General features: G+C 52.3%; 17 protein-coding genes across 17 annotated transcripts in view; all 17 read left to right on the forward strand.

The window, feature by feature from the left end:
• The first annotated feature begins 2,043 nt into the window (after positions 1-2,043).
• On the forward strand, positions 2,044-17,905 carry LOC132320690 (uncharacterized). Its single transcript, XM_059833528.1, is given in 12 exon segments — positions 2,044-2,207; positions 4,007-4,184; positions 6,541-6,685; positions 13,677-13,746; positions 13,948-14,091; positions 14,396-14,457; positions 14,906-15,066; positions 15,271-15,340; positions 15,892-15,992; positions 16,570-16,737; positions 17,101-17,190; positions 17,750-17,905. Coding segments are annotated over 12 exon segments (1,509 nt in total).
• Positions 17,906-20,603: 2,698 nt separating this feature from the next.
• On the forward strand, positions 20,604-25,383 carry LOC132320691 (sperm-associated antigen 4 protein-like). The gene is made up of 11 exons (XM_059833530.1): positions 20,604-20,750; positions 21,152-21,233; positions 21,438-21,508; positions 21,883-21,944; positions 22,121-22,161; positions 22,436-22,532; positions 22,739-22,808; positions 23,364-23,464; positions 24,047-24,214; positions 24,578-24,667; positions 25,228-25,383. Exons 1-11 carry the CDS (start codon positions 20,633-20,635, stop codon positions 25,381-25,383), a joined length of 1,056 nt encoding a protein of 351 aa, XP_059689513.1. The 5' UTR covers positions 20,604-20,632.
• A 20,653-nt stretch (positions 25,384-46,036) lies between these two features.
• On the forward strand, positions 46,037-51,384 carry LOC132320692 (sperm-associated antigen 4 protein-like). The gene is made up of 12 exons (XM_059833531.1): positions 46,037-46,159; positions 46,673-46,752; positions 47,058-47,235; positions 47,440-47,510; positions 47,885-47,946; positions 48,123-48,163; positions 48,438-48,534; positions 48,740-48,809; positions 49,365-49,465; positions 50,048-50,215; positions 50,579-50,668; positions 51,229-51,384. Exons 1-12 carry the CDS (start codon positions 46,053-46,055, stop codon positions 51,382-51,384), a joined length of 1,221 nt encoding a protein of 406 aa, XP_059689514.1. The 5' UTR covers positions 46,037-46,052.
• Positions 51,385-52,363: 979 nt separating this feature from the next.
• On the forward strand, positions 52,364-77,821 carry LOC132320693 (uncharacterized). The gene is made up of 13 exons (XM_059833535.1): positions 52,364-52,458; positions 54,650-54,827; positions 59,754-59,826; positions 60,052-60,135; positions 73,599-73,668; positions 73,870-73,996; positions 74,577-74,617; positions 74,892-74,988; positions 75,194-75,263; positions 75,818-75,918; positions 76,486-76,653; positions 77,017-77,106; positions 77,666-77,821. The coding sequence occupies exons 1-13, from the start codon at positions 52,364-52,366 to the stop codon at positions 77,819-77,821; spliced, it is 1,350 nt and encodes a 449-aa protein (XP_059689518.1).
• A 979-nt stretch (positions 77,822-78,800) lies between these two features.
• LOC132320694 (sperm-associated antigen 4 protein-like) lies at positions 78,801-104,444 on the forward strand. The gene is made up of 12 exons (XM_059833537.1): positions 78,801-78,895; positions 81,087-81,264; positions 100,170-100,273; positions 100,475-100,545; positions 100,923-100,984; positions 101,182-101,222; positions 101,497-101,593; positions 101,798-101,867; positions 102,425-102,525; positions 103,108-103,275; positions 103,639-103,728; positions 104,289-104,444. Exons 1-12 carry the CDS (start codon positions 78,801-78,803, stop codon positions 104,442-104,444), a joined length of 1,233 nt encoding a protein of 410 aa, XP_059689520.1.
• A 979-nt stretch (positions 104,445-105,423) lies between these two features.
• On the forward strand, positions 105,424-122,796 carry LOC132320695 (sperm-associated antigen 4 protein-like). Its single transcript, XM_059833538.1, has 12 exons — positions 105,424-105,518; positions 107,710-107,887; positions 118,548-118,651; positions 118,853-118,923; positions 119,301-119,362; positions 119,560-119,600; positions 119,876-119,972; positions 120,177-120,246; positions 120,783-120,883; positions 121,461-121,628; positions 121,992-122,081; positions 122,641-122,796. The coding sequence occupies exons 1-12, from the start codon at positions 105,424-105,426 to the stop codon at positions 122,794-122,796; spliced, it is 1,233 nt and encodes a 410-aa protein (XP_059689521.1).
• A 4,838-nt stretch (positions 122,797-127,634) lies between these two features.
• LOC132320696 (sperm-associated antigen 4 protein-like) lies at positions 127,635-132,412 on the forward strand. The gene is made up of 11 exons (XM_059833539.1): positions 127,635-127,781; positions 128,183-128,264; positions 128,469-128,539; positions 128,914-128,975; positions 129,152-129,192; positions 129,467-129,563; positions 129,768-129,837; positions 130,393-130,493; positions 131,076-131,243; positions 131,607-131,696; positions 132,257-132,412. Exons 1-11 carry the CDS (start codon positions 127,664-127,666, stop codon positions 132,410-132,412), a joined length of 1,056 nt encoding a protein of 351 aa, XP_059689522.1. The 5' UTR covers positions 127,635-127,663.
• A 1,319-nt stretch (positions 132,413-133,731) lies between these two features.
• On the forward strand, positions 133,732-149,547 carry LOC132320697 (uncharacterized). Its single transcript, XM_059833547.1, is given in 12 exon segments — positions 133,732-133,895; positions 135,669-135,846; positions 144,605-144,725; positions 145,319-145,388; positions 145,590-145,733; positions 146,038-146,099; positions 146,548-146,708; positions 146,913-146,982; positions 147,534-147,634; positions 148,212-148,379; positions 148,743-148,832; positions 149,392-149,547. Coding segments are annotated over 12 exon segments (1,485 nt in total).
• Positions 149,548-152,245: 2,698 nt separating this feature from the next.
• Positions 152,246-157,023, forward strand: LOC132320698 (sperm-associated antigen 4 protein-like). The gene is made up of 11 exons (XM_059833549.1): positions 152,246-152,392; positions 152,794-152,875; positions 153,080-153,150; positions 153,525-153,586; positions 153,763-153,803; positions 154,078-154,174; positions 154,379-154,448; positions 155,004-155,104; positions 155,687-155,854; positions 156,218-156,307; positions 156,868-157,023. The coding sequence occupies exons 1-11, from the start codon at positions 152,275-152,277 to the stop codon at positions 157,021-157,023; spliced, it is 1,056 nt and encodes a 351-aa protein (XP_059689532.1). The 5' UTR covers positions 152,246-152,274.
• A 1,319-nt stretch (positions 157,024-158,342) lies between these two features.
• On the forward strand, positions 158,343-175,378 carry LOC132320699 (uncharacterized). Its single transcript, XM_059833550.1, has 12 exons — positions 158,343-158,506; positions 160,306-160,483; positions 162,843-162,987; positions 171,156-171,225; positions 171,427-171,553; positions 172,134-172,174; positions 172,449-172,545; positions 172,751-172,820; positions 173,375-173,475; positions 174,043-174,210; positions 174,574-174,663; positions 175,223-175,378. The coding sequence occupies exons 1-12, from the start codon at positions 158,343-158,345 to the stop codon at positions 175,376-175,378; spliced, it is 1,407 nt and encodes a 468-aa protein (XP_059689533.1).
• Positions 175,379-176,697: 1,319 nt separating this feature from the next.
• On the forward strand, positions 176,698-193,717 carry LOC132320700 (SUN domain-containing protein 3-like). Its single transcript, XM_059833551.1, has 11 exons — positions 176,698-176,861; positions 178,645-178,822; positions 187,581-187,708; positions 189,766-189,892; positions 190,473-190,513; positions 190,788-190,884; positions 191,090-191,159; positions 191,714-191,814; positions 192,382-192,549; positions 192,913-193,002; positions 193,562-193,717. Exons 1-11 carry the CDS (start codon positions 176,698-176,700, stop codon positions 193,715-193,717), a joined length of 1,320 nt encoding a protein of 439 aa, XP_059689534.1.
• A 979-nt stretch (positions 193,718-194,696) lies between these two features.
• Positions 194,697-220,295, forward strand: LOC132320701 (uncharacterized). Its single transcript, XM_059833552.1, has 13 exons — positions 194,697-194,791; positions 196,975-197,152; positions 202,079-202,151; positions 202,377-202,460; positions 216,073-216,142; positions 216,344-216,470; positions 217,051-217,091; positions 217,366-217,462; positions 217,668-217,737; positions 218,292-218,392; positions 218,960-219,127; positions 219,491-219,580; positions 220,140-220,295. Exons 1-13 carry the CDS (start codon positions 194,697-194,699, stop codon positions 220,293-220,295), a joined length of 1,350 nt encoding a protein of 449 aa, XP_059689535.1.
• A 979-nt stretch (positions 220,296-221,274) lies between these two features.
• Positions 221,275-246,885, forward strand: LOC132320702 (SUN domain-containing protein 2-like). Its single transcript, XM_059833554.1, has 12 exons — positions 221,275-221,369; positions 223,563-223,740; positions 228,650-228,722; positions 242,658-242,727; positions 242,929-243,072; positions 243,377-243,438; positions 243,887-244,047; positions 244,252-244,321; positions 244,882-244,982; positions 245,550-245,717; positions 246,081-246,170; positions 246,730-246,885. The coding sequence occupies exons 1-12, from the start codon at positions 221,275-221,277 to the stop codon at positions 246,883-246,885; spliced, it is 1,368 nt and encodes a 455-aa protein (XP_059689537.1).
• A 2,970-nt stretch (positions 246,886-249,855) lies between these two features.
• Positions 249,856-254,341, forward strand: LOC132320703 (sperm-associated antigen 4 protein-like). Its single transcript, XM_059833555.1, has 9 exons — positions 249,856-249,949; positions 250,128-250,209; positions 250,414-250,484; positions 251,348-251,508; positions 251,713-251,782; positions 252,338-252,438; positions 253,006-253,173; positions 253,537-253,626; positions 254,186-254,341. Exons 1-9 carry the CDS (start codon positions 249,856-249,858, stop codon positions 254,339-254,341), a joined length of 993 nt encoding a protein of 330 aa, XP_059689538.1.
• Positions 254,342-258,692: 4,351 nt separating this feature from the next.
• Positions 258,693-261,813, forward strand: LOC132320704 (sperm-associated antigen 4 protein-like). The gene is made up of 7 exons (XM_059833556.1): positions 258,693-258,702; positions 258,804-258,964; positions 259,169-259,238; positions 259,794-259,894; positions 260,477-260,644; positions 261,008-261,097; positions 261,658-261,813. The coding sequence occupies exons 1-7, from the start codon at positions 258,693-258,695 to the stop codon at positions 261,811-261,813; spliced, it is 756 nt and encodes a 251-aa protein (XP_059689539.1).
• Positions 261,814-266,651: 4,838 nt separating this feature from the next.
• On the forward strand, positions 266,652-271,429 carry LOC132320705 (sperm-associated antigen 4 protein-like). The gene is made up of 11 exons (XM_059833557.1): positions 266,652-266,798; positions 267,200-267,281; positions 267,486-267,556; positions 267,931-267,992; positions 268,169-268,209; positions 268,484-268,580; positions 268,785-268,854; positions 269,410-269,510; positions 270,093-270,260; positions 270,624-270,713; positions 271,274-271,429. Exons 1-11 carry the CDS (start codon positions 266,681-266,683, stop codon positions 271,427-271,429), a joined length of 1,056 nt encoding a protein of 351 aa, XP_059689540.1. The 5' UTR covers positions 266,652-266,680.
• A 3,686-nt stretch (positions 271,430-275,115) lies between these two features.
• Positions 275,116-275,904, forward strand: part of LOC132320706 (sperm-associated antigen 4 protein-like) — a 4,778-nt gene continuing 3,989 nt past the window's right edge. Inside the window, exons 1-2 of the mRNA XM_059833558.1 lie at positions 275,116-275,262; positions 275,664-275,745. Of these exons, the coding sequence (XP_059689541.1) occupies positions 275,145-275,262; positions 275,664-275,745 (200 nt within the window). The 5' untranslated portion in view covers positions 275,116-275,144. The remainder of the gene's footprint in view (positions 275,263-275,663; positions 275,746-275,904) is intronic.

Below are 275,904 nucleotides of genomic sequence, written 5' to 3' on the forward strand. Positions count from 1 at the left end.
TTTCTTGTACCACCACTTATCTCACAAGTTCACATCATCATGCTTCACAACATATATTGCTATTCCCACAGCAAATTGGGTGATCATCTTGCCAAACCAGGAACAGGAAGCATACCAAGAAGAAGGGCTTCCTGCACCACGCAGGAAACTAGTGCCTGAATCTTGTTAAAGATGACGATGTATCTGTTCTTGAATCAAGCCCTGTCTTACCACCTCCACAGACAACCTCAGCAACTCCAGCACTGTCCACCCAACAATCTGGATTTCACAGCCTACCATGTTTTCCTTTCTGCCCAGAGTCCCAGTTGGGCATTACAAACACAGCCCAAAGTCTTACATCGTCAAACAACTCCAATCTCCTAATCAGCCATCAAGGCAGAAGCCCACAATGACATCCACTGAACACAGCCCGCTTGCATGGCTTGTACTGCATGAACAGAGTTGCTTCATGCCATTTTGTATGCTCCTGTATAGGACACTACCTGATCCCTGCCCAAGCACATCCCTGTACACTCTCCCATTGGAATCAGAAGGTGCTGCACCCAGCTGCACCACTGCTGAACAGGCAATAAACTCTTCACACAACTGTTGCTCACCTACAGTTGAGACCTACAGGCCAACTGAATAATAGGGTTTTTCAGCTGAATAAAACACAGGCCCATGCCCCCCCATACTTTCTCACAAGTTACCCAGGGCTCCACATAACAGGGTCTGACTGGTGGAGAGGGGTGTCCCAGGCTGTGTATGAAAAAAGTGACTCAGGAACAGTCAAGCTTTAGAAGACATTGGCAGGGATGCCTCAAGGACTAGTGAAATAGAGGCAGGACAATGTGTCACAACAAAAGATTCCTTGTATGGTACAGAGTGTTGGCATGACTAGGGTGGCATGGAAGAATTTAGGGGCTTCACACGTGAACACAAATTTCAGTATAAAGTGTTCTAACTCGGCTAGAAGTATGATTGAAAAAAGAAAAAGTGTGGACAGAGAAATGCTTATTTGTCCAGGGCCATAACCTTAATATCCGTTAGCCCAATTAACATAATAGTGCAAGAGATGGAATTCAGAAATGCAACCACTTTCACAAAGACTCCTTTAGTTTGTTTGCACATCACTGATTTTTAAAAGCCATTTCTCTCAGACCTCCCCTTTTTTTTTTGTTGAAAACAAAATGTTCTCTCATCAATAAAATGAAGTTACTCAGCAGATCAGGAGCTTCTTCGGAAAAGAATTTGGATCTCTGAGTGTTACTGAAAATGGTATCCAAGAAAACTCTCCAAACCAAATGATAGTTTAGAAAGCCGACATTGGTTTATTGCAGCGCTGGGTACATGGGGGATTTTTCCTCCTAGCATACACACCCAGTTGAAATCATGACAAGTATTTAAACAGATAACAATGTTAATTATTCCTACTGGTCCCACCCCTTAACTACCTATTGGTTAGTATCTTTCTTACTTCATCTTAACGATACAGTTGTCTTTTAATTCACTACGCATGCCCAGAGAGTAGGGGGCTTATTTGGGTTGGGGGCTTTTCTAGTTAGGAGGTGTGGTTTTTAACATTATAATGAGGTAGGTCAGCCTTAGGGCACCCATTTCACTGACTTTGTTGTTTGGTATGTAAATAATACCAAATCTCCAGGTTGTATATCAGTTGTTATCAAAAGACCCAGAAGCTCCTCCAAGGTCCTATATCTCAGTATACTGTTTATCTCAAGGTAAACAACATCAACATAATGAGAAACAACCAGTCACCACAGCCAGCCTGTTTCCAGGAAAATTAATGCATATTTCAGTTCATCTGACACAATATCTTCTTATCTGTACAGAGTTTGCACTTTGTACAGTCTGTTCTTTGTATGCTAACTAAAATATTTAAGTCTTTGGTACCACAAGAGTAATTTCCCACGTTAAAACAACAGATCCAATAATATATTATCCAACCACAGCTGATACACAAAAATATTAAGTCTCTAGTTTTTCTTCCTTTGACATTCAAATAGCCTGAAAGTAGGAGTGCTTCACAAACAGCTTATGTTGACCATGGTATCTGAGACTGGGCAATGCCTTATTGAAAGTTCCCACTGCGGAATAACCACTCAGCTGATCCTGCAGATATTTTTCACATTTGGTTCACATCCTCCCTTCTCAGTGGTTGCCTACAACCCTGGAGAAGACCAGAAGCCCTACCTGGACAAGTATCTGAGGTCTGCTGTCTAGCCATGCCCTGATCTTTTTTATATGGGGTACCTGTAGATCTTTCAAAACACTGTTTTCACAGAAGGTGTTCTGCTGCTGCTTCAAGCGACCTGTAAGGCAGCAGTAAAGCCTTCCCTAAATGCTGATAATTTTCCTTGAGCATCATTGTTCCCAGAGACAATATCACACCTAATGCTTATTTTCACAGCAGATCTGTATAAAAATCTTTGTAACTTGTCAAACATTTAATATAAAAAGTTTCTATGACTTGTTTTAGGCTTTGGGTTTTTTAATTTTATATGGAAGCTCTGCACTGACTTAATGGCTTTAAGGCTAGGCTGTTTTCTGTGAACAGGTTAGAGATGATGTTAAATTTTGTTTACACAGAAAATGAGTTACATCTTAGATGTGGCATGAATGAGGATCCCTGCATGGAAGAATAGTGATAGCATGCAGTGGTAGAAGTTTGAGGTATCTGAGATGGGAAAGACATTTCTGGCACGTGAAACAAACAGTGCGTTGGGTAGAGGATGGGGCAGATGTCCGGCCTCAAGACACATTTGTACTGCAGCAGCTACCCTGACATTCAGTGTGCTTCCGTCAAAATTCTGTTGTTTCATTTTAATTAGCCGCTGTTCCCCTGTTCCCTTCATAGATTTAAAAAAAAAAAAGAAAGAAAAAAAAGAAAAAAGGAACAAAGAAAGGAAGACAAAACTTGATATAAATCAAGTGTTGATCATTTGGGGAGGGAGGTAAGAGTTTCCTTTTAAGTCTAAAGGAGGAGGAGAGTAACACAAGAGGACACCAGAATCTGCCATTTACCTAGAGATTTCTCACTAAAGCTCTCAGAGACAATCCTTTAGTTATGTAAAAAGTAACAGGAACCCAGGTATTCCTGACTCCTAGCTCTCTTGCTTAGTCCAAAAGGAAATGCCTAGTACCTGGCTTTGTTCAGTTGCCTACTAGGCAGTTTTCCCTGCCTCTTCAGAGGGGCAAAGAGTGGCTCACCACTGCAGCAATTGCTTTTGCAGCTGTAAACTTGTTAGCAGGCCTCACTGACTAAACAGGTTTGGAAATGAATCTGCTAGTTTTCAGCTGCTCTGGCACTGGAAACATCCTGAGGTAAATCCAAAAATCCTTCTTATGTGGAGCAGGTGATTGAGTTACTGGCATTTCTTCCCTTTTGAATGGCACAGAATGAGACATTGGTGTGGTATCTACTGGTGTAAGCAGTCAGTGTCAGAGAAACGCTTAAATCTGTATGTGGGGTAACATATACTATTTATTGTTCTCAGTGTTACGTCTCTGCAGAGCTTCAGCTTCTGCAGAGCTTCAGCTCTGCAGCTTTGGAGACCTGCTGTCAGGCAAGGAGGAGGTAAAGGGAGCCACAGGGTCACAAGCGTGTGCTCCCAAGGAAGCTCTAGCAGCTTCTAATGAGCATGATCAGCTGCTCTTGACTCAGCGTGCCTGCAGCCTTTGCTGCGACGACCTGTTAATTAGGCAGGGCTAAGCACCCTTTTAGCTGGTGCTCAGGAGAGGCCCCTGTAAGAGGCAGGCCTAGACCACAGGTCCCAGAGTACAGCCAACAGTTACAGCAGTTTGTAAAGAAGGGGTCCTCAGTTGAATTTGTACCCCTGGAACAGCCTCAGACATGATACTGACATGCCACAGAGTACTTTCCCACCAGGTGTTGGAGTAGTTGTCACTGCTAGGTTAGAGCTCTGGATGGTGGGTGCAGCCCTCCAAGGCTGCAGGGAGTGCCTGCGGTCTCTCTCTGACCCCAGGTGAGATGGTTCTCTTCCTGCAGGAGGTATGCTGCCTTGGGGGATCTGTGCTGCCAAGAGGAGGAGTTACAGGAGGAAGTGAGCAGGCTGTGCAGCATCAGGGAAGAGGAAAGGGAGATAGACGGGATCTTCTCTGAGACTCAACAGCTTGAAGAGCCACCACCCCCAGAGAAGCTGGCAGTGTCCACCCCTAATATGAAGGTAAGTGCAGCCTCTGGAGAATGGCAAGGATGGAAGCTGGCGACTTCTGGCACGAAGAGGAAGGCTCCTACCTCACCTAAGTTTGTACCCTTACAGCTACAAACAAACAACTACAAAATAGGTTCACCGCCCTCAAAGTTGAAGAGGAGCCTCATGTGCCTTCAAGCAAAGGATCTGGTCCACCTGACCCTAAACCATGCAATACTACCAGGAAGAAACAGTGGTTAACTGTAATGGGTGACCCCTTGCTACAGGGGACAGAGGCACCCATCTGTTGACCTGACCTATCAACTAGAGAGGTTTGCTGCCTGCCGGGGGCCTGGATCCAGGGTATTGTGTAGGGACAGCTGAAGCTTGTCTGACTCTCTGACTACCACCCCCCGCTGATCTTCCATGGGGGCACAAATGATACTGCTAGGGGAAACTTTGACAGTATCAAAAGTGACTGCAGAGCTTTGGGGGCGGTAGTCAAGGGCCTGGGGGCGCAGACGGTGTTCTCAGTCATGCTGGTGAAAGGAAAAGATGTGAGGAAGAAGGCAGTAATGGTACATGTCAATAGTTGGCTGCGGAACTGGTGTTGGTGACAGGGTTTGGTGTTCTATGAGCATGGGACCCTGTTTGCAGACCAGTCTCTGCTTGAGATAGATCAGTAAGCAGGGCAAAGCTATTTTTGCCAATAAGGTGGCTGACCTCATAAGGAAGGCTTTAAAATCAACAAAATGGAGCTTAAGTGGGGTCACTTCCAGGATTTGCATATAAGCAAGGAAGTGCCTACAAGGCACAATTACGGAGAAATGCCCAAAACCCTGTCTAGGACGTGAATGTACTGGGGTGCCTCTTTAAAGTGCGTACTAATGCGTGCAGTGTGGGAAACAAACACAATGAGTTAGAGATTTGTGGGCAGTTGCAGGGCTATAATCTTCCTGGGATCACAGGGACATGGTGGGATAGTTCCCTCCCATGACTGGAGTGTTGCAACGAAGGGATATAGGCTCTTTAGGAAGGATGGGAAGCAAAGATGATGAGGGGGTGTTGCCTTTTATGTGAGAGAGCAGCTGGTGTGCATGGAGCTCTGCCTGGGGATAGATGAGGAGCCAACTGAGAGCTTATGGGTAAGGATTAAAGAGAGTAAAGGTAAAGGTGATACTATAGTGGGTGTCAGCTACACACCACCTGACTAGGAAGAGTAAGTGGATGAGGCCTTCTACAGACAGATGGGAGCAGCCTCACATTTGCAGGCCCTGGTCCTCACGGGTGACTTCCACCAGCCCGATATCTGCTGGAGGGACAACACAGCAGTACATAAGCAATCCTGGAGGTTGCTGGAGTGCCTTGACAATAACTTCCTCCTCCAAGTGACAGAGAAGCCAACAAGGAGAGGTGCTCTGCTGAACCTCTTACCCACCAACATCTTGTTGGGAATGTGAAGATCAAAGGCAGCTTTGGCTGCAGTGACCATGAGGTGGTGGAGTTCAGGATCCTGAGGGGAGGGAGGAGGGTAAAAAGCAACCTCACAACCCTGGACTTCAGGAGAGCAGACTTTGGCCTCTTCAAAGATTTTCTTGGAAGAGTCCCGTGGGATAAGGTCCTGGAGGGAGGAGGTGTCCAAGAAAGCTGGTTAATATTTGAGTACCACCTCCTCCAAGCTCAAGAGTCATCCATCCCAATGAACAGGAAGTCAGGCAAAAATACCAGGAGGCCGTCATGGGTGAACAAGGAGCTCCTGACCAAACTCAAGCACAGAAAGGAAGCATGCAGAGGGTGGAAGCAAGGACAGGTAACTTGGGAGGAATATAGAGATGTTCTGGGAGCCTGCAGGGATGAAGTTAGGAAAGCTAAAACTCAATGGAATTGAATTTGTCTGGTCATATGAAAGAGAACACAAGGGCTTCTGTAAGTATATAGGTGACAAAAGGAAGACTAGGAAAAACATGGGCTCAGTGCTGAATGAGATAGGGGACCTGGTTACATAGGACATGGAAAAGGCTGAGGTCCTGAATGCCTTCTTTGCCTCAGTCTTTACTAGCAAGACCATCCTTCAGGAATCCCAGAGGCCAGGGGAAAAATGTGGAGCAAGGAAGATGTACCCTTGGTGTAAGAGGATCAGGCCAGGGAATACTTAAGCAACCTGGACATACATAAGTCCATGAGCCCTGATGGGATGCACCCACGACTGCTGAGGTAGCTGGCAGATGTCATTGTGAGGCCATTCTCAATAATCTTTGGTAGATCATAGGGATTGGGAGAAGTGCCCAAAGACTGGAGGAAAGCAAATGTTACTCCTGTCTTAAAAAAGGGCAAAAAGAAGGACTCAGGGAGCTAAAGGCTGGTCAGCCTAACCTTGATCCCTGGGAAGGTGATGGAGCAGCTGATCCGGGAAACAATTTCCAGGCACATGAATGATGAGAAAATCATCAGGAGTAGTCACCATGGCTTCACCAAAAGGAAGTCATGCTTGACCACCTTGATAAACTTCTACAATGTAATGACTGTCCTGGGAGGTGAGGGGAGAGCAGTGGATATTGTCTACCTGGACTTCAGAAAAGACGTTTAACACTGTCTGCCATAAGATACTCACAGAGAGGGTGTTGATGTATAGTGCGGATAGGTGGATTGAAAACTGGCTGAATGGCTGCTGTCAGAGGGTGGTTATTAGTAGACCAAAATCTAGTTGGAGGCCAGTAACTAGTGGTGTATCCCAGGGGTCAGTAGTGGGTTCACTCCTGTTTAACATCCTCATTAATGATCTGGATGATGGGGCAGAGTGTGCCCTCAGCAAGTTTGCTGATGACACACAACTGGGAGGAGTGGCTGATGCACCAGAGGTCGTGCTGCCCTCCAGAGGGACCTCCACAGGCAGGAGAAATGGGCTGACAGAAGCCTCATGAAGTTCATCAAGGAGTGAAGGGCAAAGTCCTGCACCTGACGGGGGAACAACTCCACGCACCAATACATGCCGATGTTCATGTTCAACCCCAAGTTGAACAGGAGGCAGCAATGTGCCCTTGTGGCAAAGGTGGTGAATGGTATCCTGCACTGTGATAGGACGAGTGCTGCCAGCAGGTCAAGGGAGGTGATCCTTGCCATCCCCTCAGCACTGGTGAGACCACACCCGGAGTGCTGTGTCCAGTTCTGGGCTCCCCAGTACAAGAGAGACATGGACACACTGGAGAGAGTCCAGCAAAGGGCCAGTAAGATGTTGAAGGGACTGGAGCATCTTTCCTATGAGGAAAGGCTGAGAGAGCTGGTACAGTTCAGCGTAGGGAAGAGAAGGCACAGGGAGGACCTCATCCAGATATATAAATACCCGGAGGGAAGGTGCAACGAAGACAGAGCCAGGCTCTTTTCAGTGACAGGACCAGAGGCAATGGGCACAGACTGAAACACAGGAGGTGCCCTCTGAACATCAGGAAACACTTTTTTCTGTGAGGATGACTGAGCCCTGGCACAAGTTGTCCAGAGACGTTGTGGAGTCTCCCACAGTGGAGATATGAAAAGTCATCTGGACATGGTCCTGGTCAACCAGCTCTACGTGGCCGGCCCTGCTTGAGCAGGAGGTTGAACCAGATGACCTCCAGAGGTCCCATCCGACCTCAGTCATTCTGTGATTCTGTGTGATTCATAGGGCCAATCAGTTACATATCTTGATAAAAGTAATGACAAATAACTTCCATTTCCTTTTCAACCTTAGGCCTCACACGGTGATAAATTGCCTAATGCTTCTGCTGAAAAGGTCTCTAGAGTGCTGAAGTACCAGTAGTGACCAGGGTAAAGCTTTTTAACCAAATTCAAGTGCTATATGAGGGAGCAGAATTAGGCCAGTGAGTAATACTTACCAGATGATTTTGCCATTGCTTTCAACAGGGCTAGTATTTTAGATACGCATCTCTGAGAGCTCGTTCTGTGATTTACTTCTGCTATCAGACCTAGATCAGATTGTTCAAAACATGGGCAGTTCCGACATTTAGTATCCTGTGCACAAACTCTAAGAGGTGGAATCCCTGACTTTTCTAACTTTTTTTTTCCTTGCGATCATGCAAAACCTTTTGTGCAAATGTGTATCTTAATCCTTCTGCTCTTCCCAGAGTAGGGTGAGGTACGCGCTTATCATACTGTTTCTGTTGTATTGTCCTCTGATTTTAGAGTTAAGTATGTAGTTAAAATATGTACTATCTCACCACTGGGAAGTTACACACTATACTTTTATCAGTTGCAGAACTCCATCACACAGCAGTAAGCATGTCCCTGCAGAGCAATGACAGCAAAAGCAACAGGTGCTATTTACCGTGAGTTCACTTACCACAAGATGTCACCAGTGTCAAACATAAGAAAGTACAAAAACAACTTCACAGGCTAATTATTCAGGAACTATATTTGCAAAGCTGATTTGCAAAATACACATCCTGTCAAAATCATCACTGTTGTAAAAATTGGGCCTGTTAAAGCAAAATTTTTTGTAATACATACAAGTGACTGGTGGTACCCCAATGTATAGTTTTTCTAAAATCTCATCTACCACTGTTCCCTCTTTACTAGGCCAAAATTATTATAAATGTGGTGTTTGTTATTTGTGCCTCCTGCTGTGTATGTGCACATTGTGTCAGTGATACTGTTGCTGTGAATAACACTAGAATGACTAGAAAAACACTAGAAATGGAAGTTCAAGAGCTTCAGGCACATGAGAGGTCTTTGAAGCTAAGAGGGGAAAGAGATTCCCATCTGCCTCCAACTTTAAGTAGAAACATTCTCTTAACTGCATGTTGTGTCTTTGAAAATTTACCTTGACAATGCTGTGAAGTGAAACAAGATTTTTTTTTTTTTTTTCTAGAATTAATTTTGAAAGGGCAAAGCATATTCCTAGAACAATTTTTAGGGATGAGGTGTGAAACATTTTTCAGTGGTGTGTTTTGGCACATCCCATTAAGGTAACCGTTGACTATTCACAGTACTCATCCAAAACAAACTAAATGCCATCCTCCTGAGGTGTTTGCTGGTAAATACTGTATGCAGTATCACTCGAATTTATTTGGAAAACACAGTGTTGTAAGGCAGTGGAAAATTTGTCGTAGCTCTGAGGTGCTCAGCACGGTCACTATGTCTCAAGTCCCGCATCTTTATAGGGAGGCATCAGCAACCAAATACGACCTCTCAAATTGGCAGTCTCAGTCTTCCTGCAGACCAGCAAGGCAAGGCATACAGGTATCATGAACGGGGAGAGCTGCAGAGGTGCCTCTTTTCTTTGACATTTGTCTGTCCCATGACCTGATTTGAGTCTTCTTTAAAATATCTTTTCCAGATGCCCCAGTTACTGTTAAATCGCACAGAGTGCAGTCAGGCTGTTTGCTGCTTCCCTGTGGCAGCTCAATGAAAGTCTAGTTCTCTTGCCCTTTCCTTATGTCCTAATTACTGCAGTATCATTCTTTCCATAGGATCTGGCATTAGATCTGTTTCCTCCCTTGTCATCTACTAAGGAGCTATTCAGACATCAGTTTTACTGACTGCAGTTGTCACAGAGGGCCATAATATACCATGAATATTGGAAGTACTGGAACTAATTGCATTTGGATGAATAGTGGAGTGAAAGTCTGAGCAACATGAAAGCCCACCTGTAACTTCTAAGCGTAAGTGTTCAGCTCGGCACTGCCTAACTAGGCAGTAATGACAAAATACCTGGGTAGTGTAAAGTGGACGTACAATGGAGCAGTATGTGTTCTATTGTAGTCAGACTGTCTTAGCCTCACTTTTCCATCTACTTCATCTTCTTGTTGTACATTTGATACCACAGAGAACAAGCCTCTCACCAGTGCTGCCAGTTTCATGACGAAGCAGTAATAAACGCATTTTGGAGAATGTAAAGCGACAGTGTAAAGAGAGCTTTTGCCGACATCAGTGGCAGACACAGGGAAGAATGCAAAACTTGCAAAGCTCTCAGATCCAATCTCCACAATCTGTTATCTAAAGCAATTCTTGGCATTAGCGTGAGCAGTCACCAATGTCTCTCTATGTCTTTTTTTCTTACCTTTTTACAAACTCATCTTCTTAAAACAAACTGCGTGCTGCTCGGATGAATACACATAGGCAGAAATATTCTCCCTTTTCTGCAGAAAAAACTGTTAAGTAAATCTATAGTATTAACACAAGAGAGGTCTTTCCCTTTTTATTTGCGTTACACTGGTTTCTGAATTTATTCTGTCAACAGGATATACTAATGTATTGAATAGCAATATTCAAAATTCTGTGTTGCTTGTTTAGGATGAAGCTAAATGTAAGAATTCAGAGACTTGTTCCAACATTGCTATTCACATGGTGGAGCTGCCAAATGGAGATTTGATAAGGTAAACATCTTCTCAATAGCATATACTCACCAGAAAGGAGGGACATCAGTCTCATTCTGTGCCCAGTCTTTCTCCTATCCTAGCTGACCTCAGAAAGTAAAATGTTAATGCATTATCATCTGCAGTGAGACAGAGCACAGGGGAAAGAACAGTGGAAGGAAATAACTGAAATATGAGGCCAAGGTACCAAGAAATTGAACAACTGGATGCAACTTGAACATACACTTGTGAAAAAAGACAAAGAAAATCCCATCCACACGCTTTACAACAAACCTCAAAAGAAAGAAGGACTTGCAGATACTGTGCCATTTCTTATCAGCTTTGATTGAAAGAAAGCCCCCAGCCATTATTTGTTGAAAGAGCAGGTTCTGCAGTGATATCTCTGATCTTCCCAAAGGAAGAAGCAAAATGGCAGAGGACTGTGAAATCCAGCTACTCAAAAGTTGAGTTTCCATTAAGACTGTTCTTGAAAGGCACTTGAACATTGCAGCTGAAACGGAGGTTCAGCCATACACATTTCTGCCACCAAGAGGGGATGTCCCTGCCCCCCTCAAATGAGTGACATGCTGAGTTATAGACAATTGTCATCGTATGGCTATGTTGGTCCTCAAATGTAATGGTTACGACTTGAGGTATTTGTCCTAATTTTAGAGCTACATGAACCAAAAGGCCAAAAGCCAGAGAAGCTTCACTGAAGCAGGAAGTGCAAATTTCGTATCTGAAAAAAGCTGGGAGCCCACAGTACCAGCAATCTTCATATCTAACTGAAGGTCCTGCAGTACGTGACTGGCAAGAAGAGGTAATACAGATGCCTGATTTCGTAGAAAGATATGGGGCAAAGCCTTGCATGAGCCAAGAGCCAGGGACCAGGGCTCTTGGCTATGGAGGATTTTTGAGTTTTTAAAACTTTCATCCCATATGCCCTTATGCCATGTCTCCAGCATGGGGTCATCTGCGCCTTGCACAAGGGCTGGAGGCTAATCTTTCCTGTCCTGAGCCTGGAGTTCCTATTTGGAATTGAGTTCACTGGGGACTGGGCTGAAGTGGATGCAGGGATGGCAAATCCACCTACACTGAGATCACTGTCACAGACTGGGTCTTCACTAGGAAGAGGGTTTTTGGCAGTCCTGTGGACTAGTCAGAGCTCAGTGGCTGTCTCATTTCTTATGGGATCGCTGCATGCTACAGTCCTATTGCTTTTCCTTATTGTTGCCATGTGCGTGTTCTTCTAAGGTTGGCATTTTATTCTGTTTTTCCATTATTGCAGAAAGCATTGCATCTTGCAGAACCATACAAAGACCCAAGTCTGCTGCAGTAACTCTTCATGATCAGCCTGTTGGGACAGGCCCAGAGGTGGGGGCCTCTTCATTCAGCTCACTTTGCATGTCATGGGATTGCACCAGAGGCCCCTTGGTGGCCTCCTGGAAGGGGTCTGTAGTCCTCAGGTGTGTTCTAGCATGTTTGTGTCCCTCCACCTATTCGTGGCCCTCTGCTCTCTTGATGTCCCCCCACCCCAGCCATGTAAGGCTCGTTATGATGCCTGGTAATGTTCAGAGGCCTGAATCTGTCTTCTACTTTTCTTTAATTACTTTCCATTCACATTTGAACTTTACTTAATCATTTCATTCACTATTATTAAAGAATGTTTTATCCATTTTATTACTGTGCTTTATATTTACATGAAAAAACCCCATACATGTATAGAGGTGTATATATACAAAATAGTGTCTGTAAGCATAAATAAAATATATACTTATACTATTTTGTACACTCCATTATATACATACATTTCTATGTATGTGTATATATATGTCTTGGGTGCTCGTGTGTCTCGCTAAGGATGCAGGTGCACAGCAGCCCCTTGGTATGGAGTCATGGCTACTTTAGAAAGACCAAAGGCCCAGGCTTTACTGCAGAGCATGATGTTATACGGCATGGAATAGGCCTTTGGTCGATTTGGGTTGTCTGTCCTGCATGTATTCCCTTCCAACCCCTTGCCTATTCACTCGGGGACACACAGAGAGAAACAAAGACTCGATGCTCTGCATTAACCAGGGGCTACCCAAACATGGTGGAGGCTCAGAGGCCAAGGCCTCACACTGTTGGGTATGGTTGGGACCGGCCATGTCTGGCACCGGGCAGCCACGGCCTCTCCTCACAGAGGCTCCCTCGGCAGTCCCCCCGCTGCCAACACCTGGACACAGACACCCAATACACCAATGCACTGGGCCAGGGTGTCTGGAGCGGCACAGGTGCCTGGGCAATGACAGGCAGCAGACTAGGTGGAGGGACTGTGGCCGGTGGAGGAGCCGTGGCAGGGACATCTGCCGAGAGGCTTTCCAAGGCCTGTCTCCTGGTCAGGGCCTCTGCATTGGCGGCTCCCCCCTCTCTTTGCTCGCATGGTATGGAGACAGTGCAGGGATCCGTCTTTATCCTCTTACAGGTGCTCACTCTCATCACGACCCGGCAAGGCCCTGCAAGCTGGCTCGCCCCAGAAGGAGCCATTGCCGTGTCCTGGGTGCTCGTGCGTCTTGTTGAGGATGGAGGCACGCAGCAGCCCCTTGGCACGTGGTGGGGCCACTTTGGTGGCTGAAAATCCCCTTGACGATGCGGAGCCAGAGGGGCCGAGTGGGCCAAAGCCCCATGCAGCCCCAGCCCCTGTCACCCAGAGCCAGCGCCCCCTCCTTGCCCACAGAGAGAAACAGAGGAAGCCTCGGTGCTCTGCAAGCACTGTTCAGCACCGGCTAGAACGCTGGTGTGTTTTCAACACTGTCTAGTCACAAACGCAAAGCACCGCGCCAAGTGGGCAGCGGGGTCTCTCTCCACCCCCCCACTCCCCTCAACATGTGATGAACTGACAGCAACCCCCATTCCCTGTCCACCTGCGCTGCTCGGGGGGAAGAGGTAGGGAAAATCAGGAGTGAAGTTGAGCCCAGGAAGAAGGCAGGGGTGGGGGGAAGGTGTTTTTAAGATTTGGTTTTATTTCTCATTATCCTACTCTGATTTTGATTGGTGAAAAATTAAACTAATTTCCCCAAGTCAAGTCTGTTTTGCCCACGATGGTAATTTGTGGTGTTTAGTTGCCGGCTGGGACTAAACCACGACACCGGTGTCCTCACGAAGCCTCCTCAGGCTTTTCTCCGGTTTCTTTGCCCAGGGTTGGTCTTCAGTCTGGCGGTAGTTGTGGGCTCCCTCCAGAGACGCCTCAGCACAGGCATCTCCACCCTGTGAGTACAACACTGGTACAGTGTGGACACGGCAACAAGAGGTGCCAGTGGGTCAGGGTGAGCACGGGGAGGCTGGTGGTGCTCCCCAGCAGGAGACCCTGGCTCCTCCAAAATTGCTGCTCCTCAGCTTGGGAGAGACAATCCCCCTATGCAGGGCTCTGCCCTTGAGTGCTGCTAAGCCCAGGACTCCCTCTTTTTCAGGAAAGAAGTCATCACCTTGAAAATGAAGAGGCTCTTCACGATCCTGATCTTGATGACCCTAGGGGCTCTTGGTCAGTATTCGCCTCCTACCAGCGGAGGCACAGAGGCACGGAGTGCGAGCTTCAGTGTGAGGGAGTGGAGCTGGTCGGGCCCTTCCAACCTCCCACGTCTGCAACTCAGGGAGCTATCAAAATGCTCACTACGCGCAGAGAGGGGAGGGGAAATGGGGCATAGCTGTGGGGCACCCAGCGTGCCCGGAAACCAGGGCTGTGCAGAGCCCCGAGGCCCAGGGAGAGGGTCCCTGCTTGGAGCCACAAACTCTCTCTGCACCCTTTCCCCAAGTCCTCAGCCAGCCTCTTGCCACCATGGTGTGGGAGGAGACGGTGTGACTACAGGAATCGTTAGAAACCCTAGTAAAATAACTCCCTCTCGGTGATGTGACTTACAGCTCACGCCTGCTGCGGGACCTTGATGCTGATGTGGACGCTGTGGACAAAGGATGTACCACAGGTGAGTGACTGCAGTTGTGGGACAGGCAAGTCCCGCAGAGGAGCAGTGTTGGCAGTGGGTGGGTAAGTCACCCTGTCACCAGTTCCAGGCAATGACCCAGGAAATCAGCAGCAACTTCTGCCTTCCTTTCCTAGAGCCACCGGCTCGGGAAAGCCCCGGCAGCTCTGGGACTCAAACGGAGAGCCTTTCTCTTTCAGGTGCTGCTGGGGCAGCCTGCAGCCAACCTGAGGTCCCTGCGGTAAGAGCCCTCTCCTTTCTCCCGGCCTGCAGCACATTTGGTGGGGTAGCGGTAGATGAGCCCGTGCTATTTGCACTCACTGGCACAGCACCAAGGGTCATGCCTTTCGGTCCTGCCTGGGCCTTTTGGGAAACCTGGAGGGGAAGGGAAGTACTCACAAACTGGGGAAAGAAAAGGGGGCTCGAGCCCCTCTGTCTCTGCTCCTCCCAGGCTTGGAGGCTCCGGGAGGGGCTGGGCAGCTCTCTGACAAGATCTGCTTTCCCGGTGTCTGCAGGAACACGCTCGCTCTGTGGGGGGAACAATCGCAACAGACGCAACAGCTGAGGGATGAGGTGGCACACCTGGCTGCAGAGATCGGCACTATGAAGAAGGTGATCCTGCACTTTGGGAAAGGGGGCTGGGACGAGCAGGGCCCAGCACAAGGCGCTTCCTGGGCCAGTTGGTGGGCTTTTCCTGCTCGGCCATCACACCCATCCCTTGCCAGGGGCTGCTGGTTGAGCTTCTCCGCTGTAAAGCCCCTTCTCCTGGCCAGGTCTGATGTGGTCATTTCCGTTGTTCCTTTGTGCCTTTCCCAGGAAGTTCAGCAAATGAGAGAGGCAGTGTCTGCAACCACACAGATGTCTGACTGGGCTCTGAAAAGTGCAGGTACGGGCAGACCTCGGACCCAGGCAGTCAGCTCTTGTGCTGGGCTCGTGCTTGGCGTTCCCGAAAGCAGGCTGTGCTGCAGACTCTGCTCTCCAAGGCAGAGGCAGCTGGGACCAAATCACGGGGCCCAAGAGCATGACTCTGGCAGAGCAGCTCCCTTGGGCTCACGCCAGTCCTGCCTTCGGGATCCTGGCTGGTGCCCCTGGCATGCCCCTGGCAGCATTTTTGCCCTCTCCCACACCGTGGAGCTTTCCTGGGGAATGAAAGTGTATGGCTGGGTCATCCTCTGCTGTCCACGCAGTGGGGCCTTTCCTTGGGTCTGCTGCCCTTCCTGTGGGGCCTTGCTGTCTCCCAGTAGCCGCACACCTTCTCTTGGTGCGACTGGGAGAGAGACACTCTTACTGGGCACGGGATCCCCTCCTCTTCCTGGGGCACCTCTGAGCGTGCAGTGCAGTGTGCAGGGCTGGCAGGCAGCCTTACAAGTCACCTGCAGCCACAAGGTCCACTTAGACTGGGGCCTCTTGCAGTCAGCTGCTCTCTTCTCCCTGCAGGGGCTGCCATCGACCTGCACAGATCATCCAGCAGCTCTGCATGGCTCTGCAGGGTGTTTTGGTTCCTGTGTGCTCCACCTCTTCTGGATACCTTTGTGCAGGTACAGCAGCAGAAGCCATCAGTGCTGCTTCTCTTGCCTCTTACAAGGTTGGGGCAAGCCCTGGGGCTTCTCCCCTCAGGCCAGAGGTGTTGCTCAAGGCCATGGCACTGCTCACTGACACCTGAGGTCGCACACAGGGCTTGGCTCCCTAGAAAAGAGCAGTTGCCCTCAGAAGGGGGCTGAGCTGAGCTGAGCTTCCTGCCCACCATCCCCGGTCACTGCTGGGTGAAGGAGCTTCTCCTTGTCGACCCCATTTCCCTGCCACACCTCTGATTGTCCCTTTCCCCAGGGGGTGGTGGAGGGTGGGGGGAGGCTGCAGAGCTGCTGGCCAGAAACAGAGCTTTCTTGAAAGCCCTGACTCGGGTGCAGGGTATCAGATGTTTCCCACCGGCTGGCTGTTTCCCTCTTTTCCCGTCCGGGAAGACGGCGGGGTACTTCTCTCTGCTTCCCAACGCGCCATTCATTTTGAGCACAAGCACAGCCCACAGGCACAGTGCCGCCAGTGCTTCTGCCTGCATGGGAGCACAGTGGGCCCCATCATGCCCTCACATTCGTTGCTCTTGCCCTCTGCTTTCAGACGGATGCTTCCCCGGGATATTGCTGGCCTTTCCAAGGGTCTCGGAGTGAGGTGCTAATCCGGTTGCCTGCACAAGTATGACCAACGGCCGTCACCATACAGCACACCTCCAAGATAGCCTCTCCGCTGGGGACTGTCAGTAGCGCCCCCCGAGATTTCACGGTCTCAGTAAGTCTCTGCCGGGCACTGGGGGCTGGGACCTGGCCACGGGAAAAAGCTGTAACAGAGACTTGCTGCTCTCTGCGCATCTGCAGAGATTGGTGTGCTCCCAAGCACGGCCGTTCCCCGAGGTGAAATTTCAAGGGACACACGGGGTGTTGTCAGCCCTCCTTAGACTTGCTCAGTGCATTTTGGCCCAGCACCTCCGGGCCCCTGAGCAGCACACAAGGAGGAGACTCAGCCCAAACTCATCCTGCGCTGGACCATATTGGAGCCGCAGGAGTGGGGTGCAGATCAGGGGCAGGATCTGGCATGAGTGTTTCCTCGTGGTCGGGTTGAGCCTGACGTGCTTCCCTGGGCTTTATCTCCAAGGGACTGGATGAGGAAGGCAAGGATGAAACTCTGCTGGGGACATTCACCTACACCGCGCATAAAGAGCCCACCCAGACCTTCCCTCTGCAGGTACAGGAAGTGCGTGCGGGCAAGAGGCCAGGGCAGAAACGCCGCTTGGCCAGCAAGTCACTTGCAGAAGGAGTGTGCATGGTCCCTGCAGGGGCAGGGTCCCCACCCTGGCTGAGAAAAACAGTGGTGGGATCGGGAGGGACAGTGGCATCTGGCAGGGCGGCAAAAGCAGGACGAAGGCCGCATTGGCCCCCACAGCCGACTGGGTCCCTGGAGCTGCCTGGCTGCACCCGCTGGGCAGGCGGTGGCAGGGAGGATGCCCAGCACCTTGCCCCAGCAGCAGGAATTTCCCCAGGGCCCCGCTTCCTCGGCACCAGCGAGCCTCAGGTTTCCACAGCTGCCCGCCACGCTCTCTAAGGCCAGGCGTTTTCTCTGCAGGGGCACAGGGGTCCATTGCTGCCTGGGTGGGAGAAGGGAAGGAGGGAGAAGCTGCCTCTACGGCCGGGGCATGACCTGGTCCCGGAGCAGGGGCCAGGCTGGCAGAGGAAGACGCACAGAACCTGCTCTCACTCGTTACACCCCAGCAGTGATGCTGCTTTTTGTTGTGGTTTCTTTGCAGAATGGGAACCCCAGAGCCTTTCGGTTTTTGAAACTTGGCATACAGAGCAACTGGGGAAAACCAGGATACACTTGCATTTATCGCGTGCAGGTGCATGGGAAGATCGTGGGATCGAGTGCCATCAGCCAGACATGTGTGGAGACCCTCCCTCACTAAGGATTAAAGAGGAAAATGGAGAAACAGACCAGAGGGATGTGGCTGTTAGTCTGGTGCAGAGCATGGTGTTTCAGAGGCCCTCTCAAAGCAGCCAACTTGTGCCTTTTGCAGGCTGAGGCCTTCCTCAGGCTTTCCACTTTCTCTCCGCCAAGGGGATGCGTCCTAACGGAGCGAAAGGAGGCGACACTCCCGTAGCCTTTCCTTGCCTAAGGTCCTCGACGAAATCCTTTGGCACGAGGGCCGGCCCCCCATCTTGGCCCGGGAAGGAGTCATCGGAGCCTGGCAGCGTTTGGGGGTCCTGATCCCCAAAGCACGGGCCCATGCCATTCAGGGGGCACCTTGGCTCTGGGGACAGGGTCTGGTGGGGGCCCACATGGGGTGCAGCCATGTCGGGGACCCTTGAGGGCTGTCTGAGGTGGGTGAGGGGGCCTGAGCAGCCCGACCACCAGGGCGGCGGGAGTTCCTGGCTCAGCTCCCCGTGCCCATGTGCGGCCCCAGGCACAACTCTCCGCTTCTGCCTTCTGCCTTCCGCTTCTCTTTAAGAGAGCCACCGTTCCCCCAGCCTGAAACGCAGAAAAACAGCCAGCTCCTGGCTGAATGCTGTACACACAAACATCTGCCTTTGTCCGGGGGGATTTACCCAGTTCAGCTCTACAACTTCAACAGCCAGTACGCAAGGGTGTGGACCTACACCCATTCCTCGCACACTGGTGTCAACTCTGAAGCCTCAAGCTGACGGCTCCACCGTCACCCCTGTTACTCTGCTGACTATAGCAGTAGGAGGCCTGAAGACCAGCGTAATGTCCCTCTCACTCCATCGGGTGCAGCTCTGCGGGAAAGCTGGGGCACCCCTGCTCTCCTTCCACCTTGCTTTCCTCATTTGCCTTTGAATGTAATGTGGGAACAGGCAAGTTCAGGTGCACAATTACATTGTCATCGAGCTGATTCACAGGACAGGGTGGGGGAGGTTAGTGGGCTGCTGCGTTACAGTTCCACTTCCACTGTCCTCTGTTGGCAGGGAAATGGGATGGCGTTGGTGCAAGCATCATTTCCCATGGAAGTCTCTGTCAGAAATGCTTGGAAGAAAAGCATCTGCTCAGCTGTCTGCAAAAGGGCGCCTGTAGGCTTAGAATCATACAGTGACTGAGGTAGGAAGGGACCTGTGCACAGCAGCCCCTGGCCCATGCCCGGGGCCACTTTGGTGGCCGGAGCTCCCCATGACGATGTGGAGGCAGAGGGGCTGAGCAAGCCAAAGCCCCATGCAGCCCCAGCCCCAGCCTGGTGTCACCCAGAGCCAGCGCCCCCTCCTTGCCCCATGGGGACCCCCTGGCTGGCAGGGTTGGCCCTGCCCAGGCAGGGGGAAGGCAGGGGGCCCTGCTCAGGATCCTCCCTAACGCTGTGCTGCTATCCCAGATGCCCAGTGCCCTCAGGGCACCCTGTGCCCCCATGCAGGGACCCTCCTGGTCCCCCGGGAGACTACAAAACACACAGCAAGCACCCTCCTTTCTCTAAACAGGCTGTGGTGGGTTCACCCCAGCACAGCGATGCCCAGCCAGTCCCCAAGCAACAGCTACTTTGGAAAGACCAAAGGCCAGGGCTTTCTTGCGGAGCACGATGCTACATGGCATGGAAGAGCCCTGTGGTCAATTTGGGTCGGCTCTCCCTGCTGTGTCCCCTGTGTCCCAACCCCTTGCCCACCCGCACAGCCTACTCGCTCGGGGACACACAGAGAGAAACAGAGGAAGCCTCGGTGCTCTGCAAGCACTGTTCAGCGCCAGCTAAAACGCTGGTGTGTTTTCAACACCGTCTACTCACAAACGCAAAACACAGTGCCAAGTGTGCGGCGGCGTCTCTCCCCGCCCCCTGCCCCCCGGCAGCTCTGTCTGTGATGTCACAGCCATGACCTCACACCGTGCGGGGCCAGGCCTCTGAGAAGTCAAGACTGGCCGCCCTGCACCACGCCACTGTGGGCCACAACCTCCCGCCTGGAAGGAGCTTGCCTTGTCCTGGTGGCCGTGCGCCCGTGGCAGGCGTTCTCCTCCCAGCAATCGGTTTGGGGCTCTCGCGGCCTCCCCTGGGCAGGCGACACTCCAGCAGCGGAAGGAGGACACACAAGCTTGCAGGGAAGCTTCGTTTCTCCCCAGGATGAGGAGGAGAAAGGCTCCTGCAAGAGCACAGGGCGCTGCCCTCTCAAGGAGGAGAGCTGGCAGCAAGGGATGTGCAGCTGGGGCTACTCAGGTCATCGAGAACAGGTACAAGGGTTTGTTCCTCCTGGGGACATCAGCTGGCGGGTGGGACCCACAGAGCCTAAAGCGAGGCTGGGGGGACGCGATGGAGAAGCCGGCGAGCGCTGTGGGCAGTGCAACAGTCCCAGGGCTCGGGAAACCCGCCACGAGTGGCAGTCCTGATGGGTCTCTCCTGAGGGAGAGAAGCCTTGGGGGTGTTTCGGAGAGGGCTCTGGCCCTTGTGCTGCAGGGGCCCTGGGAAGAGGTGGGGGCTTTGGAGGAGGGCAGCTGCTCCCCACTCCCCAAAGAGCGCCAGGCCTCTGAGATGCCTGCCCAGAGGCAGGTTGGTGCTATGGGGGCCGGGGGGCAGTCGCGGTAAGGAGCATCTGTGCCACCCCGCTCTGCCGTGTCTTCTGCCCTGTCTCACCACAGCAGGGACGTCTCCTGGGAGGCTTCCCAAAACCTGTCTCCTGGCCAGGGCCTTGGCTCGCATGGCACGGAGATGGCGCAAAGCAGTGCTCCGTCCTTCTCCTCCCGTAGGTGCACCCTCTCTCAGGAGGACCAGGGCACCAGCTGGAAAGGGCCAGCACACTGCAGCTGTAGCACTGGAGAAAACGAGCGTAAGTTCAGCGCCGCCTTTCACGCCACGTTTGCACCAAGCCTGCCTGACTCAGCCGGGACCTACGGCCCTGCAGAACCAACGTCATCCTGCCCCAAGGGAGGCCTGGGGCCACCTCGCCAATGTGACCATGACGGAGCGGGCTACCGTGTCTGTGTCTTTGTGGGACACTGTAGTAACCACGGGGTACCCCAGTACAATAGAGGCCAAGGGGCCAAAGCCTCGTACCACCCTGCCTCCCCAGGCACGCTGTCAGTGTCCTGCCTGCGAGGGGGTCCTGCCCGGCCCTCTGTCCCCCACTCCCAGGGGGTCTGCACCCACCTCCCCGCAAGCGTCTGGCACACGCCCTGACGGGCATCCTCAGGAAGGCCCCTCAGGCTTTTCTCCGGTTTCTTTGCCCAGGCTTGGTCTTCAGCCCTGCTTACCGCCTGGCAATGGCCGTGCTCTCCCTCCAGAGAAGCCTCAGCACAGGCATCTCCACCCTGTGAGTACAACACATGTCCCGTGTGGCCATGGAGGCGGGGGGGTGCCAGTGGGTCAGGGCGAGCAGGGGGAGGCTGGAGGTGCTCCCCACCAGGAAACCCCCTGGCTCCCCTATAAATTGCTGCTCCTCAACTGTAAGAGAAAATCCCCCTGTGCAGGGCTTTGTCCTTGGGCACTGCTAACACCAGGACTTACTCTTTTTCAGGAAAGACATCATCACCCTGAAAAAGGGGAGGCTCTTCACGATCCTCTTCTGGATGAGCCTAGCTGCTCTCGGTGAGTATTCGCCCGCTGTCAGCGGAGGCACAGAGGTGCGGGTGTGAGCTTCAGCATGAGGGAGAGGTGCTGGAGTGCCCGTGGGGCCCTTCCAACCTCCCACCTTTGTGGGTCCGGGAGGTCACAATATGCTCGCTGCATGCAGGGGAAATGGGGTGTAGCTGTGGGGTGAAAGCATGCCTGGGAACCAGGGCTGTGCAGAGCCTCAAGGAGCAAGGCAAGAGTCCCTGCTTGGAGCTGCAGCCTCTCTCTGCACCCCTTCCCCATGTCCACAGCCAACCTCTTGCCACCCTGGTGTGGGAGGAGACTGTGTGGCTACGGGGTCTGTTAGAAACCCTAGTCAAGTAACTCAGGCTTGGTGATGTGAATTACAGCTGGTGCCTACTGCGGGATCTCGCTGCTCATGTGGATGCTGCGGGCAAAGAATGTGCCACAGGTCAGTGGGACAGTAAAGTCCTGCAAAGGAGCACTGCTGGCAGTCAGCGGGTGGGTGGGTGAATCTCCCCGTCCTCCGGTTCCAGGCAGTGACCCACAGAAGCGGCAGCAGCTTCTGCCTTGCCTTCCTGGAGCCACCAGCTCCAGGGACTCAAACGGAGAGCCTTTCTCTTTCAGGTGCTGCTGGGGCAGCCTGCAGCCAACCTGAGGTCCCTGCGGTAAGAGCCCTCTCCTTTCTCCCGACCTGCAGCACATTTGGTGGGGTAGCGGTAGATGAGCCCGTGCTATTTGCACTCACTGGCATAGCACCAAGGGTCATGCCTTTCGGTCCTGCCTGGGCCTTTTGGGAAACCTGGAGGGGAAGGGAAGTGCTCACAAACTGGGGAAAGAAAAGGGGGCTCGAGCCCCTCTGTCTCTGCTCCTCCCAGGCTTGGAGGCTCCGGGAGGGGCTGGGCAGCTCTCTGACAAGATCTGCTTTCCCGGTGTCTGCAGGAACACGCTCGCTCTGTGGGGGGAACAATCACAACAGATGCAACAGCTGAGGGATGAGGTGGCACGCCTGGCTGCAGAGATCGGCACTATGAAGAAGGTGATCCTGCACTTTGGGGAAAGGGGGCTGGGACGAGCCAGGGCCCAGCACAAGGCGCTTCCTGGGCCAGTTGGTGGGCTTTTCCTGCTCGGCCATCACACTCGTCCCTTGCCAGGGGCTGCTGGTTGAGCTTCTCCACTGTAAAGCCCCTTCTCCTGGCCAGGTCTGATGTGGTCATTTCCGTTGTTCCTTTGTGCCTTTCCCAGGAAGTTCAGCAAATGAGAGAGGCAGTGTCTGCAACCACACAGATGTCTGATTGGGCTCTGAAAAGTGCAGGTACGGACAGACCTCGGACCCAGGCAGTCAGCTCTTGTCGTGCTGGGCTCGTGCTTGGCGTTCCCGAAAGCAGGCTGTGCTGCAGGCTCTGCTCTCCGAGGCAGAGGCAGCTGGGACCAAATCACGGGGCCCAAGAGCATGACTCTGGCAGAGCAGCTCCCTAGGGCTCACGCCAGTCCTGCCTTCGGGATCTTGGCTGGTGCCCCTCGCATGCCCCTGGCAGCATTTTTGCCCTCTCCCACTCCGTGGAGCTTTCCTGGGGAATGAAAGCGTATGGCTGGGTCATCCTCTGCTGTCCACGCAGTGGGGCCTTTCCTTGGGTCTGCTGCCCTTCCCGTGGGGCCTTGCTGTCTCCCAGCACCCACAGACCTTCTCCTTGTGCGGCTCGGAGAGAAATGCCATCAAGAGTCATGGGGATCCCCTCCTCTTCCTGGGGCACCTCTCAGCATGCAGTGCAGTGTGCAGGGCTGGCAGGCAGCCTTACAAGTCACCTGCAGCCACAAGGTCCACTTAGACTGGGGCCTCTTGCAGTCAGCTGCTCTCTTCTCCCTGCAGGGGCTGCCATCGACCTGCACAGATCATCCAGCAGCTCTGCATGGCTCTGCAGGGTGTTTTGGTTCCTGTGTGCTCCACACGTTCTGGATACCTTTGTGCAGGTACAGCAGCAGAAGCCGTCAGTGCTGCTTCTCTTGCCTCTTACAAGGTTGGGGCAAGCCCTGGGGCTTCTCCCCTCAGGCCAGAGGTGTTGCTCAAGGCCACGGCACTGGTCCAGTGCCTGACACCTGAGGTCGCACACAGGGCTTGGCTCCCCAGAAAAGAGCAGTTGCCCTCAGAAGGGGGCTGAGCTGAGCTGAGCTTCTTGCCCACCATCCCCAGTCACTGCTGGGTGAAGGAGCTTCTCCTTGTCGACCCCATTTCCCTGCCACACCTCTGATTGTCCCTTTCCCCAGGGGGTGGTGGAGGGTGGGGGGAGGCTGCAGAGCTGCTGGCCAGAAACAGAGCTTTCTTGAAAGCCCTGACTCGGGTGCAGGGTATCAGATGTTTCCCACCGGCTGGCTGTTTCCCTCTTTCCCGGGACGGCAAGACGGTGGGGTACTTCTCTCTGCTTCCCAACACGCCATTCATTTTGAACACAAGCACAGCCCACAGGCACAGTGCCGCCTGTGCTTCTGGCTGCACGGAAGCGCAGCGGGCCCCATCATGCCCTCGCATTCATTGCTCTTGCCCTCTGCTTTCAGCCGGATGCTTCCCCGGGATATTGCTGGCCTTTCCAAGGGTCTCGGAGTGAGGTGCTAATCCGGTTGCCTGCACAAGTACGACCAACGGCCGTCACCATACAGCACACCTCCAAGATAGCCTCTCCGCTGGGGACTGTCAGTAGCGCCCCCCGAGATTTCACGGTCTCTGTAAGTCTCTGCCGGGCACTGGGGGTTGGGACCTGGCCACGGGGAAAAGCTGTAACGGGGACTTGCTGCTCTCTGCACATCTGCAGAGATTTGTGTGCTCCCAAGCACAGCCGTTCCCTGAGGTGGAATTTCAAGGGACACACGGGGTGTTGTCAGCCCTCCTTAGACTTGCTCAGTGCATTTTGGCCCAGCACCTCCGGGCCCCTGAGCAGCACACAAGGAGGAGACTCAGCCCAAACTCATCCTGCGCCGGACCATATTGGAGCCGCAGGAGTGGGGTGCAGATCAGGGGCAGGATCTGGCATGAGTGTTTCCTCGTGGTCGGGTTGAGCCTGACCTGCTTCCCTGTGCTTTATCTCCAAGGGACTGGATGAGGAAGGCGAGGATGAAACTCTGCTGGGGACATTCACCTACGCCGTGCACAAAGAGCCCACCCAGACCTTCCCTCTGCAGGTACAGCAAGTGCGTGCGGGCAAGAGGCCAGGGCAGAAACACCGCTTGGCCAGCAAGTCACTTGCAGAAGGAGTGTGCATGGTCCCTGCAGGGGCAGGGTCCCCACCCTGGCTGAGAAAAACAGCCAGGTGGGATCGGGAGGGACAGTGGCATCCGGCAGGGCGGCAAAAGCAGAACAAAGCCCGCGTTGGCCCCCACAGCTGACTGGGTCCCTGGAGCTGCCTGGCTGCACCCGCCGGGCAGGCGGTGGCAGGGAGGATGCCCAGCACCTTGCCCCAGCAGCAGGAATTTCCCCAGGGCCTGAATCCTCGGCACCAGCGAGCCTCAGGTTTCCACAGCTGCCCGCCACGCTCTCTAAGGCCAGGCGTTTTCTCTGCAGGGGCACAGGGGTCCATTGCTGCCTGGGTGGGAGAAGGGAAGGAGGGAGAAGCTGCCTCTATGGCCGGGGCGGGACCTGGTCCCGGAGCAGGGGCCGGGCTGGCAGAGGAAGACGCACAGAACCTGCTCTCACTCGTTACACCCCAGCAGTGATGCTGCTTTTTGCTGTGGTTTCTTTGCAGAATGGGAACCCCAGAGCCTTTCGGTTTTTGAAACTTGGCATACAGAGCAACTGGGGAAAACCAGGATACACCTGCATTTATCGCGTGCAGGTGCATGGGAAGATCGTGGGATCGAGTGCCATCAGCCAGACACGTGTGGAGACCCTCCCTCACTAAGAATTAAAGAGGAAAATGGAGAAACAGACCAGAGGGATGTGGCTGTTAGTCTGGTGCAGAGCATGGTGTTTCAGAGGCCCTCTCAAAGCAGCCAACTTGTGCCTTTCGCAGGCTGAGGCCTTCCTCAGGCTTTCCGCTTTCTCTCCGCCAAGGGGATGCGTCCTAACGGAGCGAAAGGAGGCCACACTCCCGTAGCCTTTCCTTGCCTAAGGTCCTTGAGGAAATCCTTTGGCACGAGGGCCGCCCCCCCATCTTGGCCCGGGAAGGAGTCATCGGAGCCTGGCAGCGTTTGGGGGTCCTGATCCACAAAGCACGGGCCCATTCCATTCAGGGGGCACCTTGGCTCTGGGGACTGACTTGTGGCCATGGCTGGGACCCTTGAGGGGTCTGAAACTCCAGCACCAAGGCTCCTGCCAGAGTTTCACAGGCCCTGCAGTTACTCCAGTCCCAGGCCACGTCGGGTCTAGGCTTTGGCCATATCGTCCACCGGCAGCTGTCACAAACCCACACCAACTCACTCATTCGGGGACCTTCTCCCCATGTAATACACTTGCCTGTGAGCAACCTATTAAGTACCGCTCCTCGTGTCAAAGGAAAAGAAAGGCAAAGAAATCACTTAGGAGAGGCAGCCCTGCTCCCTTTGGACACCTCTCCCCGCAGCCTGCTCCAGGGCAGCCATTTCCTTCCCCTCTCTCCTCCCACCCTGACATGTCTGCTCCTCTCTCTCAGCCCTCCCCACCCTTTAGGAAACACCTCTGATTGGGTCAGAGCCACAACACCCTTTTCTGATTGGTTCTATTCTTCACATGGTGGGTGGGGTCGGTTCTGGCCCTTCTCCAGCTGACTGGAGCAAGCTGTGACCGGCTCAGGGCAGTCCCAGACTTCTTCCTGCACAGCGCGGCCTCCAGCGCCCCAGGGCACTGTGAGCCACCACCTCCCGGCTGGAGGAAGCTCGCCGGGTCCTGGTGGCTGTGTGGCCATGGCAGGCACGCTCCTCCCAGGAATAACTGGGCCCACACAGCTCCTGGAGAATGGCTGCGAGGGCTCGTTCCTCCTCGCGGCATCAGCTGGCAGGTGGGACACACAGAGCCTAATGGAGGGCTGCGGAGACGGTACAGGGAAGCCAGCAAGGGCTGTGGGCAGAGCAACAGCCCCGGAGCTTGAGCAACCTGCCGTGAGTGGGGAAAAGGCTCACCAGATCCACTGATATATTATGCTACCACAGCTGGTACACAAAAACATTAAGTCTCTAGTTTTTCTTCCTTTGACATTCAAATAGCCTGAAAGTAGGAGTGCTTCACAAACAGCTTATGTTGACCATGGTATCTGAGACTGGGCAATGCCTTATTGAAAGTTCCCACTGCGGAATAACCACTCAGCTGATCCTGCAGATATTTTTCACATTTGGTTCACATCCTCCCTTCTCAGTGGTTGCCTACAACCCTGGAGAAGACCAGAAGCCCTACCTGGACAAGTATCTGAGGTCTGCTGTCTAGCCATGCCCTGATCTTTTTTATATGGGGTACCTGTAGATCTTTCAAAACACTGTTTTCACAGAAGGTGTTCTGCTGCTGCTTCAAGCGACCTGTAAGGCAGCAGTAAAGCCTTCCCTAAATGCTGATAATTTTCCTTGAGCATCATTGTTCCCAGAGACAATATCACACCTAATGCTTATTTTCACAGCAGATCTGTATAAAAATCTTTGTAACTTGTCAAACATTTAATATAAAAAGTTTCTATGACTTGTTTTAGGCTTTGGGTTTTTTAATTTTATATGGAAGCTCTGCACTGACTTAATGGCTTTAAGGCTAGGCTGTTTTCTGTGAACAGGTTAGAGATGATGTTAAATTTTGTTTACACAGAAAATGAGTTACATCTTAGATGTGGCATGAATGAGGATCCCTGCATGGAAGAATAGTGATAACATGCAGTGGTAGAAGTTTGAGGTATCTGAGATGGGAAAGACATTTCTGGCACGTGAAACAAACAGTGCGTTGGGTAGAGGATGGGGCAGATGTCCGGCCTCAAGACACATTTGTACTGCAGCAGCTACCCTGACATTCAGTGTGCTTCCGTCAAAATTCTGTTGTTTCATTTTAATTAGCCGCTGTTCCCCTGTTCCCTTCATAGATTTAAAAAAAAAAAAGAAAGAAAAAAAAGAAAAAAGGAACAAAGAAAGGAAGACAAAACTTGATATAAATCAAGTGTTGATCATTTGGGGAGGGAGGTAAGAGTTTCCTTTTAAGTCTAAAGGAGGAGGAGAGTAACACAAGAGGACACCAGAATCTGCCATTTACCTAGAGATTTCTCACTAAAGCTCTCAGAGACAATCCTTTAGTTATGTAAAAAGTAACAGGAACCCAGGTATTCCTGACTCCTAGCTCTCTTGCTTAGTCCAAAAGGAAATGCCTAGTACCTGGCTTTGTTCAGTTGCCTACTAGGCAGTTTTCCCTGCCTCTTCAGAGGGGCAAAGAGTGGCTCACCACTGCAGCAATTGCTTTTGCAGCTGTAAACTTGTTAGCAGGCCTCACTGACTAAACAGGTTTGGAAATGAATCTGCTAGTTTTCAGCTGCTCTGGCACTGGAAACATCCTGAGGTAAATCCAAAAATCCTTCTTATGTGGAGCAGGTGATTGAGTTACTGGCATTTCTTCCCTTTTGAATGGCACAGAATGAGACATTGGTGTGGTATCTACTGGTGTAAGCAGTCAGTGTCAGAGAAACGCTTAAATCTGTATGTGGGGTAACATATACTATTTATTGTTCTCAGTGTTACGTCTCTGCAGAGCTTCAGCTCTGCAGCTTTGGAGACCTGCTGTCAGGCAAGGAGGAGGTAAAGGGAGCCACAGGGTCACAAGCGTGTGCTCCCAAGGAAGCTCTAGCAGCTTCTAATGAGCATGATCAGCTGCTCTTGACTCAGCGTGCCTGCAGCCTTTGCTGCGACGACCTGTTAATTAGGCAGGGCTAAGCACCCTTTTAGCTGGTGCTCAGGAGAGGCCCCTGTAAGAGGCAGGCCTAGACCACAGGTCCCAGAGTACAGCCAACAGTTACAGCAGTTTGTAAAGAAGGGGTCCTCAGTTGAATTTGTACCCCTGGAACAGCCTCAGACATGATACTGACATGCCACAGAGTACTTTCCCACCAGGTGTTGGAGTAGTTGTCACTGCTAGGTTAGAGCTCTGGATGGTGGGTGCAGCCCTCCAAGGCTGCAGGGAGTGCCTGCGGTCTCTCTCTGACCCCAGGTGAGATGGTTCTCTTCCTGCAGGAGGTATGCTGCCTTGGGGGATCTGTGCTGCCAAGAGGAGGAGTTACAGGAGGAAGTGAGCAGGCTGTGCAGCATCAGGGAAGAGGAAAGGGAGATAGACGGGATCTTCTCTGAGACTCAACAGCTTGAAGAGCCACCACCCCCAGAGAAGCTGGCAGTGTCCACCCCTAATATGAAGGTAAGTGCAGCCTCTGGAGAATGGCAAGGATGGAAGCTGGCGACTTCTGGCACGAAGAGGAAGGCTCCTACCTCACCTAAGTTTGTACCCTTACAGCTACAAACAAACAACTACAAAATAGGTTCACCGCCCTCAAAGTTGAAGAGGAGCCTCATGTGCCTTCAAGCAAAGGATCTGGTCCACCTGACCCTAAACCATGCAATACTACCAGGAAGAAACAGTGGTTAACTGTAATGGGTGACCCCTTGCTACAGGGGACAGAGGCACCCATCTGTTGACCTGACCTATCAACTAGAGAGGTTTGCTGCCTGCCGGGGGCCTGGATCCAGGGTATTGTGTAGGGACAGCTGAAGCTTGTCTGACTCTCTGACTACCACCCCCCGCTGATCTTCCATGGGGGCACAAATGATACTGCTAGGGGAAACTTTGACAGTATCAAAAGTGACTGCAGAGCTTTGGGGGCGGTAGTCAAGGGCCTGGGGGCGCAGACGGTGTTCTCAGTCATGCTGGTGAAAGGAAAAGATGTGAGGAAGAAGGCAGTAATGGTACATGTCAATAGTTGGCTGCGGAACTGGTGTTGGTGACAGGGTTTGGTGTTCTATGAGCATGGGACCCTGTTTGCAGACCAGTCTCTGCTTGAGATAGATCAGTAAGCAGGGCAAAGCTATTTTTGCCAATAAGGTGGCTGACCTCATAAGGAAGGCTTTAAAATCAACAAAATGGAGCTTAAGTGGGGTCACTTCCAGGATTTGCATATAAGCAAGGAAGTGCCTACAAGGCACAATTACGGAGAAATGCCCAAAACCCTGTCTAGGACGTGAATGTGCTGGGGTGCCTCTTTAAAGTGCGTACTAATGCGTGCAGTGTGGGAAACAAACACAATGAGTTAGAGATTTGTGGGCAGTTGCAGGGCTATAATCTTCCTGGGATCACAGAGACATGGTGGGATAGTTCCCTCCCATGACTGGAGTGTTGCAACGAAGGGATATAGGCTCTTTAGGAAGGATGGGAAGCAATGATGATGAGGGGGTGTTGCCTTTTATGTGAGAGAGCAGCTGGCGTGCATGGAGCTCTGCCTGGGGATAGATGAGGAGCCAACTGAGAGCTTATGGGTAAGGATTAAAGAGAGTAAAGGTAAAGGTGATATTATAGTGGGTGTCAGCTACACACCACCTGACTAGGAAGAGGAAGTGGATGAGGCCTTCTACAGACAGATGGGAGCAGCCTCACATTTGCAGGCCCTGGTCCTCATGGGAGACTTCCACCAGCCCGATATCTGCTGGAGGGACAACACAGCAGTACATAAGCAATCCTGGAGGTTGCTGGAGTGCCTTGACAGTAACTTCCTCCTCCAAGTGACAGAGAAGCCAACAAGGAGAGGTGCTCTGCTGAACCTCTTACCCACCAACACCTTGTTGGGAATGTGAAGATCAAAGGCAGCTTTGGCTGCAGTGACCATGAGGTGGTGGAGTTCAGGATCCTGAGGGGAGGGAGGAGGGTAAAAAGCAACCTCACAACCCTGGACTTCAGGAGAGCAGACTTTGGCCTCTTCAAAGATTTTCTTGGAAGAGTCCCGTGGGATAAGGTCCTGGAGGGAGGAGGTGTCCAAGAAAGCTGGTTAATATTTGAGTACCACCTCCGCCAAGCTCAAGAGTCATCCATCCCAATGAACAGGAAGTCAGGCAAAAATACCAGGAGGCCGTCATGGGTGAACAAGGAGCTCCTGACCAAACTCAAGCACAGAAAGGAAGCATACAGAGGGTGGAAGCAAGGACAGGTAACTTGGGAGGAATATAGAGATGTTCTGGGAGCCTGCAGGGATGAAGTTAGGAAAGCTAAAACTCAATGGAATTGAATTTGTCTGGTCATATGAAAGAGAACACAAGGGCTTCTGTAAGTATATAGGTGACAAAAGGAAGACTAGGAAAAACGTGGGCTCAGTGCTGAATGAGATAGGGGACCTGCTTACATAGGACATGGAAAAGGCTGAGGTCCTGAATGCCTTCTTTGCCTCAGTCTTTACTAGCAAGACCATCCTTCAGGAATCCCAGAGGCCAGGGGAAAAATGTGGAGCAAGGAAGATGTACCCTTGGTGTAAGAGGATCAGGCCAGGGAATACTTAAGCAACCTGGACATACATAAGTCCATGAGCCCTGATGGGATGCACCCACGACTGCTGAGGTAGCTGGCAGATGTCATTGTGAGGCCATTCTCAATAATCTTTGGTAGATCATAGGGATTGGGAGAAGTGCCCAAAGACTGGAGGAAAGCAAATGTTACTCCTGTCTTAAAAAAGGGCAAAAAGAAGGACTCAGGGAGCTAAAGGCTGGTCAGCCTAACCTTGATCCCTGGGAAGGTGATGGAGCAGCTGATCCGGGAAACAATTTCCAGGCACATGAATGATGAGAAAATCATCAGGAGTAGTCACCATGGCTTCACCAAAAGGAAGTCATGCTTGACCACCTTGATAAACTTCTACAATGTAATGACTGTCCTGGGAGGTGAGGGGAGAGCAGTGCATATTGTCTACCTGGACTTCAGAAAAGACGTTTAACACTGTCTGCCATAAGATACTCACAGAGAGGGTGTTGATGTATAGTGCGGATAGGTGGATTGAAAACTGGCTGAATGGCTGGTGTCAGAGGGTGGTTATTAGTAGACCAAAATCTAGTTGGAGGCCAGTAACTAGTGGTGTATCCCAGGGGTCAGTAGTGGGTTCACTCCTGTTTAACATCCTCATTAATGATCTGGATGATGGGGCAGAGTGTGCCCTCAGCAAGTTTGCTGATGACACACAACTGGGAGGAGTGGCTGATGCACCAGAGGTCGTGCTGCCCTCCAGAGGGACCTCCACAGGCAGGAGAAATGGGCTGACAGAAGCCTCATGAAGTTCATCAAGGAGTGAAGGGCAAAGTCCTGCACCTGACGGGGGAACAACTCCACGCACCAATACATGCCGATGTTCATGTTCAACCCCAAGTTGAACAGGAGGCAGCAATGTGCCCTTGTGGCAAAGGTGGTGAATGGTATCCTGCACTGTGATAGGACGAGTGCTGCCAGCAGGTCAAGGGAGGTGATCCTTGCCATCCCCTCAGCACTGGTGAGACCACACCCGGAGTGCTGTGTCCAGTTCTGGGCTCCCCAGTACAAGAGAGACATGGACACACTGGAGAGAGTCCAGCAAAGGGCCAGTAAGATGTTGAAGGGACTGGAGCATCTTTCCTATGAGGAAAGGCTGAGAGAGCTGGTACAGTTCAGCGTAGGGAAGAGAAGGCACAGGGAGGACCTCATCCAGATATATAAATACCCGGAGGGAAGGTGCAACGAAGACAGAGCCAGGCTCTTTTCAGTGACAGGACCAGAGGCAATGGGCACAGACTGAAACACAGGAGGTGCCCTCTGAACATCAGGAAACACTTTTTTCTGTGAGGATGACTGAGCCCTGGCACAAGTTGTCCAGAGACGTTGTGGAGTCTCCCACAGTGGAGATATGAAAAGTCATCTGGACATGGTCCTGGTCAACCAGCTCTACGTGGCCGGCCCTGCTTGAGCAGGAGGTTGAACCAGATGACCTCCAGAGGTCCCATCCGACCTCAGTCATTCTGTGATTCTGTGTGATTCATAGGGCCAATCAGTTACATATCTTGATAAAAGTAATGACAAATAACTTCCATTTCCTTTTCAACCTTAGGCCTCACACGGTGATAAATTGCCTAATGCTTCTGCTGAAAAGGTCTCTAGAGTGCTGAAGTACCAGTAGTGACCAGGGTAAAGCTTTTTAACCAAATTCAAGTGCTATATGAGGGAGCAGAATTAGGCCAGTGAGTAATACTTACCAGATGATTTTGCCATTGCTTTCAACAGGGCTAGTATTTTAGATACGCATCTCTGAGAGCTCGTTCTGTGATTTACTTCTGCTATCAGACCTAGATCAGATTGTTCAAAACATGGGCAGTTCCGACATTTAGTATCCTGTGCACAAACTCTAAGAGGTGGAATCCCTGACTTTTCTAACTTTTTTTTTCCTTGCGATCATGCAAAACCTTTTGTGCAAATGTGTATCTTAATCCTTCTGCTCTTCCCAGAGTAGGGTGAGGTACGCGCTTATCATACTGTTTCTGTTGTATTGTCCTCTGATTTTAGAGTTAAGTATGTAGTTAAAATATGTACTATCTCACCACTGGGAAGTTACACACTATACTTTTATCAGTTGCAGAACTCCATCACACAGCAGTAAGCATGTCCCTGCAGAGCAATGACAGCAAAAGCAACAGGTGCTATTTACCGTGAGTTCACTTACCACAAGATGTCACCAGTGTCAAACATAAGAAAGTACAAAAACAACTTCACAGGCTAATTATTCAGGAACTATATTTGCAAAGCTGATTTGCAAAATACACATCCTGTCAAAATCATCACTGTTGTAAAAATTGGGCCTGTTAAAGCAAAATTTTTTGTAATACATACAAGTGACTGGTGGTACCCCAATGTATAGTTTTTCTAAAATCTCATCTACCACTGTTCCCTCTTTACTAGGCCAAAATTATTATAAATGTGGTGTTTGTTATTTGTGCTTCCTGCTGTGTATGTGCACATTGTGTCAATGATACTGTTGCTGTGAATAACACTAGAATGACTAGAAAAACACTAGAAATGGAAGTTCAAGAGCTTCAGGCACATGAGAGGTCTTTGAAGCTAAGAGGGGAAAGAGATTCCCATCTGCCTCCAACTTTAAGTAGAAACATTCTCTTAACTGCATGTTGTGTCTTTGAAAATTTACCTTGACAATGCTGTGAAGTGAAACAAGATTTTTTTTTTTTTTTCTAGAATTAATTTTGAAAGGGCAAAGCATATTCCTAGAACAATTTTTAGGGATGAGGTGTGAAACATTTTTCAGTGGTGTGTTTTGGCACATCCCATTAAGGTAACCGTTGACTATTCACAGTACTCATCCAAAACAAACTAAATGCCATCCTCCTGAGGTGTTTCCTGGTAAATACTGTATGCAGTATCACTCGAATTTATTTGGAAAACACAGTGTTGTAAGGCAGTGGAAAATTTGTCGTAGCTCTGAGGTGCTCAGCACGGTCACTATGTCTCAAGTCCCGCATCTTTATAGGGAGGCATCAGCAACCAAATACGACCTCTCAAATTGGCAGTCTCAGTCTTCCTGCAGACCAGCAAGGCAAGGCATACAGGTATCATGAACAGGGAGAGCTGCAGAGGTGCCTCTTTTCTTTGACATTTGTCTGTCCCATGACCTGATTTGAGTCTTCTTTAAAATATCTTTTCCAGATGCCCCAGTTACTGTTAAATCGCACAGAGTGCAGTCAGGCTGTTTGCTGCTTCCCTGTGGCAGCTCAATGAAAGTCTAGTTCTCTTGCCCTTTCCTTATGTCCTAATTACTGCAGTATCATTCTTTCCATAGGATCTGGCATTAGATCTGTTTCCTCCCTTGTCATCTACTAAGGAGCTATTCAGACATCAGTTTTACTGACTGCAGTTGTCACAGAATGCCATAATATACCATGAATATTGGAAGTACTGGAACTAATTGCATTTGGATGAATAGTGGAGTGAAAGTATGAGCAACATGAAAGCCCACCTGTAACTTCTAAGCGTAAGTGTTCAGCTCGGCACTGCCTAACTAGGCAGTAATGACAAAATACCTGGGTAGTGTAAAGTGGACGTACAATGGAGCAGTATGTGTTCTATTGTAGTCAGACTGTCTTAGCCTCACTTTTCCATCTACTTCATCTTCTTGTTGTACATTTGATACCACAGAGAACAAGCCTCTCACCAGTGCTGCCAGTTTCATGACGAAGCAGTAATAAACGCATTTTGGAGAATGTAAAGCGACAGTGTAAAGAGAGCTTTTGCCAACATCAGTGGCAGACACAGGGAAGAATGCAAAACTTGCAAAGCTCTCAGATCCAATCTCCACAATCTATTATCTAAAGCAATTCTTGGCATTAGCGTGAGCAGTCACCAATGTCTCTCTATGTCTTTTTTTCTTACCTTTTTACAAACTCATCTTCTTAAAACAAACTGCGTGCTGCTCGGATGAATACACATAGGCAGAAATATTCTCCCTTTTCTGCAGAAAAAACTGTTAAGTAAATCTATAGTATTAACACAAGAGAGGTCTTTCCCTTTTTATTTGCGTTACACTGGTTTCTGAATTTATTCTGTCAACAGGATATACTAATGTATTGAATAGCAATATTCAAAATTCTGTGTTGCTTGTTTAGGATGAAGCTAAATGTAAGAATTCAGAGACTTGTTCCAACATTGCTATTCACATGGTGGAGCTGCCAAATGGAGATTTGATAAGGTAAACATCTTCTCAATAGCATATACTCACCAGAAAGGAGGGACATCAGTCTCATTCTGTGCCCAGTCTTTCTCCTATCCTAGCTGACCTCAGAAAGTAAAATGTTAATGCATTATCATCTGCAGTGAGACAGAGCACAGGGGAAAGAACAGTGGAAGGAAATAACTGAAATATGAGGCCAAGGTACCAAGAAACTGAACAACTGGATGCAACTTGAACATACACTTGTGAAAAAAGACAAAGAAAATCCCATCCACACACTTTACAACAAACCTCAAAAGAAAGAAGGACTTGCAGATACTGTGCCATTTCTTATCAGCTTTGATTGAAAGAAAGCCCCCAGCCATTATTTGTTGAAAGAGCAGGTTCTGCAGTGATATCTCTGATCTTCCCAAAGGAAGAAGCAAAATGGCAGAGGACTGTGAAATCCAGCTACTCAAAAGTTGAGTTTCCATTAAGACTGTTCTTGAAAGGCACTTGAACATTGCAGCTGAAACGGAGGTTCAGCCATACACATTTCTGCCACCAAGAGGGGATGTCCCTGCCCCCCTCAAATGAGTGACATGCTGAGTTATAGACAATTGTCATCGTATGGCTATGTTGGTCCTCAAATGTAATGGTTACGACTTGAGGTATTTGTCCTAATTTTAGAGCTACATGAACCAAAAGGCCAAAAGCCAGAGAAGCTTCACTGAAGCAGGAAGTGCAAATTTCGTATCTGAAAAAAGCTGGGAGCCCACAGTACCAGCAATCTTCATATCTAACTGAAGGTCCTGCAGTACGTGACTGGCAAGAAGAGGTAATACAGATGCCTGATTTCGTAGAAAGATATGGGGCAAAGCCTTGCATGAGCCAAGAGCCAGGGACCAGGGCTCTTGGCTATGGAGGATTTTTGAGTTTTTAAAACTTTCATCCCATATGCCCTTATGCCATGTCTCCAGCATGGGGTCATCTGCGCCTTGCACAAGGGCTGGAGGCTAATCTTTCCTGTCCTGAGCCTGGAGTTCCTATTTGGAATTGAGTTCACTGGGGACTGGGCTGAAGTGGATGCAGGGATGGCAAATCCACCTACACTGCGATCACTGTCACAGACTGGGTCTTCACTAGGAAGAGGGTTTTTGGCAGTCCTGTGGACTAGTCAGAGCTCAGTGGCTGTCTCATTTCTTATGGGATCGCTGCATGCTACAGTCCTATTGCTTTTCCTTATTGTTGCCATGTGCGTGTTCTTCTAAGGTTGGCATTTTATTCTGTTTTTCCATTATTGCAGAAAGCATTGCATCTTGCAGAACCATACAAAGACCCAAGTCTGCTGCAGTCGCTCTTCATGATCAGCCTGTCGGGACAGGCCCAGAGGTGGGGGCCTCTTCATTCAGCTCACTTTGCATGTCATGGGATTGCACCAGAGGCCCCTTGGTGGCCTCCTGGAAGGGGTCTGTAGTCCTCAGGTGTGTTCTAGCATGTTTGTGTCCCTCCACCTATTCGTGGCCCTCTGCTCTCTTGATGTCCCCCCACCCCAGCCATGTAAGGCTCGTTATGATGCCTGGTAATGTTCAGAGGCCTGAATCTGTCTTCTACTTTTCTTTAATTACTTTCCATTCACATTTGAACTTTACTTAATCATTTCATTCACTATTATTAAAGAATGTTTTATCCATTTTATTACTGTGCTTTATATTTACATGAAAAAAACCCATACATGTATAGAGGTGTATATATACAAAATAGTGTCTGTAAGCATAAATAAAATATATACTTATACTATTTTGTACACTCCATTATATACATACATTTCTATGTATGTGTATATATATGTCTTGGGTGCTCGTGTGTCTCGCTAAGGATGCAGGTGCACAGCAGCCCCTTGGTATGGAGTCATGGCTACTTTAGAAAGACCAAAGGCCCAGGCTTTACTGCAGAGCATGATGTTATACGGCATGGAATAGGCCTTTGGTCGATTTGGGTTGTCTGTCCTGCATGTATTCCCTTCCAACCCCTTGCCTATTCACTCGGGGACACACAGAGAGAAACAAAGACTCGATGCTCTGCATTAACCAGGGGCTACCCAAACATGGTGGAGGCTCAGAGGCCAAGGCCTCACACTGTTGGGTATGGTTGGGACCGGCCATGTCTGGCACCGGGCAGCCACGGCCTCTCCTCACAGAGGCTCCCTCGGCAGTCCCCCCGCTGCCAACACCTGGACACAGACACCCAATACACCAATGCACTGGGCCAGGGTGTCTGGAGCGGCACAGGTGCCTGGGCAATGACAGGCAGCAGACTAGGTGGAGGGACTGTGGCCGGTGGAGGAGCCGTGGCAGGGACATCTGCCGAGAGGCTTTCCAAGGCCTGTCTCCTGGTCAGGGCCTCTGCATTGGCGGCTCCCCCCTCTCTTTGCTCGCATGGTATGGAGACAGTGCAGTGATCCGTCTTTATCCTCTTACAGGTGCTCACTCTCATCACGACCCGGCAAGGCCCTGCAAGCTGGCTCGCCCCAGAAGGAGCCATTGCCGTGTCCTGGGTGCTCGTGCGTCTTGTTGAGGATGGAGGCACGCAGCAGCCCCTTGGCACGTGGTGGGGCCACTTTGGTGGCTGAAAATCCCCTTGACGATGCGGAGCCAGAGGGGCCGAGTGGGCCAAAGCCCCATGCAGCCCCAGCCCCTGTCACCCAGAGCCAGCGCCCCCTCCTTGCCCACAGAGAGAAACAGAGGAAGCCTCGGTGCTCTGCAAGCACTGTTCAGCACCGGCTAGAACGCTGGTGTGTTTTCAACACTGTCTAGTCACAAACGCAAAGCACCGCGCCAAGTGGGCAGCGGGGTCTCTCTCCACCCCCCCACTCCCCTCAACATGTGATGAACTGACAGCAACCCCCATTCCCTGTCCACCTGCGCTGCTCGGGGGGAAGAGGTAGGGAAAATCAGGAGTGAAGTTGAGCCCAGGAAGAAGGCAGGGGTGGGGGGAGGGTGTTTTTAAGATTTGGTTTTATTTCTCATTATCCTACTCTGATTTTGATTGGTGAAAAATTAAACTAATTTCCCCAAGTCAAGTCTGTTTTGCCCACGATGGTAATTTGTGGTGTTTAGTTGCCGGCTGGGACTAAACCACGACACCGGTGTCCTCACGAAGCCTCCTCAGGCTTTTCTCCGGTTTCTTTGCCCAGGGTTGGTCTTCAGTCTGGCGGTAGTTGTGGGCTCCCTCCAGAGACGCCTCAGCACAGGCATCTCCACCATGTGAGTACAACACTGGTACAGTGTGGACACGGCAACAAGAGGTGCCAGTGGGTCAGGGTGAGCACGGGGAGGCTGGTGGTGCTCCCCAGCAGGAGACCCTGGCTCCTCCAAAATTGCTGCTCCTCAGCTTGGGAGAGACAATCCCCCTATGCAGGGCTCTGCCCTTGAGTGCTGCTAAGCCCAGGACTCCCTCTTTTTCAGGAAAGAAGTCATCACCTTGAAAAAGAAGAGGCTCTTCACGATCCTGATCTTGATGACCCTAGGGGCTCTTGGTCAGTATTCGCCTCCTACCAGCGGAGGCACAGAGGCACGGAGTGCGAGCTTCAGTGTGAGGGAGTGGAGCTGGTCGGGCCCTTCCAACCTCCCACGTCTGCAACTCAGGGAGCTATCAAAATGCTCACTACGCGCAGAGAGGGGAGGGGAAATGGGGCGTAGCTGTGGGGCACCCAGCGTGCCCGGAAACCAGGGCTGTGCAGAGCCCCGAGGCCCAGGGAGAGGGTCCCTGCTTGGAGCCACAAACTCTCTCTGCACCCTTTCCCCAAGTCCTCAGCCAGCCTCTTGCCACCATGGTGTGGGAGGAGACGGTGTGACTACAGGAATCGTTAGAAACCCTAGTAAAATAACTCCCTCTCGGTGATGTGACTTACAGCTCACGCCTGCTGCGGGACCTTGATGCTGATGTGGACGCTGTGGACAAAGGATGTACCACAGGTGAGTGACTGCAGTTGTGGGACAGGCAAGTCCCGCAGAGGAGCAGTGTTGGCAGTGGGTGGGTAAGTCACCCTGTCACCAGTTCCAGGCAATGACCCAGGAAATCAGCAGCAACTTCTGCCTTCCTTTCCTAGAGCCACCGGCTCGGGAAAGCCCCGGCAGCTCTGGGACTCAAACGGAGAGCCTTTCTCTTTCAGGTGCTGCTGGGGCAGCCTGCAGCCAACCTGAGGTCCCTGCGGTAAGAGCCCTCTCCTTTCTCCCGACCTGCAGCACATTTGGTGGGGTAGCGGTAGATGAGCCCGTGCTATTTGCACTCACTGGCACAGCACCAAGGGTCATGCCTTTCGGTCCTGCCTGGGCCTTTTGGGAAACCTGGAGGGGAAGGGAAGTACTCACAAACTGGGGAAAGAAAAGGGGGCTCGAGCCCCTCTGTCTCTGCTCCTCCCAGGCTTGGAGGCTCCGGGAGGGGCTGGGCAGCTCTCTGACAAGATCTGCTTTCCCGGTGTCTGCAGGAACACGCTCGCTCTGTGGGGGGAACAATCGCAACAGACGCAACAGCTGAGGGATGAGGTGGCACACCTGGCTGCAGAGATCGGCACTATGAAGAAGGTGATCCTGCACTTTGGGAAAGGGGGCTGGGACGAGCAGGGCCCAGCACAAGGCGCTTCCTGGGCCAGTTGGTGGGCTTTTCCTGCTCGGCCATCACACCAATCCCTTGCCAGGGGCTGCTGGTTGAGCTTCTCCGCTGTAAAGCCCCTTCTCCTGGCCAGGTCTGATGTGGTCATTTCCGTTGTTCCTTTGTGCCTTTCCCAGGAAGTTCAGCAAATGAGGGAGGCAGTGTCTGCAACCACACAGATGTCTGATTGGGCTCTGAAAAGTGCAGGTACGGACAGACCTCGGACCCAGGCAGTCAGCTCTTGTCGTGCTGGGCTCGTGCTTGGTGTTCCCGAAAGCAGGCTGTGCTGCAGACTCTGCTCTCCGAGGCAGAGGCAGCTGGGACCAAATCACGGGGCCCAAGAGCATGACTCTGGCAGAGCAGCTCCCTAGGGCTCACGCCAGTCCTGCCTTCGGGATCTTGGCTGGTGCCCCTCGCATGCCCCTGGCAGCATTTTTGCCCTCTCCCACACCGTGGAGCTTTCCTGGGGAATGAAAGCGTATGGCTGGGTCATCCTCTGCTGTCCACACAGTGGGGCCTTTGCTTTGGTCTGCTGCCCTTCCCGTGGGGCCTTGCTGTCTCCCAGTATCCACAGACCTTCTCTTGGTGCGGCTGGGAGAGAGACGACACTCTTACTGGGCACGGGATCCCCTCCTCTTCCTGGGGCACCTCTCAGCATGCAGTGCAGTGTGCAGGGCTGGCAGGCAGCCTTACAAGTCACCTGCAGCCACAAGGTCCACTTAGACTGGGGCCTCTTGCAGTCAGCTGCTCTCTTCTCCCTGCAGGGGCTGCCATCGACCTGCACAGATCATCCAGCAGCTCTGCATGGCTCTGCAGGGTGTTTTGGTTCCTGTGTGCTCCACCCCTTCTGGATACCTTTGTGCAGGTACAGCAGCAGAAGCCATCAGTGCTGCTTCTCTTGCCTCTTACAAGGTTGGGGCAAGCCCTGGGGCTTCTCCCCTCAGGCCAGAGGTGTTGCTCAAGGCCATGGCACTGCTCACTGACACCTGAGGTCGCACACAGGGCTTGGCTCCCTAGAAAAGAGCAGTTGCCCTCAGAAGGGGGCTGAGCTGAGCTGAGCTTCCTGCCCACCATCCCCGGTCACTGCTGGGTGAAGGAGCTTCTCCTTGGCGACCCCATTTCCCTGCCACACCTCTGATTGTCCCTTTCCCCAGGGGGTGGTGGAGGGTGGGGGGAGGCTGCAGAGCTGTTGGCCAGAAACAGAGCTTTCTTGAAAGCCCTGACTCGGGTGCAGGGTATCAGATGTTTCCCACCGGCTGGCTGTTTCCCTCTTTTCCCGTCCGGGAAGACGGCGGGGTACTTCTCTCTGCTTCCCAACGCGCCATTCATTTTGAGCACAAGCACAGCCCACAGGCACAGTGCCGCCAGTGCTTCTGCCTGCATGGGAGCACAGTGGGCCCCATCATGCCCTCACATTCGTTGCTCTTGCCCTCTGCTTTCAGACGGATGCTTCCCCGGGATATTGCTGGCCTTTCCAAGGGTCTCGGAGTGAGGTGCTAATCCGGTTGCCTGCACAAGTATGACCAACGGCCGTCACCATACAGCACACCTCCAAGATAGCCTCTCCGCTGGGGACTGTCAGTAGCGCCCCCCGAGATTTCACGGTCTCAGTAAGTCTCTGCCGGGCACTGGGGGCTGGGACCTGGCCACGGGAAAAAGCTGTAACAGAGACTTGCTGCTCTCTGCGCATCTGCAGAGATTGGTGTGCTCCCAAGCACGGCCGTTCCCCGAGGTGAAATTTCAAGGGACACACGGGGTGTTGTCAGCCCTCCTTAGACTTGCTCAGTGCATTTTGGCCCAGCACCTCCGGGCCCCTGAGCAGCACACAAGGAGGAGACTTAGCCCAAACTCATCCTGCGCTGGACCATATTGGAGCCGCAGGAGTGGGGTGCAGATCAGGGGCAGGATCTGGCATGAGTGTTTCCTCGTGGTCGGGTTGAGCCTGACCTGCTTCCCTGGGCTTTATCTCCAAGGGACTGGATGAGGAAGGCAAGGATGAAACTCTGCTGGGGACATTCACCTACACCGCGCATAAAGAGCCCACCCAGACCTTCCCTCTGCAGGTACAGGAAGTGCGTGCGGGCAAGAGGCCAGGGCAGAAACGCCGCTTGGCCAGCAAGTCACTTGCAGAAGGAGTGTGCATGGTCCCTGCAGGGGCAGGGTCCCCACCCTGGCTGAGAAAAACAGTGGTGGGATCGGGAGGGACAGTGGCATCTGGCAGGGCGGCAAAAGCAGGACGAAGGCCGCATTGGCCCCCACAGCCGACTGGGTCCCTGGAGCTGCCTGGCTGCACCCGCTGGGCAGGCGGTGGCAGGGAGGATGCCCAGCACCTTGCCCCAGCAGCAGGACTTTCCCTAGGGCCCCGCTTCCTCGGCACCAGCGAGCCTCAGGTTTCCACAGCTGCCCGCCACGCTCTCTAAGGCCAGGCGTTTTCTCTGCAGGGGCACAGGGGTCCATTGCTGCCTGGGTGGGAGAAGGGAAGGAGGGAGAAGCTGCCTCTACGGCCGGGGCATGACCTGGTCCCGGAGCAGGGGCCAGGCTGGCAGAGGAAGACGCACAGAACCTGCTCTCACTCGTTACACCCCAGCAGTGACGCTGCTTTTTGATGTGGTTTCTTTGCAGAATGGGAACCCCAGAGCCTTTCGGTTTTTGAAACTTGGCATACAGAGCAACTGGGGAAAACGAGGATACACTTGCATTTATCGCGTGCAGGTGCATGGGAAGATCGTGGGATCGAGTGCCATCAGCCAGACATGTGTGGAGACCCTCCCTCACTAAGGATTAAAGAGGAAAATGGAGAAACAGACCAGAGGGATGTGGCTGTTAGTCTGGTGCAGAGCATGGTGTTTCAGAGGCCCTCTCAAAGCAGCCAACTTGTGCCTTTCGCAGGCTGAGGCCTTCCTCAGGCTTTCCGCTTTCTCTCCGCCAAGGGGATGCGTCCTAACGGAGCGAAAGGAGGCCACACTCCCGTAGCCTTTCCTTGCCTAAGGTCCTCGACGAAATCCTTTGGCACGAGGGCCGGCCCCCCATCTTGGCCCGGGAAGGAGTCATCGGAGCCTGGCAGCGTTTGGGGGTCCTGATCCACAAAGCACGGGCCCATTCCATTCAGGGGGCACCTTGGCTCTGGGGACTGACTTGTGGCCATGGCTGGGACCCTTGAGGGGTCTGAAACTCCAGCACCAAGGCTCCTGCCAGAGTTTCACAGGCCCTGCAGTTACTCCAGTCCCAGGCCACGTCGGGTCTAGGCTTTGGCCATATCGTCCACCGGCAGCTGTCACAAACCCACACCAACTCACTCATTCGGGGACCTTCTCCCCATGTAATACACTTGCCTGTGAGCAACCTATTAAGTACCGCTCCTCGTGTCAAAGGAAAAGAAAGGCAAAGAAATCACTTAGGAGAGGCAGCCCTGCTCCCTTTGGACACCTCTCCCCGCAGCCTGCTCCAGGGCAGCCATTTCCTTCCCCTCTCTCCTCCCACCTTGACATGTCTGCTCCTCTCTCTCAGCCCTCCCCACCCTTTAGGAAACACCTCTGATTGGGTCAGAGCCACAACACCCTTCTCTGATTGGTTCTATTCTTCACATGGTGGGTGGGGTCGGTTCTGGCCCTTCTCCAGCTGACTGGAGCAAGCTGTGACCGGCTCAGGGCAGTCCCAGACTTCTTCCTGCACAGCGCGGCCTCCAGCGCCCCAGGGCACTGTGAGCCACCACCTCCCGGCTGGAGGAAGCTCGCCGGGTCCTGGTGGCTGTGTGGCCATGGCAGGCACGCTCCTCCCAGGAATAACTGGGCCCACACAGCTCCTGGAGAATGGCTGCGAGGGCTCGTTCCTCCTCGCGGCATCAGCTGGCAGGTGGGACACACAGAGCCTAATGGAGGGCTGCGGAGACGGTACAGGGAAGCCAGCAAGGGCTGTGGGCAGAGCAACAGCCCCGGAGCTTGAGAAACCTGCCGTGAGTGGGGAAGAGGCTCAGCTGAAAGCCCCTCTCTTCCGCCTTTCGGTTTTTGAAACTTGGCATACAGAGCAACTGGGGAAAACCAGGATACACCTGCATTTATCATGTGCAGGTGCATGGGAAGATCGTGGGATCAAGTGCCATCAGCCAGACACGTGTGGAGACCCTCCCTCACTAAGAATTAAAGAGGAAAATGGAGAAACAGACCAGAGCGATGTGGCTGTTTGTCTGGTGCAGAGCATGGTGTTTCAGAGGCCCTCTCAAAGCAGCCAACTTGTGCCTTTCGCAGGCTGAGGCCTTCCTCAGGCTTTCCGCTTTCTCTCCGCCAAGGGGATGCGTCCTAACGGAGCGAAAGGAGGCCACACTCCCGTAGCCTTTCCTTGCCTAAGGTCCTTGAGGAAATCCTTTGGCACGAGGGCTGTCCCCCCATCTTGGCCCAGGAAGGAGTCATCGGAGCCTGGCAGCGTTTGGGGGTCCTGATCCCCAAAGCACGGGCCCATTCCATTCAGGGGGCACCTTGGCTCTGGGGACAGGGTCTGGTGGGGGCTCACATGGGGTGCAGCCATGTCGGGGACCCTTGAGGGCTGTCTGAGGTGGGTGAGGAGGCCTGAGCAGCCCGACCACCAGGGCGGCGGGAGTTCCTGGCTCAGCTCCCCGTGCCCATGTGCGGCCCCAGGCACAACTCTCCGCTTCTGCCTTCTGCCTTCCGCTTCTCTTTAAGAGAGCCACCGTTCCCCCAGCCTGAAACGCAGAAAAACAGCCAGCTCCTGGCTGAATGCTGTACACACAAACATCTGCCTTTGTCCGGGGGGATTTACCCAGTTCAGCTCTACAACTTCAACAGCCAGTACGCAAGGGTGTGGACCTACACCCATTCCTCGCACACTGGTGTCAACTCTGAAGCCTCAAGCTGACGGCTCCACCGTCACCCCTGTTACTCTGCTGACTATAGCAGTAGGAGGCCTGAAGACCAGCGTAATGTCCCTCTCACTCCATCGGGTGCAGCTCTGCGGGAAAGCTGGGGCACCCCTGCTCTCCTTCCACCTTGCTTTCCTCATTTGCCTTTGAATGTAATGTGGGAACAGGCAAGTTCAGGTGCACAATTACATTGTCATCGAGCTGATTCACAGGACAGGGTGGGGGAGGTTAGTGGGCTGCTGCGTTACAGTTCCACTTCCACTGTCCTCTGTTGGCAGGGAAATGGGATGGCGTTGGTGCAAGCATCATTTCCCATGGAAGTCTCTGTCAGAAATGCTTGGAAGAAAAGCATCTGCTCAGCTGTCTGCAAAAGGGCGCCTGTAGGCTTAGAATCATACAGTGACTGAGGTAGGAAGGGACCTGTGCACAGCAGCCCCTGGCCCATGCCCGGGGCCACTTTGGTGGCCGGAGCTCCCCATGACGATGTGGAGGCAGAGGGGCTGAGCAAGCCAAAGCCCCATGCAGCCCCAGCCCCAGCCTGGTGTCACCCAGAGCCAGCGCCCCCTCCTTGCCCCATGGGGACCCCCTGGCTGGCAGGGTTGGCCCTGCCCAGGCAGGGGGAAGGCAGGGGGCCCTGCTCAGGATCCTCCCTAACGCTGTGCTGCTATCCCAGATGCCCAGTGCCCTCAGGGCACCCTGTGCCCCCATGCAGGGACCCTCCTGGTCCCCCGGGAGACTACAAAACACACAGCAAGCACCCTCCTTTCTCTAAACAGGCTGTGGTGGGTTCACCCCAGCACAGCGATGCCCAGCCAGTCCCCAAGCAACAGCTACTTTGGAAAGACCAAAGGCCAGGGCTTTCTTGCGGAGCACGATGTTACATGGCATGGAAGAGCCCTGTGGTCAATTTGGGTCGGCTCTCCCTGCTGTGTCCCCTGTGTCCCAACCCCTTGCCCACCCGCACAGCCTACTCGCTCGGGGACACAGAGAGAGAAACAGAGGAAGCCTCGGTGCTCTGCAAGCACTGTTCAGCGCCAGCTAAAACGCTGGTGTGTTTTCAACACTGTCTACTCACAAACGCAAAACACAGTGCCAAGTGTGCGGCGGCGTCTCTCCCCGCCCCCTGTCCCCCGGCAGCTCTGTCTGTGATGTCACAGCCATGACCTCACACCGTGCGGGGCCAGGCCTCTGAGAAGTCAAGACTGGCCGCCCTGCACCACGCCACTGTGGGCCACAACCTCCCGCCTGGAAGGAGCTTGCCTTGTCCTGGTGGCCCTGCGCCCGTGGCAGGCGTTCTCCTCCCAGCAATCGGTTTGGGGCTCTCGCGGCCTCCCCTGGGCAGGCGACACTCCAGCAACGGAAGGAGGACACACAAGCTTGCAGGGAAGCTTCGTTTCTCCCCAGGATGAGGAGGAGAAAGGCTCCTGCAAGAGCACAGGGCGCCGCCCTGTCAAGGAGGAGAGCTGGCAGCAGCGGATGTGCAGCTGGGGCTACTCAGGTCATCGAGAACAGGTACAAGGGTTTGTTCCTCCTGGGGACATCAGCTGGCGGGTGGGACCCACAGAGCCTAAAGCGAGGCTGGGGGGACGCGATGGAGAAGCCGGCAAGCGCTGTGGGCAGTGCAACAGTCCCAGGGCTCGGGAAACCCGCCACGAGTGGCAGTCCTGATGGGTCTCTCCTGAGGGAGAGAAGCCTTGGGGGTGTTTCGGAGAGGGCTCTGGCCCTTGTGCTGCAGGGGCCCTGGGAAGAGGTGGGGGCTTTGGAGGAGGGCAGCTGCTCCCCACTCCCCAAAGAGCGCCAGGCCTCTGAGATGCCTGCCCAGAGGCAGGTTGGTGCTATGGGGGCCGGGGGGCAGTCGCGGTAAGGAGCATCTGTGCCACCCCGCTCTGCCGTGTCTTCTGCCCTGTCTCACCACGGCAGGGACGTCTCCTGGGAGGCTTCCCAAAACCTGTCTCCTGGCCAGGGCCTTGGCTCGCATGGCACGGAGATGGCGCAAAGCAGTGCTCCGTCCTTCTCCTCCCGTAGGTGCACCCTCTCTCAGGAGGACCAGGGCACCAGCTGGAAAGGGCCAGCACACTGCAGCTGTAGCACTGGAGAAAACGAGCGTAAGTTCAGCGCCGCCTTTCACGCCACGTTTGCACCAAGCCTGCCTGACTCAGCCGGGACCTACGGCCCTGCAGAACCAACGTCATCCTGCCCCAAGGGAGGCCTGGGGCCACCTCGCCAATGTGACCATGACGGAGCGGGCTACCGTGTCTGTGTCTTTGTGGGACACTGTAGTAACCACGGGGTACCCCAGTACAATAGAGGCCAAGGGGCCAAAGCCTCGTACCACCCTGCCTCCCCAGGCACGCTGTCAGTGTCCTGCCTGTGAGGGGGTCCTGCCCGGCCCTCTGTCCCCCACTCCCAGGGGGTCTGCACCCACCTCCCCGCAGGCGTCTGGCACACGCCCTGACGGGCATCCTCAGGAAGGCCCCTCAGGCTTTTCTCCGGTTTCTTTGCCCAGGCTTGGTCTTCAGCCCTGCTTACCGCCTGGCAATGGCCGTGCTCTCCCTCCAGAGAAGCCTCAGCACAGGCATCTCCACCCTGTGAGTACAACACATGTCCCGTGTGGCCATGGAGGCGGGGGGGTGCCAGTGGGTCAGGGCGAGCAGGGGGAGGCTGGAGGTGCTCCCCACCAGGAAACCCCCTGGCTCCCCTATAAATTGCTGCTCTTCAACTGTAAGAGAAAATCCCCCTGTGCAGGGCTTTGTCCTTGGGCACTGCTAACACCAGGACTTACTCTTTTTCAGGAAAGACATCATCACCCTGAAAAAGGGGAGGCTCTTCACGATCCTCTTCTGGATGAGCCTAGCTGCTCTCGGTGAGTATTCGCCCGCTGTCAGCGGAGGCACAGAGGTGCGGGTGTGAGCTTCAGCATGAGGGAGAGGTGCTGGAGTGCCCGTGGGGCCCTTCCAACCTCCCACCTTTGTGGGTCCGGGAGGTCACAATATGCTCGCTGCATGCAGGGGAAATGGGGTGTAGCTGTGGGGTGAAAGCATGCCTGGGAACCAGGGCTGTGCAGAGCCTCAAGGAGCAAGGCAAGAGTCCCTGCTTGGAGCTGCAGCCTCTCTCTGCACCCCTTCCCCATGTCCACAGCCAACCTCTTGCCACCCTGGTGTGGGAGGAGACTGTGTGGCTACGGGGTCTGTTAGAAACCCTAGTCAAGTAACTCAGGCTTGGTGATGTGAATTACAGCTGGTGCCTACTGCGGGATCTCGCTGCTCATGTGGATGCTGCGGGCAAAGAATGTGCCACAGGTCAGTGGGACAGTAAAGTCCTGCAAAGGAGCACTGCTGGCAGTCAGCGGGTGGGTGGGTGAATCTCCCCGTCCTCCGGTTCCAGGCAGTGACCCACAGAAGCGGCAGCAGCTTCTGCCTTGCCTTCCTGGAGCCACCGGCTCCAGGGACTCAAACGGAGAGCCTTTCTCTTTCAGGTGCTGCTGGGGCAGCCTGCAGCCGACCTGAGGTCCCTGCGGTAAGAGCCCTCTCCTTTCTCCTGACGTGCAGCACATTTGGTGGGGTAGCGGTAGATGAGCCCGTGCTATTTGCACTCACTGGCATAGCACCAAGGGTCATGCCTTTCGGTCCTGCCTGGGCCTTTTGGGAAACCTGGAGGGGAAGGGAAGTGCTCACAAACTGGGGAAAGAAAAGGGGGCTCGAGCCCCTCTGTCTCTGCTCCTCCCAGGCTTGGAGGCTCCGGGAGGGGCTGGGCAGCTCTCTGACAAGATCTGCTTTCCCGGTGTCTGCAGGAACACGCTCGCTCTGTGGGGGGAACAATCGCAACAGATGCAACAGCTGAGGGATGAGGTGGCACGCCTGGCTGCAGAGATCGGCACTATGAAGAAGGTGATCCTGCACTTTGGGGAAAGGGGGCTGGGACGAGCAGGGCCCAGCACAAGGCGCTTCCTGGGCCAGTTGGTGGGCTTTTCCTGCTCGGCCATCACACTCGTCCCTTGCCAGGGGCTGCTGGTTGAGCTTCTCCGCTGTAAAGCCCCTTCTCCTGGCCAGGTCTGATGTGGTCATTTCCGTTGTTCCTTTGTGCCTTTCCCAGGAAGTTCAGCAAATGAGAGAGGCAGTGTCTGCAACCACACAGATGTCTGATTGGGCTCTGAAAAGTGCAGGTACGGACAGACCTCGGACCCAGGCAGTCAGCTCTTGTCGTGCTGGGCTCGTGCTTGGCGTTCCCGAAAGCAGGCTGTGCTGCAGGCTCTGCTCTCCGAGGCAGAGGCAGCTGGGACCAAATCACGGGGCCCAAGAGCATGACTCTGGCAGAGCAGCTCCCTAGGGCTCACGCCAGTCCTGCCTTCGGGATCTTGGCTGGTGCCCCTCGCATGCCCCTGGCAGCATTTTTGCCCTCTCCCACTCCGTGGAGCTTTCCTGGGGAATGAAAGCGTATGGCTGGGTCATCCTCTGCTGTCCACGCAGTGGGGCCTTTCCTTGGGTCTGCTGCCCTTCCCGTGGGGCCTTGCTGTCTCCCAGCACCCACAGACCTTCTCCTTGTGCGGCTCGGAGAGAAATGCCATCAAGAGTCATGGGGATCCCCTCCTCTTCCTGGGGCACCTCTCAGCATGCAGTGCAGTGTGCAGGGCTGGCAGGCAGCCTTACAAGTCACCTGCAGCCACAAGGTCCACTTAGACTGGGGCCTCTTGCAGTCAGCTGCTCTCTTCTCCCTGCAGGGGCTGCCATCGACCTGCACAGATCATCCAGCAGCTCTGCATGGCTCTGCAGGGTGTTTTGGTTCCTGTGTGCTCCACCCCTTCTGGATACCTTTGTGCAGGTACAGCAGCAGAAGCCGTCAGTGCTGCTTCTCTTGCCTCTTACAAGGTTGGGGCAAGCCCTGGGGCTTCTCCCCTCAGGCCAGAGGTGTTGCTCAAGGCCACGGCACTGGTCCAGTGCCTGACACCTGAGGTCGCACACAGGGCTTGGCTCCCCAGAAAAGAGCAGTTGCCCTCAGAAGGGGGCTGAGCTGAGCTGAGCTTCTTGCCCACCATCCCCGGTCACTGCTGGGTGAAGGAGCTTCTCCTTGGCGACCCCATTTCCCTGCCACACCTCTGATTGTCCCTTTCCCCAGGGGGTGGTGGAGGGTGGGGGGAGGCTGCAGAGCTGCTGGCCAGAAACAGAGCTTTCTTGAAAGCCCTGACTCGGGTGCAGGGTATCAGATGTTTCCCACCGGCTGGCTGTTTCCCTCTTTCCCGGGACGGCAAGACGGTGGGGTACTTCTCTCTGCTTCCCAACACGCCATTCATTTTGAACACAAGCACAGCCCACAGGCACAGTGCCGCCTGTGCTTCTGGCTGCATGGAAGCGCAGCGGGCCCCATCATGCCCTCGCATTCATTGCTCTTGCCCTCTGCTTTCAGCCGGATGCTTCCCCGGGATATTGCTGGCCTTTCCAAGGGTCTCGGAGTGAGGTGCTAATCCGGTTGCCTGCACAAGTACGACCAACGGCCGTCACCATACAGCACACCTCCAAGATAGCCTCTCCGCTGGGGACTGTCAGTAGCGCCCCCCGAGATTTCACGGTCTCTGTAAGTCTCTGCCGGGCACTGGGGGCTGGGACCTGGCCACGGGGAAAAGCTGTAACGGGGACTTGCTGCTCTCTGCACATCTGCAGAGATTTGTGTGCTCCCAAGCACAGCCGTTCCCTGAGGTGGAATTTCAAGGGACACACGGGGTGTTGTCAGCCCTCCTTAGACTTGCTCAGTGCATTTTGGCCCAGCACCTCCGGGCCCCTGAGCAGCACACAAGGAGGAGACTCAGCCCAAACTCATCCTGCGCCGGACCATATTGGAGCCGCAGGAGTGGGGTGCAGATCAGGGGCAGGATCTGGCATGAGTGTTTCCTCGTGGTCGGGTTGAGCCTGACCTGCTTCCCTGTGCTTTATCTCCAAGGGACTGGATGAGGAAGGCGAGGATGAAACTCTGCTGGGGACATTCACCTACGCCGTGCACAAAGAGCCCACCCAGACCTTCCCTCTGCAGGTACAGCAAGTGCGTGCGGGCAAGAGGCCAGGGCAGAAACACCGCTTGGCCAGCAAGTCACTTGCAGAAGGAGTGTGCATGGTCCCTGCAGGGGCAGGGTCCCCACCCTGGCTGAGAAAAACAGCCAGGTGGGATCGGGAGGGACAGTGGCATCCGGCAGGGCGGCAAAAGCAGAACAAAGCCCGCGTTGGCCCCCACAGCTGACTGGGTCCCTGGAGCTGCCTGGCTGCACCCGCCGGGCAGGCGGTGGCAGGGAGGATGCCCAGCACCTTGCCCCAGCAGCAGGAATTTCCCCAGGGCCTGAATCCTCGGCACCAGCGAGCCTCAGGTTTCCACAGCTGCCCGCCACGCTCTCTAAGGCCAGGCGTTTTCTCTGCAGGGGCACAGGGGTCCATTGCTGCCTGGGTGGGAGAAGGGAAGGAGGGAGAAGCTGCCTCTACGGCCGGGGCGGGACCTGGTCCCGGAGCAGGGGCCGGGCTGGCAGAGGAAGACGCACAGAACCTGCTCTCACTCGTTACACCCCAGCAGTGACGCTGCTTTTTGATGTGGTTTCTTTGCAGAATGGGAACCCCAGAGCCTTTCGGTTTTTGAAACTTGGCATACAGAGCAACTGGGGAAAACCAGGATACACCTGCATTTATCGCGTGCAGGTGCATGGGAAGATCGTGGGATCGAGTGCCATCGGCCAGACACGTGTGGAGACCCTCCCTCACTAAGAATTAAAGAGGAAAATGGAGAAACAGACCAGAGGGATGTGGCTGTTAGTCTGGTGCAGAGCATGGTGTTTCAGAGGCCCTCTCAAAGCAGCCAACTTGTGCCTTTCGCAGGCTGAGGCCTTCCTCAGGCTTTCCGCTTTCTCTCCGCCAAGGGGATGCGTCCTAACGGAGCGAAAGGAGGCCACACTCCCGTAGCCTTTCCTTGCCTAAGGTCCTTGAGGAAATCCTTTGGCACGAGGGCCGCCCCCCCATCTTGGCCCGGGAAGGAGTCATCGGAGCCTGGCAGCGTTTGGGGGTCCTGATCCACAAAGCACGGGCCCATTCCATTCAGGGGGCACCTTGGCTCTGGGGACTGACTTGTGGCCATGGCTGGGACCCTTGAGGGGTCTGAAACTCCAGCACCAAGGCTCCTGCCAGAGTTTCACAGGCCCTGCAGTTACTCCAGTCCCAGGCCACGTCGGGTCTAGGCTTTGGCCATATCGTCCACCGGCAGCTGTCACAAACCCACACCAACTCACTCATTCGGGGACCTTCTCCCCATGTAATACACTTGCCTGTGAGCAACCTATTAAGTACCGCTCCTCGTGTCAAAGGAAAAGAAAGGCAAAGAAATCACTTAGGAGAGGCAGCCCTGCTCCCTTTGGACACCTCTCCCCGCAGCCTGCTCCAGGGCAGCCATTTCCTTCCCCTCTCTCCTCCCACCCTGACATGTCTGCTCCTCTCTCTCAGCCCTCCCCACCCTTTAGGAAACACCTCTGATTGGGTCAGAGCCACAACACCCTTCTCTGATTGGTTCTATTCTTCACATGGTGGGTGGGGTCGGTTCTGGCCCTTCTCCAGCTGACTGGAGCAAGCTGTGACCGGCTCAGGGCAGTCCCAGACTTCTTCCTGCACAGCGCGGCCTCCAGCGCCCCAGGGCACTGTGAGCCACCACCTCCCGGCTGGAGGAAGCTCGCCGGGTCCTGGTGGCTGTGTGGCCATGGCAGGCACGCTCCTCCCGGGAATAGCTGGGCCCACACAGCTCCTGGAGAACGGCTGCGAGGGCTCGTTCCTCCTCGCGGCATCGGCTGGCAGGTGGGACACACAGAGCCTAATGGAGGGCTGCGGAGACGGTACAGGGAAGCCAGCAAGGGCTGTGGGCAGAGCAACAGCCCCGGAGCTTGAGCAACCTGCCGTGAGTGGGGAAAAGGCTCACCAGATCCACTGATATATTATGCTACCACAGCTGGTACACAAAAACATTAAGTCTCTAGTTTTTCTTCCTTTGACATTCAAATAGCCTGAAAGTAGGAGTGCTTCACAAACAGCTTATGTTGACCATGGTATCTGAGACTGGGCAATGCCTTATTGAAAGTTCCCACTGCGGAATAACCACTCAGCTGATCCTGCAGATATTTTTCACATTTGGTTCACATCCTCCCTTCTCAGTGGTTGCCTACAACCCTGGAGAAGACCAGAAGCCCTACCTGGACAAGTATCTGAGGTCTGCTGTCTAGCCATGCCCTGATCTTTTTTATATGGGGTACCTGTAGATCTTTCAAAACACTGTTTTCACAGAAGGTGTTCTGCTGCTGCTTCAAGCGACCTGTAAGGCAGCAGTAAAGCCCTCCCTAAATGCTGATAATTTTCCTTGAGCATCATTGTTCCCAGAGACAATATCACACCTAATGCTTATTTTCACAGCAGATCTGTATAAAAATCTTTGTAACTTGTCAAACATTTAATATAAAAAGTTTCTATGACTTGTTTTAGGCTTTGGGTTTTTTAATTTTATATGGAAGCTCTGCACTGACTTAATGGCTTTAAGGCTAGGCTGTTTTCTGTGAACAGGTTAGAGATGATGTTAAATTTTGTTTACACAGAAAATGAGTTACATCTTAGATGTGGCATGAATGAGGATCCCTGCATGGAAGAATAGTGATAACATGCAGTGGTAGAAGTTTGAGGTATCTGAGATGGGAAAGACATTTCTGGCACGTGAAACAAACAGTGCGTTGGGTAGAGGATGGGGCAGATGTCCGGCCTCAAGACACATTTGTACTGCAGCAGCTACCCTGACATTCAGTGTGCTTCCGTCAAAATTCTGTTGTTTCATTTTAATTAGCCGCTGTTCCCCTGTTCCCTTCATAGATTTAAAAAAAAAAAAGAAAGAAAAAAAAGAAAAAAGGAACAAAGAAAGGAAGACAAAACTTGATATAAATCAAGTGTTGATCATTTGGGGAGGGAGGTAAGAGTTTCCTTTTAAGTCTAAAGGAGGAGGAGAGTAACACAAGAGGACACCAGAATCTGCCATTTACCTAGAGATTTCTCACTAAAGCTCTCAGAGACAATCCTTTAGTTATGTAAAAAGTAACAGGAACCCAGGTATTCCTGACTCCTAGCTCTCTTGCTTAGTCCAAAAGGAAATGCCTAGTACCTGGCTTTGTTCAGTTGCCTACTAGGCAGTTTTCCCTGCCTCTTCAGAGGGGCAAAGAGTGGCTCACCACTGCAGCAATTGCTTTTGCAGCTGTAAACTTGTTAGCAGGCCTCACTGACTAAACAGGTTTGGAAATGAATCTGCTAGTTTTCAGCTGCTCTGGCACTGGAAACATCCTGAGGTAAATCCAAAAATCCTTCTTATGTGGAGCAGGTGATTGAGTTACTGGCATTTCTTCCCTTTTGAATGGCACAGAATGAGACATTGGTGTGGTATCTACTGGTGTAAGCAGTCAGTGTCAGAGAAACGCTTAAATCTGTATGCGGGGTAACATATACTATTTATTGTTCTCAGTGTTACGTCTCTGCAGAGCTTCAGCTCTGCAGCTTTGGAGACCTGCTGTCAGGCAAGGAGGAGGTAAAGGGAGCCACAGGGTCACAAGCGTGTGCTCCCAAGGAAGCTCTAGCAGCTTCTAATGAGCATGATCAGCTGCTCTTGACTCAGCGTGCCTGCAGCCTTTGCTGCGACGACCTGTTAATTAGGCAGGGCTAAGCACCCTTTTAGCTGGTGCTCAGGAGAGGCCCCTGTAAGAGGCAGGCCTAGACCACAGGTCCCAGAGTACAGCCAACAGTTACAGCAGTTTGTAAAGAAGGGGTCCTCAGTTGAATTTGTACCCCTGGAACAGCCTCAGACATGATACTGACATGCCACAGAGTACTTTCCCACCAGGTGTTGGAGTAGTTGTCACTGCTAGGTTAGAGCTCTGGATGGTGGGTGCAGCCCTCCAAGGCTGCAGGGAGTGCCTGCGGTCTCTCTCTGACCCCAGGTGAGATGGTTCTCTTCCTGCAGGAGGTATGCTGCCTTGGGGGATCTGTGCTGCCAAGAGGAGGAGTTACAGGAGGAAGTGAGCAGGCTGTGCAGCATCCGGGAAGAGGAAAGGGAGATAGACGGGATCTTCTCTGAGACTCAACAGCTTGAAGAGCCACCACCCCCAGAGAAGCTGGCAGTGTCCACCCCTAATATGAAGGTAAGTGCAGCCTCTGGAGAATGGAAAGGATGGAAGCTGGCGACTTCTGGCACGAAGAGGAAGGCTCCTACCTCACCTAAGTTTGTACCCTTACAGCTACAAACAAACAACTACAAAATAGGTTCACCGCCCTCAAAGTTGAAGAGGAGCCTCATGTGCCTTCAAGCAAAGGATCTGGTCCACCTGACCCTAAACCATGCAATACTACCAGGAAGAAACAGTGGTTAACTGTAATGGGTGACCCCTTGCTACAGGGGACAGAGGCACCCATCTGTTGACCTGACCTATCAACTAGAGAGGTTTGCTGCCTGCCGGGGGCCTGGATCCAGGATATTGTGTAGGGACAGCTGAAGCTTGTCTGACTCTCTGACTACCACCCCCCGCTGATCTTCCATGGGGGCACAAATGATACTGCTAGGGGAAACTTTGACAGTATCAAAAGTGACTGCAGAGCTTTGGGGGCGGTAGTCAAGGGCCTGGGGGCGCAGACGGTGTTCTCAGTCATGCTGGTGAAAGGAAAAGATGTGAGGAAGAAGGCAGTAATGGTACATGTCAATAGTTGGCTGCGGAACTGGTGTTGGTGACAGGGTTTGGTGTTCTATGAGCATGGGACCCTGTTTGCAGACCAGTCTCTGCTTGAGATAGATCAGTAAGCAGGGCAAAGCTATTTTTGCCAATAAGGTGGCTGACCTCATAAGGAAGGCTTTAAAATCAACAAAATGGAGCTTAAGTGGGGTCACTTCCAGGATTTGCATATAAGCAAGGAAGTGCCTACAAGGCACAATTACGGAGAAATGCCCAAAACCCTGTCTAGGACGTGAATGTACTGGGGTGCCTCTTTAAAGTGCGTACTAATGCGTGCAGTGTGGGAAACAAACACAATGAGTTAGAGATTTGTGGGCAGTTGCAGGGCTATAATCTTCCTGGGATCACAGGGACATGGTGGGATAGTTCCCTCCCATGACTGGAGTGTTGCAACGAAGGGATATAGGCTCTTTAGGAAGGATGGGAAGCAAAGATGATGAGGGGGTGTTGCCTTTTATGTGAGAGAGCAGCTGGCGTGCATGGAGCTCTGCCTGGGGATAGATGAGGAGCCAACTGAGAGCTTATGGGTAAGGATTAAAGAGAGTAAAGGTAAAGGTGATACTATAGTGGGTGTCAGCTATACACCACTAGGTGACTAGGAAGAGTAAGTGGATGAGGCCTTCTACAGACAGATGGGAGCAGCCTCACATTTGCAGGCCCTGGTCCTCACGGGTGACTTCCACCAGCCCGATATCTGCTGGAGGGACAACACAGCAGTACATAAGCAATCCTGGAGGTTGCTGGAGTGCCTTGACAATAACTTCCTCCTCCAAGTGACAGAGAAGCCAACAAGGAGAGGTGCTCTGCTGAACCTCTTACCCACCAACATCTTGTTGGGAATGTGAAGATCAAAGGCAGCTTTGGCTGCAGTGACCATGAGGTGGTGGAGTTCAGGATCCTGAGGGGAGGGAGGAGGGTAAAAAGCAACCTCACAACCCTGGACTTCAGGAGAGCAGACTTTGGCCTCTTCAAAGATTTTCTTGGAAGAGTCCCGTGGGATAAGGTCCTGGAGGGAGGAGGTGTCCAAGAAAGCTGGTTAATATTTGAGTACCACCTCCTCCAAGCTCAAGAGTCATCCATCCCAATGAACAGGAAGTCAGGCAAAAATACCAGGAGGCCGTCATGGGTGAACAAGGAGCTCCTGACCAAACTCAAGCACAGAAAGGAAGCATGCAGAGGGTGGAAGCAAGGACAGGTAACTTGGGAGGAATATAGAGATGTTCTGGGAGCCTGCAGGGATGAAGTTAGGAAAGCTAAAACTCAATGGAATTGAATTTGTCTGGTCATATGAAAGAGAACACAAGGGCTTCTGTAAGTATATAGGTGACAAAAGGAAGACTAGGAAAAACATGGGCTCAGTGCTGAATGAGATAGGGGACCTGGTTACATAGGACATGGAAAAGGCTGAGGTCCTGAATGCCTTCTTTGCCTCAGTCTTTACTAGCAAGACCATCCTTCAGGAATCCCAGAGGCCAGGGGAAAAATGTGGAGCAAGGAAGATGTACCCTTGGTGTAAGAGGATCAGGCCAGGGAATACTTAAGCAACCTGGACATACATAAGTCCATGAGCCCTGATGGGATGCACCCACGACTGCTGAGGTAGCTGGCAGATGTCATTGTGAGGCCATTCTCAATAATCTTTGGTAGATCATAGGGATTGGGAGAAGTGCCCAAAGACTGGAGGAAAGCAAATGTTACTCCTGTCTTAAAAAAGGGCAAAAAGAAGGACTCAGGGAGCTAAAGGCTGGTCAGCCTAACCTTGATCCCTGGGAAGGTGATGGAGCAGCTGGTCCGGGAAACAATTTCCAGGCACATGAATGATGAGAAAATCATCAGGAGTAGTCACCATGGCTTCACCAAAAGGAAGTCATGCTTGACCACCTTGATAAACTTCTACAATGTAATGACTGTCCTGGGAGGTGAGGGGAGAGCAGTGGATATTGTCTACCTGGACTTCAGAAAAGACGTTTAACACTGTCTGCCATAAGATACTCACAGAGAGGGTGTTGATGTATAGTGCGGATAGGTGGATTGAAAACTGGCTGAATGGCTGCTGTCAGAGGGTGGTTATTAGTAGACCAAAATCTAGTTGGAGGCCAGTAACTAGTGGTGTATCCCAGGGGTCAGTAGTGGGTTCACTCCTGTTTAACATCCTCATTAATGATCTGGATGATGGGGCAGAGTGTGCCCTCAGCAAGTTTGCTGATGACACACAACTGGGAGGAGTGGCTGATGCACCAGAGGTCGTGCTGCCCTCCAGAGGGACCTCCACAGGCAGGAGAAATGGGCTGACAGAAGCCTCATGAAGTTCATCAAGGAGTGAAGGGCAAAGTCCTGCACCTGAGGGGGGAACAACTCCACGCACCAATACATGCCGATGTTCATGTTCAACCCCAAGTTGAACAGGAGGCAGCAATGTGCCCTTGTGGCAAAGGTGGTGAATGGTATCCTGCACTGTGATAGGACGAGTGCTGCCAGCAGGTCAAGGGAGGTGATCCTTGCCATCCCCTCAGCACTGGTGAGACCACACCCGGAGTGCTGTGTCCAGTTCTGGGCTCCCCAGTACAAGAGAGACATGGACACACTGGAGAGAGTCCAGCAAAGGGCCAGTAAGATGTTGAAGGGACTGGAGCATCTTTCCTATGAGGAAAGGCTGAGAGAGCTGGTACAGTTCAGCGTAGGGAAGAGAAGGCACAGGGAGGACCTCATCCAGATATATAAATACCCGGAGGGAAGGTGCAACGAAGACAGAGCCAGGCTCTTTTCAGTGACAGGACCAGAGGCAATGGGCACAGACTGAAACACAGGAGGTGCCCTCTGAACATCAGGAAACACTTTTTTCTGTGAGGATGACTGAGCCCTGGCACAAGTTGTCCAGAGACGTTGTGGAGTCTCCCACAGTGGAGATATGAAAAGTCATCTGGACATGGTCCTGGTCAACCAGCTCTACGTGGCCGGCCCTGCTTGAGCAGGAGGTTGAACCAGATGACCTCCAGAGGTCCCATCCGACCTCATTCATTCTGTGATTCTGTGTGATTCATAGGGCCAATCAGTTACATACCTTGATAAAAGTAGTGACAAATAACTTCCATTTCCTTTTCAACCTTAGGCCTCACACGGTGATAAATTGCCTAATGCTTCTGCTGAAAAGGTCTCTAGAGTGCTGAAGTACCAGTAGTGACCAGGGTAAAGCTTTTTAACCAAATTCAAGTGCTATATGAGGGAGCAGAATTAGGCCAGTGAGTAATACTTACCAGATGATTTTGCCATTGCTTTCAACAGGGCTAGTATTTTAGATACGCATCTCTGAGAGCTCGTTCTGTGATTTACTTCTGCTATCAGACCTAGATCAGATTGTTCAAAACATGGGCAGTTCCGACATTTAGTATCTGTATGGGATCACCTGGCTAAACCTGTTTCGGAGCACAAAGGCGAGATGCAGGGAGTTGTGATTCGACTCAGCTTTGTCTCACCTTGACAAATCCTTATCTGTGCAGAGACGACCTGGGGGGAGCTGCGGAAACGGCTCAGCCCGGGGTTGTCTGAACACTGCCGAAACCCGAATGGAGCCTGAATGATCCCTTAACAAACAAAATGCCCTGAGTACCATTCCACCACTATTCAGTAGCTTTGTGTGCTAGACATCACTAAATTACCATATAGACTAAGGAGCCGAGCCATCAAGGCACCAGAGATAAACATTCCTGTATAAGCCTGCCCCCACCCATCAAATCAGGGAATAAAAACCGTAAGGTTTGGACAGAAAAATGGGGAGAGTCACTTTTCCAAAGATACAGCTGGCCTGTAGGAGATTCTTTCCCCCTTGTCCAGGACGCTGTACAAGGTAACTTCCCAGGGATTGAGAGGCCTTACCTGAGAGAGAGGGTAAGTGATTAAGAAACATACGTATGGTATTTGGCATGCTTTAAGATCGTGATTAGTGCACTCTTTTTTGTAAGGTATTAATATCTAGCGCGCTTGTGAATTGTGTATTTAATTGCAATAGTGCATTCCTCCATTGTACCCATAAAAGAACCTGCAACAGTGGCGTATTGGACCTGTGAGTGAAGTTCAAATAAATTGTTAATTTGAACCTGACAGTGAAGTCTTTCTCTCCGTCACATTAATTGGCGTAGTCGGCAGGATACAATGGAAGAACTATTGCAGAAACATGGTTGTAAACCCGCTCCCGGGGATAGGGAGAAGGCTAAGAGGTTGTGGAAAAGCAATGAGAAAGTGGTGGAATGGGTAGAACAATGTAAAAAGGAACAAAAGAAAAAAAACGGAAAAGGTAAAGGTATCCTGTGTACTGTTTTTGGAGTATGTTTAACCTGTGCACAGGAGGAGGCACGGAAATCCGAGACGGCTAAGAAAATGGGTACAGCCGACCCGGAGGAAAGTGCATTAATTGACTGTAAGAAAAAACTCTGTGAATTGCAAACTGAAGCAGAGGCTACCAAAGCTGCTTTAGAGGCAGAACGAAGGGAAAAAGAGGCCTTAAGGGCTCATGAAGGTCAATTGGAAGTTGAGAACATGTTTTTGAAAGATGAATTAATTGCTGAGAGAGAAAGGAATCGGAGGTTACAGGAAAAATTAGATCTGTTATTGTCAAATGCTCCGACTCCCTCTCCCTCCCAAGTCAGGAATTTAGTTATGTGTGCCGATCCTGATACTTGGGACGGGGACATCTGGGGTGACCCAGATGACGAGCCCAAGCAGGCAGGTAATATTGAAATTCGACCCCTCATTAAAACGGAGGTGCAGTCAAATGATAGAAATAATCGAACATATACTACAACACGTATCACTCCGTGGTCCGGACCCGAGCTTGCGCAAATGCAAGAAAAATTTTCACGCAAGCCAGGGGAAAGTGCAACTGAATATTTATGGAATGTTTCACTAAAAGGAGGAGATCGAATCTTGCTGAGTGAGGAGGAAGCTAGGGGATATTGGGGTCCTGGTGTATTCCTTGATAGGGGTCCCGTGGGCAACCAACCCTTAACGCTTAGAGTCGCCCACTGGGCAGGCGGGATGGATTCTAGAGAGCGAGGCGAACCGCTGGCTATTAAAACTGCTGGGTTATCCGGGCTGGCTGAATCGGTGCAAAAGGCCGCCTGTATACAAGCCATGTATGAGCGCGGTGAGCAGGGCATTCCCCTTGCCACTCCAGTGGATCCGGTCCACCTTAAACCGCTGATTAGAGGTCTCCCTGAATCTCTGAAAATGTATGTGCAAAACCTAAAGGAAAAGATTGCACAGGCGATTGATCATAACACTCGCAATCCTCATCAGCGACCGCAGCCCATTTTAACATGGGGGGAACTATTACAAGAAATAGTGATTTACGGTAGAGAGATGGGCTGGTTAGAGGAAGGTTCAAGCTTACAGCGCCGGGTCCGGCAGGCACGGTTTGTCGGGCAGAATAATCCCCGCCCCCCTCGACAAACCAATTCTCGTTTCGACACTGAGCGTAACGAATTGTGGAGGAAGGCGTTGGCATTAGGAATACCCCCATCAATGTTACATGGGCAGTCCACAGAGAATATTCGTATAATGGTAAACCTGGTGGAGCAGCCTACTAGCAAAGCTACAGAGCGTACTGATGTTGTTAAAACACAAAACCCTTCTGCTCCCGCGAATCCTTTTTTAGATTTGAGGAAGGATTTGATAAATCTAAAAAACTAGAAAGCGCGGGGGGTATTTCAGGCCGACCCACCCGCGTAATATCTAACTTAGAATGGCCTAACCATGTCAGTGACCGACATATTATTTTAGCTACAGGCCCCAGACGAATTCCTGTAAATTTTTTAATCGACACTGGAGCTCAAATAAGTGTTATCACAGAAAAAACAGCAAAAAGGTTAGGATTAGTCCCCACCCGGAAGAAAATAAATGTAATAGGTGTGACTGGAGCCCCTGAAATCAGACCAATTAGTACAGTCTGTGTTTGGCTTCCAGGAGAAAACCGCATGACTAAAATAAAAGCAGTCATCGGTCCTTACCGTAATAACATTTTGGGATTTGACGTATTAGCAAACAAAGTCTGGAAACTGCCAGACGGGACGGTGTGGAGCTTTGGAGCTCCACCATGTGAGGTCCGGTTACTGGAGACAGCTGTTAGACTGCCTCCTTCCCAGGTAACGAACGTTCATCAGTATCCTCTACCAGCTGCAGCCAAATCGGGGATCAGGGAAGTAATTAAAGACCTGGAAGCCCGTGGTATTATAATCAGGACACACTCACCCTATAATTCTCCAGTATGGCCAGTACGTAAACCGGACGGTAGATGGTGACTCACAGTTGACTACAGGAGGCTCAATAACAATGCCATGCCACTCACGGCCGCTGTCCCTAACCTTGCTGATCTCGTCACCCAGATTCAAGCTAAACATCATACATGGATGTCCACCTTAGACGTTAAGGATATGTTTTTTATGATTCCTCTTCAGGAGGAAGATAAACCCCAATTTGCATTCACATGGGAGGGAGTGCAATATACTTTTAATCGGCTCCCACAAGGATACAGGCATTCTCCCACTATTGCCCATAATGCACTAGCAAAAATATTGAAGGAAATAAAGGTACCAGATGGGGTAAGCATGTACCAATACATTGATGACATTTTAATAGGTGGAGATAATGAAGAAGCAGTCAGAGAAGTGTCTAGTAAGGTTTGGGACACACTGACTTCATTGGAATTAGAAATCCCTCCCACTAAATGTCAGGGACCAAGTCAAGAGGTTAAATTTTTAGGAGTTTGGTGGTCAGGAGGAGCCGTGGCTATACCAGCCGATATCCTGGAAAAAATAGAAGCTGGTAAAACTCCAGAAAACAAAAGGGAGCTACAACAGATACTTGGGACTTTAGGTTATTGGCGGAAACATGTCCCTGGATTTTCTATAATTGCTAGGCCCCTGTATAATTTGATTAAGAAAAATGCCCGGTGGCAGTGGACCCTTCAGCATGAGGAAGCCTTGAATTTGCTGATTCATGAGCTTCGCATATATCAGACTTTAGGCCCTATACACCAGACAGACCCTATACAGATTGAGTGGGGGTTCAGTGAACATGGTTCCCATTGTAATTTATACCAACGGGGACCAGAAGGCCCTGACAGACCCTTGGAATTCTCTTCTCATTCATTCAATGATACTGAGCAGAGATATACTGATTGGGAAAAAGGTATGTTATCACTAGTGCGAGCAGTAAAAAAGGCTGAGCGGATTCGCACAAGCCAAGATATGGTTGTCCAGGGTCCTTTCCTTCTCCTGGAATCAGTCAGGAAAGGGACTCCTCCCCCTGAGGGAATTGCCCAAAAACCCACTGTCCAGAAATGGTACTCCTATTTGGAAGGTATTGGTCAGTTAGTTACTATTACTGAAGGGCCAGTAAAAATATCTAAATTACAAAAGGACGTTAACGCTGACCTTTCTATGTTAGTCAAACCTAACAAGCCATCACCTATTTTAGAAGCACCCCCTTTTACAGCTGAGTCAGATCAGTCAGGAGTATGGTTTACAGATGCTTCTGCAGTTCGGAAGACCCAAATGTGGCAATATACAGCGGTGGCTTTAGAGATAAAAACAGGAAGAACTGAGATTGAGAAAGGAGAAGGTAGTGCCCAAATCGGGGAGCTAAGGGCTGTGTTATTAGCTGTGAAACATGGAGCTCAAACTGTATATACTGACTCATATGCAGTGTTCAAAGGGGCAACAGAATGGATAGGGCATTGGGAAAATAATGATTGGCAAGTCAATCGGGTCCCAGTGTGGAGAACAGAGGACTGGAAGCAGCTACTGGAAATGGGAAAGGAAAAGACACTACAAATAGGATGGGTAAAAGCCCATGATAAAGCCATAACCGAAGTTGCTCAATGGAACAATAAAGTTGACTATCTCACCCGCATACATACATTAGACGCTGACGAGAGTACGGATGCACAGGAGTGGGTAAGATTAAGGGAATGGCTACATGAAAGGCGGGGCCACACTGGGAAAGCTGATCTGTATAAGGAATGCCAAGCCAGAGGGTGGCCTGCTACACTCGCTGACTGTGATCAGACAATAACACACTGTCCACAGTGTCGCCTGCGATTAAAAATGAATCATCCGAATCAAGCCCCACCTTTACATATTAGGGCAGGGAAAACACTCTGGCAAACTTGGCAAATTGATTACATTGGGCCACTTAAAACTTCTAATCATTATAGATATATCCTAGTAGGTGTAGAGGTGGTGTCCGGATTGACCCAAGCAACCGCAACCGTGACAGCATCTGGAGAATGGACTGTTCGAGTGTTAAAGGAATGGTTCAGTATTTTACCAATGCCTTCTGTCATACAGAGTGATAATGGTTCACACTTCACAGCAGCTATTGTCCAGGAATGGGCAAGGGGAGAAGGTATTGACTGGGTCTTCCATACCCCTTACTACCCTCAGGCAAATGGAATAGTAGAACGGATCAATGGATTAATTAAAAGATTCGCAAAGGTCCATGTATCCAACTGGAACCTGAGACTATCTGAAGCAGTTCATACTGTTAATAATAGATGGGGTGAAAATGGAAATGCAAAGATAAAAGCGTTTTGTCCTACTGGAAATTTAATCTCCAAGGAACCACACAAAATTGGCAAATTCCCCATACAATTGCATTCTGGTCAACCAGTAATGGTCAAATTACCTCAAATTGGGGTTGTACCCCTGATACTGACTAAGCCAAGGGGATCATATGCATGGGAAGCAAAAGATAACTCTGACCACATACATCGAATAAGTAGTAGATGGATCATACCAGATTTCTAACTGACTCGTTGTCGATCATATATACGGTCGAGCAGCACTTTTTCATTTATTTGCAGGTGCATCCCAACAAAAGGAGGGACGAGGAGTACGACGGGGTGGGGACCTAAGAAGCATCGACCCAAAGTATGAACTCTACCTAACTGGAATGGACAAGCTGTGCAGAACTTGAATGTGGACCAGAAGTTTTTATTTGTTTGTTTGTTTTCTGATTTTTGCATGTTGATTTGATAAGGATAATTGTTTGTTAACCTAAGTTTTAAATAGTAGGTGCTATGTCATGGCTATGATTGTAAGGCCTTTTGTGATAATAGTCATTAGCTCTTTAATAACCATAGGTATAAGTAGACAATCGAGGATATGGAACAGACAGCCTCGGGCTTTTAAACAACATGTTGATGGTTCCCCAATTATAAATCACACTGAACCAAACAATGTGATCTATAAGATGATACAAGGTTTTGCTCGTATGCTTAATTTTTCTCATGTGACAACCTGTTTACCTCTACCACATACCCCCACTCAGGGGATCCCCATAACAGCTCTCCCTGTGGATATAGGTAAGAATTTAGATTGGCTCTGGAATCAAAATAAGTCTATTATTTGGGGTGAATTTGAATGGAAGTGGCCATTTAACAATACATTAAATCGAACTTCTGTTTGGAGTCTAAATTGTTCCTATGCTCCCCTTTGTCGGGACAATAAGACTGTGGGCTGTAGAGGCAAACAACCACAATTTTTCCAACAGCCGTGTTCCAAACACCCTTGGGCAGATACACGGTATGGGGATAAGCCATACTGGGGAGAACGTTTAGTTCTCAGATATGTGGAACCGGTAAACACCCAGTGGTGCTTTGAGTTTCTGTCAACACCCAGTAATTCATGTACGTGGTTCAGTGTAATGCAGGGACCACCTGCTGATTGTTTATGGTCTCATGTCCATGAGGAGAGGAGAGATGACAAGAAGGATTGCTATCCCTGGCGGTCTCGACAAACGGCCTCGACACAACCCAGTGTAAAAAGTCCTCTGTGGAATTGCAAAAATATTATAAATTGTACCACCGGAAGGGATCTGGAAAACAGTTGGTTGTGGTTAATCCCTTCCTTACGGCATTTGATTAGTGTTGCCTGCTTGTGTCAAAATTACACAAAGCCATATCCTCCAGTAATGGGGTGTAACACCAGTATAAACTATAAAGATTTAAAATACCATAAGAAATCCTCCTGTCAGATCCCTCAAGCCATGGGCAATTGCGATGACTCACCTATATATGCTCCACATCAATTAACTTGGATATGCTCAGATGGGACTATTACAGATATGTTAAACCCTATTCATCCCGGTCTGCAATGTACTTTAGGAGTACCATCATTATGTCCTTCTTACTACTCTGAAAAATTTATTTCTCAAGGACTGTGGCATTCCAAACGAAGTACAGATGTTACTGATTGGACTGTATCCCAGAAATTGGCAGTATGGGCTGAAGGATTCTTTGGGTTAGGAATAGGTAACCTTAGAACTAGAATTATGTTGTCCAATTTAACTGCACAGGTGGAAACATTAGCAGGCCTTACTAAGGACAATTTTGAATTGCTCAATACCCAAGTGCAAGCAGTCTCGAGAGTCGCACTTCAAAATCGACTTGTGCTGGATCTGATATTACTCAAAGAACAAGGGGTGTGTGGACACTTGAAGGCAAACCATGAACAAGAAGAATGCTGTGTTACAATTCCTAATGTATCACTACCTCTGTGGGAAAACCTCCAGAAGATGAAGAAAATAGCGGAAGTCACACATGAGCTGCAGGACCAAATAAAGTACACTTGGTTGGGAAATAGCTTTGGTAAAATAGGATGGGTATTTACAGGATGGATTACTAACTTGTTGCAAACATTGATTGTTATCATAGTTTGTATTATTGTAGTATGCATTGCTGTTAGTTGTGTTAAAAGAATTATTGTAAAATCTATCTCTCAGGTAAAGGTTCACCTAGAAACTGGGGAATACCTGGCTCTACTTAAAGACTCAGATGAAAATTATACAGATACATTGGCCGATGATAACATATCGGTGGTGGAATTGTGACTCAGGTCACGGGGTGGAATGTATGGGATCACCTGGCTAAACCTGTTTCGGAGCACAAAGGCGAGATGCAGGGAGTTGTGATTCGACTCAGCTTTGTCTCACCTTGACAAATCCTTATCTGTGCAGAGACGACCTGGGGGGAGCTGCGGAAATGGCTCAGCCCGGGGTTGTCTGAACTCTGCCGAAACCCGAATGGAGCCTGAATGATCCCTTAACAAACAAAATGCCCTGAGTACCATTCCACCACTATTCAGTAGCTTTGTGTGCTAGACATCACTAAATTACCATATAGACTAAGGAGCCGAGCCATCAAGGCACCAGAGATAAACATTCCTGTATAAGCCTGCCCCCACCCATCAAATCAGGGAATAAAAACCTTAAGGTTTGGACAGAAAAATGGGGAGAGTCACTTTTCCAAAGATACAGCTGGCCTGTAGGAGATTCTTTCCCCCTTGTCCAGGACGCTGTACAAGGTAACTTCCCAGGGATTGAGAGGCCTTACCTGAGAGAGAGGGTAAGTGATTAAGAAACATACGTATGGTATTTGGCATGCTTTAAGATCGTGATTAGTGCACTCTTTTTTGTAAGGTATTAATATCTAGCGCGCTTGTGAATTGTGTATTTAATTGCAATAGTGCATTCCTCCATTGTACCCATAAAAGAACCTGCAACAGTGGCGTATTGGACCTGTGAGGGAAGTTCAAATAAATTGTTAATTTGAACCTGACAGTGAAGTCTTTCTCTCCGTCACAGTATCCTGTGCACAAACTCTAAGAGGTGGAATCCCTGACTTTTCTAACTTTTTTTTTCCTTGCGATCATGCAAAACCTTTTGTGCAAATGTGTATCTTAATCCTTCTGCTCTTCCCAGAGTAGGGTGAGGTACGCGCTTATCATACTGTTTCTGTTGTATTGTCCTCTGATTTTAGAGTTAAGTATGTAGTTAAAATATGTACTATGTCACCACTGGGAAGTTACACACTATACTTTTATCAGTTGCAGAACTCCATCACACAGCAGTAAGCATGTCCCTGCAGAGCAATGACAGCAAAAGCAACAGGTGCTATTTACCGTGAGTTCACTTACCACAAGATGTCACCAGTGTCAAACATAAGAAAGTACAAAAAAACTTCACAGGCTAATTATTCAGGAACTATATTTGCAAAGCTGATTTGCAAAATACACATCCTGTCAAAATCATCACTGTTGTAAAAATTGGGCCTGTTAAAGCAAAATTTTTTGTAATACATACAAGTGACTGGTGGTACCCCAATGTATAGTTTTTCTAAAATCTCATCTACCACTGTTCCCTCTTTACTAGGCCAAAATTATTATAAATGTGGTGTTTGTTATTTGTGCCTCCTGCTGTGTATGTGCACATTGTGTCAGTGATACTGTTGCTGTGAATAACACTAGAATGACTAGAAAAACACTAGAAATGGAAGTTCAAGAGCTTCAGGCACATGAGAGGTCTTTGAAGCTAAGAGGGGAAAGAGATTCCCATCTGCCTCCAACTTTAAGTAGAAACATTCTCTTAACTGCATGTTGTGTCTGAAAATTTACCTTGACAATGCTGTGAAGTGAAACAAGATTTTTTTTTTTTTTTTCTAGAATTAATTTTGAAAGGGCAAAGCATATTCCTAGAACAATTTTTAGGGATGAGGTGTGAAACATTTTTCAGTGGTGTGTTTTGGCACATCCCATTAAGGTAACCGTTGACTATTCACAGTACTCATCCAAAACAAACTAAATGCCATCCTCCTGAGGTGTTTGCTGGTAAATACTGTATGCAGTATCACTCGAATTTATTTGGAAAACACAGTGTTGTAAGGCAGTGGAAAATTTGTCGTAGCTCTGAGGTGCTCAGCACGGTCACTATGTCTCAAGTCCCGCATCTTTATAGGGAGGCATCAGCAACCAAATACGACCTCTCAAATTGGCAGTCTCAGTCTTTTTGCAAACCAGCAAGGCAAGGCATACAGGTATCATGAACAGGGAGAGCTGCAGAGGTGCCTCTTTTCTTTGACATTTGTCTGTCCCATGACCTGATTTGAGTCTTCTTTAAAATATCTTTTCCAGATGCCCCAGTTACTGTTAAATCGCACAGAGTGCAGTCAGGCTGTTTGCTGCTTCCCTGTGGCAGCTCAATGAAAGTCTAGTTCTCTTGCCCTTTCCTTATGTCCTAATTACTGCAGTATCGTTCTTTCCATAGGATCTGGCATTAGATCTGTTTCCTCCCTTGTCATCTACTAAGGAGCTATTCAGACATCAGTTTTACTGACTGCAGTTGTCACAGAGGGCCATAATATACCATGAATATTGGCAGTACTGGAACTAATTGCATTTGGATGAATAGTGGAGTGAAAGTATGAGCAACATGAAAGCCCACCTGTAACTTCTAAGCGTAAGTGTTCAGCTCGGCACTGCCTAACTAGGCAGTAATGACAAAATACCTGGGTAGTGTAAAGTGGACGTACAATGGAGCAGTATGTGTTCTATTGTAGTCAGACTGTCTTAGCCTCACTTTTCCATCTACTTCATCTTCTTGTTGTACATTTGATACCACAGAGAACAAGCCTCTCACCAGTGCTGCCAGTTTCATGACGAAGCAGTAATAAACGCATTTTGGAGAATGTAAAGCGACAGTGTAAAGAGAGCTTTTGCCAACATCAGTGGCAGACACAGGGAAGAATGCAAAACTTGCAAAGCTCTCAGATCCAATCTCCACAATCTATTATCTAAAGCAATTCTTGGCATTAGCGTGAGCAGTCACCAATGTCTCTCTATGTCTTTTTTTCTTACCTTTTTACAAACTCATCTTCTTAAAACAAACTGCGTGCTGCTCGGATGAATACACATAGGCAGAAATATTCTCCCTTTTCTGCAGAAAAAACTGTTAAGTAAATCTATAGTATTAACACAAGAGAGGTCTTTCCCTTTTTATTTGCGTTACACTGGTTTCTGAATTTATTCTGTCAACAGGATATACTAATGTATTGAATAGCAATATTCAAAATTCTGTGTTGCTTGTTTAGGATGAAGCGAAATGTAAGAATTCAGAGACTTGTTCCAACATTGCTATTCACATGGTGGAGCTGCCAAATGGAGATTTGATAAGGTAAACATCTTCTCAATAGCATATACTCACCAGAAAGGAGGGACATCAGTCTCATTCTGTGCCCAGTCTTTCTCCTATCCTAGCTGACCTCAGAAAGTAAAATGTTAATGCATTATCATCTGCAGTGAGACAGAGCACAGGGGAAAGAACAGTGGAAGGAAATAACTGAAATATGAGGCCAAGGTACCAAGAAACTGAACAACTGGATGCAACTTGAACATACACTTGTGAAAAAAGACAAAGAAAATCCCATCCACACACTGTACAACAAACCTCAAAAGAAAGAAGGACTTGCAGATACTGTGCCATTTCTTATCAGCTTTGATTGAAAGAAAGCCCCCAGCCATTATTTGTTGAAAGAGCAGGTTCTGCAGTGATATCTCTGATCTTCCCAAAGGAAGAAGCAAAATGGCAGAGGACTGTGAAATCCAGCTACTCAAAAGTTGAGTAATGGTTATGACTTGAGGTATTTGTCCTAATTTTAGAGCTACATGAACCAAAAGGCCAAAAGCCAGAGAAGCTTCACTGAAGCAGGAAGTGCAAATTTCGTATCTGAAAAAAGCTGGGAGCCCACAGTACCAGCAATCTTCATATCTAACTGAAGGTCCTGCAGTACGTGACTGGCAAGAAGAGGTAATACAGATGCCTGATTTCGTAGAAAGATATGGGGCAAAGCCTTGCATGAGCCAAGAGCCAGGGACCAGGGCTCTTGGCTATGGAGGATTTTTGAGTTTTTAAAACTTTCATCCCATATGCCCTTATGCCATGTCTCCAGCATGGGGTCATCTGCGCCTTGCACAAGGGCTGGAGGCTAATCTTTCCTGTCCTGAGCCTGGAGTTCCTATTTGGAATTGAGTTCACTGGGGACTGGGCTGAAGTGGATGCAGGGATGGCAAATCCACCTACACTGCGATCACTGTCACAGACTGGGTCTTCACTAGGAAGAGGGTTTTTGGCAGTCCTGTGGACTAGTCAGAGCTCAGTGGCTGTCTGATTTCTTATGGGATCGCTGCATGCTACAGTCCTATTGCTTTTCCTTATTGTTGCCATGTGCGTGTTCTTCTAAGGTTGGCATTTTATTCTGTTTTTCCATTATTGCAGAAAGCATTGCATCTTGCAGAACCATACAAAGACCCAAGTCTGCTGCAGTCACTCTTCATGATCAGCCTGTCGGGACAGGCCCAGAGGTGGGGGCCTCTTCATTCAGCTCACTTTGCATGTCATGGGATTGCACCAGAGGCCCCTTGGTGGCCTCCTGGAAGGGGTCTGTAGTCCTCAGGTGTGTTCTAGCATGTTTGTGTCCCTCCACCTATTCGTGGCCCTCTGCTCTCTTGATGTCCCCCCACCCCAGCCATGTAAGGCTCGTTATGATGCCTGGTAATGTTCAGAGGCCTGAATCTGTCTTCTACTTTTCTTTAATTACTTTCCATTCACATTTGAACTTTACTTAATCATTTCATTCACTATTATTAAAGAATGTTTTATCCATTTTATTACTGTGCTTTATATTTACATGAAAAAAACCCATACATGTATAGAGGTGTATATATACAAAATAGTGTCTGTAAGCATAAATAAAATATATACTATTTTGTACACTCCATTATATACATACATTTCTATGTATGTGTATATATATGTCTTGGGTGCTCGTGTGTCTCGCTAAGGATGCAGGTGCACAGCAGCCCCTTGGTATGGAGTCATGGCTACTTTAGAAAGACCAAAGGCCCAGGCTTTACTGCAGAGCATGATGTTATACGGCATGGAATAGGCCTTTGGTCGATTTGGGTTGTCTGTCCTGCATGTATTCCCTTCCAACCCCTTGCCTATTCACTCGGGGACACACAGAGAGAAACAAAGACTCGATGCTCTGCATTAACCAGGGGCTACCCAAACATGGTGGAGGCTCAGAGGCCAAGGCCTCACACTGTTGGGTATGGTTGGGACCGGCCATGTCTGGCACCGGGCAGCCACGGCCTCTCCTCACAGAGGCTCCCTCGGCAGTCCCCCCGCTGCCAACACCTGGACACAGACACCCAATACACCAATGCACTGGGCCAGGGTGTCTGGAGCGGCACAGGTGCCTGGGCAATGACAGGCAGCAGACTAGGTGGAGGGACTGTGGCCGGTGGAGGAGCCGTGGCAGGGACATCTGCCGAGAGGCTTTCCAAGGCCTGTCTCCTGGTCAGGGCCTCTGCATTGGCGGCTCCCCCCTCTCTTTGCTCGCATGGTATGGAGACAGTGCAGTGATCCGTCTTTATCCTCTTACAGGTGCTCACTCTCATCACGACCCGGCAAGGCCCTGCAAGCTGGCTCGCCCCAGAAGGAGCCATTGCCGTGTCCTGGGTGCTCGTGCGTCTTGTTGAGGATGGAGGCACGCAGCAGCCCCTTGGCACGTGGTGGGGCCACTTTGGTGGCTGAAAATCCCCTTGACGATGCGGAGCCAGAGGGGCCGAGTGGGCCAAAGCCCCATGCAGCCCCAGCCCCTGTCACCCAGAGCCAGCGCCCCCTCCTTGCCCACAGAGAGAAACAGAGGAAGCCTCGGTGCTCTGCAAGCACTGTTCAGCACCGGCTAGAACGCTGGTGTGTTTTCAACACTGTCTAGTCACAAACGCAAAGCACCGCGCCAAGTGGGCAGCGGGGTCTCTCTCCACCCCCCCACTCCCCTCTAGCTGTGTCTGTGATGTCACAGCCATGACCTCACACCGTGCAGGCCAGGCCTCTGTGAGGTCGGGCACTGTGGGCCATAAGGTGTGAGCCTGGAAGGAGCTCGCAGTGTGCTGGTGGCTGTGTGCCTGTGGCAGGTGTTCTTCTCCCGGCTAGCTCCAGGAGATCTGCCCGGACAGGCAACACTCCTGTGGCTGAAGGAGGAGAGGATAATTTCTCACCAGCATGAGGAGGAGAAGGACTCCTTCAAGAGCACGAGGGGCTGCCCTTCCAAGGAAAGGAGCTGGCAGCAGCCCAGCAAGATCTCAGAGGGCCCAGGGCAACAGACGGCAAGGGCCTGCACGCCGCAGTGCTGCAGAAAATGAGCGTAAGTTCAGTGCTGCCTTTCACACCATGTTTGCACCAAGCCTGCCTGGCTCGGCTGGGACCCACGGCCGTACAGAACCACCATCATCCTGCCCCGAGGGAGGCCTGGGGCCACCTCGCCTACGTAGCCATGTGGAGCTGGCGACCATGTCCATGTCTTTGTGGCATACTGTAGTAACTGCGGGGTACCCCAGGACTCGTGCCACCCTCCTCCCCCAGACATGCTGTCGGTGCCCTGCCTGCGAGGGGATCCTGCCCGGCCCTCCACCCCCCGCTCCCAGGGTGCGCCCAGCTGCCCCCCTCTACAGGGCATAACCACCGCCCTGCCCCTGCCGCTGCCCCAGGGAGGGAGGAGCAGCCCCTACCTCCCTGCAGGGAGCTGACATGCACCGGACCGGTTGTATTGGGTTTGCGTGGCAACGGTTTGGTAGCGGGTGGGGGGCTGGAAGCCCACGCTGGAGCAGGCTCCTGGCAGGACCTGTGGACCCATGGAGAGAGGAGCCCACGCTGGAGCAGGTTTGCTGGCAGGACTTGTGACCCCGCGGAGGACCCACGCTGGAGCAGTCTGTTCCTGAAGGACTGCACCCCATGGAAGGGACCCATGCTGGAGCAGTTTGTGAAGAACTGTAGCCCATGGGAAGGACCCACATTGGAGAAGTTCATGGAGAACTCTCTCCCGTGGGAGGGACCCCATGCTGGAGCAGGGGAAGAGTGTGAGGAGGAAGGAGCAGCAGGAACAACGTGTGATGAACTGACCGCAACCCCTATTCCCCGTCCCCCTGCGCTGCTCGGGGGGAAGAGGTAGAGAAAATCAGGAGTGAAGTTGAGCCCAGGAAGAAGGCAGGGGTGGGGGGAAGGTGTTTTTAAGATTTGGTTTTATTTCTCATTATCCTACTCTGATTTTGATTGGTGAAAAATTAAACTAATTTCCCCAAGTCAAGTCTGTTTTGCCCACGATGGTAATTGGTGAGTGATCTCCCTATGTCCTTGTCTCAACCTACGAGCCTTTCGTCATATTTTCTCTCTCCTGTCCAGCTGAGGAAGGGGAGTGAGCGAGCGGCTGTGTGGTGTTTAGTTGCCGGCTGGGACTAAACCACGACACCGGTGTCCTCACGAAGCCTCCTCAGGCTTTTCTCCGGTTTCTTTGCCCAGGGTTGGTCTTCAGTCTGGCGGTAGTTGTGGGCTCCCTCCAGAGACTCCTCAGCACAGGCATCTCCACCCTGTGAGTACAACACTGGTACAGTGTGGACATGGCAACAAGAGGTGCCAGTGGGTCAGGGTGAGCACGGGGAGGCTGGTGGTGCTCCCCAGCAGGAGACCCTGGCTCCTCCAAAATTGCTGCTCCTCAGCTTGGGAGAGACAATCCCCCTATGCAGGGCTCTGCCCTTGAGTGCTGCTAAGCCCGGGACTCCCTCTTTTTCAGGAAAGAAGTCATCACCTTGAAAAAGAAGAGGCTCTTCACGATCCTGATCTTGATGACCCTAGGGGCTCTTGGTCAGTATTCGCCTCCTACCAGCGGAGGCACAGAGGCACGGAGTGCGAGCTTCAGTGTGAGGGAGTGGAGCTGGTCGGGCCCTTCCAACCTCCCACGTCTGCAACTCAGGGAGCTATCAAAATGCTCACTACGCGCAGAGAGGGGAGGGGAAATGGGGCGTAGCTGTGGGGCACCCAGCGTGCCCGGAAACCAGGGCTGTGCAGAGCCCCGAGGCCCAGGGAGAGGGTCCCTGCTCGGAGCCACAAACTCTCTCTGCACCCTTTCCCCAAGTCCTCAGCCAGCCTCTTGCCACCATGGTGTGGGAGGAGACGGTGTGACTACAGGAATCGTTAGAAACCCTAGTAAAATAACTCCCTCTCGGTGATGTGACTTAGAGCTCACGCCTGCTGCGGGACCTTGATGCTGATGTGGACGTTGTGGACAAAGGATGTACCACAGGTGAGTGACTGCAGTTGTGGGACAGGCAAGTCCCGCAGAGGAGCAGTGTTGGCGGTGGGTGGGTAAGTCACCCTGTCACCAGTTCCAGGCAGTGACCCAGGAAATCAGCAGCAACTTCTGCCTTCCTTTCCTAGAGCCATCGGCTCAGGAAAGCCCTGGCAGCTCTGGGACTCAAACGGAGAGCCTTTCTCTTTCAGGTGCTGCTGGGGCAGCCTGCAGCCAACCTGAGGTCCCTGCGGTAAGAGCTCTCTCCTTTCTCCTGACGTGCAGCACATTTGGTGGGGTAGCGGTAGATGAGCCCGTGCTATTTGCACTCACTGGCACAGCACCAAGGGTCATGCCTTTCGGTCCTGCCTGGGCCTTTTGGGAAACCTGGAGGGGAAGGGAAGTACTCAAAAACTGGAGAAAGAAAAGGGGGCTCGAGCCCCTCTGTCTCTGCTCCTCCCGAGCTTGGAGGCTCCGGGAGGGGCTGGGCAGCTCTCTGACAAGATCTGCTTTCCCGGTGTCTGCAGGAACACGCTCGCTCTGTGGGGGGAACAATCGCAACAGATGCAACAGCTGAGGGATGAGGTGGCACGCCTGGCTGCAGAGATCGGCACTATGAAGAAGGTGATCCTGCACTTTGGGGAAAGGGGGCTGGGATGAGCAGGGCCCAGCACAAGGCGCTTCCTGGGCCAGTTGGTGGGCTTTTCCTGCTCAGCCCGCACACCCATCCCTTGCCAGGGGCTGCTGGTTGAGCTTCTCCGCTGTAAAGCCCCTTCTCCTGGCCAGGTCTGATGTGGTCATTTCCGTTGTTCCTTTGTGCCTTTCCCAGGAAGTTCAGCAAATGAGAGAGGCAGTGTCTGCAACCACACAGATGTCTGATTGGGCTCTGAAAAGTGCAGGTACGGACAGACCTCAGATCCAGGCAGTCAGCTCTTGTCGTGCTGGGCTCGTGCTTGGTGTTCCCGAAAGCAGGCTGTGCTGCAGACTCTGCTCTCCGAGGCAGAGGCAGCTGGGACCAAATCACGGGGCCCAAGAGCATGACTCTGGCAGAGCAGCTCCCTTGGGCTCACGCCAGTCCTGCCTTCGGGATCCTGGCTGGTGCCACTCGCATGCCCCTGGCAGCATTTTTGCCCTCTCCCACTCCGTGGAGCTTTCCTGGGGAATGAAAGCGTATGGCTGGGTCATCCTCTGCTGTCCACACAGTGGGGCCTTTCTTGGGTCTGCTGCCCTTCCTGGGGGGGCTTGCTGTCTCCCAGCACCCACAGACCTTCTCCTTGTGCAGCTCAGAGAGAAATGCCATCAAGAGTCATGGGGATCCCCTCCTCTTCCTGGGGCACCTCTGAGCATGCAGTGCAGTGTGCAGGGCTGGCAGGCAGCCTTACAAGTCACCTGCAGCCACAAGGTCCACTTAGACTGGGGCCTCTTGCAGTCAGCTGCTCTCTTCTCCCTGCAGGGGCTGCCATCGACCTGCACAGATCATCCAGCAGCTCTGCATGGCTCTGCAGGGTGTTTTGGTTCCTGTGTGCTCCACACGTTCTGGATACCTTTGTGCAGGTACAGCAGCAGAAGCCGTCAGTGCTGCTTCTCTTGCCTCTTACAAGGTTGGGGCAAGCCCTGGGGCTTCTCCCCTCAGGCCAGAGGTGTTGCTCAAGGCCATGGCACTGCTCACTGACACCTGAGGTCTCACACAGGTCTTGGCTCCCTAGAAAAGAGCAGTTGCCCTCAGAAGGGGGCTGAGCTGAGCTGAGCTTCCTGCCCACCATCCCCGGTCACTGCTGGGTGAAGGAGCTTCTCCTTGGCGACCCCATTTCCCTGCCACACCTCTGATTGTCCCTTTCCCCAGGGGGTGGTGGAGGGTGGGGGGAGGCTGCAGAGCTGCTGGCCAGAAACAGAGCTTTCTTGAAAGCCCTGACTCTGGTGCAGGGTATCAGATGTTTCCCATATTTGTTCTTTCCCGGGCCGGGAAGGCGGCGGGGTACTTCTCTCTGCTTCCCAACACGCCATTCATTTTGAACACAAGCACAGCCCACAGGTGCAGTGCCTCCTGTGCTTCTGCCTGCATGGGAGCACAGCGGGCCCCATCACACCCTCACGTTCGTTGCCCTTGCCCTCTGCTTTCAGACGGATGCTTCCCCGGGATATTGCTGGCCTTTCCAAGGGTCTGGGAGTGAGGTGCTAATCCGGTTGCCTGCACAAGTACGACCAACGGCCGTCACCGTACAGCACGCCTCCAAGATAGCCTCTCCGCTGGAGACTGTCAGTAGCGCTCCCCGAGATTTCACGGTCTCTGTAAGTCTCTGCCGGGCACTGGGGGTTGGGACCTGGCCACAGGGAAAATCTGTAACGGAGACTTGCTGCTCTCTGCGCATCTGCCAAGACTCGTGTGCTCCCAAGCACGGCCGTTCCCGGAGGGGACGTTTCAAGGGACATGCGGGGTGTTGTCAGCCCTCCTAAGACTTGCTCAGTGCATTTTGGCCCAGCACCTCTGGGCCCCTGAGCAGCACACAAGGAGGAGACTCAGCCCAACCTCATCCTCGGCCAGACCACGTTGGATCCACAGGAGTGGGGTGCAGATCAGGGGCAGGATCTGGCATGAGTGTTTCCTCATGGTCGGGTCAAGCCTGACCTGCTCCCCTGTGCTTTATCTCCAAGGGACTGGATGAGGAAGGCGAGGATGAAACTCTGCTGGGGACATTCACCTACGCCGTGCACAAAGAGCCCACCCAGACCTTCCCTCTGCAGGTACAGAGAGTGCGTGCGGGCAAGAGGCCAGGGCAGAAACACCGCTTGGCCAGCAAGTCACTTGCAGAAGGAGTGTGCATGGTCCCTGCAGGGGCAGGGTCCCCACCCTGGCTGAGAAAAACAGTGGTGGGATCGGGAGGGACAGTGGCATCCGGCAGGGCGGCAAAAGCAGGACGAAGGCCGCATTGGCCCCCACAGCCGACTGGGTCCCTGGAGCTGCCTGGCTGCACCCGCTGGGCAGGCGGTGGCAGGGAGGATGCCCAGCACCTTGCCCCAGCAGCAGGAATTTCCCCAGGGCCCCGCTTCCTCGGCACCAGCGAGCCTCAGGTTTCCACAGCTGCCCGCCACGCTCTCTAAGGCCAGGCGTTTTCTCTGCAGGGGCACAGGGGTCCATTGCTGCCTGGGTGGGAGAAGGGAAGGAGGGAGAAGCTGCCTCTACGGCCGGGGCGGGACCTGGTCCCGGAGCAGGGGCCGGGCTGGCAGAGGAAGACGCACAGAACCTGCTCTCACTCGTTACACCCCAGCAGTGACGCTGCTTTTTGATGTGGTTTCTTTGCAGAATGGGAACCCCAGAGCCTTTCGGTTTTTGAAACTTGGCATACAGAGCAACTGGGGAAAACCAGGATACACCTGCATTTATCGCGTGCAGGTGCATGGGAAGATCGTGGGATCGAGTGCCATCGGCCAGACACGTGTGGAGACCCTCCCTCACTAAGAATTAAAGAGGAAAATGGAGAAACAGACCAGAGGGATGTGGCTGTTAGTCTGGTGCAGAGCATGGTGTTTCAGAGGCCCTCTCAAAGCAGCCAACTTGTGCCTTTCGCAGGCTGAGGCCTTCCTCAGGCTTTCCGCTTTCTCTCCGCCAAGGGGATGCGTCCTAACGGAGCGAAAGGAGGCGACACTCCCGTAGCCTTTCCTTGCCTAAGGTCCTCGACGAAATCCTTTGGCACGAGGGCCGCCCCCCCATCTTGGCCCGGGAAGGAGTCATCGGAGCCTGGCAGCGTTTGGGGGTCCTGATCCACAAAGCACGGGCCCATTCCATTCAGGGGGCACCTTGGCTCTGGGGACTGACTTGTGGCCATGGCTGGGACCCTTGAGGGGTCTGAAACTCCAGCACCAAGGCTCCTGCCAGAGTTTCACAGGCCCTGCAGTTACTCCAGTCCCAGGCCACGTCGGGTCTAGGCTTTGGCCATATCGTCCACCGGCAGCTGTCACAAACCCACACCAACTCACTCATTCGGGGACCTTCTCCCCATGTAATACACTTGCCTGTGAGCAACCTATTAAGTACCGCTCCTCGTGTCAAAGGAAAAGAAAGGCAAAGAAATCACTTAGGAGAGGCAGCCCTGCTCCCTTTGGACACCTCTCCCCGCAGCCTGCTCCAGGGCAGCCATTTCCTTCCCCTCTCTCCTCCCACCCTGACATGTCTGCTCCTCTCTCTCAGCCCTCCCCACCCTTTAGGAAACACCTCTGATTGGGTCAGAGCCACAACACCCTTCTCTGATTGGTTCTATTCTTCACATGGTGGGTGGGGTCGGTTCTGGCCCTTCTCCAGCTGACTGGAGCAAGCTGTGACCGGCTCAGGGCAGTCCCAGACTTCTTCCTGCACAGCGCGGCCTCCAGCGCCCCAGGGCACTGTGAGCCACCACCTCCCGGCTGGAGGAAGCTCGCCGGGTCCTGGTGGCTGTGTGGCCATGGCAGGCACGCTCCTCCCAGGAATAACTGGGCCCACACAGCTCCTGGAGAACGGCTGCGAGGGCTCGTTCCTCCTCGCGGCATCAGCTGGCAGGTGGGACACACAGAGCCTAATGGAGGGCTGCGGAGACGGTACAGGGAAGCCAGCAAGGGCTGTGGGCAGAGCAACAGCCCCGGAGCTTGAGCAACCTGCCGTGAGTGGGGAAAAGGCTCACCAGATCCACTGATATATTATGCTACCACAGCTGGTACACAAAAACATTAAGTCTCTAGTTTTTCTTCCTTTGACATTCAAATAGCCTGAAAGTAGGAGTGCTTCACAAACAGCTTATGTTGACCATGGTATCTGAGACTGGGCAATGCCTTATTGAAAGTTCCCACTGCGGAATAACCACTCAGCTGATCCTGCAGATATTTTTCACATTTGGTTCACATCCTCCCTTCTCAGTGGTTGCCTACAACCCTGGAGAAGACCAGAAGCCCTACCTGGACAAGTATCTGAGGTCTGCTGTCTAGCCATGCCCTGATCTTTTTTATATGGGGTACCTGTAGATCTTTCAAAACACTGTTTTCACAGAAGGTGTTCTGCTGCTGCTTCAAGCGACCTGTAAGGCAGCAGTAAAGCCTTCCCTAAATGCTGATAATTTTCCTTGAGCATCATTGTTCCCAGAGACAATATCACACCTAATGCTTATTTTCACAGCAGATCTGTATAAAAATCTTTGTAACTTGTCAAACATTTAATATAAAAAGTTTCTATGACTTGTTTTAGGCTTTGGGTTTTTTAATTTTATATGGAAGCTCTGCACTGACTTAATGGCTTTAAGGCTAGGCTGTTTTCTGTGAACAGGTTAGAGATGATGTTAAATTTTGTTTACACAGAAAATGAGTTACATCTTAGATGTGGCATGAATGAGGATCCCTGCATGGAAGAATAGTGATAACATGCAGTGGTAGAAGTTTGAGGTATCTGAGATGGGAAAGACATTTCTGGCACGTGAAACAAACAGTGCGTTGGGTAGAGGATGGGGCAGATGTCCGGCCTCAAGACACATTTGTACTGCAGCAGCTACCCTGACATTCAGTGTGCTTCCGTCAAAATTCTGTTGTTTCATTTTAATTAGCCGCTGTTCCCCTGTTCCCTTCATAGATTTAAAAAAAAAAAAGAAAGAAAAAAAAGAAAAAAGGAACAAAGAAAGGAAGACAAAACTTGATATAAATCAAGTGTTGATCATTTGGGGAGGGAGGTAAGAGTTTCCTTTTAAGTCTAAAGGAGGAGGAGAGTAACACAAGAGGACACCAGAATCTGCCATTTACCTAGAGATTTCTCACTAAAGCTCTCAGAGACAATCCTTTAGTTATGTAAAAAGTAACAGGAACCCAGGTATTCCTGACTCCTAGCTCTCTTGCTTAGTCCAAAAGGAAATGCCTAGTACCTGGCTTTGTTCAGTTGCCTACTAGGCAGTTTTCCCTGCCTCTTCAGAGGGGCAAAGAGTGGCTCACCACTGCAGCAATTGCTTTTGCAGCTGTAAACTTGTTAGCAGGCCTCACTGACTAAACAGGTTTGGAAATGAATCTGCTAGTTTTCAGCTGCTCTGGCACTGGAAACATCCTGAGGTAAATCCAAAAATCCTTCTTATGTGGAGCAGGTGATTGAGTTACTGGCATTTCTTCCCTTTTGAATGGCACAGAATGAGACATTGGTGTGGTATCTACTGGTGTAAGCAGTCAGTGTCAGAGAAACGCTTAAATCTGTATGCGGGGTAACATATACTATTTATTGTTCTCAGTGTTACGTCTCTGCAGAGCTTCAGCTCTGCAGCTTTGGAGACCTGCTGTCAGGCAAGGAGGAGGTAAAGGGAGCCACAGGGTCACAAGCGTGTGCTCCCAAGGAAGCTCTAGCAGCTTCTAATGAGCATGATCAGCTGCTCTTGACTCAGCGTGCCTGCAGCCTTTGCTGCGACGACCTGTTAATTAGGCAGGGCTAAGCACCCTTTTAGCTGGTGCTCAGGAGAGGCCCCTGTAAGAGGCAGGCCTAGACCACAGGTCCCAGAGTACAGCCAACAGTTACAGCAGTTTGTAAAGAAGGGGTCCTCAGTTGAATTTGTACCCCTGGAACAGCCTCAGACATGATACTGACATGCCACAGAGTACTTTCCCACCAGGTGTTGGAGTAGTTGTCACTGCTAGGTTAGAGCTCTGGATGGTGGGTGCAGCCCTCCAAGGCTGCAGGGAGTGCCTGCGGTCTCTCTCTGACCCCAGGTGAGATGGTTCTCTTCCTGCAGGAGGTATGCTGCCTTGGGGGATCTGTGCTGCCAAGAGGAGGAGTTACAGGAGGAAGTGAGCAGGCTGTGCAGCATCAGGGAAGAGGAAAGGGAGATAGACGGGATCTTCTCTGAGACTCAACAGCTTGAAGAGCCACCACCCCCAGAGAAGCTGGCAGTGTCCACCCCTAATATGAAGGTAAGTGCAGCCTCTGGAGAATGGAAAGGATGGAAGCTGGCGACTTCTGGCACGAAGAGGAAGGCTCCTACCTCACCTAAGTTTGTACCCTTACAGCTACAAACAAACAACTACAAAATAGGTTCACCGCCCTCAAAGTTGAAGAGGAGCCTCATGTGCCTTCAAGCAAAGGATCTGGTCCACCTGACCCTAAACCATGCAATACTACCAGGAAGAAACAGTGGTTAACTGTAATGGGTGACCCCTTGCTACAGGGGACAGAGGCACCCATCTGTTGACCTGACCTATCAACTAGAGAGGTTTGCTGCCTGCCGGGGGCCTGGATCCAGGGTATTGTGTAGGGACAGCTGAAGCTTGTCTGACTCTCTGACTACCACCCCCCGCTGATCTTCCATGGGGGCACAAATGATACTGCTAGGGGAAACTTTGACAGTATCAAAAGTGACTGCAGAGCTTTGGGGGCGGTAGTCAAGGGCCTGGGGGCGCAGACGGTGTTCTCAGTCATGCTGGTGAAAGGAAAAGATGTGAGGAAGAAGGCAGTAATGGTACATGTCAATAGTTGGCTGTGGAACTGGTGTTGGTGACAGGGTTTGGTGTTCTATGAGCATGGGACCCTGTTTGCAGACCAGTCTCTGCTTGAGATAGATCAGTAAGCAGGGCAAAGCTATTTTTGCCAATAAGGTGGCTGACCTCATAAGGAAGGCTTTAAAATCAACAAAATGGAGCTTAAGTGGGGTCACTTCCAGGATTTGCATATAAGCAAGGAAGTGCCTACAAGGCACAATTACGGAGAAATGCCCAAAACCCTGTCTAGGACGTGAATGTACTGGGGTGCCTCTTTAAAGTGCGTACTAATGCGTGCAGTGTGGGAAACAAACACAATGAGTTAGAGATTTGTGGGCAGTTGCAGGGCTATAATCTTCCTGGGATCACAGGGACATGGTGGGATAGTTCCCTCCCATGACTGGAGTGTTGCAACGAAGGGATATAGGCTCTTTAGGAAGGATGGGAAGCAAAGATGATGAGGGGGTGTTGCCTTTTATGTGAGAGAGCAGCTGGCGTGCATGGAGCTCTGCCTGGGGATAGATGAGGAGCCAACTGAGAGCTTATGGGTAAGGATTAAAGAGAGTAAAGATAAAGGTGATATTGTAGTGGGTGTCAGCTACACACCACCTGACTAGGAAGAGTAAGTGGATGAGGCCTTCTACAGACAGATGGGAGCAGCCTCACATTTGCAGGCCCTGGTCCTCACGGGTGACTTCCACCAGCCCGATATCTGCTGGAGGGACAACACAGCAGTACATAAGCAATCCTGGAGGTTGCTGGAGTGCCTTGACAATAACTTCCTCCTCCAAGTGACAGAGAAGCCAACAAGGAGAGGTGCTCTGCTGAACCTCTTACCCACCAACATCTTGTTGGGAATGTGAAGATCAAAGGCAGCTTTGGCTGCAGTGACCATGAGGTGGTGGAGTTCAGGATCCTGAGGGGAGGGAGGAGGGTAAAAAGCAACCTCACAACCCTGGACTTCAGGAGAGCAGACTTTGGCCTCTTCAAAGATTTTCTTGGAAGAGTCCCGTGGGATAAGGTCCTGGAGGGAGGAGGTGTCCAAGAAAGCTGGTTAATATTTGAGTACCACCTCCTCCAAGCTCAAGAGTCATCCATCCCAATGAACAGGAAGTCAGGCAAAAATACCAGGAGGCCGTCATGGGTGAACAAGGAGCTCCTGACCAAACTCAAGCACAGAAAGGAAGCATGCAGAGGGTGGAAGCAAGGACAGGTAACTTGGGAGGAATATAGAGATGTTCTGGGAGCCTGCAGGGATGAAGTTAGGAAAGCTAAAACTCAATGGAATTGAATTTGTCTGGTCATATGAAAGAGAACACAAGGGCTTCTGTAAGTATATAGGTGACAAAAGGAAGACTAGGAAAAACATGGGCTCAGTGCTGAATGAGATAGGGGACCTGGTTACATAGGACATGGAAAAGGCTGAGGTCCTGAATGCCTTCTTTGCCTCAGTCTTTACTAGCAAGACCATCCTTCAGGAATCCCAGAGGCCAGGGGAAAAATGTGGAGCAAGGAAGATGTACCCTTGGTGTAAGAGGATCAGGCCAGGGAATACTTAAGCAACCTGGACATACATAAGTCCATGAGCCCTGATGGGATGCACCCACGACTGCTGAGGTAGCTGGCAGATGTCATTGTGAGGCCATTCTCAATAATCTTTGGTAGATCATAGGGATTGGGAGAAGTGCCCAAAGACTGGAGGAAAGCAAATGTTACTCCTGTCTTAAAAAAGGGCAAAAAGAAGGACTCAGGGAGCTAAAGGCTGGTCAGCCTAACCTTGATCCCTGGGAAGGTGATGGAGCAGCTGGTCCGGGAAACAATTTCCAGGCACATGAATGATGAGAAAATCATCAGGAGTAGTCACCATGGCTTCACCAAAAGGAAGTCATGCTTGACCACCTTGATAAACTTCTACAATGTAATGACTGTCCTGGGAGGTGAGGGGAGAGCAGTGGATATTGTCTACCTGGACTTCAGAAAAGACGTTTAACACTGTCTGCCATAAGATACTCACAGAGAGGGTGTTGATGTATAGTGCGGATAGGTGGATTGAAAACTGGCTGAATGGCTGCTGTCAGAGGGTGGTTATTAGTAGACCAAAATCTAGTTGGAGGCCAGTAACTAGTGGTGTATCCCAGGGGTCAGTAGTGGGTTCACTCCTGTTTAACATCCTCATTAATGATCTGGATGATGGGGCAGAGTGTGCCCTCAGCAAGTTTGCTGATGACACACAACTGGGAGGAGTGGCTGATGCACCAGAGGTCGTGCTGCCCTCCAGAGGGACCTCCACAGGCAGGAGAAATGGGCTGACAGAAGCCTCATGAAGTTCATCAAGGAGTGAAGGGCAAAGTCCTGCACCTGAGGGGGGAACAACTCCACGCACCAATACATGCCGATGTTCATGTTCAACCCCAAGTTGAACAGGAGGCAGCAATGTGCCCTTGTGGCAAAGGTGGTGAATGGTATCCTGCACTGTGATAGGACGAGTGCTGCCAGCAGGTCAAGGGAGGTGATCCTTGCCATCCCCTCAGCACTGGTGAGACCACACCCGGAGTGCTGTGTCCAGTTCTGGGCTCCCCAGTACAAGAGAGACATGGACACACTGGAGAGAGTCCAGCAAAGGGCCAGTAAGATGTTGAAGGGACTGGAGCATCTTTCCTATGAGGAAAGGCTGAGAGAGCTGGTACAGTTCAGCGTAGGGAAGAGAAGGCACAGGGAGGACCTCATCCAGATATATAAATACCCGGAGGGAAGGTGCAACGAAGACAGAGCCAGGCTCTTTTCAGTGACAGGACCAGAGGCAATGGGCACAGACTGAAACACAGGAGGTGCCCTCTGAACATCAGGAAACACTTTTTTCTGTGAGGATGACTGAGCCCTGGCACAAGTTGTCCAGAGACGTTGTGGAGTCTCCCACAGTGGAGATATGAAAAGTCATCTGGACATGGTCCTGGTCAACCAGCTCTACGTGGCCGGCCCTGCTTGAGCAGGAGGTTGAACCAGATGACCTCCAGAGGTCCCATCCGACCTCAGTCATTCTGTGATTCTGTGTGATTCATAGGGCCAATCAGTTACATATCTTGATAAAAGTAATGACAAATAACTTCCATTTCCTTTTCAACCTTAGGCCTCACACGGTGATAAATTGCCTAATGCTTCTGCTGAAAAGGTCTCTAGAGTGCTGAAGTACCAGTAGTGACCAGGGTAAAGCTTTTTAACCAAATTCAAGTGCTATATGAGGGAGCAGAATTAGGCCAGTGAGTAATACTTACCAGATGATTTTGCCATTGCTTTCAACAGGGCTAGTATTTTAGATACGCATCTCTGAGAGCTCGTTCTGTGATTTACTTCTGCTATCAGACCTAGATCAGATTGTTCAAAACATGGGCAGTTCCGACATTTAGTATCTGTATGGGATCACCTGGCTAAACCTGTTTCGGAGCACAAAGGCGAGATGCAGGGAGTTGTGATTCGACTCAGCTTTGTCTCACCTTGACAAATCCTTATCTGTGCAGAGACGACCTGGGGGGAGCTGCGGAAACGGCTCAGCCCGGGGTTGTCTGAACACTGCCGAAACCCGAATGGAGCCTGAATGATCCCTTAACAAACAAAATGCCCTGAGTACCATTCCACCACTATTCAGTAGCTTTGTGTGCTAGACATCACTAAATTACCATATAGACTAAGGAGCCGAGCCATCAAGGCACCAGAGATAAACATTCCTGTATAAGCCTGCCCCCACCCATCAAATCAGGGAATAAAAACCGTAAGGTTTGGACAGAAAAATGGGGAGAGTCACTTTTCCAAAGATACAGCTGGCCTGTAGGAGATTCTTTCCCCCTTGTCCAGGACGCTGTACAAGGTAACTTCCCAGGGATTGAGAGGCCTTACCTGAGAGAGAGGGTAAGTGATTAAGAAACATACGTATGGTATTTGGCATGCTTTAAGATCGTGATTAGTGCACTCTTTTTTGTAAGGTATTAATATCTAGCGCGCTTGTGAATTGTGTATTTAATTGCAATAGTGCATTCCTCCATTGTACCCATAAAAGAACCTGCAACAGTGGCGTATTGGACCTGTGAGTGAAGTTCAAATAAATTGTTAATTTGAACCTGACAGTGAAGTCTTTCTCTCCGTCACATTAATTGGCGTAGTCGGCAGGATACAATGGAAGAACTATTGCAGAAACATGGTTGTAAACCCGCTCCCGGGGATAGGGAGAAGGCTAAGAGGTTGTGGAAAAGCAAGGAGAAAGTGGTGGAATGGGTAGAACAATGTAAAAAGGAACAAAAGAAAAAAAACGGAAAAGGTAAAGGTATCCTGTGTACTGTTTTTGGAGTATGTTTAACCTGTGCACAGGAGGAGGCACGGAAATCCGAGACGGCTAAGAAAATGGGTACAGCCGACCCGGAGGAAAGTGCATTAATTGACTGTAAGAAAAAACTCTGTGAATTGCAAACTGAAGCAGAGGCTACCAAAGCTGCTTTAGAGGCAGAACGAAGGGAAAAAGAGGCCTTAAGGGCTCATGAAGGTCAATTGGAAGTTGAGAACATGTTTTTGAAAGATGAATTAATTGCTGAGAGAGAAAGGAATCGGAGGTTACAGGAAAAATTAGATCTGTTATTGTCAAATGCTCCGACTCCCTCTCCCTCCCAAGTCAGGAATTTAGTTATGTGTGCCGATCCTGATACTTGGGACGGGGACATCTGGGGTGACCCAGATGACGAGCCCAAGCAGGCAGGTAATATTGAAATTCGACCCCTCATTAAAACGGAGGTGCAGTCAAATGATAGAAATAATCGAACATATACTACAACACGTATCACTCCGTGGTCCGGACCCGAGCTTGCGCAAATGCAAGAAAAATTTTCACGCAAGCCAGGGGAAAGTGCAACTGAATATTTATGGAATGTTTCACTAAAAGGAGGAGATCGAATCTTGCTGAGTGAGGAGGAAGCTAGGGGATATTGGGGTCCTGGTGTATTCCTTGATAGGGGTCCCGTGGGCAACCAACCCTTAACGCTTAGAGTCGCCCACTGGGCAGGCGGGATGGATTCTAGAGAGCGAGGCGAACCGCTGGCTATTAAAACTGCTGGGTTATCCGGGCTGGCTGAATCGGTGCAAAAGGCCGCCTGTATACAAGCCATGTATGAGCGCGGTGAGCAGGGCATTCCCCTTGCCACTCCAGTGGATCCGGTCCACCTTAAACCGCTGATTAGAGGTCTCCCTGAATCTCTGAAAATGTATGTGCAAAACCTAAAGGAAAAGATTGCACAGGCGATTGATCATAACACTCGCAATCCTCATCAGCGACCGCAGCCCATTTTAACATGGGGGGAACTATTACAAGAAATAGTGATTTACGGTAGAGAGATGGGCTGGTTAGAGGAAGGTTCAAGCTTACAGCGCCGGGTCCGGCAGGCACGGTTTGTCGGGCAGAATAATCCCCGCCCCCCTCGACAAACCAATTCTCGTTTCGACACTGAGCGTAACGAATTGTGGAGGAAGGCGTTGGCATTAGGAATACCCCGATCAATGTTACATGGGCAGTCCACAGAGAATATTCGTATAATGGTAAACCTGGTGGAGCAGCCTACTAGCAAAGCTACAGAGCGTACTGATGTTGTTAAAACACAAAACCCTTCTGCTCCCGCGAATCCTTTTTTAGATTTGAGGAAGGATTTGATAAATCTAAAAAACTAGAAAGCGCGGGGGGTATTTCAGGCCGACCCACCCGCGTAATATCTAACTTAGAATGGCCTAACCATGTCAGTGACCGACATATTATTTTAGCTACAGGCCCCAGACGAATTCCTGTAAATTTTTTAATCGACACTGGAGCTCAAATAAGTGTTATCACAGAAAAAACAGCAAAAAGGTTAGGATTAGTCCCCACCCGGAAGAAAATAAATGTAATAGGTGTGACTGGAGCCCCTGAAATCAGACCAATTAGTACAGTCTGTGTTTGGCTTCCAGGAGAAAACCGCATGACTAAAATAAAAGCAGTCATCGGTCCTTACCGTAATAACATTTTGGGATTTGACGTATTAGCAAACAAAGTCTGGAAACTGCCAGACGGGACGGTGTGGAGCTTTGGAGCTCCACCATGTGAGGTCCGGTTACTGGAGACAGCTGTTAGACTGCCTCCTTCCCAGGTAACGAACGTTCATCAGTATCCTCTACCAGCTGCAGCCAAATCGGGGATCAGGGAAGTAATTAAAGACCTGGAAGCCCGTGGTATTATAATCAGGACACACTCACCCTATAATTCTCCAGTATGGCCAGTACGTAAACCGGACGGTAGATGGTGACTCACAGTTGACTACAGGAGGCTCAATAACAATGCCATGCCACTCACGGCCGCTGTCCCTAACCTTGCTGATCTCGTCACCCAGATTCAAGCTAAACATCATACATGGATGTCCACCTTAGACGTTAAGGATATGTTTTTTATGATTCCTCTTCAGGAGGAAGATAAACCCCAATTTGCATTCACATGGGAGGGAGTGCAATATACTTTTAATCGGCTCCCACAAGGATACAGGCATTCTCCCACTATTGCCCATAATGCACTAGCAAAAATATTGAAGGAAATAAAGGTACCAGATGGGGTAAGCATGTACCAATACATTGATGACATTTTAATAGGTGGAGATAATGAAGAAGCAGTCAGAGAAGTGTCTAGTAAGGTTTGGGACACACTGACTTCATTGGAATTAGAAATCCCTCCCACTAAATGTCAGGGACCAAGTCAAGAGGTTAAATTTTTAGGAGTTTGGTGGTCAGGAGGAGCCGTGGCTATACCAGCCGATATCCTGGAAAAAATAGAAGCTGGTAAAACTCCAGAAAACAAAAGGGAGCTACAACAGATACTTGGGACTTTAGGTTATTGGCGGAAACATGTCCCTGGATTTTCTATAATTGCTAGGCCCCTGTATAATTTGATTAAGAAAAATGCCCGGTGGCAGTGGACCCTTCAGCATGAGGAAGCCTTGAATTTGCTGATTCATGAGCTTCGCATATATCAGACTTTAGGCCCTATACACCAGACAGACCCTATACAGATTGAGTGGGGGTTCAGTGAACATGGTTCCCATTGTAATTTATACCAACGGGGACCAGAAGGCCCTGACAGACCCTTGGAATTCTCTTCTCATTCATTCAATGATACTGAGCAGAGATATACTGATTGGGAAAAAGGTATGTTATCACTAGTGCGAGCAGTAAAAAAGGCTGAGCGGATTCGCACAAGCCAAGATATGGTTGTCCAGGGTCCTTTCCTTCTCCTGGAATCAGTCAGGAAAGGGACTCCTCCCCCTGAGGGAATTGCCCAAAAACCCACTGTCCAGAAATGGTACTCCTATTTGGAAGGTATTGGTCAGTTAGTTACTATTACTGAAGGGCCAGTAAAAATATCTAAATTACAAAAGGACGTTAACGCTGACCTTTCTATGTTAGTCAAACCTAACAAGCCATCACCTATTTTAGAAGCACCCCCTTTTACAGCTGAGTCAGATCAGTCAGGAGTATGGTTTACAGATGCTTCTGCAGTTCGGAAGACCCAAATGTGGCAATATACAGCGGTGGCTTTAGAGATAAAAACAGGAAGAACTGAGATTGAGAAAGGAGAAGGTAGTGCCCAAATCGGGGAGCTAAGGGCTGTGTTATTAGCTGTGAAACATGGAGCTCAAACTGTATATACTGACTCATATGCAGTGTTCAAAGGGGCAACAGAATGGATAGGGCATTGGGAAAATAATGATTGGCAAGTCAATCGGGTCCCAGTGTGGAGAACAGAGGACTGGAAGCAGCTACTGGAAATGGGAAAGGAAAAGACACTACAAATAGGATGGGTAAAAGCCCATGATAAAGCCATAACCGAAGTTGCTCAATGGAACAATAAAGTTGACTATCTCACCCGCATACATACATTAGACGCTGACGAGAGTACGGATGCACAGGAGTGGGTAAGATTAAGGGAATGGCTACATGAAAGGCGGGGCCACACTGGGAAAGCTGATCTGTATAAGGAATGCCAAGCCAGAGGGTGGCCTGCTACACTCGCTGACTGTGATCAGACAATAACACACTGTCCACAGTGTCGCCTGCGATTAAAAATGAATCATCCGAATCAAGCCCCACCTTTACATATTAGGGCAGGGAAAACACTCTGGCAAACTTGGCAAATTGATTACATTGGGCCACTTAAAACTTCTAATCATTATAGATATATCCTAGTAGGTGTAGAGGTGGTGTCCGGATTGACCCAAGCAACCGCAACCGTGACAGCATCTGGAGAATGGACTGTTCGAGTGTTAAAGGAATGGTTCAGTATTTTACCAATGCCTTCTGTCATACAGAGTGATAATGGTTCACACTTCACAGCAGCTATTGTCCAGGAATGGGCAAGGGGAGAAGGTATTGACTGGGTCTTCCATACCCCTTACTACCCTCAGGCAAATGGAATAGTAGAACGGATCAATGGATTAATTAAAAGATTCGCAAAGGTCCATGTATCCAACTGGAACCTGAGACTATCTGAAGCAGTTCATACTGTTAATAATAGATGGGGTGAAAATGGAAATGCAAAGATAAAAGCGTTTTGTCCTACTGGAAATTTAATCTCCAAGGAACCACACAAAATTGGCAAATTCCCCATACAATTGCATTCTGGTCAACCAGTAATGGTCAAATTACCTCAAATTGGGGTTGTACCCCTGATACTGACTAAGCCAAGGGGATCATATGCATGGGAAGCAAAAGATAACTCTGACCACATACATCGAATAAGTAGTAGATGGATCATACCAGATTTCTAACTGACTCGTTGTCGATCATATATACGGTCGAGCAGCACTTTTTCATTTATTTGCAGGTGCATCCCAACAAAAGGAGGGACGAGGAGTACGACGGGGTGGGGACCTAAGAAGCATCGACCCAAAGTATGAACTCTACCTAACTGGAATGGACAAGCTGTGCAGAACTTGAATGTGGACCAGAAGTTTTTATTTGTTTGTTTGTTTTCTGATTTTTGCATGTTGATTTGATAAGGATAATTGTTTGTTAACCTAAGTTTTAAATAGTAGGTGCTATGTCATGGCTATGATTGTAAGGCCTTTTGTGATAATAGTCATTAGCTCTTTAATAACCATAGGTATAAGTAGACAATCGAGGATATGGAACAGACAGCCTCGGGCTTTTAAACAACATGTTGATGGTTCCCCAATTATAAATCACACTGAACCAAACAATGTGATCTATAAGATGATACAAGGTTTTGCTCGTATGCTTAATTTTTCTCATGTGACAACCTGTTTACCTCTACCACATACCCCCACTCAGGGGATCCCCATAACAGCTCTCCCTGTGGATATAGGTAAGAATTTAGATTGGCTCTGGAATCAAAATAAGTCTATTATTTGGGGTGAATTTGAATGGAAGTGGCCATTTAACAATACATTAAATCGAACTTCTGTTTGGAGTCTAAATTGTTCCTATGCTCCCCTTTGTCGGGACAATAAGACTGTGGGCTGTAGAGGCAAACAACCACAATTTTTCCAACAGCCGTGTTCCAAACACCCTTGGGCAGATACACGGTATGGGGATAAGCCATACTGGGGAGAACGTTTAGTTCTCAGATATGTGGAACCGGTAAACACCCAGTGGTGCTTTGAGTTTCTGTCAACACCCAGTAATTCATGTACGTGGTTCAGTGTAATGCAGGGACCACCTGCTGATTGTTTATGGTCTCATGTCCATGAGGAGAGGAGAGATGACAAGAAGGATTGCTATCCCTGGCGGTCTCGACAAACGGCCTCGACACAACCCAGTGTAAAAAGTCCTCTGTGGAATTGCAAAAATATTATAAATTGTACCACCGGAAGGGATCTGGAAAACAGTTGGTTGTGGTTAATCCCTTCCTTACGGCATTTGATTAGTGTTGCCTGCTTGTGTCAAAATTACACAAAGCCATATCCTCCAGTAATGGGGTGTAACACCAGTATAAACTATAAAGATTTAAAATACCATAAGAAATCCTCCTGTCAGATCCCTCAAGCCATGGGCAATTGCGATGACTCACCTATATATGCTCCACATCAATTAACTTGGATATGCTCAGATGGGACTATTACAGATATGTTAAACCCTATTCATCCCGGTCTGCAATGTACTTTAGGAGTACCATCATTATGTCCTTCTTACTACTCTGAAAAATTTATTTCTCAAGGACTGTGGCATTCCAAACGAAGTACAGATGTTACTGATTGGACTGTATCCCAGAAATTGGCAGTATGGGCTGAAGGATTCTTTGGGTTAGGAATAGGTAACCTTAGAACTAGAATTATGTTGTCCAATTTAACTGCACAGGTGGAAACATTAGCAGGCCTTACTAAGGACAATTTTGAATTGCTCAATACCCAAGTGCAAGCAGTCTCGAGAGTCGCACTTCAAAATCGACTTGTGCTGGATCTGATATTACTCAAAGAACAAGGGGTGTGTGGACACTTGAAGGCGAACCATGAACAAGAAGAATGCTGTGTTACAATTCCTAATGTATCACTACCTCTGTGGGAAAACCTCCAGAAGATGAAGAAAATAGCGGAAGTCACACATGAGCTGCAGGACCAAATAAAGTACACTTGGTTGGGAAATAGCTTTGGTAAAATAGGATGGGTATTTACAGGATGGATTACTAACTTGTTGCAAACATTGATTGTTATCATAGTTTGTATTATTGTAGTATGCATTGCTGTTAGTTGTGTTAAAAGAATTATTGTAAAATCTATCTCTCAGGTAAAGGTTCACCTAGAAACTGGGGAATACCTGGCTCTACTTAAAGACTCAGATGAAAATTATACAGATACATTGGCCGATGATAACATATCGGTGGTGGAATTGTGACTCAGGTCACGGGGTGGAATGTATGGGATCACCTGGCTAAACCTGTTTCGGAGCACAAAGGCGAGATGCAGGGAGTTGTGATTCGACTCAGCTTTGTCTCACCTTGACAAATCCTTATCTGTGCAGAGACGACCTGGGGGGAGCTGCGGAAATGGCTCAGCCCGGGGTTGTCTGAACTCTGCCGAAACCCGAATGGAGCCTGAATGATCCCTTAACAAACAAAATGCCCTGAGTACCATTCCACCACTATTCAGTAGCTTTGTGTGCTAGACATCACTAAATTACCATATAGACTAAGGAGCCGAGCCATCAAGGCACCAGAGATAAACATTCCTGTATAAGCCTGCCCCCACCCATCAAATCAGGGAATAAAAACCTTAAGGTTTGGACAGAAAAATGGGGAGAGTCACTTTTCCAAAGATACAGCTGGCCTGTAGGAGATTCTTTCCCCCTTGTCCAGGACGCTGTACAAGGTAACTTCCCAGGGATTGAGAGGCCTTACCTGAGAGAGAGGGTAAGTGATTAAGAAACATACGTATGGTATTTGGCATGCTTTAAGATCGTGATTAGTGCACTCTTTTTTGTAAGGTATTAATATCTAGCGCGCTTGTGAATTGTGTATTTAATTGCAATAGTGCATTCCTCCATTGTACCCATAAAAGAACCTGCAACAGTGGCGTATTGGACCTGTGAGGGAAGTTCAAATAAATTGTTAATTTGAACCTGACAGTGAAGTCTTTCTCTCCGTCACAGTATCCTGTGCACAAACTCTAAGAGGTGGAATCCCTGACTTTTCTAACTTTTTTTTTCCTTGCGATCATGCAAAACCTTTTGTGCAAATGTGTATCTTAATCCTTCTGCTCTTCCCAGAGTAGGGTGAGGTACGCGCTTATCATACTGTTTCTGTTGTATTGTCCTCTGATTTTAGAGTTAAGTATGTAGTTAAAATATGTACTATCTCACCACTGGGAAGTTACACACTATACTTTTATCAGTTGCAGAACTCCATCACACAGCAGTAAGCATGTCCCTGCAGAGCAATGACAGCAAAAGCAACAGGTGCTATTTACCGTGAGTTCACTTACCACAAGATGTCACCAGTGTCAAACATAAGAAAGCACAAAAAAACTTCACAGGCTAATTGTTCAGGAACTATATTTGCAAAGCTGATTTGCAAAATACACATCCTGTCAAAATCATCACTGTTGTAAAAATTGGGCCTGTTAAAGCAAAATTTTTTGTAATACATACAAGTGACTGGTGGTACCCCAATGTATAGTTTTTCTAAAATCTCATCTACCACTGTTCCCTCTTTACTACGCCAAAATTATTATAAATGTGGTGTTTGTTATTTGTGCCTCCTGCTGTGTATGTGCACATTGTGTCAGTGATACTGTTGCTGTGAATAACACTAGAATGACTAGAAAAACACTAGAAATGGAAGTTCAAGAGCTTCAGGCACATGAGAGGTCTTTGAAGCTAAGAGGGGAAAGAGATTCCCATCTGCCTCCAACTTTAAGTAGAAACATTCTCTTAACTGCATGTTGTGTCTGAAAATTTACCTTGACAATGCTGTGAAGTGAAACAAGATTTTTTTTTTTTTTTCTAGAATTAATTTTGAAAGGGCAAAGCATATTCCTAGAACAATTTTTAGGGATGAGGTGTGAAACATTTTTCAGTGGTGTGTTTTGGCACATCCCATTAAGGTAACCGTTGACTATTCACAGTACTCATCCAAAACAAACTAAATGCCATCCTCCTGAGGTGTTTGCTGGTAAATACTGTATGCAGTATCACTCGAATTTATTTGGAAAACACAGTGTTGTAAGGCAGTGGAAAATTTGTCGTAGCTCTGAGGTGCTCAGCACGGTCACTATGTCTCAAGTCCCGCATCTTTATAGGGAGGCATCAGCAACCAAATACGACCTCTCAAATTGGCAGTCTCAGTCTTCCTGCAGACCAGCAAGGCAAGGCATACAGGTATCATGAACAGGGAGAGCTGCAGAGGTGCCTCTTTTCTTTGACATTTGTCTGTCCCATGACCTGATTTGAGTCTTCTTTAAAATATCTTTTCCAGATGCCCCAGTTACTGTTAAATCGCACAGAGTGCAGTCAGGCTGTTTGCTGCTTCCCTGTGGCAGCTCAATGAAAGTCTAGTTCTCTTGCCCTTTCCTTATGTCCTAATTACTGCAGTATCATTCTTTCCATAGGATCTGGCATTAGATCTGTTTCCTCCCTTGTCATCTACTAAGGAGCTATTCAGACATCAGTTTTACTGACTGCAGTTGTCACAGAATGCCATAATATACCATGAATATTGGAAGTACTGGAACTAATTGCATTTGGATGAATAGTGGAGTGAAAGTATGAGCAACATGAAAGCCCACCTGTAACTTCTAAGCGTAAGTGTTCAGCTCGGCACTGCCTAACTAGGCAGTAATGACAAAATACCTGGGTAGTGTAAAGTGGACGTACAATGGAGCAGTATGTGTTCTATTGTAGTCAGACTGTCTTAGCCTCACTTTTCCATCTACTTCATCTTCTTGTTGTACATTTGATACCACAGAGAACAAGCCTCTCACCAGTGCTGCCAGTTTCATGACGAAGCAGTAATAAACGCATTTTGGAGAATGTAAAGCGACAGTGTAAAGAGAGCTTTTGCCAACATCAGTGGCAGACACAGGGAAGAATGCAAAACTTGCAAAGCTCTCAGATCCAATCTCCACAATCTATTATCTAAAGCAATTCTTGGCATTAGCGTGAGCAGTCACCAATGTCTCTCTATGTCTTTTTTTCTTACCTTTTTACAAACTCATCTTCTTAAAACAAACTGCGTGCTGCTCGGATGAATACACATAGGCAGAAATATTCTCCCTTTTCTGCAGAAAAAACTGTTAAGTAAATCTATAGTATTAACACAAGAGAGGTCTTTCCCTTTTTATTTGCGTTACACTGGTTTCTGAATTTATTCTGTCAACAGGATATACTAATGTATTGAATAGCAATATTCAAAATTCTGTGTTGCTTGTTTAGGATGAAGCTAAATGTAAGAATTCAGAGACTTGTTCCAACATTGCTATTCACATGGTGGAGCTGCCAAATGGAGATTTGATAAGGTAAACATCTTCTCAATAGCATATACTCACCAGAAAGGAGGGACATCAGTCTCATTCTGTGCCCAGTCTTTCTCCTATCCTAGCTGACCTCAGAAAGTAAAATGTTAATGCATTATCATCTGCAGTGAGACAGAGCACAGGGGAAAGGACAGTGGAAGGAAATAACTGAAATATGAGGCCAAGGTACCAAGAAACTGAACAACTGGATGCAACTTGAACATACACTTGTGAAAAAAGACAAAGAAAATCCCATCCACACACTGTACAACAAACCTCAAAAGAAAGAAGGACTTGCAGATACTGTGCCATTTCTTATCAGCTTTGATTGAAAGAAAGCCCCCAGCCATTATTTGTTGAAAGAGCAGGTTCTGCAGTGATATCTCTGATCTTCCCAAAGGAAGAAGCAAAATGGCAGAGGACTGTGAAATCCAGCTACTCAAAAGTTGAGTTTCCATTAAGACTCTTCTTGAAAGGCACTTGAACATTGCAGCTGAAACGGAGGTTCAGCCATACACATTTCTGCCACCAAGAGGGGATGTCCCTGCCCCCCTCAAATGAGTGACATGCTGAGTTACAGACAATTGTCATCGTATGGCTATGTTGGTCCTCAAATGTAATGGTTATGACTTGAGGTATTTGTCCTAATTTTAGAGCTACATGAACCAAAAGGCCAAAAGCCAGAGAAGCTTCACTGAAGCAGGAAGTGCAAATTTCGTATCTGAAAAAAGCTGGGAGCCCACAGTACCAGCAATCTTCATATCTAACTGAAGGTCCTGCAGTACGTGACTGGCAAGAAGAGGTAATACAGATGCCTGATTTCGTAGAAAGATATGGGGCAAAGCCTTGCATGAGCCAAGAGCCAGGGACCAGGGCTCTTGGCTATGGAGGATTTTTGAGTTTTTAAAACTTTCATCCCATATGCCCTTATGCCATGTCTCCAGCATGGGGTCATCTGCGCCTTGCACAAGGGCTGGAGGCTAATCTTTCCTGTCCTGAGCCTGGAGTTCCTATTTGGAATTGAGTTCACTGGGGACTGGGCTGAAGTGGATGCAGGGATGGCAAATCCACCTACACTGCGATCACTGTCACAGACTGGGTCTTCACTAGGAAGAGGGTTTTTGGCAGTCCTGTGGACTAGTCAGAGCTCAGTGGCTGTCTGATTTCTTATGGGATCGCTGCATGCTACAGTCCTATTGCTTTTCCTTATTGTTGCCATGTGCGTGTTCTTCTAAGGTTGGCATTTTATTCTGTTTTTCCATTATTGCAGAAAGCATTGCATCTTGCAGAACCATACAAAGACCCAAGTCTGCTGCAGTAACTCTTCATGATCAGCCTGTCGGGACAGGCCCAGAGGTGGGGGCCTCTTCATTCAGCTCACTTTGCATGTCATGGGATTGCACCAGAGGCCCCTTGGTGGCCTCCTGGAAGGGGTCTGTAGTCCTCAGGTGTGTTCTAGCATGTTTGTGTCCCTCCACCTATTCGTGGCCCTCTGCTCTCTTGATGTCCCCCCACCCCAGCCATGTAAGGCTCGTTATGATGCCTGGTAATGTTCAGAGGCCTGAATCTGTCTTCTACTTTTCTTTAATTACTTTCCATTCACATTTGAACTTTACTTAATCATTTCATTCACTATTATTAAAGAATGTTTTATCCATTTTATTACTGTGCTTTATATTTACATGAAAAAACCCCATACATGTATAGAGGTGTATATATACAAAATAGTGTCTGTAAGCATAAATAAAATATATACTTATACTATTTTGTACACTCCATTATATACATACATTTCTATGTATGTGTATATGTATGTCTTGGGTGCTCGTGTGTCTCGCTAAGGATGCAGGTGCACAGCAGCCCCTTGGTATGGAGTCATGGCTACTTTAGAAAGACCAAAGGCCCAGGCTTTACTGCAGAGCATGATGTTATACGGCATGGAATAGGCCTTTGGTCGATTTGGGTTGTCTGTCCTGCATGTATTCCCTTCCAACCCCTTGCCTATTCACTCGGGGACACACAGAGAGAAACAAAGACTCGATGCTCTGCATTAACCAGGGGCTACCCAAACATGGTGGAGGCTCAGAGGCCAAGGCCTCACACTGTTGGGTATGGTTGGGACCGGCCATGTCTGGCACCGGGCAGCCACGGCCTCTCCTCACAGAGGCTCCCTCGGCAGTCCCCCCGCTGCCAACACCTGGACACAGACACCCAATACACCAATGCACTGGGCCAGGGTGTCTGGAGCGGCACAGGTGCCTGGGCAATGACAGGCAGCAGACTAGGTGGAGGGACTGTGGCCGGTGGAGGAGCCGTGGCAGGGACATCTGCCGAGAGGCTTTCCAAGGCCTGTCTCCTGGTCAGGGCCTCTGCATTGGCGGCTCCCCCCTCTCTTTGCTCGCATGGTATGGAGACAGTGCAGTGATCCGTCTTTATCCTCTTACAGGTGCTCACTCTCATCACGACCCGGCAAGGCCCTGCAAGCTGGCTCGCCCCAGAAGGAGCCATTGCCGTGTCCTGGGTGCTCGTGCGTCTTGTTGAGGATGGAGGCACGCAGCAGCCCCTTGGCACGTGGTGGGGCCACTTTGGTGGCTGAAAATCCCCTTGACGATGCGGAGCCAGAGGGGCCGAGTGGGCCAAAGCCCCATGCAGCCCCAGCCCCTGTCACCCAGAGCCAGCGCCCCCTCCTTGCCCACAGAGAGAAACAGAGGAAGCCTCGGTGCTCTGCAAGCACTGTTCAGCACCGGCTAGAACGCTGGTGTGTTTTCAACACTGTCTAGTCACAAACGCAAAGCACCGCGCCAAGTGGGCAGCGGGGTCTCTCTCCACCCCCCCACTCCCCTCTAGCTGTGTCTGTGATGTCACAGCCATGACCTCACACCGTGCAGGCCAGGCCTCTGTGAGGTCGGGCACTGTGGGCCATAAGGTGTGAGCCTGGAAGGAGCTCGCAGTGTGCTGGTGGCTGTGTGCCTGTGGCAGGTGTTCTTCTCCCGGCTAGCTCCAGGAGATCTGCCCGGACAGGCAACACTCCTGTGGCTGAAGGAGGAGAGGATAATTTCTCACCAGCATGAGGAGGAGAAGGACTCCTTCAAGAGCACGAGGGGCTGCCCTTCCAAGGAAAGGAGCTGGCAGCAGCCCAGCAAGATCTCAGAGGGCCCAGGGCAACAGACGGCAAGGGCCTGCACGCCGCAGTGCTGCAGAAAATGAGCGTAAGTTCAGTGCTGCCTTTCACACCATGTTTGCACCAAGCCTGCCTGGCTCGGCTGGGACCCACGGCCGTACAGAACCACCATCATCCTGCCCCGAGGGAGGCCTGGGGCCACCTCGCCTACGTAGCCATGTGGAGCTGGCGACCATGTCCATGTCTTTGTGGCATACTGTAGTAACTGCGGGGTACCCCAGGACTCGTGCCACCCTCCTCCCCCAGACATGCTGTCGGTGCCCTGCCTGCGAGGGGATCCTGCCCGGCCCTCCACCCCCCGCTCCCAGGGTGCGCCCAGCTGCCCCCCTCTACAGGGCATAACCACCGCCCTGCCCCTGCCGCTGCCCCAGGGAGGGAGGAGCAGCCCCTACCTCCCTGCAGGGAGCTGACATGCACCGGACCGGTTGTATTGGGTTTGCGTGGCAACGGTTTGGTAGCGGGTGGGGGGCTGGAAGCCCACGCTGGAGCAGGCTCCTGGCAGGACCTGTGGACCCATGGAGAGAGGAGCCCACGCTGGAGCAGGTTTGCTGGCAGGACTTGTGACCCCGCGGAGGACCCACGCTGGAGCAGTCTGTTCCTGAAGGACTGCACCCCATGGAAGGGACCCATGCTGGAGCAGTTTGTGAAGAACTGTAGCCCATGGGAAGGACCCACATTGGAGAAGTTCATGGAGAACTCTCTCCCGTGGGAGGGACCCCATGCTGGAGCAGGGGAAGAGTGTGAGGAGGAAGGAGCAGCAGGAACAACGTGTGATGAACTGACCGCAACCCCTATTCCCCGTCCCCCTGCGCTGCTCGGGGGGAAGAGGTAGAGAAAATCAGGAGTGAAGTTGAGCCCAGGAAGAAGGCAGGGGTGGGGGGAAGGTGTTTTTAAGATTTGGTTTTATTTCTCATTATCCTACTCTGATTTTGATTGGTGAAAAATTAAACTAATTTCCCCAAGTCAAGTCTGTTTTGCCCACGATGGTAATTGGTGAGTGATCTCCCTCTATCCTTGTCTCGAACTACGAGCCTTTCGTCATATTTTCTCTCTCCTGTCCAGCTGAGGAAGGGGAGTGAGCGAGCGGCTGTGTGGTGTTTAGTTGCCGGCTGGGACTAAACCACGACACCGGTGTCCTCACGAAGCCTCCTCAGGCTTTTCTCCGGTTTCTTTGCCCAGGGTTGGTCTTCAGTCTGGCGGTAGTTGTGGGCTCCCTCCAGAGACTCCTCAGCACAGGCATCTCCACCCTGTGAGTACAACACTGGTACAGTGTGGACACGGCAACAAGAGGTGCCAGTGGGTCAGGGTGAGCACGGGGAGGCTGGTGGTGCTCCCCAGCAGGAGACCCTGGCTCCTCCAAAATTGCTGCTCCTCAGCTTGGGAGAGACAATCCCCCTATGCAGGGCTCTGCCCTTGAGTGCTGCTAAGCCCAGGACTCCCTCTTTTTCAGGAAAGAAGTCATCACCTTGAAAATGAAGAGGCTCTTCACGATCCTGATCTTGATGACCCTAGGGGCTCTTGGTCAGTATTCGCCTCCTACCAGCGGAGGCACAGAGGCACGGAGTGCGAGCTTCAGTGTGAGGGAGTGGAGCTGGTCGGGCCCTTCCAACCTCCCACGTCTGCAACTCAGGGAGCTATCAAAATGCTCACTACGCGCAGAGAGGGGAGGGGAAATGGGGCGTAGCTGTGGGGCACCCAGCGTGCCCGGAAACCAGGGCTGTGCAGAGCCCCGAGGCCCAGGGAGAGGGTCCCTGCTCGGAGCCACAAACTCTCTCTGCACCCTTTCCCCAAGTCCTCAGCCAGCCTCTTGCCACCATGGTGTGGGAGGAGACGGTGTGACTACAGGAATCGTTAGAAACCCTAGTAAAATAACTCCCTCTCGGTGATGTGACTTACAGCTCACGCCTGCTGCGGGACCTTGATGCTGATGTGGACGCTGTGGACAAAGGATGTACCACAGGTGAGTGACTGCAGTTGTGGGACAGGCAAGTCCCGCAGAGGAGCAGTGTTGGCAGTGGGTGGGTAAGTCACCCTGTCACCAGTTCCAGGCAATGACCCAGGAAATCAGCAGCAACTTCTGCCTTCCTTTCCTAGAGCCACCGGCTCGGGAAAGCCCCGGCAGCTCTGGGACTCAAACGGAGAGCCTTTCTCTTTCAGGTGCTGCTGGGGCAGCCTGCAGCCGACCTGAGGTCCCTGCGGTAAGAGCCCTCTCCTTTCTCCTGACCTGCAGCACATTTGGTGGGGTAGCGGTAGATGAGCCCGTGCTATTTGCACTCACTGGCACAGCACCAAGGGTCATGCCTTTCGGTCCTGCCTGGGCCTTTTGGGAAACCTGGAGGGGAAGGGAAGTACTCACAAACTGGGGAAAGAAAAGGGGGCTCGAGCCCCTCTGTCTCTGCTCCTCCCAGGCTTGGAGGCTCCGGGAGGGGCTGGGCAGCTCTCTGACAAGATCTGCTTTCCCGGTGTCTGCAGGAACACGCTCGCTCTGTGGGGGGAACAATCGCAACAGACGCAACAGCTGAGGGATGAGGTGGCACGCCTGGCTGCAGAGATCGGCACTATGAAGAAGGTGATCCTGCACTTTGGGAAAGGGGGCTGGGACGAGCAGGGCCCAGCACAAGGCGCTTCCTGGGCCAGTTGGTGGGCTTTTCCTGCTCGGCCATCACACCCATCCCTTGCCAGGGGCTGCTGGTTGAGCTTCTCCGCTGTAAAGCCCCTTCTCCTGGCCAGGTCTGATGTGGTCATTTCCGTTGTTCCTTTGTGCCTTTCCCAGGAAGTTCAGCAAATGAGGGAGGCAGTGTCTGCAACCACACAGATGTCTGATTGGGCTCTGAAAAGTGCAGGTACGGACAGACCTCGGACCCAGGCAGTCAGCTCTTGTCGTGCTGGGCTCGTGCTTGGTGTTCCCGAAAGCAGGCTGTGCTGCAGACTCTGCTCTCCGAGGCAGAGGCAGCTGGGACCAAATCACGGGGCCCAAGAGCGTGACTCTGGCAGAGCAGCTCCCTTGGGCTCACGCCAGTCCTGCCTTCGGGATCTTGGCTGGTGCCCCTCGCATGCCCCTGGCAGCATTTTTGCCCTCTCCCACACCGTGGAGCTTTCCTGGGGAATGAAAGCGTATGGCTGGGTCATCCTCTGCTGTCCACACAGTGGGGCCTTTGCTTTGGTCTGCTGCCCTTCCCGTGGGGCCTTGCTGTCTCCCAGTATCCACAGACCTTCTCTTGGTGCGGCTGGGAGAGAGACGACACTCTTACTGGGCACGGGATCCCCTCCTCTTCCTGGGGCACCTCTCAGCATGCAGTGCAGTGTGCAGGGCTGGCAGGCAGCCTTACAAGTCACCTGCAGCCACAAGGTCCACTTAGACTGGGGCCTCTTGCAGTCAGCTGCTCTCTTCTCCCTGCAGGGGCTGCCATCGACCTGCACAGATCATCCAGCAGCTCTGCATGGCTCTGCAGGGTGTTTTGGTTCCTGTGTGCTCCACACGTTCTGGATACCTTTGTGCAGGTACAGCAGCAGAAGCCGTCAGTGCTGCTTCTCTTGCCTCTTACAAGGTTGGGGCAAGCCCTGGGGCTTCTCCCCTCAGGCCAGAGGTGTTGCTCAAGGCCACGGCACTGGTCCAGTGCCTGACACCTGAGGTCGCACACAGGTCTTGGCTCCCTAGAAAAGAGCAGTTGCCCTCAGAAGGGGGCTGAGCTGAGCTGAGCTTCTTGCCCACCATCCCCGGTCACTGCTGGGTGAAGGAGCTTCTCCTTGGCGACCCCATTTCCCTGCCACACCTCTGATTGTCCCTTTCCCCAGGGGGTGGTGGAGGGTGGGGGGAGGCTGCAGAGCTGCTGGCCAGAAACAGAGCTTTCTTGAAAGCCCTGACTCGGGTGCAGGGTATCAGATGTTTCCCACCGGCTGGCTGTTTCCCTCTTTCCCGGGACGGGAAGACGGTGGGGTACTTCTCTCTGCTTCCCAAAACGCCATTCATTTTGAACACAAGCACAGCCCACAGGCACAGTGCCGCCTGTGCTTCTGGCTGCGTGGAAGCGCAGCGGGCCCCATCATGCCCTCGCATTCATTGCTCTTGCCCTCTGCTTTCAGCCGGATGCTTCCCCGGGATATTGCTGGCCTTTCCAAGGGTCTCGGAGTGAGGTGCTAATCCGGTTGCCTGCACAAGTACGACCAACGGCCGTCACCATACAGCACACCTCCAAGATAGCCTCTCCGCTGGGGACTGTCAGTAGCGCCCCCCGAGATTTCACGGTCTCAGTAAGTCTCTGCCGGGCACTGGGGGCTGGGACCTGGCCACGGGGAAAAGCTGTAACGGGGACTTGCTGCTCTCTGCGCATCTGCAGAGATTGGTGTGCTCCCAAGCACAGCCGTTCCCTGAGGTGGAATTTCAAGGGACACACGGGGTGTTGTCAGCCCTCCTTAGACTTGCTCAGTGCATTTTGGCCCAGCACCTCCGGGCCCCTGAGCAGCACACAAGGAGGAGACTCAGCCCAAACTCATCCTGTGCCGGACCATATTGGACCCGCAGGAGTGGGGTGCAGATCAGGGGCAGGATCTGGCATGAGTGTTTCCTCGTGGTCGGGTTGAGCCTGACCTGCTTCCCTGTGCTTTATCTCCAAGGGACTGGATGAGGAAGGCGAGGATGAAACTCTGCTGGGGACATTCACCTACGCCGTGCACAAAGAGCCCACCCAGACCTTCCCTCTGCAGGTACAGCAAGTGCGTGCGGGCAAGAGGCCAGGGCAGAAACACCGCTTTGCCAGCAAGTCACTTGCAGAAGGAGTGTGCATGGTCCCTGCAGGGGCAGGGTCCCCACCCTGGCTGAGAAAAACAGCCAGGTGGGATCGGGAGGGACAGTGGCATCCGGCAGGGCGGCAAAAGCAGAACAAAGCCCGCGTTGGCCCCCACAGCTGACTGGGTCCCTGGAGCTGCCTGGCTGCACCCGCCGGGCAGGCGGTGGCAGGGAGGATGCCCAGCACCTTGCCCCAGCAGCAGGAATTTCCCCAGGGCCTGAATCCTCGGCACCAGCGAGCCTCAGGTTTCCACAGCTGCCCGCCACGCTCTCTAAGGCCAGGCGTTTTCTCTGCAGGGGCACAGGGGTCCATTGCTGCCTGGGTGGGAGAAGGGAAGGAGGGAGAAGCTGCCTCTACGGCCGGGGCGGGACCTGGTCCCGGAGCAGGGGCCGGGCTGGCAGAGGAAGACGCACAGAACCTGCTCTCACTCGTTACACCCCAGCAGTGACGCTGCTTTTTGTCGTGGTTTCTTTGCAGAATGGGAACCCCAGAGCCTTTCGGTTTTTGAAACTTGGCATACAGAGCAACTGGGGAAAACCAGGATACACCTGCATTTATCGCGTGCAGGTGCATGGGAAGATCGTGGGATCGAGTGCCATCGGCCAGACACGTGTGGAGACCCTCCCTCACTAAGAATTAAAGAGGAAAATGGAGAAACAGACCAGAGGGATGTGGCTGTTAGTCTGGTGCAGAGCATGGTGTTTCAGAGGCCCTCTCAAAGCAGCCAACTTGTGCCTTTCGCAGGCTGAGGCCTTCCTCAGGCTTTCCGCTTTCTCTCCGCCAAGGGGATGCGTCCTAACGGAGCGAAAGGAGGCGACACTCCCGTAGCCTTTCCTTGCCTAAGGTCCTCGACGAAATCCTTTGGCACGAGGGCCGCCCCCCCATCTTGGCCCGGGAAGGAGTCATCGGAGCCTGGCAGCGTTTGGGGGTCCTGATCCACAAAGCACGGGCCCATTCCATTCAGGGGGCACCTTGGCTCTGGGGACTGACTTGTGGCCATGGCTGGGACCCTTGAGGGGTCTGAAACTCCAGCACCAAGGCTCCTGCCAGAGTTTCACAGGCCCTGCAGTTACTCCAGTCCCAGGCCACGTCGGGTCTAGGCTTTGGCCATATCGTCCACCGGCAGCTGTCACAAACCCACACCAACTCACTCATTCGGGGACCTTCTCCCCATGTAATACACTTGCCTGTGAGCAACCTATTAAGTACCGCTCCTCGTGTCAAAGGAAAAGAAAGGCAAAGAAATCACTTAGGAGAGGCAGCCCTGCTCCCTTTGGACACCTCTCCCCGCAGCCTGCTCCAGGGCAGCCATTTCCTTCCCCTCTCTCCTCCCACCCTGACATGTCTGCTCCTCTCTCTCAGCCCTCCCCACCCTTTAGGAAACACCTCTGATTGGGTCAGAGCCACAACACCCTTCTCTGATTGGTTCTATTCTTCACATGGTGGGTGGGGTCGGTTCTGGCCCTTCTCCAGCTGACTGGAGCAAGCTGTGACCGGCTCAGGGCAGTCCCAGACTTCTTCCTGCACAGCGCGGCCTCCAGCGCCCCAGGGCACTGTGAGCCACCACCTCCCGGCTGGAGGAAGCTCGCCGGGTCCTGGTGGCTGTGTGGCCATGGCAGGCACGCTCCTCCCAGGAATAACTGGGCCCACACAGCTCCTGGAGAACGGCTGCGAGGGCTCGTTCCTCCTCGCGGCATCACCTGGCAGGTGGGACACACAGAGCCTAATGGAGGGCTGCGGAGACGGTACAGGGAAGCCAGCAAGGGCTGTGGGCAGAGCAACAGCCCCGGAGCTTGAGCAACCTGCCGTGAGTGGGGAAAAGGCTCACCAGATCCACTGATATATTATGCTACCACAGCTGGTACACAAAAACATTAAGTCTCTAGTTTTTCTTCCTTTGACATTCAAATAGCCTGAAAGTAGGAGTGCTTCACAAACAGCTTATGTTGACCATGGTATCTGAGACTGGGCAATGCCTTATTGAAAGTTCCCACTGCGGAATAACCACTCAGCTGATCCTGCAGATATTTTTCACATTTGGTTCACATCCTCCCTTCTCAGTGGTTGCCTACAACCCTGGAGAAGACCAGAAGCCCTACCTGGACAAGTATCTGAGGTCTGCTGTCTAGCCATGCCCTGATCTTTTTTATATGGGGTACCTGTAGATCTTTCAAAACACTGTTTTCACAGAAGGTGTTCTGCTGCTGCTTCAAGCGACCTGTAAGGCAGCAGTAAAGCCTTCCCTAAATGCTGATAATTTTCCTTGAGCATCATTGTTCCCAGAGACAATATCACACCTAATGCTTATTTTCACAGCAGATCTGTATAAAAATCTTTGTAACTTGTCAAACATTTAATATAAAAAGTTTCTATGACTTGTTTTAGGCTTTGGGTTTTTTAATTTTATATGGAAGCTCTGCACTGACTTAATGGCTTTAAGGCTAGGCTGTTTTCTGTGAACAGGTTAGAGATGATGTTAAATTTTGTTTACACAGAAAATGAGTTACATCTTAGATGTGGCATGAATGAGGATCCCTGCATGGAAGAATAGTGATAACATGCAGTGGTAGAAGTTTGAGGTATCTGAGATGGGAAAGACATTTCTGGCACGTGAAACAAACAGTGCGTTGGGTAGAGGATGGGGCAGATGTCCGGCCTCAAGACACATTTGTACTGCAGCAGCTACCCTGACATTCAGTGTGCTTCCGTCAAAATTCTGTTGTTTCATTTTAATTAGCCGCTGTTCCCCTGTTCCCTTCATAGATTTAAAAAAAAAAAAGAAAGAAAAAAAAGAAAAAAGGAACAAAGAAAGGAAGACAAAACTTGATATAAATCAAGTGTTGATCATTTGGGGAGGGAGGTAAGAGTTTCCTTTTAAGTCTAAAGGAGGAGGAGAGTAACACAAGAGGACACCAGAATCTGCCATTTACCTAGAGATTTCTCACTAAAGCTCTCAGAGACAATCCTTTAGTTATGTAAAAAGTAACAGGAACCCAGGTATTCCTGACTCCTAGCTCTCTTGCTTAGTCCAAAAGGAAATGCCTAGTACCTGGCTTTGTTCAGTTGCCTACTAGGCAGTTTTCCCTGCCTCTTCAGAGGGGCAAAGAGTGGCTCACCACTGCAGCAATTGCTTTTGCAGCTGTAAACTTGTTAGCAGGCCTCACTGACTAAACAGGTTTGGAAATGAATCTGCTAGTTTTCAGCTGCTCTGGCACTGGAAACATCCTGAGGTAAATCCAAAAATCCTTCTTATGTGGAGCAGGTGATTGAGTTACTGGCATTTCTTCCCTTTTGAATGGCACAGAATGAGACATTGGTGTGGTATCTACTGGTGTAAGCAGTCAGTGTCAGAGAAACGCTTAAATCTGTATGCGGGGTAACATATACTATTTATTGTTCTCAGTGTTACGTCTCTGCAGAGCTTCAGCTCTGCAGCTTTGGAGACCTGCTGTCAGGCAAGGAGGAGGTAAAGGGAGCCACAGGGTCACAAGCGTGTGCTCCCAAGGAAGCTCTAGCAGCTTCTAATGAGCATGATCAGCTGCTCTTGACTCAGCGTGCCTGCAGCCTTTGCTGCGACGACCTGTTAATTAGGCAGGGCTAAGCACCCTTTTAGCTGGTGCTCAGGAGAGGCCCCTGTAAGAGGCAGGCCTAGACCACAGGTCCCAGAGTACAGCCAACAGTTACAGCAGTTTGTAAAGAAGGGGTCCTCAGTTGAATTTGTACCCCTGGAACAGCCTCAGACATGATACTGACATGCCACAGAGTACTTTCCCACCAGGTGTTGGAGTAGTTGTCACTGCTAGGTTAGAGCTCTGGATGGTGGGTGCAGCCCTCCAAGGCTGCAGGGAGTGCCTGCGGTCTCTCTCTGACCCCAGGTGAGATGGTTCTCTTCCTGCAGGAGGTATGCTGCCTTGGGGGATCTGTGCTGCCAAGAGGAGGAGTTACAGGAGGAAGTGAGCAGGCTGTGCAGCATCCGGGAAGAGGAAAGGGAGATAGACGGGATCTTCTCTGAGACTCAACAGCTTGAAGAGCCACCACCCCCAGAGAAGCTGGCAGTGTCCACCCCTAATATGAAGGTAAGTGCAGCCTCTGGAGAATGGAAAGGATGGAAGCTGGCGACTTCTGGCACGAAGAGGAAGGCTCCTACCTCACCTAAGTTTGTACCCTTACAGCTACAAACAAACAACTACAAAATAGGTTCACCGCCCTCAAAGTTGAAGAGGAGCCTCATGTGCCTTCAAGCAAAGGATCTGGTCCACCTGACCCTAAACCATGCAATACTACCAGGAAGAAACAGTGGTTAACTGTAATGGGTGACCCCTTGCTACAGGGGACAGAGGCACCCATCTGTTGACCTGACCTATCAACTAGAGAGGTTTGCTGCCTGCCGGGGGCCTGGATCCAGGATATTGTGTAGGGACAGCTGAAGCTTGTCTGACTCTCTGACTACCACCCCCCGCTGATCTTCCATGGGGGCACAAATGATACTGCTAGGGGAAACTTTGACAGTATCAAAAGTGACTGCAGAGCTTTGGGGGCGGTAGTCAAGGGCCTGGGGGCGCAGACGGTGTTCTCAGTCATGCTGGTGAAAGGAAAAGATGTGAGGAAGAAGGCAGTAATGGTACATGTCAATAGTTGGCTGCGGAACTGGTGTTGGTGACAGGGTTTGGTGTTCTATGAGCATGGGACCCTGTTTGCAGACCAGTCTCTGCTTGAGATAGATCAGTAAGCAGGGCAAAGCTATTTTTGCCAATAAGGTGGCTGACCTCATAAGGAAGGCTTTAAAATCAACAAAATGGAGCTTAAGTGGGGTCACTTCCAGGATTTGCATATAAGCAAGGAAGTGCCTACAAGGCACAATTACGGAGAAATGCCCAAAACCCTGTCTAGGACGTGAATGTACTGGGGTGCCTCTTTAAAGTGCGTACTAATGCGTGCAGTGTGGGAAACAAACACAATGAGTTAGAGATTTGTGGGCAGTTGCAGGGCTATAATCTTCCTGGGATCACAGGGACATGGTGGGATAGTTCCCTCCCATGACTGGAGTGTTGCAACGAAGGGATATAGGCTCTTTAGGAAGGATGGGAAGCAAAGATGATGAGGGGGTGTTGCCTTTTATGTGAGAGAGCAGCTGGCGTGCATGGAGCTCTGCCTGGGGATAGATGAGGAGCCAACTGAGAGCTTATGGGTAAGGATTAAAGAGAGTAAAGGTAAAGGTGATACTATAGTGGGTGTCAGCTATACACCACTAGGTGACTAGGAAGAGTAAGTGGATGAGGCCTTCTACAGACAGATGGGAGCAGCCTCACATTTGCAGGCCCTGGTCCTCACGGGTGACTTCCACCAGCCCGATATCTGCTGGAGGGACAACACAGCAGTACATAAGCAATCCTGGAGGTTGCTGGAGTGCCTTGACAATAACTTCCTCCTCCAAGTGACAGAGAAGCCAACAAGGAGAGGTGCTCTGCTGAACCTCTTACCCACCAACATCTTGTTGGGAATGTGAAGATCAAAGGCAGCTTTGGCTGCAGTGACCATGAGGTGGTGGAGTTCAGGATCCTGAGGGGAGGGAGGAGGGTAAAAAGCAACCTCACAACCCTGGACTTCAGGAGAGCAGACTTTGGCCTCTTCAAAGATTTTCTTGGAAGAGTCCCGTGGGATAAGGTCCTGGAGGGAGGAGGTGTCCAAGAAAGCTGGTTAATATTTGAGTACCACCTCCTCCAAGCTCAAGAGTCATCCATCCCAATGAACAGGAAGTCAGGCAAAAATACCAGGAGGCCGTCATGGGTGAACAAGGAGCTCCTGACCAAACTCAAGCACAGAAAGGAAGCATGCAGAGGGTGGAAGCAAGGACAGGTAACTTGGGAGGAATATAGAGATGTTCTGGGAGCCTGCAGGGATGAAGTTAGGAAAGCTAAAACTCAATGGAATTGAATTTGTCTGGTCATATGAAAGAGAACACAAGGGCTTCTGTAAGTATATAGGTGACAAAAGGAAGACTAGGAAAAACATGGGCTCAGTGCTGAATGAGATAGGGGACCTGGTTACATAGGACATGGAAAAGGCTGAGGTCCTGAATGCCTTCTTTGCCTCAGTCTTTACTAGCAAGACCATCCTTCAGGAATCCCAGAGGCCAGGGGAAAAATGTGGAGCAAGGAAGATGTACCCTTGGTGTAAGAGGATCAGGCCAGGGAATACTTAAGCAACCTGGACATACATAAGTCCATGAGCCCTGATGGGATGCACCCACGACTGCTGAGGTAGCTGGCAGATGTCATTGTGAGGCCATTCTCAATAATCTTTGGTAGATCATAGGGATTGGGAGAAGTGCCCAAAGACTGGAGGAAAGCAAATGTTACTCCTGTCTTAAAAAAGGGCAAAAAGAAGGACTCAGGGAGCTAAAGGCTGGTCAGCCTAACCTTGATCCCTGGGAAGGTGATGGAGCAGCTGGTCCGGGAAACAATTTCCAGGCACATGAATGATGAGAAAATCATCAGGAGTAGTCACCATGGCTTCACCAAAAGGAAGTCATGCTTGACCACCTTGATAAACTTCTACAATGTAATGACTGTCCTGGGAGGTGAGGGGAGAGCAGTGGATATTGTCTACCTGGACTTCAGAAAAGACGTTTAACACTGTCTGCCATAAGATACTCACAGAGAGGGTGTTGATGTATAGTGCGGATAGGTGGATTGAAAACTGGCTGAATGGCTGCTGTCAGAGGGTGGTTATTAGTAGACCAAAATCTAGTTGGAGGCCAGTAACTAGTGGTGTATCCCAGGGGTCAGTAGTGGGTTCACTCCTGTTTAACATCCTCATTAATGATCTGGATGATGGGGCAGAGTGTGCCCTCAGCAAGTTTGCTGATGACACACAACTGGGAGGAGTGGCTGATGCACCAGAGGTCGTGCTGCCCTCCAGAGGGACCTCCACAGGCAGGAGAAATGGGCTGACAGAAGCCTCATGAAGTTCATCAAGGAGTGAAGGGCAAAGTCCTGCACCTGAGGGGGGAACAACTCCACGCACCAATACATGCCGATGTTCATGTTCAACCCCAAGTTGAACAGGAGGCAGCAATGTGCCCTTGTGGCAAAGGTGGTGAATGGTATCCTGCACTGTGATAGGACGAGTGCTGCCAGCAGGTCAAGGGAGGTGATCCTTGCCATCCCCTCAGCACTGGTGAGACCACACCCGGAGTGCTGTGTCCAGTTCTGGGCTCCCCAGTACAAGAGAGACATGGACACACTGGAGAGAGTCCAGCAAAGGGCCAGTAAGATGTTGAAGGGACTGGAGCATCTTTCCTATGAGGAAAGGCTGAGAGAGCTGGTACAGTTCAGCGTAGGGAAGAGAAGGCACAGGGAGGACCTCATCCAGATATATAAATACCCGGAGGGAAGGTGCAACGAAGACAGAGCCAGGCTCTTTTCAGTGACAGGACCAGAGGCAATGGGCACAGACTGAAACACAGGAGGTGCCCTCTGAACATCAGGAAACACTTTTTTCTGTGAGGATGACTGAGCCCTGGCACAAGTTGTCCAGAGACGTTGTGGAGTCTCCCACAGTGGAGATATGAAAAGTCATCTGGACATGGTCCTGGTCAACCAGCTCTACGTGGCCGGCCCTGCTTGAGCAGGAGGTTGAACCAGATGACCTCCAGAGGTCCCATCCGACCTCAGTCATTCTGTGATTCTGTGTGATTCATAGGGCCAATCAGTTACATATCTTGATAAAAGTAATGACAAATAACTTCCATTTCCTTTTCAACCTTAGGCCTCACACGGTGATAAATTGCCTAATGCTTCTGCTGAAAAGGTCTCTAGAGTGCTGAAGTACCAGTAGTGACCAGGGTAAAGCTTTTTAACCAAATTCAAGTGCTATATGAGGGAGCAGAATTAGGCCAGTGAGTAATACTTACCAGATGATTTTGCCATTGCTTTCAACAGGGCTAGTATTTTAGATACGCATCTCTGAGAGCTTGTTCTGTGATTTACTTCTGCTATCAGACCTAGATCAGATTGTTCAAAACATGGGCAGTTCCGACATTTAGTATCCTGTGCACAAACTCTAAGAGGTGGAATCCCTGACTTTTCTAACTTTTTTTTTCCTTGCGATCATGCAAAACCTTTTGTGCAAATGTGTATCTTAATCCTTCTGCTCTTCCCAGAGTAGGGTGAGGTACGCGCTTATCATACTGTTTCTGTTGTATTGTCCTCTGATTTTAGAGTTAAGTATGTAGTTAAAATATGTACTATCTCACCACTGGGAAGTTACGCACTATACTTTTATCAGTTGCAGAACTCCATCACACAGCAGTAAGCATGTCCCTGCAGAGCAATGACAGCAAAAGCAACAGGTGCTATTTACCGTGAGTTCACTTACCACAAGATGTCACCAGTGTCAAACATAAGAAAGTACAAAAAAAACTTCACAGGCTAATTATTCAGGAACTATACTTGCAAAGCTGATTTGCAAAATACACATCCTGTCAAAATCATCACTGTTGTAAAAATTGGGCCTGTTAAAGCAAAATTTTTTGTAATACATACAAGTGACTGGTGGTACCCCAATGTATAGTTTTTCTAAAATCTCATCTACCACTGTTCCCTCTTTACTAGGCCAAAATTATTATAAATGTGGTGTTTGTTATTTGTGCCTCCTGCTGTGTATGTGCACATTGTGTCAGTGATACTGTTGCTGTGAATAACACTAGAATGACTAGAAAAACACTAGAAATGGAAGTTCAAGAGCTTCAGGCACATGAGAGGTCTTTGAAGCTAAGAGGGGAAAGAGATTCCCATCTGCCTCCAACTTTAAGTAGAAACATTCTCTTAACTGCATGTTGTGTCTTTGAAAATTTACCTTGACAATGCTGTGAAGTGAAACAAGATTTTTTTTTTTTTTTCTAGAATTAATTTTGAAAGGGCAAAGCATATTCCTAGAACAATTTTTAGGGATGAGGTGTGAAACATTTTTCAGTGGTGTGTTTTGGCACATCCCATTAAGGTAACCGTTGACTATTCACAGTACTCATCCAAAACAAACTAAATGCCATCCTCCTGAGGTGTTTGCTGGTAAATACTGTATGCAGTATCACTCGAATTTATTTGGAAAACACAGTGTTGTAAGGCAGTGGAAAACTTGTCGTAGCTCTGAGGTGCTCAGCACGGTCACTATGTCTCAAGTCCCGCATCTTTATAGGGAGGCATCAGCAACCAAATACGACCTCTCAAATTGGCAGTCTCAGTCTTTTTGCAAACCAGCAAGGCAAGGCATACAAGTATCATGAACAGGGAGAGCTGCAGAGGTGCCTCTTTTCTTTGACATTTGTCTGTCCCATGACCTGATTTGAGTCTTCTTTAAAATATCTTTTCCAGATGCCCCAGTTACTGTTAAATCGCACAGAGTGCAGTCAGGCTGTTTGCTGCTTCCCTGTGGCAGCTCAATGAAAGTCTAGTTCTCTTGCCCTTTCCTTATGTCCTAATTACTGCAGTATCATTCTTTCCATAGGATCTGGCATTAGATCTGTTTCCTCCCTTGTCATCTACTAAGGAGCTATTCAGACATCAGTTTTACTGACTGCAGTTGTCACAGAATGCCATAATATACCATGAATATTGGAAGTACTGGAACTAATTGCATTTGGATGAATAGTGGAGTGAAAGTATGAGCAACATGAAAGCCCACCTGTAACTTCTAAGCGTAAGTGTTCAGCTCGGCACTGCCTAACTAGGCAGTAATGACAAAATACCTGGGTAGTGTAAAGTGGACGTACAATGGAGCAGTATGTGTTCTATTGTAGTCAGACTGTCTTAGCCTCACTTTTCCATCTACTTCATCTTCTTGTTGTACATTTGATACCACAGAGAACAAGCCTCTCACCAGTGCTGCCAGTTTCATGACGAAGCAGTAATAAACGCATTTTGGAGAATGTAAAGCGACAGTGTAAAGAGAGCTTTTGCCAACATCAGTGGCAGACACAGGGAAGAATGCAAAACTTGCAAAGCTCTCAGATCCAATCTCCACAATCTATTATCTAAAGCAATTCTTGGCATTAGCGTGAGCAGTCACCAATGTCTCTCTATGTCTTTTTTTCTTACCTTTTTACAAACTCATCTTCTTAAAACAAACTGCGTGCTGCTCGGATGAATACACATAGGCAGAAATATTCTCCCTTTTCTGCAGAAAAAACTGTTAAGTAAATCTATAGTATTAACACAAGAGAGGTCTTTCCCTTTTTATTTGCGTTACACTGGTTTCTGAATTTATTCTGTCAACAGGATATACTAATGTATTGAATAGCAATATTCAAAATTCTGTGTTGCTTGTTTAGGATGAAGCTAAATGTAAGAATTCAGAGACTTGTTCCAACATTGCTATTCACATGGTGGAGCTGCCAAATGGAGATTTGATAAGGTAAACATCTTCTCAATAGCATATACTCACCAGAAAGGAGGGACATCAGTCTCATTCTGTGCCCAGTCTTTCTCCTATCCTAGCTGACCTCAGAAAGTAAAATGTTAATGCATTATCATCTGCAGTGAGACAGAGCACAGGGGAAAGGACAGTGGAAGGAAATAACTGAAATATGAGGCCAAGGTACCAAGAAACTGAACAACTGGATGCAACTTGAACATACACTTGTGAAAAAAGACAAAGAAAATCCCATCCACACACTGTACAACAAACCTCAAAAGAAAGAAGGACTTGCAGATACTGTGCCATTTCTTATCAGCTTTGATTGAAAGAAAGCCCCCAGCCATTATTTGTTGAAAGAGCAGGTTCTGCAGTGATATCTCTGATCTTCCCAAAGGAAGAAGCAAAATGGCAGAGGACTGTGAAATCCAGCTACTCAAAAGTTGAGTTTCCATTAAGACTCTTCTTGAAAGGCACTTGAACATTGCAGCTGAAACGGAGGTTCAGCCATACACATTTCTGCCACCAAGAGGGGATGTCCCTGCCCCCCTCAAATGAGTGACATGCTGAGTTACAGACAATTGTCATCGTATGGCTATGTTGGTCCTCAAATGTAATGGTTATGACTTGAGGTATTTGTCCTAATTTTAGAGCTACATGAACCAAAAGGCCAAAAGCCAGAGAAGCTTCACTGAAGCAGGAAGTGCAAATTTCGTATCTGAAAAAAGCTGGGAGCCCACAGTACCAGCAATCTTCATATCTAACTGAAGGTCCTGCAGTACGTGACTGGCAAGAAGAGGTAATACAGATGCCTGATTTCGTAGAAAGATATGGGGCAAAGCCTTGCATGAGCCAAGAGCCAGGGACCAGGGCTCTTGGCTATGGAGGATTTTTGAGTTTTTAAAACTTTCATCCCATATGCCCTTATGCCATGTCTCCAGCATGGGGTCATCTGCGCCTTGCACAAGGGCTGGAGGCTAATCTTTCCTGTCCTGAGCCTGGAGTTCCTATTTGGAATTGAGTTCACTGGGGACTGGGCTGAAGTGGATGCAGGGATGGCAAATCCACCTACACTGCGATCACTGTCACAGACTGGGTCTTCACTAGGAAGAGGGTTTTTGGCAGTCCTGTGGACTAGTCAGAGCTCAGTGGCTGTCTGATTTCTTATGGGATCGCTGCATGCTACAGTCCTATTGCTTTTCCTTATTGTTGCCATGTGCGTGTTCTTCTAAGGTTGGCATTTTATTCTGTTTTTCCATTATTGCAGAAAGCATTGCATCTTGCAGAACCATACAAAGACCCAAGTCTGCTGCAGTAACTCTTCATGATCAGCCTGTCGGGACAGGCCCAGAGGTGGGGGCCTCTTCATTCAGCTCACTTTGCATGTCATGGGATTGCACCAGAGGCCCCTTGGTGGCCTCCTGGAAGGGGTCTGTAGTCCTCAGGTGTGTTCTAGCATGTTTGTGTCCCTCCACCTATTCGTGGCCCTCTGCTCTCTTGATGTCCCCCCACCCCAGCCATGTAAGGCTCGTTATGATGCCTGGTAATGTTCAGAGGCCTGAATCTGTCTTCTACTTTTCTTTAATTACTTTCCATTCACATTTGAACTTTACTTAATCATTTCATTCACTATTATTAAAGAATGTTTTATCCATTTTATTACTGTGCTTTATATTTACATGAAAAAACCCCATACATGTATAGAGGTGTATATATACAAAATAGTGTCTGTAAGCATAAATAAAATATATACTTATACTATTTTGTACACTCCATTATATACATACATTTCTATGTATGTGTATATGTATGTCTTGGGTGCTCGTGTGTCTCGCTAAGGATGCAGGTGCACAGCAGCCCCTTGGTATGGAGTCATGGCTACTTTAGAAAGACCAAAGGCCCAGGCTTTACTGCAGAGCATGATGTTATACGGCATGGAATAGGCCTTTGGTCGATTTGGGTTGTCTGTCCTGCATGTATTCCCTTCCAACCCCTTGCCTATTCACTCGGGGACACACAGAGAGAAACAAAGACTCGATGCTCTGCATTAACCAGGGGCTACCCAAACATGGTGGAGGCTCAGAGGCCAAGGCCTCACACTGTTGGGTATGGTTGGGACCGGCCATGTCTGGCACCGGGCAGCCACGGCCTCTCCTCACAGAGGCTCCCTCGGCAGTCCCCCCGCTGCCAACACCTGGACACAGACACCCAATACACCAATGCACTGGGCCAGGGTGTCTGGAGCGGCACAGGTGCCTGGGCAATGACAGGCAGCAGACTAGGTGGAGGGACTGTGGCCGGTGGAGGAGCCGTGGCAGGGACATCTGCCGAGAGGCTTTCCAAGGCCTGTCTCCTGGTCAGGGCCTCTGCATTGGCGGCTCCCCCCTCTCTTTGCTCGCATGGTATGGAGACAGTGCAGTGATCCGTCTTTATCCTCTTACAGGTGCTCACTCTCATCACGACCCGGCAAGGCCCTGCAAGCTGGCTCGCCCCAGAAGGAGCCATTGCCGTGTCCTGGGTGCTCGTGCGTCTTGTTGAGGATGGAGGCACGCAGCAGCCCCTTGGCACGTGGTGGGGCCACTTTGGTGGCTGAAAATCCCCTTGACGATGCGGAGCCAGAGGGGCCGAGTGGGCCAAAGCCCCATGCAGCCCCAGCCCCTGTCACCCAGAGCCAGCGCCCCCTCCTTGCCCACAGAGAGAAACAGAGGAAGCCTCGGTGCTCTGCAAGCACTGTTCAGCACCGGCTAGAACGCTGGTGTGTTTTCAACACTGTCTAGTCACAAACGCAAAGCACCGCGCCAAGTGGGCAGCGGGGTCTCTCTCCACCCCCCCACTCCCCTCTAGCTGTGTCTGTGATGTCACAGCCATGACCTCACACCGTGCAGGCCAGGCCTCTGTGAGGTCGGGCACTGTGGGCCATAAGGTGTGAGCCTGGAAGGAGCTCGCAGTGTGCTGGTGGCTGTGTGCCTGTGGCAGGTGTTCTTCTCCCGGCTAGCTCCAGGAGATCTGCCCGGACAGGCAACACTCCTGTGGCTGAAGGAGGAGAGGATAATTTCTCACCAGCATGAGGAGGAGAAGGACTCCTTCAAGAGCACGAGGGGCTGCCCTTCCAAGGAAAGGAGCTGGCAGCAGCCCAGCAAGATCTCAGAGGGCCCAGGGCGACAGACGGCAAGGGCCTGCACGCCGCAGTGCTGCAGAAAATGAGCGTAAGTTCAGTGCTGCCTTTCACACCATGTTTGCACCAAGCCTGCCTGGCTCGGCTGGGACCCACGGCCGTACAGAACCACCATCATCCTGCCCCGAGGGAGGCCTGGGGCCACCTCGCCTACGTAGCCATGTGGAGCTGGCGACCATGTCCATGTCTTTGTGGCATACTGTAGTAACTGCGGGGTACCCCAGGACTCGTGCCACCCTCCTCCCCCAGACATGCTGTCGGTGCCCTGCCTGCGAGGGGATCCTGCCCGGCCCTCCACCCCCCGCTCCCAGGGTGCGCCCAGCTGCCCCCCTCTACAGGGCATAACCACCGCCCTGCCCCTGCCGCTGCCCCAGGGAGGGAGGAGCAGCCCCTACCTCCCTGCAGGGAGCTGACATGCACCGGACCGGTTGTATTGGGTTTGCGTGGCAACGGTTTGGTAGCGGGTGGGGGGCTGGAAGCCCACGCTGGAGCAGGCTCCTGGCAGGACCTGTGGACCCATGGAGAGAGGAGCCCACGCTGGAGCAGGTTTGCTGGCAGGACTTGTGACCCCGCGGAGGACCCACGCTGGAGCAGTCTGTTCCTGAAGGACTGCACCCCATGGAAGGGACCCATGCTGGAGCAGTTTGTGAAGAACTGTAGCCCATGGGAAGGACCCACATTGGAGAAGTTCATGGAGAACTCTCTCCCGTGGGAGGGACCCCATGCTGGAGCAGGGGAAGAGTGTGAGGAGGAAGGAGCAGCAGGAACAACGTGTGATGAACTGACCGCAACCCCTATTCCCCGTCCCCCTGCGCTGCTCGGGGGGAAGAGGTAGAGAAAATCAGGAGTGAAGTTGAGCCCAGGAAGAAGGCAGGGGTGGGGGGAAGGTGTTTTTAAGATTTGGTTTTATTTCTCATTATCCTACTCTGATTTTGATTGGTGAAAAATTAAACTAATTTCCCCAAGTCAAGTCTGTTTTGCCCACGATGGTAATTGGTGAGTGATCTCCCTCTATCCTTGTCTCGAACTACGAGCCTTTCGTCATATTTTCTCTCTCCTGTCCAGCTGAGGAAGGGGAGTGAGCGAGCGGCTGTGTGGTGTTTAGTTGCCGGCTGGGACTAAACCACGACACCGGTGTCCTCACGAAGCCTCCTCAGGCTTTTCTCCGGTTTCTTTGCCCAGGGTTGGTCTTCAGTCTGGCGGTAGTTGTGGGCTCCCTCCAGAGACTCCTCAGCACAGGCATCTCCACCCTGTGAGTACAACACTGGTACAGTGTGGACACGGCAACAAGAGGTGCCAGTGGGTCAGGGTGAGCACGGGGAGGCTGGTGGTGCTCCCCAGCAGGAGACCCTGGCTCCTCCAAAATTGCTGCTCCTCAGCTTGGGAGAGACAATCCCCCTATGCAGGGCTCTGCCCTTGAGTGCTGCTAAGCCCAGGACTCCCTCTTTTTCAGGAAAGAAGTCATCACCTTGAAAATGAAGAGGCTCTTCACGATCCTGATCTTGATGACCCTAGGGGCTCTTGGTCAGTATTCGCCTCCTACCAGCGGAGGCACAGAGGCACGGAGTGCGAGCTTCAGTGTGAGGGAGTGGAGCTGGTCGGGCCCTTCCAACCTCCCACGTCTGCAACTCAGGGAGCTATCAAAATGCTCACTACGCGCAGAGAGGGGAGGGGAAATGGGGCGTAGCTGTGGGGCGCCAAGCGTGCCCGGAAACCAGGGCTGTGCAGAGCCCCGAGGCCCAGGGAGAGGGTCCCTGCTCGGAGCCACAAACTCTCTCTGCACCCTTTCCCCAAGTCCTCAGCCAGCCTCTTGCCACCATGGTGTGGGAGGAGACGGTGTGACTACAGGAATCGTTAGAAACCCTAGTAAAATAACTCCCTCTCGGTGATGTGACTTACAGCTGGTGCCTGCTGCGGGACCTTGATGCTGATGTGGACGCTGTGGACAAAGGATGTACCACAGGTGAGTGACTGCAGTTGTGGGACAGGAAAGTCCCGCAGAGGAGCAGTGTTGGCGGTGGGTGGGTAAGTCACCCTGTCACCAGTTCCAGGCAATGACCCAGGAAATCAGCAGCAACTTCTGCCTTCCTTTCCTAGAGCCACCGGCTCGGGAAAGCCCCGGCAGCTCTGGGACTCAAACGGAGAGCCTTTCTCTTTCAGGTGCTGCTGGGGCAGCCTGCAGCCGACCTGAGGTCCCTGCGGTAAGAGCCCTCTCCTTTCTCCTGACGTGCAGCACATTTGGTGGGGTAGCGGTAGATGAGACCGTGCTATTTGCACTCACTGGCACAGCACAAAGGGCTCGTGCCTTTCGCTCCTTCCTGGGCCTTTTGGGAAACCTGGAGGGGAAGGGAAGTACTCACAAACTGGGGAAAGAAAAGGGGGCTCAAGCACCTCTGTCTCTGCTCCTCCCGAGCTTGGAGGCTCCGGGAGGGGCTGGGCAGCTCTCTGACAAGATCTGCTTTCCCGGTGTCTCCAGGAACACGCTCGCTCTGTGGGGGGAACAATCGCAACAGATGCAACAGCTGAGGGATGAGGTGGCACGCCTGGCTGCAGAGATCGGCACTATGAAGAAGGTGATCCTGCACTTTGGGAAAGGGGGCTGGGACGAGCAGGGCCCAGCACAAGGCGCTTCCTGGGCCAGTTGGTGGGCTTTTCCTGCTCGGTCATCACACTCGTCCCTTGCCAGGGGCTGCTGGTTGAGCTTCTCCGCTGTAAAGCCCCTTCTCCTGGCCAGGTCTGATGTGGTCATTTCCGTTGTTCCTTTGTGCCTTTCCCAGGAAGTTCAGCAAATGAGAGAGGCAGTGTCTGCAACCACACAGATGTCTGATTGGGCTCTGAAAAGTGCAGGTACGGACAGACCTCGGACCCAGGCAGTCAGCTCTTGTCGTGCTGGGCTCGTGCTTGGTGTTCCCGAAAGCAGGCTGTGCTGCAGACTCTGCTCTCCGAGGCAGAGGCAGCTGGGACCAAATCACGGGGCCCAAGAGCGTGACTCTGGCAGAGCAGCTCCCTTGGGCTCACGCCAGTCCTGCCTTCGGGATCCTGGCTGGTGCCCCTCGCATGCCCCTGGCAGCATTTTTGCCCTCTCCCACTCCATGGAGCTTTCCTGGGGAATGAAGGCGTATGGCTGGGTCATCCTCTGCTATCCACGCAGTGGGGCCTTTCCTGGGGGGGCTTGCTGTCTCCCAGCACCCACAGACCTTCTCCTTGTGCAGCTCAGAGAGAAATGCCATCAAGAGTCATGGGGATCCCCTTCTCTTCCTGGGGCACCTCTCAGCATGCAGTGCAGTGTGCAGGGCTGGCAGGCAGCCTTACAAGTCACCTGCAGCCACAAGGTCCACTTAGACTGGGGCCTCTTGCAGTCAGCTGCTCTCTTCTCCCTGCAGGGGCTGCCATCGACCTGCACAGATCATCCAGCAGCTCTGCATGGCTCTGCAGGGTGTTTTGGTTCCTGTGTGCTCCACACGTTCTGGATACCTTTGTGCAGGTACAGCAGCAGAAGCCGTCAGTGCTGCTTCTCTTGCCTCTTACAAGGTTGGGGCAAGCCCTGGGGCTTCTCCCCTCAGGCCAGAGGTGTTGCTCAAGGCCATGGCACTGCTCACTGACACCTGAGGTCACACACAGGGCTTGGCTCCCTAGAAAAGAGCAGTTGCCCTCAGAAGGGGGCTGAGCTGAGCTGAGCTTCCTGCCCACCATCCCCGGTCACTGCTGGGTGAAGGAGCTTCTCCTTGGCGACCCCATTTCCCTGCCACACCTCTGATTGTCCCTTTCCCCAGGGGGTGGTGGAGGGTGGGGGGAGGCTGCAGAGCTGCTGGCCAGAAACAGAGCTATCTTGAAAGCCCTGACTCGGGTGCAGGGTATCAGATGTTTCCCACTGGCTGGCTGTTTCCCTCTTTCCCGGGACGGGAAGACGGTGGGGTACTTCTCTCTGCTTCCCAACACGCCATTCATTTTGAACACAAGCACAGCCCACAGGCACCGTGCCGCCTGTGCTTCTGGCTGCGTGGAAGCGCAGCGGGCCCCATCATGCCCTCGCATTCATTGCTCTTGCCCTCTGCTTTCAGCCGGATGCTTCCCCGGGATATTGCTGGCCTTTCCAAGGGTCTCGGAGTGAGGTGCTAATCCGGTTGCCTGCACAAGTACGACCAACGGCCGTCACCATACAGCACACCTCCAAGATAGCCTCTCCGCTGGGGACTGTCAGTAGTGCCCCCCGAGATTTCACGGTCTCAGTAAGTCTCTGCCGGGCACTGGGGGCTGGGACCTGGCCACGGGGAAAAGCTGTAACGGGGACTTGCTGCTCTCTGCGCATCTGCAGAGATTGGTGTGCTCCCAAGCACAGCCGTTCCCTGAGGTGGAATTTCAAGGGACACACGGGGTGTCGTCAGCCCTCCTTAGACTTGCTCAGTGCATTTTGGCCCAGCACCTCCGGGCCCCTGAGCAGCACACAAGGAGGAGACTCAGCCCAAACTCATCCTGTGCCGGACCACGTTGGAGCCGCAGGAGTGGGGTGCAGATCAGGGGCAGGATCTGGCATGAGTGTTTCCTCGTGGTCGGGTTGAGCCTGACCTGCTTCCCTGTGCTTTATCTCCAAGGGACTGGATGAGGAAGGCGAGGATGAAACTCTGCTGGGGACATTCACCTACGCCGTGCACAAAGAGCCCACCCAGACCTTCCCTCTGCAGGTACAGCAAGTGCGTGCGGGCAAGAGGCCAGGGCAGAAACACCGCTTGGCCAGCAAGTCACTTGCAGAAGGAGTGTGCATGGTCCCTGCAGGGGCAGGGTCCCCACCCTGGCTGAGAAAAACAGTGGTGGGATCGGGAGGGACAGTGGCATCCGGCAGGGCGGCAAAAGCAGGACGAAGGCCGCATTGGCCCCCACAGCCGACTGGGTCCCTGGAGCTGCCTGGCTGCACCCGCTGGGCAGGCGGTGGCAGGGAGGATGCCCAGCACCTTGCCCCAGCAGCAGGAATTTCCCCAGGGCCCCGCTTCCTCGGCACCAGCGAGCCTCAGGTTTCCACAGCTGCCCGCCACGCTCTCTAAGGCCAGGCATTTTCTCTGCAGGGGCACAGGGGTCCATTGCTGCCTGGGTGGGAGAAGGGAAGGAGGGAGAAGCTGCCTCTACGGCCGGGGCGGGACCTGGTCCCGGAGCAGGGGCCGGGCTGGCAGAGGAAGACGCACAGAACCTGCTCTCACTCGTTACACCCCAGCAGTGACGCTGCTTTTTGTCGTGGTTTCTTTGCAGAATGGGAACCCCAGAGCCTTTCGGTTTTTGAAACTTGGCATACAGAGCAACTGGGGAAAACCAGGATACACCTGCATTTATCGCGTGCAGGTGCATGGGAAGATCGTGGGATCGAGTGCCATCGGCCAGACACGTGTGGAGACCCTCCCTCACTAAGAATTAAAGAGGAAAATGGAGAAACAGACCAGAGGGATGTGGCTGTTAGTCTGGTGCAGAGCATGGTGTTTCAGAGGCCCTCTCAAAGCAGCCAACTTGTGCCTTTCGCAGGCTGAGGCCTTCCTCAGGCTTTCCGCTTTCTCTCCGCCAAGGGGATGCGTCCTAACGGAGCGAAAGGAGGCGACACTCCCGTAGCCTTTCCTTGCCTAAGGTCCTCGACGAAATCCTTTGGCACGAGGGCCGCCCCCCCATCTTGGCCCGGGAAGGAGTCATCGGAGCCTGGCAGCGTTTGGGGGTCCTGATCCACAAAGCACGGGCCCATTCCATTCAGGGGGCACCTTGGCTCTGGGGACTGACTTGTGGCCATGGCTGGGACCCTTGAGGGGTCTGAAACTCCAGCACCAAGGCTCCTGCCAGAGTTTCACAGGCCCTGCAGTTACTCCAGTCCCAGGCCACGTCGGGTCTAGGCTTTGGCCATATCGTCCACCGGCAGCTGTCACAAACCCACACCAACTCACTCATTCGGGGACCTTCTCCCCATGTAATACACTTGCCTGTGAGCAACCTATTAAGTACCGCTCCTCGTGTCAAAGGAAAAGAAAGGCAAAGAAATCACTTAGGAGAGGCAGCCCTGCTCCCTTTGGACACCTCTCCCCGCAGCCTGCTCCAGGGCAGCCATTTCCTTCCCCTCTCTCCTCCCACCCTGACATGTCTGCTCCTCTCTCTCAGCCCTCCCCACCCTTTAGGAAACACCTCTGATTGGGTCAGAGCCACAACACCCTTCTCTGATTGGTTCTATTCTTCACATGGTGGGTGGGGTCGGTTCTGGCCCTTCTCCAGCTGACTGGAGCAAGCTGTGACCGGCTCAGGGCAGTCCCAGACTTCTTCCTGCACAGCGCGGCCTCCAGCGCCCCAGGGCACTGTGAGCCACCACCTCCCGGCTGGAGGAAGCTCGCCGGGTCCTGGTGGCTGTGTGGCCATGGCAGGCACGCTCCTCCCAGGAATAACTGGGCCCACACAGCTCCTGGAGAACGGCTGCGAGGGCTCGTTCCTCCTCGCGGCATCACCTGGCAGGTGGGACACGCAGAGCCTAATGGAGGGCTGCGGAGACGGTACAGGGAAGCCAGCAAGGGCTGTGGGCAGAGCAACAGCCCCGGAGCTTGAGAAACCTGCCGTGAGTGGGGAAGAGGCTCAGCTGAAAGCCCCTCTCTTCCGCCTTTCGGTTTTTGAAACTTGGCATACAGAGCAACTGGGGAAAACCAGGATACACCTGCATTTATCGCGTGCAGGTGCATGGGAAGATCGTGGGATCGAGTGCCATCAGCCAGACACGTGTGGAGACCCTCCCTCACTAAGGATTAAAGAGGAAAATGGAGAAACAGACCAGAGGGATGTGGCTGTTAGTCTGGTGCAGAGCAATGTCCTCGGAGCCTGGCAGCGTTTGGGGGTCCTGATCCACAAAGCCTGGGGTTCCCCTGACCCCAAAACCCTGGGGTTCTGCTGATTACGGCCCCGGACAGGGGGCTTGGGAAATCCCTGCTGCTCTCCTGCACAAGCCTTCTTGGAGGGCTCTCCACAACAACCACGCAGGTGTGTCTCAGCAGCCTCCGGCAGAGCCAGCAAGAGCTGTCACGCTGCAGTGCTGGAGAAAATGAGAGTGGCGGCCCTGCCCAGCCCCACGGCAGTGTGAGCCACCACCTCCCGGCTGGAAGGAGCTCGCAGTGTCCTGGTGGCTGTGTGCTGGTGGCAGGTGCCCCCACCTCCCCGTAATACTTCTGGAGCTCTTCCCTGACTGGCCTCCCCTGAGCAGGCAACACTCCTGCAGCAGGAGGAGGGGACATAAGCCTGCAGGAGAGCTTTGTTTCTCCCCAAGATGAGGAGGAGAAAGGCTCCTCCAAGAGCACAAGGGGCATCGACAGCCCTCTGAAGGAGAGGAGCCGGCAGCATCCCGGCCAGATGTGCAGTGAGGCCCGCACAGCTCCTAGAGAACAGCTATGGGGGTTTATTTCTCCCGGGAACAGGAGCTGGTGCGTAGAGCGTGTAGGGCACACAAAGCCTAGTGCCGGGCTGGGGGGACACTTTGGGGAAGCTGGGCAAAGCAGCAGCCACGAGGCTTGGGAAACCCAGCATGAGTGCAGAAGAGGCTCAGCTCTGCCTGAAAATGGAGAAACAGACCAGAGGGATGTGGCTGTTAGTCTGGTGCAGAGCAATGGTGTTTCAGAGGCCCTCTCAAAGCAGCCAACTTGTGCCTTTCGCAGGCTGAGGCCTTCCTCAGGCTTTCCGCTTTCTCTCCGCCAAGGGGATGCGTCCTAACGGAGCGAAAGGAGGCCACACTCCCGTAGCCTTTCCTTGCCTAAGGTCCTTGAGGAAATCCTTTGGCACGAGGGCTGCCCCCCCATCTTGGCCCAGGAAGGAGTCATCGGAGCCTGGCAGCGTTTGGGGGTCCTGATCCCCAAAGCATGGGCCCATTCCATTCAGGGGGCACCTTGGCTCTGGGGACAGGGTCTGGTGGGGGCTCACATGGGGTGCAGCCATGTCGGGGACCCTTGAGGGCTGTCTGAGGTGGGTGAGGAGGCCTGAGCAGCCCGACCACCAGGGCGGCGGGAGTTCCTGGCTCAGCTCCCCGTGCCCATGTGCGGCCCCAGGCACAACTCTCCGCTTCTGCCTTCCACTTCTCTTTAAGAGAGCCACCGTTCCCCCAGCCTGAAATGCAGAAAAACAGCCAGCTCCTGGCTGAATGCTGTACACACAAACATCTGCCTTTGTCCGGGGGGATTTACCCAGTTCAGCTCTACAACTTCAACAGCCAGTACGCAAGGGTGTGGACCTACACCCATTCCTCGCACACTGGTGTCAACTCTGAAGCCTCAAGCTGACGGCTCCACCGTCACCCCTGTTACTCTGCTGACTATAGCAGTAGGAGGCCTAAAGACCAGCGTAATGTCCCTCTCACTCCATCGGGTGCAGCTCTGCGGGAAAGCTGGGGCACCCCTGCTCTCCTTCCACCTTGCTTTCCTCATTTGCCTTTGAATGTAATGTGGGAACAGGCAAGTTCAGGTGCACAATTACATTGTCATCGAGCTGATTCACAGGACAGGGTGGGGGAGGTTAGTGGGCTGCTGCGTTACAGTTCCACTTCCACTGTCCTCTGTTGGCAGGGAAATGGGATGGCGTTGGTGCAAGCATCATTTCCCATGGAAGTCTCTGTCAGAAATGCTTGGAAGAAAAGCATCTGCTCAGCTGTCTGCAAAAGGGCGCCTGTAGGCTTAGAATCATACAGTGACTGAGGTAGGAAGGGACCTGTGCACAGCAGCCCCTGGCCCATGCCCGGGGCCACTTTGGTGGCCGGAGCTCCCCATGACGATGTGGAGGCAGAGGGGCTGAGCAAGCCAAAGCCCCATGCAGCCCCAGCCCCAGCCTGGTGTCACCCAGAGCCAGCGCCCCCTCCTTGCCCCATGGGGACCCCCTGGCTGGCAGGGTTGGCCCTGCCCAGGCAGGGGGAAGGCAGGGGGCCCTGCTCAGGATCCTCCCTAACGCTGTGCTGCTATCCCAGATGCCCAGTGCCCTCAGGGCACCCTGTGCCCCCATGCAGGGACCCTCCTGGTCCCCCGGGAGACTACAAAACACACAGCAAGCACCCTCCTTTCTCTAAACAGGCTGTGGTGGGTTCACCCCAGCACAGCGATGCCCAGCCAGTCCCCAAGCAACAGCTACTTTGGAAAGACCAAAGGCCAGGGCTTTCTTGCGGAGCACGATGTTACATGGCATGGAAGAGCCCTGTGGTCAATTTGGGTCGGCTCTCCCTGCTGTGTCCCCTGTGTCCCAACCCCTTGCCCACCCGCACAGCCTACTCGCTCGGGGACACAGAGAGAGAAACAGAGGAAGCCTCGGTGCTCTGCAAGCACTGTTCAGCGCCAGCTAAAACGCTGGTGTGTTTTCAACACCGTCTACTCACAAACGCAAAACACAGTGCCAAGTGTGCGGCGGCGTCTCTCCCCGCCCCCTGCCCCCCGGCAGCTCTGTCTGTGATGTCACAGCCATGACCTCACACCGTGCGGGGCCAGGCCTCTGAGAAGTCAAGACTGGCCGCCCTGCACCACGCCACTGTGGGCCACAACCTCCCGCCTGGAAGGAGCTTGCCTTGTCCTGGTGGCCGTGCGCCCGTGGCAGGCGTTCTCCTCCCAGCAATCGGTTTGGGGCTCTCGCGGCCTCCCCTGGGCAGGCGACACTCCAGCAGCGGAAGGAGGACACACAAGCTTGCAGGGAAGCTTCGTTTCTCCCCAGGATGAGGAGGAGAAAGGCTCCTGCAAGAGCACAGGGCGCTGCCCTCTCAAGGAGGAGAGCTGGCAGCAAGGGATGTGCAGCTGGGGCTACTCAGGTCATCGAGAACAGGTACAAGGGTTTGTTCCTCCTGGGGACATCAGCTGGCGGGTGGGACCCACAGAGCCTAAAGCGAGGCTGGGGGGACGCGATGGAGAAGCCGGCGAGCGCTGTGGGCAGTGCAACAGTCCCAGGGCTCGGGAAACCCGCCACGAGTGGCAGTCCTGATGGGTCTCTCCTGAGGGAGAGAAGCCTTGGGGGTGTTTCGGAGAGGGCTCTGGCCCTTGTGCTGCAGGGGCCCTGGGAAGAGGTGGGGGCTTTGGAGGAGGGCAGCTGCTCCCCACTCCCCAAAGAGCGCCAGGCCTCTGAGATGCCTGCCCAGAGGCAGGTTGGTGCTATGGGGGCCGGGGGGCAGTCGCGGTAAGGAGCATCTGTGCCACCCCGCTCTGCCGTGTCTTCTGCCCTGTCTCACCACAGCAGGGACGTCTCCTGGGAGGCTTCCCAAAACCTGTCTCCTGGCCAGGGCCTTGGCTCGCATGGCACGGAGATGGCGCAAAGCAGTGCTCCGTCCTTCTCCTCCCGTAGGTGCACCCTCTCTCAGGAGGACCAGGGCACCAGCTGGAAAGGGCCAGCACACTGCAGCTGTAGCACTGGAGAAAACGAGCGTAAGTTCAGCGCCGCCTTTCACGCCACGTTTGCACCAAGCCTGCCTGACTCAGCCGGGACCTACGGCCCTGCAGAACCAACGTCATCCTGCCCCAAGGGAGGCCTGGGGCCACCTCGCCAATGTGACCATGACGGAGCGGGCTACCGTGTCTGTGTCTTTGTGGGACACTGTAGTAACCACGGGGTACCCCAGTACAATAGAGGCCAAGGGGCCAAAGCCTCGTACCACCCTGCCTCCCCAGGCACGCTGTCAGTGTCCTGCCTGCGAGGGGGTCCTGCCCGGCCCTCTGTCCCCCACTCCCAGGGGGTCTGCACCCACCTCCCCGCAGGCGTCTGGCACACGCCCTGACGGGCATCCTCAGGAAGGCCCCTCAGGCTTTTCTCCGGTTTCTTTGCCCAGGCTTGGTCTTCAGCCCTGCTTACCGCCTGGCAATGGCCGTGCTCTCCCTCCAGAGAAGCCTCAGCACAGGCATCTCCACCCTGTGAGTACAACACATGTCCCGTGTGGCCATGGAGGCGGGGGGGTGCCAGTGGGTCAGGGCGAGCAGGGGGAGGCTGGAGGTGCTCCCCACCAGGAAACCCCCTGGCTCCCCTATAAATTGCTGCTCCTCAACTGTAAGAGAAAATCCCCCTGTGCAGGGCTTTGTCCTTGGGCACTGCTAACACCAGGACTTACTCTTTTTCAGGAAAGACATCATCACCCTGAAAAAGGGGAGGCTCTTCACGATCCTCTTCTGGATGAGCCTAGCTGCTCTCGGTGAGTATTCGCCCGCTGTCAGCGGAGGCACAGAGGTGCGGGTGTGAGCTTCAGCATGAGGGAGAGGTGCTGGAGTGCCCGTGGGGCCCTTCCAACCTCCCACCTTTGTGGGTCCGGGAGGTCACAATATGCTCGCTGCATGCAGGGGAAATGGGGTGTAGCTGTGGGGTGAAAGCATGCCTGGGAACCAGGGCTGTGCAGAGCCTCAAGGAGCAAGGCAAGAGTCCCTGCTTGGAGCTGCAGCCTCTCTCTGCACCCCTTCCCCATGTCCACAGCCAACCTCTTGCCACCCTGGTGTGGGAGGAGACTGTGTGGCTACGGGGTCTGTTAGAAACCCTAGTCAAGTAACCCAGGCTTGGTGATGTGAATTACAGCTGGTGCCTACTGCGGGATCTCGCTGCTCATGTGGATGCTGCGGGCAAAGAATGTGCCACAGGTCAGTGGGACAGTAAAGTCCTGCAAAGGAGCACTGCTGGCGGTCAGTGGGTGGGTGGGTGAATCTCCCCGTCCTCCGGTTCCAGGCAGTGACCCACAGAAGTGGCAGCAGCTTCTGCATTGCCTTCCTGGAGCCACCGGGTCCAGGGACTCAAACGGAGAGCCTTTCTCTTTCAGGTGCTGCTGGGGCAGCCTGCAGCCAACCTGAGGTCCCTGCGGTAAGAGCCCTCTCCTTTCTCCCGACCTGCAGCACATTTGGTGGGGTAGCGGTAGATGAGCCCGTGCTATTTGCACTCACTGGCACAGCACCAAGGGTCATGCCTTTCGGTCCTGCCTGGGCCTTTTGGGAAACCTGGAGGGGAAGGGAAGTACTCACAAACTGGGGAAAGAAGAGGGGGCTCGAGCCCCTCTGTCTCTGCTCCTCCCAGGCTTGGAGGCTCCGGGAGGGGCTGGGCAGCTCTCTGACAAGATCTGCTTTCCCGGTGTCTGCAGGAACACGCTCGCTCTGTGGGGGGAACAATCGCAACAGATGCAACAGCTGAGGGATGAGGTGGCACGCCTGGCTGCAGAGATCGGCACTATGAAGAAGGTGATCCTGCACTTTGGGAAAGGGGGCTGGGACGAGCAGGGCCCAGCACAAGGCGCTTCCTGGGCCAGTTGGTGGGCTTTTCCTGCTCAGCCCGCACACCCATCCCTTGCCAGGGGCTGCTGGTTGAGCTTCTCCGCTGTAAAGCCCCTTCTCCTGGCCAGGTCTGATGTGGTCATTTCCGTTGTTCCTTTGTGCCTTTCCCAGGAAGTTCAGCAAATGAGAGAGGCAGTGTCTGCAACCACACAGATGTCTGATTGGGCTCTGAAAAGTGCAGGTACGGACAGACCTCGGACCCAGGCAGTCAGCTCTTGTCGTGCTGGGCTCGTGCTTGGCGTTCCCGAAAGCAGGCTGTGCTGCAGGCTCTGCTCTCCGAGGCAGAGGCAGCTGGGACCAAATCACGGGGCCCAAGAGCATGACTCTGGCAGAGCAGCTCCCTTGGGCTCACGCCAGTCCTGCCTTCGGGATCTTGGCTGGTGCCCCTCGCATGCCCCTGGCAGCATTTTTGCCCTCTCCCACTCCGTGGAGCTTTCCTGGGGAATGAAAGTGTACGGCTGGGTCATCCTCTGCTGTCCACACAGTGGGGCCTTTGCTTTGGTCTGCTGCCCTTCCCGTGGGGCCTTGCTGTCTCCCAGTATCCACAGACCTTCTCCTTGTGCGGCTCGGAGAGAAATGCCATCAAGAGTCATGGGGATCCCCTCCTCTTCCTGGGGCACCTCTCAGCATGCAGTGCAGTGTGCAGGGCTGGCAGGCAGCCTTACAAGTCACCTGCAGCCACAAGGTCCACTTAGACTGGGGCCTCTTGCAGTCAGCTGCTCTCTTCTCCCTGCAGGGGCTGCCATCGACCTGCACAGATCATCCAGCAGCTCTGCATGGCTCTGCAGGGTGTTTTGGTTCCTGTGTGCTCCACACGTTCTGGATACCTTTGTGCAGGTACAGCAGCAGAAGCCGTCAGTGCTGCTTCTCTTGCCTCTTACAAGGTTGGGGCAAGCCCTGGGGCTTCTCCCCTCAGGCCAGAGGTGTTGCTCAAGGCCACAGCACTGGTCCAGTGCCTGACACCTGAGGTCGCACACAGGGCTTGGCTCCCTAGAAAAGAGCAGTTGCCCTCAGAAGGGGGCTGAGCTGAGCTGAGCTTCTTGCCCACCATCCCCGGTCACTGCTGGGTGAAGGAGCTTCTCCTTGGCGACCCCATTTCCCTGCCACACCTCTGATTGTCCCTTTCCCCAGGGGGTGGTGGAGGGTGGGGGGAGGCTGCAGAGCTGCTGGCCAGAAACAGAGCTTTCTTGAAAGCCCTGACTCGGGTGCAGGGTATCAGATGTTTCCCACCGGCTGGCTGTTTCCCTCTTTCCCGGGACGGGAAGACGGTGGGGTACTTCTCTCTGCTTCCCAACACGCCATTCATTTTGAACACAAGCACAGCCCACAGGCACAGTGCCGCCTGTGCTTCTGGCTGCATGGAAGCGCAGCGGGCCCCATCATGCCCTCGCATTCATTGCTCTTGCCCTCTGCTTTCAGCCGGATGCTTCCCCGGGATATTGCTGGCCTTTCCAAGGGTCTCGGAGTGAGGTGCTAATCCGGTTGCCTGCACAAGTACGACCAACGGCCGTCACCATACAGCACACCTCCAAGATAGCCTCTCCGCTGGGGACTGTCAGTAGCGCCCCCCGAGATTTCACGGTCTCTGTAAGTCTCTGCCGGGCACTGGGGGCTGGGACCTGGCCACGGGGAAAAGCTGTAACAGGGACTTGCTGCTCTCTGCGCATCTGCCAAGACTCGTGTGCTCCCAAGCACAGCCGTTCCCGGAGGGGACGTTTCAAGGGACATGCGGGGTGTTGTCAGCCCTCCTAAGACTTGCTCAGTGCATTTTGGCCCAGCACCTCCGGGCCCCTGAGCAGCACACAAGGAGGAGACTCAGCCCAAACTCATCCTGTGCCGGACCACGTTGGAGCCGCAGGAGTGGGGTGCAGATCAGGGGCAGGATCTGGCATGAGTGTTTCCTCGTGGTCGGGTTGAGCCTGACCTGCTTCCCTGTGCTTTATCTCCAAGGGACTGGATGAGGAAGGCGAGGATGAAACTCTGCTGGGGACATTCACCTACGCCGTGCACAAAGAGCCCACCCAGACCTTCCCTCTGCAGGTACAGCAAGTGCGTGCGGGCAAGAGGCCAGGGCAGAAACACCGCTTTGCCAGCAAGTCACTTGCAGAAGGAGTGTGCATGGTCCCTGCAGGGGCAGGGTCCCCACCCTGGCTGAGAAAAACAGCCAGGTGGGATCGGGAGGGACAGTGGCATCCGGCAGGGCGGCAAAAGCAGAACAAAGCCCGCGTTGGCCCCCACAGCTGACTGGGTCCCTGGAGCTGCCTGGCTGCACCCGCCGGGCAGGCGGTGGCAGGGAGGATGCCCAGCACCTTGCCCCAGCAGCAGGAATTTCCCCAGGGCCTGAATCCTCGGCACCAGCGAGCCTCAGGTTTCCACAGCTGCCCGCCACGCTCTCTAAGGCCAGGCGTTTTCTCTGCAGGGGCACAGGGGTCCATTGCTGCCTGGGTGGGAGAAGGGAAGGAGGGAGAAGCTGCCTCTACGGCCGGGGCGGGACCTGGTCCCGGAGCAGGGGCCGGGCTGGCAGAGGAAGACGCACAGAACCTGCTCTCACTCGTTACACCCCAGCAGTGACGCTGCTTTTTGTCGTGGTTTCTTTGCAGAATGGGAACCCCAGAGCCTTTCGGTTTTTGAAACTTGGCATACAGAGCAACTGGGGAAAACCAGGATACACCTGCATTTATCGCGTGCAGGTGCATGGGAAGATCGTGGGATCGAGTGCCATCGGCCAGACACGTGTGGAGACCCTCCCTCACTAAGAATTAAAGAGGAAAATGGAGAAACAGACCAGAGGGATGTGGCTGTTAGTCTGGTGCAGAGCATGGTGTTTCAGAGGCCCTCTCAAAGCAGCCAACTTGTGCCTTTCGCAGGCTGAGGCCTTCCTCAGGCTTTCCGCTTTCTCTCCGCCAAGGGGATGCGTCCTAACGGAGCGAAAGGAGGCGACACTCCCGTAGCCTTTCCTTGCCTAAGGTCCTCGACGAAATCCTTTGGCACGAGGGCCGCCCCCCCATCTTGGCCCGGGAAGGAGTCATCGGAGCCTGGCAGCGTTTGGGGGTCCTGATCCACAAAGCACGGGCCCATTCCATTCAGGGGGCACCTTGGCTCTGGGGACTGACTTGTGGCCATGGCTGGGGCCCTTGAGGGGTCTGAAACTCCAGCACCAAGGCTCCTGCCAGAGTTTCACAGGCCCTGCAGTTACTCCAGTCCCAGGCCACGTCGGGTCTAGGCTTTGGCCATATCGTCCACCGGCAGCTGTCACAAACCCACACCAACTCACTCATTCGGGGACCTTCTCCCCATGTAATACACTTGCCTGTGAGCAACCTATTAAGTACCGCTCCTCGTGTCAAAGGAAAAGAAAGGCAAAGAAATCACTTAGGAGAGGCAGCCCTGCTCCCTTTGGACACCTCTCCCCGCAGCCTGCTCCAGGGCAGCCATTTCCTTCCCCTCTCTCCTCCCACCCTGACATGTCTGCTCCTCTCTCTCAGCCCTCCCCACCCTTTAGGAAACACCTCTGATTGGGTCAGAGCCACAACACCCTTCTCTGATTGGTTCTATTCTTCACATGGTGGGTGGGGTCGGTTCTGGCCCTTCTCCAGCTGACTGGAGCAAGCTGTGACCGGCTCAGGGCAGTCCCAGACTTCTTCCTGCACAGCGCGGCCTCCAGCGCCCCAGGGCACTGTGAGCCACCACCTCCCGGCTGGAGGAAGCTCGCCGGGTCCTGGTGGCTGTGTGGCCATGGCAGGCACGCTCCTCCCAGGAATAACTGGGCCCACACAGCTCCTGGAGAATGGCTGCGAGGGCTCGTTCCTCCTCGCGGCATCAGCTGGCAGGTGGGACACACAGAGCCTAATGGAGGGCTGCGGAGACGGTACAGGGAAGCCAGCAAGGGCTGTGGGCAGAGCAACAGCCCCGGAGCTTGAGCAACCTGCCGTGAGTGGGGAAAAGGCTCACCAGATCCACTGATATATTATGCTACCACAGCTGGTACACAAAAACATGAAGTCTCTAGTTTTTCTTCCTTTGACATTCAAATAGCCTGAAAGTAGGAGTGCTTCACAAACAGCTTATGTTGACCATGGTATCTGAGACTGGGCAATGCCTTATTGAAAGTTCCCACTGCGGAATAACCACTCAGCTGATCCTGCAGATATTTTTCACATTTGGTTCACATCCTCCCTTCTCAGTGGTTGCCTACAACCCTGGAGAAGACCAGAAGCCCTACCTGGACAAGTATCTGAGGTCTGCTGTCTAGCCATGCCCTGATCTTTTTTATATGGGGTACCTGTAGATCTTTCAAAACACTGTTTTCACAGAAGGTGTTCTGCTGCTGCTTCAAGCGACCTGTAAGGCAGCAGTAAAGCCTTCCCTAAATGCTGATAATTTTCCTTGAGCATCATTGTTCCCAGAGACAATATCACACCTAATGCTTATTTTCACAGCAGATCTGTATAAAAATCTTTGTAACTTGTCAAACATTTAATATAAAAAGTTTCTATGACTTGTTTTAGGCTTTGGGTTTTTTAATTTTATATGGAAGCTCTGCACTGACTTAATGGCTTTAAGGCTAGGCTGTTTTCTGTGAACAGGTTAGAGATGATGTTAAATTTTGTTTACACAGAAAATGAGTTACATCTTAGATGTGGCATGAATGAGGATCCCTGCATGGAAGAATAGTGATAACATGCAGTGGTAGAAGTTTGAGGTATCTGAGATGGGAAAGACATTTCTGGCACGTGAAACAAACAGTGCGTTGGGTAGAGGATGGGGCAGATGTCCGGCCTCAAGACACATTTGTACTGCAGCAGCTACCCTGACATTCAGTGTGCTTCCGTCAAAATTCTGTTGTTTCATTTTAATTAGCCGCTGTTCCCCTGTTCCCTTCATAGATTTAAAAAAAAAAAGAAAGAAAAAAAAGAAAAAAGGAACAAAGAAAGGAAGACAAAACTTGATATAAATCAAGTGTTGATCATTTGGGGAGGGAGGTAAGAGTTTCCTTTTAAGTCTAAAGGAGGAGGAGAGTAACACAAGAGGACACCAGAATCTGCCATTTACCTAGAGATTTCTCACTAAAGCTCTCAGAGACAATCCTTTAGTTATGTAAAAAGTAACAGGAACCCAGGTATTCCTGACTCCTAGCTCTCTTGCTTAGTCCAAAAGGAAATGCCTAGTACCTGGCTTTGTTCAGTTGCCTACTAGGCAGTTTTCCCTGCCTCTTCAGAGGGGCAAAGAGTGGCTCACCACTGCAGCAATTGCTTTTGCAGCTGTAAACTTGTTAGCAGGCCTCACTGACTAAACAGGTTTGGAAATGAATCTGCTAGTTTTCAGCTGCTCTGGCACTGGAAACATCCTGAGGTAAATCCAAAAATCCTTCTTATGTGGAGCAGGTGATTGAGTTACTGGCATTTCTTCCCTTTTGAATGGCACAGAATGAGACATTGGTGTGGTATCTACTGGTGTAAGCAGTCAGCGTCAGAGAAACGCTTAAATCTGTATGTGGGGTAACATCGTCTCTGCAGAGCTTCAGCTTCTGCAGAGCTTCAGCTCTGCAGCTTTGGAGACCTGCTGTCAGGCAAGGAGGAGGTAAAGGGAGCCACAGGGTCACAAGCGTGTGCTCCCAAGGAAGCTCTAGCAGCTTCTAATGAGCATGATCAGCTGCTCTTGACTCAGCGTGCCTGCAGCCTTTGCTGCGACGACCTGTTAATTAGGCAGGGCTAAGCACCCTTTTAGCTGGTGCTCAGGAGAGGCCCCTGTAAGAGGCAGGCCTAGACCACAGGTCCCAGAGTACAGCCAACAGTTACAGCAGTTTGTAAAGAAGGGGTCCTCAGTTGAATTTGTACCCCTGGAACAGCCTCAGACATGATACTGACATGCCACAGAGTACTTTCCCACCAGGTGTTGGAGTAGTTGTCACTGCTAGGTTAGAGCTCTGGATGGTGGGTGCAGCCCTCCAAGGCTGCAGGGAGTGCCTGCGGTCTCTCTCTGACCCCAGGTGAGATGGTTCTCTTCCTGCAGGAGGTATGCTGCCTTGGGGGATCTGTGCTGCCAAGAGGAGGAGTTACAGGAGGAAGTGAGCAGGCTGTGCAGCATCAGGGAAGAGGAAAGGGAGATAGACGGGATCTTCTCTGAGACTCAACAGCTTGAAGAGCCACCACCCCCAGAGAAGCTGGCAGTGTCCACCCCTAATATGAAGGTAAGTGCAGCCTCTGGAGAATGGAAAGGATGGAAGCTGGCGACTTCTGGCACGAAGAGGAAGGCTCCTACCTCACCTAAGTTTGTACCCTTACAGCTACAAACAAACAACTACAAAATAGGTTCACCGCCCTCAAAGTTGAAGAGGAGCCTCATGTGCCTTCAAGCAAAGGATCTGGTCCACCTGACCCTAAACCATGCAATACTACCAGGAAGAAACAGTGGTTAACTGTAATGGGTGACCCCTTGCTACAGGGGACAGAGGCACCCATCTGTTGACCTGACCTATCAACTAGAGAGGTTTGCTGCCTGCCGGGGGCCTGGATCCAGGGTATTGTGTAGGGACAGCTGAAGCTTGTCTGACTCTCTGACTACCACCCCCCGCTGATCTTCCATGGGGGCACAAATGATACTGCTAGGGGAAACTTTGACAGTATCAAAAGTGACTGCAGAGCTTTGGGGGCGGTAGTCAAGGGCCTGGGGGCGCAGACGGTGTTCTCAGTCATGCTGGTGAAAGGAAAAGATGTGAGGAAGAAGGCAGTAATGGTACATGTCAATAGTTGGCTGCGGAACTGGTGTTGGTGACAGGGTTTGGTGTTCTATGAGCATGGGACCCTGTTTGCAGACCAGTCTCTGCTTGAGATAGATCAGTAAGCAGGGCAAAGCTATTTTTGCCAATAAGGTGGCTGACCTCATAAGGAAGGCTTTAAAATCAACAAAATGGAGCTTAAGTGGGGTCACTTCCAGGATTTGCATATAAGCAAGGAAGTGCCTACAAGGCACAATTACGGAGAAATGCCCAAAACCCTGTCTAGGACGTGAATGTACTGGGGTGCCTCTTTAAAGTGCGTACTAATGCGTGCAGTGTGGGAAACAAACACAATGAGTTAGAGATTTGTGGGCAGTTGCAGGGCTATAATCTTCCTGGGATCACAGGGACATGGTGGGATAGTTCCCTCCCATGACTGGAGTGTTGCAACGAAGGGATATAGGCTCTTTAGGAAGGATGGGAAGCAAAGATGATGAGGGGGTGTTGCCTTTTATGTGAGAGAGCAGCTGGCGTGCATGGAGCTCTGCCTGGGGATAGATGAGGAGCCAACTGAGAGCTTATGGGTAAGGATTAAAGAGAGTAAAGGTAAAGGTGATACTATAGTGGGTGTCAGCTATACAGCACTAGGTGACTAGGAAGAGTAAGTGGATGAGGCCTTCTACAGACAGATGGGAGCAGCCTCACATTTGCAGGCCCTGGTCCTCACGGGTGACTTCCACCAGCCCGATATCTGCTGGAGGGACAACACAGCAGTACATAAGCAATCCTGGAGGTTGCTGGAGTGCCCTGACAATAACTTCCTCCTCCAAGTGACAGAGAAGCCAACAAGGAGAGGTGCTCTGCTGAACCTCTTACCCACCAACATCTTGTTGGGAATGTGAAGATCAAAGGCAGCTTTGGCTGCAGTGACCATGAGGTGGTGGAGTTCAGGATCCTGAGGGGAGGGAGGAGGGTAAAAAGCAACCTCACAACCCTGGACTTCAGGAGAGCAGACTTTGGCCTCTTCAAAGATTTTCTTGGAAGAGTCCCGTGGGATAAGGTCCTGGAGGGAGGAGGTGTCCAAGAAAGCTGGTTAATATTTGAGTACCACCTCCTCCAAGCTCAAGAGTCATCCATCCCAATGAACAGGAAGTCAGGCAAAAATACCAGGAGGCCGTCATGGGTGAACAAGGAGCTCCTGACCAAACTCAAGCACAGAAAGGAAGCATGCAGAGGGTGGAAGCAAGGACAGGTAACTTGGGAGGAATATAGAGATGTTCTGGGAGCCTGCAGGGATGAAGTTAGGAAAGCTAAAACTCAATGGAATTGAATTTGTCTGGTCATATGAAAGAGAACACAAGGGCTTCTGTAAGTATATAGGTGACAAAAGGAAGACTAGGAAAAACATGGGCTCAGTGCTGAATGAGATAGGGGACCTGGTTACATAGGACATGGAAAAGGCTGAGGTCCTGAATGCCTTCTTTGCCTCAGTCTTTACTAGCAAGACCATCCTTCAGGAATCCCAGAGGCCAGAGGAAAAATGTGGAGCAAGGAAGATGTACCCTTGGTGTAAGAGGATCAGGCCAGGGAATACTTAAGCAACCTGGACATACATAAGTCCATGAGCCCTGATGGGATGCACCCACGACTGCTGAGGTAGCTGGCAGATGTCATTGTGAGGCCATTCTCAATAATCTTTGGTAGATCATAGGGATTGGGAGAAGTGCCCAAAGACTGGAGGAAAGCAAATGTTACTCCTGTCTTAAAAAAGGGCAAAAAGAAGGACTCAGGGAGCTAAAGGCTGGTCAGCCTAACCTTGATCCCTGGGAAGGTGATGGAGCAGCTGGTCCGGGAAACAATTTCCAGGCACATGAATGATGAGAAAATCATCAGGAGTAGTCACCATGGCTTCACCAAAAGGAAGTCATGCTTGACCACCTTGATAAACTTCTACAATGTAATGACTGTCCTGGGAGGTGAGGGGAGAGCAGTGGATATTGTCTACCTGGACTTCAGAAAAGACGTTTAACACTGTCTGCCATAAGATACTCACAGAGAGGGTGTTGATGTATAGTGCGGATAGGTGGATTGAAAACTGGCTGAATGGCTGCTGTCAGAGGGTGGTTATTAGTAGACCAAAATCTAGTTGGAGGCCAGTAACTAGTGGTGTATCCCAGGGGTCAGTAGTGGGTTCACTCCTGTTTAACATCCTCATTAATGATCTGGATGATGGGGCAGAGTGTGCCCTCAGCAAGTTTGCTGATGACACACAACTGGGAGGAGTGGCTGATGCACCAGAGGTCGTGCTGCCCTCCAGAGGGACCTCCACAGGCAGGAGAAATGGGCTGACAGAAGCCTCATGAAGTTCATCAAGGAGTGAAGGGCAAAGTCCTGCACCTGAGGGGGGAACAACTCCACGCACCAATACATGCCGATGTTCATGTTCAACCCCAAGTTGAACAGGAGGCAGCAATGTGCCCTTGTGGCAAAGGTGGTGAATGGTATCCTGCACTGTGATAGGACGAGTGCTGCCAGCAGGTCAAGGGAGGTGATCCTTGCCATCCCCTCAGCACTGGTGAGACCACACCCGGAGTGCTGTGTCCAGTTCTGGGCTCCCCAGTACAAGAGAGACATGGACACACTGGAGAGAGTCCAGCAAAGGGCCAGTAAGATGTTGAAGGGACTGGAGCATCTTTCCTATGAGGAAAGGCTGAGAGAGCTGGTACAGTTCAGCGTAGGGAAGAGAAGGCACAGGGAGGACCTCATCCAGATATATAAATACCCGGAGGGAAGGTGCAACGAAGACAGAGCCAGGCTCTTTTCAGTGACAGGACCAGAGGCAATGGGCACAGACTGAAACACAGGAGGTGCCCTCTGAACATCAGGAAACACTTTTTTCTGTGAGGATGACTGAGCCCTGGCACAAGTTGTCCAGAGACGTTGTGGAGTCTCCCACAGTGGAGATATGAAAAGTCATCTGGACATGGTCCTGGTCAACCAGCTCTACGTGGCCGGCCCTGCTTGAGCAGGAGGTTGAACCAGATGACCTCCAGAGGTCCCATCCGACCTCAGTCATTCTGTGATTCTGTGTGATTCATAGGGCCAATCAGTTACATATCTTGATAAAAGTAATGACAAATAACTTCCATTTCCTTTTCAACCTTAGGCCTCACACGGTGATAAATTGCCTAATGCTTCTGCTGAAAAGGTCTCTAGAGTGCTGAAGTACCAGTAGTGACCAGGGTAAAGCTTTTTAACCAAATTCAAGTGCTATATGAGGGAGCAGAATTAGGCCAGTGAGTAATACTTACCAGATGATTTTGCCATTGCTTTCAACAGGGCTAGTATTTTAGATACGCATCTCTGAGAGCTCGTTCTGTGATTTACTTCTGCTATCAGACCTAGATCAGATTGTTCAAAACATGGGCAGTTCCGACATTTAGTATCCTGTGCACAAACTCTAAGAGGTGGAATCCCTGACTTTTCTAACTTTTTTTTTCCTTGCGATCATGCAAAACCTTTTGTGCAAATGTGTATCTTAATCCTTCTGCTCTTCCCAGAGTAGGGTGAGGTACGCGCTTATCATACTGTTTCTGTTGTATTGTCCTCTGATTTTAGAGTTAAGTATGTAGTTAAAATATGTACTATCTCACCACTGGGAAGTTACACACTATACTTTTATCAGTTGCAGAACTCCATCACACAGCAGTAAGCATGTCCCTGCAGAGCAATGACAGCAAAAGCAACAGGTGCTATTTACCGTGAGTTCACTTACCACAAGATGTCACCAGTGTCAAACATAAGAAAGTACAAAAAAACTTCACAGGCTAATTGTTCAGGAACTATATTTGCAAAGCTGATTTGCAAAATACACATCCTGTCAAAATCATCACTGTTGTAAAAATTGGGCCTGTTAAAGCAAAATTTTTTGTAATACATACAAGTGACTGGTGGTACCCCAATGTATAGTTTTTCTAAAATCTCATCTACCACTGTTCCCTCTTTACTACGCCAAAATTATTATAAATGTGGTGTTTGTTATTTGTGCCTCCTGCTGTGTATGTGCACATTGTGTCAATGATACTGTTGCTGTGAATAACACTAGAATGACTAGAAAAACACTAGAAATGGAAGTTCAAGAGCTTCAGGCACATGAGAGGTCTTTGAAGCTAAGAGGGGAAAGAGATTCCCATCTGCCTCCAACTTTAAGTAGAAACATTCTCTTAACTGCATGTTGTGTCTGAAAATTTACCTTGACAATGCTGTGAAGTGAAACAAGATTTTTTTTTTTTTTTTCCTAGAATTAATTTTGAAAGGGCAAAGCATATTCCTAGAACAATTTTTAGGGATGAGGTGTGAAACATTTTTCAGTGGTGTGTTTTGGCACATCCCATTAAGGTAACCGTTGACTATTCACAGTACTCATCGAAAACAAACTAAATGCCATCCTCCTGAGGTGTTTCCTGGTAAATACTGTATGCAGTATCACTCGAATTTATTTGGAAAACACAGTGTTGTAAGGCAGTGGAAAATTTGTCGTAGCTCTGAGGTGCTCAGCACGGTCACTATGTCTCAAGTCCCGCATCTTTATAGGGAGGCATCAGCAACCAAATACGACCTCTCAAATTGGCAGTCTCAGTCTTTTTGCAAACCAGCAAGGCAAGGCATACAGGTATCATGAACAGGGAGAGCTGCAGAGGTGCCTCTTTTCTTTGACATTTGTCTGTCCCATGACCTGATTTGAGTCTTCTTTAAAATATCTTTTCCAGATGCCCCAGTTACTGTTAAATCGCACAGAGTGCAGTCAGGCTGTTTGCTGCTTCCCTGTGGCAGCTCAATGAAAGTCTAGTTCTCTTGCCCTTTCCTTATGTCCTAATTACTGCAGTATCGTTCTTTCCATAGGATCTGGCATTAGATCTGTTTCCTCCCTTGTCATCTACTAAGGAGCTATTCAGACATCAGTTTTACTGACTGCAGTTGTCACAGAGGGCCATAATATACCATGAATATTGGCAGTACTGGAACTAATTGCATTTGGATGAATAGTGGAGTGAAAGTATGAGCAACATGAAAGCCCACCTGTAACTTCTAAGCGTAAGTGTTCAGCTCGGCACTGCCTAACTAGGCAGTAATGACAAAATACCTGGGTAGTGTAAAGTGGATGTACAATGGAGCAGTATGTGTTCTATTGTAGTCAGACTGTCTTAGCCTCACTTTTCCATCTACTTCATCTTCTTGTAGTACATTTGATACCACAGAGAACAAGCCTCTCACCAGTGCTGCCAGTTTCATGACGAAGCAGTAATAAACGCATTTTGGAGAATGTAAAGCGACAGTGTAAAGAGAGCTTTTGCCAACATCAGTGGCAGACACAGGGAAGAATGCAAAACTTGCAAAGCTCTCAGATCCAATCTCCACAATCTATTATCTAAAGCAATTCTTGGCATTAGCGTGAGCAGTCACCAATGTCTCTCTATGTCTTTTTTTCTTACCTTTTTACAAACTCATCTTCTTAAAACAAACTGCGTGCTGCTCGGATGAATACACATAGGCAGAAATATTCTCCCTTTTCTGCAGAAAAAACTGTTAAGTAAATCTATAGTATTAACACAAGAGAGGTCTTTCCCTTTTTATTTGCGTTACACTGGTTTCTGAATTTATTCTGTCAACAGGATATACTAATGTATTGAATAGCAATATTCAAAATTCTGTGTTGCTTGTTTAGGATGAAGCGAAATGTAAGAATTCAGAGACTTGTTCCAACATTGCTATTCACATGGTGGAGCTGCCAAATGGAGATTTGATAAGGTAAACATCTTCTCAATAGCATATACTCACCAGAAAGGAGGGACATCAGTCTCATTCTGTGCCCAGTCTTTCTCCTATCCTAGCTGACCTCAGAAAGTAAAATGTTAATGCATTATCATCTGCAGTGAGACAGAGCACAGGGGAAAGAACAGTGGAAGGAAATAACTGAAATATGAGGCCAAGGTACCAAGAAATTGAACTTGAACATACACTTGTGAAAAAAGACAAAGAAAATCCCATCCACACACTGTACAACAAACCTCAAAAGAAAGAAGGACTTGCAGATACTGTGCCATTTCTTATCAGCTTTGATTGAAAGAAAGCCCCCAGCCATTATTTGTTGAAAGAGCAGGTTCTGCAGTGATATCTCTGATCTTCCCAAAGGAAGAAGCAAAATGGCAGAGGACTGTGAAATCCAGCTACTCAAAAGTTGAGTTTCCATTAAGACTCTTCTTGAAAGGCACTTGAACATTGCAGCTGAAACGGAGGTTCAGCCATACACATTTCTGCCACCAAGAGGGGATGTCCCTGCCCCCCTCAAATGAGTGACATGCTGAGTTATAGTCAATTGTCATCGTATGGCTATGTTGGTCCTCAAATGTAATGGTTACGACTTGAGGTATTTGTCCTAATTTTAGAGCTACATGAACCAAAAGGCCAAAAGCCAGAGAAGCTTCACTGAAGCAGGAAGTGCAAATTTCGTATCTGAAAAAAGCTGGGAGCCCACAGTACCAGCAATCTTCATATCTAACTGAAGGTCCTGCAGTACGTGACTGGCAAGAAGAGGTAATACAGATGCCTGATTTCGTAGAAAGATATGGGGCAAAGCCTTGCATGAGCCAAGAGCCAGGGACCAGGGCTCTTGGCTATGGAGGATTTTTGAGTTTTTAAAACTTTCATCCCATATGCCCTTATGCCATGTCTCCAGCATGGGGTCATCTGCTCCTTGCACAAGGCTAATCTTTCCTGTCCTGAGCCTGGAGTTCCTATTTGGAATTGAGTTCACTGGGGACTGGGCTGAAGTGGATGCAGGGATGGCAAATCCACCTACACTGCGATCACTGTCACAGACTGGGTCTTCACTAGGAAGAGGGTTTTTGGCAGTCCTGTGGACTAGTCAGAGCTCAGTGGCTGTCTCATTTCTTATGGGATCGCTGCATGCTACAGTCCTATTGCTTTTCCTTATTGTTGCCATGTGCGTGTTCTTCTAAGGCTGGCATTTTATTCTGTTTTTCCATTATTGCAGAAAGCATTGCATCTTGCAGAACCATACAAAGACCCAAGTCTGCTGCAGTAACTCTTCATGATCAGCCTGTCGGGACAGGCCCAGAGGTGGGGGCCTCTTCATTCAGCTCACTTTGCATGTCATGGGATTGCACCAGAGACCCCTTGGTGGCCTCCTGGAAGGGGTCTGTAGTCCTCAGGTGTGTTCTAGCATGTTTGTGTCCCTCCACCTATTCGTGGCCCTCTGCTCTCTTGATGTCCCCCCACCCCAGCCATGTAAGGCTCGTTATGATGCCTGGTAATGTTCAGAGGCCTGAATCTGTCTTCTACTTTTCTTTAATTACTTTCCATTCACATTTGAACTTTACTTAATCATTTCATTCACTATTATTAAAGAATGTTTTATCCATTTTATTACTGTGCTTTATATTTACATGAAAAAAACCCATACATGTATAGAGGTGTATATATACAAAATAGTGTCTGTAAGCATAAATAAAATATATACTTATACTATTTTGTACACTCCATTATATACATACATTTCTATGTATGTGTATATATATGTCTTGGGTGCTCGTGTGTCTCGCTAAGGATGCAGGTGCACAGCAGCCCCTTGGTATGGAGTCATGGCTACTTTAGAAAGACCAAAGGCCCAGGCTTTACTGCAGAGCATGATGTTATACGGCATGGAATAGGCCTTTGGTCGATTTGGGTTGTCTGTCCTGCATGTATTCCCTTCCAACCCCTTGCCTATTCACTCGGGGACACACAGAGAGAAACAAAGACTCGATGCTCTGCATTAACCAGGGGCTACCCAAACATGGTGGAGGCTCAGAGGCCAAGGCCTCACACTGTTGGGTATGGTTGGGACCGGCCATGTCTGGCACCGGGCAGCCACGGCCTCTCCTCACAGAGGCTCCCTCGGCAGTCCCCCCGCTGCCAACACCTGGACACAGACACCCAATACACCAATGCACTGGGCCAGGGTGTCTGGAGCGGCACAGGTGCCTGGGCAATGACAGGCAGCAGACTAGGTGGAGGGACTGTGGCCGGTGGAGGAGCCGTGGCAGGGACATCTGCCGAGAGGCTTTCCAAGGCCTGTCTCCTGGTCAGGGCCTCTGCATTGGCGGCTCCCCCCTCTCTTTGCTCGCATGGTATGGAGACAGTGCAGTGATCCGTCTTTATCCTCTTACAGGTGCTCACTCTCATCACGACCCGGCAAGGCCCTGCAAGCTGGCTCGCCCCAGAAGGAGCCATTGCCGTGTCCTGGGTGCTCGTGCGTCTTGTTGAGGATGGAGGCACGCAGCAGCCCCTTGGCACGTGGTGGGGCCACTTTGGTGGCTGAAAATCCCCTTGACGATGCGGAGCCAGAGGGGCCGAGTGGGCCAAAGCCCCATGCAGCCCCAGCCCCTGTCACCCAGAGCCAGCGCCCCCTCCTTGCCCACAGAGAGAAACAGAGGAAGCCTCGGTGCTCTGCAAGCACTGTTCAGCACCGGCTAGAACGCTGGTGTGTTTTCAACACTGTCTAGTCACAAACGCAAAGCACCGCGCCAAGTGGGCAGCGGGGTCTCTCTCCACCCCCCCACTCCCCTCAACATGTGATGAACTGACAGCAACCCCCATTCCCTGTCCACCTGCGCTGCTCGGGGGGAAGAGGTAGGGAAAATCAGGAGTGAAGTTGAGCCCAGGAAGAAGGCAGGGGTGGGGGGAAGGTGTTTTTAAGATTTGGTTTTATTTCTCATTATCCTACTCTGATTTTGATTGGTGAAAAATTAAACTAATTTCCCCAAGTCAAGTCTGTTTTGCCCACGATGGTAATTTGTGGTGTTTAGTTGCCGGCTGGGACTAAACCACGACACCGGTGTCCTCACGAAGCCTCCTCAGGCTTTTCTCCGGTTTCTTTGCCCAGGGTTGGTCTTCAGTCTGGCGGTAGTTGTGGGCTCCCTCCAGAGACGCCTCAGCACAGGCATCTCCACCCTGTGAGTACAACACTGGTACAGTGTGGACACGGCAACAAGAGGTGCCAGTGGGTCAGGGTGAGCACGGGGAGGCTGGTGGTGCTCCCCAGCAGGAGACCCTGGCTCCTCCAAAATTGCTGCTCCTCAGCTTGGGAGAGACAATCCCCCTATGCAGGGCTCTGCCCTTGAGTGCTGCTAAGCCCAGGACTCCCTCTTTTTCAGGAAAGAAGTCATCACCTTGAAAATGAAGAGGCTCTTCACGATCCTGATCTTGATGACCCTAGGGGCTCTTGGTCAGTATTCGCCTCCTACCAGCGGAGGCACAGAGGCACGGAGTGCGAGCTTCAGTGTGAGGGAGTGGAGCTGGTCGGGCCCTTCCAACCTCCCACGTCTGCAACTCAGGGAGCTATCAAAATGCTCACTACGCGCAGAGAGGGGAGGGGAAATGGGGCATAGCTGTGGGGCACCCAGCGTGCCCGGAAACCAGGGCTGTGCAGAGCCCCGAGGCCCAGGGAGAGGGTCCCTGCTTGGAGCCACAAACTCTCTCTGCACCCTTTCCCCAAGTCCTCAGCCAGCCTCTTGCCACCATGGTGTGGGAGGAGACGGTGTGACTACAGGAATCGTTAGAAACCCTAGTAAAATAACTCCCTCTCGGTGATGTGACTTACAGCTCACGCCTGCTGCGGGACCTTGATGCTGATGTGGACGCTGTGGACAAAGGATGTACCACAGGTGAGTGACTGCAGTTGTGGGACAGGCAAGTCCCGCAGAGGAGCAGTGTTGGCAGTGGGTGGGTAAGTCACCCTGTCACCAGTTCCAGGCAATGACCCAGGAAATCAGCAGCAACTTCTGCCTTCCTTTCCTAGAGCCACCGGCTCGGGAAAGCCCCGGCAGCTCTGGGACTCAAACGGAGAGCCTTTCTCTTTCAGGTGCTGCTGGGGCAGCCTGCAGCCAACCTGAGGTCCCTGCGGTAAGAGCCCTCTCCTTTCTCCCGGCCTGCAGCACATTTGGTGGGGTAGCGGTAGATGAGCCCGTGCTATTTGCACTCACTGGCACAGCACCAAGGGTCATGCCTTTCGGTCCTGCCTGGGCCTTTTGGGAAACCTGGAGGGGAAGGGAAGTACTCACAAACTGGGGAAAGAAAAGGGGGCTCGAGCCCCTCTGTCTCTGCTCCTCCCAGGCTTGGAGGCTCCGGGAGGGGCTGGGCAGCTCTCTGACAAGATCTGCTTTCCCGGTGTCTGCAGGAACACGCTCGCTCTGTGGGGGGAACAATCGCAACAGACGCAACAGCTGAGGGATGAGGTGGCACACCTGGCTGCAGAGATCGGCACTATGAAGAAGGTGATCCTGCACTTTGGGAAAGGGGGCTGGGACGAGCAGGGCCCAGCACAAGGCGCTTCCTGGGCCAGTTGGTGGGCTTTTCCTGCTCGGCCATCACACCCATCCCTTGCCAGGGGCTGCTGGTTGAGCTTCTCCGCTGTAAAGCCCCTTCTCCTGGCCAGGTCTGATGTGGTCATTTCCGTTGTTCCTTTGTGCCTTTCCCAGGAAGTTCAGCAAATGAGAGAGGCAGTGTCTGCAACCACACAGATGTCTGACTGGGCTCTGAAAAGTGCAGGTACGGGCAGACCTCGGACCCAGGCAGTCAGCTCTTGTGCTGGGCTCGTGCTTGGCGTTCCCGAAAGCAGGCTGTGCTGCAGACTCTGCTCTCCAAGGCAGAGGCAGCTGGGACCAAATCACGGGGCCCAAGAGCATGACTCTGGCAGAGCAGCTCCCTTGGGCTCACGCCAGTCCTGCCTTCGGGATCCTGGCTGGTGCCCCTGGCATGCCCCTGGCAGCATTTTTGCCCTCTCCCACACCGTGGAGCTTTCCTGGGGAATGAAAGTGTATGGCTGGGTCATCCTCTGCTGTCCACGCAGTGGGGCCTTTCCTTGGGTCTGCTGCCCTTCCTGTGGGGCCTTGCTGTCTCCCAGTAGCCGCACACCTTCTCTTGGTGCGACTGGGAGAGAGACACTCTTACTGGGCACGGGATCCCCTCCTCTTCCTGGGGCACCTCTGAGCGTGCAGTGCAGTGTGCAGGGCTGGCAGGCAGCCTTACAAGTCACCTGCAGCCACAAGGTCCACTTAGACTGGGGCCTCTTGCAGTCAGCTGCTCTCTTCTCCCTGCAGGGGCTGCCATCGACCTGCACAGATCATCCAGCAGCTCTGCATGGCTCTGCAGGGTGTTTTGGTTCCTGTGTGCTCCACCTCTTCTGGATACCTTTGTGCAGGTACAGCAGCAGAAGCCATCAGTGCTGCTTCTCTTGCCTCTTACAAGGTTGGGGCAAGCCCTGGGGCTTCTCCCCTCAGGCCAGAGGTGTTGCTCAAGGCCATGGCACTGCTCACTGACACCTGAGGTCGCACACAGGGCTTGGCTCCCTAGAAAAGAGCAGTTGCCCTCAGAAGGGGGCTGAGCTGAGCTGAGCTTCCTGCCCACCATCCCCGGTCACTGCTGGGTGAAGGAGCTTCTCCTTGTCGACCCCATTTCCCTGCCACACCTCTGATTGTCCCTTTCCCCAGGGGGTGGTGGAGGGTGGGGGGAGGCTGCAGAGCTGCTGGCCAGAAACAGAGCTTTCTTGAAAGCCCTGACTCGGGTGCAGGGTATCAGATGTTTCCCACCGGCTGGCTGTTTCCCTCTTTTCCCGTCCGGGAAGACGGCGGGGTACTTCTCTCTGCTTCCCAACGCGCCATTCATTTTGAGCACAAGCACAGCCCACAGGCACAGTGCCGCCAGTGCTTCTGCCTGCATGGGAGCACAGTGGGCCCCATCATGCCCTCACATTCGTTGCTCTTGCCCTCTGCTTTCAGACGGATGCTTCCCCGGGATATTGCTGGCCTTTCCAAGGGTCTCGGAGTGAGGTGCTAATCCGGTTGCCTGCACAAGTATGACCAACGGCCGTCACCATACAGCACACCTCCAAGATAGCCTCTCCGCTGGGGACTGTCAGTAGCGCCCCCCGAGATTTCACGGTCTCAGTAAGTCTCTGCCGGGCACTGGGGGCTGGGACCTGGCCACGGGAAAAAGCTGTAACAGAGACTTGCTGCTCTCTGCGCATCTGCAGAGATTGGTGTGCTCCCAAGCACGGCCGTTCCCCGAGGTGAAATTTCAAGGGACACACGGGGTGTTGTCAGCCCTCCTTAGACTTGCTCAGTGCATTTTGGCCCAGCACCTCCGGGCCCCTGAGCAGCACACAAGGAGGAGACTCAGCCCAAACTCATCCTGCGCTGGACCATATTGGAGCCGCAGGAGTGGGGTGCAGATCAGGGGCAGGATCTGGCATGAGTGTTTCCTCGTGGTCGGGTTGAGCCTGACGTGCTTCCCTGGGCTTTATCTCCAAGGGACTGGATGAGGAAGGCAAGGATGAAACTCTGCTGGGGACATTCACCTACACCGCGCATAAAGAGCCCACCCAGACCTTCCCTCTGCAGGTACAGGAAGTGCGTGCGGGCAAGAGGCCAGGGCAGAAACGCCGCTTGGCCAGCAAGTCACTTGCAGAAGGAGTGTGCATGGTCCCTGCAGGGGCAGGGTCCCCACCCTGGCTGAGAAAAACAGTGGTGGGATCGGGAGGGACAGTGGCATCTGGCAGGGCGGCAAAAGCAGGACGAAGGCCGCATTGGCCCCCACAGCCGACTGGGTCCCTGGAGCTGCCTGGCTGCACCCGCTGGGCAGGCGGTGGCAGGGAGGATGCCCAGCACCTTGCCCCAGCAGCAGGAATTTCCCCAGGGCCCCGCTTCCTCGGCACCAGCGAGCCTCAGGTTTCCACAGCTGCCCGCCACGCTCTCTAAGGCCAGGCGTTTTCTCTGCAGGGGCACAGGGGTCCATTGCTGCCTGGGTGGGAGAAGGGAAGGAGGGAGAAGCTGCCTCTACGGCCGGGGCATGACCTGGTCCCGGAGCAGGGGCCAGGCTGGCAGAGGAAGACGCACAGAACCTGCTCTCACTCGTTACACCCCAGCAGTGATGCTGCTTTTTGTTGTGGTTTCTTTGCAGAATGGGAACCCCAGAGCCTTTCGGTTTTTGAAACTTGGCATACAGAGCAACTGGGGAAAACCAGGATACACTTGCATTTATCGCGTGCAGGTGCATGGGAAGATCGTGGGATCGAGTGCCATCAGCCAGACATGTGTGGAGACCCTCCCTCACTAAGGATTAAAGAGGAAAATGGAGAAACAGACCAGAGGGATGTGGCTGTTAGTCTGGTGCAGAGCATGGTGTTTCAGAGGCCCTCTCAAAGCAGCCAACTTGTGCCTTTTGCAGGCTGAGGCCTTCCTCAGGCTTTCCACTTTCTCTCCGCCAAGGGGATGCGTCCTAACGGAGCGAAAGGAGGCGACACTCCCGTAGCCTTTCCTTGCCTAAGGTCCTCGACGAAATCCTTTGGCACGAGGGCCGGCCCCCCATCTTGGCCCGGGAAGGAGTCATCGGAGCCTGGCAGCGTTTGGGGGTCCTGATCCCCAAAGCACGGGCCCATGCCATTCAGGGGGCACCTTGGCTCTGGGGACAGGGTCTGGTGGGGGCCCACATGGGGTGCAGCCATGTCGGGGACCCTTGAGGGCTGTCTGAGGTGGGTGAGGGGGCCTGAGCAGCCCGACCACCAGGGCGGCGGGAGTTCCTGGCTCAGCTCCCCGTGCCCATGTGCGGCCCCAGGCACAACTCTCCGCTTCTGCCTTCTGCCTTCCGCTTCTCTTTAAGAGAGCCACCGTTCCCCCAGCCTGAAACGCAGAAAAACAGCCAGCTCCTGGCTGAATGCTGTACACACAAACATCTGCCTTTGTCCGGGGGGATTTACCCAGTTCAGCTCTACAACTTCAACAGCCAGTACGCAAGGGTGTGGACCTACACCCATTCCTCGCACACTGGTGTCAACTCTGAAGCCTCAAGCTGACGGCTCCACCGTCACCCCTGTTACTCTGCTGACTATAGCAGTAGGAGGCCTGAAGACCAGCGTAATGTCCCTCTCACTCCATCGGGTGCAGCTCTGCGGGAAAGCTGGGGCACCCCTGCTCTCCTTCCACCTTGCTTTCCTCATTTGCCTTTGAATGTAATGTGGGAACAGGCAAGTTCAGGTGCACAATTACATTGTCATCGAGCTGATTCACAGGACAGGGTGGGGGAGGTTAGTGGGCTGCTGCGTTACAGTTCCACTTCCACTGTCCTCTGTTGGCAGGGAAATGGGATGGCGTTGGTGCAAGCATCATTTCCCATGGAAGTCTCTGTCAGAAATGCTTGGAAGAAAAGCATCTGCTCAGCTGTCTGCAAAAGGGCGCCTGTAGGCTTAGAATCATACAGTGACTGAGGTAGGAAGGGACCTGTGCACAGCAGCCCCTGGCCCATGCCCGGGGCCACTTTGGTGGCCGGAGCTCCCCATGACGATGTGGAGGCAGAGGGGCTGAGCAAGCCAAAGCCCCATGCAGCCCCAGCCCCAGCCTGGTGTCACCCAGAGCCAGCGCCCCCTCCTTGCCCCATGGGGACCCCCTGGCTGGCAGGGTTGGCCCTGCCCAGGCAGGGGGAAGGCAGGGGGCCCTGCTCAGGATCCTCCCTAACGCTGTGCTGCTATCCCAGATGCCCAGTGCCCTCAGGGCACCCTGTGCCCCCATGCAGGGACCCTCCTGGTCCCCCGGGAGACTACAAAACACACAGCAAGCACCCTCCTTTCTCTAAACAGGCTGTGGTGGGTTCACCCCAGCACAGCGATGCCCAGCCAGTCCCCAAGCAACAGCTACTTTGGAAAGACCAAAGGCCAGGGCTTTCTTGCGGAGCACGATGCTACATGGCATGGAAGAGCCCTGTGGTCAATTTGGGTCGGCTCTCCCTGCTGTGTCCCCTGTGTCCCAACCCCTTGCCCACCCGCACAGCCTACTCGCTCGGGGACACACAGAGAGAAACAGAGGAAGCCTCGGTGCTCTGCAAGCACTGTTCAGCGCCAGCTAAAACGCTGGTGTGTTTTCAACACCGTCTACTCACAAACGCAAAACACAGTGCCAAGTGTGCGGCGGCGTCTCTCCCCGCCCCCTGCCCCCCGGCAGCTCTGTCTGTGATGTCACAGCCATGACCTCACACCGTGCGGGGCCAGGCCTCTGAGAAGTCAAGACTGGCCGCCCTGCACCACGCCACTGTGGGCCACAACCTCCCGCCTGGAAGGAGCTTGCCTTGTCCTGGTGGCCGTGCGCCCGTGGCAGGCGTTCTCCTCCCAGCAATCGGTTTGGGGCTCTCGCGGCCTCCCCTGGGCAGGCGACACTCCAGCAGCGGAAGGAGGACACACAAGCTTGCAGGGAAGCTTCGTTTCTCCCCAGGATGAGGAGGAGAAAGGCTCCTGCAAGAGCACAGGGCGCTGCCCTCTCAAGGAGGAGAGCTGGCAGCAAGGGATGTGCAGCTGGGGCTACTCAGGTCATCGAGAACAGGTACAAGGGTTTGTTCCTCCTGGGGACATCAGCTGGCGGGTGGGACCCACAGAGCCTAAAGCGAGGCTGGGGGGACGCGATGGAGAAGCCGGCGAGCGCTGTGGGCAGTGCAACAGTCCCAGGGCTCGGGAAACCCGCCACGAGTGGCAGTCCTGATGGGTCTCTCCTGAGGGAGAGAAGCCTTGGGGGTGTTTCGGAGAGGGCTCTGGCCCTTGTGCTGCAGGGGCCCTGGGAAGAGGTGGGGGCTTTGGAGGAGGGCAGCTGCTCCCCACTCCCCAAAGAGCGCCAGGCCTCTGAGATGCCTGCCCAGAGGCAGGTTGGTGCTATGGGGGCCGGGGGGCAGTCGCGGTAAGGAGCATCTGTGCCACCCCGCTCTGCCGTGTCTTCTGCCCTGTCTCACCACAGCAGGGACGTCTCCTGGGAGGCTTCCCAAAACCTGTCTCCTGGCCAGGGCCTTGGCTCGCATGGCACGGAGATGGCGCAAAGCAGTGCTCCGTCCTTCTCCTCCCGTAGGTGCACCCTCTCTCAGGAGGACCAGGGCACCAGCTGGAAAGGGCCAGCACACTGCAGCTGTAGCACTGGAGAAAACGAGCGTAAGTTCAGCGCCGCCTTTCACGCCACGTTTGCACCAAGCCTGCCTGACTCAGCCGGGACCTACGGCCCTGCAGAACCAACGTCATCCTGCCCCAAGGGAGGCCTGGGGCCACCTCGCCAATGTGACCATGACGGAGCGGGCTACCGTGTCTGTGTCTTTGTGGGACACTGTAGTAACCACGGGGTACCCCAGTACAATAGAGGCCAAGGGGCCAAAGCCTCGTACCACCCTGCCTCCCCAGGCACGCTGTCAGTGTCCTGCCTGCGAGGGGGTCCTGCCCGGCCCTCTGTCCCCCACTCCCAGGGGGTCTGCACCCACCTCCCCGCAGGCGTCTGGCACACGCCCTGACGGGCATCCTCAGGAAGGCCCCTCAGGCTTTTCTCCGGTTTCTTTGCCCAGGCTTGGTCTTCAGCCCTGCTTACCGCCTGGCAATGGCCGTGCTCTCCCTCCAGAGAAGCCTCAGCACAGGCATCTCCACCCTGTGAGTACAACACATGTCCCGTGTGGCCATGGAGGCGGGGGGGTGCCAGTGGGTCAGGGCGAGCAGGGGGAGGCTGGAGGTGCTCCCCACCAGGAAACCCCCTGGCTCCCCTATAAATTGCTGCTCCTCAACTGTAAGAGAAAATCCCCCTGTGCAGGGCTTTGTCCTTGGGCACTGCTAACACCAGGACTTACTCTTTTTCAGGAAAGACATCATCACCCTGAAAAAGGGGAGGCTCTTCACGATCCTCTTCTGGATGAGCCTAGCTGCTCTCGGTGAGTATTCGCCCGCTGTCAGCGGAGGCACAGAGGTGCGGGTGTGAGCTTCAGCATGAGGGAGAGGTGCTGGAGTGCCCGTGGGGCCCTTCCAACCTCCCACCTTTGTGGGTCCGGGAGGTCACAATATGCTCGCTGCATGCAGGGGAAATGGGGTGTAGCTGTGGGGTGAAAGCATGCCTGGGAACCAGGGCTGTGCAGAGCCTCAAGGAGCAAGGCAAGAGTCCCTGCTTGGAGCTGCAGCCTCTCTCTGCACCCCTTCCCCATGTCCACAGCCAACCTCTTGCCACCCTGGTGTGGGAGGAGACTGTGTGGCTACGGGGTCTGTTAGAAACCCTAGTCAAGTAACCCAGGCTTGGTGATGTGAATTACAGCTGGTGCCTACTGCGGGATCTCGCTGCTCATGTGGATGCTGCGGGCAAAGAATGTGCCACAGGTCAGTGGGACAGTAAAGTCCTGCAAAGGAGCACTGCTGGCGGTCAGTGGGTGGGTGGGTGAATCTCCCCGTCCTCCGGTTCCAGGCAGTGACCCACAGAAGTGGCAGCAGCTTCTGCATTGCCTTCCTGGAGCCACCGGCTCCAGGGACTCAAACGGAGAGCCTTTCTCTTTCAGGTGCTGCTGGGGCAGCCTGCAGCCAACCTGAGGTCCCTGCGGTAAGAGCCCTCTCCTTTCTCCCGACCTGCAGCACATTTGGTGGGGTAGCGGTAGATGAGCCCGTGCTATTTGCACTCACTGGCACAGCACCAAGGGTCATGCCTTTCGGTCCTGCCTGGGCCTTTTGGGAAACCTGGAGGGGAAGGGAAGTACTCACAAACTGGGGAAAGAAGAGGGGGCTCGAGCCCCTCTGTCTCTGCTCCTCCCAGGCTTGGAGGCTCCGGGAGGGGCTGGGCAGCTCTCTGACAAGATCTGCTTTCCCGGTGTCTGCAGGAACACGCTCGCTCTGTGGGGGGAACAATCGCAACAGATGCAACAGCTGAGGGATGAGGTGGCACGCCTGGCTGCAGAGATCGGCACTATGAAGAAGGTGATCCTGCACTTTGGGAAAGGGGGCTGGGACGAGCAGGGCCCAGCACAAGGCGCTTCCTGGGCCAGTTGGTGGGCTTTTCCTGCTCAGCCCGCACACCCATCCCTTGCCAGGGGCTGCTGGTTGAGCTTCTCCGCTGTAAAGCCCCTTCTCCTGGCCAGGTCTGATGTGGTCATTTCCGTTGTTCCTTTGTGCCTTTCCCAGGAAGTTCAGCAAATGAGAGAGGCAGTGTCTGCAACCACACAGATGTCTGATTGGGCTCTGAAAAGTGCAGGTACGGACAGACCTCGGACCCAGGCAGTCAGCTCTTGTCGTGCTGGGCTCGTGCTTGGCGTTCCCGAAAGCAGGCTGTGCTGCAGGCTCTGCTCTCCGAGGCAGAGGCAGCTGGGACCAAATCACGGGGCCCAAGAGCATGACTCTGGCAGAGCAGCTCCCTTGGGCTCACGCCAGTCCTGCCTTCGGGATCTTGGCTGGTGCCCCTCGCATGCCCCTGGCAGCATTTTTGCCCTCTCCCACTCCGTGGAGCTTTCCTGGGGAATGAAAGTGTACGGCTGGGTCATCCTCTGCTGTCCACACAGTGGGGCCTTTGCTTTGGTCTGCTGCCCTTCCCGTGGGGCCTTGCTGTCTCCCAGTATCCACAGACCTTCTCCTTGTGCGGCTCGGAGAGAAATGCCATCAAGAGTCATGGGGATCCCCTCCTCTTCCTGGGGCACCTCTCAGCATGCAGTGCAGTGTGCAGGGCTGGCAGGCAGCCTTACAAGTCACCTGCAGCCACAAGGTCCACTTAGACTGGGGCCTCTTGCAGTCAGCTGCTCTCTTCTCCCTGCAGGGGCTGCCATCGACCTGCACAGATCATCCAGCAGCTCTGCATGGCTCTGCAGGGTGTTTTGGTTCCTGTGTGCTCCACACGTTCTGGATACCTTTGTGCAGGTACAGCAGCAGAAGCCGTCAGTGCTGCTTCTCTTGCCTCTTACAAGGTTGGGGCAAGCCCTGGGGCTTCTCCCCTCAGGCCAGAGGTGTTGCTCAAGGCCACAGCACTGGTCCAGTGCCTGACACCTGAGGTCGCACACAGGGCTTGGCTCCCTAGAAAAGAGCAGTTGCCCTCAGAAGGGGGCTGAGCTGAGCTGAGCTTCTTGCCCACCATCCCCGGTCACTGCTGGGTGAAGGAGCTTCTCCTTGGCGACCCCATTTCCCTGCCACACCTCTGATTGTCCCTTTCCCCAGGGGGTGGTGGAGGGTGGGGGGAGGCTGCAGAGCTGCTGGCCAGAAACAGAGCTTTCTTGAAAGCCCTGACTCGGGTGCAGGGTATCAGATGTTTCCCACCGGCTGGCTGTTTCCCTCTTTCCCGGGACGGGAAGACGGTGGGGTACTTCTCTCTGCTTCCCAACACGCCATTCATTTTGAACACAAGCACAGCCCACAGGCACAGTGCCGCCTGTGCTTCTGGCTGCATGGAAGCGCAGCGGGCCCCATCATGCCCTCGCATTCATTGCTCTTGCCCTCTGCTTTCAGCCGGATGCTTCCCCGGGATATTGCTGGCCTTTCCAAGGGTCTCGGAGTGAGGTGCTAATCCGGTTGCCTGCACAAGTACGACCAACGGCCGTCACCATACAGCACACCTCCAAGATAGCCTCTCCGCTGGGGACTGTCAGTAGCGCCCCCCGAGATTTCACGGTCTCAGTAAGTCTCTGCCGGGCACTGGGGGCTGGGACCTGGCCACGGGGAAAAGCTGTAATAGGGACTTGCTGCTCTCTGCGCATCTGCCAAGACTCGTGTGCTCCCAAGCACAGCCGTTCCCGGAGGGGACGTTTCAAGGGACATGCGGGGTGTTGTCAGCCCTCCTAAGACTTGCTCAGTGCATTTTGGCCCAGCACCTCCGGGCCCCTGAGCAGCACACAAGGAGGAGACTCAGCCCAAACTCATCCTGTGCCGGACCACGTTGGAGCCGCAGGAGTGGGGTGCAGATCAGGGGCAGGATCTGGCATGAGTGTTTCCTCGTGGTCGGGTTGAGCCTGACCTGCTTCCCTGTGCTTTATCTCCAAGGGACTGGATGAGGAAGGCGAGGATGAAACTCTGCTGGGGACATTCACCTACGCCGTGCACAAAGAGCCCACCCAGACCTTCCCTCTGCAGGTACAGCAAGTGCGTGCGGGCAAGAGGCCAGGGCAGAAACACCGCTTTGCCAGCAAGTCACTTGCAGAAGGAGTGTGCATGGTCCCTGCAGGGGCAGGGTCCCCACCCTGGCTGAGAAAAACAGCCAGGTGGGATCGGGAGGGACAGTGGCATCCGGCAGGGCGGCAAAAGCAGAACAAAGCCCGCGTTGGCCCCCACAGCTGACTGGGTCCCTGGAGCTGCCTGGCTGCACCCGCCGGGCAGGCGGTGGCAGGGAGGATGCCCAGCACCTTGCCCCAGCAGCAGGAATTTCCCCAGGGCCTGAATCCTCGGCACCAGCGAGCCTCAGGTTTCCACAGCTGCCCGCCACGCTCTCTAAGGCCAGGCGTTTTCTCTGCAGGGGCACAGGGGTCCATTGCTGCCTGGGTGGGAGAAGGGAAGGAGGGAGAAGCTGCCTCTACGGCCGGGGCGGGACCTGGTCCCGGAGCAGGGGCCGGGCTGGCAGAGGAAGACGCACAGAACCTGCTCTCACTCGTTACACCCCAGCAGTGACGCTGCTTTTTGTCGTGGTTTCTTTGCAGAATGGGAACCCCAGAGCCTTTCGGTTTTTGAAACTTGGCATACAGAGCAACTGGGGAAAACCAGGATACACCTGCATTTATCGCGTGCAGGTGCATGGGAAGATCGTGGGATCGAGTGCCATCGGCCAGACACGTGTGGAGACCCTCCCTCACTAAGAATTAAAGAGGAAAATGGAGAAACAGACCAGAGGGATGTGGCTGTTAGTCTGGTGCAGAGCATGGTGTTTCAGAGGCCCTCTCAAAGCAGCCAACTTGTGCCTTTCGCAGGCTGAGGCCTTCCTCAGGCTTTCCGCTTTCTCTCCGCCAAGGGGATGCGTCCTAACGGAGCGAAAGGAGGCGACACTCCCGTAGCCTTTCCTTGCCTAAGGTCCTCGACGAAATCCTTTGGCACGAGGGCCGCCCCCCCATCTTGGCCCGGGAAGGAGTCATCGGAGCCTGGCAGCGTTTGGGGGTCCTGATCCACAAAGCACGGGCCCATTCCATTCGGGGGGCACCTTGGCTCTGGGGACTGACTTGTGGCCATGGCTGGGGCCCTTGAGGGGTCTGAAACTCCAGCACCAAGGCTCCTGCCAGAGTTTCACAGGCCCTGCAGTTACTCCAGTCCCAGGCCACGTCGGGTCTAGGCTTTGGCCATATCGTCCACCGGCAGCTGTCACAAACCCACACCAACTCACTCATTCGGGGACCTTCTCCCCATGTAATACACTTGCCTGTGAGCAACCTATTAAGTACCGCTCCTCGTGTCAAAGGAAAAGAAAGGCAAAGAAATCACTTAGGAGAGGCAGCCCTGCTCCCTTTGGACACCTCTCCCCGCAGCCTGCTCCAGGGCAGCCATTTCCTTCCCCTCTCTCCTCCCACCCTGACATGTCTGCTCCTCTCTCTCAGCCCTCCCCACCCTTTAGGAAACACCTCTGATTGGGTCAGAGCCACAACACCCTTCTCTGATTGGTTCTATTCTTCACGTGGTGGGTGGGGTCGGTTCTGGCCCTTCTCCAGCTGACTGGAGCAAGCTGTGACCGGCTCAGGGCAGTCCCAGACTTCTTCCTGCACAGCGCGGCCTCCAGCGCCCCAGGGCACTGTGAGCCACCACCTCCCGGCTGGAGGAAGCTCACCGGGTCCTGGTGGCTGTGTGGCCATGGCAGGCACGCTCCTCCCAGGAATAACTGGGCCCACACAGCTCCTGGAGAATGGCTGCGAGGGCTCGTTCCTCCTCGCGGCATCACCTGGCAGGTGGGACACACAGAGCCTAATGGAGGGCTGCGGAGACGGTACAGGGAAGCCAGCAAGGGCTGTGGGCAGAGCAACAGCCCCGGAGCTTGAGCAACCTGCCGTGAGTGGGGAAAAGGCTCACCAGATCCACTGATATATTATGCTACCACAGCTGGTACACAAAAACATGAAGTCTCTAGTTTTTCTTCCTTTGACATTCAAATAGCCTGAAAGTAGGAGTGCTTCACAAACAGCTTATGTTGACCATGGTATCTGAGACTGGGCAATGCCTTATTGAAAGTTCCCACTGCGGAATAACCACTCAGCTGATCCTGCAGATATTTTTCACATTTGGTTCACATCCTCCCTTCTCAGTGGTTGCCTACAACCCTGGAGAAGACCAGAAGCCCTACCTGGACAAGTATCTGAGGTCTGCTGTCTAGCCATGCCCTGATCTTTTTTATATGGGGTACCTGTAGATCTTTCAAAACACTGTTTTCACAGAAGGTGTTCTGCTGCTGCTTCAAGCGACCTGTAAGGCAGCAGTAAAGCCTTCCCTAAATGCTGATAATTTTCCTTGAGCATCATTGTTCCCAGAGACAATATCACACCTAATGCTTATTTTCACAGCAGATCTGTATAAAAATCTTTGTAACTTGTCAAACATTTAATATAAAAAGTTTCTATGACTTGTTTTAGGCTTTGGGTTTTTTAATTTTATATGGAAGCTCTGCACTGACTTAATGGCTTTAAGGCTAGGCTGTTTTCTGTGAACAGGTTAGAGATGATGTTAAATTTTGTTTACACAGAAAATGAGTTACATCTTAGATGTGGCATGAATGAGGATCCCTGCATGGAAGAATAGTGATAACATGCAGTGGTAGAAGTTTGAGGTATCTGAGATGGGAAAGACATTTCTGGCACGTGAAACAAACAGTGCGTTGGGTAGAGGATGGGGCAGATGTCCGGCCTCAAGACACATTTGTACTGCAGCAGCTACCCTGACATTCAGTGTGCTTCCGTCAAAATTCTGTTGTTTCATTTTAATTAGCCGCTGTTCCCCTGTTCCCTTCATAGATTTAAAAAAAAAAAAGAAAGAAAAAAAAGAAAAAAGGAACAAAGAAAGGAAGACAAAACTTGATATAAATCAAGTGTTGATCATTTGGGGAGGGAGGTAAGAGTTTCCTTTTAAGTCTAAAGGAGGAGGAGAGTAACACAAGAGGACACCAGAATCTGCCATTTACCTAGAGATTTCTCACTAAAGCTCTCAGAGACAATCCTTTAGTTATGTAAAAAGTAACAGGAACCCAGGTATTCCTGACTCCTAGCTCTCTTGCTTAGTCCAAAAGGAAATGCCTAGTACCTGGCTTTGTTCAGTTGCCTACTAGGCAGTTTTCCCTGCCTCTTCAGAGGGGCAAAGAGTGGCTCACCACTGCAGCAATTGCTTTTGCAGCTGTAAACTTGTTAGCAGGCCTCACTGACTAAACAGGTTTGGAAATGAATCTGCTAGTTTTCAGCTGCTCTGGCACTGGAAACATCCTGAGGTAAATCCAAAAATCCTTCTTATGTGGAGCAGGTGATTGAGTTACTGGCATTTCTTCCCTTTTGAATGGCACAGAATGAGACATTGGTGTGGTATCTACTGGTGTAAGCAGTCAGTGTCAGAGAAACGCTTAAATCTGTATGTGGGGTAACATATACTATTTATTGTTCTCAGTGTTACGTCTCTGCAGAGCTTCAGCTTCTGCAGAGCTTCAGCTCTGCAGCTTTGGAGACCTGCTGTCAGGCAAGGAGGAGGTAAAGGGAGCCACAGGGTCACAAGCGTGTGCTCCCAAGGAAGCTCTAGCAGCTTCTAATGAGCATGATCAGCTGCTCTTGACTCAGCGTGCCTGCAGCCTTTGCTGCGACGACCTGTTAATTAGGCAGGGCTAAGCACCCTTTTAGCTGGTGCTCAGGAGAGGCCCCTGTAAGAGGCAGGCCTAGACCACAGGTCCCAGAGTACAGCCAACAGTTACAGCAGTTTGTAAAGAAGGGGTCCTCAGTTGAATTTGTACCCCTGGAACAGCCTCAGACATGATACTGACATGCCACAGAGTACTTTCCCACCAGGTGTTGGAGTAGTTGTCACTGCTAGGTTAGAGCTCTGGATGGTGGGTGCAGCCCTCCAAGGCTGCAGGGAGTGCCTGCGGTCTCTCTCTGACCCCAGGTGAGATGGTTCTCTTCCTGCAGGAGGTATGCTGCCTTGGGGGATCTGTGCTGCCAAGAGGAGGAGTTACAGGAGGAAGTGAGCAGGCTGTGCAGCATCAGGGAAGAGGAAAGGGAGATAGACGGGATCTTCTCTGAGACTCAACAGCTTGAAGAGCCACCACCCCCAGAGAAGCTGGCAGTGTCCACCCCTAATATGAAGGTAAGTGCAGCCTCTGGAGAATGGAAAGGATGGAAGCTGGCGACTTCTGGCACGAAGAGGAAGGCTCCTACCTCACCTAAGTTTGTACCCTTACAGCTACAAACAAACAACTACAAAATAGGTTCACCGCCCTCAAAGTTGAAGAGGAGCCTCATGTGCCTTCAAGCAAAGGATCTGGTCCACCTGACCCTAAACCATGCAATACTACCAGGAAGAAACAGTGGTTAACTGTAATGGGTGACCCCTTGCTACAGGGGACAGAGGCACCCATCTGTTGACCTGACCTATCAACTAGAGAGGTTTGCTGCCTGCCGGGGGCCTGGATCCAGGGTATTGTGTAGGGACAGCTGAAGCTTGTCTGACTCTCTGACTACCACCCCCCGCTGATCTTCCATGGGGGCACAAATGATACTGCTAGGGGAAACTTTGACAGTATCAAAAGTGACTGCAGAGCTTTGGGGGCGGTAGTCAAGGGCCTGGGGGCGCAGACGGTGTTCTCAGTCATGCTGGTGAAAGGAAAAGATGTGAGGAAGAAGGCAGTAATGGTACATGTCAATAGTTGGCTGCGGAACTGGTGTTGGTGACAGGGTTTGGTGTTCTATGAGCATGGGACCCTGTTTGCAGACCAGTCTCTGCTTGAGATAGATCAGTAAGCAGGGCAAAGCTATTTTTGCCAATAAGGTGGCTGACCTCATAAGGAAGGCTTTAAAATCAACAAAATGGAGCTTAAGTGGGGTCACTTCCAGGATTTGCATATAAGCAAGGAAGTGCCTACAAGGCACAATTACGGAGAAATGCCCAAAACCCTGTCTAGGACGTGAATGTACTGGGGTGCCTCTTTAAAGTGCGTACTAATGCGTGCAGTGTGGGAAACAAACACAATGAGTTAGAGATTTGTGGGCAGTTGCAGGGCTATAATCTTCCTGGGATCACAGGGACATGGTGGGATAGTTCCCTCCCATGACTGGAGTGTTGCAACGAAGGGATATAGGCTCTTTAGGAAGGATGGGAAGCAAAGATGATGAGGGGGTGTTGCCTTTTATGTGAGAGAGCAGCTGGCGTGCATGGAGCTCTGCCTGGGGATAGATGAGGAGCCAACTGAGAGCTTATGGGTAAGGATTAAAGAGAGTAAAGGTAAAGGTGATACTATAGTGGGTGTCAGCTATACACCACTAGGTGACTAGGAAGAGTAAGTGGATGAGGCCTTCTACAGACAGATGGGAGCAGCCTCACATTTGCAGGCCCTGGTCCTCACGGGTGACTTCCACCAGCCCGATATCTGCTGGAGGGACAACACAGCAGTACATAAGCAATCCTGGAGGTTGCTGGAGTGCCCTGACAATAACTTCCTCCTCCAAGTGACAGAGAAGCCAACAAGGAGAGGTGCTCTGCTGAACCTCTTACCCACCAACATCTTGTTGGGAATGTGAAGATCAAAGGCAGCTTTGGCTGCAGTGACCATGAGGTGGTGGAGTTCAGGATCCTGAGGGGAGGGAGGAGGGTAAAAAGCAACCTCACAACCCTGGACTTCAGGAGAGCAGACTTTGGCCTCTTCAAAGATTTTCTTGGAAGAGTCCCGTGGGATAAGGTCCTGGAGGGAGGAGGTGTCCAAGAAAGCTGGTTAATATTTGAGTACCACCTCCTCCAAGCTCAAGAGTCATCCATCCCAATGAACAGGAAGTCAGGCAAAAATACCAGGAGGCCGTCATGGGTGAACAAGGAGCTCCTGACCAAACTCAAGCACAGAAAGGAAGCATGCAGAGGGTGGAAGCAAGGACAGGTAACTTGGGAGGAATATAGAGATGTTCTGGGAGCCTGCAGGGATGAAGTTAGGAAAGCTAAAACTCAATGGAATTGAATTTGTCTGGTCATATGAAAGAGAACACAAGGGCTTCTGTAAGTATATAGGTGACAAAAGGAAGACTAGGAAAAACATGGGCTCAGTGCTGAATGAGATAGGGGACCTGGTTACATAGGACATGGAAAAGGCTGAGGTCCTGAATGCCTTCTTTGCCTCAGTCTTTACTAGCAAGACCATCCTTCAGGAATCCCAGAGGCCAGGGGAAAAATGTGGAGCAAGGAAGATGTACCCTTGGTGTAAGAGGATCAGGCCAGGGAATACTTAAGCAACCTGGACATACATAAGTCCATGAGCCCTGATGGGATGCACCCACGACTGCTGAGGTAGCTGGCAGATGTCATTGTGAGGCCATTCTCAATAATCTTTGGTAGATCATAGGGATTGGGAGAAGTGCCCAAAGACTGGAGGAAAGCAAATGTTACTCCTGTCTTAAAAAAGGGCAAAAAGAAGGACTCAGGGAGCTAAAGGCTGGTCAGCCTAACCTTGATCCCTGGGAAGGTGATGGAGCAGCTGATCCGGGAAACAATTTCCAGGCACATGAATGATGAGAAAATCATCAGGAGTAGTCACCATGGCTTCACCAAAAGGAAGTCATGCTTGACCACCTTGATAAACTTCTACAATGTAATGACTGTCCTGGGAGGTGAGGGGAGAGCAGTGGATATTGTCTACCTGGACTTCAGAAAAGACGTTTAACACTGTCTGCCATAAGATACTCACAGAGAGGGTGTTGATGTATAGTGCGGATAGGTGGATTGAAAACTGGCTGAATGGCTGCTGTCAGAGGGTGGTTATTAGTAGACCAAAATCTAGTTGGAGGCCAGTAACTAGTGGTGTATCCCAGGGGTCAGTAGTGGGTTCACTCCTGTTTAACATCCTCATTAATGATCTGGATGATGGGGCAGAGTGTGCCCTCAGCAAGTTTGCTGATGACACACAACTGGGAGGAGTGGCTGATGCACCAGAGGTCGTGCTGCCCTCCAGAGGGACCTCCACAGGCAGGAGAAATGGGCTGACAGAAGCCTCATGAAGTTCATCAAGGAGTGAAGGGCAAAGTCCTGCACCTGAGGGGGGAACAACTCCACGCACCAATACATGCCGATGTTCATGTTCAACCCCAAGTTGAACAGGAGGCAGCAATGTGCCCTTGTGGCAAAGGTGGTGAATGGTATCCTGCACTGTGATAGGACGAGTGCTGCCAGCAGGTCAAGGGAGGTGATCCTTGCCATCCCCTCAGCACTGGTGAGACCACACCCGGAGTGCTGTGTCCAGTTCTGGGCTCCCCAGTACAAGAGAGACATGGACACACTGGAGAGAGTCCAGCAAAGGGCCAGTAAGATGTTGAAGGGACTGGAGCATCTTTCCTATGAGGAAAGGCTGAGAGAGCTGGTACAGTTCAGCGTAGGGAAGAGAAGGCACAGGGAGGACCTCATCCAGATATATAAATACCCGGAGGGAAGGTGCAACGAAGACAGAGCCAGGCTCTTTTCAGTGACAGGACCAGAGGCAATGGGCACAGACTGAAACACAGGAGGTGCCCTCTGAACATCAGGAAACACTTTTTTCTGTGAGGATGACTGAGCCCTGGCACAAGTTGTCCAGAGACGTTGTGGAGTCTCCCACAGTGGAGATATGAAAAGTCATCTGGACATGGTCCTGGTCAACCAGCTCTACGTGGCCGGCCCTGCTTGAGCAGGAGGTTGAACCAGATGACCTCCAGAGGTCCCATCCGACCTCAGTCATTCTGTGATTCTGTGTGATTCATAGGGCCAATCAGTTACATATCTTGATAAAAGTAATGACAAATAACTTCCATTTCCTTTTCAACCTTAGGCCTCACACGGTGATAAATTGCCTAATGCTTCTGCTGAAAAGGTCTCTAGAGTGCTGAAGTACCAGTAGTGACCAGGGTAAAGCTTTTTAACCAAATTCAAGTGCTATATGAGGGAGCAGAATTAGGCCAGTGAGTAATACTTACCAGATGATTTTGCCATTGCTTTCAACAGGGCTAGTATTTTAGATACGCATCTCTGAGAGCTCGTTCTGTGATTTACTTCTGCTATCAGACCTAGATCAGATTGTTCAAAACATGGGCAGTTCCGACATTTAGTATCCTGTGCACAAACTCTAAGAGGTGGAATCCCTGACTTTTCTAACTTTTTTTTTCCTTGCGATCATGCAAAACCTTTTGTGCAAATGTGTATCTTAATCCTTCTGCTCTGCCCAGATTAGGGTGAGGTACGCGCTTATCATACTGTTTCTGTTGTATTGTCCTCTGATTTTAGAGTTAAGTATGTAGTTAAAATATGTACTATCTCACCACTGGGAAGTTACACACTATACTTTTATCAGTTGCAGAACTCCATCACACAGCAGTAAGCATGTCCCTGCAGAGCAATGACAGCAAAAGCAACAGGTGCTATTTACCGTGAGTTCACTTACCACAAGATGTCACCAGTGTCAAACATAAGAAAGTACAAAAAAACTTCACAGGCTAATTGTTCAGGAACTATATTTGCAAAGCTGATTTGCAAAATACACATCCTGTCAAAATCATCACTGTTGTAAAAATTGGGCCTGTTAAAGCAAAATTTTTTGTAATACATACAAGTGACTGGTGGTACCCCAATGTATAGTTTTTCTAAAATCTCATCTACCACTGTTCCCTCTTTACTAGGCCAAAATTATTATAAATGTGGTGTTTGTTATTTGTGCCTCCTGCTGTGTATGTGCACATTGTGTCAATGATACTGTTGCTGTGAATAACACTAGAATGACTAGAAAAACACTAGAAATGGAAGTTCAAGAGCTTCAGGCACATGAGAGGTCTTTGAAGCTAAGAGGGGAAAGAGATTCCCATCTGCCTCCAACTTTAAGTAGAAACATTCTCTTAACTGCATGTTGTGTCTGAAAATTTACCTTGACAATGCTGTGAAGTGAAACAAGATTTTTTTTTTTTTTTTCCTAGAATTAATTTTGAAAGGGCAAAGCATATTCCTAGAACAATTTTTAGGGATGAGGTGTGAAACATTTTTCAGTGGTGTGTTTTGGCACATCCCATTAAGGTAACCGTTGACTATTCACAGTACTCATCGAAAACAAACTAAATGCCATCCTCCTGAGGTGTTTCCTGGTAAATACTGTATGCAGTATCACTCGAATTTATTTGGAAAACACAGTGTTGTAAGGCAGTGGAAAATTTGTCGTAGCTCTGAGGTGCTCAGCACGGTCACTATGTCTCAAGTCCCGCATCTTTATAGGGAGGCATCAGCAACCAAATACGACCTCTCAAATTGGCAGTCTCAGTCTTTTTGCAAACCAGCAAGGCAAGGCATACAGGTATCATGAACAGGGAGAGCTGCAGAGGTGCCTCTTTTCTTTGACATTTGTCTGTCCCATGACCTGATTTGAGTCTTCTTTAAAATATCTTTTCCAGATGCCCCAGTTACTGTTAAATCGCACAGAGTGCAGTCAGGCTGTTTGCTGCTTCCCTGTGGCAGCTCAATGAAAGTCTAGTTCTCTTGCCCTTTCCTTATGTCCTAATTACTGCAGTATCGTTCTTTCCATAGGATCTGGCATTAGATCTGTTTCCTCCCTTGTCATCTACTAAGGAGCTATTCAGACATCAGTTTTACTGACTGCAGTTGTCACAGAGGGCCATAATATACCATGAATATTGGCAGTACTGGAACTAATTGCATTTGGATGAATAGTGGAGTGAAAGTCTGAGCAACATGAAAGCCCACCTGTAACTTCTAAGCGTAAGTGTTCAGCTCGGCACTGCCTAACTAGGCAGTAATGACAAAATACCTGGGTAGTGTAAAGTGGATGTACAATGGAGCAGTATGTGTTCTATTGTAGTCAGACTGTCTTAGCCTCACTTTTCCATCTACTTCATCTTCTTGTTGTACATTTGATACCACAGAGAACAAGCCTCTCACCAGTGCTGCCAGTTTCATGACGAAGCAGTAATAAACGCATTTTGGAGAATGTAAAGCGACAGTGTAAAGAGAGCTTTTGCCAACATCAGTGGCAGACACAGGGAAGAATGCAAAACTTGCAAAGCTCTCAGATCCAATCTCCACAATCTATTATCTAAAGCAATTCTTGGCATTAGCGTGAGCAGTCACCAATGTCTCTCTATGTCTTTTTTTCTTACCTTTTTACAAACTCATCTTCTTAAAACAAACTGCGTGCTGCTCGGATGAATACACATAGGCAGAAATATTCTCCCTTTTCTGCAGAAAAAACTGTTAAGTAAATCTATAGTATTAACACAAGAGAGGTCTTTCCCTTTTTATTTGCGTTACACTGGTTTCTGAATTTATTCTGTCAACAGGATATACTAATGTATTGAATAGCAATATTCAAAATTCTGTGTTGCTTGTTTAGGATGAAGCTAAATGTAAGAATTCAGAGACTTGTTCCAACATTGCTATTCACATGGTGGAGCTGCCAAATGGAGATTTGATAAGGTAAACATCTTCTCAATAGCATATACTCACCAGAAAGGAGGGACATCAGTCTCATTCTGTGCCCAGTCTTTCTCCTATCCTAGCTGACCTCAGAAAGTAAAATGTTAATGCATTATCATCTGCAGTGAGACAGAGCACAGGGGAAAGAACAGTGGAAGGAAATAACTGAAATATGAGGCCAAGGTACCAAGAAATTGAACTTGAACATACACTTGTGAAAAAAGACAAAGAAAATCCCATCCACACACTGTACAACAAACCTCAAAAGAAAGAAGGACTTGCAGATACTGTGCCATTTCTTATCAGCTTTGATTGAAAGAAAGCCCCCAGCCATTATTTGTTGAAAGAGCAGGTTCTGCAGTGATATCTCTGATCTTCCCAAAGGAAGAAGCAAAATGGCAGAGGACTGTGAAATCCAGCTACTCAAAAGTTGAGTTTCCATTAAGACTCTTCTTGAAAGGCACTTGAACATTGCAGCTGAAACGGAGGTTCAGCCATACACATTTCTGCCACCAAGAGGGGATGTCCCTGCCCCCCTCAAATGAGTGACATGCTGAGTTATAGTCAATTGTCATCGTATGGCTATGTTGGTCCTCAAATGTAATGGTTACGACTTGAGGTATTTGTCCTAATTTTAGAGCTACATGAACCAAAAGGCCAAAAGCCAGAGAAGCTTCACTGAAGCAGGAAGTGCAAATTTCGTATCTGAAAAAAGCTGGGAGCCCACAGTACCAGCAATCTTCATATCTAACTGAAGGTCCTGCAGTACGTGACTGGCAAGAAGAGGTAATACAGATGCCTGATTTCGTAGAAAGATATGGGGCAAAGCCTTGCATGAGCCAAGAGCCAGGGACCAGGGCTCTTGGCTATGGAGGATTTTTGAGTTTTTAAAACTTTCATCCCATATGCCCTTATGCCATGTCTCCAGCATGGGGTCATCTGCTCCTTGCACAAGGCTAATCTTTCCTGTCCTGAGCCTGGAGTTCCTATTTGGAATTGAGTTCACTGGGGACTGGGCTGAAGTGGATGCAGGGATGGCAAATCCACCTACACTGCGATCACTGTCACAGACTGGGTCTTCACTAGGAAGAGGGTTTTTGGCAGTCCTGTGGACTAGTCAGAGCTCAGTGGCTGTCTCATTTCTTATGGGATCGCTGCATGCTACAGTCCTATTGCTTTTCCTTATTGTTGCCATGTGCGTGTTCTTCTAAGGCTGGCATTTTATTCTGTTTTTCCATTATTGCAGAAAGCATTGCATCTTGCAGAACCATACAAAGACCCAAGTCTGCTGCAGTAACTCTTCATGATCAGCCTGTCGGGACAGGCCCAGAGGTGGGGGCCTCTTCATTCAGCTCACTTTGCATGTCATGGGATTGCACCAGAGACCCCTTGGTGGCCTCCTGGAAGGGGTCTGTAGTCCTCAGGTGTGTTCTAGCATGTTTGTGTCCCTCCACCTATTCGTGGCCCTCTGCTCTCTTGATGTCCCCCCACCCCAGCCATGTAAGGCTCGTTATGATGCCTGGTAATGTTCAGAGGCCTGAATCTGTCTTCTACTTTTCTTTAATTACTTTCCATTCACATTTGAACTTTACTTAATCATTTCATTCACTATTATTAAAGAATGTTTTATCCATTTTATTACTGTGCTTTATATTTACATGAAAAAAACCCATACATGTATAGAGGTGTATATATACAAAATAGTGTCTGTAAGCATAAATAAAATATATACTTATACTATTTTGTACACTCCATTATATACATACATTTCTATGTATGTGTATATATATGTCTTGGGTGCTCGTGTGTCTCGCTAAGGATGCAGGTGCACAGCAGCCCCTTGGTATGGAGTCATGGCTACTTTAGAAAGACCAAAGGCCCAGGCTTTACTGCAGAGCATGATGTTATACGGCATGGAATAGGCCTTTGGTCGATTTGGGTTGTCTGTCCTGCATGTATTCCCTTCCAACCCCTTGCCTATTCACTCGGGGACACACAGAGAGAAACAAAGACTCGATGCTCTGCATTAACCAGGGGCTACCCAAACATGGTGGAGGCTCAGAGGCCAAGGCCTCACACTGTTGGGTATGGTTGGGACCGGCCATGTCTGGCACCGGGCAGCCACGGCCTCTCCTCACAGAGGCTCCCTCGGCAGTCCCCCCGCTGCCAACACCTGGACACAGACACCCAATACACCAATGCACTGGGCCAGGGTGTCTGGAGCGGCACAGGTGCCTGGGCAATGACAGGCAGCAGACTAGGTGGAGGGACTGTGGCCGGTGGAGGAGCCGTGGCAGGGACATCTGCCGAGAGGCTTTCCAAGGCCTGTCTCCTGGTCAGGGCCTCTGCATTGGCGGCTCCCCCCTCTCTTCGCTCGCATGGTATGGAGACAGTGCAGTGATCCGTCTTTATCCTCTTACAGGTGCTCACTCTCATCACGACCCGGCAAGGCCCTGCAAGCTGGCTCGCCCCAGAAGGAGCCATTGCCGTGTCCTGGGTGCTCGTGCGTCTTGTTGAGGATGGAGGCACGCAGCAGCCCCTTGGCACGTGGTGGGGCCACTTTGGTGGCTGAAAATCCCCTTGACGATGCAGAGCCAGAGGGGCCGAGTGGGCCAAAGCCCCATGCAGCCCCAGCCCCTGTCACCCAGAGCCAGCGCCCCCTCCTTGCCCACAGAGAGAAACAGAGGAAGCCTCGGTGCTCTGCAAGCACTGTTCAGCACCGGCTAGAACGCTGGTGTGTTTTCAACACTGTCTAGTCACAAACGCAAAGCACCGCGCCAAGTGGGCAGCGGGGTCTCTCTCCACCCCCCCACTCCCCTCTAGCTGTGTCTGTGATGTCACAGCCATGACCTCACACCGTGCAGGCCAGGCCTCTGTGAGGTCGGGCACTGTGGGCCATAAGGTGTGAGCCTGGAAGGAGCTCGCAGTGTGCTGGTGGCTGTGTGCCTGTGGCAGGTGTTCTTCTCCCGGCTAGCTCCAGGAGATCTGCCCGGACAGGCAACACTCCTGTGGCTGAAGGAGGAGAGGATAATTTCTCACCAGCATGAGGAGGAGAAGGACTCCTTCAAGAGCACGAGGGGCTGCCCTTCCAAGGAAAGGAGCTGGCAGCAGCCCAGCAAGATCTCAGAGGGCCCAGGGCGACAGACGGCAAGGGCCTGCACGCCGCAGTGCTGCAGAAAATGAGCGTAAGTTCAGTGCTGCCTTTCACACCATGTTTGCACCAAGCCTGCCTGGCTCGGCTGGGACCCACGGCCGTACAGAACCACCATCATCCTGCCCCGAGGGAGGCCTGGGGCCACCTCGCCTACGTAGCCATGTGGAGCTGGCGACCATGTCCATGTCTTTGTGGCATACTGTAGTAACTGCGGGGTACCCCAGGACTCGTGCCACCCTCCTCCCCCAGACATGCTGTCGGTGCCCTGCCTGCGAGGGGATCCTGCCCGGCCCTCCACCCCCCGCTCCCAGGGTGCGCCCAGCTGCCCCCCTCTACAGGGCATAACCACCGCCCTGCCCCTGCCGCTGCCCCAGGGAGGGAGGAGCAGCCCCTACCTCCCTGCAGGGAGCTGACATGCACCGGACCGGTTGTATTGGGTTTGCGTGGCAACGGTTTGGTAGCGGGTGGGGGGCTGGAAGCCCACGCTGGAGCAGGCTCCTGGCAGGACCTGTGGACCCATGGAGAGAGGAGCCCATGCTGGAGCAGGTTTGCTGGCAGGACTTGTGACCCCGCGGAGGACCCACGCTGGAGCAGTCTGTTCCTGAAGGACTGCACCCCATGGAAGGGACCCATGCTGGAGCAGTTTGTGAAGAACTGTAGCCCATGGGAAGGACCCACATTGGAGAAGTTCATGGAGAACTCTCTTCCGTGGGAGGGACCCCACGCTGGAGCAGGGGAAGAGTGTGAGGAGGAAGGAGCAGCAGGAACAACGTGTGATGAACTGACCGCAACCCCTATTCCCCGTCCCCCTGCGCTGCTCGGGGGGAAGAGGTAGAGAAAATCAGGAGTGAAGTTGAGCCCAGGAAGAAGGCAGGGGTGGGGGGAAGGTGTTTTTAAGATTTGGTTTTATTTCTCATTATCCTACTCTGATTTTGATTGGTGAAAAATTAAACTAATTTCCCCAAGTCAAGTCTGTTTTGCCCACAATGGTAATTGGTGAGTGATCTCCCTCTATCCTTGTCTCGAACTACGAGCCTTTCGTCATATTTTCTCTCTCCTGTCCAGCTGAGGAAGGGGAGTGAGCGAGCGGCTGTGCGGGGTTTAGTTGCCGGCTGGGACTAAACCACGACACCGGTGTCCTCACGAAGCCTCCTCAGGCTTTTCTCCGGTTTCTTTGCCCAGGGTTGGTCTTCAGTCTGGCGGTAGTTGTGGGCTCCCTCCAGAGACTCCTCAGCACAGGCATCTCCACCCTGTGAGTACAACACTGGTACAGTGTGGACACGGCAACAAGAGGTGCCAGTGGGTCAGGGTGAGCACGGGGAGGCTGGTGGTGCTCCCCAGCAGGAGACCCTGGCTCCTCCAAAATTGCTGCTCCTCAGCTTGGGAGAGACAATCCCCCTATGCAGGGCTCTGCCCTTGAGTGCTGCTAAGCCCAGGACTCCCTCTTTTTCAGGAAAGAAGTCATCACCTTGAAAAAGAAGAGGCTCTTCACGATCCTGATCTTGATGACCCTAGGGGCTCTTGGTCAGTATTCGCCTCCTACCAGCGGAGGCACAGAGGCACGGAGTGCGAGCTTCAGTGTGAGGGAGTGGAGCTGGTCGGGCCCTTCCAACCTCCCACGTCTGCAACTCAGGGAGCTATCAAAATGCTCACTACGCGCAGAGAGGGGAGGGGAAATGGGGCGTAGCTGTGGGGCACCCAGCGTGCCCGGAAACCAGGGCTGTGCAGAGCCCCGAGGCCCAGGGAGAGGGTCCCTGCTCGGAGCCACAAACTCTCTCTGCACCCTTTCCCCAAGTCCTCAGCCAGCCTCTTGCCACCATGGTGTGGGAGGAGACGGTGTGACTACAGGAATCGTTAGAAACCCTAGTAAAATAACTCCCTCTCGGTGATGTGACTTACAGCTCACGCCTGCTGCGGGACCTTGATGCTGATGTGGACGTTGTGGACAAAGGATGTACCACAGGTGAGTGACTGCAGTTGTGGGACAGGCAAGTCCCGCAGAGGAGCAGTGTTGGCGGTGGGTGGGTAAGTCACCCTGTCACCAGTTCCAGGCAGTGACCCAGGAAATCAGCAGCAACTTCTGCCTTCCTTTCCTAGAGCCATCGGCTCAGGAAAGCCCTGGCAGCTCTGGGACTCAAACGGAGAGCCTTTCTCTTTCAGGTGCTGCTGGGGCAGCCTGCAGCCAACCTGAGGTCCCTGCGGTAAGAGCTCTCTCCTTTCTCCTGACGTGCAGCACATTTGGTGGGGTAGCGGTAGATGAGCCCGTGCTATTTGCACTCACTGGCACAGCACCAAGGGTCATGCCTTTCGGTCCTGCCTGGGCCTTTTGGGAAACCTGGAGGGGAAGGGAAGTACTCAAAAACTGGAGAAAGAAAAGGGGGCTCGAGCCCCTCTGTCTCTGCTCCTCCCGAGCTTGGAGGCTCCGGGAGGGGCTGGGCAGCTCTCTGACAAGATCTGCTTTCCCGGTGTCTGCAGGAACACGCTCGCTCTGTGGGGGGAACAATCGCAACAGATGCAACAGCTGAGGGATGAGGTGGCACGCCTGGCTGCAGAGATCGGCACTATGAAGAAGGTGATCCTGCACTTTGGGGAAAGGGGGCTGGGATGAGCAGGGCCCAGCACAAGGCGCTTCCTGGGCCAGTTGGTGGGCTTTTCCTGCTCAGCCCGCACACCCATCCCTTGCCAGGGGCTGCTGGTTGAGCTTCTCCGCTGTAAAGCCCCTTCTCCTGGCCAGGTCTGATGTGGTCATTTCCGTTGTTCCTTTGTGCCTTTCCCAGGAAGTTCAGCAAATGAGAGAGGCAGTGTCTGCAACCACACAGATGTCTGATTGGGCTCTGAAAAGTGCAGGTACGGACAGACCTCAGATCCAGGCAGTCAGCTCTTGTCGTGCTGGGCTCGTGCTTGGTGTTCCCGAAAGCAGGCTGTGCTGCAGACTCTGCTCTCCGAGGCAGAGGCAGCTGGGACCAAATCACGGGGCCCAAGAGCATGACTCTGGCAGAGCAGCTCCCTTGGGCTCACGCCAGTCCTGCCTTCGGGATCCTGGCTGGTGCCACTCGCATGCCCCTGGCAGCATTTTTGCCCTCTCCCACTCCGTGGAGCTTTCCTGGGGAATGAAAGCGTATGGCTGGGTCATCCTCTGCTGTCCACACAGTGGGGCCTTTCTTGGGTCTGCTGCCCTTCCTGGGGGGGCTTGCTGTCTCCCAGCACCCACAGACCTTCTCCTTGTGCAGCTCAGAGAGAAATGCCATCAAGAGTCATGGGGATCCCCTCCTCTTCCTGGGGCACCTCTGAGCGTGCAGTGCAGTGTGCAGGGCTGGCAGGCAGCCTTACAAGTCACCTGCAGCCACAAGGTCCACTTAGACTGGGGCCTCTTGCAGTCAGCTGCTCTCTTCTCCCTGCAGGGGCTGCCATCGACCTGCACAGATCATCCAGCAGCTCTGCATGGCTCTGCAGGGTGTTTTGGTTCCTGTGTGCTCCACACGTTCTGGATACCTTTGTGCAGGTACAGCAGCAGAAGCCGTCAGTGCTGCTTCTCTTGCCTCTTACAAGGTTGGGGCAAGCCCTGGGGCTTCTCCCCTCAGGCCAGAGGTGTTGCTCAAGGCCATGGCACTGCTCACTGACACCTGAGGTCTCACACAGGTCTTGGCTCCCTAGAAAAGAGCAGTTGCCCTCAGAAGGGGGCTGAGCTGAGCTGAGCTTCCTGCCCACCATCCCCGGTCACTGCTGGGTGAAGGAGCTTCTCCTTGGCGACCCCATTTCCCTGCCACACCTCTGATTGTCCCTTTCCCCAGGGGGTGGTGGAGGGTGGGGGGAGGCTGCAGAGCTGCTGGCCAGAAACAGAGCTTTCTTGAAAGCCCTGACTCTGGTGCAGGGTATCAGATGTTTCCCATATTTGTTCTTTCCCGGGCCGGGAAGACGGCGGGGTACTTCTCTCTGCTTCCCAACACGCCATTCATTTTGAACACAAGCACAGCCCACAGGTGCAGTGCCTCCTGTGCTTCTGCCTGCATGGGAGCACAGCGGGCCCCATCACACCCTCACGTTCGTTGCCCTTGCCCTCTGCTTTCAGACGGATGCTTCCCCGGGATATTGCTGGCCTTTCCAAGGGTCTGGGAGTGAGGTGCTAATCCGGTTGCCTGCACAAGTACGACCAACGGCCGTCACCGTACAGCACGCCTCCAAGATAGCCTCTCCGCTGGAGACTGTCAGTAGCGCTCCCCGAGATTTCACGGTCTCTGTAAGTCTCTGCCGGGCACTGGGGGTTGGGACCTGGCCACAGGGAAAATCTGTAACGGAGACTTGCTGCTCTCTGCGCATCTGCCAAGACTCGTGTGCTCCCAAGCACGGCCGTTCCCGGAGGGGACGTTTCAAGGGACATGCGGGGTGTTGTCAGCCCTCCTAAGACTTGCTCAGTGCATTTTGGCCCAGCACCTCTGGGCCCCTGAGCAGCACACAAGGAGGAGACTCAGCCCAACCTCATCCTCGGCCAGACCACGTTGGATCCACAGGAGTGGGGTGCAGATCAGGGGCAGGATCTGGCATGAGTGTTTCCTCATGGTCGGGTCAAGCCTGACCTGCTCCCCTGTGCTTTATCTCCAAGGGACTGGATGAGGAAGGCGAGGATGAAACTCTGCTGGGGACATTCACCTACGCCGTGCACAAAGAGCCCACCCAGACCTTCCCTCTGCAGGTACAGAGAGTGCGTGCGGGCAAGAGGCCAGGGCAGAAACACCGCTTGGCCAGCAAGTCACTTGCAGAAGGAGTGTGCATGGTCCCTGCAGGGGCAGGGTCCCCACCCTGGCTGAGAAAAACAGTGGTGGGATCGGGAGGGACAGTGGCATCCGGCAGGGCGGCAAAAGCAGGACGAAGGCCGCATTGGCCCCCACAGCCGACTGGGTCCCTGGAGCTGCCTGGCTGCACCCGCTGGGCAGGCGGTGGCAGGGAGGATGCCCAGCACCTTGCCCCAGCAGCAGGAATTTCCCCAGGGCCCCGCTTCCTCGGCACCAGCGAGCCTCAGGTTTCCACAGCTGCCCGCCACGCTCTCTAAGGCCAGGCGTTTTCTCTGCAGGGGCACAGGGGTCCATTGCTGCCTGGGTGGGAGAAGGGAAGGAGGGAGAAGCTGCCTCTACGGCCGGGGCGGGACCTGGTCCCGGAGCAGGGGCCGGGCTGGCAGAGGAAGACGCACAGAACCTGCTCTCACTCGTTACACCCCAGCAGTGACGCTGCTTTTTGATGTGGTTTCTTTGCAGAATGGGAACCCCAGAGCCTTTCGGTTTTTGAAACTTGGCATACAGAGCAACTGGGGAAAACCAGGATACACCTGCATTTATCGCGTGCAGGTGCATGGGAAGATCGTGGGATCGAGTGCCATCGGCCAGACACGTGTGGAGACCCTCCCTCACTAAGAATTAAAGAGGAAAATGGAGAAACAGACCAGAGGGATGTGGCTGTTAGTCTGGTGCAGAGCATGGTGTTTCAGAGGCCCTCTCAAAGCAGCCAACTTGTGCCTTTCGCAGGCTGAGGCCTTCCTCAGGCTTTCCGCTTTCTCTCCGCCAAGGGGATGCGTCCTAACGGAGCGAAAGGAGGCGACACTCCCGTAGCCTTTCCTTGCCTAAGGTCCTCGACGAAATCCTTTGGCACGAGGGCCGCCCCCCCATCTTGGCCCGGGAAGGAGTCATCGGAGCCTGGCAGCGTTTGGGGGTCCTGATCCACAAAGCACGGGCCCATTCCATTCAGGGGGCACCTTGGCTCTGGGGACTGACTTGTGGCCATGGCTGGGACCCTTGAGGGGTCTGAAACTCCAGCACCAAGGCTCCTGCCAGAGTTTCACAGGCCCTGCAGTTACTCCAGTCCCAGGCCACGTCGGGTCTAGGCTTTGGCCATATCGTCCACCGGCAGCTGTCACAAACCCACACCAACTCACTCATTCGGGGACCTTCTCCCCATGTAATACACTTGCCTGTGAGCAACCTATTAAGTACCGCTCCTCGTGTCAAAGGAAAAGAAAGGCAAAGAAATCACTTAGGAGAGGCAGCCCTGCTCCCTTTGGACACCTCTCCCCGCAGCCTGCTCCAGGGCAGCCATTTCCTTCCCCTCTCTCCTCCCACCCTGACATGTCTGCTCCTCTCTCTCAGCCCTCCCCACCCTTTAGGAAACACCTCTGATTGGGTCAGAGCCACAACACCCTTTTCTGATTGGTTCTATTCTTCACATGGTGGGTGGGGTCGGTTCTGGCCCTTCTCCAGCTGACTGGAGCAAGCTGTGACCGGCTCAGGGCAGTCCCAGACTTCTTCCTGCACAGCGCGGCCTCCAGCGCCCCAGGGCACTGTGAGCCACCACCTCCCGGCTGGAGGAAGCTCGCCGGGTCCTGGTGGCTGTGTGGCCATGGCAGGCACGCTCCTCCCAGGAATAACTGGGCCCACACAGCTCCTGGAGAATGGCTGCGAGGGCTCGTTCCTCCTCGCGGCATCAGCTGGCAGGTGGGACACACAGAGCCTAATGGAGGGCTGCGGAGACGGTACAGGGAAGCCAGCAAGGGCTGTGGGCAGAGCAACAGCCCCGGAGCTTGAGCAACCTGCCGTGAGTGGGGAAAAGGCTCACCAGATCCACTGATATATTATGCTACCACAGCTGGTACACAAAAACATTAAGTCTCTAGTTTTTCTTCCTTTGACATTCAAATAGCCTGAAAGTAGGAGTGCTTCACAAACAGCTTATGTTGACCATGGTATCTGAGACTGGGCAATGCCTTATTGAAAGTTCCCACTGCGGAATAACCACTCAGCTGATCCTGCAGATATTTTTCACATTTGGTTCACATCCTCCCTTCTCAGTGGTTGCCTACAACCCTGGAGAAGACCAGAAGCCCTACCTGGACAAGTATCTGAGGTCTGCTGTCTAGCCATGCCCTGATCTTTTTTATATGGGGTACCTGTAGATCTTTCAAAACACTGTTTTCACAGAAGGTGTTCTGCTGCTGCTTCAAGCGACCTGTAAGGCAGCAGTAAAGCCTTCCCTAAATGCTGATAATTTTCCTTGAGCATCATTGTTCCCAGAGACAATATCACACCTAATGCTTATTTTCACAGCAGATCTGTATAAAAATCTTTGTAACTTGTCAAACATTTAATATAAAAAGTTTCTATGACTTGTTTTAGGCTTTGGGTTTTTTAATTTTATATGGAAGCTCTGCACTGACTTAATGGCTTTAAGGCTAGGCTGTTTTCTGTGAACAGGTTAGAGATGATGTTAAATTTTGTTTACACAGAAAATGAGTTACATCTTAGATGTGGCATGAATGAGGATCCCTGCATGGAAGAATAGTGATAACATGCAGTGGTAGAAGTTTGAGGTATCTGAGATGGGAAAGACATTTCTGGCACGTGAAACAAACAGTGCGTTGGGTAGAGGATGGGGCAGATGTCCGGCCTCAAGACACATTTGTACTGCAGCAGCTACCCTGACATTCAGTGTGCTTCCGTCAAAATTCTGTTGTTTCATTTTAATTAGCCGCTGTTCCCCTGTTCCCTTCATAGATTTAAAAAAAAAAAAAGAAAGAAAAAAAAGAAAAAAGGAACAAAGAAAGGAAGACAAAACTTGATATAAATCAAGTGTTGATCATTTGGGGAGGGAGGTAAGAGTTTCCTTTTAAGTCTAAAGGAGGAGGAGAGTAACACAAGAGGACACCAGAATCTGCCATTTACCTAGAGATTTCTCACTAAAGCTCTCAGAGACAATCCTTTAGTTATGTAAAAAGTAACAGGAACCCAGGTATTCCTGACTCCTAGCTCTCTTGCTTAGTCCAAAAGGAAATGCCTAGTACCTGGCTTTGTTCAGTTGCCTACTAGGCAGTTTTCCCTGCCTCTTCAGAGGGGCAAAGAGTGGCTCACCACTGCAGCAATTGCTTTTGCAGCTGTAAACTTGTTAGCAGGCCTCACTGACTAAACAGGTTTGGAAATGAATCTGCTAGTTTTCAGCTGCTCTGGCACTGGAAACATCCTGAGGTAAATCCAAAAATCCTTCTTATGTGGAGCAGGTGATTGAGTTACTGGCATTTCTTCCCTTTTGAATGGCACAGAATGAGACATTGGTGTGGTATCTACTGGTGTAAGCAGTCAGTGTCAGAGAAACGCTTAAATCTGTATGTGGGGTAACATATACTATTTATTGTTCTCAGTGTTACGTCTCTGCAGAGCTTCAGCTCTGCAGCTTTGGAGACCTGCTGTCAGGCAAGGAGGAGGTAAAGGGAGCCACAGGGTCACAAGCGTGTGCTCCCAAGGAAGCTCTAGCAGCTTCTAATGAGCATGATCAGCTGCTCTTGACTCAGCGTGCCTGCAGCCTTTGCTGCGACGACCTGTTAATTAGGCAGGGCTAAGCACCCTTTTAGCTGGTGCTCAGGAGAGGCCCCTGTAAGAGGCAGGCCTAGACCACAGGTCCCAGAGTACAGCCAACAGTTACAGCAGTTTGTAAAGAAGGGGTCCTCAGTTGAATTTGTACCCCTGGAACAGCCTCAGACATGATACTGACATGCCACAGAGTACTTTCCCACCAGGTGTTGGAGTAGTTGTCACTGCTAGGTTAGAGCTCTGGATGGTGGGTGCAGCCCTCCAAGGCTGCAGGGAGTGCCTGCGGTCTCTCTCTGACCCCAGGTGAGATGGTTCTCTTCCTGCAGGAGGTATGCTGCCTTGGGGGATCTGTGCTGCCAAGAGGAGGAGTTACAGGAGGAAGTGAGCAGGCTGTGCAGCATCAGGGAAGAGGAAAGGGAGATAGACGGGATCTTCTCTGAGACTCAACAGCTTGAAGAGCCACCACCCCCAGAGAAGCTGGCAGTGTCCACCCCTAATATGAAGGTAAGTGCAGCCTCTGGAGAATGGAAAGGATGGAAGCTGGCGACTTCTGGCACGAAGAGGAAGGCTCCTACCTCACCTAAGTTTGTACCCTTACAGCTACAAACAAACAACTACAAAATAGGTTCACCGCCCTCAAAGTTGAAGAGGAGCCTCATGTGCCTTCAAGCAAAGGATCTGGTCCACCTGACCCTAAACCATGCAATACTACCAGGAAGAAACAGTGGTTAACTGTAATGGGTGACCCCTTGCTACAGGGGACAGAGGCACCCATCTGTTGACCTGACCTATCAACTAGAGAGGTTTGCTGCCTGCCGGGGGCCTGGATCCAGGGTATTGTGTAGGGACAGCTGAAGCTTGTCTGACTCTCTGACTACCACCCCCCGCTGATCTTCCATGGGGGCACAAATGATACTGCTAGGGGAAACTTTGACAGTATCAAAAGTGACTGCAGAGCTTTGGGGGCGGTAGTCAAGGGCCTGGGGGCGCAGACGGTGTTCTCAGTCATGCTGGTGAAAGGAAAAGATGTGAGGAAGAAGGCAGTAATGGTACATGTCAATAGTTGGCTGCGGAACTGGTGTTGGTGACAGGGTTTGGTGTTCTATGAGCATGGGACCCTGTTTGCAGACCAGTCTCTGCTTGAGATAGATCAGTAAGCAGGGCAAAGCTATTTTTGCCAATAAGGTGGCTGACCTCATAAGGAAGGCTTTAAAATCAACAAAATGGAGCTTAAGTGGGGTCACTTCCAGGATTTGCATATAAGCAAGGAAGTGCCTACAAGGCACAATTACGGAGAAATGCCCAAAACCCTGTCTAGGACGTGAATGTACTGGGGTGCCTCTTTAAAGTGCGTACTAATGCGTGCAGTGTGGGAAACAAACACAATGAGTTAGAGATTTGTGGGCAGTTGCAGGGCTATAATCTTCCTGGGATCACAGGGACATGGTGGGATAGTTCCCTCCCATGACTGGAGTGTTGCAACGAAGGGATATAGGCTCTTTAGGAAGGATGGGAAGCAAAGATGATGAGGGGGTGTTGCCTTTTATGTGAGAGAGCAGCTGGCGTGCATGGAGCTCTGCCTGGGGATAGATGAGGAGCCAACTGAGAGCTTATGGGTAAGGATTAAAGAGAGTAAAGGTAAAGGTGATACTATAGTGGGTGTCAGCTATACAGCACTAGGTGACTAGGAAGAGTAAGTGGATGAGGCCTTCTACAGACAGATGGGAGCAGCCTCACATTTGCAGGCCCTGGTCCTCACGGGTGACTTCCACCAGCCCGATATCTGCTGGAGGGACAACACAGCAGTACATAAGCAATCCTGGAGGTTGCTGGAGTGCCCTGACAATAACTTCCTCCTCCAAGTGACAGAGAAGCCAACAAGGAGAGGTGCTCTGCTGAACCTCTTACCCACCAACATCTTGTTGGGAATGTGAAGATCAAAGGCAGCTTTGGCTGCAGTGACCATGAGGTGGTGGAGTTCAGGATCCTGAGGGGAGGGAGGAGGGTAAAAAGCAACCTCACAACCCTGGACTTCAGGAGAGCAGACTTTGGCCTCTTCAAAGATTTTCTTGGAAGAGTCCCGTGGGATAAGGTCCTGGAGGGAGGAGGTGTCCAAGAAAGCTGGTTAATATTTGAGTACCACCTCCTCCAAGCTCAAGAGTCATCCATCCCAATGAACAGGAAGTCAGGCAAAAATACCAGGAGGCCGTCATGGGTGAACAAGGAGCTCCTGACCAAACTCAAGCACAGAAAGGAAGCATGCAGAGGGTGGAAGCAAGGACAGGTAACTTGGGAGGAATATAGAGATGTTCTGGGAGCCTGCAGGGATGAAGTTAGGAAAGCTAAAACTCAATGGAATTGAATTTGTCTGGTCATATGAAAGAGAACACAAGGGCTTCTGTAAGTATATAGGTGACAAAAGGAAGACTAGGAAAAACATGGGCTCAGTGCTGAATGAGATAGGGGACCTGGTTACATAGGACATGGAAAAGGCTGAGGTCCTGAATGCCTTCTTTGCCTCAGTCTTTACTAGCAAGACCATCCTTCAGGAATCCCAGAGGCCAGAGGAAAAATGTGGAGCAAGGAAGATGTACCCTTGGTGTAAGAGGATCAGGCCAGGGAATACTTAAGCAACCTGGACATACATAAGTCCATGAGCCCTGATGGGATGCACCCACGACTGCTGAGGTAGCTGGCAGATGTCATTGTGAGGCCATTCTCAATAATCTTTGGTAGATCATAGGGATTGGGAGAAGTGCCCAAAGACTGGAGGAAAGCAAATGTTACTCCTGTCTTAAAAAAGGGCAAAAAGAAGGACTCAGGGAGCTAAAGGCTGGTCAGCCTAACCTTGATCCCTGGGAAGGTGATGGAGCAGCTGGTCCGGGAAACAATTTCCAGGCACATGAATGATGAGAAAATCATCAGGAGTAGTCACCATGGCTTCACCAAAAGGAAGTCATGCTTGACCACCTTGATAAACTTCTACAATGTAATGACTGTCCTGGGAGGTGAGGGGAGAGCAGTGGATATTGTCTACCTGGACTTCAGAAAAGACGTTTAACACTGTCTGCCATAAGATACTCACAGAGAGGGTGTTGATGTATAGTGCGGATAGGTGGATTGAAAACTGGCTGAATGGCTGCTGTCAGAGGGTGGTTATTAGTAGACCAAAATCTAGTTGGAGGCCAGTAACTAGTGGTGTATCCCAGGGGTCAGTAGTGGGTTCACTCCTGTTTAACATCCTCATTAATGATCTGGATGATGGGGCAGAGTGTGCCCTCAGCAAGTTTGCTGATGACACACAACTGGGAGGAGTGGCTGATGCACCAGAGGTCGTGCTGCCCTCCAGAGGGACCTCCACAGGCAGGAGAAATGGGCTGACAGAAGCCTCATGAAGTTCATCAAGGAGTGAAGGGCAAAGTCCTGCACCTGAGGGGGGAACAACTCCACGCACCAATACATGCCGATGTTCATGTTCAACCCCAAGTTGAACAGGAGGCAGCAATGTGCCCTTGTGGCAAAGGTGGTGAATGGTATCCTGCACTGTGATAGGACGAGTGCTGCCAGCAGGTCAAGGGAGGTGATCCTTGCCATCCCCTCAGCACTGGTGAGACCACACCCGGAGTGCTGTGTCCAGTTCTGGGCTCCCCAGTACAAGAGAGACATGGACACACTGGAGAGAGTCCAGCAAAGGGCCAGTAAGATGTTGAAGGGACTGGAGCATCTTTCCTATGAGGAAAGGCTGAGAGAGCTGGTACAGTTCAGCGTAGGGAAGAGAAGGCACAGGGAGGACCTCATCCAGATATATAAATACCCGGAGGGAAGGTGCAACGAAGACAGAGCCAGGCTCTTTTCAGTGACAGGACCAGAGGCAATGGGCACAGACTGAAACACAGGAGGTGCCCTCTGAACATCAGGAAACACTTTTTTCTGTGAGGATGACTGAGCCCTGGCACAAGTTGTCCAGAGACGTTGTGGAGTCTCCCACAGTGGAGATATGAAAAGTCATCTGGACATGGTCCTGGTCAACCAGCTCTACGTGGCCGGCCCTGCTTGAGCAGGAGGTTGAACCAGATGACCTCCAGAGGTCCCATCCGACCTCAGTCATTCTGTGATTCTGTGTGATTCATAGGGCCAATCAGTTACATATCTTGATAAAAGTAATGACAAATAACTTCCATTTCCTTTTCAACCTTAGGCCTCACACGGTGATAAATTGCCTAATGCTTCTGCTGAAAAGGTCTCTAGAGTGCTGAAGTACCAGTAGTGACCAGGGTAAAGCTTTTTAACCAAATTCAAGTGCTATATGAGGGAGCAGAATTAGGCCAGTGAGTAATACTTACCAGATGATTTTGCCATTGCTTTCAACAGGGCTAGTATTTTAGATACGCATCTCTGAGAGCTCGTTCTGTGATTTACTTCTGCTATCAGACCTAGATCAGATTGTTCAAAACATGGGCAGTTCCGACATTTAGTATCCTGTGCACAAACTCTAAGAGGTGGAATCCCTGACTTTTCTAACTTTTTTTTTCCTTGCGATCATGCAAAACCTTTTGTGCAAATGTGTATCTTAATCCTTCTGCTCTGCCCAGATTAGGGTGAGGTACGCGCTTATCATACTGTTTCTGTTGTATTGTCCTCTGATTTTAGAGTTAAGTATGTAGTTAAAATATGTACTATCTCACCACTGGGAAGTTACGCACTATACTTTTATCAGTTGCAGAACTCCATCACACAGCAGTAAGCATGTCCCTGCAGAGCAATGACAGCAAAAGCAACAGGTGCTATTTACCGTGAGTTCACTTACCACAAGATGTCACCAGTGTCAAACATAAGAAAGTACAAAAAAACTTCACAGGCTAATTGTTCAGGAACTATATTTGCAAAGCTGATTTGCAAAATACACATCCTGTCAAAATCATCACTGTTGTAAAAATTGGGCCTGTTAAAGCAAAATTTTTTGTAATACATACAAGTGACTGGTGGTACCCCAATGTATAGTTTTTCTAAAATCTCATCTACCACTGTTCCCTCTTTACTACGCCAAAATTATTATAAATGTGGTGTTTGTTATTTGTGCCTCCTGCTGTGTATGTGCACATTGTGTCAATGATACTGTTGCTGTGAATAACACTAGAATGACTAGAAAAACACTAGAAATGGAAGTTCAAGAGCTTCAGGCACATGAGAGGTCTTTGAAGCTAAGAGGGGAAAGAGATTCCCATCTGCCTCCAACTTTAAGTAGAAACATTCTCTTAACTGCATGTTGTGTCTGAAAATTTACCTTGACAATGCTGTGAAGTGAAACAAGATTTTTTTTTTTTTTTTTCTAGAATTAATTTTGAAAGGGCAAAGCATATTCCTAGAACAATTTTTAGGGATGAGGTGTGAAACATTTTTCAGTGGTGTGTTTTGGCACATCCCATTAAGGTAACCGTTGACTATTCACAGTACTCATCGAAAACAAACTAAATGCCATCCTCCTGAGGTGTTTCCTGGTAAATACTGTATGCAGTATCACTCGAATTTATTTGGAAAACACAGTGTTGTAAGGCAGTGGAAAATTTGTCGTAGCTCTGAGGTGCTCAGCACGGTCACTATGTCTCAAGTCCCGCATCTTTATAGGGAGGCATCAGCAACCAAATACGACCTCTCAAATTGGCAGTCTCAGTCTTTTTGCAAACCAGCAAGGCAAGGCATACAGGTATCATGAACAGGGAGAGCTGCAGAGGTGCCTCTTTTCTTTGACATTTGTCTGTCCCATGACCTGATTTGAGTCTTCTTTAAAATATCTTTTCCAGATGCCCCAGTTACTGTTAAATCGCACAGAGTGCAGTCAGGCTGTTTGCTGCTTCCCTGTGGCAGCTCAATGAAAGTCTAGTTCTCTTGCCCTTTCCTTATGTCCTAATTACTGCAGTATCGTTCTTTCCATAGGATCTGGCATTAGATCTGTTTCCTCCCTTGTCATCTACTAAGGAGCTATTCAGACATCAGTTTTACTGACTGCAGTTGTCACAGAGGGCCATAATATACCATGAATATTGGCAGTACTGGAACTAATTGCATTTGGATGAATAGTGGAGTGAAAGTATGAGCAACATGAAAGCCCACCTGTAACTTCTAAGCGTAAGTGTTCAGCTCGGCACTGCCTAACTAGGCAGTAATGACAAAATACCTGGGTAGTGTAAAGTGGATGTACAATGGAGCAGTATGTGTTCTATTGTAGTCAGACTGTCTTAGCCTCACTTTTCCATCTACTTCATCTTCTTGTAGTACATTTGATACCACAGAGAACAAGCCTCTCACCAGTGCTGCCAGTTTCATGACGAAGCAGTAATAAACGCATTTTGGAGAATGTAAAGCGACAGTGTAAAGAGAGCTTTTGCCAACATCAGTGGCAGACACAGGGAAGAATGCAAAACTTGCAAAGCTCTCAGATCCAATCTCCACAATCTATTATCTAAAGCAATTCTTGGCATTAGCGTGAGCAGTCACCAATGTCTCTCTATGTCTTTTTTTCTTACCTTTTTACAAACTCATCTTCTTAAAACAAACTGCGTGCTGCTCGGATGAATACACATAGGCAGAAATATTCTCCCTTTTCTGCAGAAAAAACTGTTAAGTAAATCTATAGTATTAACACAAGAGAGGTCTTTCCCTTTTTATTTGCGTTACACTGGTTTCTGAATTTATTCTGTCAACAGGATATACTAATGTATTGAATAGCAATATTCAAAATTCTGTGTTGCTTGTTTAGGATGAAGCGAAATGTAAGAATTCAGAGACTTGTTCCAACATTGCTATTCACATGGTGGAGCTGCCAAATGGAGATTTGATAAGGTAAACATCTTCTCAATAGCATATACTCACCAGAAAGGAGGGACATCAGTCTCATTCTGTGCCCAGTCTTTCTCCTATCCTAGCTGACCTCAGAAAGTAAAATGTTAATGCATTATCATCTGCAGTGAGACAGAGCACAGGGGAAAGAACAGTGGAAGGAAATAACTGAAATATGAGGCCAAGGTACCAAGAAATTGAACTTGAACATACACTTGTGAAAAAAGACAAAGAAAATCCCATCCACACACTGTACAACAAACCTCAAAAGAAAGAAGGACTTGCAGATACTGTGCCATTTCTTATCAGCTTTGATTGAAAGAAAGCCCCCAGCCATTATTTGTTGAAAGAGCAGGTTCTGCAGTGATATCTCTGATCTTCCCAAAGGAAGAAGCAAAATGGCAGAGGACTGTGAAATCCAGCTACTCAAAAGTTGAGTTTCCATTAAGACTGTTCTTGAAAGGCACTTGAACATTGCAGCTGAAACGGAGGTTCAGCCATACACATTTCTGCCACCAAGAGGGGATGTCCCTGCCCCCCTCAAATGAGTGACATGCTGAGTTATAGTCAATTGTCATCGTATGGCTATGTTGGTCCTCAAATGTAATGGTTACGACTTGAGGTATTTGTCCTAATTTTAGAGCTACATGAACCAAAAGGCCAAAAGCCAGAGAAGCTTCACTGAAGCAGGAAGTGCAAATTTCGTATCTGAAAAAAGCTGGGAGCCCACAGTACCAGCAATCTTCATATCTAACTGAAGGTCCTGCAGTACGTGACTGGCAAGAAGAGGTAATACAGATGCCTGATTTCGTAGAAAGATATGGGGCAAAGCCTTGCATGAGCCAAGAGCCAGGGACCAGGGCTCTTGGCTATGGAGGATTTTTGAGTTTTTAAAACTTTCATCCCATATGCCCTTATGCCATGTCTCCAGCATGGGGTCATCTGCTCCTTGCACAAGGCTAATCTTTCCTGTCCTGAGCCTGGAGTTCCTATTTGGAATTGAGTTCACTGGGGACTGGGCTGAAGTGGATGCAGGGATGGCAAATCCACCTACACTGCGATCACTGTCACAGACTGGGTCTTCACTAGGAAGAGGGTTTTTGGCAGTCCTGTGGACTAGTCAGAGCTCAGTGGCTGTCTCATTTCTTATGGGATCGCTGCATGCTACAGTCCTATTGCTTTTCCTTATTGTTGCCATGTGCGTGTTCTTCTAAGGCTGGCATTTTATTCTGTTTTTCCATTATTGCAGAAAGCATTGCATCTTGCAGAACCATACAAAGACCCAAGTCTGCTGCAGTAACTCTTCATGATCAGCCTGTCGGGACAGGCCCAGAGGTGGGGGCCTCTTCATTCAGCTCACTTTGCATGTCATGGGATTGCACCAGAGACCCCTTGGTGGCCTCCTGGAAGGGGTCTGTAGTCCTCAGGTGTGTTCTAGCATGTTTGTGTCCCTCCACCTATTCGTGGCCCTCTGCTCTCTTGATGTCCCCCCACCCCAGCCATGTAAGGCTCGTTATGATGCCTGGTAATGTTCAGAGGCCTGAATCTGTCTTCTACTTTTCTTTAATTACTTTCCATTCACATTTGAACTTTACTTAATCATTTCATTCACTATTATTAAAGAATGTTTTATCCATTTTATTACTGTGCTTTATATTTACATGAAAAAAACCCATACATGTATAGAGGTGTATATATACAAAATAGTGTCTGTAAGCATAAATAAAATATATACTTATACTATTTTGTACACTCCATTATATACATACATTTCTATGTATGTGTATATATATGTCTTGGGTGCTCGTGTGTCTCGCTAAGGATGCAGGTGCACAGCAGCCCCTTGGTATGGAGTCATGGCTACTTTAGAAAGACCAAAGGCCCAGGCTTTACTGCAGAGCATGATGTTATACGGCATGGAATAGGCCTTTGGTCGATTTGGGTTGTCTGTCCTGCATGTATTCCCTTCCAACCCCTTGCCTATTCACTCGGGGACACACAGAGAGAAACAAAGACTCGATGCTCTGCATTAACCAGGGGCTACCCAAACATGGTGGAGGCTCAGAGGCCAAGGCCTCACACTGTTGGGTATGGTTGGGACCGGCCATGTCTGGCACCGGGCAGCCACGGCCTCTCCTCACAGAGGCTCCCTCCGCAGTCCCCCCGCTGCCAACACCTGGACACAGACACCCAATACACCAATGCACTGGGCCAGGGTGTCTGGAGCGGCACAGGTGCCTGGGCAATGACAGGCAGCAGACTAGGTGGAGGGACTGTGGCCGGTGGAGGAGCCGTGGCAGGGACATCTGCCGAGAGGCTTTCCAAGGCCTGTCTCCTGGTCAGGGCCTCTGCATTGGCGGCTCCCCCCTCTCTTTGCTCGCATGGTATGGAGACAGTGCAGTGATCCGTCTTTATCCTCTTACAGGTGCTCACTCTCATCACGACCCGGCAAGGCCCTGCAAGCTGGCTCGCCCCAGAAGGAGCCATTGCCGTGTCCTGGGTGCTCGTGCGTCTTGTTGAGGATGGAGGCACGCAGCAGCCCCTTGGCACGTGGTGGGGCCACTTTGGTGGCTGAAAATCCCCTTGACGATGCGGAGCCAGAGGGGCCGAGTGGGCCAAAGCCCCATGCAGCCCCAGCCCCTGTCACCCAGAGCCAGCGCCCCCTCCTTGCCCACAGAGAGAAACAGAGGAAGCCTCGGTGCTCTGCAAGCACTGTTCAGCACCGGCTAGAACGCTGGTGTGTTTTCAACACTGTCTAGTCACAAACGCAAAGCACCGCGCCAAGTGGGCAGCGGGGTCTCTCTCCACCCCCCCACTCCCCTCTAGCTGTGTCTGTGATGTCACAGCCATGACCTCACACCGTGCAGGCCAGGCCTCTGTGAGGTCGGGCACTGTGGGCCATAAGGTGTGAGCCTGGAAGGAGCTCGCAGTGTGCTGGTGGCTGTGTGCCTGTGGCAGGTGTTCTTCTCCCGGCTAGCTCCAGGAGATCTGCCCGGACAGGCAACACTCCTGTGGCTGAAGGAGGAGAGGATAATTTCTCACCAGCATGAGGAGGAGAAGGACTCCTTCAAGAGCACGAGGGGCTGCCCTTCCAAGGAAAGGAGCTGGCAGCAGCCCAGCAAGATCTCAGAGGGCCCAGGGCAACAGACGGCAAGGGCCTGCACGCCGCAGTGCTGCAGAAAATGAGCGTAAGTTCAGTGCTGCCTTTCACACCATGTTTGCACCAAGCCTGCCTGGCTCGGCTGGGACCCACGGCCGTACAGAACCACCATCATCCTGCCCCGAGGGAGGCCTGGGGCCACCTCGCCTACGTAGCCATGTGGAGCTGGCGACCATGTCCATGTCTTTGTGGCATACTGTAGTAACTGCGGGGTACCCCAGGACTCGTGCCACCCTCCTCCCCCAGACATGCTGTCGGTGCCCTGCCTGCGAGGGGATCCTGCCCGGCCCTCCACCCCCCGCTCCCAGGGTGCGCCCAGCTGCCCCCCTCTACAGGGCATAACCACCGCCCTGCCCCTGCCGCTGCCCCAGGGAGGGAGGAGCAGCCCCTACCTCCCTGCAGGGAGCTGACATGCACCGGACCGGTTGTATTGGGTTTGCGTGGCAACGGTTTGGTAGCGGGTGGGGGGCTGGAAGCCCACGCTGGAGCAGGCTCCTGGCAGGACCTGTGGACCCATGGAGAGAGGAGCCCACGCTGGAGCAGGTTTGCTGGCAGGACTTGTGACCCCGCGGAGGACCCACGCTGGAGCAGTCTGTTCCTGAAGGACTGCACCCCATGGAAGGGACCCATGCTGGAGCAGTTTGTGAAGAACTGTAGCCCATGGGAAGGACCCACATTGGAGAAGTTCATGGAGAACTCTCTCCCGTGGGAGGGACCCCATGCTGGAGCAGGGGAAGAGTGTGAGGAGGAAGGAGCAGCAGGAACAACGTGTGATGAACTGACCGCAACCCCTATTCCCCGTCCCCCTGCGCTGCTCGGGGGGAAGAGGTAGAGAAAATCAGGAGTGAAGTTGAGCCCAGGAAGAAGGCAGGGGTGGGGGGAAGGTGTTTTTAAGATTTGGTTTTATTTCTCATTATCCTACTCTGATTTTGATTGGTGAAAAATTAAACTAATTTCCCCAAGTCAAGTCTGTTTTGCCCACGATGGTAATTGGTGAGTGATCTCCCTATGTCCTTGTCTCAACCTACGAGCCTTTCGTCATATTTTCTCTCTCCTGTCCAGCTGAGGAAGGGGAGTGAGCGAGCGGCTGTGTGGTGTTTAGTTGCCGGCTGGGACTAAACCACGACACCGGTGTCCTCACGAAGCCTCCTCAGGCTTTTCTCCGGTTTCTTTGCCCAGGGTTGGTCTTCAGTCTGGCGGTAGTTGTGGGCTCCCTCCAGAGACTCCTCAGCACAGGCATCTCCACCCTGTGAGTACAACACTGGTACAGTGTGGACATGGCAACAAGAGGTGCCAGTGGGTCAGGGTGAGCACGGGGAGGCTGGTGGTGCTCCCCAGCAGGAGACCCTGGCTCCTCCAAAATTGCTGCTCCTCAGCTTGGGAGAGACAATCCCCCTATGCAGGGCTCTGCCCTTGAGTGCTGCTAAGCCCGGGACTCCCTCTTTTTCAGGAAAGAAGTCATCACCTTGAAAAAGAAGAGGCTCTTCACGATCCTGATCTTGATGACCCTAGGGGCTCTTGGTCAGTATTCGCCTCCTACCAGCGGAGGCACAGAGGCACGGAGTGCGAGCTTCAGTGTGAGGGAGTGGAGCTGGTCGGGCCCTTCCAACCTCCCACGTCTGCAACTCAGGGAGCTATCAAAATGCTCACTACGCGCAGAGAGGGGAGGGGAAATGGGGCGTAGCTGTGGGGCACCCAGCGTGCCCGGAAACCAGGGCTGTGCAGAGCCCCGAGGCCCAGGGAGAGGGTCCCTGCTCGGAGCCACAAACTCTCTCTGCACCCTTTCCCCAAGTCCTCAGCCAGCCTCTTGCCACCATGGTGTGGGAGGAGACGGTGTGACTACAGGAATCGTTAGAAACCCTAGTAAAATAACTCCCTCTCGGTGATGTGACTTAGAGCTCACGCCTGCTGCGGGACCTTGATGCTGATGTGGACGTTGTGGACAAAGGATGTACCACAGGTGAGTGACTGCAGTTGTGGGACAGGCAAGTCCCGCAGAGGAGCAGTGTTGGCGGTGGGTGGGTAAGTCACCCTGTCACCAGTTCCAGGCAGTGACCCAGGAAATCAGCAGCAACTTCTGCCTTCCTTTCCTAGAGCCATCGGCTCAGGAAAGCCCTGGCAGCTCTGGGACTCAAACGGAGAGCCTTTCTCTTTCAGGTGCTGCTGGGGCAGCCTGCAGCCAACCTGAGGTCCCTGCGGTAAGAGCTCTCTCCTTTCTCCTGACGTGCAGCACATTTGGTGGGGTAGCGGTAGATGAGCCCGTGCTATTTGCACTCACTGGCACAGCACCAAGGGTCATGCCTTTCGGTCCTGCCTGGGCCTTTTGGGAAACCTGGAGGGGAAGGGAAGTACTCAAAAACTGGAGAAAGAAAAGGGGGCTCGAGCCCCTCTGTCTCTGCTCCTCCCGAGCTTGGAGGCTCCGGGAGGGGCTGGGCAGCTCTCTGACAAGATCTGCTTTCCCGGTGTCTGCAGGAACACGCTCGCTCTGTGGGGGGAACAATCGCAACAGATGCAACAGCTGAGGGATGAGGTGGCACGCCTGGCTGCAGAGATCGGCACTATGAAGAAGGTGATCCTGCACTTTGGGGAAAGGGGGCTGGGATGAGCAGGGCCCAGCACAAGGCGCTTCCTGGGCCAGTTGGTGGGCTTTTCCTGCTCAGCCCGCACACCCATCCCTTGCCAGGGGCTGCTGGTTGAGCTTCTCCGCTGTAAAGCCCCTTCTCCTGGCCAGGTCTGATGTGGTCATTTCCGTTGTTCCTTTGTGCCTTTCCCAGGAAGTTCAGCAAATGAGAGAGGCAGTGTCTGCAACCACACAGATGTCTGATTGGGCTCTGAAAAGTGCAGGTACGGACAGACCTCAGATCCAGGCAGTCAGCTCTTGTCGTGCTGGGCTCGTGCTTGGTGTTCCCGAAAGCAGGCTGTGCTGCAGACTCTGCTCTCCGAGGCAGAGGCAGCTGGGACCAAATCACGGGGCCCAAGAGCATGACTCTGGCAGAGCAGCTCCCTTGGGCTCACGCCAGTCCTGCCTTCGGGATCCTGGCTGGTGCCACTCGCATGCCCCTGGCAGCATTTTTGCCCTCTCCCACTCCGTGGAGCTTTCCTGGGGAATGAAAGCGTATGGCTGGGTCATCCTCTGCTGTCCACACAGTGGGGCCTTTCTTGGGTCTGCTGCCCTTCCTGGGGGGGCTTGCTGTCTCCCAGCACCCACAGACCTTCTCCTTGTGCAGCTCAGAGAGAAATGCCATCAAGAGTCATGGGGATCCCCTCCTCTTCCTGGGGCACCTCTGAGCGTGCAGTGCAGTGTGCAGGGCTGGCAGGCAGCCTTACAAGTCACCTGCAGCCACAAGGTCCACTTAGACTGGGGCCTCTTGCAGTCAGCTGCTCTCTTCTCCCTGCAGGGGCTGCCATCGACCTGCACAGATCATCCAGCAGCTCTGCATGGCTCTGCAGGGTGTTTTGGTTCCTGTGTGCTCCACACGTTCTGGATACCTTTGTGCAGGTACAGCAGCAGAAGCCGTCAGTGCTGCTTCTCTTGCCTCTTACAAGGTTGGGGCAAGCCCTGGGGCTTCTCCCCTCAGGCCAGAGGTGTTGCTCAAGGCCATGGCACTGCTCACTGACACCTGAGGTCTCACACAGGTCTTGGCTCCCTAGAAAAGAGCAGTTGCCCTCAGAAGGGGGCTGAGCTGAGCTGAGCTTCCTGCCCACCATCCCCGGTCACTGCTGGGTGAAGGAGCTTCTCCTTGGCGACCCCATTTCCCTGCCACACCTCTGATTGTCCCTTTCCCCAGGGGGTAGTGGAGGGTGGGGGGAGGCTGCAGAGCTGCTGGCCAGAAACAGAGCTTTCTTGAAAGCCCTGACTCTGGTGCAGGGTATCAGATGTTTCCCATATTTGTTCTTTCCCGGGCCGGGAAGACGGCGGGGTACTTCTCTCTGCTTCCCAACACGCCATTCATTTTGAACACAAGCACAGCCCACAGGTGCAGTGCCTCCTGTGCTTCTGCCTGCATGGGAGCACAGCGGGCCCCATCACACCCTCACGTTCGTTGCCCTTGCCCTCTGCTTTCAGACGGATGCTTCCCCGGGATATTGCTGGCCTTTCCAAGGGTCTGGGAGTGAGGTGCTAATCCGGTTGCCTGCACAAGTACGACCAACGGCCGTCACCGTACAGCACGCCTCCAAGATAGCCTCTCCGCTGGAGACTGTCAGTAGCGCTCCCCGAGATTTCACGGTCTCTGTAAGTCTCTGCCGGGCACTGGGGGTTGGGACCTGGCCACAGGGAAAATCTGTAACGGAGACTTGCTGCTCTCTGCGCATCTGCCAAGACTCGTGTGCTCCCAAGCACGGCCGTTCCCGGAGGGGACGTTTCAAGGGACATGCGGGGTGTTGTCAGCCCTCCTAAGACTTGCTCAGTGCATTTTGGCCCAGCACCTCTGGGCCCCTGAGCAGCACACAAGGAGGAGACTCAGCCCAACCTCATCCTCGGCCAGACCACGTTGGATCCACAGGAGTGGGGTGCAGATCAGGGGCAGGATCTGGCATGAGTGTTTCCTCATGGTCGGGTCAAGCCTGACCTGCTCCCCTGTGCTTTATCTCCAAGGGACTGGATGAGGAAGGCGAGGATGAAACTCTGCTGGGGACATTCACCTACGCCGTGCACAAAGAGCCCACCCAGACCTTCCCTCTGCAGGTACAGAGAGTGCGTGCGGGCAAGAGGCCAGGGCAGAAACACCGCTTGGCCAGCAAGTCACTTGCAGAAGCAGTGTGCATGGTCCCTGCAGGGGCAGGGTCCCCACCCTGGCTGAGAAAAACAGTGGTGGGATCGGGAGGGACAGTGGCATCTGGCAGGGCGGCAAAAGCAGGACGAAGGCCGCATTGGCCCCCACAGCCGACTGGGTCCCTGGAGCTGCCTGGCTGCACCCGCTGGGCAGGCGGTGGCAGGGAGGATGCCCAGCACCTTGCCCCAGCAGCAGGAATTTCCCCAGGGCCCCGCTTCCTCGGCACCAGCGAGCCTCAGGTTTCCACAGCTGCCCGCCACGCTCTCTAAGGCCAGGCGTTTTCTCTGCAGGGGCACAGGGGTCCATTGCTGCCTGGGTGGGAGAAGGGAAGGAGGGAGAAGCTGCCTCTACGGCCGGGGCGGGACCTGGTCCCGGAGCAGGGGCCGGGCTGGCAGAGGAAGACGCATGGAACCTGCTCTCACTCGTTACACCCCAGCAGTGACACTGCTTTTTGTTGTGGTTTCTTTGCAGAATGGGAACCCCAGAGCCTTTCGGTTTTTGAAACTTGGCATACAGAGCAACTGGGGAAAACCAGGATACACCTGCATTTATCGCGTGCAGGTGCATGGGAAGATCGTGGGATCGAGTGCCATCGGCCAGACACGTGTGGAGACCCTCCCTCACTAAGAATTAAAGAGGAAAATGGAGAAACAGACCAGAGGGATGTGGCTGTTAGTCTGGTGCAGAGCATGGTGTTTCAGAGGCCCTCTCAAAGCAGCCAACTTGTGCCTTTCGCAGGCTGAGGCCTTCCTCAGGCTTTCCGCTTTCTCTCCGCCAAGGGGATGCGTCCTAACGGAGCGAAAGGAGGCCACACTCCCGTAGCCTTTCCTTGCCTAAGGTCCTCGACGAAATCCTTTGGCACGAGGGCCGCCCCCCCATCTTGGCCCGGGAAGGAGTCATCGGAGCCTGGCAGCGTTTGGGGGTCCTGATCCACAAAGCACGGGCCCATTCCATTCAGGGGGCACCTTGGCTCTGGGGACTGACTTGTGGCCATGGCTGGGACCCTTGAGGGGTCTGAAACTCCAGCACCAAGGCTCCTGCCAGAGTTTCACAGGCCCTGCAGTTACTCCAGTCCCAGGCCACGTCGGGTCTAGGCTTTGGCCATATCGTCCACCGGCAGCTGTCACAAACCCACACCAACTCACTCATTCGGGGACCTTCTCCCCATGTAATACACTTGCCTGTGAGCAACCTATTAAGTACCGCTCCTCGTGTCAAAGGAAAAGAAAGGCAAAGAAATCACTTAGGAGAGGCAGCCCTGCTCCCTTTGGACACCTCTCCCCGCAGCCTGCTCCAGGGCAGCCATTTCCTTCCCCTCTCTCCTCCCACCCTGACATGTCTGCTCCTCTCTCTCAGCCCTCCCCACCCTTTAGGAAACACCTCTGATTGGGTCAGAGCCACAACACCCTTCTCTGATTGGTTCTATTCTTCACATGGTGGGTGGGGTCGGTTCTGGCCCTTCTCCAGCTGACTGGAGCAAGCTGTGACCGGCTCAGGGCAGTCCCAGACTTCTTCCTGCACAGCGCGGCCTCCAGCGCCCCAGGGCACTGTGAGCCACCACCTCCCGGCTGGAGGAAGCTCGCCGGGTCCTGGTGGCTGTGTGGCCATGGCAGGCACGCTCCTCCCAGGAATAACTGGGCCCACACAGCTCCTGGAGAACGGCTGCGAGGGCTCGTTCCTCCTCGCGGCATCACCTGGCAGGTGGGACACACAGAGCCTAATGGAGGGCTGCGGAGACGGTACAGGGAAGCCAGCAAGGGCTGTGGGCAGAGCAACAGCCCCGGAGCTTGAGCAACCTGCCGTGAGTGGGGAAAAGGCTCACCAGATCCACTGATATATTATGCTACCACAGCTGGTACACAAAAACATTAAGTCTCTAGTTTTTCTTCCTTTGACATTCAAATAGCCTGAAAGTAGGAGTGCTTCACAAACAGCTTATGTTGACCATGGTATCTGAGACTGGGCAATGCCTTATTGAAAGTTCCCACTGCGGAATAACCACTCAGCTGATCCTGCAGATATTTTTCACATTTGGTTCACATCCTCCCTTCTCAGTGGTTGCCTACAACCCTGGAGAAGACCAGAAGCCCTACCTGGACAAGTATCTGAGGTCTGCTGTCTAGCCATGCCCTGATCTTTTTTATATGGGGTACCTGTAGATCTTTCAAAACACTGTTTTCACAGAAGGTGTTCTGCTGCTGCTTCAAGCGACCTGTAAGGCAGCAGTAAAGCCTTCCCTAAATGCTGATAATTTTCCTTGAGCATCATTGTTCCCAGAGACAATATCACACCTAATGCTTATTTTCACAGCAGATCTGTATAAAAATCTTTGTAACTTGTCAAACATTTAATATAAAAAGTTTCTATGACTTGTTTTAGGCTTTGGGTTTTTTAATTTTATATGGAAGCTCTGCACTGACTTAATGGCTTTAAGGCTAGGCTGTTTTCTGTGAACAGGTTAGAGATGATGTTAAATTTTGTTTACACAGAAAATGAGTTACATCTTAGATGTGGCATGAATGAGGATCCCTGCATGGAAGAATAGTGATAACATGCAGTGGTAGAAGTTTGAGGTATCTGAGATGGGAAAGACATTTCTGGCACGTGAAACAAACAGTGCGTTGGGTAGAGGATGGGGCAGATGTCCGGCCTCAAGACACATTTGTACTGCAGCAGCTACCCTGACATTCAGTGTGCTTCCGTCAAAGTTTCATTTTAATTAGCCGCTGTTCCCCTGTTCCCTTCATAGATTTAAAAAAAAAAAAGAAAGAAAAAAAAGAAAAAAGGAACAAAGAAAGGAAGACAAAACTTGATATAAATCAAGTGTTGATCATTTGGGGAGGGAGGTAAGAGTTTCCTTTTAAGTCTAAAGGAGGAGGAGAGTAACACAAGAGGACACCAGAATCTGCCATTTACCTAGAGATTTCTCACTAAAGCTCTCAGAGACAGTCCTTTAGTTATGTAAAAAGTAACAGGAACCCAGGTATTCCTGACTCCTAGCTCTCTTGCTTAGTCCAAAAGGAAATGCCTAGTACCTGGCTTTGTTCAGTTGCCTACTAGGCAGTTTTCCCTGCCTCTTCAGAGGGGCAAAGAGTGGCTCACCACTGCAGCAATTGCTTTTGCAGCTGTAAACTTGTTAGCAGGCCTCACTGACTAAACAGGTTTGGAAATGAATCTGCTAGTTTTCAGCTGCTCTGGCACTGGAAACATCCTGAGGTAAATCCAAAAATCCTTCTTATGTGGAGCAGGTGATTGAGTTACTGGCATTTCTTCCCTTTTGAATGGCACAGAATGAGACATTGGTGTGGTATCTACTGGTGTAAGCAGTCAGTGTCAGAGAAACGCTTAAATCTGTATGCGGGGTAACATATACTATTTATTGTTCTCAGTGTTACGTCTCTGCAGAGCTTCAGCTCTGCAGCTTTGGAGACCTGCTGTCAGGCAAGGAGGAGGTAAAGGGAGCCACAGGGTCACAAGCGTGTGCTCCCAAGGAAGCTCTAGCAGCTTCTAATGAGCATGATCAGCTGCTCTTGACTCAGCGTGCCTGCAGCCTTTGCTGCGACGACCTGTTAATTAGGCAGGGCTAAGCACCCTTTTAGCTGGTGCTCAGGAGAGGCCCCTGTAAGAGGCAGGCCTAGACCACAGGTCCCAGAGTACAGCCAACAGTTACAGCAGTTTGTAAAGAAGGGGTCCTCAGTTGAATTTGTACCCCTGGAACAGCCTCAGACATGATACTGACATGCCACAGAGTACTTTCCCACCAGGTGTTGGAGTAGTTGTCACTGCTAGGTTAGAGCTCTGGATGGTGGGTGCAGCCCTCCAAGGCTGCAGGGAGTGCCTGCGGTCTCTCTCTGACCCCAGGTGAGATGGTTCTCTTCCTGCAGGAGGTATGCTGCCTTGGGGGATCTGTGCTGCCAAGAGGAGGAGTTACAGGAGGAAGTGAGCAGGCTGTGCAGCATCAGGGAAGAGGAAAGGGAGATAGACGGGATCTTCTCTGAGACTCAACAGCTTGAAGAGCCACCACCCCCAGAGAAGCTGGCAGTGTCCACCCCTAATATGAAGGTAAGTGCAGCCTCTGGAGAATGGAAAGGATGGAAGCTGGCGACTTCTGGCACGAAGAGGAAGGCTCCTACCTCACCTAAGTTTGTACCCTTACAGCTACAAACAAACAACTACAAAATAGGTTCACCGCCCTCAAAGTTGAAGAGGAGCCTCATGTGCCTTCAAGCAAAGGATCTGGTCCACCTGACCCTAAACCATGCAATACTACCAGGAAGAAACAGTGGTTAACTGTAATGGGTGGCCCCTTGCTACAGGGGACAGAGGCACCCATCTGTTGACCTGACCTATCAACTAGAGAGGTTTGCTGCCTGCCGGGGGCCTGGATCCAGGGTATTGTGTAGGGACAGCTGAAGCTTGTCTGACTCTCTGACTACCACCCCCCGCTGATCTTCCATGGGGGCACAAATGATACTGCTAGGGGAAACTTTGACAGTATCAAAAGTGACTGCAGAGCTTTGGGGGCGGTAGTCAAGGGCCTGGGGGCGCAGACGGTGTTCTCAGTCATGCTGGTGAAAGGAAAAGATGTGAGGAAGAAGGCAGTAATGGTACATGTCAATAGTTGGCTGCGGAACTGGTGTTGGTGACAGGGTTTGGTGTTCTATGAGCATGGGACCCTGTTTGCAGACCAGTCTCTGCTTGAGATAGATCAGTAAGCAGGGCAAAGCTATTTTTGCCAATAAGGTGGCTGACCTCATAAGGAAGGCTTTAAAATCAACAAAATGGAGCTTAAGTGGGGTCACTTCCAGGATTTGCATATAAGCAAGGAAGTGCCTACAAGGCACAATTACGGAGAAATGCCCAAAACCCTGTCTAGGACGTGAATGTACTGGGGTGCCTCTTTAAAGTGCGTACTAATGCGTGCAGTGTGGGAAACAAACACAATGAGTTAGAGATTTGTGGGCAGTTGCAGGGCTATAATCTTCCTGGGATCACAGGGACATGGTGGGATAGTTCCCTCCCATGACTGGAGTGTTGCAACGAAGGGATATAGGCTCTTTAGGAAGGATGGGAAGCAAAGATGATGAGGGGGTGTTGCCTTTTATGTGAGAGAGCAGCTGGCGTGCATGGAGCTCTGCCTGGGGATAGATGAGGAGCCAACTGAGAGCTTATGGGTAAGGATTAAAGAGAGTAAAGGTAAAGGTGATACTATAGTGGGTGTCAGCTATACACCACTAGGTGACTAGGAAGAGTAAGTGGATGAGGCCTTCTACAGACAGATGGGAGCAGCCTCACATTTGCAGGCCCTGGTCCTCACGGGTGACTTCCACCAGCCCGATATCTGCTGGAGGGACAACACAGCAGTACATAAGCAATCCTGGAGGTTGCTGGAGTGCCTTGACAATAACTTCCTCCTCCAAGTGACAGAGAAGCCAACAAGGAGAGGTGCTCTGCTGAACCTCTTACCCACCAACATCTTGTTGGGAATGTGAAGATCAAAGGCAGCTTTGGCTGCAGTGACCATGAGGTGGTGGAGTTCAGGATCCTGAGGGGAGGGAGGAGGGTAAAAAGCAACCTCACAACCCTGGACTTCAGGAGAGCAGACTTTGGCCTCTTCAAAGATTTTCTTGGAAGAGTCCCGTGGGATAAGGTCCTGGAGGGAGGAGGTGTCCAAGAAAGCTGGTTAATATTTGAGTACCACCTCCTCCAAGCTCAAGAGTCATCCATCCCAATGAACAGGAAGTCAGGCAAAAATACCAGGAGGCCGTCATGGGTGAACAAGGAGCTCCTGACCAAACTCAAGCACAGAAAGGAAGCATACAGAGGGTGGAAGCAAGGACAGGTAACTTGGGAGGAATATAGAGATGTTCTGGGAGCCTGCAGGGATGAAGTTAGGAAAGCTAAAACTCAATGGAATTGAATTTGTCTGGTCATATGAAAGAGAACACAAGGGCTTCTGTAAGTATATAGGTGACAAAAGGAAGACTAGGAAAAACATGGGCTCAGTGCTGAATGAGATAGGGGACCTGGTTACATAGGACATGGAAAAGGCTGAGGTCCTGAATGCCTTCTTTGCCTCAGTCTTTACTAGCAAGACCATCCTTCAGGAATCCCAGAGGCCAGGGGAAAAATGTGGAGCAAGGAAGATGTACCCTTGGTGTAAGAGGATCAGGCCAGGGAATACTTAAGCAACCTGGACATACATAAGTCCATGAGCCCTGATGGGATGCACCCACGACTGCTGAGGTAGCTGGCAGATGTCATTGTGAGGCCATTCTCAATAATCTTTGGTAGATCATAGGGATTGGGAGAAGTGCCCAAAGACTGGAGGAAAGCAAATGTTACTCCTGTCTTAAAAAAGGGCAAAAAGAAGGACTCAGGGAGCTAAAGGCTGGTCAGCCTAACCTTGATCCCTGGGAAGGTGATGGAGCAGCTGGTCCGGGAAACAATTTCCAGGCACATGAATGATGAGAAAATCATCAGGAGTAGTCACCATGGCTTCACCAAAAGGAAGTCATGCTTGACCACCTTGATAAACTTCTACAATGTAATGAGTGTCCTGGGAGGTGAGGGGAGAGCAGTGGATATTGTCTACCTGGACTTCAGAAAAGACGTTTAACACTGTCTGCCATAAGATACTCACAGAGAGGGTGTTGATGTATAGTGCGGATAGGTGGATTGAAAACTGGCTGAATGGCTGCTGTCAGAGGGTGGTTATTAGTAGACCAAAATCTAGTTGGAGGCCAGTAACTAGTGGTGTATCCCAGGGGTCAGTAGTGGGTTCACTCCTGTTTAACATCCTCATTAATGATCTGGATGATGGGGCAGAGTGTGCCCTCAGCAAGTTTGCTGATGACACACAACTGGGAGGAGTGGCTGATGCACCAGAGGTCGTGCTGCCCTCCAGAGGGACCTCCACAGGCAGGAGAAATGGGCTGACAGAAGCCTCATGAAGTTCATCAAGGAGTGAAGGGCAAAGTCCTGCACCTGAGGGGGGAACAACTCCACGCACCAATACATGCCGATGTTCATGTTCAACCCCAAGTTGAACAGGAGGCAGCAATGTGCCCTTGTGGCAAAGGTGGTGAATGGTATCCTGCACTGTGATAGGACGAGTGCTGCCAGCAGGTCAAGGGAGGTGATCCTTGCCATCCCCTCAGCACTGGTGAGACCACACCCGGAGTGCTGTGTCCAGTTCTGGGCTCCCCAGTACAAGAGAGACATGGACACACTGGAGAGAGTCCAGCAAAGGGCCAGTAAGATGTTGAAGGGACTGGAGCATCTTTCCTATGAGGAAAGGCTGAGAGAGCTGGTACAGTTCAGCGTAGGGAAGAGAAGGCACAGGGAGGACCTCATCCAGATATATAAATACCCGGAGGGAAGGTGCAACGAAGACAGAGCCAGGCTCTTTTCAGTGACAGGACCAGAGGCAATGGGCACAGACTGAAACACAGGAGGTGCCCTCTGAACATCAGGAAACACTTTTTTCTGTGAGGATGACTGAGCCCTGGCACAAGTTGTCCAGAGACGTTGTGGAGTCTCCCACAGTGGAGATATGAAAAGTCATCTGGACATGGTCCTGGTCAACCAGCTCTACGTGGCCGGCCCTGCTTGAGCAGGAGGTTGAACCAGATGACCTCCAGAGGTCCCATCCGACCTCATTCATTCTGTGATTCTGTGTGATTCATAGGGCCAATCAGTTACATACCTTGATAAAAGTAGTGACAAATAACTTCCATTTCCTTTTCAACCTTAGGCCTCACACGGTGATAAATTGCCTAATGCTTCTGCTGAAAAGGTCTCTAGAGTGCTGAAGTACCAGTAGTGACCAGGGTAAAGCTTTTTAACCAAATTCAAGTGCTATATGAGGGAGCAGAATTAGGCCAGTGAGTAATACTTACCAGATGATTTTGCCATTGCTTTCAAGAGGGCTAGTATTTTAGATACGCATCTCTGAGAGCTCGTTCTGTGATTTACTTCTGCTATCAGACCTAGATCAGATTGTTCAAAACATGGGCAGTTCCGACATTTAGTATCTGTATGGGATCACCTGGCTAAACCTGTTTCGGAGCACAAAGGCGAGATGCAGGGAGTTGTGATTCGACTCAGCTTTGTCTCACCTTGACAAATCCTTATCTGTGCAGAGACGACCTGGGGGGAGCTGCGGAAACGGCTCAGCCCGGGGTTGTCTGAACTCTGCCGAAACCCGAATGGAGCCTGAATGATCCCTTAACAAACAAAATGCCCTGAGTACCATTCCACCACTATTCAGTAGCTTTGTGTGCTAGACATCACTAAATTACCATATAGACTAAGGAGCCGAGCCATCAAGGCACCAGAGATAAACATTCCTGTATAAGCCTGCCCCCACCCATCAAATCAGGGAATAAAAACCGTAAGGTTTGGACAGAAAAATGGGGAGAGTCACTTTTCCAAAGATACAGCTGGCCTGTAGGAGATTCTTTCCCCCTTGTCCAGGACGCTGTACAAGGTAACTTCCCAGGGATTGAGAGGCCTTACCTGAGAGAGAGGGTAAGTGATTAAGAAACATACGTATGGTATTTGGCATGCTTTAAGATCGTGATTAGTGCACTCTTTTTTGTAAGGTATTAATATCTAGCGCGCTTGTGAATTGTGTATTTAATTGCAATAGTGCATTCCTCCATTGTACCCATAAAAGAACCTGCAACAGTGGCGTATTGGACCTGTGAGTGAAGTTCAAATAAATTGTTAATTTGAACCTGACAGTGAAGTCTTTCTCTCCGTCACATTAATTGGCGTAGTCGGCAGGATACAATGGAAGAACTATTGCAGAAACATGGTTGTAAACCCGCTCCCGGGGATAGGGAGAAGGCTAAGAGGTTGTGGAAAAGCAAGGAGAAAGTGGTGGAATGGGTAGAACAATGTAAAAAGGAACAAAAGAAAAAAAACGGAAAAGGTAAAGGTATCCTGTGTACTGTTTTTGGAGTATGTTTAACCTGTGCACAGGAGGAGGCACGGAAATCCGAGACGGCTAAGAAAATGGGTACAGCCGACCCGGAGGAAAGTGCATTAATTGACTGTAAGAAAAAACTCTGTGAATTGCAAACTGAAGCAGAGGCTACCAAAGCTGCTTTAGAGGCAGAACGAAGGGAAAAAGAGGCCTTAAGGGCTCATGAAGGTCAATTGGAAGTTGAGAACATGTTTTTGAAAGATGAATTAATTGCTGAGAGAGAAAGGAATCGGAGGTTACAGGAAAAATTAGATCTGTTATTGTCAAATGCTCCGACTCCCTCTCCCTCCCAAGTCAGGAATTTAGTTATGTGTGCCGATCCTGATACTTGGGACGGGGACATCTGGGGTGACCCAGATGACGAGCCCAAGCAGGCAGGTAATATTGAAATTCGACCCCTCATTAAAACGGAGGTGCAGTCAAATGATAGAAATAATCGAACATATACTACAACACGTATCACTCCGTGGTCCGGACCCGAGCTTGCGCAAATGCAAGAAAAATTTTCACGCAAGCCAGGGGAAAGTGCAACTGAATATTTATGGAATGTTTCACTAAAAGGAGGAGATCGAATCTTGCTGAGTGAGGAGGAAGCTAGGGGATATTGGGGTCCTGGTGTATTCCTTGATAGGGGTCCCGTGGGCAACCAACCCTTAACGCTTAGAGTCGCCCACTGGGCAGGCGGGATGGATTCTAGAGAGCGAGGCGAACCGCTGGCTATTAAAACTGCTGGGTTATCCGGGCTGGCTGAATCGGTGCAAAAGGCCGCCTGTATACAAGCCATGTATGAGCGCGGTGAGCAGGGCATTCCCCTTGCCACTCCAGTGGATCCGGTCCACCTTAAACCGCTGATTAGAGGTCTCCCTGAATCTCTGAAAATGTATGTGCAAAACCTAAAGGAAAAGATTGCACAGGCGATTGATCATAACACTCGCAATCCTCATCAGCGACCGCAGCCCATTTTAACATGGGGGGAACTATTACAAGAAATAGTGATTTACGGTAGAGAGATGGGCTGGTTAGAGGAAGGTTCAAGCTTACAGCGCCGGGTCCGGCAGGCACGGTTTGTCGGGCAGAATAATCCCCGCCCCCCTCGACAAACCAATTCTCGTTTCGACACTGAGCGTAACGAATTGTGGAGGAAGGCGTTGGCATTAGGAATACCCTGATCAATGTTACATGGGCAGTCCACAGAGAATATTCGTATAATGGTAAACCTGGTGGAGCAGCCTACTAGCAAAGCTACAGAGCGTACTGATGTTGTTAAAACACAAAACCCTTCTGCTCCCGCGAATCCTTTTTTAGATTTGAGGAAGGATTTGATAAATCTAAAAAACTAGAAAGCGCGGGGGGTATTTCAGGCCGACCCACCCGCGTAATATCTAACTTAGAATGGCCTAACCATGTCAGTGACCGACATATTATTTTAGCTACAGGCCCCAGACGAATTCCTGTAAATTTTTTAATCGACACTGGAGCTCAAATAAGTGTTATCACAGAAAAAACAGCAAAAAGGTTAGGATTAGTCCCCACCCGGAAGAAAATAAATGTAATAGGTGTGACTGGAGCCCCTGAAATCAGACCAATTAGTACAGTCTGTGTTTGGCTTCCAGGAGAAAACCGCATGACTAAAATAAAAGCAGTCATCGGTCCTTACCGTAATAACATTTTGGGATTTGATGTATTAGCAAACAAAGTCTGGAAACTGCCAGACGGGACGGTGTGGAGCTTTGGAGCTCCACCATGTGAGGTCCGGTTACTGGAGACAGCTGTTAGACTGCCTCCTTCCCAGGTAACGAACGTTCATCAGTATCCTCTACCAGCTGCAGCCAAATCGGGGATCAGGGAAGTAATTAAAGACCTGGAAGCCCGTGGTATTATAATCAGGACACACTCACCCTATAATTCTCCAGTATGGCCAGTACGTAAACCGGACGGTAGATGGTGACTCACAGTTGACTACAGGAGGCTCAATAACAATGCCATGCCACTCACGGCCGCTGTCCCTAACCTTGCTGATCTCGTCACCCAGATTCAAGCTAAACATCATACATGGATGTCCACCTTAGACGTTAAGGATATGTTTTTTATGATTCCTCTTCAGGAGGAAGATAAACCCCAATTTGCATTCACATGGGAGGGAGTGCAATATACTTTTAATCGGCTCCCACAAGGATACAGGCATTCTCCCACTATTGCCCATAATGCACTAGCAAAAATATTGAAGGAAATAAAGGTACCAGATGGGGTAAGCATGTACCAATACATTGATGACATTTTAATAGGTGGAAATAATGAAGAAGCAGTCAGAGAAGTGTCTAGTAAGGTTTGGGACACACTGACTTCATTGGAATTAGAAATCCCTCCCACTAAATGTCAGGGACCAAGTCAAGAGGTTAAATTTTTAGGAGTTTGGTGGTCAGGAGGAGCCGTGGCTATACCAGCCGATATCCTGGAAAAAATAGAAGCTGGTAAAACTCCAGAAAACAAAAGGGAGCTACAACAGATACGTGGGACTTTAGGTTATTGGCGGAAACATGTCCCTGGATTTTCTATAATTGCTAGGCCCCTGTATAATTTGATTAAGAAAAATGCCCGGTGGCAGTGGACCCTTCAGCATGAGGAAGCCTTGAATTTGCTGATTCATGAGCTTCGCATATATCAGACTTTAGGCCCTATACACCAGACAGACCCTATACAGATTGAGTGGGGGTTCAGTGAACATGGTTCCCATTGTAATTTATACCAACGGGGACCAGAAGGCCCTGACAGACCCTTGGAATTCTCTTCTCATTCATTCAATGATACTGAGCAGAGATATACTGATTGGGAAAAAGGTATGTTATCACTAGTGCGAGCAGTAAAAAAGGCTGAGCGGATTCGCACAAGCCAAGATATGGTTGTCCAGGGTCCTTTCCTTCTCCTGGAATCAGTCAGGAAAGGGACTCCTCCCCCTGAGGGAATTGCCCAAAAACCCACTGTCCAGAAATGGTACTCCTATTTGGAAGGTATTGGTCAGTTAGTTACTATTACTGAAGGGCCAGTAAAAATATCTAAATTACAAAAGGACGTTAACGCTGACCTTTCTATGTTAGTCAAACCTAACAAGCCATCACCTATTTTAGAAGCACCCCCTTTTACAGCTGAGTCAGATCAGTCAGGAGTATGGTTTACAGATGCTTCTGCAGTTCGGAAGACCCAAATGTGGCAATATACAGCGGTGGCTTTAGAGATAAAAACAGGAAGAACTGAGATTGAGAAAGGAGAAGGTAGTGCCCAAATCGGGGAGCTAAGGGCTGTGTTATTAGCTGTGAAACATGGAGCTCAAACTGTATATACTGACTCATATGCAGTGTTCAAAGGGGCAACAGAATGGATAGGGCATTGGGAAAATAATGATTGGCAAGTCAATCGGGTCCCAGTGTGGAGAACAGAGGACTGGAAGCAGCTACTGGAAATGGGAAAGGAAAAGACACTACAAATAGGATGGGTAAAAGCCCATGATAAAGCCATAACCGAAGTTGCTCAATGGAACAATAAAGTTGACTATCTCACCCGCATACATACATTAGACGCTGACGAGAGTACGGATGCACAGGAGTGGGTAAGATTAAGGGAATGGCTACATGAAAGGCGGGGCCACACTGGGAAAGCTGATCTGTATAAGGAATGCCAAGCCAGAGGGTGGCCTGCTACACTCGCTGACTGTGATCAGACAATAACACACTGTCCACAGTGTCGCCTGCGATTAAAAATGAATCATCCGAATCAAGGCCCACCTTTACATATTAGGGCAGGGAAAACACTCTGGCAAACTTGGCAAATTGATTACATTGGGCCACTTAAAACTTCTAATCATTATAGATATATCCTAGTAGGTGTAGAGGTGGTGTCCGGATTGACCCAAGCAACCGCAACCGTGACAGCATCTGGAGAATGGACTGTTCGAGTGTTAAAGGAATGGTTCAGTATTTTACCAATGCCTTCTGTCATACAGAGTGATAATGGTTCACACTTCACAGCAGCTATTGTCCAGGAATGGGCAAGGGGAGAAGGTATTGACTGGGTCTTCCATACCCCTTACTACCCTCAGGCAAATGGAATAGTAGAACGGATCAATGGATTAATTAAAAGATTCGCAAAGGTCCATGTATCCAACTGGAACCTGAGACTATCTGAAGCAGTTCATACTGTTAATAATAGATGGGGTGAAAATGGAAATGTAAAGATAAAAGCGTTTTGTCCTACTGGAAATTTAATCTCCAAGGAACCACACAAAATTGGCAAATTCCCCATACAATTGCATTCTGGTCAACCAGTAATGGTCAAATTACCTCAAATTGGGGTTGTACCCCTGATACTGACTAAGCCAAGGGGATCATATGCATGGGAAGCAAAAGATAACTCTGACCACATACATCGAATAAGTAGTAGATGGATCATACCAGATTTCTAACTGACTCGTTGTCGATCATATATACGGTCGAGCAGCACTTTTTCATTTATTTGCAGGTGCATCCCAACAAAAGGAGGGACGAGGATTACGACGGGGTGGGGACCTAAGAAGCATTGACCCAAAGTATGAACTCTACCTAACTGGAATGGACAAGCTGTGCAGAACTTGAATGTGGACCAGAAGTTTTTATTTGTTTGTTTGTTTTCTGATTTTTGCATGTTGATTTGATAAGGATAATTGTTTGTTAACCTAAGTTTTAAATAGTAGGTGCTATGTCATGGCTATGATTGTAAGGCCTTTTGTGATAATAGTCATTAGCTCTTTAATAACCATAGGTATAAGTAGACAATCGAGGATATGGAACAGACAGCCTCGGGCTTTTAAACAACATGTTGATGGTTCCCCAATTATAAATCACACTGAACCAAACAATGTGATCTATAAGATGATACAAGGTTTTGCTCGTATGCTTAATTTTTCTCATGTGACAACCTGTTTACCTCTACCACATACCCCCACTCAGGGGATCCCCATAACAGCTCTCCCTGTGGATATAGGTAAGAATTTAGATTGGCTCTGGAATCAAAATAAGTCTATTATTTGGGGTGAATTTGAATGGAAGTGGCCATTTAACAATACATTAAATCGAACTTCTGTTTGGAGTCTAAATTGTTCCTATGCTCCCCTTTGTCGGGACAATAAGACTGTGGGCTGTAGAGGCAAACAACCACAATTTTTCCAACAGCCGTGTTCCAAACACCCTTGGGCAGATACACGGTATGGGGATAAGCCATACTGGGGAGAACGTTTAGTTCTCAGATATGTGGAACCGGTAAACACCCAGTGGTGCTTTGAGTTTCTGTCAACACCCAGTAATTCATGTACGTGGTTCAGTGTAATGCAGGGACCACCTGCTGATTGTTTATGGTCTCATGTCCATGAGGAGAGGAGAGATGACAAGAAGGATTGCTATCCCTGGCGGTCTCGACAAACGGCCTCGACACAACCCAGTGTAAAAAGTCCTCTGTGGAATTGCAAAAATATTATAAATTGTACCACCGGAAGGGATCTGGAAAACAGTTGGTTGTGGTTAATCCCTTCCTTACGGCATTTGATTAGTGTTGCCTGCTTGTGTCAAAATTACACAAAGCCATATCCTCCAGTAATGGGGTGTAACACCAGTACAAACTATAAAGATTTAAAATACCATAAGAAATCCTCCTGTCAGATCCCTCAAGCCATGGGCAATTGCGATGACTCACCTATATATGCTCCACATCAATTAACTTGGATATGCTCAGATGGGACTATTACAGATATGTTAAACCCTATTCATCCCGGTCTGCAATGTACTTTAGGAGTACCATCATTATGTCCTTCTTACTACTCTGAAAAATTTATTTCTCAAGGACTGTGGCATTCCAAACGAAGTACAGATGTTACTGATTGGACTGTATCCCAGAAATTGGCAGTATGGGCTGAAGGATTCTTTGGGTTAGGAATAGGTAACCTTAGAACTAGAATTATGTTGTCCAATTTAACTGCACAGGTGGAAACATTAGCAGGCCTTACTAAGGACAATTTTGAATTGCTCAATACCCAAGTGCAAGCAGTCTCGAGAGTCGCACTTCAAAATCGACTTGTGCTGGATCTGATATTACTCAAAGAACAAGGGGTGTGTGGACACTTGAAGGCGAACCATGAACAAGAAGAATGCTGTGTTACAATTCCTAATGTATCACTACCTCTGTGGGAAAACCTCCAGAAGATGAAGAAAATAGCGGAAGTCACACATGAGCTGCAGGACCAAATAAAGTACACTTGGTTGGGAAATATCTTTGGTAAAATAGGATGGGTATTTACAGGATGGATTACTAACTTGTTGCAAACATTGATTGTTATCATAGTTTGTATTATTGTAGTATGCATTGCTGTTAGTTGTGTTAAAAGAATTATTGTAAAATCTATCTCTCAGGTAAAGGTTCACCTAGAAACTGGGGAATACCTGGCTCTACTTAAAGACTCAGATGAAAATTATACAGATACATTGGCCGATGATAACATATCGGTGGTGGAATTGTGACTCAGGTCACGGGGTGGAATGTATGGGATCACCTGGCTAAACCTGTTTCGGAGCACAAAGGCGAGATGCAGGGAGTTGTGATTCGACTCAGCTTTGTCTCACCTTGACAAATCCTTATCTGTGCAGAGACGACCTGGGGGGAGCTGCGGAAACGGCTCAGCCCGGGGTTGTCTGAACACTGCCGAAACCCGAATGGAGCTTGAATGATCCCTTAACAAACAAAATGCCCTGAGTACCATTCCACCACTATTCAGTAGCTTTGTGTGCTAGACATCACTAAATTACCATATAGACTAAGGAGCCGAGCCATCAAGGCACCAGAGATAAACATTCCTGTATAAGCCTGCCCCCACCCATCAAATCAGGGAATAAAAACCTTAAGGTTTGGACAGAAAAATGGGGAGAGTCACTTTTCCAAAGATACAGCTGGCCTGTAGGAGATTCTTTCCCCCTTGTCCAGGACGCTGTACAAGGTAACTTCCCAGGGATTGAGAGGCCTTACCTGAGAGAGAGGGTAAGTGATTAAGAAACATGCGTATGGTATTTGGCATGCTTTAAGATCGTGATTAGTGCACTCTTTTTTGTAAGGTATTAATATCTAGCGCGCTTGTGAATTGTGTATTTAATTGCAATAGTCCATTCCTCCATTGTACCTATAAAAGAACATGCAACAGTGGCATATTGGACCTGTGAGTGAAGTTCAAATAAATTGTTAATTTGAACCTGACAGTGAAGTCTTTCTCTCCGTCACAGTATCCTGTGCACAAACTCTAAGAGGTGGAATCCCTGACTTTTCTAACTTTTTTTTTCCTTGCGATCATGCAAAACCTTTTGTGCAAATGTGTATCTTAATCCTTCTGCTCTTCCCAGAGTAGGGTGAGGTACGCGCTTATCATACTGTTTCTGTTGTATTGTCCTCTGATTTTAGAGTTAAGTATGTAGTTAAAATATGTACTATCTCACCACTGGGAAGTTACACACTATACTTTTATCAGTTGCAGAACTCCATCACACAGCAGTAAGCATGTCCCTGCAGAGCAATGACAGCAAAAGCAACAGGTGCTATTTACCGTGAGTTCACTTACCACAAGATGTCACCAGTGTCAAACATAAGAAAGTACAAAAAAACTTCACAGGCTAATTGTTCAGGAACTATATTTGCAAAGCTGATTTGCAAAATACACATCCTGTCAAAATCATCACTGTTGTAAAAATTGGGCCTGTTAAAGCAAAATTTTTTGTAATACATACAAGTGACTGGTGGTACCCCAATGTATAGTTTTTCTAAAATCTCATCTACCACTGTTCCCTCTTTACTAGGCCAAAATTATTATAAATGTGGTGTTTGTTATTTGTGCCTCCTGCTGTGTATGTGCACATTGTGTCAATGATACTGTTGCTGTGAATAACACTAGAATGACTAGAAAAACACTAGAAATGGAAGTTCAAGAGCTTCAGGCACATGAGAGGTCTTTGAAGCTAAGAGGGGAAAGAGATTCCCATCTGCCTCCAACTTTAAGTAGAAACATTCTCTTAACTGCATGTTGTGTCTGAAAATTTACCTTGACAATGCTGTGAAGTGAAACAAGATTTTTTTTTTTTTTCTAGAATTAATTTTGAAAGGGCAAAGCATATTCCTAGAACAATTTTTAGGGATGAGGTGTGAAACATTTTTCAGTGGTGTGTTTTGGCACATCCCATTAAGGTAACCGTTGACTATTCACAGTACTCATCCAAAACAAACTAAATGCCATCCTCCTGAGGTGTTTGCTGGTAAATACTGTATGCAGTATCACTGGAATTTATTTGGAAAACACAGTGTTGTAAGGCAGTGGAAAATTTGTCGTAGCTCTGAGGTGCTCAGCACGGTCACTATGTCTCAAGTCCCGCATCTTTATAGGGAGGCATCAGCAACCAAATACGACCTCTCAAATTGGCAGTCTCAGTCTTCCTGCAGACCAGCAAGGCAAGGCATACAGGTATCATGAACAGGGAGAGCTGCAGAGGTGCCTCTTTTCTTTGACATTTGTCTGTCCCATGACCTGATTTGAGTCTTCTTTAAAATATCTTTTCCAGATGCCCCAGTTACTGTTAAATCGCACAGAGTGCAGTCAGGCTGTTTGCTGCTTCCCTGTGGCAGCTCAATGAAAGTCTAGTTCTCTTGCCCTTTCCTTATGTCCTAATTACTGCAGTATCATTCTTTCCATAGGATCTGGCATTAGATCTGTTTCCTCCCTTGTCATCTACTAAGGAGCTATTCAGACATCAGTTTTACTGACTGCAGTTGTCACAGAATGCCATAATATACCATGAATATTGGAAGTACTGGAACTAATTGCATTTGGATGAATAGTGGAGTGAAAGTCTGAGCAACATGAAAGCCCACCTGTAACTTCTAAGCGTAAGTGTTCAGCTCGGCACTGCCTAACTAGGCAGTAATGACAAAATACCTGGGTAGTGTAAAGTGGATGTACAATGGAGCAGTATGTGTTCTATTGTAGTCAGACTGTCTTAGCCTCACTTTTCCATCTACTTCATCTTCTTGTAGTACATTTGATACCACAGAGAACAAGCCTCTCACCAGTGCTGCCAGTTTCATGACGAAGCAGTAATAAATGCATTTTGGAGAATGTAAAGCGACAGTGTAAAGAGAGCTTTTGCCAACATCAGTGGCAGACACAGGGAAGAATGCAAAACTTGCAAAGCTCTCAGATCCAATCTCCACAATCTATTATCTAAAGCAATTCTTGGCATTAGCGTGAGCAGTCACCAATGTCTCTCTATGTCTTTTTTTCTTACCTTTTTACAAACTCATCTTCTTAAAACAAACTGCGTGCTGCTCGGATGAATACACATAGGCAGAAATATTCTCCCTTTTCTGCAGAAAAAACTGTTAAGTAAATGTATAGTATTAACACAAGAGAGGTCTTTCCCTTTTTATTTGCGTTACACTGGTTTCTGAATTTATTCTGTCAACAGGATATACTAATGTATTGAATAGCAATATTCAAAATTCTGTGTTGCTTGTTTAGGATGAAGCGAAATGTAAGAATTCAGAGACTTGTTCCAACATTGCTATTCACATGGTGGAGCTGCCAAATGGAGATTTGATAAGGTAAACATCTTCTCAATAGCATATACTCACCAGAAAGGAGGGACATCAGTCTCATTCTGTGCCCAGTCTTTCTCCTATCCTAGCTGACCTCAGAAAGTAAAATGTTAATGCATTATCATCTGCAGTGAGACAGAGCACAGGGGAAAGAACAGTGGAAGGAAATAACTGAAATATGAGGCCAAGGTACCAAGAAATTGAACTTGAACATACACTTGTGAAAAAAGACAAAGAAAATCCCATCCACACACTGTACAACAAACCTCAAAAGAAAGAAGGACTTGCAGATACTGTGCCATTTCTTATCAGCTTTGATTGAAAGAAAGCCCCCAGCCATTATTTGTTGAAAGAGCAGGTTCTGCAGTGATATCTCTGATCTTCCCAAAGGAAGAAGCAAAATGGCAGAGGACTGTGAAATCCAGCTACTCAAAAGTTGAGTTTCCATTAAGACTGTTCTTGAAAGGCACTTGAACATTGCAGCTGAAACGGAGGTTCAGCCATACACATTTCTGCCACCAAGAGGGGATGTCCCTGCCCCCCTCAAATGAGTGACATGCTGAGTTACAGACAATTGTCATCGTATGGCTATGTTGGTCCTCAAATGTAATGGTTACGACTTGAGGTATTTGTCCTAATTTTAGAGCTACATGAACCAAAAGGCCAAAAGCCAGAGAAGCTTCACTGAAGCAGGAAGTGCAAATTTCGTATCTGAAAAAAGCTGGGAGCCCACAGTACCAGCAATCTTCATATCTAACTGAAGGTCCTGCAGTACGTGACTGGCAAGAAGAGGTAATACAGATGCCTGATTTCGTAGAAAGATATGGGGCAAAGCCTTGCATGAGCCAAGAGCCAGGGACCAGGGCTCTTGGCTATGGAGGATTTTTGAGTTTTTAAAACTTTCATCCCATATGCCCTTATGCCATGTCTCCAGCATGGGGTCATCTGCTCCTTGCACAAGGCTAATCTTTCCTGTCCTGAGCCTGGAGTTCCTATTTGGAATTGAGTTCACTGGGGACTGGGCTGAAGTGGATGCAGGGATGGCAAATCCACCTACACTGCGATCACTGTCACAGACTGGGTCTTCACTAGGAAGAGGGTTTTTGGCAGTCCTGTGGACTAGTCAGAGCTCAGTGGCTGTCTCATTTCTTATGGGATCGCTGCATGCTACAGTCCTATTGCTTTTCCTTATTGTTGCCATGTGCGTGTTCTTCTAAGGCTGGCATTTTATTCTGTTTTTCCATTATTGCAGAAAGCATTGCATCTTGCAGAACCATACAAAGACCCAAGTCTGCTGCAGTAACTCTTCATGATCAGCCTGTCGGGACAGGCCCAGAGGTGGGGGCCTCTTCATTCAGCTCACTTTGCATGTCATGGGATTGCACCAGAGGCCCCTTGGTGGCCTCCTGGAAGGGGTCTGTAGTCCTCAGGTGTGTTCTAGCATGTTTGTGTCCCTCCACCTATTCGTGGCCCTCTGCTCTCTTGATGTCCCCCCACCCCAGCCATGTAAGGCTCGTTATGATGCCTGGTAATGTTCAGAGGCCTGAATCTGTCTTCTACTTTTCTTTAATTACTTTCCATTCACATTTGAACTTTACTTAATCATTTCATTCACTATTATTAAAGAATGTTTTATCCATTTTATTACTGTGCTTTATATTTACATGAAAAAAACCCATACATGTATAGAGGTGTATATATACAAAATAGTGTCTGTAAGCATAAATAAAATATATACTTATACTATTTTGTACACTCCATTATATACATACATTTCTATGTATGTGTATATATATGTCTTGGGTGCTCGTGTGTCTCGCTAAGGATGCAGGTGCACAGCAGCCCCTTGGTATGGAGTCATGGCTACTTTAGAAAGACCAAAGGCCCAGGCTTTACTGCAGAGCATGATGTTATACGGCATGGAATAGGCCTTTGGTCGATTTGGGTTGTCTGTCCTGCATGTATTCCCTTCCAACCCCTTGCCTATTCACTCGGGGACACACAGAGAGAAACAAAGACTCGATGCTCTGCATTAACCAGGGGCTACCCAAACATGGTGGAGGCTCAGAGGCCAAGGCCTCACACTGTTGGGTATGGTTGGGACCGGCCATGTCTGGCACCGGGCAGCCACGGCCTCTCCTCACAGAGGCTCCCTCGGCAGTCCCCCCGCTGCCAACACCTGGACACAGACACCCAATACACCAATGCACTGGGCCAGGGTGTCTGGAGCGGCACAGGTGCCTGGGCAATGACAGGCAGCAGACTAGGTGGAGGGACTGTGGCCGGTGGAGGAGCCGTGGCAGGGACATCTGCCGAGAGGCTTTCCAAGGCCTGTCTCCTGGTCAGGGCCTCTGCATTGGCGGCTCCCCCCTCTCTTTGCTCGCATGGTATGGAGACAGTGCAGTGATCCGTCTTTATCCTCTTACAGGTGCTCACTCTCATCACGACCCGGCAAGGCCCTGCAAGCTGGCTCGCCCCAGAAGGAGCCATTGCCGTGTCCTGGGTGCTCGTGCGTCTTGTTGAGGATGGAGGCACGCAGCAGCCCCTTGGCACGTGGTGGGGCCACTTTGGTGGCTGAAAATCCCCTTGACGATGCGGAGCCAGAGGGGCCGAGTGGGCCAAAGCCCCATGCAGCCCCAGCCCCTGTCACCCAGAGCCAGCGCCCCCTCCTTGCCCACAGAGAGAAACAGAGGAAGCCTCGGTGCTCTGCAAGCACTGTTCAGCACCGGCTAGAACGCTGGTGTGTTTTCAACACTGTCTAGTCACAAACGCAAAGCACCGCGCCAAGTGGGCAGCGGGGTCTCTCTCCACCCCCCCACTCCCCTCTAGCTGTGTCTGTGATGTCACAGCCATGACCTCACACCGTGCAGGCCAGGCCTCTGTGAGGTCGGGCACTGTGGGCCATAAGGTGTGAGCCTGGAAGGAGCTCGCAGTGTGCTGGTGGCTGTGTGCCTGTGGCAGGTGTTCTTCTCCCGGCTAGCTCCAGGAGATCTGCCCGGACAGGCAACACTCCTGTGGCTGAAGGAGGAGAGGATAATTTCTCACCAGCATGAGGAGGAGAAGGACTCCTTCAAGAGCACGAGGGGCTGCCCTTCCAAGGAAAGGAGCTGGCAGCAGCCCAGCAAGATCTCAGAGGGCCCAGGGCAACAGACGGCAAGGGCCTGCACGCCGCAGTGCTGCAGAAAATGAGCGTAAGTTCAGTGCTGCCTTTCACACCATGTTTGCACCAAGCCTGCCTGGCTCGGCTGGGACCCACGGCCGTACAGAACCACCATCATCCTGCCCCGAGGGAGGCCTGGGGCCACCTCGCCTACGTAGCCATGTGGAGCTGGCGACCATGTCCATGTCTTTGTGGCATACTGTAGTAACTGCGGGGTACCCCAGGACTCGTGCCACCCTCCTCCCCCAGACATGCTGTCGGTGCCCTGCCTGCGAGGGGATCCTGCCCGGCCCTCCACCCCCCGCTCCCAGGGTGCGCCCAGCTGCCCCCCTCTACAGGGCATAACCACCGCCCTGCCCCTGCCGCTGCCCCAGGGAGGGAGGAGCAGCCCCTACCTCCCTGCAGGGAGCTGACATGCACCGGACCGGTTGTATTGGGTTTGCGTGGCAACGGTTTGGTAGCGGGTGGGGGGCTGGAAGCCCACGCTGGAGCAGGCTCCTGGCAGGACCTGTGGACCCATGGAGAGAGGAGCCCACGCTGGAGCAGGTTTGCTGGCAGGACTTGTGACCCCGCGGAGGACCCACGCTGGAGCAGTCTGTTCCTGAAGGACTGCACCCCATGGAAGGGACCCATGCTGGAGCAGTTTGTGAAGAACTGTAGCCCATGGGAAGGACCCACATTGGAGAAGTTCATGGAGAACTCTCTTCCGTGGGAGGGACCCCACGCTGGAGCAGGGGAAGAGTGTGAGGAGGAAGGAGCAGCAGGAACAACGTGTGATGAACTGACCGCAACCCCTATTCCCCGTCCCCCTGCGCTGCTCGGGGGGAAGAGGTAGAGAAAATCAGGAGTGAAGTTGAGCCCAGGAAGAAGGCAGGGGTGGGGGGAAGGTGTTTTTAAGATTTGGTTTTATTTCTCATTATCCTACTCTGATTTTGATTGGTGAAAAATTAAACTAATTTCCCCAAGTCAAGTCTGTTTTGCCCACAATGGTAATTGGTGAGTGATCTCCCTCTATCCTTGTCTCGAACTACGAGCCTTTCGTCATATTTTCTCTCTCCTGTCCAGCTGAGGAAGGGGAGTGAGCGAGCGGCTGTGCGGGGTTTAGTTGCCGGCTGGGACTAAACCACGACACCGGTGTCCTCACGAAGCCTCCTCAGGCTTTTCTCCGGTTTCTTTGCCCAGGGTTGGTCTTCAGTCTGGCGGTAGTTGTGGGCTCCCTCCAGAGACTCCTCAGCACAGGCATCTCCACCCTGTGAGTACAACACTGGTACAGTGTGGACATGGCAACAAGAGGTGCCAGTGGGTCAGGGTGAGCACGGGGAGGCTGGTGGTGCTCCCCAGCAGGAGACCCTGGCTCCTCCAAAATTGCTGCTCCTCAGCTTGGGAGAGACAATCCCCCTATGCAGGGCTCTGCCCTTGAGTGCTGCTAAGCCCAGGACTCCCTCTTTTTCAGGAAAGAAGTCATCACCTTGAAAAAGAAGAGGCTCTTCACGATCCTGATCTTGATGACCCTAGGGGCTCTTGGTCAGTATTCGCCTCCTACCAGCGGAGGCACAGAGGCACGGAGTGCGAGCTTCAGTGTGAGGGAGTGGAGCTGGTCGGGCCCTTCCAACCTCCCACGTCTGCAACTCAGGGAGCTATCAAAATGCTCACTACGCGCAGAGAGGGGAGGGGAAACGGGGCGTAGCTGTGGGGCACCCAGCGTGCCCGGAAACCAGGGCTGTGCAGAGCCCCGAGGCCCAGGGAGAGGGTCCCTGCTCGGAGCCACAAACTCTCTCTGCACCCTTTCCCCAAGTCCTCAGCCAGCCTCTTGCCACCATGGTGTGGGAGGAGACGGTGTGACTACAGGAATCGTTAGAAACCCTAGTAAAATAACTCCCTCTCGGTGATGTGACTTACAGCTCACGCCTGCTGCGGGACCTTGATGCTGATGTGGACGTTGTGGACAAAGGATGTACCACAGGTGAGTGACTGCAGTTGTGGGACAGGCAAGTCCCGCAGAGGAGCAGTGTTGGCGGTGGGTGGGTAAGTCACCCTGTCACCAGTTCCAGGCAGTGACCCAGGAAATCAGCAGCAACTTCTGCCTTCCTTTCCTAGAGCCATCGGCTCAGGAAAGCCCTGGCAGCTCTGGGACTCAAACGGAGAGCCTTTCTCTTTCAGGTGCTGCTGGGGCAGCCTGCAGCCAACCTGAGGTCCCTGCGGTAAGAGCTCTCTCCTTTCTCCTGACGTGCAGCACATTTGGTGGGGTAGCGGTAGATGAGCCCGTGCTATTTGCACTCACTGGCACAGCACCAAGGGTCATGCCTTTCGGTCCTGCCTGGGCCTTTTGGGAAACCTGGAGGGGAAGGGAAGTACTCAAAAACTGGAGAAAGAAAAGGGGGCTCGAGCCCCTCTGTCTCTGCTCCTCCCGAGCTTGGAGGCTCCGGGAGGGGCTGGGCAGCTCTCTGACAAGATCTGCTTTCCCGGTGTCTGCAGGAACACGCTCGCTCTGTGGGGGGAACAATCGCAACAGATGCAACAGCTGAGGGATGAGGTGGCACGCCTGGCTGCAGAGATCGGCACTATGAAGAAGGTGATCCTGCACTTTGGGGAAAGGGGGCTGGGATGAGCAGGGCCCAGCACAAGGCGCTTCCTGGGCCAGTTGGTGGGCTTTTCCTGCTCAGCCCGCACACCCATCCCTTGCCAGGGGCTGCTGGTTGAGCTTCTCCGCTGTAAAGCCCCTTCTCCTGGCCAGGTCTGATGTGGTCATTTCCGTTGTTCCTTTGTGCCTTTCCCAGGAAGTTCAGCAAATGAGAGAGGCAGTGTCTGCAACCACACAGATGTCTGATTGGGCTCTGAAAAGTGCAGGTACGGACAGACCTCAGATCCAGGCAGTCAGCTCTTGTCGTGCTGGGCTCGTGCTTGGTGTTCCCGAAAGCAGGCTGTGCTGCAGACTCTGCTCTCCGAGGCAGAGGCAGCTGGGACCAAATCACGGGGCCCAAGAGCATGACTCTGGCAGAGCAGCTCCCTTGGGCTCACGCCAGTCCTGCCTTCGGGATCCTGGCTGGTGCCACTCGCATGCCCCTGGCAGCATTTTTGCCCTCTCCCACTCCGTGGAGCTTTCCTGGGGAATGAAAGCGTATGGCTGGGTCATCCTCTGCTGTCCACACAGTGGGGCCTTTCTTGGGTCTGCTGCCCTTCCTGGGGGGGCTTGCTGTCTCCCAGCACCCACAGACCTTCTCCTTGTGCAGCTCAGAGAGAAATGCCATCAAGAGTCATGGGGATCCCCTCCTCTTCCTGGGGCACCTCTGAGCGTGCAGTGCAGTGTGCAGGGCTGGCAGGCAGCCTTACAAGTCACCTGCAGCCACAAGGTCCACTTAGACTGGGGCCTCTTGCAGTCAGCTGCTCTCTTCTCCCTGCAGGGGCTGCCATCGACCTGCACAGATCATCCAGCAGCTCTGCATGGCTCTGCAGGGTGTTTTGGTTCCTGTGTGCTCCACACGTTCTGGATACCTTTGTGCAGGTACAGCAGCAGAAGCCGTCAGTGCTGCTTCTCTTGCCTCTTACAAGGTTGGGGCAAGCCCTGGGGCTTCTCCCCTCAGGCCAGAGGTGTTGCTCAAGGCCATGGCACTGCTCACTGACACCTGAGGTCTCACACAGGTCTTGGCTCCCTAGAAAAGAGCAGTTGCCCTCAGAAGGGGGCTGAGCTGAGCTGAGCTTCCTGCCCACCATCCCCGGTCACTGCTGGGTGAAGGAGCTTCTCCTTGGCGACCCCATTTCCCTGCCACACCTCTGATTGTCCCTTTCCCCAGGGGGTGGTGGAGGGTGGGGGGAGGCTGCAGAGCTGCTGGCCAGAAACAGAGCTTTCTTGAAAGCCCTGACTCTGGTGCAGGGTATCAGATGTTTCCCATATTTGTTCTTTCCCGGGCCGGGAAGGCGGCGGGGTACTTCTCTCTGCTTCCCAACACGCCATTCATTTTGAACACAAGCACAGCCCACAGGTGCAGTGCCTCCTGTGCTTCTGCCTGCATGGGAGCACAGCGGGCCCCATCACACCCTCACGTTCGTTGCCCTTGCCCTCTGCTTTCAGACGGATGCTTCCCCGGGATATTGCTGGCCTTTCCAAGGGTCTGGGAGTGAGGTGCTAATCCGGTTGCCTGCACAAGTACGACCAACGGCCGTCACCGTACAGCACGCCTCCAAGATAGCCTCTCCGCTGGAGACTGTCAGTAGCGCTCCCCGAGATTTCACGGTCTCTGTAAGTCTCTGCCGGGCACTGGGGGTTGGGACCTGGCCACAGGGAAAATCTGTAACGGAGACTTGCTGCTCTCTGCGCATCTGCCAAGACTCGTGTGCTCCCAAGCACGGCCGTTCCCGGAGGGGACGTTTCAAGGGACATGCGGGGTGTTGTCAGCCCTCCTAAGACTTGCTCAGTGCATTTTGGCCCAGCACCTCTGGGCCCCTGAGCAGCACACAAGGAGGAGACTCAGCCCAACCTCATCCTCGGCCAGACCACGTTGGATCCACAGGAGTGGGGTGCAGATCAGGGGCAGGATCTGGCATGAGTGTTTCCTCATGGTCGGGTCAAGCCTGACCTGCTCCCCTGTGCTTTATCTCCAAGGGACTGGATGAGGAAGGCGAGGATGAAACTCTGCTGGGGACATTCACCTACGCCGTGCACAAAGAGCCCACCCAGACCTTCCCTCTGCAGGTACAGAGAGTGCGTGCGGGCAAGAGGCCAGGGCAGAAACACCGCTTGGCCAGCAAGTCACTTGCAGAAGGAGTGTGCATGGTCCCTGCAGGGGCAGGGTCCCCACCCTGGCTGAGAAAAACAGTGGTGGGATCGGGAGGGACAGTGGCATCCGGCAGGGCGGCAAAAGCAGGACGAAGGCCGCATTGGCCCCCACAGCCGACTGGGTCCCTGGAGCTGCCTGGCTGCACCCGCTGGGCAGGCGGTGGCAGGGAGGATGCCCAGCACCTTGCCCCAGCAGCAGGAATTTCCCCAGGGCCCCGCTTCCTCGGCACCAGCGAGCCTCAGGTTTCCACAGCTGCCCGCCACGCTCTCTAAGGCCAGGCGTTTTCTCTGCAGGGGCACAGGGGTCCATTGCTGCCTGGGTGGGAGAAGGGAAGGAGGGAGAAGCTGCCTCTACGGCCGGGGCGGGACCTGGTCCCGGAGCAGGGGCCGGGCTGGCAGAGGAAGACGCACAGAACCTGCTCTCACTCGTTACACCCCAGCAGTGACGCTGCTTTTTGATGTGGTTTCTTTGCAGAATGGGAACCCCAGAGCCTTTCGGTTTTTGAAACTTGGCATACAGAGCAACTGGGGAAAACCAGGATACACCTGCATTTATCGCGTGCAGGTGCATGGGAAGATCGTGGGATCGAGTGCCATCGGCCAGACACGTGTGGAGACCCTCCCTCACTAAGAATTAAAGAGGAAAATGGAGAAACAGACCAGAGGGATGTGGCTGTTAGTCTGGTGCAGAGCATGGTGTTTCAGAGGCCCTCTCAAAGCAGCCAACTTGTGCCTTTCGCAGGCTGAGGCCTTCCTCAGGCTTTCCGCTTTCTCTCCGCCAAGGGGATGCGTCCTAACGGAGCGAAAGGAGGCGACACTCCCGTAGCCTTTCCTTGCCTAAGGTCCTCGACGAAATCCTTTGGCACGAGGGCCGCCCCCCCATCTTGGCCCGGGAAGGAGTCATCGGAGCCTGGCAGCGTTTGGGGGTCCTGATCCACAAAGCACGGGCCCATTCCATTCAGGGGGCACCTTGGCTCTGGGGACTGACTTGTGGCCATGGCTGGGACCCTTGAGGGGTCTGAAACTCCAGCACCAAGGCTCCTGCCAGAGTTTCACAGGCCCTGCAGTTACTCCAGTCCCAGGCCACGTCGGGTCTAGGCTTTGGCCATATCGTCCACCGGCAGCTGTCACAAACCCACACCAACTCACTCATTCGGGGACCTTCTCCCCATGTAATACACTTGCCTGTGAGCAACCTATTAAGTACCGCTCCTCGTGTCAAAGGAAAAGAAAGGCAAAGAAATCACTTAGGAGAGGCAGCCCTGCTCCCTTTGGACACCTCTCCCCGCAGCCTGCTCCAGGGCAGCCATTTCCTTCCCCTCTCTCCTCCCACCCTGACATGTCTGCTCCTCTCTCTCAGCCCTCCCCACCCTTTAGGAAACACCTCTGATTGGGTCAGAGCCACAACACCCTTCTCTGATTGGTTCTATTCTTCACATGGTGGGTGGGGTCGGTTCTGGCCCTTCTCCAGCTGACTGGAGCAAGCTGTGACCGGCTCAGGGCAGTCCCAGACTTCTTCCTGCACAGCGCGGCCTCCAGCGCCCCAGGGCACTGTGAGCCACCACCTCCCGGCTGGAGGAAGCTCGCCGGGTCCTGGTGGCTGTGTGGCCATGGCAGGCACGCTCCTCCCAGGAATAACTGGGCCCACACAGCTCCTGGAGAACGGCTGCGAGGGCTCGTTCCTCCTCGCGGCATCACCTGGCAGGTGGGACACACAGAGCCTAATGGAGGGCTGCGGAGACGGTACAGGGAAGCCAGCAAGGGCTGTGGGCAGAGCAACAGCCCCGGAGCTTGAGCAACCTGCCGTGAGTGGGGAAAAGGCTCACCAGATCCACTGATATATTATGCTACCACAGCTGGTACACAAAAACATTAAGTCTCTAGTTTTTCTTCCTTTGACATTCAAATAGCCTGAAAGTAGGAGTGCTTCACAAACAGCTTATGTTGACCATGGTATCTGAGACTGGGCAATGCCTTATTGAAAGTTCCCACTGCGGAATAACCACTCAGCTGATCCTGCAGATATTTTTCACATTTGGTTCACATCCTCCCTTCTCAGTGGTTGCCTACAACCCTGGAGAAGACCAGAAGCCCTACCTGGACAAGTATCTGAGGTCTGCTGTCTAGCCATGCCCTGATCTTTTTTATATGGGGTACCTGTAGATCTTTCAAAACACTGTTTTCACAGAAGGTGTTCTGCTGCTGCTTCAAGCGACCTGTAAGGCAGCAGTAAAGCCTTCCCTAAATGCTGATAATTTTCCTTGAGCATCATTGTTCCCAGAGACAATATCACACCTAATGCTTATTTTCACAGCAGATCTGTATAAAAATCTTTGTAACTTGTCAAACATTTAATATAAAAAGTTTCTATGACTTGTTTTAGGCTTTGGGTTTTTTAATTTTATATGGAAGCTCTGCACTGACTTAATGGCTTTAAGGCTAGGCTGTTTTCTGTGAACAGGTTAGAGATGATGTTAAATTTTGTTTACACAGAAAATGAGTTACATCTTAGATGTGGCATGAATGAGGATCCCTGCATGGAAGAATAGTGATAACATGCAGTGGTAGAAGTTTGAGGTATCTGAGATGGGAAAGACATTTCTGGCACGTGAAACAAACAGTGCGTTGGGTAGAGGATGGGGCAGATGTCCGGCCTCAAGACACATTTGTACTGCAGCAGCTACCCTGACATTCAGTGTGCTTCCGTCAAAATTCTGTTGTTTCATTTTAATTAGCCGCTGTTCCCCTGTTCCCTTCATAGATTTAAAAAAAAAAAAAAGAAAGAAAAAAAAGAAAAAAGGAACAAAGAAAGGAAGACAAAACTTGATATAAATCAAGTGTTGATCATTTGGGGAGGGAGGTAAGAGTTTCCTTTTAAGTCTAAAGGAGGAGGAGAGTAACACAAGAGGACACCAGAATCTGCCATTTACCTAGAGATTTCTCACTAAAGCTCTCAGAGACAATCCTTTAGTTATGTAAAAAGTAACAGGAACCCAGGTATTCCTGACTCCTAGCTCTCTTGCTTAGTCCAAAAGGAAATGCCTAGTACCTGGCTTTGTTCAGTTGCCTACTAGGCAGTTTTCCCTGCCTCTTCAGAGGGGCAAAGAGTGGCTCACCACTGCAGCAATTGCTTTTGCAGCTGTAAACTTGTTAGCAGGCCTCACTGACTAAACAGGTTTGGAAATGAATCTGCTAGTTTTCAGCTGCTCTGGCACTGGAAACATCCTGAGGTAAATCCAAAAATCCTTCTTATGTGGAGCAGGTGATTGAGTTACTGGCATTTCTTCCCTTTTGAATGGCACAGAATGAGACATTGGTGTGGTATCTACTGGTGTAAGCAGTCAGTGTCAGAGAAACGCTTAAATCTGTATGCGGGGTAACATATACTATTTATTGTTCTCAGTGTTACGTCTCTGCAGAGCTTCAGCTCTGCAGCTTTGGAGACCTGCTGTCAGGCAAGGAGGAGGTAAAGGGAGCCACAGGGTCACAAGCGTGTGCTCCCAAGGAAGCTCTAGCAGCTTCTAATGAGCATGATCAGCTGCTCTTGACTCAGCGTGCCTGCAGCCTTTGCTGCGACGACCTGTTAATTAGGCAGGGCTAAGCACCCTTTTAGCTGGTGCTCAGGAGAGGCCCCTGTAAGAGGCAGGCCTAGACCACAGGTCCCAGAGTACAGCCAACAGTTACAGCAGTTTGTAAAGAAGGGGTCCTCAGTTGAATTTGTACCCCTGGAACAGCCTCAGACATGATACTGACATGCCACAGAGTACTTTCCCACCAGGTGTTGGAGTAGTTGTCACTGCTAGGTTAGAGCTCTGGATGGTGGGTGCAGCCCTCCAAGGCTGCAGGGAGTGCCTGCGGTCTCTCTCTGACCCCAGGTGAGATGGTTCTCTTCCTGCAGGAGGTATGCTGCCTTGGGGGATCTGTGCTGCCAAGAGGAGGAGTTACAGGAGGAAGTGAGCAGGCTGTGCAGCATCAGGGAAGAGGAAAGGGAGATAGACGGGATCTTCTCTGAGACTCAACAGCTTGAAGAGCCACCACCCCCAGAGAAGCTGGCAGTGTCCACCCCTAATATGAAGGTAAGTGCAGCCTCTGGAGAATGGAAAGGATGGAAGCTGGCGACTTCTGGCACGAAGAGGAAGGCTCCTACCTCACCTAAGTTTGTACCCTTACAGCTACAAACAAACAACTACAAAATAGGTTCACCGCCCTCAAAGTTGAAGAGGAGCCTCATGTGCCTTCAAGCAAAGGATCTGGTCCACCTGACCCTAAACCATGCAATACTACCAGGAAGAAACAGTGGTTAACTGTAATGGGTGGCCCCTTGCTACAGGGGACAGAGGCACCCATCTGTTGACCTGACCTATCAACTAGAGAGGTTTGCTGCCTGCCGGGGGCCTGGATCCAGGGTATTGTGTAGGGACAGCTGAAGCTTGTCTGACTCTCTGACTACCACCCCCCGCTGATCTTCCATGGGGGCACAAATGATACTGCTAGGGGAAACTTTGACAGTATCAAAAGTGACTGCAGAGCTTTGGGGGCGGTAGTCAAGGGCCTGGGGGCGCAGACGGTGTTCTCAGTCATGCTGGTGAAAGGAAAAGATGTGAGGAAGAAGGCAGTAATGGTACATGTCAATAGTTGGCTGCGGAACTGGTGTTGGTGACAGGGTTTGGTGTTCTATGAGCATGGGACCCTGTTTGCAGACCAGTCTCTGCTTGAGATAGATCAGTAAGCAGGGCAAAGCTATTTTTGCCAATAAGGTGGCTGACCTCATAAGGAAGGCTTTAAAATCAACAAAATGGAGCTTAAGTGGGGTCACTTCCAGGATTTGCATATAAGCAAGGAAGTGCCTACAAGGCACAATTACGGAGAAATGCCCAAAACCCTGTCTAGGACGTGAATGTACTGGGGTGCCTCTTTAAAGTGCGTACTAATGCGTGCAGTGTGGGAAACAAACACAATGAGTTAGAGATTTGTGGGCAGTTGCAGGGCTATAATCTTCCTGGGATCACAGGGACATGGTGGGATAGTTCCCTCCCATGACTGGAGTGTTGCAACGAAGGGATATAGGCTCTTTAGGAAGGATGGGAAGCAAAGATGATGAGGGGGTGTTGCCTTTTATGTGAGAGAGCAGCTGGCGTGCATGGAGCTCTGCCTGGGGATAGATGAGGAGCCAACTGAGAGCTTATGGGTAAGGATTAAAGAGAGTAAAGGTAAAGGTGATACTATAGTGGGTGTCAGCTATACACCACTAGGTGACTAGGAAGAGTAAGTGGATGAGGCCTTCTACAGACAGATGGGAGCAGCCTCACATTTGCAGGCCCTGGTCCTCACGGGTGACTTCCACCAGCCCGATATCTGCTGGAGGGACAACACAGCAGTACATAAGCAATCCTGGAGGTTGCTGGAGTGCCTTGACAATAACTTCCTCCTCCAAGTGACAGAGAAGCCAACAAGGAGAGGTGCTCTGCTGAACCTCTTACCCACCAACATCTTGTTGGGAATGTGAAGATCAAAGGCAGCTTTGGCTGCAGTGACCATGAGGTGGTGGAGTTCAGGATCCTGAGGGGAGGGAGGAGGGTAAAAAGCAACCTCACAACCCTGGACTTCAGGAGAGCAGACTTTGGCCTCTTCAAAGATTTTCTTGGAAGAGTCCCGTGGGATAAGGTCCTGGAGGGAGGAGGTGTCCAAGAAAGCTGGTTAATATTTGAGTACCACCTCCTCCAAGCTCAAGAGTCATCCATCCCAATGAACAGGAAGTCAGGCAAAAATACCAGGAGGCCGTCATGGGTGAACAAGGAGCTCCTGACCAAACTCAAGCACAGAAAGGAAGCATACAGAGGGTGGAAGCAAGGACAGGTAACTTGGGAGGAATATAGAGATGTTCTGGGAGCCTGCAGGGATGAAGTTAGGAAAGCTAAAACTCAATGGAATTGAATTTGTCTGGTCATATGAAAGAGAACACAAGGGCTTCTGTAAGTATATAGGTGACAAAAGGAAGACTAGGAAAAACATGGGCTCAGTGCTGAATGAGATAGGGGACCTGGTTACATAGGACATGGAAAAGGCTGAGGTCCTGAATGCCTTCTTTGCCTCAGTCTTTACTAGCAAGACCATCCTTCAGGAATCCCAGAGGCCAGGGGAAAAATGTGGAGCAAGGAAGATGTACCCTTGGTGTAAGAGGATCAGGCCAGGGAATACTTAAGCAACCTGGACATACATAAGTCCATGAGCCCTGATGGGATGCACCCACGACTGCTGAGGTAGCTGGCAGATGTCATTGTGAGGCCATTCTCAATAATCTTTGGTAGATCATAGGGATTGGGAGAAGTGCCCAAAGACTGGAGGAAAGCAAATGTTACTCCTGTCTTAAAAAAGGGCAAAAAGAAGGACTCAGGGAGCTAAAGGCTGGTCAGCCTAACCTTGATCCCTGGGAAGGTGATGGAGCAGCTGGTCCGGGAAACAATTTCCAGGCACATGAATGATGAGAAAATCATCAGGAGTAGTCACCATGGCTTCACCAAAAGGAAGTCATGCTTGACCACCTTGATAAACTTCTACAATGTAATGAGTGTCCTGGGAGGTGAGGGGAGAGCAGTGGATATTGTCTACCTGGACTTCAGAAAAGACGTTTAACACTGTCTGCCATAAGATACTCACAGAGAGGGTGTTGATGTATAGTGCGGATAGGTGGATTGAAAACTGGCTGAATGGCTGCTGTCAGAGGGTGGTTATTAGTAGACCAAAATCTAGTTGGAGGCCAGTAACTAGTGGTGTATCCCAGGGGTCAGTAGTGGGTTCACTCCTGTTTAACATCCTCATTAATGATCTGGATGATGGGGCAGAGTGTGCCCTCAGCAAGTTTGCTGATGACACACAACTGGGAGGAGTGGCTGATGCACCAGAGGTCGTGCTGCCCTCCAGAGGGACCTCCACAGGCAGGAGAAATGGGCTGACAGAAGCCTCATGAAGTTCATCAAGGAGTGAAGGGCAAAGTCCTGCACCTGAGGGGGGAACAACTCCACGCACCAATACATGCCGATGTTTATGTTCAACCCCAAGTTGAACAGGAGGCAGCAACGTGCCCTTGTGGCAAAGGTGGTGAATGGTATCCTGCACTGTGATAGGACGAGTGCTGCCAGCAGGTCAAGGGAGGTGATCCTTGCCATCCCCTCAGCACTGGTGAGACCACACCCGGAGTGCTGTGTCCAGTTCTGGGCTCCCCAGTACAAGAGAGACATGGACACACTGGAGAGAGTCCAGCAAAGGGCCAGTAAGATGTTGAAGGGACTGGAGCATCTTTCCTATGAGGAAAGGCTGAGAGAGCTGGTACAGTTCAGCGTAGGGAAGAGAAGGCACAGGGAGGACCTCATCCAGATATATAAATACCCGGAGGGAAGGTGCAACGAAGACAGAGCCAGGCTCTTTTCAGTGACAGGACCAGAGGCAATGGGCACAGACTGAAACACAGGAGGTGCCCTCTGAACATCAGGAAACACTTTTTTCTGTGAGGATGACTGAGCCCTGGCACAAGTTGTCCAGAGACGTTGTGGAGTCTCCCACAGTGGAGATATGAAAAGTCATCTGGACATGGTCCTGGTCAACCAGCTCTACGTGGCCGGCCCTGCTTGAGCAGGAGGTTGAACCAGATGACCTCCAGAGGTCCCATCCGACCTCAGTCATTCTGTGATTCTGTGTGATTCATAGGGCCAATCAGTTACATATCTTGATAAAAGTAATGACAAATAACTTCCATTTCCTTTTCAACCTTAGGCCTCACACGGTGATAAATTGCCTAATGCTTCTGCTGAAAAGGTCTCTAGAGTGCTGAAGTACCAGTAGTGACCAGGGTAAAGCTTTTTAACCAAATTCAAGTGCTATATGAGGGAGCAGAATTAGGCCAGTGAGTAATACTTACCAGATGATTTTGCCATTGCTTTCAAGAGGGCTAGTATTTTAGATACGCATCTCTGAGAGCTCGTTCTGTGATTTACTTCTGCTATCAGACCTAGATCAGATTGTTCAAAACATGGGCAGTTCCGACATTTAGTATCTGTATGGGATCACCTGGCTAAACCTGTTTCGGAGCACAAAGGCGAGATGCAGGGAGTTGTGATTCGACTCAGCTTTGTCTCACCTTGACAAATCCTTATCTGTGCAGAGACGACCTGGGGGGAGCTGCGGAAATGGCTCAGCCCGGGGTTGTCTGAACACTGCCGAAACCCGAATGGAGCCTGAATGATCCCTTAACAAACAAAATGCCCTGAGTACCATTCCACCACTATTCAGTAGCTTTGTGTGCTAGACATCACTAAATTACCATATAGACTAAGGAGCTGAGCCATCAAGGCACCAGAGATAAACATTCCTGTATAAGCCTGCCCCCACCCATCAAATCAGGGAATAAAAACCGTAAGGGGAGAGTCACTTTTCCAAAGATACAGCTGGCCTGTAGGAGATTCTTTCCCCCTTGTCCAGGACGCTGTACAAGGTAACTTCCCAGGGATTGAGAGGCCTTACCTGAGAGAGAGGGTAAGTGATTAAGAAACATACGTATGGTATTTGGCATGCTTTAAGATCGTGATTAGTGCACTCTTTTTTGTAAGGTATTAATATCTAGCGCGCTTGTGAATTGTGTATTTAATTGCAATAGTGCATTCCTCCATTGTACCCATAAAAGAACCTGCAACAGTGGCGTATTGGACCTGTGAGGGAAGTTCAAATAAATTGTTAATTTGAACCTGACAGTGAAGTCTTTCTCTCCGTCACATTAATTGGCGTAGTCGGCAGGATACAATGAAAGAACTATTGCAGAAACATGGTTGTAAACCCGCTCCCGGGGATAGGGAGAAGGCTAAGAGGTTGTGGAAAAGCAAGGAGAAAGTGGTGGAATGGGTAGAACAATGTAAAAAGGAACAAAAGAAAAAAAACGGAAAAGGTAAAGGTATCCTGTGTACTGTTTTTGGAGTATGTTTAACCTGTGCACAGGAGGAGGCACGGAAATCCGAGACGGCTAAGAAAATGGGTACAGCCGACCCGGAGGAAAGTGCATTAATTGACTGTAAGAAAAAACTCTGTGAAATGCAAACTGAAGCAGAGGCTACCAAAGCTGCTTTAGAGGCAGAACGAAGGGAAAAAGAGGCCTTAAGGGCTCATGAAGGTCAATTGGAAGTTGAGAACATGTTTTTGAAAGATGAATTAATTGCTGAGAGAGAAAGGAATCGGAGGTTACAGGAAAAATTAGATCTGTTATTGTCAAATGCTCCGACTCCCTCTCCCTCCCAAGTCAGGAATTTAGTTGTGTGCCGATCCTGATACTTGGGACGGGGACATCTGGGGTGACCCAGATGACGAGCCCAAGCAGGCAGGTAATATTGAAATTCGACCCGTCATTAAAACGGAGGTGCAGTCAAATGATAGAAATAATCGAACATATACTACAACACGTATCACTCCGTGGTCCGGACCCGAGCTTGCGCAAATGCAAGAAAAATTTTCACGCAAGCCAGGGGAAAGTGCAACTGAATATTTATGGAATGTTTCACTAAAAGGAGGAGATCGAATCTTGCTGAGTGAGGAGGAAGCTAGGGGATATTGGGGTCCTGGTGTATTCCTTGATAGGGGTCCCGTGGGCAACCAACCCTTAACGCTTAGAGTCGCCCACTGGGCAGGCGGGATGGATTCTAGAGAGCGAGGCGAACCGCTGGCTATTAAAACTGCTGGGTTATCCGGGCTGGCTGAATCGGTGCAAAAGGCCGCCTGTATACAAGCCATGTATGAGCGCGGTGAGCAGGGCATTCCCCTTGCCACTCCAGTGGATCCGGTCCACCTTAAACCGCTGATTAGAGGTCTCCCTGAATCTCTGAAAATGTATGTGCAAAACCTAAAGGAAAAGATTGCACAGGCGATTGATCATAACACTCGCAATCCTCATCAGCGACCGCAGCCCATTTTAACATGGGGGGAACTATTACAAGAAATAGTGATTTACGGTAGAGAGATGGGCTGGTTAGAGGAAGGTTCAAGCTTACAGCGCCGGGTCCGGCAGGCACGGTTTGTCGGGCAGAATAATCCCCGCCCCCCTCGACAAACCAATTCTCGTTTCGACACTGAGCGTAACGAATTGTGGAGGAAGGCGTTGGCATTAGGAATACCCCGATCAATGTTACATGGGCAGTCCACAGAGAATATTCGTATAATGGTAAACCTGGTGGAGCAGCCTACTAGCAAAGCTACAGAGCGTACTGATGTTGTTAAAACACAAAACCCTTCTGCTCCCGCGAATCCTTTTCTAGATTTGAGGAAGGATTTGATAAATCTAAAAAACTAGAAAGCGCGGGGGGTATTTCAGGCCGACCCACCCGCGTAATATCTAACTTAGAATGGCCTAACCACGTCAGTGACCGACATATTATTTTAGCTACAGGCCCCAGACGAATTCCTGTAAATTTTTTAATCGACACTGGAGCTCAAATAAGTGTTATCACAGAAAAAACAGCAAAAAGGTTAGGATTAGTCCCCACCCGGAAGAAAATAAATGTAATAGGTGTGACTGGAGTCCCTGAAATCAGACCAATTAGTACAGTCTGTGTTTGGCTTCCAGGAGAAAACCGCATGACTAAAATAAAAGCAGTCATCGGTCCTTACCGTAATAACATTTTGGGATTTGACGTATTAGCAAACAAAGTCTGGAAACTGCCAGACGGGACGGTGTGGAGCTTTGGAGCTCCACCATGTGAGGTCCGGTTACTGGAGACAGCTGTTAGACTGCCTCCTTCCCAGGTAACGAACGTTCATCAGTATCCTCTACCAGCTGCAGCCAAATCGGGGATCAGGGAAGTAATTAAAGACCTGGAAGCCCGTGGTATTATAATCAGGACACACTCACCCTATAATTCTCCAGTATGGCCAGTACGTAAACCGGACGGTAGATGGTGACTCACAGTTGACTACAGGAGGCTCAATAACAATGCCATGCCACTCACGGCCGCTGTCCCTAACCTTGCTGATCTCGTCACCCAGATTCAAGCTAAACATCATACATGGATGTCCACCTTAGACGTTAAGGATATGTTTTTTATGATTCCTCTTCAGGAGGAAGATAAACCCCAATTTGCATTCACATGGGAGAGAGTGCAATATACTTTTAATCGGCTCCCACAAGGATACAGGCATTCTCCCACTATTGCCCATAATGCACTAGCAAAAATATTGAAGGAAATAAAGGTACCAGATGGGGTAAGCATGTACCAATACATTGATGACATTTTAATAGGTGGAGATAATGAAGAAGCAGTCAGAGAAGTGTCTAGTAAGGTTTGGGACACACTGACTTCATTGGAATTAGAAATCCCTCCCACTAAATGTCAGGGACCAAGTCAAGAGGTTAAATTTTTAGGAGTTTGGTGGTCAGGAGGAGCCGTGGCTATACCAGCCGATATCCTGGAAAAAATAGAAGCTGGTAAAACTCCAGAAAACAAAAGGGAGCTACAACAGATACTTGGGACTTTAGGTTATTGGCGGAAACATGTCCCTGGATTTTCTATAATTGCTAGGCCCCTGTATAATTTGATTAAGAAAAATGCCCGGTGGCAGTGGACCCTTCAGCATGAGGAAGCCTTGAATTTGCTGATTCATGAGCTTCGCATATATCAGACTTTAGGCCCTATACACCAGACAGACCCTATACAGATTGAGTGGGGGTTCAGTGAACATGGTTCCCATTGTAATTTATACCAACGGGGACCAGAAGGCCCTGATAGACCCTTGGAATTCTCTTCTCATTCATTCAATGATACTGAGCAGAGATATACTGATTGGGAAAAAGGTATGTTATCACTAGTGCGAGCAGTAAAAAAGGCTGAGCGGATTCGCACAAGCCAAGATATGGTTGTCCAGGGTCCTTTCCTTCTCCTGGAATCAGTCAGGAAAGGGACTCCTCCCCCTGAGGGAATTGCCCAAAAACCCACTGTCCAGAAATGGTACTCCTATTTGGAAGGTATTGGTCAGTTAGTTACTATTACTGAAGGGCCAGTAAAAATATCTAAATTACAAAAGGACGTTAACGCTGACCTTTCTATGTTAGTCAAACCTAACAAGCCATCACCTATTTTAGAAGCACCCCCTTTTACAGCTGAGTCAGATCAGTCAGGAGTATGGTTTACAGATGCTTCTGCAGTTCGGAAGACCCAAATGTGGCAATATACAGCGGTGGCTTTAGAGATAAAAACAGGAAGAACTGAGATTGAGAAAGGAGAAGGTAGTGCCCAAATCGGGGAGCTAAGGGCTGTGTTATTAGCTGTGAAACATGGAGCTCAAACTGTATATACTGACTCATATGCAGTGTTCAAAGGGGCAACAGAATGGATAGGGCATTGGGAAAATAATGATTGGCAAGTCAATCGGGTCCCAGTGTGGAGAACAGAGGACTGGAAGCAGCTACTGGAAATGGGAAAGGAAAAGACACTACAAATAGGATGGGTAAAAGCCCATGATAAAGCCATAACCGAAGTTGCTCAATGGAACAATAAAGTTGACTATCTCACCCGCATACATACATTAGACGCTGACGAGAGTACGGATGCACAGGAGTGGGTAAGATTAAGGGAATGGCTACATGAAAGGCGGGGCCACACTGGGAAAGCTGATCTGTATAAGGAATGCCAAGCCAGAGGGTGGCCTGCTACACTCGCTGACTGTGATCAGACAATAACACACTGTCCACAGTGTCGCCTGCGATTAAAAATGAATCATCCGAATCAAGGCCCACCTTTACATATTAGGGCAGGGAAAACACTCTGGCAAACTTGGCAAATTGATTACATTGGGCCACTTAAAACTTCTAATCATTATAGATATATCCTAGTAGGTGTAGAGGTGGTGTCCGGATTGACCCAAGCAACCGCAACCGTGACAGCATCTGGAGAATGGACTGTTCGAGTGTTAAAGGAATGGTTCAGTATTTTACCAATGCCTTCTGTCATACAGAGTGATAATGGTTCACACTTCACAGCAGCTATTGTCCAGGAATGGGCAAGGGGAGAAGGTATTGACTGGGTCTTCCATACCCCTTACTACCCTCAGGCAAATGGAATAGTAGAACGGATCAATGGATTAATTAAAAGATTCGCAAAGGTCCATGTATCCAACTGGAACCTGAGACTATCTGAAGCAGTTCATACTGTTAATAATAGATGGGGTGAAAATGGAAATGCAAAGATAAAAGCGTTTTGTCCTACTGGAAATTTAATCTCCAAGGAACCACACAAAATTGGCAAATTCCCCATACAATTGCATTCTGGTCAACCAGTAATGGTCAAATTACCTCAAATTGGGGTTGTACCCCTGATACTGACTAAGCCAAGGGGATCATATGCATGGGAAGCAAAAGATAACTCTGACCACATACATCGAATAAGTAGTAGATGGATCATACCAGATTTCTAACTGACTCGTTGTCGATCATATATACGGTCGAGCAGCACTTTTTCATTTATTTGCAGGTGCATCCCAACAAAAGGAGGGACGAGGAGTACGACGGGGTGGGGACCTAAGAAGCATCGACCCAAAGTATGAACTCTACCTAACTGGAATGGACAAGCTGTGCAGAACTTGAATGTGGACCAGAAGTTTTTATTTGTTTGTTTGTTTTCTGATTTTTGCATGTTGATTTGATAAGGATAATTGTTTGTTAACCTAAGTTTTAAATAGTAGGTGCTATGTCATGGCTATGATTGTAAGGCCTTTTGTGATAATAGTCATTAGCTCTTTAATAACCATAGGTATAAGTAGACAATCGAGGATATGGAACAGACAGCCTCGGGCTTTTAAACAACATGTTGATGGTTCCCCAATTATAAATCACACTGAACCAAACAATGTGATCTATAAGATGATACAAGGTTTTGCTCGTATGCTTAATTTTTCTCATGTGACAACCTGTTTACCTCTACCACATACCCCCACTCAGGGGATCCCCATAACAGCTCTCCCTGTGGATATAGGTAAGAATTTAGATTGGCTCTGGAATCAAAATAAGTCTATTATTTGGGGTGAATTTGAATGGAAGTGGCCATTTAACAATACATTAAATCGAACTTCTGTTTGGAGTCTAAATTGTTCCTATGCTCCCCTTTGTCGGGACAATAAGACTGTGGGCTGTAGAGGCAAACAACCACAATTTTTCCAACAGCCGTGTTCCAAACACCCTTGGGCAGATACACGGTATGGGGATAAGCCATACTGGGGAGAACGTTTAGTTCTCAGATATGTGGAACCGGTAAACACCCAGTGGTGCTTTGAGTTTCTGTCAACACCCAGTAATTCATGTACGTGGTTCAGTGTAATGCAGGGACCACCTGCTGATTGTTTATGGTCTCATGTCCATGAGGAGAGGAGAGATGACAAGAAGGATTGCTATCCCTGGCGGTCTCGACAAACGGCCTCGACACAACCCAGTGTAAAAAGTCCTCTGTGGAATTGCAAAAATATTATAAATTGTACCACCGGAAGGGATCTGGAAAACAGTTGGTTGTGGTTAATCCCTTCCTTACGGCATTTGATTAGTGTTGCCTGCTTGTGTCAAAATTACACAAAGCCATATCCTCCAGTAATGGGGTGTAACACCAGTATAAACTATAAAGATTTAAAATACCATAAGAAATCCTCCTGTCAGATCCCTCAAGCCATGGGCAATTGCGATGACTCACCTATATATGCTCCACATCAATTAACTTGGATATGCTCAGATGGGACTATTACAGATATGTTAAACCCTATTCATCCCGGTCTGCAATGTACTTTAGGAGTACCATCATTATGTCCTTCTTACTACTCTGAAAAATTTATTTCTCAAGGACTGTGGCATTCCAAACGAAGTACAGATGTTACTGATTGGACTGTATCCCAGAAATTGGCAGTATGGGCTGAAGGATTCTTTGGGTTAGGAATAGGTAACCTTAGAACTAGAATTATGTTGTCCAATTTAACTGCACAGGTGGAAACATTAGCAGGCCTTACTAAGGACAATTTTGAATTGCTCAATACCCAAGTGCAAGCAGTCTCGAGAGTCGCACTTCAAAATCGACTTGTGCTGGATCTGATATTACTCAAAGAACAAGGGGTGTGTGGACACTTGAAGGCGAACCATGAACAAGAAGAATGCTGTGTTACAATTCCTAATGTATCACTACCTCTGTGGGAAAACCTCCAGAAGATGAAGAAAATAGCGGAAGTCACACATGAGCTGCAGGACCAAATAAAGTACACTTGGTTGGGAAATATCTTTGGTAAAATAGGATGGGTATTTACAGGATGGATTACTAACTTGTTGCAAACATTGATTGTTATCATAGTTTGTATTATTGTAGTATGCATTGCTGTTAGTTGTGTTAAAAGAATTATTGTAAAATCTATCTCTCAGGTAAAGGTTCACCTAGAAACTGGGGAATACCTGGCTCTACTTAAAGACTCAGATGAAAATTATACAGATACATTGGCCGATGATAACATATCGGTGGTGGAATTGTGACTCAGGTCACGGGGTGGAATGTATGGGATCACCTGGCTAAACCTGTTTCGGAGCACAAAGGCGAGATGCAGGGAGTTGTGATTCGACTCAGCTTTGTCTCACCTTGACAAATCCTTATCTGTGCAGAGACGACCTGGGGGGAGCTGCGGAAATGGCTCAGCCCGGGGTTGTCTGAACTCTGCCGAAACCCGAATGGAGCCTGAATGATCCCTTAACAAACAAAATGCCCTGAGTACCATTCCACCACTATTCAGTAGCTTTGTGTGCTAGACATCACTAAATTACCATATAGACTAAGGAGCCGAGCCATCAAGGCACCAGAGATAAACATTCCTGTATAAGCCTGCCCCCACCCATCAAATCAGGGAATAAAAACCTTAAGGTTTGGACAGAAAAATGGGGAGAGTCACTTTTCCAAAGATACAGCTGGCCTGTAGGAGATTCTTTCCCCCTTGTCCAGGACGCTGTACAAGGTAACTTCCCAGGGATTGAGAGGCCTTACCTGAGAGAGAGGGTAAGTGATTAAGAAACATACGTATGGTATTTGGCATGCTTTAAGATCGTGATTAGTGCACTCTTTTTTGTAAGGTATTAATATCTAGCGCGCTTGTGAATTGTGTATTTAATTGCAATAGTGCATTCCTCCATTGTACCCATAAAAGAACCTGCAACAGTGGCGTATTGGACCTGTGAGGGAAGTTCAAATAAATTGTTAATTTGAACCTGACAGTGAAGTCTTTCTCTCCGTCACAGTATCCTGTGCACAAACTCTAAGAGGTGGAATCCCTGACTTTTCTAACTTTTTTTTTCCTTGCGATCATGCAAAACCTTTTGTGCAAATGTGTATCTTAATCCTTCTGCTCTTCCCAGAGTAGGGTGAGGTACGCGCTTATCATACTGTTTCTGTTGTATTGTCCTCTGATTTTAGAGTTAAGTATGTAGTTAAAATATGTACTATCTCACCACTGGGAAGTTACACACTATACTTTTATCAGTTGCAGAACTCCATCACACAGCAGTAAGCATGTCCCTGCAGAGCAATGACAGCAAAAGCAACAGGTGCTATTTACCGTGAGTTCACTTACCACAAGATGTCACCAGTGTCAAACATAAGAAAGCACAAAAAAACTTCACAGGCTAATTGTTCAGGAACTATATTTGCAAAGCTGATTTGCAAAATACACATCCTGTCAAAATCATCACTGTTGTAAAAATTGGGCCTGTTAAAGCAAAATTTTTTGTAATACATACAAGTGACTGGTGGTACCCCAATGTATAGTTTTTCTAAAATCTCATCTACCACTGTTCCCTCTTTACTACGCCAAAATTATTATAAATGTGGTGTTTGTTATTTGTGCCTCCTGCTGTGTATGTGCACATTGTGTCAGTGATACTGTTGCTGTGAATAACACTAGAATGACTAGAAAAACACTAGAAATGGAAGTTCAAGAGCTTCAGGCACATGAGAGGTCTTTGAAGCTAAGAGGGGAAAGAGATTCCCATCTGCCTCCAACTTTAAGTAGAAACATTCTCTTAACTGCATGTTGTGTCTGAAAATTTACCTTGACAATGCTGTGAAGTGAAACAAGATTTTTTTTTTTTTTTCTAGAATTAATTTTGAAAGGGCAAAGCATATTCCTAGAACAATTTTTAGGGATGAGGTGTGAAACATTTTTCAGTGGTGTGTTTTGGCACATCCCATTAAGGTAACCGTTGACTATTCACAGTACTCATCCAAAACAAACTAAATGCCATCCTCCTGAGGTGTTTGCTGGTAAATACTGTATGCAGTATCACTCGAATTTATTTGGAAAACACAGTGTTGTAAGGCAGTGGAAAATTTGTCGTAGCTCTGAGGTGCTCAGCACGGTCACTATGTCTCAAGTCCCGCATCTTTATAGGGAGGCATCAGCAACCAAATACGACCTCTCAAATTGGCAGTCTCAGTCTTCCTGCAGACCAGCAAGGCAAGGCATACAGGTATCATGAACAGGGAGAGCTGCAGAGGTGCCTCTTTTCTTTGACATTTGTCTGTCCCATGACCTGATTTGAGTCTTCTTTAAAATATCTTTTCCAGATGCCCCAGTTACTGTTAAATCGCACAGAGTGCAGTCAGGCTGTTTGCTGCTTCCCTGTGGCAGCTCAATGAAAGTCTAGTTCTCTTGCCCTTTCCTTATGTCCTAATTACTGCAGTATCATTCTTTCCATAGGATCTGGCATTAGATCTGTTTCCTCCCTTGTCATCTACTAAGGAGCTATTCAGACATCAGTTTTACTGACTGCAGTTGTCACAGAATGCCATAATATACCATGAATATTGGAAGTACTGGAACTAATTGCATTTGGATGAATAGTGGAGTGAAAGTATGAGCAACATGAAAGCCCACCTGTAACTTCTAAGCGTAAGTGTTCAGCTCGGCACTGCCTAACTAGGCAGTAATGACAAAATACCTGGGTAGTGTAAAGTGGACGTACAATGGAGCAGTATGTGTTCTATTGTAGTCAGACTGTCTTAGCCTCACTTTTCCATCTACTTCATCTTCTTGTTGTACATTTGATACCACAGAGAACAAGCCTCTCACCAGTGCTGCCAGTTTCATGACGAAGCAGTAATAAACGCATTTTGGAGAATGTAAAGTGACAGTGTAAAGAGAGCTTTTGCCGACATCAGTGGCAGACACAGGGAAGAATGCAAAACTTGCAAAGCTCTCAGATCCAATCTCCACAATCTATTATCTAAAGCAATTCTTGGCATTAGCGTGAGCAGTCACCAATGTCTCTCTATGTCTTTTTTTCTTACCTTTTTACAAACTCATCTTCTTAAAACAAACTGCGTGCTGCTCGGATGAATACACATAGGCAGAAATATTCTCCCTTTTCTGCAGAAAAAACTGTTAAGTAAATGTATAGTATTAACACAAGAGAGGTCTTTCCCTTTTTATTTGCGTTACACTGGTTTCTGAATTTATTCTGTCAACAGGATATACTAATGTATTGAATAGCAATATTCAAAATTCTGTGTTGCTTGTTTAGGATGAAGCTAAATGTAAGAATTCAGAGACTTGTTCCAACATTGCTATTCACATGGTGGAGCTGCCAAATGGAGATTTGATAAGGTAAACATCTTCTCAATAGCATATACTCACCAGAAAGGAGGGACATCAGTCTCATTCTGTGCCCAGTCTTTCTCCTATCCTAGCTGACCTCAGAAAGTAAAATGTTAATGCATTATCATCTGCAGTGAGACAGAGCACAGGGGAAAGAACAGTGGAAGGAAATAACTGAAATATGAGGCCAAGGTACCAAGAAACTGAACAACTGGATGCAACTTGAACATACACTTGTGAAAAAAGACAAAGAAAATCCCATCCACACACTTTACAACAAACCTCAAAAGAAAGAAGGACTTGCAGATACTGTGCCATTTCTTATCAGCTTTGATTGAAAGAAAGCCCCCAGCCATTATTTGTTGAAAGAGCAGGTTCTGCAGTGATATCTCTGATCTTCCCAAAGGAAGAAGCAAAATGGCAGAGGACTGTGAAATCCAGCTACTCAAAAGTTGAGTTTCCATTAAGACTGTTCTTGAAAGGCACTTGAACATTGCAGCTGAAACGGAGGTTCAGCCATACACATTTCTGCCACCAAGAGGGGATGTCCCTGCCCCCCTCAAATGAGTGACATGCTGAGTTATAGACAATTGTCATCGTATGGCTATGTTGGTCCTCAAATGTAATGGTTACGACTTGAGGTATTTGTCCTAATTTTAGAGCTACATGAACCAAAAGGCCAAAAGCCAGAGAAGCTTCACTGAAGCAGGAAGTGCAAATTTCGTATCTGAAAAAAGCTGGGAGCCCACAGTACCAGCAATCTTCATATCTAACTGAAGGTCCTGCAGTACGTGACTGGCAAGAAGAGGTAATACAGATGCCTGATTTCGTAGAAAGATATGGGGCAAAGCCTTGCATGAGCCAAGAGCCAGGGACCAGGGCTCTTGGCTATGGAGGATTTTTGAGTTTTTAAAACTTTCATCCCATATGCCCTTATGCCATGTCTCCAGCATGGGGTCATCTGCGCCTTGCACAAGGGCTGGAGGCTAATCTTTCCTGTCCTGAGCCTGGAGTTCCTATTTGGAATTGAGTTCACTGGGGACTGGGCTGAAGTGGATGCAGGGATGGCAAATCCACCTACACTGCGATCACTGTCACAGACTGGGTCTTCACTAGGAAGAGGGTTTTTGGCAGTCCTGTGGACTAGTCAGAGCTCAGTGGCTGTCTCATTTCTTATGGGATCGCTGCATGCTACAGTCCTATTGCTTTTCCTTATTGTTGCCATGTGCGTGTTCTTCTAAGGTTGGCATTTTATTCTGTTTTTCCATTATTGCAGAAAGCATTGCATCTTGCAGAACCATACAAAGACCCAAGTCTGCTGCAGTAACTCTTCATGATCAGCCTGTCGGGACAGGCCCAGAGGTGGGGGCCTCTTCATTCAGCTCACTTTGCATGTCATGGGATTGCACCAGAGGCCCCTTGGTGGCCTCCTGGAAGGGGTCTGTAGTCCTCAGGTGTGTTCTAGCATGTTTGTGTCCCTCCACCTATTCGTGGCCCTCTGCTCTCTTGATGTCCCCCAACCCCAGACATGTAAGGCTCGTTATGATGCCTGGTAATGTTCAGAGGCCTGAATCTGTCTTCTACTTTTCTTTAATTACTTTCCATTCACATTTGAACTTTACTTAATCATTTCATTCACTATTATTAAAGAATGTTTTATCCATTTTATTACTGTGCTTTATATTTACATGAAAAAACCCCATACATGTATAGAGGTGTATATATACAAAATAGTGTCTGTAAGCATAAATAAAATATATACTATTTTGTACACTCCATTATATACATACATTTCTATGTATGTGTATATATATGTCTTGGGTGCTCGTGTGTCTCGCTAAGGATGCAGGTGCACAGCAGCCCCTTGGTATGGAGTCATGGCTACTTTAGAAAGACCAAAGGCCCAGGCTTTACTGCAGAGCATGATGTTATACGGCATGGAATAGGCCTTTGGTCGATTTGGGTTGTCTGTCCTGCATGTATTCCCTTCCAACCCCTTGCCTATTCACTCGGGGACACACAGAGAGAAACAAAGACTCGATGCTCTGCATTAACCAGGGGCTACCCAAACATGGTGGAGGCTCAGAGGCCAAGGCCTCACACTGTTGGGTATGGTTGGGACCGGCCATGTCTGGCACCGGGCAGCCACGGCCTCTCCTCACAGAGGCTCCCTCGGCAGTCCCCCCGCTGCCAACACCTGGACACAGACACCCAATACACCAATGCACTGGGCCAGGGTGTCTGGAGCGGCACAGGTGCCTGGGCAATGACAGGCAGCAGACTAGGTGGAGGGACTGTGGCCGGTGGAGGAGCCGTGGCAGGGACATCTGCCGAGAGGCTTTCCAAGGCCTGTCTCCTGGTCAGGGCCTCTGCATTGGCGGCTCCCCCCTCTCTTTGCTCGCATGGTATGGAGACAGTGCAGTGATCCGTCTTTATCCTCTTACAGGTGCTCACTCTCATCACGACCCGGCAAGGCCCTGCAAGCTGGCTCGCCCCAGAAGGAGCCATTGCCGTGTCCTGGGTGCTCGTGCGTCTTGTTGAGGATGGAGGCACGCAGCAGCCCCTTGGCACGTGGTGGGGCCACTTTGGTGGCTGAAAATCCCCTTGACGATGCGGAGCCAGAGGGGCCGAGTGGGCCAAAGCCCCATGCAGCCCCAGCCCCTGTCACCCAGAGCCAGCGCCCCCTCCTTGCCCACAGAGAGAAACAGAGGAAGCCTCGGTGCTCTGCAAGCACTGTTCAGCACCGGCTAGAACGCTGGTGTGTTTTCAACACTGTCTAGTCACAAACGCAAAGCACCGCGCCAAGTGGGCAGCGGGGTCTCTCTCCACCCCCCCACTCCCCTCTAGCTGTGTCTGTGATGTCACAGCCATGACCTCACACCGTGCAGGCCAGGCCTCTGTGAGGTCGGGCACTGTGGGCCATAAGGTGTGAGCCTGGAAGGAGCTCGCAGTGTGCTGGTGGCTGTGTGCCTGTGGCAGGTGTTCTTCTCCCGGCTAGCTCCAGGAGATCTGCCCGGACAGGCAACACTCCTGTGGCTGAAGGAGGAGAGGATAATTTCTCACCAGCATGAGGAGGAGAAGGACTCCTTCAAGAGCACGAGGGGCTGCCCTTCCAAGGAAAGGAGCTGGCAGCAGCCCAGCAAGATCTCAGAGGGCCCAGGGCAACAGACGGCAAGGGCCTGCACGCCGCAGTGCTGCAGAAAATGAGCGTAAGTTCAGTGCTGCCTTTCACACCATGTTTGCACCAAGCCTGCCTGGCTCGGCTGGGACCCACGGCCGTACAGAACCACCATCATCCTGCCCCGAGGGAGGCCTGGGGCCACCTCGCCTACGTAGCCATGTGGAGCTGGCGACCGTGTCCATGTCTTTGTGGCATACTGTAGTAACTGCGGGGTACCCCAGGACTCGTGCCACCCTCCTCCCCCAGACATGCTGTCGGTGCCCTGCCTGCGAGGGGATCCTGCCCGGCCCTCCACCCCCCGCTCCCAGGGTGCGCCCAGCTGCCCCCCTCTACAGGGCATAACCACCGCCCTGCCCCTGCCGCTGCCCCAGGGAGGGAGGAGCAGCCCCTACCTCCCTGCAGGGAGCTGACATGCACCGGACCGGTTGTATTGGGTTTGCGTGGCAACGGTTTGGTAGCGGGTGGGGGGCTGGAAGCCCACGCTGGAGCAGGCTCCTGGCAGGACCTGTGGACCCATGGAGAGAGGAGCCCACGCTGGAGCAGGTTTGCTGGCAGGACTTGTGACCCCGCGGAGGACCCACGCTGGAGCAGTCTGTTCCTGAAGGACTGCACCCCATGGAAGGGACCCATGCTGGAGCAGTTTGTGAAGAACTGTAGCCCATGGGAAGGACCCACATTGGAGAAGTTCATGGAGAACTCTCTTCCGTGGGAGGGACCCCACGCTGGAGCAGGGGAAGAGTGTGAGGAGGAAGGAGCAGCAGGAACAACGTGTGATGAACTGACCGCAACCCCTATTCCCCGTCCCCCTGCGCTGCTCGGGGGGAAGAGGTAGAGAAAATCAGGAGTGAAGTTGAGCCCAGGAAGAAGGCAGGGGTGGGGGGAAGGTGTTTTTAAGATTTGGTTTTATTTCTCATTATCCTACTCTGATTTTGATTGGTGAAAAATTAAACTAATTTCCCCAAGTCAAGTCTGTTTTGCCCACAATGGTAATTGGTGAGTGATCTCCCTCTATCCTTGTCTCGAACTACGAGCCTTTCGTCATATTTTCTCTCTCCTGTCCAGCTGAGGAAGGGGAGTGAGCGAGCGGCTGTGCGGGGTTTAGTTGCCGGCTGGGACTAAACCACGACACCGGTGTCCTCACGAAGCCTCCTCAGGCTTTTCTCCGGTTTCTTTGCCCAGGGTTGGTCTTCAGTCTGGCGGTAGTTGTGGGCTCCCTCCAGAGACTCCTCAGCACAGGCATCTCCACCCTGTGAGTACAACACTGGTACAGTGTGGACATGGCAACAAGAGGTGCCAGTGGGTCAGGGTGAGCACGGGGAGGCTGGTGGTGCTCCCCAGCAGGAGACCCTGGCTCCTCCAAAATTGCTGCTCCTCAGCTTGGGAGAGACAATCCCCCTATGCAGGGCTCTGCCCTTGAGTGCTGCTAAGCCCAGGACTCCCTCTTTTTCAGGAAAGAAGTCATCACCTTGAAAAAGAAGAGGCTCTTCACGATCCTGATCTTGATGACCCTAGGGGCTCTTGGTCAGTATTCGCCTCCTACCAGCGGAGGCACAGAGGCACGGAGTGCGAGCTTCAGTGTGAGGGAGTGGAGCTGGTCGGGCCCTTCCAACCTCCCACGTCTGCAACTCAGGGAGCTATCAAAATGCTCACTACGCGCAGAGAGGGGAGGGGAAACGGGGCGTAGCTGTGGGGCACCCAGCGTGCCCGGAAACCAGGGCTGTGCAGAGCCCCGAGGCCCAGGGAGAGGGTCCCTGCTCGGAGCCACAAACTCTCTCTGCACCCTTTCCCCAAGTCCTCAGCCAGCCTCTTGCCACCATGGTGTGGGAGGAGACGGTGTGACTACAGGAATCGTTAGAAACCCTAGTAAAATAACTCCCTCTCGGTGATGTGACTTACAGCTCACGCCTGCTGCGGGACCTTGATGCTGATGTGGACGCTGTGGACAAAGGATGTACCACAGGTGAGTGACTGCAGTTGTGGGACAGGCAAGTCCCGCAGAGGAGCAGTGTTGGCAGTGGGTGGGTAAGTCACCCTGTCACCAGTTCCAGGCAATGACCCAGGAAATCAGCAGCAACTTCTGCCTTCCTTTCCTAGAGCCACCGGCTCGGGAAAGCCCCGGCAGCTCTGGGACTCAAACGGAGAGCCTTTCTCTTTCAGGTGCTGCTGGGGCAGCCTGCAGCCAACCTGAGGTCCCTGCGGTAAGAGCCCTCTCCTTTCTCCCGACCTGCAGCACATTTGGTGGGGTAGCGGTAGATGAGCCCGTGCTATTTGCACTCACTGGCACAGCACCAAGGGTCATGCCTTTCGGTCCTGCCTGGGCCTTTTGGGAAACCTGGAGGGGAAGGGAAGTACTCACAAACTGGGGAAAGAAAAGGGGGCTCGAGCCCCTCTGTCTCTGCTCCTCCCAGGCTTGGAGGCTCCGGGAGGGGCTGGGCAGCTCTCTGACAAGATCTGCTTTCCCGGTGTCTGCAGGAACACGCTCGCTCTGTGGGGGGAACAATCGCAACAGACGCAACAGCTGAGGGATGAGGTGGCACGCCTGGCTGCAGAGATCGGCACTATGAAGAAGGTGATCCTGCACTTTGGGAAAGGGGGCTGGGACGAGCAGGGCCCAGCACAAGGCGCTTCCTGGGCCAGTTGGTGGGCTTTTCCTGCTCGGCCATCACACCCGTCCCTTGCCAGGGGCTGCTGGTTGAGCTTCTCCGCTGTAAAGCCCCTTCTCCTGGCCAGGTCTGATGTGGTCATTTCCGTTGTTCCTTTGTGCCTTTCCCAGGAAGTTCAGCAAATGAGGGAGGCAGTGTCTGCAACCACACAGATGTCTGACTGGGCTTTGAAAAGTGCAGGTACGGACAGACCTCGGACCCAGGCAGTCAGCTCTTGTCGTGCTGGGCTCGTGCTTGGTGTTCCCGAAAGCAGGCTGTGCTGCAGACTCTGCTCTCCGAGGCAGAGGCAGCTGGGACCAAATCACGGGGCCCAAGAGCATGACTCTGGCAGAGCAGCTCCCTTGGGCTCACGCCAGTCCTGCCTTCGGGATCTTGGCTGGTGCCCCTCGCATGCCCCTGGCAGCATTTTTGCCCTCTCCCACACCGTGGAGCTTTCCTGGGGAATGAAAGCGTATGGCTGGGTCATCCTCTGCTGTCCACACAGTGGGGCCTTTGCTTTGGTCTGCTGCCCTTCCCGTGGGGCCTTGCTGTCTCCCAGTATCCACAGACCTTCTTCTCTTGGTGCGGCTGGGAGAGAGACGACACTCTTACTGGGCACGGGATCCCCTCCTCTTCCTGGGGCACCTCTCAGCATGCAGTGCAGTGTGCAGGGCTGGCAGGCAGCCTTACAAGTCACCTGCAGCCACAAGGTCCACTTAGACTGGGGCCTCTTGCAGTCAGCTGCTCTCTTCTCCCTGCAGGGGCTGCCATCGACCTGCACAGATCATCCAGCAGCTCTGCATGGCTCTGCAGGGTGTTTTGGTTCCTGTGTGCTCCACACGTTCTGGATACCTTTGTGCAGGTACAGCAGCAGAAGCCGTCAGTGCTGCTTCTCTTGCCTCTTACAAGGTTGGGGCAAGCCCTGGGGCTTCTCCCCTCAGGCCAGAGGTGTTGCTCAAGGCCATGGCACTGCTCACTGACACCTGAGGTCTCACACAGGGCTTGGCTCCCTAGAAAAGAGCAGTTGCCCTCAGAAGGGGGCTGAGCTGAGCTGAGCTTCCTGCCCACCATCCCCGGTCACTGCTGGGTGAAGGAGCTTCTCCTTGGCGACCCCATTTCCCTGCCACACCTCTGATTGTCCCTTTCCCCAGGGGGTGGTGGAGGGTGGGGGGAGGCTGCAGAGCTGCTGGCCAGAAACAGAGCTTTCTTGAAAGCCCTGACTCTGGTGCAGGGTATCAGATGTTTCCCATATTTGTTCTTTCCCGGGCCGGGAAGACGGCGGGGTACTTCTCTCTGCTTCCCAACACGCCATTCATTTTGAACACAAGCACAGCCCACAGGTGCAGTGCCTCCTGTGCTTCTGCCTGCATGGGAGCACAGCAGGCCCCATCACACCCTCACGTTCGTTGCCCTTGCCCTCTGCTTTCAGACGGATGCTTCCCCGGGATATTGCTGGCCTTTCCAAGGGTCTGGGAGTGAGGTGCTAATCCGGTTGCCTGCACAAGTACGACCAACGGCCGTCACCGTACAGCACGCCTCCAAGATAGCCTCTCCGCTGGAGACTGTCAGTAGCGCTCCCCGAGATTTCACGGTCTCTGTAAGTCTCTGCCGGGCACTGGGGGTTGGGACCTGGCCACAGGGAAAATCTGTAACGGAGACTTGCTGCTCTCTGCGCATCTGCCAAGACTCGTGTGCTCCCAAGCACGGCCGTTCCCGGAGGGGACGTTTCAAGGGACATGCGGGGTGTTGTCAGCCCTCCTAAGACTTGCTCAGTGCATTTTGGCCCAGCACCTCTGGGCCCCTGAGCAGCACACAAGGAGGAGACTCAGCCCAACCTCATCCTCGGCCAGACCACGTTGGATCCACAGGAGTGGGGTGCAGATCAGGGGCAGGATCTGGCATGAGTGTTTCCTCATGGTCGGGTCAAGCCTGACCTGCTCCCCTGTGCTTTATCTCCAAGGGACTGGATGAGGAAGGCGAGGATGAAACTCTGCTGGGGACATTCACCTACGCCGTGCACAAAGAGCCCACCCAGACCTTCCCTCTGCAGGTACAGAGAGTGCGTGCGGGCAAGAGGCCAGGGCAGAAACACCGCTTTGCCAGCAAGTCACTTGCAGAAGGAGTGTGCATGGTCCCTGCAGGGGCAGGGTCCCCACCCTGGCTCAGAAAAACAGTGGTGGGATCGGGAGGGACAGTGGCATCTGGCAGGGCGGCAAAAGCAGGACGAAGGCCGCATTGGCCCCCACAGCCGACTGGGTCCCTGGAGCTGCCTGGCTGCACCCGCTGGGCAGGCGGTGGCAGGGAGGATGCCCAGCACCTTGCCCCAGCAGCAGGAATTTCCCCAGGGCCCCGCTTCCTCGGCACCAGCGAGCCTCAGGTTTCCACAGCTGCCCGCCACGCTCTCTAAGGCCAGGCGTTTTCTCTGCAGGGGCACAGGGGTCCATTGCTGCCTGGGTGGGAGAAGGGAAGGAGGGAGAAGCTGCCTCTACGGCCGGGGCGGGACCTGGTCCCGGAGCAGGGGCCGGGCTGGCAGAGGAAGACGCATGGAACCTGCTCTCACTCGTTACACCCCAGCAGTGACACTGCTTTTTGTTGTGGTTTCTTTGCAGAATGGGAACCCCAGAGCCTTTCGGTTTTTGAAACTTGGCATACAGAGCAACTGGGGAAAACCAGGATACACCTGCATTTATCGCGTGCAGGTGCATGGGAAGATCGTGGGATCGAGTGCCATCGGCCAGACACGTGTGGAGACCCTCCCTCACTAAGAATTAAAGAGGAAAATGGAGAAACAGACCAGAGGGATGTGGCTGTTAGTCTGGTGCAGAGCATGGTGTTTCAGAGGCCCTCTCAAAGCAGCCAACTTGTGCCTTTCGCAGGCTGAGGCCTTCCTCAGGCTTTCCGCTTTCTCTCCGCCAAGGGGATGCGTCCTAACGGAGCGAAAGGAGGCCACACTCCCGTAGCCTTTCCTTGCCTAAGGTCCTTGACGAAATCCTTTGGCACGAGGGCCGCCCCCCCATCTTGGCCCGGGAAGGAGTCATCGGAGCCTGGCAGCGTTTGGGGGTCCTGATCCCCAAAGCACGGGCCCATGCCATTCAGGGGGCACCTTGGCTCTGGGGACAGGGTCTGGTGGGGGCCCACATGGGGTGCAGCCATGTCGGGGACCCTTGAGGGCTGTCTGAGGTGGGTGAGGAGGCCTGAGCAGCCCGACCACCAGGGCGGCGGGAGTTCCTGGCTCAGCTCCCCGTGCCCATGTGCGGCCCCAGGCACAACTCTCCGCTTCTGCCTTCTGCCTTCCGCTTCTCTTTAAGAGAGCCACCGTTCCCCCAGCCTGAAACGCAGAAAAACAGCCAGCTCCTGGCTGAATGCTGTACACACAAACATCTGCCTTTGTCCGGGTGGATTTACCCAGTTCAGCTCTACAACTTCAACAGCCAGTACGCAAGGGTGTGGACCTACACCCATTCCTTGCACACTGGTGTCAACTCTGAAGCCTCAAGCTGACGGCTCCACCGTCACCCCTGTTACTCTGCTGACTATAGCAGTAGGAGGCCTGAAGACCAGCGTAATGTCCCTCTCACTCCATCGGGTGCAGCTCTGCGGGAAAGCTGGGGCACCCCTGCTCTCCTTCCACCTTGCTTTCCTCATTTGCCTTTGAATGTAATGTGGGAACAGGCAAGTTCAGGTGCACAATTACATTGTCATCGAGCTGATTCACAGGACAGGGTGGGGGAGGTTAGTGGGCTGCTGCGTTACAGTTCCACTTCCACTGTCCTCTGTTGGCAGGGAAATGGGATGGCGTTGGTGCAAGCATCATTTCCCATGGAAGTCTCTGTCAGAAATGCTTGGAAGAAAAGCATCTGCTCAGCTGTCTGCAAAAGGGCGCCTGTAGGCTTAGAATCATACAGTGACTGAGGTAGGAAGGGACCTGTGCACAGCAGCCCCTGGCCCATGCCCGGGGCCACTTTGGTGGCCGGAGCTCCCCATGACGATGTGGAGGCAGAGGGGCTGAGCAAGCCAAAGCCCCATGCAGCCCCAGCCCCAGCCTGGTGTCACCCAGAGCCAGCGCCCCCTCCTTGCCCCATGGGGACCCCCTGGCTGGCAGGGTTGGCCCTGCCCAGGCAGGGGGAAGGCAGGGGGCCCTGCTCAGGATCCTCCCTAACGCTGTGCTGCTATCCCAGATGCCCAGTGCCCTCAGGGCACCCTGTGCCCCCATGCAGGGACCCTCCTGGTCCCCCGGGAGACTACAAAACACACAGCAAGCACCCTCCTTTCTCTAAACAGGCTGTGGTGGGTTCACCCCAGCACAGCGATGCCCAGCCAGTCCCCAAGCAACAGCTACTTTGGAAAGACCAAAGGCCAGGGCTTTCTTGCGGAGCACAATGTTACATGGCATGGAAGAGCCCTGTGGTCAATTTGGGTCGGCTCTCCCTGCTGTGTCCCCTCCCAACCCCTTGCCCACCCGCACAGCCTACTCGCTCGGGGACACACAGAGAGAAACAGAGGAAGCCTCGGTGCTCTGCAAGCACTGTTCAGCGCCAGCTAAAACGCTGGTGTGTTTTCAACACCGTCTACTCACAAACGCAAAACACAGTGCCAAGTGTGCGGCGGCGTCTCTCCCCGCCCCCTGCCCCCCGGCAGCTCTGTCTGTGATGTCACAGCCATGACCTCACACCGTGCGGGGCCAGGCCTCTGAGAAGTCAAGACTGGCCGCCCTGCACCACGCCACTGTGGGCCACAACCTCCCGCCTGGAAGGAGCTTGCCTTGTCCTGGTGGCCGTGCGCCCGTGGCAGGCGTTCTCCTCCCAGCAATCGGTTTGGGGCTCTCGCGGCCTCCCCTGGGCAGGCGACACTCCAGCAGCGGAAGGAGGACACACAAGCTTGCAGGGAAGCTTCGTTTCTCCCCAGGATGAGGAGGAGAAAGGCTCCTGCAAGAGCACAGGGCGCTGCCCTCTCAAGGAGGAGAGCTGGCAGCAAGGGATGTGCAGCTGGGGCTACTCAGGTCATCGAGAACAGGTACAAGGGTTTGTTCCTCCTGGGGACATCAGCTGGCGGGTGGGACCCACAGAGCCTAAAGCGAGGCTGGGGGGACGCGATGGAGAAGCCGGCGAGCGCTGTGGGCAGTGCAACAGTCCCAGGGCTCGGGAAACCCGCCACGAGTGGCAGTCCTGATGGGTCTCTCCTGAGGGAGAGAAGCCTTGGGGGTGTTTCGGAGAGGGCTCTGGCCCTTGTGCTGCAGGGGCCCTGGGAAGAGGTGGGGGCTTTGGAGGAGGGCAGCTGCTCCCCACTCCCCAAAGAGCGCCAGGCCTCTGAGATGCCTGCCCAGAGGCAGGTTGGTGCTATGGGGGCCGGGGGGCAGTCGCGGTAAGGAGCATCTGCGCCACCCCGCTCTGCCGTGTCTTCTGCCCTGTCTCACCACGGCAGGGACGTCTCCTGGGAGGCTTCCCAAAACCTGTCTCCTGGCCAGGGCCTTGGCTCGCATGGCACGGAGATGGCGCAAAGCAGTGCTCCGTCCTTCTCCTCCCGTAGGTGCACCCTCTCTCAGGAGGACCAGGGCACCAGCTGGAAAGGGCCAGCACACTGCAGCTGTAGCACTGGAGAAAACGAGCGTAAGTTCAGCGCCGCCTTTCACGCCACGTTTGCACCAAGCCTGCCTGACTCAGCCGGGACCTACGGCCCTGCAGAACCAACGTCATCCTGCCCCAAGGGAGGCCTGGGGCCACCTCGCCAATGTGACCATGACGGAGCGGGCTACCGTGTCTGTGTCTTTGTGGGACACTGTAGTAACCACGGGGTACCCCAGTACAATAGAGGCCAAGGGGCCAAAGCCTCGTACCACCCTGCCTCCCCAGGCACGCTGTCAGTGTCCTGCCTGCGAGGGGGTCCTGCCCGGCCCTCTGTCCCCCACTCCCAGGGGGTCTGCACCCACCTCCCCGCAGGCGTCTGGCACACGCCCTGACGGGCATCCTCAGGAAGGCCCCTCAGGCTTTTCTCCGGTTTCTTTGCCCAGGCTTGGTCTTCAGCCCTGCTTACCGCCTGGCAATGGCCATGCTCTCCCTCCAGAGAAGCCTCAGCACAGGCATCTCCACCCTGTGAGTACAACACATGTCCCGTGTGGCCATGGAGGCGGGGGGGTGCCAGTGGGTCAGGGCGAGCAGGGGGAGGCTGGAGGTGCTCCCCACCAGGAAACCCCCTGGCTCCCCTATAAATTGCTGCTCCTCAACTGTAAGAGAAAATCCCCCTGTGCAGGGCTTTGTCCTTGGGCACTGCTAACACCAGGACTTACTCTTTTTCAGGAAAGACATCATCACCCTGAAAAAGGGGAGGCTCTTCACGATCCTCTTCTGGATGAGCCTAGCTGCTCTCGGTGAGTATTCGCCCGCTGTCAGCGGAGGCACAGAGGTGCGGGTGTGAGCTTCAGCGTGAGGGAGAGGTGCTGGAGTGCCGGTGGGGCCCTTCCAACCTCCCACCTTTGTGGGTCCGGGAGGTCACAATATGCTCGCTGCATGCAGGGGAAATGGGGTGTAGCTGTGGGGTGAAAGCATGCCTGGGAACCAGGGCTGTGCAGAGCCTCAAGGAGCAAGGCAAGAGTCCCTGCTTGGAGCTGCAGCCTCTCTCTGCACCCCTTCCCCATGTCCACAGCCAACCTCTTGCCACCCTGGTGTGGGAGGAGACTGTGTGGCTACGGGGTCTGTTAGAAACCCTAGTCAAGTAACCCAGGCTTGGTGATGTGAATTACAGCTGGTGCCTACTGCGGGATCTCGCTGCTCATGTGGATGCTGCGGGCAAAGAATGTGCCACAGGTCAGTGGGACAGTAAAGTCCTGCAAAGGAGCACTGCTGGCGGTCAGTGGGTGGGTGGGTGAATCTCCCCGTCCTCCGGTTCCAGGCAGTGACCCACAGAAGTGGCAGCAGCTTCTGCATTGCCTTCCTGGAGCCACCGGCTCCAGGGACTCAAACGGAGAGCCTTTCTCTTTCAGGTGCTGCTGGGGCAGCCTGCAGCCAACCTGAGGTCCCTGCGGTAAGAGCCCTCTCCTTTCTCCCGACCTGCAGCACATTTGGTGGGGTAGCGGTAGATGAGCCCGTGCTATTTGCACTCACTGGCACAGCACCAAGGGTCATGCCTTTCGGTCCTGCCTGGGCCTTTTGGGAAACCTGGAGGGGAAGGGAAGTACTCACAAACTGGGGAAAGAAAAGGGGGCTCGAGCCCCTCTGTCTCTGCTCCTCCCAGGCTTGGAGGCTCCGGGAGGGGCTGGGCAGCTCTCTGACAAGATCTGCTTTCCCGGTGTCTGCAGGAACACGCTCGCTCTGTGGGGGGAACAATCGCAACAGATGCAACAGCTGAGGGATGAGGTGGCACGCCTGGCTGCAGAGATCGGCACTATGAAGAAGGTGATCCTGCACTTTGGGAAAGGGGGCTGGGACGAGCAGGGCCCAGCACAAGGCGCTTCCTGGGCCAGTTGGTGGGCTTTTCCTGCTCAGCCCGCACACCCATCCCTTGCCAGGGGCTGCTGGTTGAGCTTCTCCGCTGTAAAGCCCCTTCTCCTGGCCAGGTCTGATGTGGTCATTTCCGTTGTTCCTTTGTGCCTTTCCCAGGAAGTTCAGCAAATGAGGGAGGCAGTGTCTGCAACCACACAGATGTCTGACTGGGCTCTGAAAAGTGCAGGTACGGACAGACCTCGGACCCAGGCAGTCAGCTCTTGTCGTGCTGGGCTCGTGCTTGGTGTTCCCGAAAGCAGGCTGTGCTGCAGACTCTGCTCTCCGAGGCAGAGGCAGCTGGGACCAAATCACGGGGCCCAAGAGCATGACTCTGGCAGAGCAGCTCCCTTGGGCTCACGCCAGTCCTGCCTTCGGGATCTTGGCTGGTGCCCCTCGCATGCCCCTGGCAGCATTTTTGCCCTCTCCCACACCGTGGAGCTTTCCTGGGGAATGAAAGCGTATGGCTGGGTCATCCTCTGCTGTCCACACAGTGGGGCCTTTGCTTTGGTCTGCTGCCCTTCCCGTGGGGCCTTGCTGTCTCCCAGCACCCACAGACCTTCTCCTTGTGCGGCTCGGAGAGAAATGCCATCAAGAGTCATGGGGATCCCCTCCTCTTCCTGGGGCACCTCTCAGCATGCAGTGCAGTGTGCAGGGCTGGCAGGCAGCCTTACAAGTCACTTGCAGCCACAAGGTCCACTTAGACTGGGGCCTCTTGCAGTCAGCTGCTCTCTTCTCCCTGCAGGGGCTGCCATCGACCTGCACAGATCATCCAGCAGCTCTGCATGGCTCTGCAGGGTGTTTTGGTTCCTGTGTGCTCCACACGTTCTGGATACCTTTGTGCAGGTACAGCAGCAGAAGCCGTCAGTGCTGCTTCTCTTGCCTCTTACAAGGTTGGGGCAAGCCCTGGGGCTTCTCCCCTCAGGCCAGAGGTGTTGCTCAAGGCCATGGCACTGCTCACTGACACCTGAGGTCTCACACAGGGCTTGGCTCCCTAGAAAAGAGCAGTTGCCCTCAGAAGGGGGCTGAGCTGAGCTGAGCTTCCTGCCCACCATCCCCGGTCACTGCTGGGTGAAGGAGCTTCTCCTTGGCGACCCCATTTCCCTGCCACACCTCTGATTGTCCCTTTCCCCAGGGGGTGGTGGAGGGTGGGGGGAGGCTGCAGAGCTGCTGGCCAGAAACAGAGCTTTCTTGAAAGCCCTGACTCTGGTGCAGGGTATCAGATGTTTCCCATATTTGTTCTTTCCCGGGCCGGGAAGACGGCGGGGTACTTCTCTCTGCTTCCCAACACGCCATTCATTTTGAACACAAGCACAGCCCACAGGTGCAGTGCCTCCTGTGCTTCTGCCTGCATGGGAGCACAGCAGGCCCCATCACACCCTCACGTTCGTTGCCCTTGCCCTCTGCTTTCAGACGGATGCTTCCCCGGGATATTGCTGGCCTTTCCAAGGGTCTGGGAGTGAGGTGCTAATCCGGTTGCCTGCACAAGTACGACCAACGGCCGTCACCGTACAGCACGCCTCCAAGATAGCCTCTCCGCTGGAGACTGTCAGTAGCGCTCCCCGAGATTTCACGGTCTCTGTAAGTCTCTGCCGGGCACTGGGGGTTGGGACCTGGCCACAGGGAAAATCTGTAACGGAGACTTGCTGCTCTCTGCGCATCTGCCAAGACTCGTGTGCTCCCAAGCACGGCCGTTCCCGGAGGGGACGTTTCAAGGGACATGCGGGGTGTTGTCAGCCCTCCTAAGACTTGCTCAGTGCATTTTGGCCCAGCACCTCTGGGCCCCTGAGCAGCACACAAGGAGGAGACTCAGCCCAACCTCATCCTCGGCCAGACCACGTTGGATCCACAGGAGTGGGGTGCAGATCAGGGGCAGGATCTGGCATGAGTGTTTCCTCATGGTCGGGTCAAGCCTGACCTGCTCCCCTGTGCTTTATCTCCAAGGGACTGGATGAGGAAGGCGAGGATGAAACTCTGCTGGGGACATTCACCTACGCCGTGCACAAAGAGCCCACCCAGACCTTCCCTCTGCAGGTACAGAGAGTGCGTGCGGGCAAGAGGCCAGGGCAGAAACACCGCTTTGCCAGCAAGTCACTTGCAGAAGGAGTGTGCATGGTCCCTGCAGGGGCAGGGTCCCCACCCTGGCTGAGAAAAACAGTGGTGGGATCGGGAGGGACAGTGGCATCTGGCAGGGCGGCAAAAGCAGGACGAAGGCCGCATTGGCCCCCACAGCCGACTGGGTCCCTGGAGCTGCCTGGCTGCACCCGCTGGGCAGGCGGTGGCAGGGAGGATGCCCAGCACCTTGCCCCAGCAGCAGGAATTTCCCCAGGGCCCCGCTTCCTCGGCACCAGCGAGCCTCAGGTTTCCACAGCTGCCCGCCACGCTCTCTAAGGCCAGGCGTTTTCTCTGCAGGGGCACAGGGGTCCATTGCTGCCTGGGTGGGAGAAGGGAAGGAGGGAGAAGCTGCCTCTACGGCCGGGGCGGGACCTGGTCCCGGAGCAGGGGCCGGGCTGGCAGAGGAAGACGCATGGAACCTGCTCTCACTCGTTACACCCCAGCAGTGACACTGCTTTTTGTTGTGGTTTCTTTGCAGAATGGGAACCCCAGAGCCTTTCGGTTTTTGAAACTTGGCATACAGAGCAACTGGGGAAAACCAGGATACACCTGCATTTATCGCGTGCAGGTGCATGGGAAGATCGTGGGATCGAGTGCCATCGGCCAGACACGTGTGGAGACCCTCCCTCACTAAGAATTAAAGAGGAAAATGGAGAAACAGACCAGAGGGATGTGGCTGTTAGTCTGGTGCAGAGCATGGTGTTTCAGAGGCCCTCTCAAAGCAGCCAACTTGTGCCTTTCGCAGGCTGAGGCCTTCCTCAGGCTTTCCGCTTTCTCTCCGCCAAGGGGATGCGTCCTAACGGAGCGAAAGGAGGCCACACTCCCGTAGCCTTTCCTTGCCTAAGGTCCTTGACGAAATCCTTTGGCACGAGGGCCGCCCCCCCATCTTGGCCCGGGAAGGAGTCATCGGAGCCTGGCAGCGTTTGGGGGTCCTGATCCCCAAAGCACGGGCCCATGCCATTCAGAGGGCACCTTGGCTCTGGGGACAGGGTCTGGTGGGGGCCCACATGGGGTGCAGCCATGTCGGGGACCCTTGAGGGCTGTCTGAGGTGGGTGAGGAGGCCTGAGCAGCCCGACCACCAGGGCGGCGGGAGTTCCTGGCTCAGCTCCCCGTGCCCATGTGCGGCCCCAGGCACAACTCTCCGCTTCTGCCTTCTGCCTTCCGCTTCTCTTTAAGAGAGCCACCGTTCCCCCAGCCTGAAACGCAGAAAAACAGCCAGCTCCTGGCTGAATGCTGTACACACAAACATCTGCCTTTGTCCGGGTGGATTTACCCAGTTCAGCTCTACAACTTCAACAGCCAGTACGCAAGGGTGTGGACCTACACCCATTCCTTGCACACTGGTGTCAACTCTGAAGCCTCAAGCTGACGGCTCCACCGTCACCCCTGTTACTCTGCTGACTATAGCAGTAGGAGGCCTGAAGACCAGCGTAATGTCCCTCTCACTCCATCGGGTGCAGCTCTGCGGGAAAGCTGGGGCACCCCTGCTCTCCTTCCACCTTGCTTTCCTCATTTGCCTTTGAATGTAATGTGGGAACAGGCAAGTTCAGGTGCACAATTACATTGTCATCGAGCTGATTCACAGGACAGGGTGGGGGAGGTTAGTGGGCTGCTGCGTTACAGTTCCACTTCCACTGTCCTCTGTTGGCAGGGAAATGGGATGGCGTTGGTGCAAGCATCATTTCCCATGGAAGTCTCTGTCAGAAATGCTTGGAAGAAAAGCATCTGCTCAGCTGTCTGCAAAAGGGCGCCTGTAGGCTTAGAATCATACAGTGACTGAGGTAGGAAGGGACCTGTGCACAGCAGCCCCTGGCCCATGCCCGGGGCCACTTTGGTGGCCGGAGCTCCCCATGACGATGTGGAGGCAGAGGGGCTGAGCAAGCCAAAGCCCCATGCAGCCCCAGCCCCAGCCTGGTGTCACCCAGAGCCAGCGCCCCCTCCTTGCCCCATGGGGACCCCCTGGCTGGCAGGGTTGGCCCTGCCCAGGCAGGGGGAAGGCAGGGGGCCCTGCTCAGGATCCTCCCTAACGCTGTGCTGCTATCCCAGATGCCCAGTGCCCTCAGGGCACCCTGTGCCCCCATGCAGGGACCCTCCTGGTCCCCCGGGAGACTACAAAACACACAGCAAGCACCCTCCTTTCTCTAAACAGGCTGTGGTGGGTTCACCCCAGCACAGCGATGCCCAGCCAGTCCCCAAGCAACAGCTACTTTGGAAAGACCAAAGGCCAGGGCTTTCTTGCGGAGCACAATGTTACATGGCATGGAAGAGCCCTGTGGTCAATTTGGGTCGGCTCTCCCTGCTGTGTCCCCTCCCAACCCCTTGCCCACCCGCACAGCCTACTCGCTCGGGGACACACAGAGAGAAACAGAGGAAGCCTCGGTGCTCTGCAAGCACTGTTCAGCGCCAGCTAAAACGCTGGTGTGTTTTCAACACCGTCTACTCACAAACGCAAAACACAGTGCCAAGTGTGCGGCGGCGTCTCTCCCCGCCCCCTGCCCCCCGGCAGCTCTGTCTGTGATGTCACAGCCATGACCTCACACCGTGCGGGGCCAGGCCTCTGAGAAGTCAAGACTGGCCGCCCTGCACCACGCCACTGTGGGCCACAACCTCCCGCCTGGAAGGAGCTTGCCTTGTCCTGGTGGCCGTGCGCCCGTGGCAGGCGTTCTCCTCCCAGCAATCGGTTTGGGGCTCTCGCGGCCTCCCCTGGGCAGGCGACACTCCAGCAGCGGAAGGAGGACACACAAGCTTGCAGGGAAGCTTCGTTTCTCCCCAGGATGAGGAGGAGAAAGGCTCCTGCAAGAGCACAGGGCGCTGCCCTCTCAAGGAGGAGAGCTGGCAGCAAGGGATGTGCAGCTGGGGCTACTCAGGTCATCGAGAACAGGTACAAGGGTTTGTTCCTCCTGGGGACATCAGCTGGCGGGTGGGACCCACAGAGCCTAAAGCGAGGCTGGGGGGACGCGATGGAGAAGCCGGCGAGCGCTGTGGGCAGTGCAACAGTCCCAGGGCTCGGGAAACCCGCCACGAGTGGCAGTCCTGATGGGTCTCTCCTGAGGGAGAGAAGCCTTGGGGGTGTTTCGGAGAGGGCTCTGGCCCTTGTGCTGCAGGGGCCCTGGGAAGAGGTGGGGGCTTTGGAGGAGGGCAGCTGCTCCCCACTCCCCAAAGAGCGCCAGGCCTCTGAGATGCCTGCCCAGAGGCAGGTTGGTGCTATGGGGGCCGGGGGGCAGTCGCGGTAAGGAGCATCTGCGCCACCCCGCTCTGCCGTGTCTTCTGCCCTGTCTCACCACGGCAGGGACGTCTCCTGGGAGGCTTCCCAAAACCTGTCTCCTGGCCAGGGCCTTGGCTCGCATGGCACGGAGATGGCGCAAAGCAGTGCTCCGTCCTTCTCCTCCCGTAGGTGCACCCTCTCTCAGGAGGACCAGGGCACCAGCTGGAAAGGGCCAGCACACTGCAGCTGTAGCACTGGAGAAAACGAGCGTAAGTTCAGCGCCGCCTTTCACGCCACGTTTGCACCAAGCCTGCCTGACTCAGCCGGGACCTACGGCCCTGCAGAACCAACGTCATCCTGCCCCAAGGGAGGCCTGGGGCCACCTCGCCAATGTGACCATGACGGAGCGGGCTACCGTGTCTGTGTCTTTGTGGGACACTGTAGTAACCACGGGGTACCCCAGTACAATAGAGGCCAAGGGGCCAAAGCCTCGTACCACCCTGCCTCCCCAGGCACGCTGTCAGTGTCCTGCCTGCGAGGGGGTCCTGCCCGGCCCTCTGTCCCCCACTCCCAGGGGGTCTGCACCCACCTCCCCGCAGGCGTCTGGCACACGCCCTGACGGGCATCCTCAGGAAGGCCCCTCAGGCTTTTCTCCGGTTTCTTTGCCCAGGCTTGGTCTTCAGCCCTGCTTACCGCCTGGCAATGGCCATGCTCTCCCTCCAGAGAAGCCTCAGCACAGGCATCTCCACCCTGTGAGTACAACACATGTCCCGTGTGGCCATGGAGGCGGGGGGGTGCCAGTGGGTCAGGGCGAGCAGGGGGAGGCTGGAGGTGCTCCCCACCAGGAAACCCCCTGGCTCCCCTATAAATTGCTGCTCCTCAACTGTAAGAGAAAATCCCCCTGTGCAGGGCTTTGTCCTTGGGCACTGCTAACACCAGGACTTACTCTTTTTCAGGAAAGACATCATCACCCTGAAAAAGGGGAGGCTCTTCACGATCCTCTTCTGGATGAGCCTAGCTGCTCTCGGTGAGTATTCGCCCGCTGTCAGCGGAGGCACAGAGGTGCGGGTGTGAGCTTCAGCGTGAGGGAGAGGTGCTGGAGTGCCGGTGGGGCCCTTCCAACCTCCCACCTTTGTGGGTCCGGGAGGTCACAATATGCTCGCTGCATGCAGGGGAAATGGGGTGTAGCTGTGGGGTGAAAGCATGCCTGGGAACCAGGGCTGTGCAGAGCCTCAAGGAGCAAGGCAAGAGTCCCTGCTTGGAGCTGCAGCCTCTCTCTGCACCCCTTCCCCATGTCCACAGCCAACCTCTTGCCACCCTGGTGTGGGAGGAGACTGTGTGGCTACGGGGTCTGTTAGAAACCCTAGTCAAGTAACCCAGGCTTGGTGATGTGAATTACAGCTGGTGCCTACTGCGGGATCTCGCTGCTCATGTGGATGCTGCGGGCAAAGAATGTGCCACAGGTCAGTGGGACAGTAAAGTCCTGCAAAGGAGCACTGCTGGCGGTCAGTGGGTGGGTGGGTGAATCTCCCCGTCCTCCGGTTCCAGGCAGTGACCCACAGAAGTGGCAGCAGCTTCTGCATTGCCTTCCTGGAGCCACCGGCTCCAGGGACTCAAACGGAGAGCCTTTCTCTTTCAGGTGCTGCTGGGGCAGCCTGCAGCCAACCTGAGGTCCCTGCGGTAAGAGCCCTCTCCTTTCTCCCGACCTGCAGCACATTTGGTGGGGTAGCGGTAGATGAGCCCGTGCTATTTGCACTCACTGGCACAGCACCAAGGGTCATGCCTTTCGGTCCTGCCTGGGCCTTTTGGGAAACCTGGAGGGGAAGGGAAGTACTCACAAACTGGGGAAAGAAAAGGGGGCTCGAGCCCCTCTGTCTCTGCTCCTCCCAGGCTTGGAGGCTCCGGGAGGGGCTGGGCAGCTCTCTGACAAGATCTGCTTTCCCGGTGTCTGCAGGAACACGCTCGCTCTGTGGGGGGAACAATCGCAACAGATGCAACAGCTGAGGGATGAGGTGGCACGCCTGGCTGCAGAGATCGGCACTATGAAGAAGGTGATCCTGCACTTTGGGAAAGGGGGCTGGGACGAGCAGGGCCCAGCACAAGGCGCTTCCTGGGCCAGTTGGTGGGCTTTTCCTGCTCAGCCCGCACACCCATCCCTTGCCAGGGGCTGCTGGTTGAGCTTCTCCGCTGTAAAGCCCCTTCTCCTGGCCAGGTCTGATGTGGTCATTTCCGTTGTTCCTTTGTGCCTTTCCCAGGAAGTTCAGCAAATGAGAGAGGCAGTGTCTGCAACCACACAGATGTCTGATTGGGCTCTGAAAAGTGCAGGTACGGACAGACCTCGGACCCAGGCAGTCAGCTCTTGTCGTGCTGGGCTCGTGCTTGGCGTTCCCGAAAGCAGGCTGTGCTGCAGGCTCTGCTCTCCGAGGCAGAGGCAGCTGGGACCAAATCACGGGGCCCAAGAGCATGACTCTGGCAGAGCAGCTCCCTTGGGCTCACGCCAGTCCTGCCTTCGGGATCTTGGCTGGTGCCCCTCGTATGCCCCTGGCAGCATTTTTGCCCTCTCCCACTCCGTGGAGCTTTCCTGGGGAATGAAAGCGTATGGCTGGGTCATCCTCTGCTGTCCACGCAGTGGGGCCTTTGCTTTGGTCTGCTGCCCTTCCCGTGGGGCCTTGCTGTCTCCCAGCACCCACAGACCTTCTCCTTGTGCGGCTCGGAGAGAAATGCCATCAAGAGTCATGGGGATCCCCTCCTCTTCCTGGGGCACCTCTCAGCATGCAGTGCAGTGTGCAGGGCTGGCAGGCAGCCTTACAAGTCACTTGCAGCCACAAGGTCCACTTAGACTGGGGCCTCTTGCAGTCAGCTGCTCTCTTCTCCCTGCAGGGGCTGCCATCGACCTGCACAGATCATCCAGCAGCTCTGCATGGCTCTGCAGGGTGTTTTGGTTCCTGTGTGCTCCACACGTTCTGGATACCTTTGTGCAGGTACAGCAGCAGAAGCCGTCAGTGCTGCTTCTCTTGCCTCTTACAAGGTTGGGGCAAGCCCTGGGGCTTCTCCCCTCAGGCCAGAGGTGTTGCTCAAGGCCACGGCACTGGTCCAGTGCCTGACACCTGAAGTCGCACACAGGGCTTGGCTCCCTAGAAAAGAGCAGTTGCCCTCAGAAGGGGGCTGAGCTGAGCTGAGCTTCTTGCCCACCATCCCCGGTCACTGCTGGGTGAAGGAGCTTCTCCTTGGCGACCCCATTTCCCTGCCACACCTCTGATTGTCCCTTTCCCCAGGGGGTGGTGGAGGGTGGGGGGAGGCTGCAGAGCTGCTGGCCAGAAACAGAGCTTTCTTGAAAGCCCTGACTCGGGTGCAGGGTATCAGATGTTTCCCACCGGCTGGCTGTTTCCCTCTTTCCCGGGACGGGAAGACGGTGGGGTACTTCTCTCTGCTTCCCAACACGCCATTCATTTTGAACACAAGCACAGCCCACAGGCACAGTGCCGCCTGTGCTTCTGGCTGCATGGAAGCGCAGCGGGCCCCATCATGCCCTCGCATTCATTGCTCTTGCCCTCTGCTTTCAGCCGGATGCTTCCCCGGGATATTGCTGGCCTTTCCAAGGGTCTCGGAGTGAGGTGCTAATCCGGTTGCCTGCACAAGTACGACCAACGGCCGTCACCATACAGCACACCTCCAAGATAGCCTCTCCGCTGGGGACTGTCAGTAGCGCCCCCCGAGATTTCACGGTCTCTGTAAGTCTCTGCCGGGCACTGGGGGCTGGGACCTGGCCACAGGGAAAATCTGTAACGGAGACTTGCTGCTCTCTGCGCATCTGCCAAGACTCGTGTGCTCCCAAGCACAGCCGTTCCCGGAGGGGACGTTTCAAGGGACATGCGGGGTGTTGTCAGCCCTCCTAAGACTTGCTCAGTGCATTTTGGCCCAGCACCTCCGGGCCCCTGAGCAGCACACAAGGAGGAGACTCAGCCCAAACTCATCCTGTGCCGGACCACGTTGGAGCCGCAGGAGTGGGGTGCAGATCAGGGGCAGGATCTGGCATGAGTGTTTCCTCGTGGTCGGGTTGAGCCTGACCTGCTTCCCTGTGCTTTATCTCCAAGGGACTGGATGAGGAAGGCGAGGATGAAACTCTGCTGGGGACATTCACCTACGCCGTGCACAAAGAGCCCACCCAGACCTTCCCTCTGCAGGTACAGCAAGTGCGTGCGGGCAAGAGGCCAGGGCAGAAACACCGCTTTGCCAGCAAGTCACTTGCAGAAGGAGTGTGCATGGTCCCTGCAGGGGCAGGGTCCCCACCCTGGCTGAGAAAAACAGCCAGGTGGGATCGGGAGGGACAGTGGCATCCGGCAGGGCGGCAAAAGCAGAACAAAGCCCGCGTTGGCCCCCACAGCTGACTGGGTCCCTGGAGCTGCCTGGCTGCACCCGCCGGGCAGGCGGTGGCAGGGAGGATGCCCAGCACCTTGCCCCAGCAGCAGGAATTTCCCCAGGGCCTGAATCCTCGGCACCAGCGAGCCTCAGGTTTCCACAGCTGCCCGCCACGCTCTCTAAGGCCAGGCGTTTTCTCTGCAGGGGCACAGGGGTCCATTGCTGCCTGGGTGGGAGAAGGGAAGGAGGGAGAAGCTGCCTCTACGGCCGGGGCGGGACCTGGTCCCGGAGCAGGGGCCGGGCTGGCAGAGGAAGACGCACAGAACCTGCTCTCACTTGTTACACCCCAGCAGTGACGCTGCTTTTTGTCGTGGTTTCTTTGCAGAATGGGAACCCCAGAGCCTTTCGGTTTTTGAAACTTGGCATACAGAGCAACTGGGGAAAACCAGGATACACCTGCATTTATCGCGTGCAGGTGCATGGGAAGATCGTGGGATCGAGTGCCATCGGCCAGACACGTGTGGAGACCCTCCCTCACTAAGAATTAAAGAGGAAAATGGAGAAACAGACCAGAGGGATGTGGCTGTTAGTCTGGTGCAGAGCATGGTGTTTCAGAGGCCCTCTCAAAGCAGCCAACTTGTGCCTTTCGCAGGCTGAGGCCTTCCTCAGGCTTTCCGCTTTCTCTCCGCCAAGGGGATGCGTCCTAACGGAGCGAAAGGAGGCCACACTCCCGTAGCCTTTCCTTGCCTAAGGTCCTTGAGGAAATCCTTTGGCACGAGGGCCGCCCCCCCATCTTGGCCCGGGAAGGAGTCATCGGAGCCTGGCAGCGTTTGGGGGTCCTGATCCACAAAGCACGGGCCCATTCCATTCAGGGGGCACCTTGGCTCTGGGGACTGACTTGTGGCCATGGCTGGGACCCTTGAGGGGTCTGAAACTCCAGCACCAAGGCTCCTGCCAGAGTTTCACAGGCCCTGCAGTTACTCCAGTCCCAGGCCACGTCGGGTCTAGGCTTTGGCCATATCGTCCACCGGCAGCTGTCACAAACCCACACCAACTCACTCATTCGGGGACCTTCTCCCCATGTAATACACTTGCCTGTGAGCAACCTATTAAGTACCGCTCCTCGTGTCAAAGGAAAAGAAAGGCAAAGAAATCACTTAGGAGAGGCAGCCCTGCTCCCTTTGGACACCTCTCCCCGCAGCCTGCTCCAGGGCAGCCATTTCCTTCCCCTCTCTCCTCCCACCCTGACATGTCTGCTCCTCTCTCTCAGCCCTCCCCACCCTTTAGGAAACACCTCTGATTGGGTCAGAGCCACAACACCCTTCTCTGATTGGTTCTATTCTTCACATGGTGGGTGGGGTCGGTTCTGGCCCTTCTCCAGCTGACTGGAGCAAGCTGTGACCGGCTCAGGGCAGTCCCAGACTTCTTCCTGCACAGCGCGGCCTCCAGCGCCCCAGGGCACTGTGAGCCACCACCTCCCGGCTGGAGGAAGCTCGCCGGGTCCTGGTGGCTGTGTGGCCATGGCAGGCACGCTCCTCCCAGGAATAACTGGGCCCACACAGCTCCTGGAGAATGGCTGCGAGGGCTCGTTCCTCCTCGCGGCATCACCTGGCAGGTGGGACACACAGAGCCTAATGGAGGGCTGCGGAGACGGTACAGGGAAGCCAGCAAGGGCTGTGGGCAGAGCAACAGCCCCGGAGCTTGAGCAACCTGCCGTGAGTGGGGAAGAGGCTCAGCTGAAAGCCCCTCTCTTCCGCCTTTCGGTTTTTGAAACTTGGCATACAGAGCAACTGGGGAAAACCAGGATACACCTGCATTTATCGCGTGCAGGTGCATGGGAAGATCGTGGGATCGAGTGCCATCAGCCAGACACGTGTGGAGACCCTCCCTCACTAAGGATTAAAGAGGAAAATGGAGAAACAGACCAGAGGGATGTGGCTGTTAGTCTGGTGCAGAGCAATGTCCTCGGAGCCTGGCAGCGTTTGGGGGTCCTGATCCACAAAGCCTGGGGTTCCCCTGACCCCAAAACCCTGGGGTTCTGCTGATTACGGCCCCGGACAGGGGGCTTGGGAAATCCCTGCTGCTCTCCTGCACAAGCCTTCTTGGAGGGCTCTCCACAACAACCACGCAGGTGTGTCTCAGCAGCCTCCGGCAGAGCCAGCAAGAGCTGTCACGCTGCAGTGCTGGAGAAAATGAGAGTGGCGGCCCTGCCCAGCCCCACGGCAGTGTGAGCCACCACCTCCCGGCTGGAAGGAGCTCGCAGTGTCCTGGTGGCTGTGTGCTGGTGGCAGGTGCCCCCACCTCCCCGTAATACTTCTGGAGCTCTTCCCTGACTGGCCTCCCCTGAGCAGGCAACACTCCTGCAGCAGGAGGAGGGGACATAAGCCTGCAGGAGAGCTTTGTTTCTCCCCAAGATGAGGAGGAGAAAGGCTCCTCCAAGAGCACAAGGGGCATCGACAGCCCTCTGAAGGAGAGGAGCCGGCAGCATCCCGGCCAGATGTGCAGTGAGGCCCGCACAGCTCCTAGAGAACAGCTATGTGGGTTTATTTCTCCCGGGAACAGGAGCTGGTGCGTAGAGCGTGTAGGGCACACAAAGCCTAGTGCCGGGCTGGGGGGACACTTTGGGGAAGCTGGGCAAAGCAGCAGCCACGAGGCTTGGGAAACCCAGCATGAGTGCAGAAGAGGCTCAGCTCTGCCTGAAAATGGAGAAACAGACCAGAGGGATGTGGCTGTTAGTCTGGTGCAGAGCAATGGTGTTTCAGAGGCCCTCTCAAAGCAGCCAACTTGTGCCTTTCGCAGGCTGAGGCCTTCCTCAGGCTTTCCGCTTTCTCTCCGCCAAGGGGATGCGTCCTAACGGAGCGAAAGGAGGCCACACTCCCGTAGCCTTTCCTTGCCTAAGGTCCTTGAGGAAATCCTTTGGCACGAGGGCTGCCCCCCCATCTTGGCCCAGGAAGGAGTCATCGGAGCCTGGCAGCGTTTGGGGGTCCTGATCCCCAAAGCATGGGCCCATTCCATTCAGGGGGCACCTTGGCTCTGGGGACAGGGTCTGGTGGGGGCTCACATGGGGTGCAGCCATGTCGGGGACCCTTGAGGGCTGTCTGAGGTGGGTGAGGAGGCCTGAGCAGCCCGACCACCAGGGCGGCGGGAGTTCCTGGCTCAGCTCCCCGTGCCCATGTGCGGCCCCAGGCACAACTCTCCGCTTCTGCCTTCCACTTCTCTTTAAGAGAGCCACCGTTCCCCCAGCCTGAAACGCAGAAAAACAGCCAGCTCCTGGCTGAATGCTGTACACACAAACATCTGCCTTTGTCCGGGGGGATTTACCCAGTTCAGCTCTACAACTTCAACAGCCAGTACGCAAGGGTGTGGACCTACACCCATTCCTCGCACACTGGTGTCAACTCTGAAGCCTCAAGCTGACGGCTCCACCGTCACCCCTGTTACTCTGCTGACTATAGCAGTAGGAGGCCTGAAGACCAGCGTAATGTCCCTCTCACTCCATCGGGTGCAGCTCTGCGGGAAAGCTGGGGCACCCCTGCTCTCCTTCCACCTTGCTTTCCTCATTTGCCTTTGAATGTAATGTGGGAACAGGCAAGTTCAGGTGCACAATTACATTGTCATCGAGCTGATTCACAGGACAGGGTGGGGGAGGTTAGTGGGCTGCTGCGTTACAGTTCCACTTCCACTGTCCTCTGTTGGCAGGGAAATGGGATGGCGTTGGTGCAAGCATCATTTCCCATGGAAGTCTCTGTCAGAAATGCTTGGAAGAAAAGCATCTGCTCAGCTGTCTGCAAAAGGGCGCCTGTAGGCTTAGAATCATACAGTGACTGAGGTAGGAAGGGACCTGTGCACAGCAGCCCCTGGCCCATGCCCGGGGCCACTTTGGTGGCCGGAGCTCCCCATGACGATGTGGAGGCAGAGGGGCTGAGCAAGCCAAAGCCCCATGCAGCCCCAGCCCCAGCCTGGTGTCACCCAGAGCCAGCGCCCCCTCCTTGCCCCATGGGGACCCCCTGGCTGGCAGGGTTGGCCCTGCCCAGGCAGGGGGAAGGCAGGGGGCCCTGCTCAGGATCCTCCCTAACGCTGTGCTGCTATCCCAGATGCCCAGTGCCCTCAGGGCACCCTGTGCCCCCATGCAGGGACCCTCCTGGTCCCCCGGGAGACTACAAAACACACAGCAAGCACCCTCCTTTCTCTAAACAGGCTGTGGTGGGTTCACCCCAGCACAGCGATGCCCAGCCAGTCCCCAAGCAACAGCTACTTTGGAAAGACCAAAGGCCAGGGCTTTCTTGCGGAGCACGATGTTACATGGCATGGAAGAGCCCGGTGGTCAATTTGGGTCGGCTCTCCCTGCTGTGTCCCCTGTGTCCCAACCCCTTGCCCACCCGCACAGCCTACTCGCTCGGGGACACACAGAGAGAAACAGAGGAAGCCTCGGTGCTCTGCAAGCACTGTTCAGCGCCAGCTAAAACGCTGGTGTGTTTTCAACACCGTCTACTCACAAACGCAAAACACAGTGCCAAGTGTGCGGCGGCGTCTCTCCCCGCCCCCTGCCCCCCGGCAGCTCTGTCTGTGATGTCACAGCCATGACCTCACACCGTGCGGGGCCAGGCCTCTGTGAAGTCAAGACTGGCCGCCCTGCACCACGCCACTGTGGGCCACAACCTCCCGCCTGGAAGGAGCTTGCCTTGTCCTGGTGGCCCTGCGCCCGTGGCAGGCGTTCTCCTCCCAGCAATCGGTTTGGGGCTCTCGCGGCCTCCCCTGGGCAGGCGACACTCCAGCAGCGGAAGGAGGACACACAAGCTTGCAGGGAAGCTTCGTTTCTCCCCAGGATGAGGAGGAGAAAGGCTCCTGCAAGAGCACAGGGCGCTGCCCTCTCAAGGAGGAGAGCTGGCAGCAAGGGATGTGCAGCTGGGGCTACTCAGGTCATCGAGAACAGGTACAAGGGTTTGTTCCTCCTGGGGACATCAGCTGGCGGGTGGGACCCACAGAGCCTAAAGCGAGGCTGGGGGGACGCGATGGAGAAGCCGGCGAGCGCTGTGGGCAGTGCAACAGTCCCAGGGCTCGGGAAACCCGCCACGAGTGGCAGTCCTGATGGGTCTCTCCTGAGGGAGAGAAGCCTTGGGGGTGTTTCGGAGAGGGCTCTGGCCCTTGTGCTGCAGGGGCCCTGGGAAGAGGTGGGGGCTTTGGAGGAGGGCAGCTGCTCCCCACTCCCCAAAGAGCGCCAGGCCTCTGAGATGCCTGCCCAGAGGCAGGTTGGTGCTATGGGGGCCGGGGGGCAGTCGCGGTAAGGAGCATCTGTGCCACCCCGCTCTGCCGTGTCTTCTGCCCTGTCTCACCACAGCAGGGACGTCTCCTGGGAGGCTTCCCAAAACCTGTCTCCTGGCCAGGGCCTTGGCTCGCATGGCACGGAGATGGCGCAAAGCAGTGCTCCGTCCTTCTCCTCCCGTAGGTGCACCCTCTCTCAGGAGGACCAGGGCACCAGCTGGAAAGGGCCAGCACACTGCAGCTGTAGCACTGGAGAAAACGAGCGTAAGTTCAGCGCCGCCTTTCACGCCACGTTTGCACCAAGCCTGCCTGACTCAGCCGGGACCTACGGCCCTGCAGAACCAACGTCATCCTGCCCCAAGGGAGGCCTGGGGCCACCTCGCCAATGTGACCATGACGGAGCGGGCTACCGTGTCTGTGTCTTTGTGGGACACTGTAGTAACCACGGGGTACCCCAGTACAATAGAGGCCAAGGGGCCAAAGCCTCGTACCACCCTGCCTCCCCAGGCACGCTGTCAGTGTCCTGCCTGCGAGGGGGTCCTGCCCGGCCCTCTGTCCCCCACTCCCAGGGGGTCTGCACCCACCTCCCCGCAGGCGTCTGGCACACGCCCTGACGGGCATCCTCAGGAAGGCCCCTCAGGCTTTTCTCCGGTTTCTTTGCCCAGGCTTGGTCTTCAGCCCTGCTTACCGCCTGGCAATGGCCGTGCTCTCCCTCCAGAGAAGCCTCAGCACAGGCATCTCCACCCTGTGAGTACAACACATGTCCCGTGTGGCCATGGAGGCGGGGGGGTGCCAGTGGGTCAGGGCGAGCAGGGGGAGGCTGGAGGTGCTCCCCACCAGGAAACCCCCTGGCTCCCCTATAAATTGCTGCTCCTCAACTGTAAGAGAAAATCCCCCTGTGCAGGGCTTTGTCCTTGGGCACTGCTAACACCAGGACTTACTCTTTTTCAGGAAAGACATCATCACCCTGAAAAAGGGGAGGCTCTTCACGATCCTCTTCTGGATGAGCCTAGCTGCTCTCGGTGAGTATTCGCCCGCTGTCAGCGGAGGCACAGAGGTGCGGGTGTGAGCTTCAGCGTGAGGGAGAGGTGCTGGAGTGCCGGTGGGGCCCTTCCAACCTCCCACCTTTGTGGGTCCGGGAGGTCACAATATGCTCGCTGCATGCAGGGGAAATGGGGTGTAGCTGTGGGGTGAAAGCATGCCTGGGAACCAGGGCTGTGCAGAGCCTCAAGGAGCAAGGCAAGAGTCCCTGCTTGGAGCTGCAGCCTCTCTCTGCACCCCTTCCCCATGTCCACAGCCAACCTCTTGCCACCCTGGTGTGGGAGGAGACTGTGTGGCTACGGGGTCTGTTAGAAACCCTAGTCAAGTAACTCAGGCTTGGTGATGTGAATTACAGCTGGTGCCTACTGCGGGATCTCGCTGCTCATGTGGATGCTGCGGGCAAAGAATGTGCCACAGGTCAGTGGGACAGTAAAGTCCTGCAAAGGAGCACTGCTGGCGGTCAGCGGGTGGGTGGGTGAATCTCCCCGTCCTCCGGTTCCAGGCAGTGACCCACAGAAGCGGCAGCAGCTTCTGCCTTGCCTTCCTGGAGCCACCGGCTCCAGGGACTCAAACGGAGAGCCTTTCTCTTTCAGGTGCTGCTGGGGCAGCCTGCAGCCAACCTGAGGTCCCTGCGGTAAGAGCCCTCTCCTTTCTCCCGACCTGCAGCACATTTGGTGGGGTAGCGGTAGATGAGCCCGTGCTATTTGCACTCACTGGCACAGCACCAAGGGTCATGCCTTTCGGTCCTGCCTGGGCCTTTTGGGAAACCTGGAGGGGAAGGGAAGTACTCACAAACTGGGGAAAGAAAAGGGGGCTCGAGCCCCTCTGTCTCTGCTCCTCCCAGGCTTGGAGGCTCCGGGAGGGGCTGGGCAGCTCTCTGACAAGATCTGCTTTCCCGGTGTCTGCAGGAACACGCTCGCTCTGTGGGGGGAACAATCGCAACAGATGCAACAGCTGAGGGATGAGGTGGCACGCCTGGCTGCAGAGATCGGCACTATGAAGAAGGTGATCCTGCACTTTGGGAAAGGGGGCTGGGACGAGCAGGGCCCAGCACAAGGCGCTTCCTGGGCCAGTTGGTGGGCTTTTCCTGCTCGGCCATCACACTCGTCCCTTGTCAGGGGCTGCTGGTTGAGCTTCTCCGCTGTAAAGCCCCTTCTCCTGGCCAGGTCTGATGTGGTCATTTCCGTTGTTCCTTTGTGCCTTTCCCAGGAAGTTCAGCAAATGAGAGAGGCAGTGTCTGCAACCACACAGATGTCTGATTGGGCTCTGAAAAGTGCAGGTACGGACAGACCTCGGACCCAGGCAGTCAGCTCTTGTCGTGCTGGGCTCGTGCTTGGCGTTCCCGAAAGCAGGCTGTGCTGCAGGCTCTGCTCTCCGAGGCAGAGGCAGCTGGGACCAAATCACGGGGCCCAAGAGCATGACTCTGGCAGAGCAGCTCCCTAGGGCTCACGCCAGTCCTGCCTTCGGGATCTTGGCTGGTGCCCCTCGCATGCCCCTGGCAGCATTTTTGCCCTCTCCCACTCCGTGGAGCTTTCCTGGGGAATGAAAGCGTATGGCTGGGTCATCCTCTGCTGTCCACGCAGTGGGGCCTTTCCTTGGGTCTGCTGCCCTTCCCGTGGGGCCTTGCTGTCTCCCAGCACCCACAGACCTTCTCCTTGTGCGGCTCGGAGAGAAATGCCATCAAGAGTCATGGGGATCCCCTCCTCTTCCTGGGGCACCTCTCAGCATGCAGTGCAGTGTGCAGGGCTGGCAGGCAGCCTTACAAGTCACCTGCAGCCACAAGGTCCACTTAGACTGGGGCCTCTTGCAGTCAGCTGCTCTCTTCTCCCTGCAGGGGCTGCCATCGACCTGCACAGATCATCCAGCAGCTCTGCATGGCTCTGCAGGGTGTTTTGGTTCCTGTGTGCTCCACACGTTCTGGATACCTTTGTGCAGGTACAGCAGCAGAAGCCGTCAGTGCTGCTTCTCTTGCCTCTTACAAGGTTGGGGCAAGCCCTGGGGCTTCTCCCCTCAGGCCAGAGGTGTTGCTCAAGGCCACGGCACTGGTCCAGTGCCTGACACCTGAGGTCGCACACAGGGCTTGGCTCCCTAGAAAAGAGCAGTTGCCCTCAGAAGGGGGCTGAGCTGAGCTGAGCTTCTTGCCCACCATCCCCGGTCACTGCTGGGTGAAGGAGCTTCTCCTTGGCGACCCCATTTCCCTGCCACACCTCTGATTGTCCCTTTCCCCAGGGGGTGGTGGAGGGTGGGGGGAGGCTGCAGAGCTGCTGGCCAGAAACAGAGCTTTCTTGAAAGCCCTGACTCGGGTGCAGGGTATCAGATGTTTCCCACCGGCTGGCTGTTTCCCTCTTTCCCGGGACGGGAAGACGGTGGGGTACTTCTCTCTGCTTCCCAACACGCCATTCATTTTGAACACAAGCACAGCCCACAGGCACAGTGCCGCCTGTGCTTCTGGCTGCACGGAAGCGCAGCGGGCCCCATCATGCCCTCGCATTCATTGCTCTTGCCCTCTGCTTTCAGCCGGATGCTTCCCCGGGATATTGCTGGCCTTTCCAAGGGTCTCGGAGTGAGGTGCTAATCCGGTTGCCTGCACAAGTACGACCAACGGCCGTCACCATACAGCACACCTCCAAGATAGCCTCTCCGCTGGGGACTGTCAGTAGCGCCCCCCGAGATTTCACGGTCTCTGTAAGTCTCTGCCGGGCACTGGGGGCTGGGACCTGGCCACGGGGAAAAGCTGTAACGGGGACTTGCTGCTCTCTGCGCATCTGCAGAGATTTGTGTGCTCCCAAGCACAGCCGTTCCCTGAGGTGGAATTTCAAGGGACACACGGGGTGTTGTCAGCCCTCCTTAGACTTGCTCAGTGCATTTTGGCCCAGCACCTCCGGGCCCCTGAGCAGCACACAAGGAGGAGACTCAGCCCAAACTCATCCTGTGCCGGACCATATTGGACCCGCAGGAGTGGGGTGCAGATCAGGGGCAGGATCTGGCATGAGTGTTTCCTCGTGGTCGGGTTGAGCCTGACCTGCTTCCCTGTGCTTTATCTCCAAGGGACTGGATGAGGAAGGCGAGGATGAAACTCTGCTGGGGACATTCACCTACGCCGTGCACAAAGAGCCCACCCAGACCTTCCCTCTGCAGGTACAGCAAGTGCGTGCGGGCAAGAGGCCAGGGCAGAAACACCGCTTTGCCAGCAAGTCACTTGCAGAAGGAGTGTGCATGGTCCCTGCAGGGGCAGGGTCCCCACCCTGGCTGAGAAAAACAGCCAGGTGGGATCGGGAGGGACAGTGGCATCCGGCAGGGCGGCAAAAGCAGAACAAAGCCCGCGTTGGCCCCCACAGCTGACTGGGTCCCTGGAGCTGCCTGGCTGCACCCGCCGGGCAGGCGGTGGCAGGGAGGATGCCCAGCACCTTGCCCCAGCAGCAGGAATTTCCCCAGGGCCTGAATCCTCGGCACCAGCGAGCCTCAGGTTTCCACAGCTGCCCGCCACGCTCTCTAAGGCCAGGCGTTTTCTCTGCAGGGGCACAGGGGTCCATTGCTGCCTGGGTGGGAGAAGGGAAGGAGGGAGAAGCTGCCTCTACGGCCGGGGCGGGACCTGGTCCCGGAGCAGGGGCCGGGCTGGCAGAGGAAGACGCACGGAACCTGCTCTCACTCGTTACACCCCAGCAGTGACGCTGCTTTTTGTCGTGGTTTCTTTGCAGAATGGGAACCCCAGAGCCTTTCGGTTTTTGAAACTTGGCATACAGAGCAACTGGGGAAAACCAGGATACACCTGCATTTATCGCGTGCAGGTGCATGGGAAGATCGTGGGATCGAGTGCCATCGGCCAGACACGTGTGGAGACCCTCCCTCACTAAGAATTAAAGAGGAAAATGGAGAAACAGACCAGAGGGATGTGGCTGTTAGTCTGGTGCAGAGCATGGTGTTTCAGAGGCCCTCTCAAAGCAGCCAACTTGTGCCTTTCGCAGGCTGAGGCCTTCCTCAGGCTTTCCGCTTTCTCTCCGCCAAGGGGATGCGTCCTAACGGAGCGAAAGGAGGCGACACTCCCGTAGCCTTTCCTTGCCTAAGGTCCTCGACGAAATCCTTTGGCACGAGGGCCGCCCCCCCATCTTGGCCCGGGAAGGAGTCATCGGAGCCTGGCAGCGTTTGGGGGTCCTGATCCACAAAGCCTGGGGTTCCCCTGACCCCAAAACCCTGGGGTTCTGCTGATTACGGCCCCGGACAGGGGGCTTGGGAAATCCCTGCTGCTCTCCTGCACAAGCCTTCTTGGAGGGCTCTCCACAACAACCACGCAGGTGTGTCTCAGCAGCCTCCGGCAGAGCCAGCAAGAGCTGTCACGCTGCAGTGCTGGAGAAAATGAGAGTGGCGGCCCTGCCCAGCCCCACGGCAGTGTGAGCCACCACCTCCCGGCTGGAAGGAGCTCGCAGTGTCCTGGTGGCTGTGTGCTGGTGGCAGGTGCCCCCACCTCCCCGTAATACTTCTGGAGCTCTTCCCTGACTGGCCTCCCCTGAGCAGGCAACACTCCTGCAGCAGGAGGAGGGGACATAAGCCTGCAGGAGAGCTTTGTTTCTCCCCAAGATGAGGAGGAGAAAGGCTCCTCCAAGAGCACAAGGGGCATCGACAGCCCTCTGAAGGAGAGGAGCCGGCAGCATCCCGGCCAGATGTGCAGTGAGGCCCGCACAGCTCCTAGAGAACAGCTATGTGGGTTTATTTCTCCCGGGAACAGGAGCTGGTGCGTAGAGCGTGTAGGGCACACAAAGCCTAGTGCCGGGCTGGGGGGACACTTTGGGGAAGCTGGGCAAAGCAGCAGCCACGAGGCTTGGGAAACCCAGCATGAGTGCAGAAGAGGCTCAGCTCTGCCTGAAAATGGAGAAACAGACCAGAGGGATGTGGCTGTTAGTCTGGTGCAGAGCAATGGTGTTTCAGAGGCCCTCTCAAAGCAGCCAACTTGTGCCTTTCGCAGGCTGAGGCCTTCCTCAGGCTTTCCGCTTTCTCTCCGCCAAGGGGATGCGTCCTAACGGAGCGAAAGGAGGCCACACTCCCGTAGCCTTTCCTTGCCTAAGGTCCTTGAGGAAATCCTTTGGCACGAGGGCTGCCCCCCCATCTTGGCCCAGGAAGGAGTCATCGGAGCCTGGCAGCGTTTGGGGGTCCTGATCCCCAAAGCATGGGCCCATTCCATTCAGGGGGCACCTTGGCTCTGGGGACAGGGTCTGGTGGGGGCTCACATGGGGTGCAGCCATGTCGGGGACCCTTGAGGGCTGTCTGAGGTGGGTGAGGAGGCCTGAGCAGCCCGACCACCAGGGCGGCGGGAGTTCCTGGCTCAGCTCCCCGTGCCCATGTGCGGCCCCAGGCACAACTCTCCGCTTCTGCCTTCCACTTCTCTTTAAGAGAGCCACCGTTCCCCCAGCCTGAAACGCAGAAAAACAGCCAGCTCCTGGCTGAATGCTGTACACACAAACATCTGCCTTTGTCCGGGGGGATTTACCCAGTTCAGCTCTACAACTTCAACAGCCAGTACGCAAGGGTGTGGACCTACACCCATTCCTCGCACACTGGTGTCAACTCTGAAGCCTCAAGCTGACGGCTCCACCGTCACCCCTGTTACTCTGCTGACTATAGCAGTAGGAGGCCTGAAGACCAGCGTAATGTCCCTCTCACTCCATCGGGTGCAGCTCTGCGGGAAAGCTGGGGCACCCCTGCTCTCCTTCCACCTTGCTTTCCTCATTTGCCTTTGAATGTAATGTGGGAACAGGCAAGTTCAGGTGCACAATTACATTGTCATCGAGCTGATTCACAGGACAGGGTGGGGGAGGTTAGTGGGCTGCTGCGTTACAGTTCCACTTCCACTGTCCTCTGTTGGCAGGGAAATGGGATGGCGTTGGTGCAAGCATCATTTCCCATGGAAGTCTCTGTCAGAAATGCTTGGAAGAAAAGCATCTGCTCAGCTGTCTGCAAAAGGGCGCCTGTAGGCTTAGAATCATACAGTGACTGAGGTAGGAAGGGACCTGTGCACAGCAGCCCCTGGCCCATGCCCGGGGCCACTTTGGTGGCCGGAGCTCCCCATGACGATGTGGAGGCAGAGGGGCTGAGCAAGCCAAAGCCCCATGCAGCCCCAGCCCCAGCCTGGTGTCACCCAGAGCCAGCGCCCCCTCCTTGCCCCATGGGGACCCCCTGGCTGGCAGGGTTGGCCCTGCCCAGGCAGGGGGAAGGCAGGGGGCCCTGCTCAGGATCCTCCCTAACGCTGTGCTGCTATCCCAGATGCCCAGTGCCCTCAGGGCACCCTGTGCCCCCATGCAGGGACCCTCCTGGTCCCCCGGGAGACTACAAAACACACAGCAAGCACCCTCCTTTCTCTAAACAGGCTGTGGTGGGTTCACCCCAGCACAGCGATGCCCAGCCAGTCCCCAAGCAACAGCTACTTTGGAAAGACCAAAGGCCAGGGCTTTCTTGCGGAGCACGATGTTACATGGCATGGAAGAGCCCGGTGGTCAATTTGGGTCGGCTCTCCCTGCTGTGTCCCCTGTGTCCCAACCCCTTGCCCACCCGCACAGCCTACTCGCTCGGGGACACACAGAGAGAAACAGAGGAAGCCTCGGTGCTCTGCAAGCACTGTTCAGCGCCAGCTAAAACGCTGGTGTGTTTTCAACACCGTCTACTCACAAACGCAAAACACAGTGCCAAGTGTGCGGCGGCGTCTCTCCCCGCCCCCTGCCCCCCGGCAGCTCTGTCTGTGATGTCACAGCCATGACCTCACACCGTGCGGGGCCAGGCCTCTGTGAAGTCAAGACTGGCCGCCCTGCACCACGCCACTGTGGGCCACAACCTCCCGCCTGGAAGGAGCTTGCCTTGTCCTGGTGGCCCTGCGCCCGTGGCAGGCGTTCTCCTCCCAGCAATCGGTTTGGGGCTCTCGCGGCCTCCCCTGGGCAGGCGACACTCCAGCAGCGGAAGGAGGACACACAAGCTTGCAGGGAAGCTTCGTTTCTCCCCAGGATGAGGAGGAGAAAGGCTCCTGCAAGAGCACAGGGCGCTGCCCTCTCAAGGAGGAGAGCTGGCAGCAAGGGATGTGCAGCTGGGGCTACTCAGGTCATCGAGAACAGGTACAAGGGTTTGTTCCTCCTGGGGACATCAGCTGGCGGGTGGGACCCACAGAGCCTAAAGCGAGGCTGGGGGGACGCGATGGAGAAGCCGGCGAGCGCTGTGGGCAGTGCAACAGTCCCAGGGCTCGGGAAACCCGCCACGAGTGGCAGTCCTGATGGGTCTCTCCTGAGGGAGAGAAGCCTTGGGGGTGTTTCGGAGAGGGCTCTGGCCCTTGTGCTGCAGGGGCCCTGGGAAGAGGTGGGGGCTTTGGAGGAGGGCAGCTGCTCCCCACTCCCCAAAGAGCGCCAGGCCTCTGAGATGCCTGCCCAGAGGCAGGTTGGTGCTATGGGGGCCGGGGGGCAGTCGCGGTAAGGAGCATCTGTGCCACCCCGCTCTGCCGTGTCTTCTGCCCTGTCTCACCACAGCAGGGACGTCTCCTGGGAGGCTTCCCAAAACCTGTCTCCTGGCCAGGGCCTTGGCTCGCATGGCACGGAGATGGCGCAAAGCAGTGCTCCGTCCTTCTCCTCCCGTAGGTGCACCCTCTCTCAGGAGGACCAGGGCACCAGCTGGAAAGGGCCAGCACACTGCAGCTGTAGCACTGGAGAAAACGAGCGTAAGTTCAGCGCCGCCTTTCACGCCACGTTTGCACCAAGCCTGCCTGACTCAGCCGGGACCTACGGCCCTGCAGAACCAACGTCATCCTGCCCCAAGGGAGGCCTGGGGCCACCTCGCCAATGTGACCATGACGGAGCGGGCTACCGTGTCTGTGTCTTTGTGGGACACTGTAGTAACCACGGGGTACCCCAGTACAATAGAGGCCAAGGGGCCAAAGCCTCGTACCACCCTGCCTCCCCAGGCACGCTGTCAGTGTCCTGCCTGCGAGGGGGTCCTGCCCGGCCCTCTGTCCCCCACTCCCAGGGGGTCTGCACCCACCTCCCCGCAGGCGTCTGGCACACGCCCTGACGGGCATCCTCAGGAAGGCCCCTCAGGCTTTTCTCCGGTTTCTTTGCCCAGGCTTGGTCTTCAGCCCTGCTTACCGCCTGGCAATGGCCGTGCTCTCCCTCCAGAGAAGCCTCAGCACAGGCATCTCCACCCTGTGAGTACAACACATGTCCCGTGTGGCCATGGAGGCGGGGGGGTGCCAGTGGGTCAGGGCGAGCAGGGGGAGGCTGGAGGTGCTCCCCACCAGGAAACCCCCTGGCTCCCCTATAAATTGCTGCTCCTCAACTGTAAGAGAAAATCCCCCTGTGCAGGG

The sequence above is a fragment of the Gavia stellata genome, chromosome Z (assembly GCF_030936135.1).
Source record: "Gavia stellata isolate bGavSte3 chromosome Z, bGavSte3.hap2, whole genome shotgun sequence".
Taxonomy (NCBI): domain Eukaryota; kingdom Metazoa; phylum Chordata; class Aves; order Gaviiformes; family Gaviidae; genus Gavia; species Gavia stellata.

What these genes read in the sequence shown, in the direction of transcription:
- LOC132320691 (XM_059833530.1), top strand. Translation starts at nt 20,633, where the DNA reads ATGGCGCAAAGCAGTGCTCCGTCCTTCTCCTCCCGTAGGTGCACCCTC. An exon ending in AGCACAGGCATCTCCACCCT is followed by an intron (nt 21,234 to 21,437) that starts GTGAGTACAACA and finishes ACTCTTTTTCAG; the next exon opens with GAAAGACATCATCACCCTGA. An exon ending in TTCTGGATACCTTTGTGCAG is followed by an intron (nt 23,465 to 24,046) that starts GTACAGCAGCAG and finishes CTCTGCTTTCAG; the next exon opens with CCGGATGCTTCCCCGGGATA.
- LOC132320692 (XM_059833531.1), top strand. Translation starts at nt 46,053, where the DNA reads ATGAGGAGGAGAAAGGCTCCTGCAAGAGCACAGGGCGCCGCCCTGTCA. An exon ending in GGGCAAAGAATGTGCCACAG is followed by an intron (nt 47,947 to 48,122) that starts GTCAGTGGGACA and finishes TTTCTCTTTCAG; the next exon opens with GTGCTGCTGGGGCAGCCTGC. An exon ending in TTGGGCTCTGAAAAGTGCAG is followed by an intron (nt 48,810 to 49,364) that starts GTACGGACAGAC and finishes TTCTCCCTGCAG; the next exon opens with GGGCTGCCATCGACCTGCAC.
- LOC132320693 (XM_059833535.1), top strand. Translation starts at nt 52,364, where the DNA reads ATGGCAGGCACGCTCCTCCCGGGAATAGCTGGGCCCACACAGCTCCTG. An exon ending in TGACGAGCCCAAGCAGGCAG is followed by an intron (nt 60,136 to 73,598) that starts GTAATATTGAAA and finishes TTCTTTGCCCAG; the next exon opens with GGTTGGTCTTCAGTCTGGCG. An exon ending in TTCTGGATACCTTTGTGCAG is followed by an intron (nt 75,919 to 76,485) that starts GTACAGCAGCAG and finishes CTCTGCTTTCAG; the next exon opens with ACGGATGCTTCCCCGGGATA.
- LOC132320694 (XM_059833537.1), top strand. Translation starts at nt 78,801, where the DNA reads ATGGCAGGCACGCTCCTCCCAGGAATAACTGGGCCCACACAGCTCCTG. An exon ending in AGCACAGGCATCTCCACCCT is followed by an intron (nt 100,274 to 100,474) that starts GTGAGTACAACA and finishes CCTCTTTTTCAG; the next exon opens with GAAAGAAGTCATCACCTTGA. An exon ending in TTGGGCTCTGAAAAGTGCAG is followed by an intron (nt 101,868 to 102,424) that starts GTACGGACAGAC and finishes TTCTCCCTGCAG; the next exon opens with GGGCTGCCATCGACCTGCAC.
- LOC132320695 (XM_059833538.1), top strand. Translation starts at nt 105,424, where the DNA reads ATGGCAGGCACGCTCCTCCCAGGAATAACTGGGCCCACACAGCTCCTG. An exon ending in GATGACCCTAGGGGCTCTTG is followed by an intron (nt 118,924 to 119,300) that starts GTCAGTATTCGC and finishes TGTGACTTACAG; the next exon opens with CTGGTGCCTGCTGCGGGACC. An exon ending in TTGGGCTCTGAAAAGTGCAG is followed by an intron (nt 120,247 to 120,782) that starts GTACGGACAGAC and finishes TTCTCCCTGCAG; the next exon opens with GGGCTGCCATCGACCTGCAC.
- LOC132320696 (XM_059833539.1), top strand. Translation starts at nt 127,664, where the DNA reads ATGGCGCAAAGCAGTGCTCCGTCCTTCTCCTCCCGTAGGTGCACCCTC. An exon ending in AGCACAGGCATCTCCACCCT is followed by an intron (nt 128,265 to 128,468) that starts GTGAGTACAACA and finishes ACTCTTTTTCAG; the next exon opens with GAAAGACATCATCACCCTGA. An exon ending in TTGGGCTCTGAAAAGTGCAG is followed by an intron (nt 129,838 to 130,392) that starts GTACGGACAGAC and finishes TTCTCCCTGCAG; the next exon opens with GGGCTGCCATCGACCTGCAC.
- LOC132320698 (XM_059833549.1), top strand. Translation starts at nt 152,275, where the DNA reads ATGGCGCAAAGCAGTGCTCCGTCCTTCTCCTCCCGTAGGTGCACCCTC. An exon ending in GATGAGCCTAGCTGCTCTCG is followed by an intron (nt 153,151 to 153,524) that starts GTGAGTATTCGC and finishes TGTGAATTACAG; the next exon opens with CTGGTGCCTACTGCGGGATC. An exon ending in GCCAACCTGAGGTCCCTGCG is followed by an intron (nt 153,804 to 154,077) that starts GTAAGAGCCCTC and finishes CGGTGTCTGCAG; the next exon opens with GAACACGCTCGCTCTGTGGG.
- LOC132320699 (XM_059833550.1), top strand. Translation starts at nt 158,343, where the DNA reads ATGGTATCTGAGACTGGGCAATGCCTTATTGAAAGTTCCCACTGCGGA. An exon ending in CACGGAGTGCGAGCTTCAGT is followed by an intron (nt 171,554 to 172,133) that starts GTGAGGGAGTGG and finishes TTTCTCTTTCAG; the next exon opens with GTGCTGCTGGGGCAGCCTGC. An exon ending in CCCGAGATTTCACGGTCTCT is followed by an intron (nt 174,211 to 174,573) that starts GTAAGTCTCTGC and finishes TTTATCTCCAAG; the next exon opens with GGACTGGATGAGGAAGGCGA.
- LOC132320700 (XM_059833551.1), top strand. Translation starts at nt 176,698, where the DNA reads ATGGTATCTGAGACTGGGCAATGCCTTATTGAAAGTTCCCACTGCGGA. An exon ending in TGTCCACCCCTAATATGAAG is followed by an intron (nt 178,823 to 187,580) that starts GTAAGTGCAGCC and finishes ATCCTCTTACAG; the next exon opens with GTGCTCACTCTCATCACGAC. An exon ending in CAGCAGCCCCTTGGCACGTG is followed by an intron (nt 187,709 to 189,765) that starts GTGGGGCCACTT and finishes CCTCTTTTTCAG; the next exon opens with GAAAGAAGTCATCACCTTGA.
- LOC132320701 (XM_059833552.1), top strand. Translation starts at nt 194,697, where the DNA reads ATGGCAGGCACGCTCCTCCCAGGAATAACTGGGCCCACACAGCTCCTG. An exon ending in CACGGAGTGCGAGCTTCAGT is followed by an intron (nt 216,471 to 217,050) that starts GTGAGGGAGTGG and finishes TTTCTCTTTCAG; the next exon opens with GTGCTGCTGGGGCAGCCTGC. An exon ending in GCCAACCTGAGGTCCCTGCG is followed by an intron (nt 217,092 to 217,365) that starts GTAAGAGCTCTC and finishes CGGTGTCTGCAG; the next exon opens with GAACACGCTCGCTCTGTGGG.
- LOC132320702 (XM_059833554.1), top strand. Translation starts at nt 221,275, where the DNA reads ATGGCAGGCACGCTCCTCCCAGGAATAACTGGGCCCACACAGCTCCTG. An exon ending in CTCGCGGCATCACCTGGCAG is followed by an intron (nt 221,370 to 223,562) that starts GTGGGACACACA and finishes CTCTTCCTGCAG; the next exon opens with GAGGTATGCTGCCTTGGGGG. An exon ending in TGTCCACCCCTAATATGAAG is followed by an intron (nt 223,741 to 228,649) that starts GTAAGTGCAGCC and finishes ACCTGTGCACAG; the next exon opens with GAGGAGGCACGGAAATCCGA.
- LOC132320703 (XM_059833555.1), top strand. Translation starts at nt 249,856, where the DNA reads ATGACGGAGCGGGCTACCGTGTCTGTGTCTTTGTGGGACACTGTAGTA. An exon ending in AGATCGGCACTATGAAGAAG is followed by an intron (nt 251,509 to 251,712) that starts GTGATCCTGCAC and finishes TGCCTTTCCCAG; the next exon opens with GAAGTTCAGCAAATGAGGGA. An exon ending in TTCTGGATACCTTTGTGCAG is followed by an intron (nt 252,439 to 253,005) that starts GTACAGCAGCAG and finishes CTCTGCTTTCAG; the next exon opens with ACGGATGCTTCCCCGGGATA.
- LOC132320704 (XM_059833556.1), top strand. An exon ending in AGATCGGCACTATGAAGAAG is followed by an intron (nt 258,965 to 259,168) that starts GTGATCCTGCAC and finishes TGCCTTTCCCAG; the next exon opens with GAAGTTCAGCAAATGAGAGA. An exon ending in TTCTGGATACCTTTGTGCAG is followed by an intron (nt 259,895 to 260,476) that starts GTACAGCAGCAG and finishes CTCTGCTTTCAG; the next exon opens with CCGGATGCTTCCCCGGGATA.
- LOC132320705 (XM_059833557.1), top strand. Translation starts at nt 266,681, where the DNA reads ATGGCGCAAAGCAGTGCTCCGTCCTTCTCCTCCCGTAGGTGCACCCTC. An exon ending in GATGAGCCTAGCTGCTCTCG is followed by an intron (nt 267,557 to 267,930) that starts GTGAGTATTCGC and finishes TGTGAATTACAG; the next exon opens with CTGGTGCCTACTGCGGGATC. An exon ending in TTCTGGATACCTTTGTGCAG is followed by an intron (nt 269,511 to 270,092) that starts GTACAGCAGCAG and finishes CTCTGCTTTCAG; the next exon opens with CCGGATGCTTCCCCGGGATA.